This window comes from Lytechinus variegatus, chromosome 1, assembly GCF_018143015.1.
Source record: "Lytechinus variegatus isolate NC3 chromosome 1, Lvar_3.0, whole genome shotgun sequence".
Lineage (NCBI taxonomy): Eukaryota > Metazoa > Echinodermata > Echinoidea > Temnopleuroida > Toxopneustidae > Lytechinus > Lytechinus variegatus.
Window position 1 is genome coordinate 16,017,299 of NC_054740.1, and position 256,562 is coordinate 16,273,860.

Below are 256,562 nucleotides of genomic sequence, written 5' to 3' on the forward strand. Positions count from 1 at the left end.
AAAAGTAGAATTAAAAGACAACTAATGATGGGTTATTGATGCCGATCGGATATATTATTAAGCAAGACATTATATCTTTTGAGACGTTGAGAACACCAAATCGGAGTAGTGTTTTTCAAGATATTATGCCTGAAATGGTCGCTCTCTGCGAGTCCCAGGCTCATTCGCGATTGCACTGAAAATGTCACTAATAAGAGTGGAACTTTCAGGATTTATGTGAATATCATCAAAATGATAAGGATTTTCGAAATTTGGAATGTGATTTCTCGTGAAATTTTGGAGATACCATATGACGATGGAAAGGAATAACCTTAAAAGGTAAGGCAAACCTCCAAAAATGTAGCTTTTTAACACATGTTGAATTGAAATCTTACAGTTGATCGTCGAGTCTCTCTAGTGTAAAAGTTGAAATATCATATCAGCTGGCTGGGCAGCGCGCGAGGATTTCGTGCGCGCGTACTTGAAAGGGCTTATTTTGTACATAGCCTATGGGAGTGAAACAGCCGTGACCACACCGCATGCAATTTGCACAGTTACTGATCAGAGCACAGAGTTCCTCGGCACTTCATGTACAGAGAGAGCGGCAGTCAGGAGTGAAATCCGAACATAGTTTGCATTCGCGTTGTTTATATTTTTTTTCTAAAAAATAAATTATTAACTAAATGAATAGAATGACAGACAAAATCAAAATAAACAGATACTTATAATGGAAAGACAAATCGAAGTTTGATGGATTGATACACTTATAGCTGCCGAAAGATAGATATAGAAGACTGATAAATAGATAGAGATAAGATAGACAGACAGATAGAGAGAGAGAGAGAGAGAGAGGTGGATAGATAGATAGAAAGAGAGAGAAAGAGGGAGAGATGGATGGATAGACAGATAAACAGAGAGAGGGGGAGAGACAGAGAGGTCGATATATAGAGGGAGGGGAGAGAGAGAGAAAGAGAGAGAGAAGGATAGATAGAGAGAGAGATGTTGTAGATAGCAAAGAGAAAGAGAGAAAAAAGACAGACAGATGCTAGAGAAGGAGAGAGATAGAGAACTTGAGAGACAGATAGATGTTAGATCCCGGGTGTTAGATAGAATGAGAGAGACAGAGAAGATAGACAAATTAACAGATAGATAGATACATAGATAGATAGAGAGAAATAGAGAAAGACAGACAGATGGATAGATAGAGATAGATAGATGAGAGATAGATAGATGTTAGATAGATAAAGAGAGAGAGAGAGACAAAGAATATTAACAAATTAACAGATAGATAGATACTCTAGTTAAAAAATAGATAAATAGAGAGAAATAGAGAAAGACAGACAGATGGATATGGATAGAGAGATAGATAGAGAATTTGAGAGATAGATAGATGTCAGATAGATCAAATGAGAGAGAAGAGCGACAAATTAACAGATAGATACTGTAGTTACATAGGTAGTTAGAGACAGAGAGAAATAGAGAAAGACAGACAGATGGATGGATAGATAGAGATAGAGAATTTGAGATAGATAGATGTTAAATAAAGAATGAGAGAGACAGAGAAGATTATTAGATAGATAGATACTGCAGTTACATAGATAGATAGAGATAGAATTTGAGAGATAGATAGAGAGAAAGACAGACATCAGCAAATCGGCAAGGCAAACATTCGTATTGAACCTGGAAAGTATAAGCTCAGCTGGGGTCCGGACAGCCCGACCACCAGACAGCCCGACCCTGGACAGCCCGACCCGCTGCCCTGGACAACTCGTCCCGGTCGAGTTGTCCAGGGTTGGCTCTGAATCGGACAACTCGACCACTTGAAGAATTCTTCAAAATTTCATGAAATAAAATTTCAAACTTTACTTCAAAAGTATTTTCCCGCATAATCCATGTTTCTTCAATACATTCTCGACAGAAAAATTGACATTTCAGTGCATTTTGAGCTATTTTGAAAGAAAATAAAGCGAGTTCCCTTGCAACGAGAATAATCCGATACCGCCGGCGAGCCGTGTTCATTCAACTTACAACTTGCAAATTTGAGTTGATTTTTCCGTCACTTTACATATTTTGATGGTGAGTGTGTGCTATTTTGTATTTTCATATTCCGTTTTCACATTTCCTGTACTTATTTAAAGTTATTGCATTTCACAAAACTGATACTTCAAATGCAAACTTTTTGAGATAGTTCAACTGAGAAGGACACCGGTGCGGTGCTTCGCCTCGCCGGGCCATCTGGGCGACCGGCTGTGCTGTGATTGTAAAGAAAACTTTGTGACTGAGTGAGGCAGTCAGCTCAACTAGCTATGCGAGGTCAACTTACTTATTTTAGTTAATTTTCCGTCTCTAGACATATTGCTCATTTTCCAGTGGCGAGAGTGTGCTATTTTTGTATTTTTACGCTTCTTCCACATATTAAAATTTTGTTTTTTATGTCACTAACTAAAAGGAAATAGATTTGAAAATGTCTCGGTAGCCGGCCGGCCAGCTGGGCGACCGGCTGTGCTGTGATTGTGACTGAGTGAGGCAGTCAGCTCAACTAGCTATGCGAGGTCAACTTACTTATTTTAGTTAATTTTTCCGTCTCTTGAGTCCTAATGCTGTAACCGATTTTTATTCCAATTCCCGATCCGATCCGATTTTCCCCTTTTTTCTACATTTTTCCGAACTCCGATTTTTGACCATTGGGGAAAAAATCGGATCGGAAAAACCAAAACATAACAAGACAAAACAAAACAAAAAACATGTGGCGACATGTTTGCCGTCAAAATGCGCTGGTGATTTGTTTTGATCTCAGACAAAAGCGGTGGAAGGAAAAGAAGATAAAGGGGAAGAAAATTATGATTTGTTTTTATCTCCGATATTAGCGGAAATGCAGGTGGAGATGAAGATTATGATTTGTTTTGATCTCCGACATAATCGGGGAAGAACAAAACGATGATAATGATAATTGGTGATAATTTGTTTTGATCTCCGACAAAAATGGAGGAAGAAAAACAACGAAAAGACGATATGTTTTGATCTTAAGCGGAGGCAAATAAGATTTAGTTGAACACGCTGACATGCGCGGTAATATTTACGACTATCTGACTATACGTCCTCTAAGAGTTTACGATTACCTCCGCTATCACTACGATGTTGTAGAGAAGGTGAATATCATGGTAAACAACTCTGGATAATGCGTCTTTTTCGGGAGGTCAAGCGACCTTTAAGAGTTTACGATTACCTCCGCCATCACTACGATGTTGTAGAGAAGGTGAATATCACTGCAAGCAACTCTTGATAATAATGCGTCTTTTTCGGGAGGTCATGCGACCTTTTTGAGATTACGATTACCTCCGCCATCACTACGATGTTGTAGAGAAGGTGAATATCATGGTAAACAACTCTTGATAATAATGCGTCTTTTTCGGGAGGTCAAGCGACCTTTAAGAGTTTACGATTACCTCCGCCATCACTACGATGTTGTAGAGAAGGTGAATATCATGGTAAACAACTTTGGATAGTAGTGCGTCCTTTTCGGTAAGTAATGCGACCTCTAAAAGTTCACGACGGACGCCGCCATCACCACGATGTTGTAGAGAAGGTGAATATCATGGTAAACAACTTTGGATAATAATGCGTCTTTTTCGGGAGGTCATGCGGCCTCTAAGAGTTTACGATTACCTCCGCCATCACTACGATGTTGTAGAGAAGGTGAATATCACGGTAAACAACTCTTGATAATAATGCGTCTTTTTCGGGAGGTCATGCGACCTTTATGAGATTACGATTACCTCCGCCATCACTACGATGTTGTAGAGAAGGTGAATATCATGGTAAACAACTCTGGATAATAATGCGTCTTTTTCAGAAGGTCATGCGACCTTTAAGAGTTTACGATTACCTCCGCCATCACTACGATGTTGTAGAGAAGATGAATATCACGGTAAACAACTCTTGATAATAATGCGTCTTTTTCGGGAGGTCATGCGACCTTTTTGAGATTACGATTACCTCCGCCATCACTACGATGTTGTAGAGAAGGTGAATATCACGGTAAACAACTCTTGATAATAATGCGTCTTTTTCGGGAGGTCATGCGACCTTTAAGAGTTTACGATTACCTCCGCCATCACTACGATGTTGTAGAGAAGGTGAATATCATGGTAAACAACTCTGGATAATAATGCGTCTTTTCGGTAAGTAATGCGACCTCTAAAAGTTCACGACGGACGCCGCCATCACCACGATGTTGTAGAGAAGGTGAATATCATGGTAAACAACTTTGGATAATAATGCGTCTTTTTCGGGAGGTCATGCGACCTCTAAGAGTTTACGATTACCTCCGCCATCACTACGATATTGTAGAAAAGGTGAATATCATCGTAAACAACTTTGGATAATAGTGCGTCTTTTTCGATAAGTAATGCGGCCTCTAAAAGTTCACGACGGACTCCGCCATCACCACGATGTTGTAGAGAAGAGGCCTATCGTTGATCGGCGGTAGTGTCGCGCGCTGGAACGTCATTATCTTATTTTCCTTCCTCCGATTATGTCGGAGATCAAAACAAATTCTGCCATCAGTGTAGCGTGCCGCATTTGTCCACGCGCCGGCCACATACAAATTTTAATGTATTTTTTTGTTTTTGAATATCTTCCGATCCGATATCCGAACCGATTCCGATTTTAGGAGCAAAACTTCCGAACCGAACTCCGATCCCGTAATTGCTCTAACTTACAATTGAACTCTTGACATATTTCCCATTTTCCAATGGCGAGAGTGTGCTATTTTTGCATTTCTACACTTCTACTTATTAAAAATTGTTTTTAATGTCACTATTAAGCTGATTTTAGGAAATTGATTGACTGCGTGGTCGGAATGCCCTTCCCAAATTTTAAAGTAACCATCCTTGACGCCCCTTTTTGGAGGCCCTCAGGCGGGGGGGGGGGGGGGTGCTTCCAACCAACATCTAAACCAATTAAGGAAATAGATTTGAAAATGTCTCAGTTTGTAAGTTATGAAGTTTACAATATGGAATAGTTTATTGAAAAAAATGTATTATACCGAAATTGAAAAACTTTACATGTTTTTATCAAAATCTAAATTTTAAAACTTGCTTTTCGTTATCGAAAAACATGTCTCTTATTTTTTTACCTGTCAGTATCTGTCACAGCTTTTTTTAATGCAAATTCCACTGGAAACAACGGGTCATCTGGAGGATACAAGCACTTGGGCTGGTCCCAACCACCTACACCCGGGATGAGGAGAAGAGGTTTCATACTCGACAAGCGATGGCCTTGGCTTTCCATTTCTTTCACGAGCAGAAATGATACCGAGTTCCAATGACTTGGGCATCAGTCCCTTGATCGATGAGGTAAGTACAGCTTCTTAGATAGTATCAAATTTGTGAACTTCATGCAGGCACATCAAATTTCAATTTTTATTTTTTGGTATTTTCAAATTCTTTGAATGAAAGAAAGAACAATTGAATTGAACATTTACTTATTTCTTTTATACATTGTTTGAATTGAACAAAAATTTAACTTATTTTTTTATATACATTGTATTCATAAAAATTTAAAATTGCTTCTTAAAAATGTGAGTAACTACTACATGTTTAGGTGAAGTAGAAGTTGTAACATTCTAAATTAATTTTGGGTATGTAGGGGTTATGCTTAATTCATGAGGAACATTTATGTCATACACATCTAGATGATACCAAGTATCGTTCAAGTGAGCTTGAAGGGGAAGTTCATCCTGACAAAAAGTTAATTGTAAAAAACAGCAGAAAAAATAAAAAATATTGCCAAAGGTTTGAGGAAAATCCATCAAAGAATTGAAAAGTTATTAGAATTTCAATTATTGGATTTGTGATGTCATGTGCGAGCAGCATTTCTGCATAATAAATGGTAAAAAGTCAAGAAATTGTAATTTTGTAAGAAAATTGAAACTGGTTTTACTATGCCTTTTGTATATATTCAAAAGACAAAACACTTCACACACAAACCTGAAAAGAAAAGAAAAATAAGTCATCAGGAACTATTGAAAAAAATTGAATTCATGAATTTTATATGACAAAACATATGGGGCAGCTGCTCGTTTATGACGCCACAAATCTAAAACTTAAAATTCTAATAACGTTTTGAAACTTTTCCTCATACATTCACCAATATTTTTTGGTATTACTTTTCTGCTATTTTTACGACCAACTTTTTTTCAGAGTGAACTTTCCTTTATTATTGAATTAGTTGCAATTAATTAACTTTAATATATTTGAAAAATGTATTTGCTTCTAAACTGAAGGTTGAAATGGTTTGATTTGTTTCAGTAGCAAAAGAGGTGCAGAGCTTCAAATAGTTGAAATTACTTTATTTTATTTCTATCTTTTCAGCTCTTTGAGACCACCTGAATTGCAAGCTCTGTATGGCCAGTTTATGTGTGACAAAATAAAAGATGAGGAAGGGTTGAAAATCCCTCCAGCTAAGTTAGGGATCATGTAATTGCCATGGAAACCAAATATAGTAACGTATAACAGGTTGTATATTCCTGAAAGTGCAATTGTTGGATAAATGTTAATTTATATTGGCACTAATTTAATTTTAAGATCGTCCTTAGCTTTACATAAACCCCAAGAGCAGAGGATATTGTTCCCAGTTGGAATTGTGTCATATTTATTATCATAAGAGTATTATCATAATTGTGGTAATGTAATCCTATTTGAAATTTTGAACCAGTATAAATGTGGGATATAATATGTTTTATATACACTGAAGTTCAATATGTGTTACTATGTAATTTTAGATCTGATCAAGTTTACCTTAATGTTACTTAATAAAAGCCACTTAACTCCAAAGAAGTATTTTGAATATTTGGTTCTTGCACTATTTTGTATCTCTTTTCTCGCTGAATATTTACCTTTTATTGAGAGCTGCGGTGACGGGTTCCATGACATTTGCTCTGGCAAATTCCACACCATAATCTTATGAACAGCTTCAACCAGCAAGGTCTAAACCTAACTTAAAACCATATTGCAACCCTGAACCTCTATCTTAAGGGGCTTTCACAATTGCTCGTGCGATTGTTTGCGATCACTTGGTCACAATATATGTTGCACAGAATTGCAACTGTGAAGGGTCGTAAGTAGTTGCGCAGCCAATTGTGAAAAGGGCTTTAGACAAAATTAAGCCTGGGGCAATTGTCACAGGAGCAAATGTTGTGTCACATGGTAATCAGATGGAGATGATTGGAGAGATGAAGATGGGGGGGGGGGAGATGGTGAAAGGTGGGATGGCCATGATGAGGAGTGATGGAGTTGAGAGGGGTGTGGATGATGAGTGGATGGAGATGATGAGAGGAGGGATGGGGATGATGCAAGGATGGATGGAGATGATGCGGGGAGGGATTGAGATAAGGTTTAGAGATGAGGATGGAGATGGTGAGGAGTGGTGGAGATGGTGAGAGGATCGAGTAGAGATGATGAGGTGAATGGAGATGATGTGGAAGGGTTGACAGGAGTAGGGGGTGGAGATGAGAGGAGAGATTGAAATGAAATAGGGATGGAGATGCGAAAATGGTTGGAGAAGACGGGAATGGAGATAATGGGGGTGGAGATGTCAGGCGGCGTGTTGATAATGAGAGAAGAAAGATAAAAGGGCAGGGGGGGGGGTGATCATCATCACAAACATTACCTCCACCAACTTCATCATCAATATCATTACCATCATCGTCATTATGACATCATCATCACCACAAACTTCATCATTATCATTGGCGTAATGAGTGAAAGATTTTGAGGGGTAAGATATGGCCCATCATGCCAAAGTAATTTTTATTAATTGTGAATGAGTAAAATTTTTGACATTTTTATTACACAAACTCATTTTTTTTATTATGACATCATACTAAAACTCTTCTCTCTTTTCGTTTCTCTTTCATTCTTTTTTTGGTATTTTATCTTCTTTTTTTGAGGGGGGTGATCTTGCCCCCAAGACCATGATCCCCCACCACCTGTATTCCACTGTTCATTACCAACACCATCTACTATCATCATAATCATCAACACCACTAGCTTCATTACCATCATTGTCATCACTAACGTCACCACCACCATCATCGACATCATTACCATCACTATCATCACCACCTCCCATCTCATAACAATCACCAGTCCATAATTATCTTTATCACATCATCATTATCCTCATCACCACAACAGCTTGATCGTCATCATAATTATTTTATCAGTGATTTCATACACAGATACTAGTACTTATGTCACATTATTCATCTCTTACTGTAAGAAAACGCTTTGAAAAGGGAACCAGATAAATAATGTATTTCATAACTTTTAATGAGAATTAATGAAAAGTAAAATGTCAAGATTCAAAGTCGCAGCTAGCGTATTTGCGATTGACAAAAGGAATATTTCAAGCTAAAGCTGTTTGTTGGAATTCTTGTAGAGAGTTGGTATGATTATCATTAAAGGGGTGGTACAGGCTGAAAATATTTAATACACAGAGTAGAATTCACTGTGCAAAACACTGAAAATTTCATCAAAATCGGATAACAAATAATAAAGTTATTGAAGTTTAAAGTTTAGCAATATTTTGTGAAAACAGTCGTCATGAATATTCATTAGGCGAGCTGATGATGTCACATCTCCACTTTATGTTTTCTTATATTATTACATAAAATCATATTTTTTTTCATACTTGTGAGAATAATATGTCTCCCTTATATGATTAAATAAGTTGCAGCAATAAATATCTAATGTACTAAATCAGTAATTGTTGTCAATACAGTTTTTCTGTTTCTTGGAGGAAAAAATTTGAATAAACCTAATTTCATATAATAAAATACAAAAGAACAAGTGGAGATGTGACATCATCAGCCCACCTAATGAATATTCATGACGACTATTTTTACAAAATATTACTAAACTTTAAAATTCGATAACTTTGCTATCTGTTGTCCGTTTTTGATGAAATTGGCAGTGAATTCTACTCTATTTATTAAGCTATAAATACCTTCAGCCTGGACCGCCCCTTTAATAAACAAGTGGAATGCCTCTGGCCGTCTCACCTGCATCACGCGGTTCAATATAGCAGCAGTGCTGACTATGAATACTACTCTAACTCGCACAAGATGTTCAGTGATACATGGTTACTCTTATGTCCAAGTTTAATGAACTAGACCACTTTTTATGAACTAGACCAATAAACTTACAGAGATATGATGGTTATTCAACAAAAAACCCCAACATGGCCAAAGTTCATTGACCTTACATGACCTTTGACCTTGATCATGTGACCTGAAACTCGCACAGGATGTTCAGTGATACTTGATTACTCTTATGTACAAGTTTCATGAATCAGATCCATAAACATTCAAAGTTATGATAGTAATTCAACAGATACACCCAATTCGGCCAAAGTTCATTGACCTTTGACCTTGGTCATGTGACCTGAAATGAGCACAGGATGTTCAGTGATACTTGATTACTCTAATGTCCAAGTTCAATGAACTAGACCAATAAACTTTCAAGTTATGATGGTAATTCAACAGATACCCCCGATCCGGCCAAAGTTCATTGACCCTAAATGACCTTTGACCTTAATCATGAGACCTGAAACTTGCACAAAATGTTCAGTGATGCTTGATTACTATTATGTCCAAGTTTCATTAATCAGATCCATAAACTTTCAAAGTTATGATGGTAATTCAACAGATACCCCGATCCGGCCAAAGTTCATTGACCCTAAATGACCTTTGACCTTAATCATGAGACCTGAAACTTGCACAAAATGTTCAGTGATGCTTGATTACTATTATGTCCAAGTTTCATTAATCAGATCCATAAACTTTCAAAGTTATGATGGGAATTCAACAGATATCCCCAATTCGGCCAAAGTTCATTGACCCTAAATGACCTTTGACCTTGGTCATGTGATGTGAAACTCATGCAGGATGTTCAGTGATACTTGATTAACCTTATGTCCAAGTTTCATGAACTAGGTCCATATATTTTCTAAGTTATGATGACATTTCAAAAACTTAACCTCAGGTTAAGATTTCGATGTTGATTCCTCCATCATGGTCTAAGTTCATTGACCCTAAATGACCTTTGACCTTGGTCATGTGACATGAAACTCTAGTAGGATGTTCAGTAATACTTGATTAACCTTATGGCCAAGTTTTATGAACTAGGTCCATATACTTTCTAAGTTATGACATCATTTCAAAAACTTAACCTCAGGTTAAGATTTGATGTTGACGCCGCCGCCACCGCCGCCGCCGTCGGAAAAGCGGCGCCTATAGTCTCACTTTGCTTCGCAGGTGAGACAAAAAGTGGCACGAATATTCATCTTTTGATAAAGACATGCAAGATTCATTTTCTAATTGTGTTGGAAACGGCATTACCATGGGAATAACAAGACAGGGTATTAATTTCCTTCAGTTCAGTGCATGGGTGTCGATCACGGGGGGGATGGGGGATATATCCCCCCCCAATATTTCAAGTGGGGGGATGGCCTGTATTATCATCCCCCCAATAATTTAGGGTAGAAAAATTATAATAATGATGATGAAAAAATGAAAAGTTTGATCATGATGATTATAGTATGTCATCAATCAGTTTGTTTCCCTCGCAATTTGTGTATATTGTTATGAAATAAAAACAAACAGATGGGTGGAGGTTCAAGATGAAAAAGAATGAAATGTTTATGTATCTGATATTTTTTAACACATGACATAAAAGGACCCCAACGAAAATCAACTTTTGTGGATAGGGTGTTCCATCCCACCAGTGGTGAATAAATTAATTTAAATAAATCATTAATTCAAAAGGGTGGAAAAATAAACGGAAGTAAAAGGGTGGCAAGATAAATAAAGGAATGACGGTAAGCCCGATGGCGCACGAGAAGCCACACAGATTGTAATTTGTGCTAGTCTTAATTGGTCCGAATCTGTATTTTATCATCATGCATTAAGAAGAATAAAGATACTGCCAGTCAGGTTAGATTTAAGAGAGAAGTTGTATACACAGAGGCATCGATCCTGGGGGGGGGCAGGGGGCGATCGCCCCACCAATGAAAATATTGGGGGGCAAACATATCATTTTGCCCCCTCCCCCAATAATTCCGCATGTGCAACCAAAAAATAAAATAAGATTGTAATGCTACACTGAAATCAGCAAGCGAGATTGAGATACCAACTCGATCTTGATTTAAAATCGTGCTCAAAATGTCTGCTTTTCAGATTGGAATATAAAAATTTTCAGCTCGCGTTTCGCGCTCGCATCATGTACCAAAAGCCCAAACTTTTCATGATTATATAGGTGAATAGAATGTCCCGTTTTCAATTCTAAACCTCAAAAGAACTTTGATTTTGCAATAATCTTTTGTTGGATATATATCTTCCATTAAAGTGTCTTTTTTTCCAGATCAAAATATCAAACTTTTCAGCTCGCGCTGGCATCTATTGTTCCATCTTAATCATTGGTACCAAAAATGCTTAGAATATCAAGCTTTCAGGTCAGAATATAAAGAAATTTCAGCTCGCTCTCTAGTGAGATACATGTATCGACCCTCCTCATGAGTTACTACAAACAAACCTAAACAGGTACATTTTTCCTGTTTTCATGACATACTAAAAAAATTTAGCTCGCGCTTCGCGCTCGCATTGTTGGTGAAGGTGAGATATGTGTCTCTTTCTCATGTTATATATATATATAGGCCTATGTGTGTGGGGGTGTGTGGGTGAGTTTGTTCGTTTTTTGTGATCGAGCGCCATTTGGAACGTTGATTCATAATGTTGCCTCCCCCCATCTGAAAAATGGATCGACGCCCTGTGTATACATCATGCTCAATAAACAGATCACTATGTACATGGTCCAGTCAATTTTTGTCATTTTTTCCTCGGTATGAGTTTAGAATAGGCTTACTTGTAACACAAATTGAATTTTCAAAAAAATTATACAAGTATAGTACACTACAACAATGAAGGAATTTCCAAGAACACCATGCATATCAACCACTCTCAAATGTCCTAACTTGTGATTTTAGTGGGGGTAATGTTGAAAGATCCCCATCCACAAGAACATTTGTGTCAATCATCCCCCCAACCAAGAATACCGATCGACACCCATGGTTCAGTGGTATCCCTTTTCTGCACTTTTATTCCTTTGCATTATTTTTTCCTTTTTTCATTTCTTTCTTTGCGCCCCCTAGATACGACCCTGACTGCCCTGGGTACAATACTAGTTTTATCTACTTGATGGTAGCTCCCCAAAATCTATCAACTTTTGACATGGCTGCCGAATAAAAAATATATTACTTTGGGGGGGGGGACCTACATATATAATAAAGCCAACTTTCAAATGACACCAAAATGTGTTGAGCGAGCACTTCCCACTTAAACAAAGGGTATGAAAATTGGGCCGGACAGGAAATAGCCTTCCAATTTCAGTCAGTTTTTGAAAGGCAAATCCGTTAGAACCTGCAAAGTTAAGAGTGTTGTGATAAATTAATGATCAATCGTGGCCAGTTTTGGTTGTTAAAGCAAATTTCATGAATTATTAAATTGAACTTTAATGCATGAGTGAAGTTCAACACACATTGCATTTTTGGGGGCAGCATTTTAACTTTATTATGTGGATCTCAGCAATGTGTTCATGGGAGTCGGGAGAATAGAGGGTGAGATGGAACTTAAGTGGGAAAAGTAGGTTGATGGAATAAGGTTCAACAGAACATTTAGCCCCCCCCAAAAAAAAAAAAAAACCCTCCCTCTCACCCGCCTCCCCTTCTGTTGGGAGACTGATTGCTCTTACATGTACGTATGAAGTCCAGAGCAGAATTTTCGGAATTTAATGATAAGTTCCGAAAATTGGGGCAACAACTTTTACCTATCAATCCTTCTGTCAAAAATTTATCAATAAATCAATTCAATCAATGTGCAATATGCTTGATCAAACATTCATTTTTTCAATGAATTATTCAATAATCATCATCAGCCTAATCAGTCAATTTCTTGGTAATCATTTGGCACCCCCTAGTTCAATCATCAACCCCCCCCCCCCCCTTAGTTCAAACATCAATTTTGCACTCCTACATGGATAGAACATGGCAGCGGATAAGGTTTTAAAGCCTGTGTATAGCTTTGGTAAAGGGTCAATAATGTGATTGATAATCGAATATCATCTAATATGACAGTCTTACTGAAGCGTAGGGACCGTTAGATATTTTTCCAACTGCACTTCTCTGAGAAAATTTCAAATATTCAAATCTTGGATATATAGCGCCCTCTCTCGGCGATGCTTGTTTTAAATTTTAAAAATGGGCATTCAAGCACTTATAAATTTAGTGATTAGATATCCAAAAGTTACAGACAAAGAACATATCTTGAAAGTTTCAGCCCATTCCATGATTTGGAATAGGATTTAATTGAAAGACAAAAACACACAGATATTTTAATTTGATCGGGTGACCCGATCAAGTTAAATTTCCATGTAAAATCGCAAAATTCATCCTGTAAAACACATTTTCATTTTATATCCTCCACATCATAACTGTTATAGGGCATATCCATTCATATTAGCTAGCAATGAATTGGAATAGTGATAGGTGCATTTTGGTGGATTTACCAAAACTATACAGCTTTAATATCAATGACACCCTTAAAAATGTTATGAGGGAATGTGGTGACCGGGGAGAAAATCTTTGAAGAATTTGAATAGTAAAAACTTAATTGATTCTAGAGCAAATTGGTGACATGAATGGAATAGTACATTAATACATAATTATGGCCCACATATATAGCGATTATTTTTCTTTGTGGTCGAAAAATCTTGGTAGGGCTTGAGCGAAGAAGAGAAAAAGGGAGGGAAAGAAGTAGAGAAAAAGTGGAAAGACAGAGCGAATGAAACAGTGGAATGGGGGAGAAAGGAAAAAGAAGGGGAAAAAGAAAAAAAAACAGAAAAAAGCGAAAGAGGGAAAGAGAGTAACGGTCCTACTTTAGGCCTTTTGAGATAACCTAATCGTGTTTTTGAGAATGAAATTATGATTTTCTTAAACTTTGGTCTGCAGGACTATCCCCACAACATATTTATCTTGGTGCCCCCTACAAAAGTTCAAGGCCCCCAGTGCACCCAAAGCTGAATAAACCCAGCTACTTCATGCACTGATGAGATCGAGTCAATGGATTGCATCATTTCCAAGAGGTTCTCAATAACATTCCTGAGATGATGAAAAGGATGTTGGTGGCGATGGTGATAATGATGAACATTGGTGATGACGGTGACGATGGTGGTGATGATGATATTGGTGATCATGATGATGATGCTGATGCTGATGATTATGATGGCGATTATACTGGTGATACGATGACAATAATGATGGATGATGTTGTGATGATGGTGGCGATGATGGTGATGAAAATTATGGTGATAATAATGATGGCGATGATAGTGGTGATGGCGATGATTATGATGATGGATGAGAATGATGTTGGTGGTGATGATGATGATGGTGGTGGTGATGGCAATGATTGTGGCGATCGTGATGGTGGCGATGATAGAGATGATGTTGGTGGTGAACTGGTGATGATGTTCCATTCCTCCTCTACATCCCCTCATCTCCATCGCCTCCTCATCTCTGCTCTCAGCTTCATCTCTCATCGTCATCCCCTCCATCCTTTCCCTCATAATTTCAATCCCTCCTCTCATCATCTATTCCTCTCATCTCCATCCTTCCTTTCATCTCCATGCCTCCTCTCATCATCTCTATCCCTCTCATCCCCATCCCTCCTCTCATCATCTCCATCCTTCTCATCTCCAACCCACTTTTCATTACCATCCTTTTCACATCACCGTCTCCATCCCTCCAATTTCAACTTCATCTCTCCCAAAATGTCCACCTGATCACCACAGCACTTAACAGTGAAATGTTCAGCAGAAAAAAATACATGGGAGTAATAGAACCCAATATTCACAATACTTTTTAGTAGACTCTTTATTTTCTATATAACAATGTGATAAACTTGATCACAACTAAAATTACTAAGTAACACATAATTTTCTGTTATATCTTACAAAACATGGTCTTGTTATGCTGTTGAAAAAAAAACATACATAAAGAAAATCAAATAGTGCACCATTCCTGGTATATCTGTTTACTATTTATATATTCACAAATTCATGTGTGCCCAGTCATACTTTTGCCTCTTAGTATAAAAAGCAATTGCCAGTCCAACTTCAGACAAATAATTCCTGCTATACTTCCTTAAAGCCTGCTATATTTGTATACTATTTGTACATATTCACATATTCATGTATGCCCATACTATATTTGTTGATTTGTAACTCTGATTGAGAACAATATCATCTGCTTTGGGTGCGAATGTAACAATATAGACAATCTTAAAACTACAATAGTAACCATACAAATTAACATGTAATAATTAATTGCCCCTTTTGGTTTAAGAATATACATTTCAAAATTTATTGCATATATATTTGATTACCATGACAACTAACTTAACCCTAACTTACGTAGAGGGCTCTTTCAAGGTTAAGTCCACCAAAGAAAAATGCTAACTTGAATACATAGAGAAAATCAAACTAGTATAGTGCTAAAAATTTCATCAAAATCGGATTTAAAATAAGAAACTTATGACATTTTAAATTTTCGCTTATTTTTCACAAAACAGTGATATGCACAAATAGGTAAGTCGATGATGCCCATCACTCACTATTTTTTTTTATTGTTTGAATAATAAATATTTCATTTTTTAAATAGATTTGATTTGACAATAAGGACTAACTTGACTGAACCATATTAGCGTTAAACAATGATAATTTCACATGTTCAGGGAGAAATTAATTGTTGTATCACTTGACAATGAGGAGAAAATTAGAATATTTCATATAATAAAATACAAAAGAAATAGTGAGTGGATAATGTCATAGTCTCCTCATTTGCATACCAGCCAGGATTTGCAGATAACTGTTTTGTGAAATTAAGCGAAACTTTAAAATGTCAAGACTTTCTAATTTTACATCCGACTTTGATGAAATTTTCAGTGTTATGCTTGTTGGATTTCTCTCTTTTTATTCAAATCAACTTTTTGTTAGAGTGGACTTGTCCTTTCAGCACTTCCTTACAATTTTGTTTTATAAATAAAAACAAGCTAAGTACGGTTTGAAATCCATGTTGTCTCAACTAAGTCAAACAGCTGGAAAGATGAAATGAAGTATGAAATGAATTATTGACAAAATTATTGTAATTTCAAATATTTGAAGATCTGCAGTCTGCACCTCTTAATAAAAGAAATTAGACCATTTTCAATCTTCACCTTGTCTTGAACAATTTAGAAGCAAATACAATTTTAATATATCACAGTTACGTTAATTTGCTAAACACACTAGATGTCTAGAACCATACCTGGTATCTTCTGGAAGATTTACAAAACATAAAGGATCCACATAAATTTCGCATTACCATACCCAAAAATTAATTTGAAATGTTACAACTTCTTCGAAACCTATAAGTAAATTTTTTGTTCAATTCAAACAATGTATAAAGAAAAAAAAGAAAATTCATTATTCAATTCAATTGTCCTTTCTTTCTTTTAAAGAATTTGACAATACAAAAAAATTAAATTTCACTTTGATATGCCTGCATGAAGTGCGCAAAAAATTGATTTATTGTATCTATAAAGCTGTTTTACCTCATCGATCAGGGGACTGCCGCTCTGATGCCCAAGTCATTGGAACTCGGTAATATTTCTGCTTGTGAAAGAAATGGAAAGGCCTTCGCTTGTCGAGTATGAAACCTCTTCTCCTCATCCCTGGTACAGCCCAAGTGCTTGTATCCTCCAGAAGACCCACTGTTACCAATGGATGTTGCATTAAAAAAGCTGCGACAGTAATCGATAATGAAAAGCAAGTTCTTAGATTTTGATAAAAAGTTAAGTTTTTCAATTTCGGCAGAATACATTTCATTTTTCAATAAACTATTCAAGTTTGATAATTATAAATACCCAATCTATTGCCAGTTGTTAACCCCCCTCCCCCCCCCCCACTGCCCTTCAAAACTTCGAAAACAATAAACAAAAAATTAAAGTTATTCAAGAACAAAAATAAACAATGACACTTTCCTACAAAAAAACTTCATTACTAGTTACATGTACATATGTAGACCAAAAGCTTCAGTCTCTGTATTTTGGTTGTTCCGCTGAACTACGTTGGCTCACATGGGGATTGTAGTAAAATGTCAGAAATTGTTGAATAAATCCCCAGAAACGACGGTTATTCCTGTCTAGTAGTATGCCGGCTACTGAGACATTTTCAAATCTATTTCCTTTTAGTTTATAGTGACATAAAAAACAAAATTTTAATATGTGGAAGAAGCGTAAAAATACAAAAATAGCACACTCTCGCCACTGGAAAATGAGCAATATGTCTAGAGACGGAAAATTAACCAAAATAAGTAAGTTGACCTCGCATAGCATAGCTAGTTGAGCTGACTGCCTCACTCAATCACAGCACAGCCGGTCGCCCAGATGGCTGGCCGGCCGGCGAGGCGAAGCACCGCATCGGTGTCCTTTCCAGGTGAACTATCTCAAAAAGTTTGCATTAAGTATCAGTTTTGTGAAATGCAATAACTTTAAATAAGTACAGGAAATGTGAAAACGGAATATGAAAATACAAAATAGCACACACTCACTATCAAAATATGTAAAGTGACGGAAAAATCAACTCAAATTTGCAAGTTGTAAGTTGAATGAACACGGCTCGCCGGCGGTATCGGATTATTCTCGTTGCAAGGGAACTCGCTTTATTTTCTTTCAAAATAGCTCAAAATGCACTGAAATGTCAAGTTTTCTGTCGAGAATGTATTTAAGAAACATGGATGATGCGGGAAAATACTTTTGAAGTAAAGTTTGAAATTTTATTTCATGAAATTTTGAAGAATTCTTCAAGTGGTCGAGTTGTCCGATTCAGAGCCAACCCTGGACAACTCGACCGGGACGAGTTGTCCAGGGCAGCGGGTCGGGCTGTCCAGGGTCGGGCTGTCCGGTGGTCGGGCTGTCCCGGACCCGCTCAGCTGCATGCAAGTACGGTATGTTCTGCGGATAACTTCGGTGCGGACTTTGGATCGCGCGCCCAGCTGATAATGTAAACAAACGTAGACGTAGACTCTTCACTAGTCGCTTTTTGGCTACTTTTCCGGAAAATGCCTTCGCCAGGGTGTAAAACGGAAACGCGCGCGCCGGCCAGCAGGTACTCATTTGTAGTTGCCCCGCGCCCACACTGCCGCAGTGCCAGTAGGTAGCATCAGTCATAGAGCTATAATTATTCGGAGTATAATGGCGTTGAACAAGCAAGTTCTGCTAAAGAATACTAGTAGATTACCACCAATGCCTCCGAGAGGTGTGCCAGGAGGAAGGTACGTGATATGAGGCTCATTTGAAGTGGATAAATGTCAGGAATCAAGATCTTTGTATTTTTGGTTATTTTTTTTGTGGAGTGACCCATATATTCAAATCAGTGTTAGTACGGTATGGTAGTGGATCGTATTACCGAACACTTTTCATGAATTTGATCATATCAAACACATTATTCCAATGAAATTCACCAAACTTTCACCATAAATACACAAATACCTACAAAATATAAACATGCAGAAATTTTGCCGAAATTGTTTTTTATTTTTACGACATCAGCTTCCAATCGGACCCCTCTTCGCAAGTGAAATATTTTGGTCACTTGAAAAGGTATCGTATTACCGAACGTGTGTTTTCTATGGGAAAAGTTGGGAAAACAACAAAGTCACTGATGAGCTATTTTGACCATATTTTATTGTTTTGAGGATATAAAGACTCGAAATTGTGTTTTTGATAATTTTTCATCATTTTTCTATTTAAGTTCCCTTTGGGAGTAAGTTGCAAAGGTTTGAGCGTATTTGATTATTTTCTGACACATATGATGCGCGCGTTCGGTAATACAAGGCCGGTCGGTAATACAATCACTCACTATACTATACCGTACCCGGTATACCCAGTTGTTGTGTGTCCGGACAGGTCGTGTGTCCGGACGATCAATTTTAGAAAGTCATTTGGAAAAATTCACAAATGAAGTTTCACCAATTTTTAGTACAAAATGTTAGGAAATATTATAAAGAACAAAACAAAAGATGATTACATCTATTGAATTTATATTTTTTGTGTAATCCAAAGACAAAAAAGAAGGCTTCAATTTATATAAAGTGTCCGGACACCCGACCCCCAGTCTACTTTAATTTGCTCACTGCCAGAGTCAAGGGTTCATTTTCATGCCGCCGTGCACGGAAAATCGAGGCACGACGCATGCAACTCTCTTTATGAGCTAATTCTTCTACTTCTTTGGAGACTCCTGGGGCCCGTTTCTCAACACCGTCATAAGTCTAACTTCTTGACTAAATCGGAGATAGTGAGCTACTTGTCCGCTAACCGTTTCACGAAGCCCTCTTTACCAAGATCGGGTACAACAACCTCACTAAATATTTATGACACCTCCGAACCTGTCATAACTTCTTTCTTAATGACGTAGTGGCATCACGTGGGTAGACTATGACATGCAAAAGTGCCGAGAAATTTAAAAATTATAATCTTACGTAATCAATCATAGAGGTTGAAATTACATCCCAAAATAAGTGGGATAATGCATTCAATGATCATTGTAATACAAAGTAACTATGAAAACTGTTGGTACAACGCCACAAAACCATTCATTTTGAAATAGTAAAATAATTTAATCGATAAAAATTCTACCACGTCAGGCCATCCATAACTGGACTTGTATTTGTCGTTTTCAGACCCTATTGACATTTGGATAAATTCTAATCTCTAATTTATGCATAGAATTTGTCAAATCGTAAGATCGGTATCAAAGATTTATAAAAAAAAAATGTTAAACTATATTTCGATGATGGTTGGAATCGTAAAACATTGTATAATTATCATAATTTTACAAATAAAACCGTTATGGTTTACTTTCGTAAACTATTAAAATTGGATATCCCGGGGGTACCCATCTCAACGTCCACATGTGATTTTTTTAGCCATGAAATAAATTATTCATAATTCAATTTTTCAGCAATTGAATGCCCCAGTCTTCATGGTCTAAGTATGTATGATGCATAATTTACCTGTGCTATTATTTTTAAAAGATGTAATTCCCAATTCATCACAATATTTGCAATTTTGTCATAATTTTTCCCCAATTTTTCTTTTTGAAAATTATGCTATTTTGTGACTAAGGCTACGTCTCGTCTGCTCTTTTTACCGATAGTATCGATATCAAGGTATTTTAGTTAGGAAGCCTTTCGTGAAACAGGTTTAGTAAGATTGGAACTAACTCCGTGGTTTGTGGATAAAGATATGACTAACTTGTCCAGGTGTTGAGAAACGGGCCCCTGGAGTCCAGATAAATTCCATGCGATTGCACGGAATAAATAATTTCTACGAAATCTAAAATCTAATTAGTTCCATTTCACTTACCGATGGACAAGATTAAAAAAGTCCATTTGTTATTTTAGCTCTCTGTCATGTCTGTTCCTCATCTTTTTTTGCTCTTGACGTCGCTTCCTGTTGATGCTGCAACAACATCAATTTTTGGCCTAAAGAGGGTGCGCAATTTATCATTCAAAGACATGACAAGGGAAAGACTAGGCACCTTGACTATTTTAATCGACTATTAATCGGCACAAAGCACTACACAAAGTCCATGAAGTGTCCAATCTTTTCATTGTATAGACTTTGGTAGATACCAAGGGATACCTAGGGAAGTTTCTGAATGTAGGCATGTTATGCCTCTGTTAGGTTTTTCCTCCTCAAGATGGCTGGCTCACTTCCAGGAACAGGGCTTTCGTAGTCATATTCTATTGGCTCATTGTTTCAGCCTCTATCCAGGGCAGCTTCAAAACTGTGCACACTTGGGGCAGTGACAACTTCATTATTTAGGCTATTCCATGTCTTACGTATTCTAACATAAAAAGAATTCCTACATGTATATTTCTGGGTCTTTGTCCTTGGTCTGAACAATTTTTTACTGTGACCTCTGGTATGTTCACTATATTTTTCTTCAAGACTAAGTGTTGTACATTGATCATAGTGCTGTAGCTCGGTTCCTTCAACTCGGTCCGAACCCGGCTCGTAAATCTTATCAGAATCATAGCTCGACCCGGAGAGGCCCGGTAACCCGGTCCGGCTAAAATTGATTTATGTCCATGCAAAAGTACAATGTTTTGACCTACTTGACTCTTATCTGTGACCGACATCACCTTCTGACCTTGTTCTCAAAAGACGATACAAACCCCCAAAATATTTAATTCACTGTCTTTATCATCCAGTAGTAATGGAGAGAGGGGATGGAGACGATACAAGGCCAACTGGCAATCCCTCACATGCTTATCACCAGTGCAGCGGTCAACAGCAGAGTCTGTGCACCGCTAGTGATTTACTACGAAACATGTGCTTTGAAATGATTTTTTTTTTTGTGTGTAGGTGTGCGTGTGTGAAATCAAGAGGCAGATTACAAACCACATTGTTTATTATGTTATCATTCTGGTGACCCAATTTTCAAACAGGCTCTCACAGAGATTGTTTCTGTCTATCATAGGGCAGATTTTTTTCGGAGGGGTGGAGGTGGCAGAAAGAGTTAATTTCTGAGCGTATTTCATTCTTCATATTTGCATTGAAGCAATAGAATATTTTACCCAAACTATTTTTGTATATGAATTATTTTTATCTGTCTTATTCTAGCCTTCAGCTACCGGTAATAATATTTTTTATAAAATATTTTTTAATAAAAAAATGAATCAAACTACATTTTTATTTCATATTAAACTTTGACAATCGGTCCAACATCATCCTTCCCTCATATCATCCATTTAGTCATCTCACACATTTTTTGTTTTTTTACTCTTGTACACGTACTCCCCCCCTTCTCTCTCTGTCTCCCTCTAACGGCACCCTCCTCTTCTCGTCCGTCTCGTCCACCCTTTTTAATGTATCCTTTAATTGGGAATTAAATTGTTTTGCACCCAGCTGAGCTATTATTTTCGGATCACCAACTTTGTGGAAAATGTCAACACAACAGGGTTTTCTTTGGGGGAGGGGGGGGGGGGGGGCTTTTATGGTTAGCAAAAAAAACTGGTATAAAAGATATCTCAATAAACCCGACAGATTATTTTACTAAAAAAGAGAGAAATATTCTGCATTTCATCACGGTCATATCAAAAGGAAAACTTCTTGAGTTATGACCATGCCTAATGGGCCAACTGGCCTTTACTTGTAAACAAATTGGACATTCTCACCCAGTGAAACCATTACTCTCAGCCAATCACATGACCAGTCAGTTGATATCACATGGTAGGTCTGTGTGCATGTGCGCCGTTAGCCAGCTATAGGATATCATCTCGATCCCTCACACACAAGGCTCAGGAGGTCCGATCATGATGGGGAAAAAATGAAAATAAGGTAGGGATGGTTGGCCTTTGACCTGTCCATCACACTACATGTAGGTAGATGGATTGCTTGTTTCACAAATAGTTTCACAACTTTTATTGCGGTGATAATAAATAACACCTCAAATATTATCAAACAATCCGGGTTTATTTACCGAGTTCGAGGGATTCAAAGTGAAACCCGGCCCGTAAAGCTCCGAGCCGGTCAATGCCAACTCGGCAGGATTCAGCCCGGTAACCAATCCGAGCTACAGCACTAATTGATCATAAGTATTAAAGTGTTTATATGTTTCAATTATATTACCCATAACTCTTCGATATGCCAGAGTTGGGATCTTTAACTATTTAAGTCGTTGTGAATAGGAAAGCTTCCTTAATAACCAAGGTTAAAAGTCATTTAGGGTCAATGAATTGTGGCCATGTTGGGGGTATATTTTTGATTTCCATCATAACTTTGAAAGTTTATGGATCTCGTTCATGAAACTTGGACATAATTAAGAATAATCAAGTATCACTGAACGTCCTTTGTGAGTTTCAGGTCACATGACCAAGGTCAAAGGTCATTAGGGTCAATGAACTAAGATTGTGGTGGGGAATCAGTTAATTGCCATCATCACTGTGAGAGTTTATAGATCTAGTGAATGAAACTTGAATATAAGAGCAATCAAGCATCAGCAAATATCCTGTGTAAGTTTCAGGCCACATGACTAAGGTCAGAGGTCATTTATGGTCAACAAACTTTGGCCATTTTGGAGGTATTTGCTGTATTGCCATCATAACTTTAAAAGTTGAAGATCTATAAACAATAAAAAAAGTAAGTCCCCCCTAAATCAAATTGCTGTAACTTTTGAACGGAATTATTTTGAGATATGATATTTCATAGGTATTTTTCTACACATTAAGCAACTCCTGGTGAAAAATGAGATTGATCGGTTGAGTCACGCATGAGTAATTAAAGATTGAATTAAAAGTAACAATTTTTTTTTAAAGTCACAAGAGTCGTTCTTCAGATTGTGCAAATACAATGTTGGGCAAAAGTTGATTTTAGGTGAATTTTATGGCGTTATGCTGTTTTACTATCCATCATTTAGCCACTCCAAATACAATTTTGATATCGTAATGTTCATGGTTGAGTGAGTACAATGTATTGCAGGGGGCCGTGGAAGCAGGGGGGGGGGGCTTCACCCCACCTTTTTTCCAAAAGCATGTGTAAAAATGACCATACGATTGTGATTTTTTGCATGGTCAGCTGACCCCCCTACTTTGAACTGTTCTGCGGCCCCTGTATTGTAACGTATCATCATAGGGGTTTATGGTAGTATCCTCTACAACTTGTTAGATCATGTTAAAATTTGAAGATGTTGGTTATATGCCCATCCCCCATTTCAAAATTCTGGATTCACCACTGATTTGTCCATAAATTTAACCAATCATGAGAAATTGTTAGGAAATAATACATTTATACAATTTAAAGAGTATTCATTCCTAAGTTTTTGAATGTGCTTGGTCAATCATGAAAATGTTTAAAGTTAGGAAAGTGTGTGGTGATTGAAATAATGTATAATAAAAATAGCAGCAATTAAAGTCACATTTGAAACCGAATTTGCCCCCAATATTCACTTTATTACCTTTTGAAATAAGTCTGTGACATTGAAAATACCAATTCTTTTTCTTTGATGCATGCTCACTCATCCATAGATAAACAAATCGATTTCTTTTTTGCACAGTATTCTGACCATAGGTTGATAAACATTACTGCCAAATGACATTGCTAAAGACAGCCTTGAAAAGTCATGAAAATGTCATGAACATAAGTTGAGAAAAGATCATTTTCAGTTACCAAAATGAAACGATACATGCCAATGATATTTGAAAATCTTATTTTTTTGTTTTCAATAAATGTCATCATTTTCTATCATTTTTATTGATAGAAATGTGTAAAAAATCCAATTATAGTAAATTTGGACTTGTGTTTATTCAACCGTGAAATTTAGTCAAAAGAGTTGTATCGTCTTTTAGAAAGTACTGTACCTTTTACAAGCCTTCTGACTATATTTTTCATGATGAGAATGTGGAAATAGTTCCAATAAAATGGAATCAAAGTAATGATATTTGGCTTGTGACTTGAAAAGTGACATTTTTGCCTTCTGACGGTGCTCACTGAAGAATGACGTAAAATATGTTTACTTAGAGGAAAGCTTATAAAATTACCTACACGCTCATGTAAAAATATATACTCGCATTGGTTTGGAAATTATTGATGTTTGTTCAAGGGGGGTGGGGGGACTTACTTTTTTTGTTGTGTATAGTTCATGAAACTAGAGATTAGAGTACTTTAAAGTGTCATTGAACATCCTACTTGAGATTTAGGTCACACAACCAAGGTCAAAGGTCATTTAGGGTCATGAACATAGTGTTATATTATCATATGAATTGTGTTTTCTTTTTGTAAATAACTATTCAATAGTTGTTTTTTTACAGTCAGCACTACTTCCACAGTATATTGAATGGCGTAATGCAGACGAGGCTGCAAGAGGCATTCCACTCGTTATGATCTCTGGTAGGCCCATGCACCTGACCCAAAACCTCTTGGGCCCCGTCTTACAAAGAGTTACGACTTATCCAATCAACCTAACTTTTGAAAGCCAGCAACGTCATCATTCAAAATACATGTTTGTTTAAAATATTTTCTAGATATGATGTACAGTGCGTATCAATCATACTTTCATTGTTTTATTGACAATTCAGATGCTTCTTTTTGTTTTCAAAGGACATTTTGCAAATTTCCTAAAGAAAAAATTATGTCATTGATGGATTTCCATAAGACGGGCCCTAGTCATACCTCTAAAATAACTTGTATGTTTCAATTATATCTCCTCGCGCACGGCGATATGCTAATGTGGGAAGTTTAAGCTGAATTAATCTTTGTTCATATGGAAGGTTCTTCTATGATTTCTCATGGGCAGGGTGGTTGCAGTGAACAAGTGTTATAGACCCATGTTGTTTAAGTGCCATGGGTGCTAATATTTATACTTGACTTTAAGAGGCAACCCAGATACCAGTTCTTGCCCATTTAGTGACCTGATTTTTGCTCAGTTTCAACTATATTTAAACAATGTAACAATATCTAATTAATCAGTCCCGTGCTGCATTAATAACTGTTCAAAGCCTTTTCATCTTGACCAATACTTGATACACATCAATCTCTTCTCATTGTGATTTATTTAGGCCCTCGGGTGGTAAGCCTCATGGAATTGGAAGGAAACGAGACTTCACTCCCTTGCCATGGAGCAATTACTTTGACAGCTGTGAAGATGTTGTACTCAATGACAATGATATATCCTTGACAAAAATAATTGTCAGAAAACCAGTTGGAAGAAGTTGTTCATGTTTTGTTATGGGGTCTGTTGGTGGAGTGAGTGGGGATATACAATACAGTTTAGAGAAATACAGTAGCGAGCCAAACCCACTTTACAAATGAAAGAGGCAATTGATGGTTTAATTTGCAGATAGTTTTGTCAAATATACAGACACATTTTACTAATGAATCTGCTTAAAATGAGAGTTTTAAAATTTTATTTAGCAGACTATATTTTCTCCCTCAGTTCTACACTTTGTTTAAGGTAAAAAAAAAAAGAAGAGAAATTGCCTCCTTGAATAATTTCATTTCACACCAGCCTTATGCCTATGGATAAAAAATACATTTTTTTTAATTTATCATTTTTTTCAATTCCTCACCACTTGCACCTTTTTTCCTTCCTTTAAAGGATTGGCAGGTGTGTAGGTTAGATATTTAATTGTACTGTTTTATTTGCTCAGGGAATCTGGAATAGTTACCTCAGTCAGATCATAGAGTCAGTATCCAAACCTCTATTCTAGTTGATATGAAAATGTAATTCAAAGTAAGTAAAATGATAGTAATGAAATGAGATTATGATCCTTGACTATCTTCTGCACAGTTTTAGAGTTTACAAGAAAGGTAATGAAGGTCCAGTGGTCTTCTTTCTTCATGGTGGAGGACATTCAGCTCTTTCATGGGCTTTGCTTGCAGTAAGTTGGCAACTTCGCATAACATAAATCAATATAGGAATAGTTACATGTACCTGGAAACTGTATCAAAGGCTGGAGGATAGGAGTTGGTGGGAGACCCGCTTTACTTGTCTTCTCTCAATCTCTTTTTACCTTTTTGTTGATTTAAAACTTCTGTCCTCCAAGGTATATTAAAAAAGAAAGATTTAGGATTACATTGTGTTGTATTCTCTGAAAAATATAAACTAGTTATGCACAATGCATATAAAGATAATTTGTACCAAAGCAATGATGTCAGTTGCCATCGTGTCATAGTGGCCTGGTTATAAACAAAGGAACCCGCCGAATGAAAGCTTGTGTTTCTCATCGGAGAAAATGGCTGCTATCCGAATTTGATCACTTGCAACCTATTTTTCAGACGAGTCAAAGTGTACAGACGATCGTCAGCTGCGACTCTGTTTAGAACCAGCCCGCCATGACACCATGGCTACTGACGTCACACTTCGGTACTCTATTGGACAATGTTGCATTTTGTTTTCCTACAATAATGTGATATGATGCAAAATATAAACATTGATTCATTGTAAATCCATTTTGAGTTTTAATGCTTAATAATTTTCAAAATTTTATATAGTCTAGTACTTACTAAGTAGTATGTAAAATTATTCCATGTAAATTTTTTTTCAATTATGATTTATTTTTCCCCCAACTGTTTTGACAAAAATTCTACTCAGTTATTTTCCATTGTTGATTAATTGTAACCATAGCAACAGTTGACTGGTATGGTGAATTGTAGAGTAGTTGCTATGGATATGAGAGGTCATGGAGATACCCATACATCCCATTGTGAGGACCTTTCTGCCGATACTCTGGCCAGGTGAGCTATCATTTAACTAGGTATTGAGGGGGGCGGTGGCTAATTGAATATTCTAGTCTTATTGACATTTTACATTTGAAAAAAAAACAACTTTGCTACACTATTTGTCTTATTCCTTCTGCATTTTTCTCCTGGATACATCAGTGTATGCATGTATTTTTTTTTGGGGGGGGGTATTGGAAAAAGACTGCATGTAGCTTCAGACATTGATATATAATAAAACCCTAAAAAGTGGATGTTTATTTCAGGAATGACATTGTAAATTTGAGGCTATGTTTACTCCAAATATAAAAAAGAAGAAATTATTAACCACAAAGCAAAAGAATAGGATATAGTCAATAGGTAGACAAGTGTGAAAGAAAACATTAGATATACCCATAATATACATTTCACATTTTAAATGGTGAATGAGATAGATATCCCTATTCAGATTTAAACAGTTTGATTGTGATTTGCTTTATAAGAAGTATCAATATAATACACCTTTCCCAATGGACTTGGCCCACATAGGGATCAATGGGATATGTATTTTCTTATAACTTTATTGTAAATTTTGTTTGATTCTCAGTGATATTGGTGCTGTAATAGGTAAGATGTATCCAAACAATGACTGCCCTCCAATCATCTTAGTAGGGCATAGTATGGGCGGAGCCATCGCTATTCATACAGCTGTCAAGTTTCTTGTTCCATCTCTACTTGGCCTTGTGGTCATTGATGTTGTAGAAGGTAAATATTCATTGAAGATTTGATCACTGCAAAACCATTGTTTCAAAATACTGTTAAACTTGCCTTAACCAAAAAAGATAAAGCAATTTTCAGATCATGTTCCTTTTAATATATGGCCCAAAGAGAATTTATTTTTGCAACTAAACTTGTAAATATATGTTTATTATCATCAAACAATAACTTCTGTGGGAGCCATCCCACAATCAACTTAAAATGTATGAAGAATTAAAAAAAAGGGATTTGCCTATCATTGCACACACATATTACCTTGTGAATACATATTTAAATAGCAAAGAAATAATTATCATATCCCTCATCTGTTTACAAAACTGCCTTTGAAAAAGAATGAATAGCTTGTTCAGGAACATCTCTGATTTTCAATTTCTGAAAGTTAATCATTGTCTTTGTCTAGCTTCCAAGGTTGACATGTAGGCCTATTGATATTACATTAAAACCATGAATATTCACTTTTCCTTTTTATTGTAATGATATTTTGATATCTGATTATATTATAGGTACAGCAATGGATGCACTTCAGTCTATGCAAAGCTTCTTAAGAGGTAGACCAAAACAGTTCAAATCCCTGGAATATGCAATAGAATGGGCGTATGTACCTTATTTATTCCTATATTGACCTATTTATATATTTATTGAGTGTAAAATAAAACACTCTTTATGTTGATATGGTACTTAGTATCAATTTTGCGTACAATATTTGTGGGTGAACATAAGCAGAAACTTAAGAATTGGAGATAGGCCTTGTAAGGCACTCATTATTCTTGATTTGCTACTTCCTACCCAGGAGAGTAATAGGAGGTGGCACAGTGATAAATACTTAGTGTTAGTTATTCATTCTTGTGATAATCATAGTCTTGGTATTAATTATCCTCTTGAATGAATGTATGGCATATGGTCAATGAATGAATTGTTATTGGGATCATATTTGTGTAATAGTGTTTTATATTACATACTTCTTCCATCGTGATTGTTATATTTATTTCCCCATTTTTCATGACAGAGTTAAAACTGGTCAAATCAGAAATGTAGAATCAGCAAGAGTTTCTATGCTTGGGCAAGTTAAACCGTAAGTTCAGTTCAATCCTACATATATAAGAATGAAAGATATACAGTGCGTATCAAAAAAAAGTTTACACTTTGAAAAAGCCCTGGGAATTTAAAAATATACAACATGTGGGTAATTTTTGCACGTATAATCTTGGGTTTGGGTCTCATCTATCCAATGAAAGTAAAAGTTTTGTCAGAATGTTGCACTTGAGTGAGCACTGTCCATTTCTGTAAAGCTCACAGAAATCTGTTTGCGCAGAAATGCTCGTTTTCATGCTGTGTCAAGGGGAAAGGGCGAAATCAAACTTACCCTACGAAACATTTATCATACATTTCCCTTGCACTTTTAGTTAATTGAAATAAAACGGATACATTCCAGCATTTTGTAACAATTTTGCCACCCATAGTGAAATTTCAACTCTTATTAAGCACAACCTTTACCCTATTTGTGCCAGCTGGATATGAGGACATAACTGAATCTGAAGAAAAGTTTATATCAGACATCTCCAGCATTTTTTCACTAAGTTTTTATCATTGAAAGTGGGTTTACATTTCCTTTTTCGTTTAATACTTGTTTCTCCAAACTTTTCTCAATTTTAGCAATGATAAACATAATGAAAATCAAGCTTAAGCCATTCCATGTAAATCACATCTCTGTGTAAAGCAAATTTCGTCACGATGGGCTCGGTGTGTGGGGTAGGGCGAAATGCACTCTTCGAAGTGTTTTGGGCAAGGAAACAAGTCTAACAAAGTAGAAGATATCTTCATATAAATTTTACTAGCTAAATTCCATGTGTTCTTCATGATTACGGTCTACTTTTATTCGCATAACTATTTCAATGTTCTGCGCAAATCATTTTTCACTAACTTTTCAAAAGTTAGTGGTGCTCACTCAAGCGGAAATATTTTTTGACAGTTATATCGTTATTTGCTTTAATGGACGTGTACCAATGTTTAAATGTGGAAAAATCTTCAGGATATTACAAATGCATAACTTTACAGGATTTTTTCAAAGTGTAAACTTTTTTTTGATACGCACTGTAGAATAGCTTTGGAGACATTTATCTGAAGTAATAGAGTCTTCATTGTACACTGTCTAACAGTATTACAGGTCAGAAATGCATATGTGTCACAGCAATTGATAAATAATTTCAAATTTTCAATTCAATTAATCTGTACAAATGTGTCTAGGTATTGTATTATGCTAAGTGGATGTTACTAGAACAAAAATTGTAAAAATTGATTGGGTATCATTGAAAATAAACTAAAATAATGGAATTTTAAAGGCTTGCTGAGGAAGTTTCGTTATATTGTTAATACTTATGGTAAACGCTTATCTTATTCACTGGGTGACAACCATTAGTTATTACAATAAAAAGAAAATAACTATTCATTTCATAGCAATATTGAGTAGTAATCTCTAAAATTGTCTTTGAAACAATTTCTTTACAATTTTTATTACTCATTACTTCTATCATTCAAACATCAAGGATTTTTTTACACATCCTTGTTGCAGTGATGTGTCATAAAATTGATTTCAATTTCAAGTTACAGTCTACTGTAATAAGCTACTGGAATTCTGTCCATTGATTGGGCGAGAAGAACAGGAATTATTTTTTATTTGCAATTACAGTCAAGAATTGAAAGAAATGATCAGATCACAATAATTAATTTTACTATTAAACATGAAATAGAGGTGAGTCATCAAATAATTTGTTTTCTGATTCTTCAATAGGTGTTTACAATCACAAAAACCCACAGAAGTCAATACACCAGTGCCTAGCATGTCTATGGATGGTGTTATTACAGAAGAAGGAGAATCAAATGAGGCAGTGCCTCAGAGTTCAACACAAGCAGCTGCATCCTCATCAAGCCAGGTACAGGACACCATTAATTTCAATCCAGCAAAGACTTCATCCTCAGATAAACTGTCCATACAAGGTTTTTTTTAATGGAAGGTGTGGTATTCATGCTTTTCTAGGTCGTTTAGGGCCATTTTTTTTTTATTTTAGTCTCTTTTCTCTTTTTCTAAATGTATACCGGTAATCATTATTAAATGGCCAGAGAAGGTGAAGATTGACATATATAGGTAGATCAGTTTTATGTTTATTTGTTTGTCTGTTTTAAACTTATTAATTCTGTTTGTTGTTTTTAGGCAAGCCATACTCCATACACATGGAGGATAGACCTTGGTAAAACAGAACAGTATTGGGCAGGTTAGTATATGATTAACTTGTAACATGAAAGAAATGTGTTACAGTTAGATTGAATTGTAATCATAAGCAGAATATCTACATGTTAATTATAGCAGACATAAACAACCCTTCAATGACCTCATCCCAAAAAAGGCAAAAAAATCTCAGATATTTGATATTTTGAACAATAGTATTTACTTACACCTAAAAAAAAGGCAATAATGAGAGCCATCTCTGTGATTGCTTTCAGCCTATGCATCAGTTTGACACAGACAGGCAAATTCAATATATGCAAGCTGAACTAATGTATAAGGGGTTGGTTTCATGACATTTGTTCTGGCGATGGAAAATATGCATCTTATCTCAAACATAAACTCTAACCTCCAAAATCAAATAAACCCTAATCCTTATCTTTACATTATTCTGAACAAAAAAATCTAGTTCAATCCTAACTCTATTGCCCTCGGAGATAGTAAGAGTGGAGCAAGTGGTGTTTCATTATACAAAAACAAACAAAAAACTGAAAATTTGATCCAAATCGGACAAGGAATAACAAAGTTATGGCATTTTAAAGATATGCATTATTCCAGTGAAATAGTTCTAGCCATGTCTTCATGAATATTCAATTAGCAAACTGATGTCATATCTCCACTTGTTCTATTTTATTTTATTAAGTGATATTAGGTTATATTCGATTGCTTTTCCTTCAAGAACCAAAAATATTGGAATTACAACTGATTAAGTGCATTAGATATTCATTGATGCAACTTATTTCTTTATAAGGGAGACGTGTCATTCACACATGTATGAAAAGATTATGATTTCATGTAATAACTTAAAAAAGAAGAAAGTAGGGATGGGACATCATCAGCCCATCTAACGAATATTCATGACGATGTGCATATAACTGTTTTCACAATATATTGCTAAATTTTAAAATTCAATAACTTTGTTGTTTTAGCTATTTGTTTATCAGATTTTGATGAAACTTTCAGAGCATTCCCATAAGGCTGTCTTTGATCATGTGATACAGTTTATTTTATAATAATGTACATGCACTCCTGTCTTTATTTATTTCTCATATCTTGTAAGAATAAGACATTTTAAATTAATTGCTACCAAACAACAATGTATATTTACACCAGGGTCTTGTAACATAACATTTAGCGACCAATTGTACAGTTGATTTGTCTGCTTGTGCTTAATTTGCACATGATGACAAATGTAGATCAATAATTCGAATCAGTCATAAGATCAAGCACTGAGCTCTGTGATACAGGGCTCACATCATCTGTGGAGTGTCGTGGCCCAGTGGATTTGTCTCTGGACTTTGAAGCAGAGGGTTGTGGGTTTGAATCCAAGTCATGGCTTATGTTCCTGATCCACATTGACCTTGCACTCAATCCAGTTACGATGAATAGGTACCTGGTAGGATTTATTCCTTAAATGCTTTGGCGTCTGTAAGGCAGCTTTGCTACAGCCTGGGTAATAATATGATCAAGCGAAGTTGAATATATGCTCTATAAAAATTGACATATTATCATTATCATTATTATTATTGTGATGTGATTACCGATGATGATCCTCTTTGTCTTCCCTGCTGTTTGATTGGTTTATAGGTTGGTTCAGAGGAATGTCAAATCTCTTTCTTTCTTGTAATGTTCCAAAGATGCTCATATTAGCTGGTGAGTCGCACATGATTGTATTTTTCCTCTACCAGTTTTAAATTCTGTTAGCCAACGCTTAGCAGAGTTTAATTTCTTGACTATTCTGAAAGAAACATGAATGCTAAAGCTTATTTTCAAATTTTTTATGTATCCCTAAAGATTACTAAAAAGAGTTAAGACTGACTTTTTTTAAAATATAGTTGATTTAAAAAAGATCAAAGTCTAAGGGTGATTATGTTTTGATCAATCTCTGGCGATCACTTTCACTTTCTTCCTCCACCCTCCTATTTTTACTTTCAAACTTTTCATAAATTTTCTCTCCGTCCTTGGATAGTCTTTTTTTCTCTCTCTTGTAATTTGACCAAAATATTTCAATAATATGTGATTAGTATACATTTGTCATTTGGTTCTTCACAGAGGCAAGGGTGCTTAAATTGTCTCTTTTTTGATAAATTTTACCCTTTTTCAATGCTCTTTCGAATAAATTATGCTTGAAAAAAAATGCACCGGAAAAGGCAGCAAAAGTGGCTATAATTACATGAATTCATTTTATTCAGAATTGCATTGTTGGAAATTGGTTGTAAGTCAAAATTTATTGTAAGTTCCAGTAAAAGGGTGATTGTATTTTGCATTTTGCATTTTTATCGGCATTGTGCTGAGGTGAATACTAGGTAACCTTTGCAGGATTAATCCCTTGAATACAAAATTAAGCAACAGTTAAAGCTAAAGCTGAGGTAATAATAGTTACACTTTGTGTACTCTGGAAAAATTGCCGTATAAATCCAACCAATATTATTATTGTGACATAAAGAGATACTTTATTTTTTGCTAGGTGTCGACAGATTGGACAAAGACTTGACCATTGGTCAGATGCAAGGAAAGTTTCAGATGCAGGTTTTGCCTCAGTGTGGTCATGCAGTACATGAAGACCAACCACAAAAGGTAAATAACTACCCTTCATCCATAAATAATCTCTTGATGTGGTACGAAATAATACATATAAATTCCAGAGAGCTATATATTTGTGTGGAATATTAAAGAGTTAAGTTTAGAATGCGAAACAAATAGCTATGTGATTACGTGTGTAAATGCAGATGAAATTACTTTTCTCAAAGCTTATGTTCGTTGAGGAAAGATAGACTTAACCATAGGCCTACCTTGTCTTGTATTATCTGTAACAAGGTGAGATAAGAAGTCAATAAGTGCTCTTATGTGTTACATTAATATGCCCCATGTGTCTCTTCACATACTTCTACATATTGAGGCATCCAACAGGATATCTTCAAGATTATTTAGAAAGAACAAAGTTTTTTTTTAAGATAGACAAATTAGGTTCTTTGTAAAAGAACTTTGAAGTGATTTACTATTCATCTTTAGCCATTGGTGTAAAGCTTATAAAAAACATTTTTTTTTAAAATTATAATTCACAAGATAAGTGTATTTGATGTATTGTCTGTTTGTGATAGGTTGCTGATGCTCTTGCAACTTTTATAACAAGAAACAAGTTTGCAGAGGCTATTGGCGGCTTTGAACAGTGAGTATGATCCTCATTGATGTTTTTAAAACACTACCCCCTAAACACCATAATAATCAACAACAGCAGGTTAAAATGAAATGAACAGCACATTTTTTAAATTACTGTAAAATCTTTATTGAAGATGTCCAGCTTGTACAGAAGGAATGGTGATAATGAGTATTTTGGTGTAGTGAAGTAAAAGAAAACATCTTCCATGTATATTGTGTTAGATGATAGCAACCTTGGATACACAAAGCTTATACCATGGTTATTCGAGTGAAATACATTTTTATAGATCAAGATTCTTATGATATATTATGTATATTTTAGGGAGTATATTATGATTATAATGATAAAATGATTTATGAAGACCAAGTTTCAAAGCACTTTTATACAAAAATAAAACAAAAATTAGGATGTTTTACATATAATAATATATTATTAAAATGTATATTGTATTCATACCAAATAATATTATAATCTGAATTTCATGTATTCCACTAGACCTTTCCCCTGCTGTTGATGGGTCTTCTTGAAGATGGGTCACACTCACAAGAATAAATGATGTTATCTTGTTTTGAGCAAGAGGTGTTGTCATACTTTGAGAAGCATAGGATGCTGGCGTCCAAGATGAAGTGAATGCAAGTTTCTGGTATTTCCTGGACTAAACCTTGAGGGAGGACAGCATAAAGGAGTAACATGATAGCAAATATTGCTTACTAGTTGAAAAATGCTGGATAATGTGCAGTGAATGGAGAAACCAGCTGTATGTCTCAGGAATTAGGGAAGGATGGGGATGAAGAAGAAGGCTATCAGATTGAAGTAAAAGTTTATTCTACTCAAGATTATCTTTAATGATTATTGTATGGAAGCCACTAGAGCATTTCACCAACATTTTGTCTGTCAATGTCTCAGATATGACAACTTTCTTTGATTTTGATTGTCTTAGAAGCACAGTTCCTATTTACTGTCAGATAAAACAAACTTAGTCAGATAAAATGTCCGGCAAGTCCTTTCAAGAAATGCTAACGTTCGTACTTTGTCAGTCGGTACAGAGGACTGTGAGCAGTTGATTTTTTACTTCTTATCCAAGGTAAATGCTGCATGCTTTGGTGGGATTTGGTTGAAAGTAGTGAACTATTATATCAACTTCTGTAACTATTGCTTTAGAGCCAAATGAAAATACATTTGAAATATTCTTTATCATTCATAAGAGACTGACAATGAAATAGTAGAGTGAAGTCATTTATCAAATATAACTTGCAAAAAATAAAAAAGAAGGAATCATCTATTTTGTATGGAAAAATTGTCCTTAACGTGAATACAACTTTATGGCCGAAAATGGCTTATATGAAATGCATATGTACTTGTACCACATGCAAATAGTACCAAAATATTGTAAGGGTTTTGAAAATATTAATGTTGATGGTAGGCCCAAGCTATTCATAAACTATTTCTATTGGATAGACTTTTCCTAATTCAAGTGTGAAACTGTCACCTGAAGGAAATGATTGTAAAGAAAACATTGCCTTTTGATATCCATAACAGTTTTGTATTGATTGCAGTGTTTTTTAAATGTAGAATATGCATGCTCTTTGTGTTGATGAAATGTGTGCAAGACGTTGCATGAAACAATCCTTAGTCCGATAATATGTATTTTATAAATGGCATTTGACAAAGAAAATGTTTGATGGTTCCTATGACAGAGACCTTGATTTTGATTGGCTGTTACGTTGGAACAGTTTACCATGGTAGTTGCTATAAATTATAAGGAATAATAATTTTAAGCTTTGACAGAAACAGTGGCTTGTGATACTACACACATTTCTTTTCACCACTATTTACAATGAAATGTAAATTAATTTTCTACATTGAAAATGAATTTATTCTCTATATATTGATCATCTACTTGGGCTTTTCAATGAAATTGAAGAAGTTACAAAATATTTTTGGTATTGGCATGATTATAGGCCTAGTAACGAGTGCAGAGCAGTAGCCAGTTGTGATAAATTTATGTTGAAATTTAATTTCAGACATCTGAATATGAATTGTAAAGCTGCCATTTGTGTGATTAAGGTAAAAATGAACTACCCACTACTTAAATTAAATTGCTGAAAATAGTCTGACAAAAGAGACAATGATTGGAAGAAGTGTTAGGAAGCAGCATGGCATTGGACTATTGAAACTTAAAGGACAAGTCCACCCCAACGAAAAGTTGATTTGAATAAAAAGAGAAAAATCAAACATGCATAGCACTGAAAATTTCATCAAAATCGGATGTAAAATAAGAAAGTTATATGCACATCCTGGTCGGTATGCAAATGAGGGGACTGATGACATCACCCACTCACCATTTCTTTTTATTTTATGATATGAAATATTTCCATTTTCTCTTTATTGTCATGAGAAACAAGGTTTCATTTCTCCATGAACCTGTGGAATTACCATTGTTTGAACATATCGTGGTCCAACCAAGAGGGACCTTATTGTCAAATTTGTGAAAATTAAAATATTGTATAATTCAAACAATAAAAAACAAAAGAAATCTTGAGTGACATCATCAACTCTCTCATTTGCATATCACTGAGTTGTGAAAAATAAGCGAAACTTTACAATGTCATAAGTTTTTTATTTTTCATCTGATTTTGATGAAATTTTCAGCATTATGCTAGTTTTATTTTTCTCTATTTATTAAAATCAACATTTTTCTGGGGTGGACTTGACCTTTAAGAAATATTTCCTCACTAAATTTGAATTCTAAGAATTTGCATTGTCTGCCTGAAGACATTCATTATCATTCTGTAATATAATGTACATAATTATTGTTATTTATATTACTTTTGTTATCTCAAACATACAAACTCATAGCATTGATGAGACAAATGAAGAGACATATACAATGCAAATGAATTTGATAGCATTTCTCTTGATTTTATTCAATAAAATCTCTTTTCATCAAATATACCTGTGTACATTTCATAAATGTACTCTGACTGTAGCACAGTTCAGTTTTCACACAATAAGAACTCATAATATATATATTGCCTCATTGAGAAACAGAAGGGTGCTATGTTTACAGATTTAATACCTTTCTGTTTCTCAAAGAGAATACTATCTGTTCAGAGCCAGAAAGCTGTCGGCTATGTTAAAGTATTGCCTTCTGGCTTCAAGCAGATTCAAGCATTTAGGGTGATCAAGCCGACACAAGCTATGATCACAGATTTTTTTTTTTAAGTATACATGTATATTCTATTCTTTTTTCCTCCTTGTCTTGTACAAATAGATTCAATTTGTAATCCAAGTGAACGAATGTATCTACAAAGTGGTTAGATGTGATTGATTCTGTTCACTAATGGCTAGAATCAATTATAAGTGAGATACAATCATGTTTCTGATATTTTGATTTTTCTAGCTGTTAGTGAATTCCTATAACCCCCCCCAAGCTTCCGGGAATTGGACAAGAAACCAATACTTTAATTATTATTTTGGTCAAATGTTCCAGCTAAAATAATATCTACAATTCGCATTCTGACTGTCATGTATTCAAATATTATTAGTTGTAGCTGGATAAAGGAATTCTTCATACCTGGGCATTCCATAGATACATTCTCATTGTTTTGGATTTCTTTAGTCATCTCATTATTGCATTCATATTCCCACAGATGCAATAACAAGGATTGCCCCGGCAGGAAAAGAACACCACTTTAAGTGATTAACAAATATTATACATTCAAGATCTCTAACAACATTGTACAAATACTTCTACTCAAGGCACAGAATTGGCAAAACACATGATAGTGACCATCAATCAAAATCATACATAAATGCTGTTGCTGAATACTCGTCGGGACATGATAGTGTATTAAATAACAAAAAATATCATGTTTTCTGAATTGAAGGTGTCCAATCTTAATGTTAAACATCAACACATCTTTACCTTGCAATCCTCAATTAGAATTGTACAATATGATTTGTCATTTCATGACGGGGACCACACGCTATAACTGTCAACCTGGTAAGTCATAGGAACAAATTATCATGAATGATAAAATATATGGATCATTCTAGAATATCCTATATGGTGTTGGAACAGTTGGCAAGTATATATATGCACACATTTTCAAAGTGCTGTATCAAATGCATTCCTGCTTTCCAAAATATGAAATTGTTCATAATTTTTTTATGACATTTTTCACAGAAACAAAAAGTGCACAGACAAGGAATATTAAATAAGGCAAAGAAATCTAAGAGAAGTCATTGAAAATGAATCTTGGACAAGATATAAGAGAAGGGAGTATCTTGCCTATTAAAACAATCTACCTTGCATACTGGAAAGTTTATAAATTCACACGACAATTTAAATTTGATATTATGAGGTATTAAAGTTGAATTTCCAACAATCATTGTCACAATGACTTTTTAAGTTCCATTAATTGGCTTCAAACATGGTTCATTGTACTCCAACTGACTATCAAAATGTGAAAATGCCCTATGGCATTCTCATTTTTAAGAGTTCGTTCCACTGCAAAGTTACAAGCCTTTTAGTAATTGCCTTCACTCTTTACATGCCAATGGCAGTATTTAATAAACAAATATCCCATAGGGTTTTGGTATCCCTGGCATGATACTCTCAAAGTGTCCAGTAACACAAAGCTTAGTCATCAATTGTGCAGTTATTTGTATGCTTCATTTGCACATAATGGTCATTCACTAAGCTTTGTGAAACCAGGGCCTGGTATACTCATTTTAACATAATTCTCCCAAATCATAATTTATATTTCTCTACTATAATTCTAATTTGAAGTATATGGATGGAATCAGCTCTCTTCTGATTTATGGAGGTTGAAGAGCTTGGCTAGCTCGCTGACATCGTCATATTCTTTTCCTTCCTTGATTACCTAATATGGATGAAAGAATAAACACCAAAAAAGAAGTAACTGGATGTTGTCTTAAAGTGCATTTGACTTCTATTATAAGGCAAATATGCCCTGGACAAGGTATTTCATTTGCATTGCTTTGTATTTTTATACTCCAAGTGAATTGTTTGACAATCAGATGCAAGTTTGAAACTTCAGATTATTGTAATACCATAGGAAACAACTGCTCCTAAAAGTGCTGCCTTAAAAATATACATCAAAGCTCATATGGAGTAAAACAGCAATCAATCTTTAAATCACTTTTAATTAACTTGTGAAAAAATATTGCACTATGCAGCATTCACTACTTTAGTGGTAGAGGATTGGTTACAGTGACATTGAACCAAAACAAATACCCCTCTTGGATTAGCACATCCCGACAACAAATGATTTATGAAACTGATTGAATTAAACTGAATGAAAAATAATTTGACAACACAAAAAAGTTCTAATGTCCAACCAAAAGCCACATTGAATAATTGCATTAACCCACTGAATATGGAGTTCTATAATTCCCAACAGACTTTATACAGGGACATCTTGGTTCCTGAAAGCAAGGTATTTTCTAACAGCATGATGATATCCCTACCTTTCTTGCAATGGGCATTTTGTTGAAGATATTCCATAGCACCATGCCTACTACCACCTTATCCTTCATGTAGAATACCACACCCTTCCCATAATCCTCTGAGGTAGTTGGAGCCGTAGGTGTTGGGGTAGATTCTACCGCAGCCTGTAGTAGAACAAGAGAAGATTGAATGTGAAATAGATGAAAGTGAAAGCAAATGACATTAAGACAGAGATACAAATTTAAAACAAAAGAGACAAGGTGAGAGGGAGTGGAGAAAATTAATATATCATTAAATTTTTGTTCAGGAGTTGACAAGGGCAATGATCATTATTTTAGTGCCCATGAAACATAGGTTGAAACTCCCAAGATATTTTATGTCTCACTGGCACTTCCATAGAATCATTAACTTTTTCGTACACTGACCCTGTTGTTCTCCATTCGTATCCTCCTTCATAAGTCGCTCAAGCCATGATAATTTGAGAGTATAATGGGGTTTTTTTTTTTGTCATATGAAATGGAAAAAAAGAGACAAATGACTTATAAACAGCAACATATATAGGATTGAGTATAAATATTTTATGACATTGGTTCCAAATGTTTATGAAAATAATACAATGAATGTTGTACCTGTTCTGTTTCTGATCGTATTCCTTCTCCAGTAGCTTCTACCACTGCTTTTGGTGTATCATCTGCAGTAGCCTTAGCAAACACACCAAAGGTTGGTAAACTAGAATCAACAATGCCAATGGCTTCATACCCAACATCTGGACCTAAATCACTCCTGAAAAAGATCAAAACAAGCAAATCTTCACAACAAATGAAGTGAACGGTTACCAGAATTGGTATACCAAACTTCATAGTGGAAGTACAGTGTTTTTCACTTTCAAATTGAAAAAAATGTTGTTGATAAATTTGTAAACCTTCAGTCGTACAATGATTTTTCTTCTATCAATTTTTTAACAGCACAATTTTGAAAAATTAAGTTCGCATTTCCCCACAGACACAAGTGAACATAAAAAACAGAACCTCACAAAACAATCTTATATTCTTAGAGAGCTCATGTTTCTTTAAAAGCAATCTAACATTATACGTAAGAAAACATCCCTGAGTCGGTTCTGGGCCCTGTTGCATAAAAATTACTATTATTGCTAACTTCTGATGGTAATTTGATTTTGATTGGATACTGATCATTCTTACCATGTAGTTACCAGTGAATGGCAGACTTACGATACTAGTAACTTTTATGCAACAGGGCCCTAAAAAGGATGACAATCTCACCAGAACATTGATTGATGCCAGTATGGTTTAGCAGCACCAGTCATATTCTCTCCTGCTAGTCTTCCACTAACTACAGCATGATCATGATGCTCTACACGACGACGACCAAGCTTGATGTCATAGAAACATGATGCATCACCAGCCTATCAAGGGTACAAGAGAGAAAGTGCTTTCCATTACACAGGCATGATATTCCCCTCTGAAAAATAGCCACGGGTCGTTAAGTCACCACTGAAGTCCGAGGCGTCCCGTTCAGGGTTACAAGCTCTTACATAACAAATTAACTGAAAGAGATTTTTCAAGGTGAGTCTGCATGATAGATTACATCAGACTACTGTTAACAGGGAATAGTTTTACTTTTTAAATTTTATTATTGGTTTCAGTCATTAGGATAACAATTTCATTAAAGTTTTGCACATCCCCAAAAAGATGCTACACAAAACACACATGTATAGCAGTCACAAAAGATCATATGAAATTAATGTGATACAAAGATTATTATTCCTTGATAAGAAAATGTCTTGACATTAGTGGTATCCACAAGCATCAGCAAACTAAACAACTGGAAACAATTCTCTTTCTGAACATTCTAAATTATAAGTCTTCACTATATTCATGATCTCACAACTTCAAATGATTTATGATTTTTTTTTCAAATACCTGAATATAATTAATGTTGCTTTTTGTTCTTACATATTTGTTATATTTATGTACTGTGAAAGAAAGACTATTCCACTCACCACCCACACATCTCTTCGAGCTTCTAATTCAGCATTGACCCTGTAACCTCCAAACTTATCATCGACCTCTAACCCTGAGCTCTCGGCAAGACCAACATTGGGTTCAAGTCCTACTGCTACTACCACATGGTCAGCTTCTACCTGTTATATTGAAAAAAATGACAAAAAGTTTACGATCATATGGATTGAGAAGATAATGAAACTCTAAGAGTCGATTCTTTTCCAAAATTGATGCTTACAACCTTAGCACACACCAAAAGTGCTACCTGGTTGAATTTTGAATATGTAAAGCAAAACCAAAATAATGAATACGATACTTGCGAATATGCTGAATACATGCAAATTTTGACTACTTCTAAAGAAAGAAGGAGCATGTATAGGCTCTGTAGGGATGAAGTATATAGAAGCAGCAAACACAGGGTATGGTTTAACAACAGCAAGTAACAACTTTATCTCATAGTAGAAAAAGGAGAAATGGTAAGAACAGAGATAAATGTAAGGAAGCAATCAATAGGAGTGTAGATATGACTCTAAATCAAATCACACAAAAGGTCAGTAAACATTGAATCAGTAGAGTGAAATAATATCTATTCAAATAAACATGTGAAACTTTCATAATATAATCAAAGTCTGCCTAAGTCAACCTGCTATAAAAATCTTCAAAAAAAAGTACCATTAATAGAGTTGAAATGAATAAAGTTAGAAGCACTGAAATTAGGAAACAATGATGTGATGAACCTACCTTATCACCATTACTGAACTGTAGCTCAACTTGCTTGGAATCACCATTGAAAGAAACATTCTTTAGAAACATATCTGAATGAACTTCAACACCCTCTGAAAGATAAAATAAACAAATATGAATGAAAACATTTGAAAGGATTAGTCATATTTTGGGAGAGCGTTTCATCAAAATTTGTGATCTGATGACTTTCCTTGATTTTCAATGGCTGATAAGCATAGTTCTCATGGTAACTGTCAGATAATAATATAATACTAACGTGCTTATGAAGCCCATATCACTGCCAAATGCGTCGCTATGCGCTTATTGGATTTTATTACCCTGGCTTTAGCCCTGCAGCCTCTTACAGCGCGGTGGCATTTCAAGGAATAAATTCCTGCCAGGTACCCATATACCTCACCTGGGTCGAGTGCAGCACAATGTGGATAAATTTCTGGGTGAAGGAAATTACGCCATGGCTGGAATTCGAACCCACGACCCCGTTTCAAAGTCCAAAGACTAATCCACTGGGCCACAATGCTCCACATAAAACATCTAACAAGTCCTTTCCTGAAACACCCCCTGGCCTAAGGTACAGTATGACATGCACACCTCATCTTTCTGTCCGCATTTTGTAACCCCCTCCCGCATTGTTTGCAAGATACATGAAAGGCTTTTGCCCAGCACAATGTTAATTACCAATATGTAGGTTGCTTACAGAAACCAGCTAGTTAGATATATTTTTGCTTCTTTTATATTGTAGATCACATAGCACTAGAAATCATATTGGTGTGCATTTTCCAATGGTATTTCACCAGCATTAATTAGATGGGACCACTACATATCATGGAGAAGAAATAAGCATTAAAATAATGATGACTTACCATTTGAAACTTTATTTGTTGTCCATTTGCTGAGGTACTCTGGAAGCACTCTGCCCATGTTTCCTACAATAAGGAAATAATATCCATCAAAATGATAAAATAATTGTTTCATATTTTTTATCATTTAATCATATTCCTGGATAAGGACATTCTTTTTTTGGTAATAATTATTTTTGAGAATTAAGAACATAACTTCCAGTTTTTATTGGTTTCATTGGCAGCAATGATTATAAATGAAGTATCAGACATTTTGCAAAGGTGGACTTGCAGAAGTCATGAAGAAGTCAAGAGATTGATATTGTAGTATTAAATATACTGTACAACATGATATTGAACAATTCCCTAAAATAGCAAAAAATATAGTCTTACCAGCTTCAGGGAAAAATTGCATGACTTTCATTCCAGTCTCTTTTCCTGAAAAGCAAAAGAAATAATACATTAATTTTCAAATAAAAAGTTAATAATAATATCAGAGAACCACTGCAACATCAAAGGTTAATTGTGTAGTGTTGTGATAAGTACTACTTTTGTTATGTCTCTATCTTTGTTACATTGAGATGATATCAAAGAATCAAATAGTTACATCTCATTTATCAGGACTTTATTATCTCCCACTTTGTTTTTTTAACTTAAAATACAAATCCAAATAAAATTTACCATTCTAAATGTCAAAAGAATAGAGATGTCATATTGAGAAATTTATTAATCATATCATTACAGATACGCAAGACTAGTTTAACAAGCATTATGATATAGTTTACATAATGTTTGAATAATACATCAGAAATCTATGAAATGTGTGAAGTATCATTTCAACATAATGATTAATGCATATTAGTTATTCCGTTATTTAAAGGGGCAGTGGGGAAACTGAAAACAACTGATGGTGCTTTGCCTAAACTTACCTCTCTTGCCAAGAGCACAGGCCAGCTCACTCCCCAAGAAACCACCTCCAATGATAGCAACAGACTTAGCATCCAGAGTCACTTTATCTAAAGATTTGAAGTCATTAATCTGACACAAAATAACAAACAACAAACGAATAACTGCATGTTTCAAGACTTACAGAGTTTTTAGTGCATTGGGCTTGGATTTGAGCTTGGATAAAAAGTACATTGACTCACAATTCAATCACCTATAAAATGTCAGAGACATTCAACTGTTACTTCTAAAGTTTTATAGCAATATTGTTCACCTGTCAAGAATAGAGATCAATGATTATATGATGGTTTAATATTTCATGAATATTCTAAAACAATGTTAAGCTGTTTCCAATTATTAGGTTTCTGATGTAGCCAATACTTACATTTCTGAAAAGTGTTGTCCTCTCCATGACCTCTGACCCAGCCTTTTCTATTGAAGCAAGATTCCTTGGAACACCACCTGTAAGCAAAAGCCCAACCGGTTTGTTATATCAACATACAGGCACTAGTATATTACCCAAATATATTCACTGGTTGGAAGAAAATGAGTTGACAAAAACATGGATGCATAAATTTCGAAGTTGGTTGAGGCTCAAACATATCTTTGGTATCTAAATTCTTTGCATTTGACTACGAGGCAAAATAACCACAATCCTACATTACCGGTATGTATTTGTGGTGAAGTGATACATATACATGTATATGCAACTAGGAATAGACCCACAAATTTAACTGGCATTTGATTGTGAAACATTTCCCATAGGTCATAACATACTCACAATGTGTGTATATGCTATAATTCATCAAGGCAAAACTCTATCAATATTGTGTCTTTCTAAGTATGTTTACTATCCCTCTTGTTTTGTGACTTAATCAGCCTTCAAACATTCTGTTATTGATTCATGTCACATCTGGCTACCCATATTTTAAACCAAATTTAAGACCTTGGTTTGAGTTGAACTGAAGTTCACAATACAGGCTCAAACAGAAAATCAACCTGGTCTTAAAGTGTTGCAATAGATTAAAATGAAACTCATATTAACCCTCATCTTAAAGTCCTATCTCAAAACTCGACAAATTTTGATTAATCATAATTTGAGCTTGATTTGAATCTATCATAACTCTTTATTAGATGAGCTCCCTTACCTGTAGCAATAAGGCACTTGTCAAATGAAATGACTGATCCATCTTCCAACGTTGCTTTCTTTTTCTGAACATTGAGCCCCTTGACCTGTATGTTTAAAATGATCAAAATCAAATATCATATTTCACACTTTGAATTTGATTCATTGATATGAATAGATTTTAGAGTGCTCCTAATAATGGATATGAAGCTTAACTTGTTTCAAGACAAATGAAAAAGAGTAAAATGTTAGTTTTAAGAGATGCATTCAAACCCAAGTTTTATATTAATGCAAAACAAAATGGTCCTAAAGTTTAAGTTCTTTTGTAACTGACAGTGCCTGTTTCAAATCTATAAATGAAAAATAAAAACAAGTGTTTGATGAAGACTAGTCTGTTTAAGATCAATCATTAAATTTAAATTCAAGTCTTCGAAATTAAATATAATTATCAAGTTTATGAATAAACATGCATGTTTAATATCTGAATAGTTTTGTTAATATGGTTTAGTCAATACAACACGTTGCAGCTCATAATACATGTATAGTATAAACAAAAGTTAGAGGAACATTACCTTGTGTCCTTTGAGTACTGCGACTCCTCCATTCTCCTTTGTTGGTAGCTCAGATGGTTTGCAGTAAAATGCATCTGGCTCAAAGAAAATGCTGAAAAAATGAAAAAAAAAAAATGGTTGCTGAGGATTTAGTACTGACAATCAATGCTTACTGAATGCATATTTGTGAAACTTGGCTATCTTATTATGAGGCCATTGCTCAACAAATTAGCAGTGCAACTCATTACAATACGATACATAATTGTTATTAGCTATGAATCTCTGCCCTTCATGGTCAGTAAAATTACAAAGAAATCAAGACATTTTGCATTTTAGAGCATGGTGTATCAATTTATTTCTAATTTTAGCCCAAGTGTACACAAGCAAAATCTAATTTAATGATACATTTTCTTTCCTATTCAACAGACGGCTACTTATCTCACTTGGGGGGTGTTTCATAAAGCTGTTCGTAAGATATGAATGACTTCACGCACGACTGGTGATCCTTTCTTGTGCTATGTGATATCCCTATGTAATTGAGTTATGACCTAAGAACATGTTCCAGTCGTTCGTAACTTTACGAACAGCTTTATGAAACACCCATCTGGGTTGAGCCAGGCAAAGAAAAGTCCAACAAGCATAACACTGAAAATTTTATCAAAATCGGATGTAAAATAAGAAGGTTGCGACAATTTAACTTTTTGCTTTATTTCACAAAAAAGTTATATGCACATCCTGGTCGGTATGCAAATGATACCGATGATGTCATTCACTGTTTCCTTTGTATTTTCTCACACGAAATATGAAATATTCCAATATTCTCCTCACTGTCAAGTGAAACAACAATTAATTCCTCCCTGAACATGTGGAATTGGCATTGTTTAATACTATATGGTTCAGTCAAGTTGGCCCATATCGTCAAATCTGTAACAAGTGGAGCTCCTCTGGCAGTCTCACCTGCATCGTGCGATTCCATATAACAGCTGTGCTGATTTTGAAAACTAGTACTATAAAATAATTATTCACAAAAAACACCATTCATATGATACAATACTACGTTCACTGACAATAAATGACATTTGACCTTGATCATGTGACCTTAGACTTGTCAGTGATACTTGATTACCCCTATATCCACCTATATCTAAAAACTTTGAAAGTTAAGAGAGTCAAAAGGGGCCTAAGCTTTCGATCCTAGCAGAATCTTCTTCGGAGGCAAAACTTTGAAAGTTATGACAGCAATCTAACAATTACCTTAAATGACCTTTGACTTTGGTCATGTGACCTGAAACTCGCACAGGATGTTCAATGAATCAGATCCATAAACTTTCAAAGTTATGATGGTAATTCAACAAATACCCCCAACTTGGCCAAAGTTCATTGACTTTAAATGACCTTTGACCTTGGTCATGTGACTTGAAACTCAGGCAGGATGTTCAGTAATACTTGATTAACCTTATGGCCAAGTTTCATGAACTAGTCCATATACTTTTGAAGTTATGCTGTCATTTCAAAAACTTAACCTTCGGTAAAGATTTGGTGTTGACGCCGCCGCAGTCGCTGTCGGAAAAGCGGCCCCTATAGTCTCCGATCTGCTATGCAGGTGAGACCAAAAAAAAATGAAATAATGTATGATAATATAAAAAAACAAAAAATTGTGAATGAGGGACACCATTGACTGTCTCATTTGCATGTCACTGAATTGTGCATACCGGCACACGTATCACTGTTTTGTGAAAAATAGGCAAAACTTTAAAATGTCATAATTTTCTTAATTTACATCTGATTTTGATGAAATTTCCAGCATTATTCTAGTTAGATTTTTCTCTATTTATTCAAATCAACATTTTGCTGGGATGGACTTGGCCTTCAAAGCCATAACACACCTTAAACTATGCGACTCGTACATTTCATCACCATGCACCATCACTGTTCATTATCATGAGAAGTTAGTGGGTTGATCACTTTTTCATAAGACAAACAAGATAGCACGATGTGCAAGTAAGAATGGAACAATTACAGAAATACTGAACAATGATTCCCATGTGGATGGAAGAATAAGGCTTACTTATTAGAACCACAAGTGAAAACTGTGTTTGAAATCACTTTGAATGAAAGAGAATCAAGACATCAATTTGTGGTGTTGAGTTCACTGTGGATAACCAATCTCTCGGGACTGACACATATGACTGACGTCATAAGGGCGCAACTTGCATCTATGAAACCACAAATCTGATGACATACAGACTTGACAACAGCACTAGTACATGATTGACTCACCTCTTTTCCTTTCCATTCCATTGCTTGAACTTAAGATTATCAACACCTTCTTTATCATCACTAAACCAGAGTTCTTTAGATAGGGGTGGTCTCATGTATGGCATGGCTTCTTCATCTCCTATAACTAATACCTTATACACAATTCAAAAATAAACATTATCATTATGTCATTGCAACTTTCGAACAGAGAACTAACAGAATGCATATTTAATATACAAAATATTATCTAAAACTCTTCCCCCATCCCTTCAAATTGAACTCATCCAATGCCATCCATAAACCTCATGGCCATATTTGATAAGATATCCAATTTTTCCACCTTTCATAAGGCTATTTGTAAGTTATGCATGATTTTACAGATGTCTTCATTCACAAATGTTGACCAATTCTTCTCAATCATTTTGATTCTCATCATCTTAAGTTGAAAGCTGATATTTGTATAATAAAATTATAGTGGTTTACAAGAATCTGAATGCAAAGTTCATAATTTTCCAAAATTGTACTTAACCAGTTGACTACTGAGTTCTTTAAATCCAATAGACTTTGTACAAGTATCACATGGTCCCAGTTGGCAATAAGGTTATAAAAAAATCATTACCACTTTGTTAAACCAAGACAAAAAATTTAGCATGATATCATCAGTACTAAAGAAAATTGTATGTGAATTATGAACAGCTTCATAAAATGGGACCCACATGTGTCAACACAAATCCAATTATTTCCTTGATCCTGTACATTTGGATGTCATATCTATAGTCATTTACCTTTGCTTTAGGGTCATTTGCTCTGATCGCCCTGAGAGCAGCAAACGATGCCGTCCCTGCACCAATCAGAAGGTAGGTAGCATGCTCTGGGATCTCTGGTAGGGGTGCTGGTACATCAGCTGGTGTTGCTATGTTGGGAATGTTATATAAAAAAGAAAGAAAGATGGGAAATGTCACTGACTAAAAGTAACAAATTCTTGGAAAATTCAACAAATGCTGAAAACATACACAACTGCAGCCTACATTGAATGAAGCATTATACCAAAAGAAGCATATATGGTTTTATTGTATAATATTACAGAATCTGAATTCAATAATTCAGTTCCAAACTTAACTTGTATTCTTACAATTATATTTGAGCACTTTGAAATAAAACATATGGGTGTTTTCATAAAATAATAAATGGAATAACTTATACCAATTATATCCTTTTGTCATTTGAATGAGATGTATTCCTCATCACAAATGCTTTTTTATTTGTTTTTCTATTGTCATTCACTTTAATATAGATAACTTTGAATAATTGCTTTAATGCAATATTTCACTAAACTGAAATTAATAATTAAATCAATAGACATGTAAAATGGTTAAGGAACTGCATACATGAGATATTACTCATACATGCATATTAAAGTCAAGTTAGTTTTAGAAATTTTGCACTTATTGCTCATACATGTACACCATTTTAATGCCAGCATAAAATGAATGAAATGAAATAACAGAAAATAAAATGGCACTAATGTCTATTTTCAAGATTAAGGATTAAGAACTACATATATAGAAATACATTTGTAAATGATTATCATGAGGGTGATATGTTTGCCATAGTATTACTGTGTCCAACTAGTTGTCACATCAGGGGAGTATTTCATGAAAGGACTTGTCTGACGTTTTATCCGACAAGTCCAATTTTATCCGACGGTTACCATAGTAACAGTGCCTCCCAGTCAATCAAAATAAAGGGAAGGTGTCAGATCTGACAACTTGTCGGACAAAAATGTTGATGAAACGCTCCCCAGGGTCCTGTAACTCAAAGGTTAGCGATTAATTGTAGACTTGATATTTACGATTGATTGTACATTGAACTCAATGGAATCAATCTTAGAAAAACGTTTTACAATCATTGCTAAGCTTTGTGTTACGGGGCCCAGGTCTGAAGATAAAGAATGAAGGCCAAATGTCACTGTGTAAGCACAGAACCATGTGAAGTAAAAGATAAAGTTAACAATTAGTGACATAAAAACACAGATGCTGTTACAATCTGAAAGAGAAACAGAGAGGTATCAGAATATGGATTGTAATTATGTTGTGTGGAGCAGGTATGTGAAGAAATGTTTAGCATGAAACGTGAGCAGTTGCACAGGAAACCTTAACAAAATTCAGAGCAGCATATTTCCAACAGGAATCATGGAAGCATCTTTTCATCATCAATCCTCACATTTCGTTGTAAACAAAGAGTATTGTGGGAAAGCTATTGCCAAAGCTGCTTAGTGCCTATATGGCAGAAGCCTTGCTAAGACATACAGCAGAGACTTTTGTTAAGGTGCCTAGAATAAGTATTTCATTAGGTCATGAATGTTAGCAAGATTTATGAGTAAGCACTGCCTTCCCAATGACACCAATAGCAGACAATACAAGCTTACAGAACAGATAGCACACAAAGGTAGAAAGGAGATCAAACATGTTGAGTACTTGGTTGGTGACATTACAGGTGGTGATATAGGTGAAGAAGTGGTATCATATCTCCTGTCAATGACCTACCATCCACAGCAGCTACAACTGGGGTATCTCCTGTTGCAGGCTCTTCTGTACTAGGAACTGCTTCAGATGCAGGTTCCTCAGTAACAGGTACTACCTGTGTTTCTTTAGCTTCAGATTCCTCTGAACCAGAAGCCACTGGAGTTTCTTCGGCAACAGGTTCTTCAGTACTCACAGCTGATTCTGAACTAGAATCTGGCTCATCTAAACCAAAAATGTCATAGCAAGCAACATGTACCTTTTTTTGCAGAGCATTGAAAATGCAATTTATATTTAAAAAAAAACAGCATTAAAAAAAAAGAAATTGCATGATGCAAATTTTACCAAAGTGACCTGCCTTCAAAAAGTAAAAGCAAAAATTAGTGGCAAAGCTTAAGGAAACCTTTGAGAAAGCTCACTAAACTTAAAGGAAAACAGCAAAGAAAGGTATCACATAATTCTGAGTATGCAAACTTGTTTTCATTTATTCAGGGCACTACATTCCCTGAACATTATTCTGCTTAATAATTTCAAACACATTCAGATATGGAAGGAAGAAGAAGAAAACTCTTGGAATGACATCATATCCTGAATGAGACACACACATTTTAAACGTTTCCTCTTATATGTGTATAACACACACATGTATGAAGATGAAGCAAAATTTCCGCTGTCATGTACAGAGAACTTGCAATAAAATGAAAATGATTTAACCAATCACAAAAAAAATCTAAACCAAATTTAAAGTAGATTGTATTGGACATAATATAGCCTTCTTTTCTTTTTATTGCTAAGCAAACAAGCAGTGATATTGTTATATTGAACAGCCAGAAAAAAGGCAGCATGTTTACACAATAGATGGAAAAAGGAGTTTAAAGATAAATACCAGTTGTGGTAACAATTTCAAAATGAGTTCAAACAGAATCCAATAAAATGATAACCCAGTGTTTGTATATTTAAATAAGAAATATGTGCCAAATGACTGGATAAAAAATGTGTAAATGCTGAGAAATTAGCAAAATAAGCACGAAATTTGATAAAATGTTGGGTATATTCCAAATCAATATTAATACACTGTCCCACATATGCCTTTTTGTGTTAGTGATCATCAGAATTATCGGTTTTCAGCTCAGATTTCATGATTTTACCAAGATAAATTTAATTCAATGTACAAGAACTAGATCTATGATAATATGGTGGCATTTATCTGTGATTGGAAAGACTTTCTCATTAAATAATTGTTAGCAGCAACTACTTTCTTTTACTTTTGAATTGGAGTAAGTTATCTCCATTTTTTTTCCATTATCATATAATGGTTGTTATATCTCACCTGGAGGAGAATCTGAATGCATCATCTCAACACATTTATAAAAAAGCAGAGCCCGCTGTAATTTGCGCAAAATGATAAAGAACTTTTGTTTTGAAACTTTATTAACAGAATGTTTCTATACACATTTATTAATATAAAACTTGCTCATACATGTCCAATTTTGTGAAATCGCCTCCCCTCTTTCGCTTTTGAGTATTTAAAAAATCTTCTCAAAACATCTATTTACTTCTTAGTTCTTTATATGCCTTGAGCACTCAAATAAGTGGATTTGTTGCTTTATATGTCACATAAAGAAAACGTTGAGGTACATAAATATAGAGACCCCCCCCCTCCACCCACATCTGACATACCTTGACCTGTAGTTGCCGCCCCTTCTGCTGGAGCAGCCTCGGTACTGGCTGCAGGCTCGGCAGGGCTGGCTTCAGATTCAGCTGAACTGGCAGGAGCTAGATTGAAATTTACTTTCTTAGGTGGGCCACCCCATGTTACTAAACCTTGTGTTTGAACCTAAATATAGCAGAAAACATAAGAATTGCATATATCATATCACAGGATACTTCTTTTGATAATCAAATTTTTATACAAGGATATCAAACCACTCCAATATCATCTAAGCTCTAACTAGACTAATTCTTCTGGTGCTTCTAACTAGATAAATTATGGGTAATGAAAATCAATGTCTCTGGAGAAAAAAATATCTTTAAAAAAAACCCCACCCAATTGATAGTTTCAATCAAGAGCTGAAACAATCACGATAAATCTTACTTCCAAAGTTCAATCAAATGCTTCCTCTACGGATTGTGATTATATCATTACTAGAGTTGATATGGTCAATGGTAAGAAAAGTGTCATCCTAACACAAACACTGTTTCCTGAAAAAGATTTACTGCTTTAAAACTTATCTTATTTCTTTGGGCAAAATTCAACAATGGAAGCAAAGTTACACATGAGAGTTAAATCAGATGATTCAAAGGACAAGTCCACCCCAACAAAAACTTGATTTGAATAAAAAGAGAAAAATTCAACAAGCATAACACTGAAAATTTCATCAAAATCGGATGTAAAATAAGAAAGTTATGACATTTCAAAGTTTCGCTTCATTTCACAAAAACAGTTATATGAACGAGCCAGCTACATCCAAATGAGAGAGTCGATGATGTCATTCACTCACTATTTCTTTTGTTTTTTATTGTTTGAAATATGAAATATTTTGATTTTCTCGTCATTGTCATGTGAAATGAAGTTTCATTCCTCCCTGAACACGTGGAATTCCATTATTTTAACATTTTGTGCTTCAGGCAAGGAAGTCCCAATCGTCAAATTCGTAAAAATTGAAATATTGTATAATTCAAACAATAAAAAACAAAAGAAATGGTGAGTGACATCATCAACTCTCTCATTTGGATGTAACTGGCTCGTTCATATAACTATTTTGTTAAAAATAAGCGAAACTTTGAAATGTCATAACTTTCTTATTTTACATCCGATTTTGATGAAATCTTCAGCATTGTACTTGTCTGATTTTTCTCTATTGATTCAAATCAACATTTTTCTGAGGTGGACTTGACCTTTAAAACTCTTAAAATGCCAAGTTTTCCAATCCACACCACGTACACATCATCCTACATGATTGCCCACATAACACATTGTAACTATAATATACTCTGCAATATACTCACTAATGTAGCTGAGGCAATGAAGAATGTAACTCCACCAATAGCCCAGTAAATTCCATTCTTACCAACTCCTTCAGTAGTTATGTGAGCCATAGTTCTAGAAGTGGTGGTTTGCAGAACTTTATGACGAGGAAGTTGAAACAAGGATCCTACAATATTTAGAGTAAGAAAGGAAAATAGGAGATAATTACATCAACATAACAAATGGCTGATGGATACTGATTGTATTGTATGATATACACATTCTGGGCAGATATTACACTGACTCAGGTGAAAAGATGAAAATAAACAGTGTTGACATCTTGTCTAGCAGATGGATAAAAGGTCTTGAATATGTTGCATATTGCTGACGGAGCACAGTGGCGTAGCTAGGATTTTTTTCCTTGGGGGGGGGCACTGGGGGGTCCTTGCTTTTTCAGGGGGGGCACCATTTATTTTGGTGAGTGTGTATGTGTCACAAGGGCGGGTCCGACTTTTGCCAATAGGGGACGGGGCCCGAAATTATCTTCACCTTTATTTTCCCCGATCAGTCACTTCTTAGTTTATTCTTATAAAACAACATAAACATGAAATAATCTTATAAGCCTTATAAAGAGTGCGAGCGATTATTTTTTTACTTTCATGTATTTTGTTCTGATATTTTAATATTCTGGGCAATGTTATGTGTGATCCTGAACAAGATTTGTATGTAACTAGATGGTTACTGCGAACGCCAAGCGCGAGCAGAAATTTTTATTAACTGTGCTAGCATTATCAAAAAGGGACCTGTTAAGGACTGCTTACAGTTACCCACGAAGACGGTATATATTTAAATAATGCGAGCGCGAAGTGCGAGCAAATTTTTTTGACATTCCGACCTAAAAACTTATAATTCTAAGCAGCGTTCTCGCCAGGATTTTTCTTACGCGTGTCGCAAACCCGCCAATTCGGTGGTGGCCGATTTTACACGTGATGTTTTGATTTTCACATGTGCTTTGATGATTTGATCCCGGTAAAGTCAAGTTTCATTGCCAATCCGCGAAGTTCACTGTAATATTGTTCTAATCGGCGGCGCACACCAATACCTAACTTAGAGTTGATATCGGCAAAATGTTGAAATGTTAAGTTGCTGTTTATCTAAAAATGTATGGGTCTTTTTGTCTGGAAATGTTTTAAAGTGTTTTGAGCTGTATTGACTTAAAATATATTTGAAATACCTTTCGTTATGGACTCCCGTTCTCCGAGAAGAAATATAAATCACGCATCTATCAGGACATGTTTTAACATTGTTTTGAGGTGCTTGAGTTGAAATATATTTGATATGCCTTTCGTTACGGACTCCCGTTCTCCAAGAGTAAATATAAATCACGCATTTTTCTGACAACCGCGGGAAAGAAAAATAAAAGAAAATAGAAGTCACAAATATCTCAGATTAATGAACGATCTATTAGGAATGTTTTAAAATTGTTTTGAGGTCCTAACGAGTTAAAATATATTTTATATACCTTTCGCTATGAACTCTCTAAGAATAAAAATCACACATTTATTCTGACAACAGCGGAATTGAAAATAAAAGAACAGAAGTCACAAACATCTAAGTTTAATGAACGATCTATCGGGACATGTTTTAACATTGTTTTGAGGTGTTAATGAATTAAAATATATTTGATATATCTTTCAGTACGGACTCCCGTTCTCCGAGAGGAAATATAAATCACGCATCTATCAGAACATGTTTTAACATTGTTTTGAGGTGTTTGAGATGCCTTTCGTTATATATGGACTCCCGTTCTCCAAAAATAAATATAAATCACGCATTTTTCTGACAACCGCGGGAAAGAAAATAAGACAAATTAGAAGTCACAAACATCTCAGATTAATGAACGATCGATTAGGTATGTTTTAAAATTGTTTTGATGTCCTTACGAGTTACATGTAAGATATATGTTATATACCTTTCGTTTTGAACTCTCTAAGAAATAAAAATCACACATTTATTCTGACAACAGCGGAATTGAAAATAAAAGAACAGAAGTCACAAACATCTAAGTTTAATGAACGATCTATCGGGACATGTTTTAACATTGTTTTGAGGTGTTAATGAATTAAAATATATTTGATATATCTTTCAGTACGGACTCCCGTTCTCCGAGAGGAAATATAAATCACGCATCTATCAGAACATGTTTTAACATTGTTTTGAGGTGTTTGAGATGCCTTTCGTTATATATGGACTCCCGTTCTCCAAAAATAAATATAAATCACGCATTTTTCTGACAACCGCGGGAAAGAAAATAAGACAAATTAGAAGTCACAAACATCTCAGATTAATGAACGATCGATTAGGTATGTTGTAAAATTGTTTTGAGGTCCTAACGAGTTAAAATATATTTCATATACCTTTCGTTTTGAACTCTCAGAAATAAAAATCACACATTTATTCTGACAACAGCGGAATTGAAAATAAAAGAACAGAAGTCACAAACATCTAAGTTTAATGAACGATCTATCGGGACATGTTTTAACATTGTTTTGAGGTGTTAATGAATTAAAATATATTTGATATATCTTTCAGTACGGACTCCCGTTCCCCGAAAGGAAATATAAATCACGCATCTATCAGGACATGTTTTAACATTGTTTTGAGGTGTTTGAGTTAAAATATATTTGATATGCCTTTTGTTATGTACTCCCGTTTTCCAAAAATAAATATAAATCACGCATTTTTCTGACAACCGCGGGAAGGAAAATAAAACAAAATAGAAGTCACTCAGATTAATGAACGATCGATAAGGTATGTTTTTTAAAATTGTTTTGAGGTCCTAACGAGTTTAAATATATTTTATATACCTTTCGCTTTGAACTCTCTCAGAAATAAAATTCACACATTTATTCTGACAACAGCGGAAATGAAAATAAAAGAACAGAAGTCACAAACATCTAAGATTAATGAACGATCTATCTCAGGACATGTTTTAACATTGTTTTAAGGTGTTAATGATTTAAAATATATTTGATATACATTTCGTTACAGACTCCCGTTCTCCGAGAAGAAATATACAGCACGCAATTTTCTGACAACAGTGGAAATGAAAATAAAAGAACAAAAGTCACAAACATTTTAGATTAATGAACGATCTATCAGGACATGTTTTAACATTGTTTTGATGTGTTGATGAATTAAAATATATTTAATATACCTTTCGGTACGGACTCCCGTTCTCCAAAAATAAATATAAATCACGCATTTTTCTGACAACCGCGGGAAAGAAAATAAAACGAAATAGAAGTCACAAAAATGTCAGATTAATGAACGATCCATTAGGAATGTTTTAAAAAATTTTGAGGTCCTAACGAGTTAAAATATATTTTATATACCTTTAGGCTTTTGCTATGAACTCTTTAAGAAATAAAAAAATGAAGCTACAGCCAAAGCAAGTGATACCTCCTTCGTCATATAAGGTACATTGCGTAATACCTTGGGTGAAGCAGCTGGGCTCGATCTGTCATCAGGACACTCGACAACAAATTTAGATAATCTGCCAAGATTTGCTGAACCATTAAATCAGGTAAACATGAGATGAAAATCGTTTCTCTTGGGTATCATTTGGGCAGCCACTGAGGTCATTTTAAAACATGAGCCATGAGAGCGATTGCTTTGGGTGGTGACGGACATTTCATTGATTTTTTTCAATCAGCGACTATACAAATAACAAAAAAAATTATACAAATTCTAATAACTTTTAAAGTCTTTGATGGATTTTCGTAAAACTTTCATCAATGCTTATCATTATGTTTAAGTTCTGCTATGTTTACAATAAACTTTTTGTCAGGGTGAACTCCCGCTTTAATGTTTGGTCACTTGAAAATGACACCTACGTATCACGAACGTGTGTTTTCAGTAAGTTAATTTTCAGTTGGGAAATATTGGAAATATACAAAATCACTTATTCATTTTTACCATGCTTTATTTTTTTTCAGGTTGAGACTTCGAAAATGTGTTGACCATTTTCATCATTTTGCAATTCAAATTCCCTTTAGAGAGATGTTGCAAAGTCTTAGGCATATTTCTGATCTGTACGATGCAGGATCTAGGGGCGGGGGAGTTGGCATGACATATCGATTAAAAATACCTAAACATCGATCTCACGCCACCCCCCCCCCCCCCCTAGAACATCAATCAATAGAACTGTACACACATGTGAAAAACAATACAAGAAATTATAGTCTGTTTTAGATGAAAGAATGAAAAATAAATGGTGAATCCAGCAATTAGCTGTCATACAAATAACATTAACATCTCGCTCCCGGGATCTCGCTTTTTTCCTTTCACAAAATCATCCACATGTATATCGCAAACCGTTTTAACATTCATTCACATTTTCTAATATCAAGAATTAATTTCTTGATGTCAAGTATTAATTTCTTGATATTAAGAATTCATTTCTGATTTCGAGGGTCAATGTATTGCAAGAAATCATTCTGATTTTCAATCAGAAATTCTTGATATCAAGATCTTCATTTTCATTTCTGATTTTGTGCATGCATCAATATATTGCAAGAAATCATTCTGATTTTTATTCACAAATGAATTATTGATATCAAGAAATTAATTCTTGATATCAAGGTCTTCATTTTCATTTCTGATTTCGTGCATCAATATATTGCAAGAAATAATTCTGATTTTTATTCAGAAATTAATTCTTGATATCAAGAAAATCATTCTGATATTTATTCATCAAGAATTCATTTTCATTTCTGATTTCGAGCGTCAATGTATTGCAAAAAATCAATCTGATTTTTTTAAAGAAATGAATTCTTGATATCCAGAAATTATTTTTTTATATCAAGAAATGTATTCTTGATATCACAAGAAATGAATCTTTGATATCAAGAATTCATTTCTGAATTCGATCGTCAATTTATTGCAAAAAAATCATTCTGATTATTAATCAGTAATGAATTCTTGATATCAAGTTAGAAATTAATTCTTGATATAAAAATAAATGTTTTTTGGTATCAAGAATTAATTTCTTGATATCAAGAAATCGTTTTATGATATCAAGAAATGAGTTCTTGATATCAAGAAATGAATTCAAGAAATTAATTCTTGATATCAATAAATCTAATAATTTTTGATATCAGAAAATGTTAAAATAGCTTGCCATACGCACGTCGCTGGCCGGCCAAGCCTATTACAGTTCATACATCCAAGAATTTCAACAATTATTTCGTTGTTACATGACAGCAGAAATTGAGAATGAACGTTAAGAATATACTTAGCAAGTAATTACCAGGAAAATTATATGGAACAATTCATTTTAAAATCAAAATTTCTTGAAAGTTATCAGAATACGGTATCATGTAAAAATGAAGTTACGTCGCATCGCGGACAATTCAGTTCCAAACATTGCGTGCAGGTCCGGCTCTGGCTCAGCTAGCTACCCGCGCCAGCGGGCTGGCAAAGCTAGCGTGGCTGGGTGGCTGGCTAGCCGGCTGGAAGTGGAAATGCGCCAGTGTCTATGCATGGATATTATCCGGTCAAGTGATAAGATCGTAGTTTGTCTGTTGCCGAAATGATTCTGAAACATTCTATATTTTTGAGGATTGATGATGAATGATGCAACAATTATTTTCGATGATTTTCCCTCACTTTTTATAATTTTTTTTTTTGCCCGTGTCGCTCACTTTTTGCGCGTGACGCACCAGGAGCTTGTGGAATTTGCGTGTGTCGCATGCGACGCGTGTGTTCTACACTGGCGAGAACGTTGCTTCTAAGCACTTTCTGTATTAATAAATGGGATATGTATGTAACAATTGAGTACGAAGCGCGAGATGAACAAAATTGAGATTTTAGACCTAAAAGCGGGACACTCTATTCATATTTTGTAAATCATTAATAGGATATAGTTAATTGGGTATCATACTATCATTAATAATGCGATCGTGAAGCGCGAGCAGACCATAATTGATATTCTGATGTGAAACTGGATAATTTAAGTAAATAAAGAACATGCCGGCTATAGAGCATGTTTTAGATTTAGACCTAGAATCTGGGCATTCTGAATACATTTGTTTCTTGGAACATTTATTGGAACATTATGGAATACACGTAGACAATAGGAACTTGGCAAATCAAACAATGTGACCATGCAGCGTGAGCTTAAAATGATATGTAGACCATAAAACGGACATTTTACCGAGCACTTAAATTTGTAAATGAAAAAAATAATAAAAGCTTGATGTCCGAGCTGAAATATGTTTTGTATATTGACTTCAAAACTTCAATATCAGCCTATTGAGCAAGATATGAATCTCATCGAACAAGCAATTCTGGTGCGAAGCGCAAGCAAACATTTTATACAGTAAAATGAAAGATTTTGGTTTTTTTTGCAAGTCTTCCCCTCACATTCACTCGTCTTCCTCCTTTTACTTTCCTCTTCTTCTTTTTTCTTGTCTTTCTTCTTCTTTTCCTTTTTTTCTTTCCTTCTTTCTCCCTTTTTCCTTTTTTTTTGCTCTGCCAATTTTTTTCAGGAGGGGAGGGGGCACGTGCCCCCCAGCTACACCACCGACCGAGCACCATACACCAAGAGTGGGAATTTCAAGGCATGTATTCGAACATATTCTGAAAAGTGTAAAATTTGAATGATTTCATTCCAAGTTTGACTTCACATAACATTCCCTCTTTCTTTTTTCCTCTCCTACTCATTTTCCTTCTCATCCCCTCCCTTCTAATTCTTTTTCTCCTTACTTTTACTTGACTCTTTTTCATGCTTTCTTCTTTTCATCTAATTCTAACTTCTTCTTTTCTCTTTATTATGTTAAAGTTCTTTATTTCTCCTCTACTTATCTTAATTCTCAAATATAATATGATCCATCAAATTCAGGCCAGCATCTTTTTCTTGATCTATCAATAAAAATCATGACTTTCATATCTTGTCTTGTCTCTTGACTATTCTTTTTAGTCTTTCATCATCATCATGTTACAATCCTGTTGTCTGTTGTCGACCTCGATTTCTTCGTCTGAACCGAATTTGACTTTGTTCTATTTTTTTTAAGATTTGCTTTAAATATCTAATTTGAAATTACTTATCATCTTTCTTCATACTTGTACCATAGCGTATGCCTACCACACACTCATATACAACTACTGTTTCATAATAGCATTCGACATTATTTTAAATTTAACCATCCAATAACTGAGATAATGATCGCTCACTTATTATCATACGGGTGGGACTGGATAATGTCATTTTGGAGTTTCTTTCCAATTCAATGATGTGAATATGCGGTCTTGCTCGTACGCTCAGATTTAATATTTACCATTTGATAGCCTTGCTTTACTTAAAGATGTAGAAAAACTCCTTGATAAGGGTCTAAAACCCTGCAATGCAGCTCGACATCGGAACATTTTGGGCAGTTTAAGGGGAAAACGTGAGAAACATTCGCCGGTAAGTCGGAAGAGGTCAAAGGTGAAAAAGTTGATCGGCAGCATGCAGCGAGCGCCGGTGCAGCGTCGTCCTCGGTACCTGATATACGGTGTGTGTGTGAGGGGGGGGGGGGGTAGATGCAACTATTTCGACACAAACAAACAATTCCCTTTCGTAATCAAATGTCAGTCGGATCTCTCTTTCCTCGATTTAATATATCTCTTTTTTCGGGGCTTAATTATTTTCCCCAAAGATAATTTTGATGATGCCTTGATGATCGATCCTCGATCTTCCTGCAATTAATTTTTTTTTAAACAGAAGATATAACCGACGTTACATTTTTGTTGAATTCCTTCCCCCAGCTTTCCATGATTCTATGCGCATGTGCATCTATTGGTTTTATGTCCATCTCCAAGTTAAGGGAAATCACATTAAAAATGCCTGGGGGCCACTTCCATTCACGAGTGGATACCATGCGCGACCATGGGGTCTCGAAGAGCACCCTAAACACGAAATTTTCATATTCTGAAAATGCACCCCTTAACAAGTATTGGCGTGTGAAACCCTACCCTTAACAAGTATTAGAAACAAAACAAAAGATACTCTTGGCAAATATTCCCAGAAATGAACCCCTAAACAAATACAGGAATGTTTTATTGTTACGGGTCCTTCGGTCGTCGGCTTTACCTTATTTGGTTCAGTACGACCCCACCGTCTACACCTCGCGCAAATCGGACTCTAAACACGAAGTGTTGGGGCAAAAAGGACATCCTTTATAAAACATTTTAAGTTTGTTTTATCATCCCCGCAAATTCGACCCTAAACACGTAATTTTCCTAGAGAAATAGACACCATTTTTCATTATTTTTGTGTTTTTGACACCCTTATCACGTTGCGTACGTAACGTGCCCTATCGTGAAAAAGACATCCTTTTTACGTGTTTTTTTTGGTCGCGCATGGTATCCACTCGTCAATGTAAGTGCCCCCCCCCCCCGGGTAAAAATGCTACGATCGGATAATTGAGGGTATATAAGAGAAGCAGATTTGTTGAAAAAACAAAATCAGAATTTTCAAAAGGTATATGCCCATAGACATTTCTAACTTGAGGTCAACTCAATGTGATATACTATATAGGGTAGGGAAAAATGCATCTGTCCCATAACCATTACAAATAATCACTAATTAAAAATGCTATCTTTTCGCAACAAAATTGTTCTGAAGCATTATGTCTTTTTATCATAAGTATCTATTTATAATAAAGATTGCCATATGAGCTATCAATTAGGAGATATTTTATTAATTTTCGATAATTAAATGACAAATGTGATAGCTTCCCCACTTTTTGTCTTGAAATGCCAAGTTAAAGATTTGAATTCATTTTTTTTTCGAACTTTCACCATTCTGTTTTGATACATTTTTCTTTGACACAAATGATTTTTTTCTATTGGGATGACTTTTAATAATAAAAATCCCATATCTTCTCTCCAAACTCTCTTCTCATCTTCCTCTTTCTCTTGCTCCTTCTCCCTTTTAATTCAGTATTCCTATATGTTCATCTACCTGTCCATTCTCAATTTCTCATCTAGATAAAACTTTGCTTACATTTATTTGAAAACATCCATCTGCTTTCTTCAAAAATTTGCCAAAGGATTTCCAGAAACACAGGTAATACATACATAATTTCATGCAATCATTATCAAAATCAAAGAAATATAGCTGAAGAAATGCCACAAGAAAATACATTAACACAAATAAATTGATGCTCATTCATTTTATAGTTGATATATTCATAATGAGAAATCACATAAACATCATCCTGTGCATATTAACATTTCAGCAATGTTTTTAATCTGATTTCTGATTTCTAATTTCTAGGAAAACTTTTCAAGTTTCTGAATGCATGTTTAAATTGGCCAAGTAGTAGTACGGCCAAATGGCAGATTTCTTTGTAAGCCATGAACTGCATGCTCTAGTTTGTTTCATCAAATATTATAATAAGCATTCTTATCATATCCTCTAATTACAGGAAAATAAACAATAATCTAATTATTGCAATATATATTCCATTCACAAGGTGAACTTTTTCTGTATCTTAATGGTTTTATCTTTATCACGCATTTACAGTTGAGGCCAGAAGTTTATATACACCCAGGAAATTCAAAGAAAAGTTGACATTTGCCAAGCATCATAAAATTTACTGTATCTTATAAGATATTTGAGCTATCATGACAAATTTGATATCTAAGGAGACAAATTTGAAATTAAACAAATGAGTATGTCATGTTCCTTCATCACATTGCTTTGTCATCAGGAGCTAAAAACTATTTAGGTGTCAATTATTTCCCCCCAAAATACAAATTTTAGAAAAATTCAAAATAAAAAATGGACAAAAACATTTCATATTTGTGCTAGTTACTTCTCAACACAAACAATTCAGATTACACTTTTTTTTTCAGTGGTGACATATCATGAAAGAAAATGTAATATGAAACCATAATTGTAATAACAACAGAAAACCTTTGACATGAATATTACTTTTTTTCTTCAAAGAAAATTCTACCTGAAATTTACTTTAATCTCAACGGCATACCAGTCATGTGAAGAGCTTAATACGCTCTTTCCTTTGATATCAAATTTGTTATGGTAGTATTTATATTTCTGAAGATTAAGTAAATTTTGCAATGTTTGACAAGAGAAGTTGACGTTTCACTAAATTCCATGGGTGTTTGTAAATTTTTGGTCTCAATTGTATCTATTGAGCAACTTAAAACTGATATGCTGAGACTTTTTGAACTCTACTTTTATTGACAAAATATCTTTTCTCAGAAAATTAGACCATCTTTATTGTGCTTGAAATACAATATTACACGAGAAATTGACCTTTAATAGCATCACATACATTTCCAGAGAACAATCAGAAACAGTAGAGAGGAAGCTGCAATTTACAAAGTCATTGTGCAAACTTGAAAAGAATACTCCCACGAGGATATTGCCAATTCACATATCCATTCAATGATTTCAAATATTTGTACCAATTTACTTGTTTGTCTTTGTATTGTCTTTTCCATTAACTGCTAAACATAACTCATGCAGACTAAACACATGGGCTATCGTATTCCAGTAGTTATTGGTTCAGGTGAGTTATTGGGGTGAAAACTATTTTCTCTGACCATTGGACATCTCCAAAACTTAGTAGCTTAAATTTCTTCAATGCATTCGTGCAAGACCAAGCTGAAGTGAATGTAGAAAAACAAAATCAAGATCGATAAAATTCAACTGTACCTCAAGGAAGAGTTAAATCTCCCAATTATTAGCTCTGGAGCTTCAGATCCACCTTCCTCAGAAACAAATCTTAATCCTTCTACTTTTCATTGTGCAAACTGCATTAGCTTGCAATCCTGCATTACAGGTCTGACCAAGGAATTGAACTGTCTAAGAAAAAAATATTGAATGTGCTCAGACAGAAACAAATTTATGTCTACAAGAGGTCACTAAACTACGAGAGAAAAATAGGATTCACGAACAAAAACTGAAGAGAAGACAGGAAAGAATCTTGGTTCTGAAAAAAAGAAGTGAAATGTTTGAAGGGAAAACTAAAATATAAATTAATGAAAAGATCATCTCTGCACAAACAAACTATCAAACTGAAGAAAAAAGTTCTCAAACTTTTCAGTAGGAAAAGCAAGGCAAAATATTACTAAAAGAAAAAAAAACAAGAGTTATGTCAGATGCCATCCTCAATGCCAACGCAGCTTTCAAGGATTGAGGAACTAGAAACTGAAAATGAAAACTTATTGAACTTGAAAAGAATAAAAAGATAGAGACGATGCAAGACAGGAAGACATAAAATACCAATGTCAGAGAGTGCATTTATCACTGCATTAGCCATCAAGTCTCCACAGAAAATATATCCCCCTTAATTAAGTTTGTAGTTGAAAAAATGACAAGGAAACAGGTCTGAAAACTACCCGATGCATCGACTTGTTCTAGGATGATCCCAGAAATGCGTCAGCTTTAAAGAAATCATGTCGGAAAAGATCTTGAAGACAGCAATAACACCACAATAAAATATGATGGAACAACAAAAAAGAGAAGGCATTTTGGAGAGGTGCAGATTGCCAACAAGAACAAAACATACACAATTGGAATTCATGAAATGCCATCAGGAACAGCAGAGTCTTATGTAGATGTAATAAATGATTCTGTTGAAAGTCTTCACTCTCCATCTCAGTCATGCAACATTCTAGGTAACATATCAAATACGATGACGGATCGTCACATTGTGAATAAATGAGCGAACTCAAAAATTCTTGAAAAGTCTGAGGGCTATCTTAATAATTTCTATTGTGGTATGCATCCGCTTGATACTTTTGTGAAGACAGCTGAAAAAACGTCAAGTCATGGGAGGAAAGAGTGAAGATGGATGATGCATCTCTTCATAGCTTTCGTTCAAGGAGCTGTAGTGAAACATTTGCATTTGTGCAGTCGCTGTGCAGATTATGCCTCAAGGATGGTGTTGGACTACCAAATGAACTAAGAACTTTTCTCAGAATGAATGGCATCAAACCTTTTTGGAGCCCATCATTGGAAACAGATTCCACATCTATTTTCGTAATGCAGGAGCTTGCTTCTTCCTCCAGCCAATTATAGCAAACTTTCTCACAAAGGTATGGACAGAAAATCAAAATGACCTTCAGTGAGCTGTTAAGCATGATTTAAATCTAAGGCACTGCATGATTGGTTGTCGCACCCTTGGACTCATAGGGAAATACTTAACAGGACCATGGATGAGACTGGTAGAAGCATATTGGTAATGAGAATTTAAAGGGCATTAGCGTACAAAGTGGCAATCGGACACGGGTCATCGGAATATCCAAAACTCCCGCTCTACCGACCGAGCTTTCGTGCATTGAGCCATCGTCTCTTCATATTAAAACTACTGCCCCAGGGAAATTGGTTACAGGGGGAAAAAACCAAAACCCTGATAATGAAGTACATGGACTGTAGGAAAGTTGTCCCTTCCACTTGTCATAATTTACTTACCCAGTTACCAATTTGAAATTTACATAATCTTAGGGATCTCAATTTTAAAACAGCTATAACTTTTCTATTGCTTCTATGATTTGTTTCAAATACCGGTATTCACCATTCTGTTTTACTAATTTTTCTCCTCTCTTCTGTTTCTGCCAATTCTTGCTGTTGCACTCTTCTGAATTTTTTAAAAACTTTTACTCACATTCTAATTGTGTTTTTTTTCAATCCTACAAACCATGGGTTATTCATCACGTTTCTAGTCATGATAAAAACTTCGGGGGGGGGGGAATAGAATTAGAATAAGAGAATTGTATGCAAGCCTAATTTGTCTGCAGAATTCTGAAGAATCTCATTTTTAAATAAATTGGCAATCATTGTAAATAACTCTCTTAAACTCTGAATTAGAATATAATTACAGAGTATATTCTTAAATAGCTTAACTTTATCCATTCACTAAATTAGATGCACTATGTGTTGAAATGTTGGTCTTTCTCTTTACATATAATACTGGCCTAAAAAGACAATTGATGATAATATAAATCAAAACTATTCAGAGCCATTGATGTCATAATAAGCAACTTAGACGATATTACAGAATGCCATTGGTTAACAACAAAATGTATAGCATAAAGTTGTTCTTTTTATACTTCCTGTCTGAAGGTATTTTGGTTATTGTATCTACAGTATTTACATCTTGCATGGGTGAAATTGGTATAAGTTATGGAAAGCTAACAATGTCAAAAGAACATAGTGATTGGTCAAAAAGATTATAATGTATAGGTCAATGTTATCTCTCAAAAGCACTATACTCTGGCATAATGCAATCAATCTAAACAATGACATTGTTGGATTTCCATAGCTTATACCTATATTAATCATGCAAGATTGATATATATATTCATAACCAAATACTTTCAGACAGGATCTTTGCTTAACTTGAAAAGAATGACTTCCATTGTAAAGTGATAAAGATAAGCCTGATGTCTTTCATTAAACAGTACATAAAGTGTTCCAAGTCTTTTCAAAAACATTAAATATGGCAAGCTATATTTTATTGATTATAATTTTTAATCACATCAGCTGAAAGTTGAAATATGCAATTCATTTCTCAATGATAAAAAACCTAAATTCAAGGAAGTATTTTGGAGGTAAAAGAACAACTTTAAGCAATACATTTGGCACTTCTTGAACTGGACTAATACTTAAAAACATACATATAAAGAAAAATAAATATCAAGTCTGTGGCCCTAATAGTTTCAGTCTGAATATGTTCGAAATCGATACTGGACATAAAATTCTTCCATATATTTTTTCATGTGCTAATTTTCAAAGAGATGAATAACAATAATTTTCTTTTCATGTGTATCACAATTCTCATATACTAATACTTGACAAATAGAATATTGCACAATAATTGTAATGCCTTTAATAATGATGGTAAAGAGAGGTGTCATGCAACTTGTCACTGTATACATTCTGCATATGAATATCCATTACACAACAACCAATGTAATATCTCTAATAAAAGTAAATTATACTAGCACATAAAGTCGCTTGCATTCGCTTTATCAGAGGTCTCTGGGTGTTCTACAGTAATGCAGCATACTAGTTGTGCTTTAAGCAGATGAACTGTTATTAAAACCCAGTTCATATTAGACTACAAATTTTCAGTGAAATTTAAGCAACATTTTCAAGGTGCAGCAACTTCTTTCTCAAAACAGGCACCTGATAGAGCCTAAGCACGCATCTCCTTATTCTGTCCATTTTTCATTCTCTCTATCCCTCTCCAACTCGGCTTCTGTCTCTCTCTCTCTCCCTCTTGACCTATCATCCCTTCTCAAAAATATTTTATGTTTTCATCCACTTTGCCTAGATATCTTCATCTACTGTTATCTATGAGTAGAAGCAATGTTGCATATATCCTGAAGTCTTGAGCTTAGGCTAACTTTATCAGAGCCTGCTGAGCTGTGAAGTCTGCCTAGAGATGAGCTGTACATCTTCTTGTATCGATCTTCATCATTGGAGCTGCATTAAAAAAATGAAAGCAGGAAAGAAAAATAGAATTAGTTTTTAATTAAACTGAATTGAATGATAAACTTACATGTATTATAAAGAAAAATGAATGAGTCAGAGAAAGAGAAAGAGATCTATAAATCCCTTTTTAATAAACAGAATAACACTTTTTTCTATACATATTAACCTTTTCATAACAATGGCAAAAAGAAGCTGCTAACAAGTCAAGAAAGTATAAACTATTCACATTCATGAAATAAATCATCAAACACTCATGGATATACTTGGTTGTTTGCATTAATAATAATTATGGTGTAGATTTAAAAAATACCCCCCCCCCAGTCAAACAGGCTCATGGAAATAAATCTTTAAAAAATTATAAAATCTCTGTGTTGGAGCTTATGAAACTATGAAAATTGTTCATTTATGTAAAATATCTTCTCTACAGTATTGCCTGCACTAAACATAATGGTATCTTGACTATCTTCTGCACATAAAAGTGAAACATACAATGTAATAATTTCCACTTCACATAATATTCTATGATAAACTCATTTATTTGGAAAAACTGACAAGTTTCTGTAATTATCAAAACTGACCTCTGCGAAAACTACCAATGAACTTAGTTAGATTTATACCAAATTGCCATAACCCTCTCATCATAAAATAAGAAAGCAACTCTCACCCATGCTTGCCACTGCTAGAATACTTGACAAGATAAAGCAGGACAAACTGAAGACGACTCTCGAAGATAGTCAGCAATCTCTTGACTTCTTCAACTTCTGATTTGGTACCGTCAATCATGTCCTCCTCTCCTACCTTCGCTCCATCATCGGCTCCACCTACTGCTCCTTCTGCTTCAGCTCCACCTCCCTCACATGCAGGATCTCCAACAGCTCCTTGGAGCTGATCTTCCCTTGATGAAGTTTCATTAGTCTCTTTCCCCAAGGGTAGATCCTCAGTAGTTCTTTCAAGTCCTTGACTTGCATCATGTGCCACTTCTTCAGATAACCCTTCACCTTGTCTCAGAGGAGACATTCTGGGCACAGTCTTTGACCCTTCTACAGCTTCACATCCTTGCTCCTCTTCCCCATCAACCTTTTCGAGGTTTCCTGTTTCCTGTTCCTTGTCACTCTTAATGACGTTCTGATGAAGCCCTACATCTTCCTTCTTGGAAGCTGCAACATCCTGCATCACAGATTCTGATTTATCTGCAGTCTTTGCTACTATTTTGTAGCTCAGTTTTTCCAACTGAGGGATGATGTCACTACAATTAAGGATGATGCCTAGTGCAGTCTCTAGGGTCTTCAATTTGGGTCCTTTGCTTGTTTGAGCTATTAAAATGAAATAGAGTAGGGTCCTGATGCATAAAACCTCATATAAGTGACAAGTTACAAGCAACGGTTAAAATTATTGAAATGGTGCGATTCAATTGTAAAGAGAATATTTGCCACAGATTAATTTTATGTCAAATTTTATGAAAGAAAGGGAGAATCATTGTAGGGTGATGATACCTGCTCATTTTCAATCTCCTTAAGGTGGTGTACAGCAATCTTACAGTATTTGTACAGATTCTGAACCAACATTGGGTTTAAATTTTGTTTAGCAAGCATCGTACAATCTCTGTAGTGCTTCTGTATAGCTTTGCCTTCAGCCCTCAATGGTGTCTAACACAAGAAATCATATGATGGATGGGAATATTGTAAGCACAATAATCTCAGCCTGTAGCCATTAACATTGTCATTAAAAAAATGCAGATTAATCTACTGTACAATGAACATGGCAAATGTAATCAAGGCATTAATCAAAACCTTGCAAATAAGTTTCTCAGGAACTCACTCAATCAGTCAAAGCTGTAAAAAAGAAATACAGCCTGGCAAGGACTGCATCCAAAACAGCTTCTATGGTGTCTACAAAAAAATAATGATTTACAAATATACAAAAATTTTCTACCATCATATCAGCAAACTATTTGCAACTCCTAAATACTTCTTGACATGGGCAAAGGCAGGGACTCTTACTTTCAAACTGATGTTCCAGCAATGCTACTCTCTCTAGCTCAACCCGGATTAGTTCAACAGGACGATCCATCTCCTTGAAGAGTTTGACAGCCTTTGTGTAGTGAAGCTCAGCTAGAGTCTTAGTGTGCTTCTTCTTCATGTGAGAGGACTAAAGAGAGAGAGACAGAGACAGACAGACAGACAGGGTAAGAGAGAGACAGGCAGAGAGGGAGAGAGAGAAAGACATACAGGGTAAGAGAGAGACAGACAGAGAGGGAGAGACATACAGGGTAAGAGAGAGACAGGCAGAGAGAGCAAGACAATTAGGCAGAGTGGGAGAGAGATCAAGGAATGATTAGGGGAAATGAATAAGGGAAAGAGATGAATCATTTTTGAGAAACAAGTAGAAAGCACATTTAAAATCCAACACACGTTTATAATATTTGCTAGTATTAAAAGTTGAAACAAACTCTTACAATATAAATAGCATTGAATGACACTACAACAAGAATAAAGACAACTACATTTGAAATTTAATGAAAATGTAGATTATTCTTTAATCTTATTGAAACTAAACCAAGGTACATATTTATTATGCTGCAAAGAATTAAATTGTTCGCAAATGAGCTAATTATAGTGAGGAAAATACTAACAAGACTTGCCAGTGGGGGTGTAGTAACACCATAGATCAAGTCTATTGAGAGGCAATCAGATACAAGACTTGCCAGTGAGGGCAGAGAGAATCTGCCTATGCTGATAGACCCTTGTCTGCTGGATGATGTCACCTCTGTATCACATAAAAACATTTTTGTATGTGGGGACCTTTTGCTACTAAAACACTGCTGAATTGGGCTCTCCTCCTATTTGAACTGTCATGGACGTGCATCTATTGCCATTACAATGTATATTTTCTATGCATTTTTATATGATTCTGTAAATAGAGCAAATAAACTCCTCAACCTACCTGACTTCTAATTGAATTGTGATACATGGATGCAAGCCTGTGATGGATAGTAGCTGCCCTATACTGATACAGTGGATGTCTACTAGATGATGTATCCTCTACATCGCAAAGAGTTAATGCTTTGCTCATGAACTCCAACACATCCTTCTCAATCTAAATAGAAAAAACAGGATAATAAATGAAAGGCTTCATTTATACAGAGGTATCGCAAATAATTGCATTTATTTATTTATATATTTCCTCTCCACTTGTGGGCTGGATGGCCCTCTTCAGCAACAGGCTGTACTTCTGAGGAGTCGAGTGGACACATGTAAAACATACAAAAATGTACAAAACAAATATATGTGGATCAGGAAACTGGCTGGGAAAGGTCTTGTTAGAGTTAAAGTTCAAAATAAGAATACTTTTCCTTCCCCATCATCTCCAGATTATCTGTTTTTAAATTGTGTGATTCTAAAAATGCTAATTACAAGTATGGGCTGAGGAGAGTTATGAAAGAGGTTAATCGGAAGGCCAGGGAGGGGGGGGGGGGCAAACGGTTCTTTAAAGTTGGTTATTCTAAGAATGCTAATAACAAGCATGGGCTGAGGAGAGTTATGAAAGAAGTGAATCAGAAGGCCAGGGGGGGGCAATGTTCTTTAAAACTGGTGATTCTAAGAATGCTAATAATAAGCATGGGCTGAGGAGAGTTATGAAAGAGGTGAATCCGAAGGCCGGGGTGGGCGAACGGTTCTTTAAAGGGAAACCAAAACCCAAGATAAGAAGCAATCTTACAGGAAAGAGTAAAATGAGAGGAACCATTTAAAACAATTTTTATCAAAATCAGTCGTGAAATAAGCAAGTTATGGATGTTTTCAAAGTCTTGTACTTTTTATGGGGATCCTCAAATTGGCAAACATGCTTCAAAATGGCTGATTTTTGGGACAACTCTATTTGTTTTGTACACAATTTTTCAGATTTCTTTAATATCTTTAAAATTGCATACTGCCTCATTCTGAGCATAACATGTCATGGGAAAATATAATTCACACCACATACATTATGTCAAGGTCAAGAGAAAATGATGTGAAGTATGTAAAAAAAGAAAAGAAAATCTGAAAATTTGTGTATAAAACAAATGGAGGGTTATCCACAAAATTAGCCATTCTGAAGCATGTTTGCCAATTTGAATATCCCCATAGAAAGTGCAACAATACTTTTAAAACGCCCATAACATACCTATTTCATAACCGATTTTGATGAAACTTGTTTTGAATTGTTCCTCTTGTTTTACTCTTTCCAATAAGATTGCTTCTCTTCTTGGGTTTGGTTTCCTTTAAGATGGTGATTCTAAGAATGCTAATACTAAGCATGGGCTGAGAAGAGTTATGAAAGAGTTAAACGGAAGGCCAGGGAGGGGGGGGGGCGATGTTCTTTAAAACTGGTGATTCTAAGAATGCTAATAATAAGCATGGGCTGAGGACAGTTATGAAAGTGGTGAATCGGAAGCCTGGGGGGGGTGAACGGTTCTTTAACCCTATCTAGCCGGGGGGAGGGGGCCTTGGAGGCCCCCCTCAACGATTCGCGCAATATTTTCGCCACGCGAAGTTTTTTTACCGCGCCGCTCCCTTAATTTTTCCTTTTAAGTCTTGCGCAAATTTTGAGACCAGTTTTGCAACGTTATGTAAATTGCTCAAAAACGTGATTTTGTGTACAAAGTCAATGCAAATTGTGTTTTCAACCAAAAATCATAAATGTATGATTATTTTTAGTTTTGCTGGTCTAAATGTATTAATTCTATGCTTTTTATGATCTCAGAAGAGTCCCAAAAAAATTTCATTGAAAAAATAATGAAAAACAAAAGGTAAAACAAACACAAAGAAATACATAAGAAATTGCAAAAAACAATATAATACATAGGAAAATGATTTGATATCGCAATTTTGTTCATGTACACTTGCTAAGAACACCACAAAGAGTTTCTATACCAAAAATTAGAACATTTGGAGCTTTATTTTGGGAGTTAAAGGAAAAAATATGATTTTGCCTACTAATTAAGCATAAATTAGCATAATCACTTAATAGCAATTCGCATGAAATAAATTGCTATACAATTTTGTAGACTATGTCAAAGACTACCGTACAATTAGATGGTAAGAAATGAATCACAATTAGTTGGAAATTTTCACATTTTTGTGTAGGTTTACTAAAAAAAAAAGTGGGGGGGAGATGAAGTTTTGATGATGATGATCATTACCTCAGCTAGAGAGGAGGTAGCTACTGGAGGTTGATCCTGCATCAAACATGCCATGTTGAAGTACGTAGAGCAGAGCTCCCACGAAATGGAATCCCACAATGTAACGTGTCCGCTCTTGTGGCCAAGGATGTGAAGACCCCTTGCGTAACACTCTGCTGCCTGGGAATGATGGGTAATCAGGACAGAAATCCACATCACAGGGTGGTGTATTGTATACCATGCAATGAAACATGGACTGGATTCATTTAAGTTTCATGGCTATAAAACACAAAAAGCTTTCAGCAATTGGCAAATGTAACATTACACTGAAGAGGAATGTATTCACCACAGAAAAAAAAGGCAAAGAAAATATACATCTTACATAAGCTATTTAGTGAATAAATTTGCATGCGTAATTATCCAAGTCGGTGTACGAAGCATATGATAATTTTTGTGACCGAGCACCTTACTGACTGAAAACAGCTGGCTTTGACCCCATTACTTTTGCATATCCTTCAATCTTATTCCAATATTATAAAGGTGGACTGTGAAGTACATGGAAAATTGCACATGCTACAAATGTCTCGTAACATCTAATGTACTGAAAGAACTAAGAGTTATTATTTAATTATTGTTGGGATTAAGAACAATACTTAGGAGGGGCCTAACAAGTTACAATAACAACATGGCCTGTGAAAAGCCATTCTATCTAACCTGGCACCAACCACCACTGGAATAACAGCAAACGATGACAGCAATCGGAATATTATCAGGGGGGGCAACTTTGACATACCTTTACATAATAGTGCTTCTCCTTTGGGCTAAATTCTGAATTTGGTCCCATGCTGCCCCCTGATGCATAGCTCTGTGCACATAGCCTCATAAGACGCCCCATGTTACAATTGAGAAGAGCCACATTAATTGAATCTGAGACTTCCTCAAAGGACTTCACACCAGTGTCAAAACAACGATAACTCTCTTTCCATAGCTCCTGTTCAAATGTACTGGGCATTGAGTCTGAATGGGAGTATACAGAACACATTATGCTCATTCACACTGCAATTAAATTATACAGGATTAACAGATATTCATTCTTATTTTTTGTGAGGCATGTACTTTACATTAAATCCAAAATTGTATAGACACAAATCAGAATAAGACTTTATACAATATTGCATCAATAATACCTTGTTTCATGAATCAATTTTTCTCACCAATCAAAAACCTAAATGTAAGAGGAGAAGAGGCAATATAACAAATTCCTTACAAAAATGCTCCTTACTTTTTCCGATGTTTTCCCTGCAAAATAAACCAAACACAATAAACAGGGCCTTCTAACAAAATCATATCACATACATGTGGAAGTTCCAAATGAACAGATAATTGATCGAATTTAACATGTACTTTAGAATATATTCATTTTCTGAATGAAGTTTGAGATAAATCTGACTTGGTATAACAACATGAAAATATGATTATACATTCCACAAATTGAAGGTTTCACGTGGCCTGCAAAAAAGTGTTTTTTTATTAAAGTGTTTACTAGATCATACTAGTACATGAGACACATTCCTCTAAATCAATTTTCTATATTATAAATTATTTCTAGATGCTAAGTTATATTTCTATATTATTTGCAGAAGTAATTTTTTGTCTACATGTAAATGCATCTCTAGGCCTATCTACTTCATTTTTTTGCTCTCTTCCTTTGCATTCTCTTTTTTTCAATGTACAATATTTCGTGTAAGAGTACATGTATTCATATATTTGATTTATGTCTTGGGAGCGGCATGTGTGGGGGCTCATGCCTCCGCACAACAGTGCTAAATTTCACTTCTGTGCCCCCTGACCAACATGCCATTCCCACATTTCTTTGCATTTTCGTATAATATAATTTTTTTTTAAAGTAAAGTGGATGTACTTTTTTATATTGGTCAAATAAATAATAATAATGATAAAAACCATCACTGTTCTTGTATTTTAATATTTGTGCAAATAGGGCACCTTAGGCATATTTGTGTGTGGTATGCACACATGATAGTTATCGTTATTATTCATAGTAATATCATAAATTATCATTATCATCATATTCAATCACCTTTTACTGAAGCTAGATTAGCTGCAGTGTTCATGAAGAAGACGCCTAGTTCATTACAAGCATTCCCTAGCTTCTGACCAAGATTCCTCCTGAATGCTTTCCCCTTCTTCACCTTATCATTTAGACAAGCTTTATAACATTTGATGCTGCATTCCAAACATTCTTCCGTCTCTGTCAGGAATTCTGTTGCCCACTCGTAATCTTAGCAGGAAGAGATATGAGAAATATTAGCTTATTCACTACTGTATTTTCTAAGGCCACCGCACACCCTTCAAGTGGTCCATGATCTGATTTTGGAACAAATCACATTTTGCTCATTTTCTGACAATGTGAATGAAAAGTATCATTTTATTTGAGGTTCAAGTTAACTGAAACAATACAAATGTGACAATTTTGGATGATTGCAAGCCTTTATTTTGGAGTAAAGGACAAATAAGTTTAAAACCGTAGCCGATTGTGCGATTGCTATGACAACATTATGACTAGATATTAAATTTGCTTTTATTCTAACAAGGATGGTAGCATTGTCACAGATTTGAAAATAGGTTTTCGTATGATGATTTTGAGCATTACACAGTAAGATATTCCATGTCTCAATAATAGCACCAAATTCTATTACGCTTTCTTCCCCGGGTCACAGGAAAATCATAAGATGTGTGGTGGCCTTTACTTTCTTAATACAGGGATCAAAAGATTCACATGGACTAAAAACCATTTCTTCAAGAAATTAAACAAAGACATAAGTATGATTTATGGAAGCAGGAAGTACCTTGAGATGTCTGCTGGATGATGGCCGTTTCTAGGATGAAGGTGTCAGTCTCTGAGATGTTCTGATAATCTTCATGGTGAAGATGATGGTTGCTAGGGTCATGGGTCAGCAAGAGATGGGAATCACCACACATCATTAGAACATTGTAAATATTGCTCTCTCCATCAAGGATTGACCTGCAAGCATCTGTATTCATGATGAAATAAAAATACATACACTTGAAATGAATTTGTTCCACTTTAACATCAAATAACATATATACATGTATGTGAGAAATATGAAATAGTGCATGTAAAGACTTAATTGTTTGACATGAGAAACAGAATATAAAGAAGTGTATCAGTGCAAGAAGTAAGGAAATAAAGACAGATAGGAATAGGCCTACACTATAAAGCAATATAGGTATTGCTTCCATTTCATTACAGAATTCTAAAAAAATAATAATTTGCAAAAAAATCTGTGATAAATCAGCAAAAAATAACATACTGAAGATCATTCCAGAGATGCCAACTTTTGGAAATCAGAATTAGGGAGGATTTGCAACCGCCACCAAATGATGTGCGCATAGCGCACATCTCGAGCGCGGAGCACTCTACCCTTGCGGCCGGGGTCCAGGGCCCGCATTAGGGCCCTGGAAGCTCTGGGTTTCTAGATGCTCTCTGGTGCAATCTGACCCTTATTTTGGGGCATTTCACATGTTTTGAAATAAACATTGTTCCCACTTTTTTAACATTAAAAATATCAAATATGCATTTTCACATGTAAATAAAAAATGAGGGGACAAAAGAAGTACCTGTTCAACAACAATAATAAGGATGAATTATCACTATAGGCTATAGGCAGGTTATGTTCCACTATAAATCCAGTAAAGAAAAGCTCAGCGCTGGTCCCTTGCTTGGTGAAATAAAGACAACAGCGTACTAGTGGAGCTCGAAGATCTTGTCATCGCAATGTCCGTAGGCCTATGCCGTTTGCTCCCGAACGTTAAGTGCTTCCGAATTATCATCACGGCCTCCCTGCTAAACTGAAATGTCCACGCTGCAAATTGTGCAAAATGCATGGTAAATTCCTCTTTCCGACTTCCGACACAGGTACTGGAGACTGTATTCAGTCTTATACTTCTGAGACCATTTCTTGGTCTTCTTTTGTTGATTTTCCGCCATTTCGTGTCAATATCAACCCATCAATACGCCGAAATCACACACCGATATTCCACCGCACGACTCGACAAATCCAGTGGCCGCGAGCGCACACGCCTCGCGAAGCTAGCCGGGCCTACCGGCCTGGTGCACAGTGGATTCCCATTGGGCATATCACATGCACCAGCTTTTCGCTGCTCCTTATTTGTCTACTTTTCACACAGAATTTAGTAGCAGCGAACGTAATGGAGTTACTACATGCTAAAGTTAGCAGACGATACATGTCCTCCCAATCCAATTTGATCAATGCAAAAAAATCGTAATTTCGGGAGGATAAGGATGGTAATCGTAAGGGCGGGAGTTGGGATGAATTTTCGGGAGCCTCCCGATGAAATCGGGAGGGTTGGCATCTCTGTCATTCTAGGGCTCCTTCAAAATATGGTACATGGAATCAAGAAAAGGATCAGAAAAGATCATACTGATATAAGGAAAAATAAAAAGAGATATACTTCCTAGCAGAGAGACAAGCTGAAAGATAAGATAGAAAGGGAGATAGACATAGAGAGGGATGCAGACAGACAGAAAGACAGACAGCAACTCAAAAAGAGAGACCAAGAGAAAGGCAGAAATGTAGTAACACGACAAAACTAAAATAAACAACTGTCAATAAAAGAGGAGACCATCATCATATTGACAAATGATACTGTCAAATTAATTGAGAAAGAGAAAGTATTAATCTAGTGCAACTAATCATGCACAGGTATTAAAGGGACTCATCGTTTTTTATTGACTTACTGAAGCATTTTACTGCCAGCTGTGCCATGAGAAGTGTCCTGCCATGTTTATGTTCCTCCCATGTTAACCCAGTCAGGGTGACGTATGCCTGGTAAGCCTTCTCCAGCAATAGCAACCCAGATGTCTCTTGCCAAGAACCTTGAGGAAATGGTTTCTCCTTGGCCACTGCCTTGCTTCTCCTTCTTGGTGAGTGGTCAGTCTGCACAAGGTCACTGCACTGTCCAGCTCCACCCTTCAGCTGTAATTGGTCACAAGGATTCCCTGACATTTCACCAGGATTTTCAATCGATGCATCTTGTTTGATTGTAGACTGAAGAGACAATTTATTAGATCCTATTCCACTGCTATCTACATGTACCTCTTGACTGGTTGTCTCCAAGGATTTCAGAGCTTCAGTTCTTTGGACTGATCTACCAGCCTCCTTGATATCATGTGCAACTTCTCCTCCTGTAGGCATGCACGCATCAACCAAACCTAGCGTCTTTGTCCGAACTTTACCATGAGGTAAATTTCCTTCATGACCATCCCTTCCGCCAGTCCTATCTGGTGATCTTTGCTTCTCTGTTTCTGGTTTATCTCGCAGTGGAATTGCTTTACCAGTAGGTAAGGAGGTCCTTTCAGGGGTTGAAGAGGGCAAGGGAAGTGGTATAGCACTATGTGACGGTGAAGATGGTGGTGATGGGTATGTAGTGGTAGTAGATTCAGGGATACTGTTCTTTATTGCATCAAGGCCCTAGAAAATTAGTGTATCAGATAAATAACTTGAAACATCTTTCTAAAGAAGTAGGTTACTTTAGAGGAAAGGGTATCAAGCAAAATCTGCTTACTTTTAAACTACATTTATGTTGGAAACATCAATTGTGACAATTGTTTCAAGCTCACAAATTCTTGCTACAACTTCTTGCTTTTTGGCTTTTCTTTTTTTTACATGATATTTCCTATTAAAGAATGCATTCCTGCAAAGGAAAATTCTTTCTTGAGCTCAGTCTGTCTCTACAGAGTCTATTTTCCAGTGGGGTTATTCCTTAATCTACGGTCATGCATGTTCATGGAGTAGTTAATTCTTTAGGAAATCTTCAACTTTCCTAATTCTCATAGTTTTCATTATTTTCAAAATGCAATTGGCTTTGGAGGAAAAAAAAAAAAAACAGAACTAATCAATCATTGAAAATACCTATTAAAACACTGGACCGTATTTACAAAGGTGGTTTTTAAAACCATTAGTTGAACCCATGGTTTATGCAGATTTCCTGTATAAATTATGCTTATTTACCGCGTATATTAAGAAATGCTGATGCGTGCTTTTGTCACAGTGCGCCAAATTGACGCCCGTTGCCCTGGTTAAAAATGCTGTTTTATTCAGGAGTCCACTCTTAAAACTGGACTCATGAATAAAACATCATCAATTTGGCGCACTGTGACAAAGCACGCATCAGCATTGGACATCTTTTAATATACGTGGTATATAAACATAATTTATACAGGAAATCTGCATAAACCATGGGTTCAGTCAAGTTTTAAAAACACCTTTATGAATTTGGGCCTTTAAGTCTACTCACATCAGCAACATATTTCAAAATCTGGTTTGCTTTCTCCATTTTTGAAGCATCCAATGATTTGACCTTTGACCTCCTACTATCAGTGTCTTTGCATTTCCATGTCTTGCTACTAGGGACAGTAAGATTCTTGATTTTGATTGGTGGAAGAACAATCTCTCCTCTCTTTGTTTCTTCCTCATCGACATCATCATTGGGTTCATCCTCCACATCACTGCTGGTCGTAGAGCTCCCTTCATGTTAAGAAATGAAAATAACAAAGAATTGAATTGTATAACATTTTGAATAACAATTTTTATTTTTTATTCCTATGCCTTGTTTTCAAAACAAATTATGATATTATAACTTCGCATTATAAAGAATCAACCAATGAGACAATATACAAATAGCGAATAGGCATGAGTGCGATGGTGCGAGATTTCGCATGAGGTGAAAGAAAGATGCTCTATTCAACTCTGCTAACGCCTCATTGAATAGAGCGTTTTTTTTTCACCGAATGCGAAATCTCGCACCATTGCACGAATAAGAATATTCGCTATTTGTGTTGTACAACGCCTCGAAATCTAGCGAAAATGTGAAAAAAAAACCAAGAGTTTTTCCCTGCAGTAATCTATGAAAAGGGGGCAAAAATATTGAAAGCAAAAAGCAAAATCCCACAAGCGCACATGATCTTGGACAGCATTGCGCATTTAGCCTGAGGGCTGTACACGCATTGCCACCTTATTCAATGAAATCGTATTGTGACGTCACGTCCTAGAGCCGTGCAACGGTACATGTTGGATGGTACATGTACGTCTTGTGTGCAACGGTACGAATGTGTAACATTCAGCCTCCCATTTGCTCGCGTACAACAAGCTAGGTAGGCGTTGTACAATATTTTCACATGACCAAATATTCATAACTACTGGGTGATGTAAGATAATATTATTGAAAGAAATGAACCTAGTAGTAACATAAACTGAATGGTTACCCTACAAAGTCTATGACCATCTGCTTTTTCTTGTACAAAATGAGGACATCAATACTGTACTACTTTGGCTAAGACAAACAAACGATATAAATTTATTAACCAAATTTGAGTTTATAGTGCATTTCAATTTCACAAATAAATTCCTTCTTCCAGGCCAAATGTCAAAGAAATACACAGAAGCTGACCTCGAGAGAGACCGGTTAACCCTCATGCTAATACATTCAGGTGTTTATGTCAATAAAAGATGCAGTTTGATCTTTTACAGGAAATTACTCCTTCATTACCGGCTTCCCTTTTTCCAAGTAGGGGAGAATAAATAAAGACCAAATAACAAAGATAATAAAAGCTTGAGCAGGATATTGAATTTCATAAATTACCATTCCAAGCTGAATCAGAACTATCATCATCTCCCATGTTACCATGTCGTTTCTGCCTAGATTCCTCCATGAACATCTGACATAAGATAAAGTTGGCTTGAGCTACAATCTAAAAGAACATGCAACAACAATTCAATTCAATTGTATACAATCTAAAAGAACATATAATAACAATTCAATTGATTAAACATTCATGTATGATGTTATGAAGATTGCTTTTCACAATTACTCTGAAATCCATTTCCTATTAAATATGATTCTGTGATATTAATACACAGTTTCAACTCTCAACTAAAGCAAAAGTCTTAACTTCAAGTTTAACTAGAAAATATCCCTTTAATATTATTTCTTAAGTTGCCTTTATAAAATATGGAGATATTTCTAATTTCTCCTGTTTGAAGTTTAAAAAGACCAAGGATTTAGCATTCATTAAAATACAACTCTTAGCAGTCCTAGTTTACCCGGATGGGTCTTCAAGTGAAAATATTAGATTTAATTAACCACTGAATTTAACAATGTGAAATCAAAGCAAATAGTCTTACCTCTAAATGCTGATCTCTGCATTGAGCCAATAATGACAGGCATTTATTTAGAAGGTAAACAATGATGTGCTTGTTCCTATTACACAAAAGTGGAGAAAAAATACTTAAAGGACAAGTCCACCCAGACAAAAAGTTGATTTCAATAAAAGGAGAAAAATCCAACAAGCATAGCACTTAAAATTTCATAAAAATCAGGTGTAAAATAACAAAGTTATGACACTTTAAAGCTTCACATAATTTCACAAAACAGTTATATGCACCTCCCAGGTGGTATGCAAGCAAGCAGACTGATGAATTCACCCACTCATTATTTCTTTTGTATTTTATCATATGAAATATGTAAAATTTCAATTTTCTCATTCTTACCTGAACATGTAAAATTATCATTATTTTAAATTAATGGTTATGTGATGTCAAGTTGGTCCTTAAGTAAAATCTGTAAAAAAATGAAATATTATATAATAAACAATGAAATAGTGGGTAAGGGACATCATCAACTCTCTCATTTGCACATCACTGCGTTGTGCATATAACTATTTTGTGAAAAATAAGCAAAACTTTAATAAAAATGTCATAACTTTCTTATTTTACATCTTACTTTGATGAAATTTTCAGCATTATGCTTGTTTGACTTTTCTCTATCGATTCAAATGAACAATTTTCTGGGGTAGACTTGACCTTTAACAATTATACTGTTATCTCACATTCTAAACCATAACAACTAGCCCTAAATGAATTTTTATACGAGAAAGCACATCCTGAGCAATAAATGATACATGACTTGTCAAAATTGATCAATAATAATCAATTCAAGTACTTGATTGAATGTAGAAGAAATGTAGTGAGCGTTTCAAAGAATAAGGGGAATAAAAGGCTTGAACTGAAGTTTTGTGTTCAATCAAGCATGGTATTTGCACACTGTAATTATCATCACCATTCTTCTCATCACCATCATCATCATACCATGTGACAGCTTGTGACTTATGAGATTGAAAATATTGAATTCAATTGGGCATTTCACACTTTTTAAACAAAAAAACATGAATCATTGCACGTCATCTCACTCACTTGGCCGATATCTTGGAAGCCTGAGCCATGTTACGAGCAACACGGTATAGCAACATGGCAACAGGGACCAAAAAGGGGTTGTCCCAAGGGCAGTCTGGGTGCTCAGTTATCAGGCTACTCAGGTCATAGAGCTTGACCACATCATCATTTTTACCTACATGAAAAGAGAAATGATGAGAAAATGACTTGTTGGAACTGGCGATTCGTCTATTGCCAACTCGTCCACTCGTCACATGGTCTACTTTCATTTAGTCTAATGCCATTCCATCCATCAACATTTCTTCTAACAACCATGTGGTCCAATAATCATTTGGTCCACTAATCATTTGGTCCAATAATCACTTCATCTAATCACCATTTCGTCTATGACCATTTCATTGAATAACCATTTTCTTTTCATTCATTTTGCCCAATTATCCAATTACACCGATTGTTTTATGGACTAAATGGCTATTGGACCAACTGGTTATTAGCCAAGATGGAGAGTGGACGAAATGGCAATTAGAGAGTGTGGATAGTGGACGAATTGATGATAGACAAAATGGTAGTAGACGAGTTGGTAATTTGTCAAATTGGCATTACACCAATTGGAAATAAACCAATTAAGAGACTGATGGGTAATTGGAATGAGGAAATGATGTAGATGAATTGATTTTTATTGAAAAAGACAATTAAATGGCTTAAATGTTAAAATGATTAAATGAAAATAGTTGGAGAAGTATATATGGTTAAAATGGGAAAATACATGTAATAAATGTATGACTGGATAGAAGGAAAAACAATTACAGGTATTGATAGTTGCAAGAATTGTTAAAATCACTGAATAAAGCATCAATGGAAAAGGGGAAGATACATTTATAGTTGGAAGGATGGATTAAATGACTGAATATACAGTCCGACCTCTCTTATCCGGCCTCCCCTTATCTGGATCTCTCTATTATCCAAACTCACACAAGAGATTTTTTTTTAAATTCAATCTAGTACGTGTGGAAATGAGATTTCAATCTAAACTCAATCCTATACGCAAACCCACTTTGATTACATATATTTTGGTGCCTATCCCAACGTGTCCGGATAAGAGAGGTCGGACTGTATATTAAGGGTCATAAACGAAAGAGATGAAGAAGGGATGTCAAGTTCAGAAAACAAGAGGACCATATCATGGGTGATGCCAGCACTGACAAGGTGTCTTTATGTAACAGTCACTATATAGTAATACTGTCAGATATTTGTTTAAATCACTCAAATCGCACATTTCAAGAAGTCTCATCTGCTTTTCATCATAACATCAGAAAACGTAGCCAGTATGATGTGCATCATGACACTTGATATGGCTTTCTCTTTGTGAGAATGCATATTTCAAGGCGTCTCAGATTTACAAGCAAGATGTAAAGTGATGTGCACAACTGGAAAGTTCTAGACAATCAGGGCATGAAAACATGACTTGCATACACCCTCACTATTGGATTACACCAGTTTTATAAAAAGAGTTATTACACATGAAAATATAGAAAGGAAATATATTTAGCAAAAAAGAATGAGAAACTAAGGTTATCTTATTTCAAAGAAATAATTGAGGGAGAGGTGGGCGGTAAAAGAGCTTAAACTCAAATTAAGAGTATGCATAAAAAAAAAATATATATATAATTTCAAAGAAGAACATGTAGATATTTCAAGGCTTTAAGCAAAGGGATTAAAAGGGTTTAAAGATGGAATACTTACAAATTTGTACTACTATTTACTAATGAATGACAATTAGTGGCTCCTTGTTTTCAACTTTAAAAAAAGCCTGAAGTTTCTTTCCACAGTTGTTTTTTTAAATGATTTCAAGCAACAATGCTTGATTCCAGCATTGATGTAATTTTTTTGTTCTGCCTAAGATGACAATACAAACTTTTCTTTGTCAAAAGTCACAAAGGTAATTTCTTATGCCCAAATAAAACTGAATGAGAGTAGTGCTTCCCCTTCATTTATAACATGTGCTCCCTATAAACATGACATGGTTCCAACTTCTACATTCATGAAAATACAAAATGGAAAGAGAGATTTTTTCTGAAATGTATAATTTTTTTCTTTTTCAAGGAACTTTATTGATTTCAAAATTACAGAGGATGAATATAAAATGTGGCTTATTGAGCGATTTCAATAATAAGAAAAGCACTGATTATAGTACCATGAATTTCCCTAGATGACCAAAGTGACTTCTTAAAAGTAACAATTTTATCATCAGTATGTGTAAACTTATACATGACATGACAGAACATGAATTGTTTTGCTCAAAAGGGTTTTATCAAAAATATATCTTATTTTGAAGTGATGATACACTATTTTGTGGTGTTCAATTTGCTTTGTTAGAATTAAAAAAACGTGCATAAATATCCATCAGGCTGCTTAGATCTTAGAATAATGGGGCATTGCAAGAAAGTTGCGATCAATCGCAAGTCGATTTTCAGTCCCTAAAACATTCATATGTCTTGCAATTAATTGTAAATTGGTGATTAATTGCTAACCTGGTTCCTAAAACAAGGAGAATGATCTAATTTGTTATAGTTAAATTCAATCCATCAATTGTGACATTGCAACAGAATATTTGCAATTGATTGCAAATATTTTCTTGCAACACCCCATAAGTCTCACATACATACCCTTGAAGAGCCAATAGGTATGTCCTTCTTTGGTGCAGTTACTATTGATGAATGAGAGGATGTTTTGAGCAATATCTTTCACAACCTGAAATTCAATGTCAAGATGAAATGCATTATGGGAAAAATTAAGTGTAAGTGCGTAGAATTTCAAAATCATATCTTTCCCAACACTGCTGATTCCAGACTATTACATAATTTGAGTTTTATTTTTGTAAAAATCAATTTACTGGCATAACACATTGTACGGGGTAAAATTAAGGATATACCCACTTTTGACGGAGGAGGTCCGTCAAAAGTTTTTGCGATGGAAAATCAAACTGAATCTTTCAAAGTAAAATTATTTCTCAATATGTTCATTTTCAAACAAAACATAGATAAATACTTCTAATATCATAAACACCATAATTGTAAAAATATTTCTAAACATTAAAAAACATACATGAGTTATTTTATGTAAGTTAAATAAACATATAAGTCAATAAAATAATATACTTTTCGCAAGGAATTACTCTAAAAAAATCATAATGTGGTTCAGCATTATATTAAAGATGTCGTCAATCTCCACTTTATCATATTACAGTGAAAAATAGGGTAAGAAGTACTTCAAGCTTTATCAAACTAGTCTATTTGAATTGCTCTAGCAAATTCTCATACAAAAAAACAAAGGAGATGAGGCTGTAGCCTGTAGGGTGGTTTCACTTAAAAACGAGAGTTTCGACCATGATTTTGATTAAAACTACCTTTCAAATTTAGGCCAATGATTTATTATCACCAGTTCTCTTTTCCTCAACATTTTTTGTATGGAACAAAAGAATAAAACCATAGAATGAAAGCAGTAAGTAGATTAAAATCAGTGATGTGTCAGTCAATATGTCATCATGTGATCATAGCTGCAAGGATCGCACTTTGTTATATTCTAGGCTTGGGGGTAGCTTGGACCCTAAACACGTAATGTTGCAGCAAAGTATAACCTTTTAAGACTATCGTTTTAGTGTTTTATACCCTTGCAAATCTGACCCTAATCTAGTAATTGCCTCACAAAAAGTATACCTCTTTTCATCATTTTTATCTTTTTGAACGTGCCATACTTTGAAACAGGTACCATTTTTATGTGCTCCTTCTTGGGTCAATGTATGATATCCACTTGTCAATGGAAGTGGCCCCCTGGGATTAATGGGATGCTTTATAAAGGGACTTTTACTCATCAGGGGCCTGTTGAAGGAAAACTTGTAATCAAAGCTATCTCCAAAAATCAAACATAACTTTGATTTTTTTTAGCCAATCACAAACATGCATTCGGGACTTACATTTGATTATACTGAGTTGCGTTCAAAGGCAAACTTTTATGCAACAGCCCCCCAATCTCTGGCACTTACAAAACAGAGGATAATAACAGGAAGCTCAAGCTTATGAAAGACTGGTACTGACGTCACCTATTACATTGCTAAAGGGAATGCAAAGTTATTACTTCTACACAAGAGCCATTCATCTCCAAGGAAACCTCTCAATGGGATACATGTACATCTCAGAGAAATATCATTTCTATTTACCTACGTGATTACTTTTGTATCCAAGCATGTTTAAAATTTCTAATTTCCTGTCATAGAATGGAAATCTATTATTATTCAATAAAGGCCTGGTCACACCGCCCGAGCGTTGTTGGAGCGGTCGTGGAGCGGAGAGAGAAAAAAAATCATCACCGCTCGCTATCATTCACCATTTTCGATTTCGATTGTTTTTTTTTATGTTTTCGATTTTTTTTGCGATTTCCCCCCCCAATTTTTGAAGCAAAATTCGACCCTCTTTCCCTACCGCTCCACGACCGCTCCAACGACGCTCGGGCAGTGTGACCAGGCCTTTAGGTTGATATATTCCTAACGATTCATAGTCGTGCTAAACCTGGGGTAATAGGATTACGCGCTAAGCACTATATAAATATTGCATATCATTAATATAAAATGTACGATTGTTTGCTCACCAGTTTTCTATAATAAACAGATGTGCCATTGTCATGCACTGTTGCATAAAGACAAAGAGATGGATATTTTTTCTTCTTTCATTTACTTGACTGTCTGGTAATGTTTGACTATGCCAAATCAAACTAAATCATCCTTACTCACTTATGCAAACACAAGCCAGTTATTGCAAGAAAGAGACATTTTCAGAAACATAATGACCATTGTAACTGACTCTATGACCCCCAAATCTATTCAGATCATTGTCACTCATATATGTATACTTGGACCAAGTTCCAAGTTGACCAGTTAAATGGTTATTTAGCTATATGCAAAGAATGAAATGAGATGGACAGATGACTCCAATACTATCTCTGGCATGAAAAAAAAAGCAATCTTAGAGCGATAACAAGTTCCCTGTTTTCATCATTGAAACATGGGTCAGGGGAGTGTTTCATCAACATTCTTATCTGATAAGTTGTCAGATCTGAAAACTTTCCTTGATTCTGATTGGCTGAGAAGCACAGTTCCTACAGTAACCATCCAATAAAACAAGAACATGTATCACAGTACATACCAGTGTATTATGTTTATTTAAACAAAAGTGGAGGAAAAGCAAAAGATACTTATTCAGGTATATCGCTATTAATTAAAACATGGTAAATGGTATGAAACTGGGAAAAGAAAATGCTCTAGTGTCACATCCAAAACAATGGAGTTTAACAATTTCCCCACCTGAGACAACCTATTTTATAAATCTAGAAAAAATAAATCTCATAGATATGTTACCATTGGTGAGAACTGTGCATTCTTAAGTTCTGGGATATCCTCGGTCTTGAGACGTTCATATTTCTGTACAAATCCATCAAGATGGTAGCACATGACAAGCTCAGGTACATTACACATTAGATTATCAAGCCAGTAATCTAACCCAGTTAGAATGTTGATGGGACTCTGGGTGTCTCTGAAAGACAAAATGGAAAGAAAAAAAAATTAGGAGGTTCATATTCAAGACTTCAAGCTACTTAATTTTTGTGATCTTTTGCCATATTTGACCAACTTAATGAACTATTCAAATAAGTAGTTTTCTCCTTCATCAATGCATCAATAAAATGAAAGTGAAAGTGCTCACAGCCCCACCTTATAAAGATTTGAGGTACATTTAAATCAAAATCAAATTGAGATTGATCGACTGAAATTAAACTATTAACAATAAAGATAGCTCAACACCTACTGACCTCAGACCTGGCAAAACAACATCATTCCAAGATGGGTACTGTGAGTGGTGTATAAATAATCCAAACACAAGTTTTCAATGCCTACCTTGAAATGATTCAAGTGCTGCAAGTCTTTCAAGTATTTGCATTATTTCAATCTTACACCGACAGCATTATATGTTGTACTGATATCAAGATCAATGTTAGTTTTGAGAATGTAACTACGGCTGCCAGACCTAGCTCCAGCACCAAAGGAGGGGTTATGAAAACTGCTACTATTCATGTTGTGGCTGGTGTAAACATCACCCCAACACTATTACCAGTTTTCAAATTGGCACTTGAATATAGCACCAGCCTAAGTTATTGGTTGACAATACCTGAATCAAACACTGACAGTGAGATACATTATCTGTTATTCTATTTTTGTATCCTTATTTGTATATAGTGTATTCTTTGATTTGTATGTTGTATGTTTTTTAATGAGAATTTGGAATAAATAAATAAAATAAAATGAATTCTATCAAAGATGGATTGTTCTGTACAGAGAAGGAGTGAATGCACGCATTACCTCAATCTTAGACTGACAGCAGGATATGTTGTACCACCAAAGATAGGTAGATCTGTACCTATCAACATCCGTATGTCTTCAAACTGCCAAATGACCTGACGAGCAAACTGACTTACATCATCCTACAGTAAAAGAAAAGTAAAGACCAGAATAATTAGTCATTCAACACACCTAGCGCCAGACTTTCTGTAAGGAATTGGAAGTCTGTAACCTCGCTAATAATCTTTCGGAGGTTGCGAATAACCGACCCAGATGAAGAGTGCGGGAGGAACTAAGTTCTAAGTGTTATATGCAACTTCAATATTTCATTTTTTTCAAAGGGATTGTTTAACCTAATTCAGGATCTAACAATATATTATTATCTTGCAGCTAATGATTTGATCATACTGGCAAACCTTTAGGTCAGCCAGAAATCCCTACAGCTAATTGGTCACTTCATTGCTGCAATAATGAAGTCTATCACATTAGGCTCTGGAGGGACTACAATCAATATTTTTGCAAAGCATAAAATGAGGCTTATGAAATACAATTTTTATGGTCTCCCCTTGAAATATTATTGCATGCACTGACAGCATATATGAGTCCCGAAGCTCAGATTTTTGTAAACCTCCACAAAGTTACTTAATCCTTTAAATAATAATAATGGAAGATATCTTTTTTGGCTTCTTTTTTATTTTGCCTATTTCGGAAATTCATATCTGCATTAGTCTTTAATGCTATTACATGTATCATATTTACAACAGGAAAAAATAAGATGAAACCACACAATGAAGACAATTTGTATTTGATTGATAGAAATTTGAAAATATATTGACTACGTGGAATCAGACCACCAGTTATTCAACTATTTCAATTATTGGCCCTGAATACAAGGATGAGATATCCCCTTCAAGATAAATTTAAGTATCTATGAATTAAAAGGAATAGCAGGTTTCCATTAAGTGTGATAATTTGATAATAGTGTACCTTTCGCATCCTCTTCAATAACAGAGAATATAGACCATTAGTCTATGTACTCTGTTAAATAGAACCATTAAAAAGAGTTACAAATTTTCATCACACCACCACAACCATCATCATCATCATTGTCATCATCATCGTCATCATCATTACCATCATCATCATCATCATCATTACCATCATCATCAGCAGCAGCATCATCATTATCAACATCACAAGTAGGCCTAATTTTAGTCAGAGTCGTATGTACATGTAGGTATCATTAAATTATATTCTTTATCATTTACATTTAATCCCAACTGGATTAGTTATGTCAGCAAGCATCAAATCATCAACATAGCCTCAGTATTGTGCCTTTGAATGCTGTATTACCACATCTCATTTTCTAAGCACAAAACTACAAAAATACTACACAGTATATTCCCTGAGGTGACGTCAAAACCTAGAATATAACAAATGCGATCCTCGCAGCTATGGTCACGTGATGGCGTATTAGCCTATCACTGATTCGAATCTACACAACCTATGTAATATATAGATTTATTGTTTTCAATCATCATATAAAAAACATAGTTAAACAACCCAACACCATCAAATCATCTAGGAAATAAGATTAAAAGAAATGTAAATACCTCCGTTGGTGCAGGTAGCTGCCGAATTGCTTTAGCCAATTCAGGGATCTGACCTTCTTCCGTCTCATCTACATGTATGTCATATCCTGGGCCCAAGCTATATGGAGCATTATCAACAAAATAAAAGAAAGATATAAATAATATCATTAATGATAACTTTGAATCCCAGCTTGATTGATTTGATCTATACTTTCTTGGTTTGACTTGAAAAAAAAATGAACGAAAAAAAAGGAGTAGTTATATTTACTGGAGTTGTAAATGCGTATTGTTTATTACTAGTATATCATCATGCAATTTTGATGGTTTTTAATATGAAATAGTTGAAATGAAACAAAAGTAAAATATCATGTGAGAGATTCAGATAAGACCAAATAAAAGGAATGTCTTTTCTGCTATCGCACTGCAATATGCTTTGCAGGGTTTTTAATGAATGCTACAAAATGTCCGTTGTGAAGCAGGTTTTTACATAGTAACTAAACTGTCTGTACATCTACAGCTTTGCTGATATCTTTTCTGCCATGACCAAAACAGCTAACCATCATTAATTTTTAGAAAAAGGAATTTGGACTCCACACAGAAGGAACATAAGGGGGTCTTGGCAAATCTAACATTTATTGATATACATGTGTTTTTCAAAAAACTTTTCAGCTATCTCTTGTCATTTGATCAACAATGAGGGCATTTTGAAGGAGTTTTATACATCATCATTTCCATACAATGTGTGATTTGACTGTACAATGATATTGCATGTATACATTCAGATATTAAGCACACGTAGACAAAGAAAATAATTATAATTAATGAATGAAATTTAACAATTTGACAATGAAATTAATGTCAAACACTCAAATAGAATAGTCCATTAATAAGAAAAATCGAATCAACCTATAAATATATGAAAAGCTCAAAGAAACAAGAACTTTCAAATAATAGGCTATTCTAATGTACACACCATAGCTTTGTTTCACATTGTACTACACACATTCAGTTTGGCAAAGCTGGCTACATTAAGAAAAAATATTTATGATTTTTATTTGAACATGTCCACTATGATATCATTACTTTCAGTCAAAGGAAAAGAAAGTAAAATGAAGCATATTTCACTGCAAATTAGAAGAGTAATGTATCTTTACCCCAAAAAAAACCCTGCAATAAATATGAAGAAAGATTCCTAAAAGATTGATATCAATCTAGTATGAAACCTGCCTTTTTTATATTATTGATTTTTAATTATAAGAACATATTTCTGAATGTACCAAGTGTGAAAGTAAATAAAACAAGCACATTCTTTATTACCAGTACATTATTGTCATCAGAATTCACAGAAATTGTACTAAACCTGTTACACTCAAGTTCAGGTCAAATCCTCAACTCAATCAAACTACATGTATACATTTAAAGGACAAGTCAACCCAACATAAAAGTGATTTATACAATAAAAAGAGAAAAATCCAACAATTAAGCATAATACTGAAAATTTCATCAAAATCTGATGTAAAATAAGAAAGTCATGACATTTTTTAAATTTTGCTTAATTCCACAAAACAGTTATATACACATCCTGGTGGGTATGCAAATGAAGGGACTGATGACATCACCTACTCACTATTTCTTTTGTATCTTATATGATATATTCTAATTTTATCCTTGTGAAAGAAGTTTTAGTTTTCCCTGAATATGTGGAATTACCATTGTTTTAACATTTCATGGTTCAGTCAAGTTGGTTCTTCTAGTCAAATTTGTAAAAATGGAAATATTGTATAATTTAAACAATAAAATACAAAATAAATACATGAAGTGAGTGAGGGGCATCATCAACTCTCATTTGCATGTCACTGAGTTCTACATAGAACTATTTTGTGGAAAATACGTGAAACTTTAAATTGAGCTTACTTTAAAATGTCATAACTTTCTTTTTTTACATCCAATTTTGATGACACTTTCAACATCATGCTTGCTGGATTTTCCTTCAATAAACATCTCATCAATCTCACAAATCTAATGAATAAAAAATGTATTTGTCCAAGTCTTGTTTTCTTCCAATCTTCTCAGATCCATGGCTGCAATTTTAGATTGTGATTAACAAATCAATTTCAAAGATGCATGTATTCATATAATAACAGGGGTAGCAGTTATGGAAAGAGTCAAATATAATCATGTCATTAATGATGCTAGCAAGGCCTATATCTTAAAATCCCTTCTGAGAAAATCACCTCATCAAAATCCATCTTGAAATTAATGAGATTGATTAAGTCTCAAGGGTTTCTCCTGAGTGTAGGACTGAACAGAAGAGTGATTTTCAACAATGGGATCAGTTCTTAAAAACACCAGAAATCCTTATTCTGTCCTTCAAGCTCAGTTTTTTTTCCTTTCGTATTTCTCCAAATCTCTGCAATGGTTTGAAGAGCTGTTATTCAAGTGCTGACTCGGAAATTATTCCCCCCCCCCCATTTATACCTCTTTTTCTCATCCCTCTTATTCCTTTGGTTCTTGTCATCCCTGCACATTCAAACACCCGATTTACACTGCCAACCATGAGATTTTGCTAGTTCAAAGATGACACAAAATCCACAAAGATGCTTTTTTTTCAAACGCCCACATTTCTTATAAAATCACATTCAAAATGATATGTTGTCAAAAGTAAGTTGTTGAAAATGTATTACTACTTGTCTTTAAAATGATTTGTAAGTGTTCCTACTTCATAAAATTTCATGCATGATAATTTTTGTGAAAGATTACTGAACTTCCCTTTCAACCTCAACAGTTGAATTTCTTATTTATTACTATTTATAGAAAAGTAAAAAAGAATTGATGCAAATTTTCTTTTCCCAAAAGTATGATGGTAGAATATACATGTAACAAATGAGTGTAGATATACACCAAGAACTAGTTTAATCCATTAAAATATTGTATTATCATCTTTATTAGTGAAGACAAGGTAATTCCAAATGCGGTCTTCGTCATGTGACATCAGAAGTCTTTGCCATATAATGAAATTACCATGGAAACCTTGATTGTGATTGGCTGCTGAGCCCTGTTTGGTAGATCCCATAATGGCAAACTTACCTTGGCAGTAAGTTCTTTATGAAATGTGCCACAGCAATGTAAAAAGTAAGACCAAATGAAAATCAAAGGGGTACTTCAGTTTGATTTACATAATATTAAAGACAGAGAAAAATTTACTACCCCCCCCCAAAAAAAAAACACTCCTCCAACATTTGACAGTAATGAATAATAAAATACTGAATCAAAACATGTAGTACATGTATATAAAATAATGAATGGAATAACACATTAATGACTAAAATAACAATTATAATGATTATGATAACATAAAATGAATGAAGTAACATAAAATGAATGAAATAACATATAATAAATAAAAAAAACATACATGTATAATGAATGAATAACATATATAACACTGAATGAAAATATGAAAAGAAAATTATAGTTTTACCTGTGATATAGGAACTTTGAAAGGAGATCAACTGTCTGTCTATACTCTGATGTTTTTAGTTGACTGTGAAACTTATTCTCTCCTTCATTCTGAACCAGTCTGATAAATACATCCTGTAACCATTTCTTCTCAGACTGATTAGAGAATAGGAAATAGAATGGAAAGGATCATTCACAATAGACAATGTACTTGATGTGAAAGGGTTAATCATAAAAAATTAAACTGAAACGGATTGATATCCTCAATGCTATTAGCATAGCAATGCAGCTTACAACATATTTGGAAAATGGGTCTTGCATATATTTTTACCAGAAGACCAATGTTTGCAGAAGTAGTTTGATCCATTATGAGTTTTCCTAGAGGTTTTGGACATAACATGCTGTTACCATGACAACACAAATTCCAACACATTTGGAAAATGGGTATTGCATGTCTTTACCTAAACACAAATGTTTGTGCAAAATATCATGAGCACTTGTTCAAAACCTGAGGAAGTGGTTTGATCGCCAACATTTGCAATGGACTGACTGCTCGACCATGCAAGGATTCCTACAATGAAGATTAGTATAACCTCTTTCAAAATTTGCTTGATGGGGTTTAAACATTCAATGAATAATAAATGCAATAAAGACTGGAAAAAAATATTAATATAAACAGAAAGAGGAGCATCTGGGCAATAGACTAAATGAAAGTTAGACCAGGTGGAGGTTGGACTAAACATTAATTATTATAAAGTGAGTGTATACCAAGTGGGTTATCCAAGATGGCGTTAAACAATATGAAAATTATACCTCCTGCTAGTAAACCAAGTGAAAACAAGCAAGAATGTAACATACATTTGATTAAAGGAAAAAATATCTGTACAATCATTATATTTAATTATACTTCATAATATTATTTTCCCTGACAAAGCAGTACCAAACATTTTGAAAGTTTGTGTGGTCCTTTTCAGGACCAACAATTGCCCACAAAAGATACATAGTGTACCATGAAACCTACTACGCTATTAAAAAAGTAGTACCAACTCTAACAGTTTTCTATAGTGTTAACATTTTTGCAGTCACATAAAATGTCACATGGTCTGAAATTCTGAGGAACTGCGCCTACAATTTTAGATTTAAAAAAATATGAAATAAAAATACAAATAAAACAATTCCAAAAGTAAAAAAAAAGGTTTTGTTAAATAAAAATGACCCTGGATTTCTAATGTTACATTTCATCCCTCTCAGGATTTCAAAGTAATTTTTAGATTCTATGCTATGCTTTTCAGTTGAATCAATATTTTGAAAGTAGACTGCTCTATCTCTTTCTCCCCATCTCTCCCACTCTCTTTCTCCCCTTTTCTCTATCCATTTCTTTCACAAGAAGCAGGGCAAGTTTTTTACTTAATATTTCTAGAATTTCACATGTTTGTACTTTGTAGTAAATCTCTCTTTCAAATTGGATCAACCCCTAACCACTATATTCCTTTCAACCCTTGTCTTTTTCATGTTGGTAATGAAGTTATTCCATTCGATTCAACAACGTAAATAAGATTCCCTATGGTAATGCTCCAATGGATTCCATTACGCATTTCATTCCAAAAGTAAAAAAAAATGGTTTCATAACAAAAATGACCCTGGATTTCTTACATTATCTCCCTCTCAGGCTTTCAATTTTTTTTTTTAGATCTGATGTTACGCTTTTCAATCAATAGAGTCTACATTTTGAAAGAAGGCTGCCAAGTCTCTCCTTCCCATCTCTCTCTCTCTCTCTCTCTCTCTCTTCCTCACGCCTAATTTCTATCTCTTCTTCCACACAACGCACTCACAAAGCAGGGCTCATTTTTTACTTAACATTTTGAGAACGTATTTCACATATTTGTAGTAATCAAATTGGTACACATACTCTCTTAATACAAGAAAAGGCAAACTCAAGTGCCTAGGAGTGAGGCTAGAAATGAATTTGGAGCCCATCTTGGTAAATAAAATCATAAAACATTATCATCTTCCATGTATGAGGCAGGTACCCTGATAATTTTCAGCACGAAAGAAATATTTCTTTAATCGAATTCAACAGGGCGATTCCATGCAAGAAAAGTCAGTCATTTTCACAACACTTTTTAACCTGCTGTCCAAACAAAGAACTTCAATTTAATTTGTGGTAATATTAAAGTACTACTGGGTAGTCATGTAAAAAAAAATGACAATCAACCAAAATATGTTTTCCATTGATGAATTAGGGGCAAAAATGTATTGTATGGGACATTTCTGAGTCCTGTATAACACACAACACAGGGAATGATTTTGCTTTAAAAAATTTGAATAGCATTTTTGGTCATAAGAGAAAAGGTCAATGTACAGTCCTATTTAAAAATAAGCAAAACAAAAGACTTTATGCATAGCAGTTTTTCAAATATGTGGAGCAAATTGTGATGCAATACCAGGAAAATTATTCCCTGCAACTTTTTCATCTTTAATTCACCCGTTCTTATTTTTCGTTGGTTATCAGTCTTCACATCACTCTCCGCTTTAACTTTATCATTGAAAAAAAAGAAGAAAGTTTTATTGCTCAAGCAATCAGCCAAGAGACTATAAATTGTCGTCAAAATGTCACATACAATGTACGACACGTATGGAATTGCCCAACAGAAGAAATTTTGAAAGTCCGAAAGCTTTCCCTGTGAGAGCGAAACAACATTTGATACAACTTGAAGTTCTTCACTCTTCTGAATGTTAAGTGTGATTTTCATAACATATTAAAGGGGAAGTTCACCCTGAAAAAAAGTTTATTGTAAAAATAGCAGAAAAAATAATAAAAAATATTGTAGGTTTGAGAAAAATTTATCAAATAATTAAAAAGTTATTAGAATTTCAATTATTTGATTTGTGACGTCATATGCGAGCAGCATTCCTACATAGCGAATGGTAAAAATCAACGAAATGTCATTTTCTCAGAAAATTGAAAATGGTTTTCACTGTAACTTTTGTATATCAATAGACAAATAGTTTCACACCCGATCATGAAAAGAAAACAAAATTAAGTCATCAGGAACCATACAAAATTTGAAATTCATACATTTTATATTACATAACACATGGGGCAGCTGCTCGTTTATGACGTCACAAATCCAAAATTTTGAACTCTAATAACTTTCTTACTCTTTAACGGATTTTCCTCAAATCTTCACCAATATTTTTTACTATTTTTTCTGCTATTTTTACAACAAAGTTTTCTTCAGGGTGAACTTCCACTTTAAATAGCTTTTTTTGTTCTTTTTGAATTTCAAACAGAAGTGGAAATAAGTAATATCGGCTCAAACATCTGCCTTTGTCCCACTGCTCCCTCATTCTTTACATTTACACACACCCTCTAACCTTCCCTCCCTACCCTCCCCCTTCTCCACCCCTCCCTAGCTAATTTGGTTTTCCTTGCCAGACATTGCAAAAAATGCTGGTAGAGATCATGGTAATCATTCCATGAAAATGAGTTTGAGTAAATACTAATAGTTATATTTCCCTTGGCAAAACTGTACTTTACTTTGAGATTCCCCCATTCCAGCTTTCACACAATACATGTAACTAGTGTTGTAAACATCATAGAGTGGGCTGCACTTGGAAACATAAAAACCTCATTGGCTAGCCAGTCATACTTCCAAAGTAATTTGCTTAATTATGCTATGGGACTGTCCTAGACTAGGGAGTAAAATACTTTAGCCTAAAGATAATAAATGAATATTGAAGATTTAAAAAGTATTTCATTTTAGCATCATCTTATACCCCTTTCATAATGCGCTTTTCACCGGCGAAATTCGCCAGCGAAGGGGAAAGTGTCCAGTATGAAAGGTACACAGGAGAACTTCACTGGTGAAGTTTGCTGGCAAACTTCTCCACCTCGAGAGGTGGCCATTTTTGTTATGAATCGTAACAAAATGGCCAATCGAGACTGGGGTAGAAGGAGAGAACTTTTCGGTTTTTTTAGGTTTCAGTTGGTGCCCAGATGTCAGGAAACTGCCACTCGTTAGACCTTCATCCATATAATCGTGGTAAGTGCATAATTTCTATTTTCAAAATTCATTTGGAGAAATATTTAGACCATAAATCATGCTAGTCCCGTGAGTATGGTCAAATGCACCCTAAACACTAACCCTGGGTTAGTGTTAAGGGTGCTTTTCGAGACCCCATGGTCGTGCATGGTATCCACTCGTCAATGGAAGTGGCCCCCCCCCCCCCCCTCCCGGGTTGAGGTCCTTCCGTGTGTACGGAAGTGTCTGGATCAAATAATATATTTTATATCACAGAAATCATCTGCTTCTCAAGTTTGCTGCTCCAAATATGAAGCACTTTGATTGAAAGGTACATGCTGAAACAGGGTATCAGCCAACAAAACTAAGACGGGGAAACTGATCCATCTTTGTGAGTACGTCTTGGTAGTCATGGTAACTGCTATTGTCACTACACCTGTATGTTCTTATTAAGCATGTTAAAATGCACGTAACCAGGTGACAGTAACTATCATTGGATCAAAGAAATGCTTGCGTTTATCGTCCATCTCTTCATAGGTCCACGTTAAGGTTCAATGTAAATACCAGCCCATGACACAGCTTCATGAAGAAATATTGGTATTAATTGGTTGACAATTATTGGTCAAGACTAACAAATAGTTACTAGAGGATGACAGTTTCATCAGGTTCCAACAAGAAGGGACTTTGGGATAATTTTTATGATTATTTTTTTCTTATTTCAAATACTGAAACAATTCATCGAAGACTGCCCAATGATGCAAAATTGTTTTGAAATTTAAAGTAGAACTCAAAGTATCAGCAAATTAAAAAGGGCAAAATAAAATATGCATTTGTAAGACTTACACCCCAGTCCCTTCCATCTTGACAAACTTTCAGGAAAAATAGTGCTCATGATTATTACTTTGTTTTTACTTCTTCAAAAATGTAGCCAAATATGCTTTTGAAATAAAATTTGACAAGTAAATTTACCTTTCAATTAGACTTGCTGCCGTAAGGAAATTTCCTATTTATGACAAGTTTCATACACAGCTAGCCTCTGAACGGCACAATAATATCATCTTCTTATGGGGCAACACTGGGAATATAAGTTTTTGTTAAAAAAAAAAATTCAATGAAATAATACTTTCTTTACAGCATGTAAGAGTAAACAAGTGTAATGCCTCTGGCCGTCTCATCTGCATCACGCGGTTCAATATAGCAGCAGTGCTGACTTTGAATACTACTCTAACTCGCACAAGATGTTCAGTGATACTTGATTACTCTTATGTACAAGTTTCATGAATCAGATCCATAAACTTTCAAAGTTATGATGGTAATTTAACAGATACACCCAATTCGGCCAAAGTTCATTGACCTTTGACCTTGGTATGTGACCTGAAACGCGCACAGGATGTTCAGTGATACTTGATTACTCTAATGTCCAAGTTTAATGAACTAGACCAATAAACTTTCAAAGTTATGATGGTAATTCAACAGATACCCCCGATTCGGCCAAAGTTCATTGACCCTAAATGACCTTTGACCTTAATCATGAGACCTGAAACTTGCACAAAATGTTCAGTGATGCTTGATTACTATTATGTCCAAGTTTCATGAATCAGATCCATAAACTTTCAAAGTTATGATGGGAATTCAACAGATATCCCCAATTCGGCCAAAGTTCATTGACCCTAAATGACCTTTGACCTTGGTCATGTGACGTGAAACTCATGCAGGATGTTCAGTGATACTTGATTAACCTTATGTCCAAGTTTCATGAACTAGGTCCATATATTTTTTCTAAGTTATGATGACATTTCAAAAACTTAACCTCAGGTTAAGATTTCGATGTTGATTCCTCCAACATGGTCTAAGTTCATTGACCCTAAATGACCTTTGACCTTGGTCATGTGACATGAAACTCTAATAGGATGTTCAGTAATACTTGATTAACCTTAAGGCCAAGTTTTATTAACTAGGTCCATATACTTTCTAAGTTATGACGTCATTTCAAAAACTTAACCTCAGGTTAAGATTTGATGTTGACGCCGCCGCCGTCGTCGTCGTCGGAAAAGCGGCGCCTATAGTCTCACTTTGCTTCGCAGGTGAGACAAAAAGGGAATGAAATTATCATATACAGTAAAAAGGTTGAGATAAATTCACATTGTTTATTGGGATTTAAGTTACACCAATAATGAAGTACATGTATTCCTAAAGATGATCGTAGGGATTAAATATTGAGTGTTAAGGAGGTAGTGCTTATCTGTATTAACTGCTTGCAGAGAATGCCAGAGGGTTTTGAAAGTGATATGTTTTCAGGCAAGGTAAAGATAATGATTTAGTATGAAGACTAGCACATCAATGATGTGGAGCTCATCCGACATCTCGCAACAAAATTTAACACAATTTAATTTCAGCCAAGATGACACTGTAGTGAATTACATGTATATTGGTGACATAAATTGAGGAGGATATAGAACTGAAATTGATGAAGAAATGTGATCTATGAATAAATTTCATATGAATTAAGTATTAATCATTATCTAGTCAAAATGTAGCTCTCAGATGGAACAAAAATAACCAAAATCAATCAACAAATAAATAAGTTATTTTTGAAAGTTTTGAAAGTATATGAATAAATAAGCATATTTAATGAGTTTCAAAATTCTATGTTGAAATTTGTATCACCACCTCGAGCTATCATAATAAAGCAAACAAAATTGAAATTGACCAACAAATGAAGAAAAAACATTTTTGTAATTTATGAATAAATTTTGCATAAATTAGAATAAATAATTTTCTGGACAAAATTTCAAAATTTTGTGTACAAGTTTGGTGAACTTTATGCAGCTCTACCGGATGGAAGCAAAAAAAATCAAAATCTGTCAACAAATAAAGAAGAAGAGGCATTTTCTGTGACTTATGAATACATTTCCCATAAATTAGCATCAATAATTTTCTACTGAAAATTTCAAAATTCTGTGTAGAAGTTTGGTGGGCCTCATGAAGTTCTACCAGATGGAAGAAAAAATATCAAAATCTGTCAACAAATAAAGAAGGAGAAGCATTTTCTGTGATTTCTGAATAAATTTCGCATAAAATTAGCATAAGTAATTTTCTACTGAAAATTTCAAAATTCTGTGTAGAAGATTGGTGAACCTCATGAAGCTCTGCAGATGGAAAAAAAAATCAAAATCGGTCAACAAATAAAGAAGCATTTTATGTGAATTTTTAAAAATATGCATAAACTAATGTCGCATAAATTAGCATAAAAATTGTTCTAGTCAAAATTTCAAAATTCTGTGTAGAAGATTGGTGAACCTCATGAAGCGCTACTAGATAGAAGAAAAAAAATCAAAATCGGTCAACAAATAAAGAAGAAGAAGCATTTTATGTGAATTTTCAAAATATGCATAAATTAATTTTGCATTTGAAGTAGCGTAAAAATTGTTCTGGTGAAAATTTCCAAATTCTGTGTAGAAGATTGGTGAACATCATGAAGCTCTACAGATGGCAAAAAATCAAAATCGGTCAACAAATAAAGAAGCATTTTATGTGAATTTTTAAAAATATGCATAAACTAATGTCGCATAAATTAGCATAAAAGTTGTTCTAGTCAAAATTTCAAAATTCTGTGTAGAAGATTGGTGAACCTCATGAAGCTTTACCAGATACAAGAAAAAAATTCGAAATCGGTCAACAAATAAAAAAGAAGCATTTTTGGGAATTTTGAAAAATGTGCATAAATTGGCATATTTAGTGAATTTCAAAATCCTGTGTAGAAGTTTTGAATCCCCCACCTAGTACTATCATATAAAGCGAACAGAATTGAAATGGCGAAGTAGTACTTAGTATTTTTAAATTGTGGATGGATGACAGATGACGGACGACGGACGCCACGGCATAAACTCGTCTTGCCCTTCGGGCCCGGATGAGCTAAAAAACTATGAACAGGAGCTTTGCTTACCTGTGAGGCATCCCTAAGGTGCTTATAGAGATCAAGTTTATCAAGAAGAAGAGTTTTCCCAATCCGATGGACTGCCAAGCTGACCTGCTCATTACTGAAAGGTATCTTCAGCAATTTTTTGATGTTCTAGAGAAGAAATTGAATGACACAACAGTAACATATTATATATTGTTGTTAAAATGTGCAATTTTATTTATTAAAAAAACGCAATTATTCCAGAGGCAAACTTAAACCAGAGTGACAAATATCAAACTAATTATTCAAAAAAAAAGTTACTGAAATAAACAACAAGTGGAATGCCTCTGGCCGTCTCACCTGCATCACGCGATTCAACATAGCAGCAGTGCTGACTTTGAAAACTACTATAACTCGCACAAGATATTCAGTGATACTTGGTTACTCTTATTTCCTCGTTTTATGAACTAGACCAATACACTTACAGAGATAGAATGGTAATTCAACAAATACCCCCAATGTGGCCAAATTCATTAACCTCAAATGACCTTGATCATGTGACCTGAAACTTGCACAGGATATTCAGTGATACTTGATTACCAGTACTTTTACTTCCAAGTTTCAAAAGTCAGATCAATAAACTTGAAAAGTTATGATGGTAATTCAACAGATAACCATTATGGCCAAAGTTCATTGACCTTTGACCTTGGTCATGTGACCTAAAATGCACACAGGATGTTCAGTGATACTTGATTACTCTTATGTCCAAGTTTTATGAACTAGACTAACATACTTTCAAAGTTATGATGGTAATTCAACAAATACCCCCAATTCGGCCAAAGTTCATTGACGATAAATGACCTTTGACCTTGATCATGTGACCTGAAACTTGCACAGGATGTTCAGTGATACTTGATTACTATTCTGTCCAAGTTTCATGAATCAGATCCAAAAACTTTTAAAGTTTTGATTGTAATTCACCAGATACCCCCAAATCGGCCAAACTTCATTGACCCTAAATGACCTTTGACCTTGGTCACGTGACATGAAACTCTAATAGGATGTTCAGTAATACTTGATTAACCTTATGGCCAAGTTTCATGAACTAGGTCCATATACTTTCTAAGTTATGATGTCATTTCAAAAACTTGACCTTAGGTAAAGATTTGATGTTGACGTCGCCGTCGGAAAAGTGGCGCCTATAGTCTCACTCTGCTATGCAGGTGAGACAAGAACTGTTTCCCTTTGGGTGCATGATATGAATACCGTGTTTACACATTAACTCGGCTCGGGTGTTGAATCAGGGAGCCGGGGTTGAACACTGCGAAGAAGGGATCAGAGATCGCGTTTATACGTACATATAAAAAGGCGAGTTCAACACGGCTCGCGGATCTCGTACGGAAGAAGAATTATGACGTCGCAAATTAAACACGGGAAATTCACCGCCGGAATCGAATCTTGTCCGTGCGAACAACAACAATGCCAAAAGTGAAAGCGCGCGCAGTGACCTGGTCAAGAGAATTCGACACGGCTTTCTGTTTACACACGAAAAAATTGCCGAGTCTGACTCGGCTCGCGGGTTGAAACCTACGATTTTGGCGGATCAAAAAAGCCGTGTTCGACACAGCTCACGGATCACACTGATCGCGTTTACACAGAATAAAATTGCCGTGTTGAGCACGGCTCGCGTGTCGAACCCCCGAGCCGTGCACGAATGCGAGATTACACAGCTTGATCCACTGTTGGACTGTAGAACTTAACGGTCAAGGCGTAAACGCGGCAAAGAAAACGGAAGTCCTTCATCTGAGCGCATGGTCTCGATCATTGTGCAGCATGCGCTTTTTCCACTGACTGACATTGACCAAACAAAAAAAGGAATAGAAGAAAAAATGAAAGATGAATAAAGACAGAATTAAAACCAAAGAAATACATGAGAAATCATAGAAAAGAAAACGGAAGGAGAAAACAAAGAAATACATAAGATTTTGAAGAAAAAAAGAAAGAAGAATTAAACCAGAATACAAAATAATTGATAGAACAAAGAAAGAAGAAAAATCAGAACAAAGAAATACAAAGAATTGATATAACAAAAGATAAAAGAAGAGTTTAAACATTAAAATATACAGAACTGACACTAAGAAAAAAAATAAAAATAAAGAAATACATAAAATTTGAAAGAAAAGAGAATGAAAGAAGAATTAAAACATGCAGAAATACATGAGAAATGAAAAAGAAAATGGAAGGAGAGAATAAAATATGATACAAGAGAACTGATAAATGATAAAAGAATTATAACAAGAAAATACATAAGAACTGATAGAGGAAAATACAAAGATAGAAAAATAAAACAAAGAAATACATACATGTGTAAGAATCGATAGAAGAAAAGATGAAAGAAAAAATAAAACATAGAAATGCATAAGAATTAATAAAAGAAAATATGAAAGAAAAATTTAAATAAAATACATAGAAGAGAGTGAAAGAAGAATTAAAAGATATTATAGAAATACATAAGAAATCATAAAGAAGAAAACGGAGGAGAGAACAAAATATTAATAGAATATGAAAAATATTAAAACAAGGAGATACATAAAAATTCATTAAAAAAGAAGATAAAATAGAACCAGAAAAACATAGGAGTTGTTAGAAAAGATAAAGAAAAGATAGAAATGTTTCAGAATTGATTGAGCAATCATTTTTCCCTCACTGGAATAGGTATGATCACATAGCATCTCGCGATTATTGCAGACGTTTGTTATAATCTAAACGGCCCTCACACGTATACCTTCCATTTTGATAAGGAATTTCATGCCGTGTTCTTCCAGATGATTGTCTCGTGTGTGACACCAGAGAGAGACAGATCTAAACAGGGTATACAGTAAGTAGCGGCCACTTCCATTCACGAGTGGATACTATGCGCGACCATGGGGGCTCGAAATGCACCCTAAACACGTATTTTCCATATTCTGAAAATGCACCCTTTAACAAGTATTGGCGTGGGAAAACCTACCCTTAACAAGTATTGGAAACAAATCGATATTCTTGGCAAGAATTTCCTGAAATGAACCCCTAAACAAGTACAGTGATATTTTATTGTTTTGTCACGGGTCCGTCGGTCGTCAGTTTTTTACGTACTATACACCATTTGGTTTAGTACGGTACGGCCCACCTTCCACACCTCGCGCAAATCGGACTCTAAACACGTAGTGTTGGGGCAAAAAGGACATCCTTTTTAAAACATTTTAATTTTGTTTTATCATCCCTGCAAATGTGACCCGAAACACGTAGCTTTCCTAGTGAAATAGATACAGTACCCTTTTTTCATAATTTTTGTGTTTTTGACACCCTTATCACGTTATGTATGTAACGTGCCCTATCTTAAAAAAGACATCCTTTTTACATGTTTTTGGGGTCGCACATGGTATCCACTCTTCAATGTTAGTGGCCCCCCCCCCCCCCCCCCCCGGAGTCATGCACAAATTTGTGCTTTACTTTATAAACAGCTCTATGAACTACTACCCAGGAGAGGAATAAGTCTAAAGAAAGCCAAATGGAAAGATTACAAATGTATACTATAGCAAAGGAAAAATAGGAATAAAAAATATATATAGCAAGATGAGATTACGTGAGTTATAGAGGCAGAAACAGTAACAGAGAAAATATCACAGAGAGAGTGAAGGAGAACTAGAAAAAAGAGACAGAGATAGAGAAAGATAGAAAGGGAGAGAAAGGAGAGACCCATAGGGGAACTGTAATTTTTGGTGATTTTCTATGAGAAGGTTTATCATGTTAAGTGAAATTTAAATACAAACATAACAAACAACTAAAATTCAGACAATGCATTGTATACCCCAAAGAAATGCAGTAAGCGACAAACATAGACTTAGAGTTCTTTTTCTTTTACACAAAAATGACTACTTACATAAACTGCTAACATTGCATCTTACAAAAAATCTAAATCTTATTATGTTAAAAATTGTCCAGACTACATGTACACAAAGAAATCAAGTGAAACAATCTTGATAAAATGCATACATGGTCATGTCAAAATTTTCATCATGGAAAATACATAATGGTACATGTTGCATAAAAACATCTCTTTTTTTTCATAAGGGTTATTTTTGGATCAATGACTGCGAAAATAACATGTCACTCTCAACTTTCCTGCTTTATCTATTTTCCATCTCCCTTTGGGTTTCTATCTTGTATTTTATTTCACGAAGTGCATGTTAGGCGGTGGGGATACAATTCAAACACAAAAGATGCATTTCTCGCTGCTTTAAAATTAGATTGAGAGAACCAGAAACCAGGTCACATTCATTTTCCACTGAAAAACAAACACTTCTCGAGAGTCAGCACTTGCTATTTGTCAACAACATCGCTTCTATCTTGTCTGCTGTGCAAACCCTTCACTCAAGTTAAGGGTCTGAAATTTGCAGCCTACTCATGCCTTGTGTACTGAAGGCCCTCTCGCTGAATTCAAACAGCAAGTTTTGTATGTGCTAGTCTTTGAGTGGAAACACACTTGTTGATAAAAGTTTCAATCGGGGTCTGTGCCTGCAGACTAACTTTTATCTTTGCCTATGGCAGCCGATTCTGTGATATAAGTTTTCTAATTTGATATTCAAGCCCAGAGCACATACACATTTGTATGATGATTAAAAATTAATTATCACTCATGCCTGTGAAGCTCTGTCATTAATTATTTGTGTCCTATTTTAATATTTCATTGATGACGGGGGGGTGTTCTTAACAAGGAGATCGTATTTGGGTTGTAAACAAAATGATCTCCAAGAATTAAATTTCTTATTTCATTAATTCATGTATAATTTGGAAGTTTGTCTGAAGATATCACATGGTTCTATTGAGATATTTCACTTTATTAAAACAAGTGAACCCCCAAAAAATATTATTATTTCCAAATGCACATTGTCTAGATTTATGCTTAATATTTCTACCAGAAACTAGCAACATGAATGAAATCATACATGTCGTCGCTGAATCCACAAATCACGTGAAACGTGAATTTTAAGTTTCTTTCAATTTTAGAATTCTCTAGATATGGTCTATCATTTCACCAAAATTTAGAACCCAATTCTCTCTAATTAATGAGATAATTAAAGTGAAAAAGCGACGCTAGCCTCAAAATCCTTTGTAAAATAATTCGTGAACTGGCACACAGGTGCGCGCCTTTTCTACGCACAAAACAACACTTGTGTTTGAATCACTGCTATGTCAACATTTGATAATCATTCAATAAATTTTTAACATGAAGGCAGCAGCAGATACCTGGCTCTTGGTTTATGTATTCTTCCTTCTGTTAACCTCACGATCATATAGCAACAAAAAGTGATTCTGTGCATCAACGGTCACCTGTGCCACTTCATGGATTCGGCAATGCCGCTGAATCCATGAAGAAGCAAAACATCCAAAAATAATGTGAAAAGTCAATTTTAAGTATCTTTCAGTTTCAGTATTCAATTTTAAGTATCTGTCAGTTTTAGTATTCTTAAGCTATGACCGAAAATTAGAACCCAATTCTCTGTAATTAATGAGATAATTAAAGTGCAAAAAAAAAAAACAACACTAGCCTCAAAATCCTCTGAAAAATAATCCATGAAATAGCACGCAGGTGTGCACTGTTTCTATGCGCACCCTGAAGTAATATTTTTTCACAAAACAACACTTGTCATGCTGGTATTTGAATCACTATTATGTCAAGATTTGATGTTTATTCAATAATTTTTTTACATGGAAGGCAGGAGTAGATACCTAGCTCTATATACATTCTTCATTCTGTTAAACTTCATATTCATATAGCAATTGGCAGTTGAAAATGTAAAAATCTTCATTTACCTCGAAAAGTGATGTTGCGCATCAACAGTCACGTGTGCAACTTCGTGGATTCAGCGACAATGAATGTAGAGAATTTACCTTTCAAAGTTTTTTTAATGGGTTCTCTACAATACTGAAGCATATGAGTAAAAATTAAGAAAATGTGAACTGACGGCTTGAAATTACATGTATGTGATGAAAAAGTATAAAAATATACATAGAAGCACTTAATTTATTCTCAAGGTTACATTATCCCTATCACACTTCGGTGCAAATGAAGACAAACACAATTTTATACGTATGCATTGATAAAATCCAATTTCAAAATGAATGCATTTAATTTTCTTGAAGGATTGTACATCCATGTTCTTACCTCTGAAGCTGAAATGACATCTACATCATCCATTATATCTGCATCTGCCATTCCAAAGCTGATGAGAAATAAAATATGGATAAAAAACAAATATTATTCCTTGTGATGTTTGTTAGGTGTATGGTTAAGGCTTCATGTTTTGTTAAATACCCCTAAAATTGGTCATTATTAGTTTATTAGTCTTACGGTAGTGTGGACGACATGAAGTCGAAAATGTGTAATGGGTGTATTTTGTGAATTTTTAAGAAAATCTATCTTGGTTGGGATCCAGACCAAAATAAGAATGATTTCATTTCCCACTCCTTTTTCGGGGGTATGTGCTCCATTGTTCAAGTGTGGAATGGGCCGAAAACTTCAGGATATGATCTCCATGTAGAGTTGTATGATATGTTGCCTGTATTGTGTGAGCAACCTTTTAAATGAACCTTAAAAATTATAACAAAAAAACAAGAGAGGCACTAAATATCCTCAAAATTGAAATTAAAATTTTCACCCAAAACAAGGAAAAGTTGAAAAAATGAAATTCAGGACTTATACTTTAATAGCCATAGGGCACATCTCTGTATTGAAGCACAAATGAATAAAAGTAAAACGGCATAAAAAATATTCAACATTTAAGACTGAGGAGAATTGAGATCAATCAATAAGGCATTCAAGGTCATGACCATGGCAGTCTTTGGTCAATCTAAGCCAAGAAAATAACATTTATGAAATAATTTCATTACAAGTCAAATTATCAAACTTTACTAAAGCTTTAGAATGGCTTCAATGCATTGATTGATAAATTTATAAAGGGAAACAAGTGGAATGCCTCTGGCCGTCTCACCTGCATCACGCGATTCAATATAGCAGCAGTGCTCACTTCGAATACTACTCTAACTCGCACAAGATGTTCAGTGATACATGGTTACTCTTATTTCCCTTTTTTATGAACTAGACCAATAAACTTACAGAGATATGATGGTTATTCAACAAAAAACCCCAACATGGCCAAAGTTCATTGACCTTACATGACCTTTGACCTTGATCATGTGACCTGAAACTCGAACAGGATGTTCAGTGATACTTGATTACTCTTATGTACAAGTTTCATGAATCAGATCCATAAACTTTCAAAGTTATGATGGTAATTCAATAGATACACCCAATTCGGCCAAAGTTCATTGACATTTGACCTTGGTCATGTGACCTGAAACGCGCACAGGATGTTCAGTCATACTTGATTACTCTAATGTCCAAGTTTAATGAACTAGACCAATAAACTTTCAAAGTTATGATGGTAATTCAACAGATACCCCGATTCGGCCAAAGTTCATTGACCCTAAATGACCTTTGACCTTAATCATGAGACCTGAAACTTGCACAAAATTTTCAATGATGCTTGATTACTATTATTTATGTCCAAGTTTCATGAATCAGATCCATAAACTTTCAAAGTTATGATGGGAATTCAACAGATATCCCCAATTCGGCCAAAGTTCATTGACCCTAAATGACCTTTGACCTTGGTCATGTGACGCGAAACTCATGCAGGATGTTCAGTGATACTTGATTAACCTTATGTCCAAGTTTCATGAACTAGGTCCATATATTTTTTCTAAGTTATGATGACATTTCAAAAACTTAACCTCAGGTTAAGATTTCGATGTTGATTCCTCCAACATGGTCTAAGTTCATTGACCCTAAATGACCTTTGACCTTGGTCATGTGACATGAAACTCTAATAGGATGTTCAGTAATACTTGATTAACCTTATGGCCAAGTTTTATTAACTAGGTCTATATACTTTCTAAGTTATGACGTCATTTCAAAAACTTAACCTCAGGTTAAGATTTGATGTTGACGCCGCCGCCGCCGTCGGAAAAGCGGCGCCTATAGTCTCACTTTGCTTCGCAGGTGAGACAAAAATTGTTAAAATGTTATTTCAAATCATCTTTTAAATTTGCACTTTGAATAGTGTAAATGGTAATAGAAATAGTAGACCTATCTCAAAGATGTGGGAACTCACCGAGACTTTATTTTCTCAAATTTATTGCATTTTAATTCACTTTGTACTATGTCAATTTCCACATAAAAACATAAAAAATATAAAAATCAATTAAATGCTGAATATATTTGAAATAATGACTACAAATGGGAATATTGTGGCAAACAAATATTTCAGATTTTAACTAAAATTATCAAATGTTTAAATAGCACCATTTGTTTTTCCTTAGAACATGTGAAACAACATACTTTGATCAAAAAGATAAATTATGGAATTTTTCTATGGGCAGTCTGGCAAAATTCATGAAAAAAAATCATTCCATCAATAGATATAAAAAGATACTGGATGTATTCCATATCAATAAAAAAACATCAACACGACCTCCTTTCTCATACCATTCACACAATAACAGTCAACCACTTCAATGTTTACTATCAATATTTGACAAGCATTCTTCCCATTTGCCAAAATAAATTTGTTCTATCTTGATAAATAGAGGTGAATACATAAAAGAATTAATTAGTTTCTACAATGTAGTTTCCAAATGCATAAGTCTCATTGGAATTTCAAACTATGTGATGGCAATTTCATGAATTGTTCACTTTTCAGAACATGGATACCCATTACAAACTTACAATACAACAGTTAGTGGATTGAAAATCAATCATTCTTTAGCAGCTCAGGGCCCCATTGCATAAAAGTTACCATAATGGTAATTTCGCCATCCAATGGTAACTTGCTTGGAATCCTTGATTTTGATTGGCTATTAATCAGTGTAACCATGGTAGCTGCAATTGGATGGTAAAGTTACCATAATGGTAACTTTATGTAACGGTGCACAGGGCATGCATCAGCTATTCAGGTCTTCAGTGTACAGTTACATTTTTATTAACAATAATAATAATAATAACAATAATAAACATAATAATATTAATTATGATGACGATGATGATGATGATGACGATAATGATTAAAAGTCAAAAATGAAGAATATAAATTGCAAAACATTCTGCAGCTACTTCAAAATATAATAGAAGAAATAACTGGAAACATACTTTGACAAATATGAAGATAATTTTGAAGCGAGAATTAATAATTCAATTTCCTCAAAAATAAAATTTGATAAAAATAATTTTCTACTCATCATTCAAGTGTTTTGTTTTAATAATTGGCAAACAAGGAAAATAAAGAAACACGATAACTGAAAAGGTAATTACATGTACGTACAGTTTTAGTGCATGGCACTTTAAAAGGGAAGGGTTGTTATCATTAGGTTTATCATGGAGCAGACAAACTAACAACTGGGTCTCCACACAAAGGCTAGTATTGCTATGTAACTTTAGCATTATGGACTACACACTCAGACCATTTAATTCAAGTGAAGGGTTTGCAGAGCACAGCAGACTAGGCAGAGGCTCCTGTTAATATCAACTCGTATCAGTCAATATTGGTCAAAAAATTGATTTGAGATATTTGCAGAAAATAAAAGTACAAGTTCACACATAATTAAATTTTGTAGGCAGCAGTTCATTTTAGTTTCTGAGACATGTAGGGATTTTTACGTGAATGCTATACAAATTGTTGATAAAATATACATGTAACTAGGAACGTGTAATCAGGGACGTGAGATCCCTGGTGTAATGTAGCAAAGCAAACAACAGCTACGCACACTTACATATACATGTACATGTAATATCAGGCCTCGAAATAATCGACGGCCATCGACTGCCATGGCCGTCGATGCCCCCATTACTGGCCATCATGCCCTTCTTCTTCTTTTTGCTAAAAGTTACGGCCACTAAAAATGTGCCGTTTTAAATATGGCCGTGGTGCCCTTTTTCTCATAAATGTGCCGTTTTTCTGATATATAATGTGCCCCTTTTGAAAGTCTGCACCTTTTTTTCTGAGCCAGGAAAAATTTTCTCCGATCTCAAAAAGTATTCAATACCTTAGCTTTACCAGCGACGTCCAGTGCATGTATGCAGTCTAGTCCGAAGCTGCGCCGAACGATGAGCTAGCTATACACAGCTGGCCGGCCGCTATGGCGCTTTACATATGCTATGTAAGCTGCAGCATAAGAATGGACGAGCGCGAGCTCCGTATTACCCTTTTTAGACAGGCTAAAATTTCCTTAACCCCGTACTATTGGTGGGGCTAAATGGCAATTTAGCCCCACCTATAGTACGGGGTTAAGCTTAGCCCACTTTCGTTTTACACAGCGTTTTTGCAAAGTGGGCTAACCCCACCTATAGTACGGGATTATTTGGCCCTGCAAAAAAGCAGGGTTATCCCACCAATTGCGGTGCTAAGAGCAATAGTACGGGGTTAAGATCGCATGTGTAAAACGAAAGTGGGCTAAGCTTAACCCCGTACTATAGGTGGGGCTAAATAGTACGGGGTTAAGGAAATTGTAGCGTGTGTAAAAAGTGTACGAGTGAAGCACTTGTACTACGAATGATCGACAAAAACCACTAGTCCGGGGGTTAGCGAGTTTCGTGTGTAAAAAGCAAACATTCCTTATCCGGGGTTAGCAATAACAATTTGGCATGTGTGAAAAGGAAAAAAAATAGTACGGGGTTAAGGATAGTACGGGGTTAGCGATAGTCCGGGGTTAAGAAAATCCTGTGTAAAAAGGGCATGTGTGTACTACACAAATGTCGCGCGCTGTACTGTCCTGGCGAGCGCACAGGATGTTCTGTGATACTTGATTACTCTTATGTCCAAGTTTCATGAATCAGATCCAAAAACTTTCAAAGTTATGATGGGAATTCAACAGATATACCCAATTCAGCCAAAGTTCATTGACCTTTGACCTTAGTCATGTAACCTGAAATGCGCACAGGATGTTCAGTGATACTTGATTACTCTTATGTCCAAGTTTAATGAACTAGACTAATAAACTTTCAAAGTTATGATGGTAATTCAACAGATACCCCCAATTTGCCAAAGTTCATTAACCCTGAATGACCTTTGACCTTGATCATGTGACCTGAAACTTGCACAGGATGTTCAGTGACACTTGATTACTATTACATGTATTTCCAAGTTTCATCAATCGGATCCATTAACTGTCAAAGTTATGATGGTAATTCAACAGATACCCCCTATTCGGCCAAAGTTCATTGACCCTAAATGACATTTGACCTTGGTCATGTGACGTGAAACTCATGCAAGATGTTCAGTGATACTTGATTGACCTTATGTCCAAGTTTCATGAACTAGGTCCATATACTTTCTAAGTTATACTGTCATTTCAAAAACTTAACCTTAGGTTAAGATTTGATGTCTCACTATAGTCTCACTATGCTATGCAGGTGAGACAAAAACTATTAAATTCACAAAAACACTATTCATATGATTATAAAATGTAATGTTCATTGACCCATAATGTCCTTGATCATGCAACCCAAAACTCATGCAAGATGTTCCTTGATACTTGATTATTCTCATGTTTTAAAGTGTCATGAACTAGATCCATAAACTTTAAAAGTTAAGATGACGAATTTCCCCTACATGGCCTATAAAGTTCATAGATAATAAATGACCTTGACCTTGGTCAGGTGATCTAAAACTCCTACAGGATGTTAAGTTATACTTGATTGCTCTTATCTCCAAGTTATATGAATCAGATCCATAAACTTTCAATGTCATGATGGCAAATTGGAAATTCAACAAATTCCCCAACCTTGCCTAAGTTCAGACACTAAATGACCTTTGAACTTTGTCATGAGACCTAAAAACTCACACAGGAAATTCAGTGATACTTGATTGTTCTTATGTTTCAGTTTCATGAACTAGATCCATTATGTTTCAAGTTATGATGGCAATTTGATAAATACCCCAACATGGCTAAATATTAAGTTTGTTGACCCTAAATTACACGTACATTACATGTACCTTTGACCTTGGTCATGTTACCCAAAATTTAAGCACGATTTTTAGTGACACACCATTACCCTTATGTCCAAGTTTCATGAACTAGATCCATAAACTTACAAAGTTATGGATGATATTTCAAAAACGTAACCTTGGTTAAGATTTGAATGTTGAGTGTTGATGACGCTGCCACCACAGCCACGAGATTTTGATATTGATTTCCCCAACACGGTATAAGTTCATTGACCCTAAATGACCTCTGACCTTGGTCATGTAACTTCAAACTCGTGTAGGATGATTAGTGATACATCATTACTCTTATGTCCAGGTTTCATGAACTATGTCCCTATACTTTCTAAGTTATGAGGACACTTCGACTAAAACTTAAGAATGTTGAATGTTGATGACGCTGCCACTACATCCATAAGAAAAACAGCACCTATAGTCTCGCTCTGCTACACAGGCATGACAACAAATTGTAACAAATTGTAACTCGGTTGGTTAACATGGCATCCTGTTAGAAAGTTGGGTTTTAGTACATGTATACTAGAATTATCAAGTATGCAAATCTTTACTTTTCAAGATAAGGGTAAATTATGAGCAAGAATTTCCAATAATGTTAATTTCATGTTTCTGCAATGTATATGAAAATATGTTTAATATCATTTAATTACCTGGATATGTCAGCAGGTTCACCTCTGATCCATGTATTAGGTAACTGTATGGCAGGACCATTTCGAAGCCAGTTTGGAGGCGGCTGATGGAGATTGGTATTCAACTTAAGACGAGAGTATGGAAACAATCTCTGCATCACACGAGGGAAGCGTACTTGGGTGCTAGATTTTACCACCTGAAGAAAGCAAATTATTGTGAAATTCCAGTCATAATGACATCATAACAATAACTTCTTAAAGGAAAGTTTTATGAACGTTTGCATCTACATGTACATATAAATGTGATGAAAGTGTGCGTAATAAAAAAATCTTTAAATATCTTAAAATACAAATGTTTACATGACACCATGACAATTCATATGCCAAAATAACTCAATCTTTCATGCATTAAAGCTTATCTTTAGTGTTTGTAAATCCCCAGAGCAAGAACTAATACCCTTTTTACACAGGATTTTCTTAACCCCGGACTATCGCTAACCCCGTACTATCCTTAACCCCGTACTATTTTTTTTTCCTTTTCACACATGCCAAATTGTTATTTCTAACCCCGGATAAGGAATGCTTGCTTTTTACACACGAAACTCGCTAACCCCGGACTAGTGGTTTTTGTTGATCATTCGTAGTACAAGTACTTCACTCGTACACTTTTTACACACGCTAAAATTCCTTAACCCCGTACTATAGTACGGGGTTAAGCTTAGCCCACTTTCGTTTTACACTAGCGATCTTAACCCCGTACTATCGCTCTTAGCACCGCAATTGCTGGGATAACCCTGCTTTTTCGCAGGGCCAAATAATCCCGTACTAAAGGTGGGGTTAGCCCACTTTGCAAAAATGCTGTGTAAAAAGAAAGTGGGCTAAGCTTAACCCCGTACTATAGGTGGGGCTAAATGGCAATTTAGCCCCACCTACATGTATAGTACGGGGTTAAGGAAATTTTAGCCTGTGTAAAAAGGGTATAAATGATATACAAGCCATTCTGCCTTAGAAGTCAAATCTCTTGGGTCCAGAGAAATCTGCTTGAAGTAGGCAAAATTTGACTTAGAAGAGGTATATAACCAGGGTTTAAGTTATTCGACAGCCATCGATAGCCATCAACGGCCAGGCCGTCGATGCCCCTATAACTGGCCATGATGCCCTAAAAGAAAAAATTAATTCACAGCCAAAAAGGCTGTGCCCTGGCCAACGTGTCATTTTATAAACAAGTGGAGCACCTTTGGCAGTCTCACCTGCATTACAAGATTCAATATAGCAGCAGTGCTGACTTTGAAAACTATATTCACAAAAAAACCCATTCATATACTGATTGACCCTAAATGATACTTGACCTTGATCATGTGACCTAAGACTTGTCAGTGATACTTGATTACCCTTATGTCTATAGCCTATCTGATATGCACGGGGCTATAGTGGGCAAGTTACTGGTCGCGTGAAGCAGACTGACGGGCAAGGGTGCCCTCGTCTGACGGACTCGGGCTTCGCCCTCATCCGTGAGTAGTTTGCCCACTAGCCTGACGCATATCGGTTAGGCTACCATATGTCCACATTTCATAAACTATCCATAAACTTTGAAAGTTATGACAGCAATTTAATTACCTCTAACATGGCCAAAGTTCATTGACCTTAAAATTTAAATGACTTTTAATTTTGGTCATGTGACCTGAGACTCGCATGAGATGTTCAGTGATAATTGATTACTCTTACTTCTGAGTTTCATGAAGTAGATCCCTAGATACATTCTAAATTATGCTGTCATTTAAAAAAATTAACATTCGATTAAGATTTGATGTTGACCCCGCCGCTGCCATCGCTGCCGTCGGAAAAGTGGAGCCTATACTATAGTCTCACTTTGCTACTTGTATGCAAGTGAGACAAAAATCGGTTGTGCTGGTTACTGTATTTTCTGGTAAATAAACTGTATCTTTTTCCCTACTTCATTATAATCTTGAAAAGTTGGTTGCGGTTTGTATAAAGAAACATTAAAGTATCATCAGCAAGCTGACTAAGTTTCTTCATTGTTGAAAGTTCAGAAACAATCAAGAAACCTATAAATATTTAATATTTATTTGTTGGTTACTAAGAACTGGGACTATATTTTGCAAAGTTTTGTTTGAAAATTTTCTTTGTGAAGTTTATTTTACTTAAATTAAGTATAAATTTAATGTTTTCTCAAAAAACACCTGGTTGTTTTGTGATGATTTTTTTTTCTACCGTACAGCTAAAATGCATGGAAGTTGCTCTACAATATGCAAGTAATCATAATCGGTTATAAACAAGGCAATAAATGATAATATCCTTTATTCTTCATTTAATTTCCTCCTTTTTCTCTCAAACTTTTTTTTAATACTTGAATTTCAATATTCACTACTGCCATTTTAAAGGTCAAGTCCACCTCAGAAAAATGTTGATTTGAATCAATAGAGAAAAATCAGACAAGCACAATGCTGAAGATTTCATCAAAATTGGATGTAAAATAAGAAAGTTATGACATTTCAAAGTTTCACTTATTTTTAACAAAATAGTTATATGAACGAGCCAGTTACATCCAAATGAGAGTCGATGATGTCACTCACTCACTATTTCTTCTGTTTTTTATTGTTTGAATTATACATTATTTTAATTTTTATGAATTTGATGATTAGGACTCACTTGCCTGAAGCACAAAATGTTAAAATAATGGAATTTCACGTGTTCAGGGAGGAATGAAACTTCATTTCACATGACAATGATGAGAAAATCAAAATATTTCATATTTCAAAAAATAAAAAACAAAAGAAATAGTGAATGAGTGACATCATCAACTCTCTCATTTGGATGTAACTGGCTTGTTCATATAACTGTTTTGTGAAATGAAGCGAAACTTTAAAATGTCATAACTTTCTTATTTTACATCCGATTTTGATGAAATTTTCAGTGTTATGCTTGTTGAATTTTTCTCTTTTTATTCAAATCAAGTTTTTGTTGGGGTGGACTTGTCCTTTAAGGTCTTTTTTCTTTATTCTACAAAGGAATAATTTGTATTCTATGAAAAATTAAGTTGAATAATGAAGTAACCATTTTTAAATGTACAAAAATTAGTATCTTCTGATCTTTCAATAATCATTTTGTTGGATTTGCTCATCGATAATGTTAGCAACTTTAGTCTATTTTATTATTTTTTTTAGCCTCCTGATTTTGGGAGTGCAATTATTCACAGCCGAGGTTTAATTTTCTGGAAAATATGGCTGTAATTCACTTTATTGACCAGGGCATGCAGTCCCTTTATCAATGATTAAGACAGGCTTAAAAAAAATCATCTTTCCTCTCCTATTTGATTTGATGTTAAACAAAAAAGCTTACCAACTAAGTCTGCTTTGTATCTGTTTTGTTGAGACATCTTCTGCAAATTTTCTCCCAATTTTTTTTTTGTACATGTATCACAGGGAGCTGCTAGCATGCACTTTAAGTACAACCACCCTCTCTGAGCTGGGTCTACATGTACAGTACATAGACCAATACACAATATACAACATACATTAAAAAACAAGTGGAATGCCTCTGGCCGTCTCACCCGCATCACACGATTCAACATAGCAGCAGTGCTGACTTTGAAAACTACTATAACTCGCACAAGATGTTCAGTGATACTTGGTTACTCTTATTTCCATGTTTTATGAACTAGACCAATACACTTACAGAGATAGGATGGTAATTCAACAAATATCCCCAATATGGCCAAAATTCATTGACCTCACATGACCTTTGACCTTGATCATGTGACCTGAAACTTGCACAGGATATTCAGTGATACTTGAGTCAGATCAATTGACCCTAAATGATCTTTGACCTTGGTCATGTGACATGAAACTCTAATATGCTTTACACACTACATTTCCTTACTATCTTTTTTTTTATTCACACTGTCTTTCTTAACCCCATACTACATGTATCTGCTTAACCATGGCCAATGCCTTAACCCCCGGACTATCCCTCAGCTCATGAATAACGATGATTACCATACAGAGCGTGATTAACATGCAATTCGACTTCTGTGATTGGTTAATGCTTAGCCCCACTTTCCTAAGCCCTGTTTCGTTTTCACACTGCATATATTAGCACCGCAACTGTGGTGCTAGCACCACAATAAGCCGGCTAACCCTGCTTTTTGCAGGGCCAGATACTTACCGTACTAGCCCACTTTGCTAAAACGTAGTGTGAAAACGAAGTGGGCTAAGCTTAACCCCGGGAAATTGGTGGGGCAAATGTGTTAGTGAAACTAGTCCCAATTAAGACTAAAAAAATATAGTTTATACACTTAATTCTTTTCGTGTAGTCCCATCATGGCCCGGGGGGGGGCACTTCCATTCACAAGTGGATACCATGCGCGACCACGGAGTCTTGAAAAGCACCCTAAAAACGTAATTTCCATATTCTGAAAATGCACCCCTTAACAGGTATTGGCGTGTGAAACCCTACCCTTAACAAGTATTGGAAACAAAACGATACTCTTGGCAAATATTCCCTGAAATGAACGCCTAAACAAGTACAGGAATGTATTATTGTTACGGGTCCTTCGGTCAGCGCCCTAACATTATTTGGTTTGGTACGACCCCACCTTCTACAACTCGCACAAATCAGACTCTAAACACGAAGTGTTGGGGCAAAAAGGACATCCTTTATAAAACATTTGAATTTTGTTTATCATCCCCGCAAATTCGACCCTAAACACATAATTTTCCTAGCGAAATAGATACCCTTTTTTCATTAATTTAGTGTTTTTGACACCCTTATCATGTTGCGTACGTAACGTGCCCTATCATGAAAGAGACATCCTTTTCACATGTTTTTTTGGTCGCGCATGGTATCCACTTGTCAATGTCAGTGGCCCCCACGGGCATCATAGGATGGGGGTTGGGTGTCCGGACACTTTATTTTTGAAGCCTTCTTTTTTGTCTTTGGATTACACTAAAAATGTGAATTCAATGGAAGTAATCATCTTAAATTTTGTTCTATAATATTTCCTAACATTTTGTACTAAAAATTGATGAAACTTTGTAATCTTTTCCAAATGACTTTCTAAAATTGATCGTCCGGACACACAACCTGTCCGGACACACAACAACTGGGTATAAAAAGTTTAGTTACAAGTTTAAAGATAAATTCCAGTTTTGGTAACGACCTCAAAATGACTTTTTACAGAATCTAATACAATGACCACTGAAGTGTCTGTTTGTATGAATAAAAAATACGTACCAAAGGATTCTGGAAGAAATTGTGTAATTGCTGAGAAATAAGCAAAATAAGCGCGGATTCGGTCACTAAGCTTCCGTCGGGTCTTTATTCCAGCAATATTAATACACTGTCCCACATCCACAATCACATGTGCCTAGGCTATCTGTGTTGGTGATCTTCAGTGTGAACATTTTTCAGCGTAGATTTCAAGATTTCACAAAGTTAAGTTTATGTTACTGTACCAGATTTAGATCCTCGATGATATATTGACAATTAAGCCTTGTTTTACAGACTTTCTCATGAAATCAGTGTTCACTGCAACTACTGCGACAGTACTGTACTGGAATTTCTCTTTAACTCACAATAAATATCATGCATGGGACTACACGAAAACTTTTCAATTTTCAAACAAATCAAATGAAAAATAATAATTACCAATGCATCTCCTCCTTGTGATTCTCCTTTGATGGGTCCATCATCTTTATCCCTATCTGATTCACCTTCCATGTTCTCACTCATCTTCAATTCATATGAATTCTTCAATGAAATGTGAAAAATCGGAGCTCGAATCCGGATGTTTTTGATCAATCGGTGTAGACTTGTGTTCAGTGACAATCTTAATATTTCAGCACATTTTATGAACTGATTTTCATCTTTTCAATTTATGTAACTGGTTTGGGTTTCAAATTAAGATATGACGTGAATTATAAATGAAATTTATTTTTACCATAAAATATTTATTATGAAACTTGAATAAATAATTTGGTTTATAAAACAATTGAAAAGAGAGAATGGAGGAAAGCCTCTGCCCAGAGAGCATAGAGGTACAGAGGTACCTGGATGGATATCATGGACATGATGGATGGGATCATCAACACCGGCATCAACCTAGTATGGGATGGATCAAGACTTATCGAGAATCTTATGCAAGCGTAAAAATGCCACCCATGTTCAGATAATCATCTCGTCATGTCTACAATCCTTTAAAAAGATGATTAAATGACAGGATATTGGATTTTATCATGTCTACATCCAGTGGAAAGAGATGATCATGGATCCCCGTTTCATCAACATTTTTGTCCGACAAGTTGTCAGATCTGACATCTTTCCTTGATTTTGATTGGCTGAGAAGCACTGTAACTATGGTAATTAACTGTCGGATAAAATGGGATCCAAGATATTGTCATCTCATCATCTCTTCCACAGGATGTAGAGATGACGTGATCCGAGATCTCGTCATTTTTAAGAGATGTAGACATAACAAGATTATATTATCTGAACATCTGGGTGGCACTTTTAAGCTTCCATAGAATCTCCTTTATCATCAGAGAATAAAGAAGACAATAGGCCTACTTGCTTTTGCCTTCCTCCGTGGAAGTGCCGATGACGGGGATGCCATGCTCAGTATTTCAGATGGGGATGGCCCGTGCCCCCCCCGGGCCCCAATATTTTACGGTCGAACATCATAAAAATTGATATATGAAACTGAAAAGTGTTATGATCGGGGGGGGGGGGGCACTCATATTATATTTTAACGGAGTGTCCCTCACAAAACCCTGAACCGACTACAAAGGGTAAATTACGGGGTATTGGGAACTGAAAATATACTGGGTGTGTGAAAAACAGCCGGGTCTATGGAACGGGATCGCGGTATTGATGCATTATTTTTATTTTTTTATTTGAATGAAATCATTCGTTTCAGATATTGTTAAAAACCGGTGGATAGAGAAAAAAATATCTATGTTGAAATATGATAACATTTTTTTTATTGTACATGAAATTTTATATATATAGATACACTAGCGTATACCTACGGGGGCAGTCTGCCCCCCCCCCCCCCTGACGAGCATGAAACACCTTTTTGCCCCCACCCCCCCCCCTGACGAGCTTGAAGACCTTTTTTTAATGTTTACTCGTCCCCACCTTAAGTTAAATGTCACTTCATTTTCTTTGTATTCTTTATCCCGATTTGATGTAAAATATAGTGGAGAACATACAAAAGAAATGAGAATTGAAATCTAAAAGTGTTTGAAAGGGAAATAACACCAAAAAACTGAACGTTCTATATGTGGCTCATTTTCAGGTGATTTTTTTATCAGCTCGCGCTTCGCGCTGGAATTATTGATCTTCTGGTTTTGAGAGGAAGAAATCATGTAATTGATATCAATTTCAATTATGTCATGCTTCTCATTTATTTTCTCTTGCCTCTTAGCTTTTATCTTCCCTTTCCCTCTCTCTTATTTTCTTCACGTGCCTGTAACGTACAAATTTCAATAATTGTTTTTCAAATCTTTCGTGTACAGTAAAAAAAAATATCGCTTGATTAAAAGTTGTAAATTCAATATCAATGTATTGATAACAAATTAATTGTAAATTAAGGCTAGAGAATAAAACAAAAACATAATTTAATTGTAAAATGGTAAAGTTTACAAAGAAATGGTTTCAATTACGTGCCTTGTTTACATGAGATGATCTGTTCAGTTCCCTTTCCATGTACAATTATACATATGAATATTATTGTTCATTTACTCCTCGCTTGTTTCTTAAATTGTTTACTATTATGTGAACCTGACAGTTCAATTTATATATTTTTTGCAATTACTGTTGCACTGTATTTCGTTGTTATCAATTTGATTTGTCATTGAAAAGATATCTTGTTATGTTTGAATAATAATAAAATCCCTGTGGAGGGGAAACAAATTGAAAAAAAATAATTTAATTGATAACCCACTGGAAAGCAGAGCAATGGTTCCCCATTATAAATAATTGGCAGTATCTCAAAGTAGTACTTGATATACAAAGAATATAAATATATCTTGTTTTAAAAATGAATTTTAAATGTCTTTTAGATATACCCTGGATATCCAGTATATATCATACAATGATGTGATTTCTTTTGGATCACAAATAAAGAAGGACTAATATAAGGAGAAAGAATAAAAAAGACAGGACAAAACATAACAAAACTATACAAGAACAAGGCATAAAAAGAAGAAAAATCTGCACAAGAAAAAGAAATTTATATTTTTTAAACCTTAATTGTTTAATATTGATTATCCAACTAAAGCCCATGACTATGGACGTTCAAGAAATGAATATGAAAATGCAGGGACTCAATTTTAGTGACAGCGCCGATCGTTTTTATCATTGCAAAATAGCCAGTGACGCATAACGAGCCGAAAATATTGAGGGGGCAAGACATGGCATATTGAGCCAAGTTTATAAAAAGATGCAAGAAAACAAAGCAAGCGAGTAAACATTTTGACTTTTTTTTCAAAAATAGATTTTTTAATAGATTTTGACAAGATATTCAGGAAAAGTAATATTATATATGATTTGATTTGATTTGAATTTGAATTTATTTTTCCACTTTCGTTTACAATAACAAATCATATATGACAATAATACATATCAATCAAGAAATAGTTACACAAAATCGAAAAATTAACAATAATTTGTCAAAAAAAGATAACAAAAGTGGGGGAACCTAAATTAAAAGCAAAGCTTGTATTGTTTAGGACCCAGTAAAATAACATTTTTTATTTATACAACATTAACAAAAAAAAATAAAAACAAATTTGTTGGTTGAAAAATACTTGATTTTGTAAGAAAAGAAAAAAAAAATAACGATAACGGTGACAATATTTATAATAGCAATTATTATGCTATAGTAACTATAATCCTGCGAAGACGGACATGTAAAATAGAATATAGGACAGACAAAATTACAAAACACAAACATATAACAAGAACAAAAAATTATAGCACAAAACTTAAACGAAAATTAAATATTTCATACCCTGAAGAATTACTGTCGAAACAAAATTGTCATAGCATCAGATAAAACATTTTAAAATTTAAATATCTAAATAAGGTAACACTGCGCGTATGGAATAAATAATAAAAGAAAGCAAGAGTGATAATGCAAAATCATTCAGATGATCAGGACAGATAATGTATGGGTGCGCGCGTAGCAGGAACAATAACTTAATCTTTGTATTTTAAGAGTAACGATAATTTCAATCTTTTTTTAAATACATATAAAGAAGGAGAATTTTTTAAGTAATCAGAAAAAGAATTCCAGAGGTTTGGACCTTCATATATAAACGTATTTTTAGCGAAGAGAGTTCTAAGCAAAGGCAAATGAAACTCTTCTGATCGTCTCGTTGGGTAATAATGAATTGCGCGATTTCTTAAAAACATATTATCGAAAGAATTTGGCAACAAATCGTTAGTATACTTAAACATAAATTGACCTAATTGAAGCAGATATAAATCTTTTACTTTCAGAATACTACTATCATAGAAAAATGGATCAGTATGAGCACGAAAATCTACTTGATTAATAATTCTAACCGCTCTTTTTTGCAACAATAAAAGTTTGTCTAAGATAGTTTGGTGAGCGTTGCCCCAAGCAAGTAAGCCGTAATTCAAATACGGTAATGTTAGAGAAAAATATAATGATAGTAAGGCAGAAGGTGGAAGTTGGATCTTTAGTCTATTTAGTATACCTATGTTGCGTGAAATCTTTTTAGAAATATTATCGATATGAATCTTCCATGAAAGCTTATTGTCAATTATTACACCAAGAAACTTAGAATATAATACCTTTTCTAAGGGAGTGTCATCAAAAACTATATCAGCTGGTAAGGCATCAATTGAATTACTAAAAAGGATATATTTGGTCTTTTCTCAATTTAGGGATAATCTATTTGCTCGAATCCACTGAGTAATGTTTTTTAGTTCAGTATTCACAATTCCAACAAGGGTGTTTGGATTTGAATGAGAGAAAAACAAGTTTGTATCGTCAGCAAATAATATAAAAGATGCCATATCTGATGATCTATAAAAATCGTTGATATAGATAATAAACAATAGAGGGCCTAGCAAACTCCCTTGAGGGACACCACAAGTAATATCCCGCAATTCAGAGGAACAGCCATTCAGAAAAATATATTGTTTTCTATTGGAAAGATAACTCCTGAACCACTCCAAAGCCTTCCCACGTATACCATAATGTGAAAGTTTATGAAGTAAAATGTTGTGGTTGATAGTGTCGAAGGCCTTGGAGAAGTCCAGGAGTATTCCAACCATATGAGAAGATGAATCGAGAGCATGGGCTACCTTTTCAACAAGTGATAATAACGCATGATTTGTATTATGTTTTGCTCTAAACCCATATTGATTATCACAAAAAATATCATGATCTTTTAAAAAAGCAATTGTTCTTTTATATATCAATTTTTCTAAAACTTTTGAGAGGGATGACAATAAAGATATAGGGCGATAATTGTTCACATCTTGATTGTCGCCTTTTTTAAACAATGGAATGACCTTTGCTATCTTCATCGTATTTGGCACTATCCCATCTAAAAAAGACAAATTAAATATATGTACGAGTGGATCAACAATAAAAGGTATTATCCCCTTTAATATAACATTGTTGATACTATCAAAACCAGAACTCTTTTTGTTATTTAAATGAGAAACAATATCCATTACCTCATTCCTGTGAGTTGGAACAAAGAAAATAGAGCTTGAATTTGGAGGATTTAAAAAATCTCTAAAAGATTTATTTGATGTAGGTATTTTTTTTGATCTGCATAAAGGCAGATCCAGGGGGCGCCGAGTGGGAAACAAGGGAAAAGAAAGGGAAAAAAGAACAAGAAGGGAAAAGGGAGGTGAAAAAGAAGGAGAAACATAAGAGGAGGAAGACGAGTGAATAAAATAAGATGAGGGGAAGACTTGGAAAATAATTTTTAAAATCTTTCACTTCACTATGTAAAATTATAGCTAGCGCTTCGCAGTCGCATTGCCTTATAGGTGATTTACATGTCTTGCTAAATATGGAGTTTAAAATATCAAATTTTGATGTTAATATACAAAATAATAAATATTTCAGTTCGGAAATCGAACTTTCATTATTTTGTTTGATTTTACAAATTGATTTTTAAAAAGTGTTCTGTAAAAATCTTATGGTCTGAATGTTAAAATGTTCTGCTCGAGCTGTCAGCTACCTATTATTTTCATATACTCCTCAAAATATCCCTATTTAGGTCAGACTGTAAAAACGGTGCCAGGTAAAAATGGCAGAGGTAAAAATGGCAGAGGTAATAATGGCAGAGGTAAAAATGGCAGAGGTAATAATGGCAGAGGTAATAATGGCAGAGGTAAAAATGGCAGAGGTAAAAATGGCAGAGGTAAAAATGGCAGAGGTAATAATGGCAGAGGTAAAATTGGCAGAGGTAAAAATGGCAGAGGTAATAATGGCAGAGGTAAAAATGGCAGAGGTAAAAATGGCAGAGGTAAAAACGGCAGAGGTAATGGTAGAGGTAAAAATGGCAAGAGTTAAAATGACTGAGGTAGATGACATACTACATCAACAAGGAAAAGACAGAGCCTTTCCAGTTATCAGTCATAATTATTGGCCTTGAATGGAATCCTAATGATGGAATGAGCATTATGAACTGAAAAGATATTATTTAGATTTTTTAATCATTTTAGGTCAGCTCTATACTTTATCATTGATATGATTAAACTCAAACATTTCCATGCCAGAATGATTTCAGTTAGTGAGTGATGAAAGGATTTATCTTGGCCATTAAGTAGAGTAGAACAGCACTTCATCACATACATACCAAACGAATTTTAATGTAAACACCAAAATTTGCGCTACCATTAACACATTGAAATAGACAAGTTCGGGATTTCTTCGAACCACTTGCATTACTTGGATAACAGAAAAATAACAAAACGTTCTGTGATAAAAGTATTTTTTCATATTTCAACATCATAATGGATCCGAATAGATATTGATATGATACGTATAGTACATGATATAATAATAGCAATTAGAGTTTACATTTAATAACTCATTGCAGCTAGTCCAGTGGAAGGCAGGTTCCTATAGTAGTTTCTATGGTAACAGTTACCGCCTGAATTTGGAAATGTGTAGCGAATCAAGGATTTTATTTCAAATTTATAGGCTTTGCTTAGGTACCATTCTATCGACCTGTTTTGAAGGGGAAATTCACCCTGACACATGATTTACTGTAAAAAAAGCAGAAAATTCTATTGGTGAAGGTTTACGGAAAACCCGTCAAAGATTGAGAAAGTTATTTGAAGTTTGAGTTTTTGATCTGTGACGTCATATACGAGCAGGGAGCTCATTTCGTTTTCGGACTAACGAACCTTCGGAATTACGCCTCTCATTTTCTTTTCGGATTAACGAACCTTCGGAATTACGCCACAAATTTTCGGATTAACGAACTCTTTTTAGTTTTCGGATTAACGAACATCGAGATAGGCAATTTACGTGTTTCGGAGTAAAGAACCTTCGGAATTACGAAGTGTAACGGACCGCTATTACGTATTACAACTTTTTAATCAGTGCTTCATGACTGCCGAAAAAGTCTTTCAGGAGCGGATGTGAAATGATTTGTATGTTAATATACTACAATAATTATTTAGAGGGGTTCATACAATACAAGCACTGCTTTTTAGTGGACCCCCCATTTTCTCAGAATTTTATAATATTTTGCTAATATATAATACTTCGTTTTACTTATGGAAAAATATAATTTGTACATGCCTCAATTTATATTGTCTTTATAAGTTCATTGTAATTATTTTGACCACTTTACTTCGTTCTGTTGAAAATGAAATAAATTGAAAAAAAATTGAAAAAACATTTTCATTTTTTAATGGCATTTTATTGATATTTTTTTGTTACAACAGATTTGGAAAAAAATGCTCACAAATGAAGTCACCATTAAAATATAAAATTCTATAACAGCTTTTTAAATCTTTGATGAATTCCCTTAAACCCTAACCAATATCATTTTAACCATTTCCTGCTTTTTTGACAATAAACTTTATGTCAGGGAGAATTTCCCCTTTAATGAACTAATTACAATACTTGGGATCCAAAGTGTGCTTCAAATTTGAATATTAAAAGAGCAATTTGACATGAGAAGGCTGTTCATGTAAGTCCAGAAATCAATTAAGAAAAACAACTAGTGTGTTTCAATTTGGGGCAGAAAGTTTACAGTATGATTAAAAAATGTTACCCTTTCCATTAGTCAAACATTATAATTTTTTTTATTCCCAGAACCTTTCTTATTTAATCTACTGTACATGGAGGGGCTTTTGGATTTTTTGGCATGGGAGTTTAAGACTGGCCATTTATACCTCTGCCATTTTTACCTCTGCCATTTTTTCCTCTACCATTATTACCTCTGCCATTTTTACCTCTGCCATTTTTACCTCTGCCATTTTTACCTCTGCCATTTTTACCTCTGCCATTTTTACCTCTGCCATTTTTACCTCTGCCATTTTTACCTTTGCCATTTTTACCTCAGCCATTTTTACCTTTGCCATTATTACCTCTGCCATTTTTACCTCTGCCATTATTACCTCTGCCATTTTTACCTTTGCCATTTTTACCTTTGCCATTATTACCTCTGCCATTTTTACCTCTGCCATTTTTACCTCTGCCATTTTTACCTCTGCAATTTTTACCTCTGCCATTTTTACCTTTGCCATTTTTACCTCTGCCATTTTTACCTTTGCCATTATTACCTTTGCCATTATTACCTCTGCCATTATTACCTCTGCCTCAATTTGGGGCAGAAAGTTTACAGTATGATTAAAAAATGTTACCCTTTCCATTAGTCAAACATTATAATTTTTTTTTATTCCCAGAACCTTTCTTATTTAATCTACTGTACATGGAGGGGCTTTTGGATTTTTTGGCATGGGAGTTTAAGACTGGCCATTTATACCTCTGCCATTTTTACCTCTGCCATTTTTACCTCTGCCATTTTTACCTCTGCCATTTTTACCTCTGCCATTTTTACCTCTGCCATTTTTACCTTTGCCATTTTTACCTCTGCCATTTTTACCTTTGCCATTATTACCTTTGCCATTATTACCTCTGCCATTATTACCTCTGCCATTATTACCTCTGCCTCAATTTGGGGCAGAAAGTTTACAGTATGATTAAAAAATGTTACCCTTTCCATTAGTCAAACATTATAATTTTTTTTTATTCCCAGAACCATTTTTACCTCTGCCATTTTTACCTCTGCCATTTTTACCTCTGCCATTTTTACCTCTGCCATTTTTACCTCTGCCATTTTTACCTCTGCCATTTTTACCTCTGCCATTTTTACCTTTGCCATTTTTACCTCTGCCATTTTTACCTTTGCCATTATTACCTCTGCCATTTTTACACCGAGCCGTAAAAACGTATCAGCCATCGCTGCACGCTCGCATTTTGATCGGTGAGTTTTGTATATCTCAATAATTATATTCTATACTTAAATTCCCATTTCATGACAGTTTATCAAATATTTCGGCGCGCGGTTTGCGCTCGCATTGATTGTTAAAAATATAATAACTCATGCCTCTTGTTCACAATTACAAAAGTGCTTTAAAATGTGCAGTTTTCAGGCCATTGTATCAAAAGATTTCGCGCTCTCATTAGGCTTATTAGCTAAATTAGATATTAATTTAATAATCAGATTGTCCCTTTTTCAGAATGGATATCGACAAGTTTCATCTCGCGCTTAGGAAGAGAAACAGGAAAATAATCATCATTTTCGTATGATGACATCATGTTCAAAATTTAAAGTAACAATAATGAAACATATCAGCTATTTTTTAACTGTGATCCATTTCCACCTCACACTTTTCCCCAATTTTTCTACAAAGTGCCTTTGATACAGAGCTTTTATTGACACGAATATCAAATATTTAAAGCTCGCGTTCGCTCATTTGATTGATTTTCATGATAAAAAAGCAGTAATTACTTGGATACACATCTCGTTTATGATAAAAAAAAATGCCCAGAATACATGAAATATATAAAAAAAAAATTAGCTCGCGCTTCGTGCTCGCACTATAATTTTATGATGACTTATAAAAAAATATAAATAAAGCTTAGGAGTGACTATTGAGAATACCCCTTCAAAGAAACAAACAAAATCAACTTCGAGGGGCCGATCGCCGGGGAAAATGTGGCTAAAAAATATTTCGCCCTCCTCCCCCCCCCCCCCCCTATTGGCGAAGGCTGGATCCGCCCCAGCATATGTCACCCTTCTTTATTTCTTTTCTTTTCTCCCCTTTTCTCATTGGAAAACATACCAAGTTAATCTTACAGTAATTGGCAAATAGCAACACCGATCATAACCCAGTATGGTAAAAAATGTATGATGTACATAGTCACCGATTGTTTTTTTTTTTTTTTTTTTGGGGGGGGGTTATACATTGAGGGGATGTCCCCGACAGGATTATGTCTTTATCAGCATGATCGGGTGCCATCAAACAGTGAAAACGGAGGGGTGGGGTGGAAGAAAGAAAAGGAAGGAACACAGCAAAAACTGTGGTGTTAACCCAGCAGCGGACCGTGACCCGGAGGAGACAAAGCATGGGAGGGGGGGGGGGCACTGCATTGTTTGTGAACAATGCAGTGCCTCCCCCCCCCAATGCTTTGTCTCCTCCGAGTCACGGTCCGCCACTGTGTTAACTGGTGTACATAAAGGACCACACCAGTTATTTTACACCGGTGTTAAATTGGTGGTGTTTGTTTTACACCTATAGGCATTATTTCATCACCTTTGGTTGTTACATATACGTGTCGTACGGGACATTTAGAGAGCATTTGACAGTTTTTGACATGAAAAAACAAAAAATATTCCAGTAACTATAAGTGATCATCAAGTACTACCAGAGTGTTAGAAAAACCAAGACTTAACATGACTTGAATTCACATCCTGTATCATACAGATTTAAAATAGTAATGTGTCGTACGGACGCAGAAAAAGTGGCTTTTTTAGAAACCTCAAGTTTGTACTTAAAAGTCTGTGAGTTGGGCAGATGAATTTCATAGAAACTGAACTCAAATTGACACTCAATTACCCAAGAACAAACACATTTATAAAAGAAAGCAAAATAAACATTCATGAATAAATAAAGCAAATTATAATTTTCGAGAACATTGTGGCGTACGGGACATTCAAAACGTGTCGTACGGGACATCTCTAAATTGAAGCCAAACTTTCTTACTTTATGTCACTTTGACTTCTTCAATCATATTATTTTAGCTGATGAAAATTATAATCCTATCAAACTAATACATTCATTAGGTTAGAAACCGCTATTAGCTGAATATTTCTGTCAATATATCATAAACAAAATAATGTGTCGTACGGGACATTATTGTGTGTCGTACGGGACACTTGTGTGTCGTACGGGACACTTGTGTGTTGTACAGAAACTCAGCGTGTTGAATAAAAAAAATGAACTTTTTAGAGCATTGCCCCTAAATTTTTCCTTTTTTATGAAAAATCTTTTAATAAGTTGTCATTCAGGACAATATAATTAAGTAATCTTAATATATACAATTGATAGCAATATGTTACAATTTTTTCATGATGGGAAATGTACAAGTATTCACAGCATTTTTACGAGCTGAAAAACTTGAGGTTTTGTGTGAAGTTATATTTTAGGGAATTAATTGATGATTTTCAAACACTATTTAAACAATGAATGAATGAAACTTTGTGTAAATTATGGGGCTAAAATGTATTTTTTTTAAATATAAAATGAATATCTACATGATATATGTCAAAATGGCACTTGTAATTCCACATTTTTTTTCTAAAGAAATGCGGTTCTACTATTTCAAACCCATCTGCATTTCATGAAACCATATGGTTTGTCTTATTTTCCAGATTTTTTTAACAACTTGAAAAAGTAAGGAGTTTCAATACTGCCGAAAAATAGTGAAGGGAAGTCCAAATAGATAATCATGATGATTGATATGTATTTTTTTTTACATCTTATAATAATTCCACATTAGCGTGCAAGAGGAAGTCATCTTCCAGGCTAGGTTGAAATAATTATAAAAGTTTTCTTTTCATGTTCAATGAAAAGGAAGTAACCTACTCTGATCAGTGAAAATCACCAGTTTAGCTGAAGGGATTCACAAAAGAATAAGCCTACATGAAATCAATTAAAATGTTTAGAATCACCTATTTCATGTTCTATGGAGATAAACAAAGTACTTTTTCAGTTCACTTTATGTTAAATCAATTAAATGAATTTAAATATGCCTACAATTTATGGTTTCTGAATCCAAATCCTGCAATTAAATGCATTATTATATTGTGTGTCGTACGGGACATGTCCCGTACGACACAGCGTGTGTCGTACGGGACAACTTTTAATAGGACAATAATTGAAAAATGAAGGGCAGTAATTAAATCCTTATGGGATAAATCGATCACCCATGAGTCAAACAAAGAGAAACTGATTTTATGAAATTGCATCATCAAAAATAAAATTGTAGGAAAAACTTTTGCATTGTCATGTGTCGTACGGGACATTGCCAAAAATAGGTTCGGAAAAATCAGGGCTGCCCCTATTATGGATCATGAAAATGTTGTAGATATTATTTGGAACCATCAATGATATATTATTCTATTGACCTGCAATATTTTCAATCTTCTCTTGCTTTGCAAATAATTGTTTCAGGCGGTGTTTGTACTTGACTATTCAATGAGCAAAATTATTGAAAATTTAAAATTCCATTGTTCCCCCCAATTAAAACTATATCTGTCTTCACTTTCGGTTAAAACTCATAATTTTCATAAAATTTAGGTATCATAGTAAAATATTACACTACTTATCACTTTTTAAAAGCATGTTGACATTTATGATATTTTTGAAGTTCTAGTGTGGAATCGCCCATTTACACTCTTTGGTGTTATGTTCAATCTCTAGGGTGTAATTTTAACACCTCAGGGTGTGGTCCTCTATTAACACCAATATTGTCAGTTTTAACACCAGTTTTTACAGTGAAGGAAGAAGGAAAAGGTCGACTGTAAAAGGGTCGTTTATTTCTTAATACCCCTTCTTATCAAATTATTTCAAAAATATGACGTCAGCTTTACGTCATCTTGCCCCCCCCCTGTCACCCAGGAGCCGCCGAAGCGAACGAGCCCTAAAAAAATGATATTAACTTATTGATAATATTCTGCTAAAAAATACAGATTAGGCAAAAAATGTAAATTTTATCACATTTCATAGAAATTCGATAAATGAAACGGTTTTGAAAAATATATATGTTTACGGGATTTCTTTCCGAGAGGCAGTGGGGGAAGGGGGGGGGGGGTCACTATCGCGCCCCCGGATCGCGCCCAATTCGTCAGAATTATCTTGTATAGAACTCCTGTAGAGGGCGATTCCATGCTTAAAAAATCGGCCATTTTACAACATTTTTTTATTCCGCTGTCAAAACAAATGAGAAACTTCAATTTTTTTTTGAGGTAATAAAGTACTACTGGGTCGTGTAAAAAAAAAGACAACCAACAAAAATCCATGGATGGGCGGTCCATAGGTGAAGAAGAGGTGAAAATGTCGCGTGCCATACGACATTTCTGAGCCCAGTACTCATTACACAACGTCCCGACTATATCACCTTTAATTCATCCATATACTCTTTTTTTTTTTTGGGGGGGGGTTATCGGTTTTTCACATGACTATCCACTATAACTTTATCATTGACAAACAAGAAAATTTTATTGCTCAAGCATTCAGCTAGGAGACTAGAAATTGTCGAAATGTATTGAAACGCGCGCGCCCCTCACATAATGCAAGCACTCAACAGTGGCACACCCCTGGATACACCCCATCATGCATATTGTTTGTTCGGGGTTTTCTGTAATCAGTTCAATTTCACGTGGAGATTCAGGTGACCTATAGATTAAAAAAAATACTGTTTGATGTCAAGGGTTTTCTCCAGGTAGTTTTCTGTTATGTAATGTTGCAGCATATTTGTTTGATAGAAATACAATGGTGACTACACCAGTTCGAGTGTTTTCTTTATATATGAAGAGCAGTTATAGATCAGGGGCTCGTTTCACAAAGCTTTAGCGAACGTCTTGGATATTTTTTGCGATTGATTAGTATTGACTACAGTGCATAATTAATCATAAAAATACGTGTACGATCAACCGTTAACCTTTGTGTAACGGGAACCCGGTCAGTGGAGGGGCTATCATACTATGCTGACCTAGCATAAATTAGTTGAACTGCTAAAAAAAATAATTTTCATTTCTTTCTTTTCATCCGGGAGCAAATAATATCACCTTGAAACCTGAACATTGCACTGCTAACCCAACCAGCTGTGACCATCAGAAAAGGGCAGCAGATGTCGAATGGAAAGAGAGAGAGAGGGAGAGAAAAGAACGGAGCACTGAAATCGTGCCCATTCCAATTTGGGCACAAAACCAACGAGGGGGCGAAATCTCATCTCCATTATCAAACAAGATATAAAAGAAAGAGGTCTTGTGGTAAATATACTCAACCCCTCGAACTCCAATTGAAAAAGTGATCAAATTAGAGGTATTAAAAAAGAGTTTTCTTAAAACTCAAGACTTCGATTGTGTCAATAGAAGTTATGAGTTCTGCCATCAAAGTTGAGAAAGATATCAAGCTATTGACCTTAGTTAAGGACTGAATAGGTAAAAATATATTTAAAAACATTATTGGGAGATGGTTTGAATAGTCTAATCCTTCAAAGAATTACAGAGGAAAAGATTTTTTATTATGTGACATGAGGAGCTCTCTTATTGGTCATAATTATATAACAAAATTGTTGTTTCATTTATCCAACGAGTCATGAAATGTACATGAAATGTGTCTCATGACATATCACATGACATATGGAAAAGCTGATCACATGTGACTTCAAAATATAAAAAATACACAATCCTTGATTGATTTTACCAAGAATCCTCTATTGTTTGAAAATAGTATAAAAAGTTGATGAATTTCGAAGTTACCTAACCTAACATCATAGAGTATCACTTCTTTTCTTTTTAAATATCTAACATAAACTTCTGTTCAATCAAAATTCAAGCAACAGCTTCCACCATTCAAAGAACACACACATATCTTAACAAAAGGACAGCATGAAAATACATGTAGTGCCATATACATGAATATATTTATATATACTTTCCACATCATAGTCAAGCTTAGCAAAATACATCTCTGTATATACACATATAACCCAATGACTAGGTTTTCTTTGTTCCATTACCACTCATGACAGGAAAAAAGAGTATCCATCTCTATGGCTAAACATCAATTCAACTTCACATCATAATATGCTACATTTATTATATACAATATACATGTTATGACAATGAATACAGTCATTGATAGAACTAGAACTGGATTAGATTTACAAGTACTCCTCTATTACAATACACAAGGTAATTGGTTTGTGCGACATGATCATTTTTTTTTCTTTTCAAACACAGAAAACCCCAGCAAGACAAAAGATAATTAGCCAATATCAGCTGAGAAGTAGGTTGTTTAAATTCAGGGGTTGGGAAGCTATGCATTCTAGCAGAGTTTCGATAAAGAATTCAATATGGATTATGGAAAAAACACTTTCCATGAAATGATATATTGTTAATGATGAACATTCATGTGATTAATTGCTAAATATAGATGAATACATGCAAACACACCAGAAAAGCAAAAAGGTCACTTTGCACTAGGGGTTTTATGGGGCAGTTTTAAAAATTTGCATTTGTACAACATAAAAAAAAAGACCTAGATGTTTTTTTTTGCGGGATATCATGTTATAAAATGTTTTAAAAGGGTATGATCACCTTGATATTAAAAGTCAATTCATCAAGCAGTAAAAACTGGTTAAAGCAAATGTAAATAATGGTTAAGAATAATTAAGGAAACTTGAAATAATGAAAATAAGTGAAATTATTTGTGAAGTTCAAAAGTTACACCTTATGAATGTAGTTCTATCAATATCTGTCTTTATGAACTAACACACACACATATTTTAGTTTGATAAAGTTCACTTTAAAATATATACATTACCTGAGACAAATTTGACTCATTACCATATACAAAGCCCTATTTATTTTTTCATGTTTAAAAAAAAAACGTATTTAGAAGTCATTTCAATTAAACTTAACTCTGTGATGACATGTTCCCCAACATCAAAATGCATGTACATGTTTTTTTTTTACCATTTGATGCAGTTTAACCCACATTGAGTGCAGCGCAGTTTATCCAATTACTTAATTGTAGAATAACTATAGACAAAGTTTGAACAAGCTCACAGAGTCTGAACACAATCACAGTAACAGCATGTCCAATATACATTTACAAAAATTACAAAGTATCATATGCCTACAGTATATTAAACTCATTAGTTGGCTATGCGAAACATGATTGTCACTCCTGACTGAAGGCCATTATCATTCATAGGCATGAAAGATTTCCCATGCATGCATCCACATTGAACATGGGTTACATGTACCTAACTTTAAAAGGAGTATCCTATGTTTTTTTTTTGTGTAAGTGTTTTCACTCCAAACAGGCACATTAGTGAGCCATTGAATAAAACTTGTACACTTTTATTAAACATCTTTTTCTAATCCAGTCACTCAGATGACCAAAAGCAAAACAAGCTTCATCACACTTCCGACCAAATTCATATTGAAAGCGTCATGTAATAATTACATGCAAACATTACTATGGTTTACTAGTATAGACCATTCATAGAGCATATTTAACTCAATAATCTATTACCAATTGTAAATAATTTGTCATGATGATCAATTACGGTATAATTAATCATTATTTCATGTAGATCAATGAGCCATTAATTACTTTTCTTTTTATTCTCTTTAAGTACATGTACATGAGTAAAATTTAAATAATTCATCATTATTTTGAACTTAGAAACCATTCTCAATCTTCTAATAAAAAACTAGACTTCTGGTAAAAAATGTGCATAATCCACACTATAAATGAAGAGAAATTTTTGTTTGTTTAAATTTCTCAAGTGTGGTTGACATCAATGCAATGAAGACATTGCACACGCAATACAAGCAGCTCTGTTTTTAATTGGCAAATTGGTTTACAAGATCCATGCTTTCAGTTTGCATACATATAGTCACATGTTACCCCACATGTTACACTGTAGATAAAGGACTTGTATTAAAATAAAATGAATCTCCATACTGTGTAATGGGAGAATGAATAACCATTCTCCATTTTTGTAGTGGTGAACAGTTTACATAATTAATGCATAGATTCATTAAAATTGTGATCTGCATTTTAGCAACAATTATACATGTAATTGAATACTATAAATGCAAATGAATTCAACTGAATTAAAAAAAACAATGAAAATGAGCTTCAACTATATTGGCATACCATTGTCAGTGGTTACTTTGCATATTTGTGAACCCTGAAAAGGTTTTCAGTTCAGTGCTCAACAATAGGCAGACTTGAGATTATAGCCAATTAACCATACAAAGAACCTTTACAGAAGCTTACTTTGTGTGTGTCCTAGAAGGCTTTACATGGTAAGCATGCATGAGGAGAGTGTAGGGCAGGCCTACTTCTGATAACTCTGCCTGGCTTCCTGAATAACCCAGGCCAAGTCACCCATTTACCTAGTAGATCCAAGTGTACATGGAAAAGTACATGTACATGTAGATATCTAATGCCTTGTTAATTATTAATCATATACATGTGGACTTGGTGACCTGTGATAAACTAGGAAGTGCTGGGGGTACACAGACATGTCATTTTCCCATGCAAATTTGTTTACTTTGTTATATCTTCTGTAGTAATACTTGAAGATTCATAAGGCGTGTCACGTAGCATTGATACCAAAGCTTGTTGTATATCATGTAGAATAAACCATTTTGTACAAAAAATGTGTTCGCTATGGTCTGAAATAAGTTGCCCCTGAATTGAGGTTTCGAACCTGAAAAGTGACTAGGCATTCCCAAAAATGTCACAATCCACTCTTCATGTAGCCAGCATAATGCACTGTTTTGGCCTAAAATTGTGCAACAATACAACCATAAATACATGTTTATAATTCATTATGTGCATTACTAGTTAGACATAAACATGTTTGCACAGCACAAGGCTCGACAGAATTTACATTTAAAGTTTTCATGATAACAATACTGTGCATCAAAAACAGTCGTATGATTCCAGCCACAAAATTATTTCACACACTTGTGCACACATATCACTTGTGTATCATATATGTACATTAACATTTGGCTTTACATTGGGTGAAACAAACTTAAAATAGTGCAAGAAAATATTCAGAATCATCCCCTTACCATGACACACATGTATCAATCTTGTTATCATTAATGAAATCACACAAATAATAATCATTCATTTGTTAATGGCAACATTGCAATGCATGTACTGCCATGCACAAAACCAACAAGAATATTTAGAATGTCCCCAAGAGTGAGTGCACTTATACTTGATTCCATAATTGAGCTCAGAATATATTTTATTCATTGATGCCACAGAGTTTTAACCAAACAAACAAACTTGAATGGAGATATGAACATGCATCAGAGAGTTGGCAGTTTGGTCATTGAACTGCTACCTACATGTACCTCAAATGTCACCAACCTTTACCAGCCTTTATTCATCAGACCCATTTACACTTTGTAAACAAGACTTTAGATATCAATGGTTTGTTGTGCATGGTATACTGTTCCAAAAATCAGTACAATAAGAGGTAGCACAAAGTGGCACATCACAAAACGTTCTAGTTGGATGTTTACATTATAGATACTGCTCCATGCACAATAGTAACTAGATACTAGTGAAATGACACAATGAGCATGACCAATATCCAGTGTTATGGGACAGAATCATTTTTATTTTTGGGGATAAAGTTAAACACAGGCTAATTAGACAAATTTTGTATGGAAGTGGGAAAACACACTAGTCTGGCTCGAATTTTCTTTACCAGTGTTGTAGAAAGTCTGATAATAAATTCAATCCTTCTTGTGATATTGTTTGCAAACTTGTGTAAATTGGCATGCGACTTTCTGAGCCCAACACAATTTTACTGGCAAACTGCCAAAATACTATCTATACACATATCACAGGCCAATATTTGAAGTTCCAAATTCTAACAAATTGAATGACCCTCAGGAGATATTTAAAATTTTATATCAGTTTTTCCTCGGCCTCCTCCAGTCTGTAACTCAAATCAACTACATGTACTTATATTCAGGAAAGGAAGTTTTTTAATTGGGTAAGGAAATTATGCTGGCATGTGCCGGTTAAATAAATACATGTACTGCATTGATGAACAACCTTGTTTCAGCTTCAAGGATAGTAACGAAAACTTGAAGCAATGCCAAGGAAAATATATCTTGAATAAAGTACACAAACCTCCATGAATGTCCATTATCCAAATGAATCTGCCCAAATAAAATCTCTTTGGGCCATAGAAATCTGTTCGTTAGACGCAAAATTTTTAAATAAAACAAATAAAAATTTGCTTGAATAAATCAACCTCAGATGATCCAATTCTCATATGAGACTTGGTTCTGAAACATCTACATTTCCATTTAGCCAGAGGACAGGTTAAGCTACTTATTACATACTGTACAGATGATCTTTCACAGAATGAACAATACCCGGTCTAAACAAACCGTAAAAATGATGCCTCTTAGTATTATACATGTACAGTAAATTATACTGTAAACCATCTTTGAAAGCTGCAATAACTTCAAAACAAGTCAATGCTCCAGTAAGAAACAGTTTACATCAACTTTGACATTGCGATTGAGCTTGATCAAATGCATAGCTCTAATAAATGTGTACAGATGAAAGAAAAGGACATTAATATTTAGTATTCATTACTTTAACAGCAATGTAATTAAATAAACATCCATCCAGAACAATAATTAACCAGCAAAAGAGTAATGCTAAATTTTAGAGCTAAACCAAAGTATGTATCTGTATGCAGTCTAAAAGCTAAACAAATTGAAAGTCATTCAAACATTTCAAATAATAAAACTTCATGATCTATGTGTACATCAATCAATCAATCAATAAGAAAATCGTTGATCTTCTTTAAATCATTCACGGCACAATTTACACTGTATGTAATAAAGCTCAAAGTTTTTACCATGGGCCCATGGCAGAGAAGGGAAAGAATGAAAGAGGAAATGAAATTAAGAATCACTATTTTTTTTATAATTACCATTAATCTTTGGGAAAAGGGCTTAAATGTGATTATTCAAAGATGACTTTCCCCTCAAAGAATGAAATCTTTGTATTCATGGGCAATTTATTTAAAGTTACAATGAACATGTACAATAACATTTTAAAAATGATACTATCTAGGTGAAATTTGTACAGTGTCTGTATAAATTCATATGTTTCATCATACCAAGGCAGTTTTAAATTTGATATATATCTAATTACTTCCAATCGGTTGAACACATTCGCAAAATAATTACCCGATGAGGATTAGAAATAGGTATCGAAGGACTGAATGGAAGCAAATGAAGTCCAAATAAAACACATCATCATGGACAAATTGATTCAAAACAAAATAATCGCTGCCAGCTAAAATCTGAAGGAAGAAGGTTTAATATCCCAACTAAGACTGAGTGAACTGATGTAATTACACTGAAGTATGTTTTTATCATCCTTACATTGAATGACTGACCATTCATGAATTTACAGTTATTGGGATGAAACTATGGGCTAGTCCATCTTTGAAGCATTGAGACGCTTTTCATAACTCGCAATGATCTTCTTGAGTGTTGAATTTTCCTTCTTCAGTTCGAGGACATCATCCTTGAGGGCACCATTTTCTTTCTCCAAATAAGCTGCTCGGATGACAATCTGGTTTTCTTTGATGCGCCTTGCATCTCGTGAGCGCTTAGCGGCAATATTGTTCTTCCTTCGCCTCTCCCAGTACTTATCATCCTTCTGTTCATCAGGCACGTAGATCTTCCGCGACTTCTTGATCATTGGCTGGGGTTTGAGCTCCTCCTCGGTAAAATTGCAATCCTTTGGATCAAAGGTGTCTTGGCCAGGAGCTGTGGCAAGGGCAACATCTGTTTCTGTCAGCTTAAATGGTACATTGACGTGCACTGGACTTGGCTCCCGAACTGGACTCATGTCTGGTGGGATGACGACTGGAACAAAAATGATTGTACAACAGATAAAAAAAAAACCTTGGTAAAATTAGTTGCACATTATCTGGTTGTCAAACCTATTAGATTTTTCATTGAAAATATCATACAGAATTCTTGAAATAAGGTTTTATGAAATCTAATGAAAAAGATGCCAATTTTCAAATATGAACAGGCCTTGAAGTTTGATATTTTGGGGGGCAAGGCCACTTTTCAAAAGGATATATTTTTAGATTACTGTGCAAATCAAATGGGAAATATTAAAAAGGCAAGTGAAACAAATACATGCATATCCAAGACTGGAATCCATGGCCATTGAGGCTAATCAATAGCCAGTAGGATAGCCTTGGATCAATTCAAAACCAGAAAAACTATAAGAACTACACAATAGCTCACTGGAAATGGAATCACAATTTTTCCTCTTTCTGAATAATGTACATGTATGCCGTTCCTGACATTCAGGATCAAATGGATTTTACCAGTTATATCCAAGATCTAAAAGAGAGCCAGCTGACACATTAATTACATATTTGCATAAACTGAAATTTTTATAGTGGTTTATTTTGGTTAATTTTTGCTACCATAATTTACAATTCCAAAATCTTCACTTTTGAATTAGAGAGCAAAGCTACTGCTAAAAACTATGTAAAACAAAACCCAAACAAGTATACATACATGTGTACAACTTTTCTTTAATAAGGTGAGAATTTCTGTACATGCTGAACGTTTTAAAAAAATACCTCAAAACATAAAATAGTAAAAGAACAGAAAGTGGTCCTTACCTTCTGGGCTGATCGAGTCTGGACTGCTTGGTGGAGGGCTTGGAGTAGGTGATGGGATGTTCAAGGCTGCTCTCAAAGACAAAGATTTCTCCTCCGTGGTTGATTTCTCAGAAACAGGCAACAAAAACCCAGACTGAGAGTCATCATTTTCTGGGGCTTTTTCATTGCTATTGTTCTTTCCTTCTGTGACTGCAATTCCATTCTCTGAGAGGAATTCATCCAGGTCCATGTACTCCAGCTTGAGGTCGTCATAGGGTGTCTTCTCCCACAGGGCAGGGCCAAGGAAGGCAGAGGCCACATCCTCTGCTGCATAATCCAAACCAAGGAGTCCTGCCTCTTTGTCTTTCTTTCCATCTTTTTCTAATGAGAAAAAGCACATAGATTGTAATCTATATTACAGGTAGTTTAGATTGGATGGACACTCAAGTCCTCGCATTAAAAATATGCCCAAGATTGAAAAATATTGTTCAATTTTGTTCACATCCACAAAAAAATTAACAAGTTAATTTTTGAAGACCCCCCACCAAAAAAAAAAAATTATCAAAAACATGTAGGCCTACACTGTACATGTATATGTATGTTTACAAGCACAATATAAAAAAATACAATAATTTCCAAACTTTAAATCTGAAACCAGAAAACGTTTCAATCAAAAACATATTTTACTTTTTCATAAAAATTCATGTAACTGATTTTATGTCATAGAACATCATTACATACACATGGTTAATTGTACACAATCTCAATAGGGAAATGAATATCAAATTTCTGTACAAAGTGAATGGAGAACAATAACTATCTGGGGGGGGGGGGGGGGGGCCACTTCCATTGTCGATTGGATACCATGCGTGACCATGGGGTCTCGAAAAGCACCCTAAACACGTAATTTCCAAATTCTGAAAATGCACCCCTTAACAAGTATTGGCATGTGAAACCCTACCCTTAATTCTTTGAACCCGATAGGCCGGAATACTGGCCTGCCAGAAAACACGCAAATACCCGATAGGCCATGTGATTTCAAAAGCATGGATTCTAAATGTCAGGTGATCTTCTAAAATGATGTCATCTTTCTAGTACATGTAGGAATATTTTGTCGATAATTTCAGTCACTGTCAGCAGTTCTTCACCAACGTTACAGACGCGTGCGTCGGGTAACGTTGGCGAAGAACAATATGAAACAAGATGGCGGCGTAAACATCGGGAAAGTCTCTTCCGTCTTGTCATGATATTTTTCTCATTTTTTGTATGAATTCGTGTTTGAAAATAAAATCGATGGCGCAGAAATGTCAAAAATGAAGTTGCATCCCATGTACATGATTTAGGGCTAGATCTTTTAGAAGGAAAGTAGAAATCTTGAGGGTGAAAGTTTCAGGTTTTGGTGGCCTACACGCACGTGAATGGATAGGGATACCTGGCTTCATTGAGAGTAACCTTACGTCAGTAAATGATTTTACTCTCTAGAAGCCGCCTGGCTAGTCACGGCCGCCCCTAATAATTCAGGGTTCAAAGGGTTAACAAGTATTGGAAACAAAAAGATACTCTTGGCAAGTATCCCCTGAAATGAGGCAGAGGGGGCAGTCTGCCCCCCCTGACGAGTCACAACCCATACAAAAGACATATCCCTGCCCCCCCCTGATGAAATTGAATACCTATTTCCCCCCCCCTGACGAGCTTGAAGACCTTTTTTTTTACTTGTTTAGTAGGCCTACATGTACCCTCATAATGGTTGATATTTAGGATAAGGTGACATATCATATGACCTTGACCATTTATTCAAAGAGAGTGTGCTGAATATGCATGGATGCAGAAAAAGGACAATTTGAAATCAAACTTTTTTTTCTGAAAGTGTTTCATTTGACAACTTTAATAAAAGGCCTAACAAATTAAATTGGTCAAGTCAGCCTCTGAAATATGTTCCATATACATAACACATGGGAGCGCGAGTTCTTCTTATTCTTTCGGCATATTTCTGCATTTATTTCATTTTTGATGGTTAACATGGTTTCAAACTATTCTCCCGATCCCGTCGGCCATCCATTAAATCTAACAATCATCTACTGAACCAATAGTACCACCACTCACAGTACGGTGCGACTGCGAGTATAAACTAGGTACTAATATCGACTTGTGTCGTCGGTGAGCACAAACAACAAACACGTTTCCAAAAACGTGACTCTTGAATGGGGAGCTCCCGCGCATGTCAATACGACACATCGATGTATATGTCCGTACACACACCGTACCATGCTACGCAGTGGACCGCGATCGCGAAAGTAGGTTGACCCAATACAATTACAGTTTTAGTAAACCCCCAAAAGGATGGTTTAGCTTAGTTAGAACCATTCTACATCACTTAACGTAATGGAAAACTAATGATTTAAATATGACCTATTTGAATATCATAAATTGTTTATCTTTTACATTAGAAATGGTTTGAATCTGCTGGTCAATTATGGGAAGTATTTTGTTGACAACTACACCACAATACACACAACCGCACGTCGTACACAACACGGGCTACACGCCCAATACATATGCATTACATATGCATTACATCGCATACAAACTATACACACAACGAAAAGTGAAGAATATAATCTCACCGTTGTTATTGCCTGTTGGAGGCTGTAAAAAACTTGGGTTTTCAAGCAGTGACTTAAGCGTAATTCCACGAATATCACTGAGACGCTCCTCCATGCCTTCCATAAAATCCATGATTATCCTAGAGGGTTGGTGACTGCTTCAAGAAGGAAAAAATGATGACTGTTCTCCGGTCTTCTGCTCCTAGCTAGCTCCACGCACGACGTTGATCCTCGATGCTGATGTAGCTATAGCTATGTACTATATATATATATGCGCGCGCGAGGCGAGGCCCGTCGATCGAGTGAACGTACGTACGTACATGTACGCGCCGCCAAATCACAACGATCGGGAGGAAGTTCACCCAGACCAAACGTTTATTGTAAAAAAAAGTAGAAAAAATAAAAATAATAAAGTAATTTTTTTCTATTTGCGAGCAGCTTCCCATGTAAAGTAAATTAGAAAAAATAAATCAGTCATTTTCTCAGAAAAATGAAAATGGGTTTTATTGTATACCTTCGATCGGCCGGGATCGACATTCGGGCCTTCAGGATAATTTCACACCTGCTCCCATTGACGGCGGAAGCAAAAAAATATAGGGGAGGTCCACCTGAAATTTTTGGATGGACACAGGTAAAAATTTGACGAGCCAAAAAAAAAAGGTTATCAACCTAAATTTTTGTGACAAGCCAAATAAAAAAAAATAGGTCATCAACTTTTTTTTTGGGGGGGGGGACCCAGGCGCGTACGCAGGATTTTTGAAAGGGGGGGGGGTTTCGAGCTGATTTTTTTTTAATCTCCCGCCCAGTCTCTTAAAAGTGATGAGCGGGGGGGGGGGGAGGTGATGATTTGTTTTTCTTTTTTTTTCAGCGCTGCAAATAAGACAATAACATTTAAGTGGGGATTAACAGTGCGGTCATGACCCGCGAGCGAGCAGAAATGTTCTCGTTTTTGCGTTGAAAACATAACCTTTTTGTCAATAGTTTGTTGGTATCATAGTCGATGCTACATGTCCTTCGGATCGTAGCACTCATGATATAGCCTTGATCAGAACACTAGAAACTTGAGAAATGTCATGAATAATTACGAGCGAGCGGAGCGAGCGAGCCGAAATGTTTGCGTTTTTCCGTCAAAACATACAATTCTTCTCAATAGCTTGTTGGTAATGATTACATATTAGTTGATGATACATGTCCTTCTGCTCGTAAGTCTCATGATATGGCCTTGATCAAGAGACTAGAAACTTCAGAAATTCCATAAATGATTACGAGCGAGCGGAGTGAGCGAGCCGAAATTTTCGCGTTTTCCCGTCAAAACATACATTTCTTGTCAATAATTTGTTAGTAAATCAAGTATTAGTCGATGCTACATGTCCTTCTATTCGTAACACTCATAATACGGACTTGAACAGGAGACTAGATTCTTATGGAATTTCATGAATTATTACGAGCGAGCGGAGCGAGCTAACCGACATTTTAGCGTTTTCCGTCATTTTGGTTTTCATATTGGTAAAACATTTTGTAAGAAAACGTGTGTCTTTGTCTTGGTTCACTTGTATTCATAAGTACATAGGCGGATCCAGGGGGGGGCCCGAGGGGCCCGGGCCCCCCCTATTGGCGGAGCAAAAAAAAAAGAAAAAAAGGGGAAAAGAAAAAGGGAAAAGAGAGGAGAAAAGAAGGAAGGCAAGCATAAGAGGAGGAAGATAAGTGAATAAAATAAGATAAGGGGAAGACTTGGAAATTACTTTTTTTTTAAATCTTTCATGTCGGGATATAAAATTTTCGCTCGCGCTTTGCGCTCGCATTGCCTTTTAGGTGATATCTTGCTCAAAATGGACCTTAAAATATCAAATTCTGAAGTCAATATACAAAACATATTTCAGCTGGGAAATTGAACTTTCATTATTTTGTTTTATTTACAAATTGAGTTTTCAAAAGTGTAAAAATTTCTGTTTTATGGTCTGAATATTACCAATTTCTGCTTGCGCTGCGCGCTCACAAAATTTGATTTGTCAGTTACCTATTATTTTCCTGTATTCCATAAAGTTCTTAAAATATCCCTATTTAGGTCAGATTGTCAAAACGTATCAGCTAGCGCTGCACGCTTCCATTTTGATTAGTGAGTTATGTATATCTCAATATTTATTCTAAAACAAACTACTTAAAATCACCATTTGATGACAATTAATCATTAATTTCTGCTCGCGATTTGCGCTCGCATTGATAGAGTTTAAACTCATGCATCTTATGCATAATTACAAAAGTGCTTTAAATGTCCAGTTTTCAGGCCATAATATTAATAGATTTTGCGCTCTCATGCTAAGGAAGAGAAATAGGAAGATATTCATCATTTTCTTATGATGACATAATGTCAAAACTCAAAGTAACAATAATTGAAAATATCAGCTCTGTTTTAACTGTTATCCTTTTTCACCTCACAATTTTTCCACAAAGTGCTTGCAATACAGAGCTTAAAGTGACCCCTTTTCAGATCTGAATATCATATATTTTTAGCTCGCGCTTTGCGCTCGCTTTTTTTTGATTTTCATGGTAAAAAAAGGTATTTAGAGTACCCAAATTCTAGGTCGATATCTCAAACACACGTTTATTCAGATACGCAGCTTGTTCTCCATTCAAATAATTATCCAGTTTCAGATAACAATATAAAAAAATTGTCTGATCGCGCTTTGTGCTCGCATTATTAATGAGTGAAAATTTCCAATAGCTTAACCTTTCATGATTTACAAAACATGAATAGAGTGTCCAGAATTTTTCCGCTCGCGCTTCGAGCTCGCATCAATAATGTTCAGTTTTTGTCTTATCCTTTCCACGATTACAAAAAGTGCTTAAAATTTCCATCATTCAGGTAGAAATGTCAAAAATTTTCAGCTCGCGCATCGCACTCGCAATATTTGAATGTTGAAATAAAATGTAACGTCTTCATGGCTAAGTTCAAGCAGTCCATAACAAATGCGTTTTCGATCAGCTCAAAACGTATATAAAAAAATTTCCGCTCGCGCTCTGCGCTCGCATTATAAATGTAAGGAAGATCCCCACTTCCTCATCCTTTTCATGATTTACAAAACTTGAATAGAGTGTCTCGTTCAGTAGGTCTAAATCACGAAATTTTTTGCTCACGCTTCGCGCTCGCACCAATCGTTTAGTTATATACCTATTATGTTAAGTTACAAAAGTGCTTAGAATTTCCATTCCTTAGGTAAACATGTCAAAAAATTTCAGCTCGCGCTTCGCGCTCGCATTATTTTATTTTTAAAAATATGTAACATCTTCATGGCTAACTGCAAGCAAGTCCTTAACAGTACCTTTTCCATCAGTTCATTTCTGCTCGCGCTTCACGTTCGTAATAATTATTCACTTGCATACTTATCTTTTTTCAGGATTGCCCAGAATGTTCAAAACGTTTAGAAAAAAGTACATAAGATTCCCCCCAAAAAATAGCTCGCGCTTCGCGCTCGCATTATATAAATAATGATTATGGTATTATATATTTATGTTTATTCATAAGAATAAAGCAAAGAAGTGACTAATAGGACTACCCCTTTAAAGAAACCAAAAATCCCGGCAGATATCATATTCGAGTGGCCGATCGGGGAAAATATGGCTGAAAAAAAAAAAATTCGGGCCCCCCCTATTGGCGAAGGCTGGATCCGCCCCTGCATAAGTATACATCATGATAATCATGTATGGCCTTGTTAATGTCGATACCGTGATCATGTCGGCGACATGCGGAAATAAAAGATATAATAAAATGGAGCGAGCGAAGCGAGCGGAAAATTTTTCTGTGTTTTTCGTCGGAAACATGAGATTCTGTTCATTATTGCTGTCATATACATTATTGGGTAGGGGAACTGTCCGTAACCAGACCAAGGAGTTATCAGGCGCTTGCCCGATAACTCCTTGACCAGACCGACCTCTGGGGAGACAAGCAAAAAAAAAAAAAAAAAGGAAACAAAAGGGGGGGGGGGGTTGAACCCCCTAACCCTCCCCCTTGCGTACGCTCTTGGGGGGACCACACACATTTCGAGGGGGGTCCATGTGAAATGTGAAATTACGGGGGACGCAGGAAAAAAATTGACAAGCAAAAAAAAAAAAAAAAAAAAAAGTTTATCAGCACAAAATGTAGGGGGGGATAGTCCCCCCATCTAAAATTTAGGGGGGCACGCCCCCCCCCCCCCCGATTCCGCCGCCTATGCCTGCTCCTGAACTGAAAGTAGAAAGTTTATGCATTTTATATCACATAATATGTGGGGCAGATGCTCGTTTATGAAGTCACAAATAAGAAAAATGAAATTCAAATAACTCTCTTTTTCTAAACTGGATTTTCCTCAAACATCCACTAGTCTGCTATGCAGACTCTGAATGGCTCGTGAGGTGGGATCTGCTGGTTTGCAAACCAGCCTGAAAGGGCGAGCGAAGCGAGCCATTTCAGCCTCAGTAGACCTAGTCTGCTATGCAGACTCGTTGAATCAGCTGAGGTACACACACTGCAGATGTGGGTCTACATTTGTAGACTAAACATCCATCAATATTTATTACTGTTTTTTTTTACAACGAACTTTTTGTTAGGATGAACTAATTCCCCTTAGCAGGCGCAGGCCTATAGTAACAATAACAAAATTAATAAATAGCACTAATATTGATAATAATAACTAATCAATGTCTCTAGCTCTAGGAAGGCGTTTAGATAGCTTTAGCGCTAAACATTCGTATTAAGTTCTATAAATGTTGCACATTATCCCTGGTGTAGTGGTTTAGAGCGGCTTTGCAAACTGAGGGTTGTGTGTTCGAATCCCATCACGGTCTGGCGTCCTTTGGTAAGGCGTTAATTAATCCACACCTTACAACTCTCGATCGTCCAGGTGCTAAATTTCAATATCATTATTACTATAAGAGGACGATTTGACCCCCTTCCCCCTTTTTATGTTGGGTGTAAAATAGCAATTAAAGGGGTGGTCCAGGCAGAAAATATTTATATCTTAATACACAGAGTAGAATTCACCGAGCAAAACGCTGAAAATTTCATCAAAATCGGATGACAAAAAATAAAGTTATTGAAGTTTAAAGTTTAGCAGTATTTTGTGAAAACAGTCGTCATGAATATTCATTAGGCGAACTGATGATGTCACGTCTCCACTTTCCGTTTTCGTATGTTATTACATAAAATCATATTTGTTTCATAATTTCATACTTGTGGGAATAATATGTCTCTCTTGTAATGAAATACGTTGCAGCAATATAGCTAATGCACTAAATCAGTAGTCAATCCAATTTTTCTAGTTCTTGGAGGAAAAAAATTGAATAAACCTAATTTCATATAATAAAATACAAAAGAGCAAGTGGAGATGTGACATCATAAGCCCACCTAATGAATATTCATGACGACTGTTTTTACAAAATATTACTAAAATTTAAAATTCAATAACTTTGCTATTTGTTGTCCGATTTTGACGAAATTTTCGGCATTTTGCTCAGTGAATTCTACTCTATTTATTAGGCTATAAATACTTTCAGCCTAGACCACCCCTTTAAGAGAATTTGATGCACATGGATCTTCGCCATGCGGTCGAGGGGGTCGGAGGGACCGGTATGTCCGGTGTAAGGGGTTCTTTTTCGCGGGACAACTCCGGCCCGCGAATTGTAAAAAAAAAGTATATTAGACTTTTTACCCGGAGATTTCTTTGAAAAGGGTATTTTTTTCTCTCTCTCTCTTTGGATTCCTGAGAAATTCAAAAAGTGTGTTATAAAATGTCTTGAATATCATAGAAAAATTAATCAAATCCCGGGATCAAATTCCTGCTAGTTTTGAAAGCTCATTCAGAATTATTTCATATTGAAAAGTAAAGACAAAGTCCCCCACGATCAACCGGATTTAGGGGGGGGGGGTTCTCCAAGGCAGGATAAGCCCGCGAAAGGGGGCAGAAATTTTGACAGACATGAGATAGGGGGGGGGGGGTGCCTTCAAAGGGAGGGAACGAGCATACACCCTAAATAACACTGAATGGGGGGGGGATACGGAGAAGAACAATGACAGTGGGAAGTTAGCAACAAAATCTTTAAAATAATACGTTGTTCATCAGGGAGCCCGTGTAAGGATTGCGAAATAGGTATCACTGGTGGATAGAGAGAGGGAGAGAGAGGGGGGGGGGGACGGGCGGGCGGCAGAGTCTGTCTGAAGGTTGGACCCAGGAGTTTGAAAAACTGATTATGGGGCCCATGAAGATTAAATATCAAGTCCATGCCCACCCTAGGAAAATATTGATTAGAATCAGAGAAGAAAAAATATATGTTTAAAAACATAACACTAAGTTCCATCAAAATTAAATATTATTAAAATATATATGACATTAAGTTTCGCTTATTTTTCACACAAAAAAGTTATATGTGCACATCTAATACTACGGTGATTTGCAAATGAAAAGTCGATTTCTCTCAGCACTATTTTGTTCATATTTTTTTTTATTTATACATTATTTTTACTTTTTTTCTTTACATGATTTGAAAATAGTGACCAACTTGACTGAACCACAAAATGTTTTTTTTAAATGGTGATACCCCATGTTCAGTTAGGAATAAAATAACTTTTCACATGAAAATGAGGAGAAAATTGAAATAATGAAATACAAAAGCAATACTGATTGGATGGTGTCATCAGTCCCTTCAATATTTCGTATACCATCCAGGACAATTGTTTTGTTAAATTGAGCGAAACTTTAAAATGGTATAACTTTCTTACTAAATAGAAATGATAGATGTGAGCGACATGCCCGAGCTGAAATTTGTAATACAATGAAACAGAAAAGAGATCCGTTTACTTGTTTGTATTGCGGGTGACTCATTAGGAAAATTATCACCATCCCATGGGCGGAAATCCCAGGGGGGGACAGGGGGACGTGTCATCCTATTCAAAATAGTAGGGGACACAATATCAAATGCCCCCTATACTTTCGGTCTTTTATGATGGAAAAAAGAAATTGAAATAAAACCTTTTTTGTACGAGATGACCTTACTTATTGGGTGATAACCTTTTCCTTTCTTTTAAAATTTTCCAGCCCCCGGTCCCCCTAGCGCTAGCAGCATTTTCAAATGTCTTTTTTTATATTCTGAAAGCTTGACAATTATTGAATTCACTTTTTGTACCTATGATCAGGATGCGTAATGATGCGAGCGCGAAGCTATGTAGAGCTGAAACTTTTGATATTTTGATAAATTGACATCTAAAGCACGCGAGCTTCAGACCTAAAATTGTACATTCTATTAACTTTTTTTGTTATCATAAGAAGGATATGGCTGTCTTGCTAGAAATAATGTCAGCGCGAAGCGCGAGCTAAGAAAAAATGATATTCCACTAAAACCGAACATTTTAAGCACTGACGCTTCTAAATAAAGAACGATCTGTGTATCTCAATTGACAAGTTAATCATGTAAGCACTGTTTAACGTAAAAATTGTTATAAAACATAATAGGCCTATGAATGCAAGCGCGAAGAGCGAGCTGAATTTGGGTGGGGTTAGATCTAACAATGGAACATTCTAAGCGCCTTTTGTAATCAAGAACCGGATGAGTATTTAACTAAACAGTTAACGTGATTAATTCAAATGAAAAGCCCTGAAAACATATTCTCATCCGAAAGTGGACTTAAAGATACACTGCAAAAACTCCGATGTTGATTTAACACCAGCCCGGATATGTCCACACCAGAAAAGTGTTACAGAACACCAGTTTCGTTTTAGTCTAACACCAGAAGGTGTTTATACAACACAAATTAGGATTAAAACAGCATCGGTTAGATTCTTTCAATACCTTTCTGGTGTGGACATAATTATATACATGTAGATTCCGGGTTGGTGTTAAATCAACACCGGAGTTTTTGCTGAGTGGATTCAGGAATGGGATACTTATATCTCGCTATAACCAAAATAAAGCGAGTGCATGAGCTGCATGATATGAACATTTTTGATAGTCAGCTAGCACTTTTTTGTTATACCCCCATCTCACTAGATGGCGATTCCACTGCGATCGTCAAAAATCGACAAAGCGTGGTATAACGTATATAGCTTGATCGTGGCTTGATCTTTTCAATCTTCTCCGTCGTACCTTGATCTTTTCTGTAGCGGCAAGCATTGCCACTATCTTCCTGGTCGCCACAAAATTTTGAACATGTTAAAAACTTACGTAGTGAGATCGCGGAGGTGCTAAAGCGCACCCGAAAGCCCATCACAATCGAGTCATGAGCGTATTACAAACATTCGTAGCTGTAACGGAGCTCCAACGCATAAAGCGTAGTGGAAGCGCAATAAAAGCGGCACCGTTCACTGCTACGCTGCTTCCGTTTACAAGGCCTTGCACTCGACACGCTTCACACCGTTTCCACCGCGACGCTTATGGCCTGGTCACACCACCCGAGCGTTGTTGGAGCGGTCGCCTTTTGGAGCGGAGAGAAAAAATCATCACCGCTCGCTACCGTTCACCATTTACCATTTCGATTTTTTTTTTCGATTTTTGTTTCCGATTTTTTCCCCAATTTTGTGAGCGAAATTCGACCCTCTCTCTCCCTACCGCTCCACGATCGCTCCAACAACGCTCGGGTGGTGTGACCAGGCCTTTACTTCTGTTGGTGGCATATCGCACACGTTCTCAGCCCGCTGTAGGCATTCGCGTTGCGCTTTTGCTGCGCCGCTGATGACTGGGCAGCGATTGCGCAACGACCGTCTGCGCTGCTATAAAACGCCGTGCCGATGGTGGCGGATTATCACATTTGCAACAGATTACGAGGCGACACCACGAAGTTTTCAAACATATCCCCCCCCCCCTTTTAGTGATGATTTTAATACATGTAAGTAGCAGAATACTCTTTTGTTTGTGTGATTATTATGGCCTATTTCTCAATATCTTTATTTACTACTCTTTTTACTGTTCTACTGCATTTTCATGCATTGTGAATGTATTTTCATGGTTATGGCTTTGTAGTAATGGATATTGTACCTTAACAGTGTTTTTATATGTATTATGTATATAAATTTACATTCTTTTAACTGTCGAGGGTTGCAGGACTATACTAAGCGAAGAAAAATTTTTCATTATTTTCGTTCCCTGAATTGTGATATTTTGTTTCTTCAAGAAACTCATTCTGGAAGTGATGATGAAAGATTGTGGCAAACTCAATGGGGGGACATGCTTTCTTTGCAAGCTTTGCGTCAAATAGTCGTGGTGTAGCAATACTAATTAGAAACTCGATCAATCTGAAGGTGAAATCCCTATTTAAAGATCCAGATGGTAGATTTTTAATCTTGAATGCTATATTAAATGAACTTCCGTTAACTCTTGTAAATGTTTATGCTCCAAATAATGATGATGCCGATTTTTTACTACAAGTATTTGCTGAAATTGATAACCATGAATTTTCTTCTTTGCTAGTAGCTGGTGATTTTAACACTGTGATTGGCCATCTTGATTATCAAGGTTCCAGACTCCAGCACTCCAATTCGAAATCTCGTGAAATGCTTTCTGTGATAATGGAAGAATATGGTTTATGTGACGTGTGGAGATCCTTCAACCCAGCCTTAAAGAAGTACACAAGACATCAAAAAATCCCTCGAGTTTTATCAAGATTGGATTTTATCTTGGTTTCAGACAATTTCTTTAACAACTGTAAAAAATCAAATATTTTGCCGGGTATCCAATCTGACCATTCAGCTGTTTCTTTGCAATTTTCTGATAATCAAGCACCCAAAGGCAGGGGCTACTGGAAATTGAATACTCAATCAATTTATTAAAGGAAAATATAAAGTTATTTAAGTCCATACATATAAACTCCCAATGCGATGCTAATGTTATATGGGACTCTTTTAAATGTTTTATTACGGGGGTTGCTATCGAATACTCGGCAAGAAAGAAAAAAGATAGGAATAAAGAAAAAAATGAATTAATAGAGGGCATCAACAAAATTAAAACACAATTATCAACAAATAGCTCAATCCTTGCTGATGAACATATGTTCGTACAGCTTGAAGAACTGGAAGACAAATTAAATAAAATATATGAGTTTGAAACCAAAGGTCTGATAATTAGATCTAGGGTAAGATGGTTGGAGGAAGGAGAGAAGAGTAGCAAATATTTTTGTAACCTTGAAAATAGGTCATGGCAAAAGAAAAATATCAATAAACTGAAAGATAATGATGAAAACTTGATAACAGATCCTAAAGTTATTTTAAAAAACATTCATAATTTCTATAATAAGTTGTATTCTGTCCCCAACAATATATCCCAAACAAATAATTTTGACCATAGTGCTCGTAATGAATACCTTGACGGTATTAACATACCTAAGTTAAATGAGGATGATAAGAAATTTTTGGAGTCTCCTCTTTCCAAAAATGAATTGTTTAATGTCCTAAAATCTATGACTTTGAATAAAACCCCTGGTTTGGATGGATTACCTGCTGAGTTTTATATTGTTTTCTGGTCCGATATTTCTGACTTGTTAATGGATTCATTTAACTTTTCCCTGCAAAATGGTGTAATGTCTTCTTCCCAAAGAAATGGTGTAGTTACTCTTCTACCCAAGAAGGATAAAGATCCCCTTTATATTAAAAATTATAGACCTATTACCCTTTTGACAACTGATTATAAAATTCTAGCCAAATGCATTGCAAACCGTCTGAAAAAGTGTCTACATTATCTTATCCATGCTGATCAATCTGGTTTTATGCAGGGTAGAAACATTGGTCATAATATAAGATTTATTTTAGACATTATTGAGTATGTTGATGCTAATGATACTCCTGGTTCTATTATTTTACTAGATATTGAGAAGGCTTTTGACAGTGTTTGCCACAATTTTTTATTTCACACCCTAGAAAAATTCAATTTTGGACATAAATTTATTGATTCCATCAAAACTTTGTATTCGGGTCGCCAAAGCTATGTTCTAAATAATGGTAATTTGTCAGAACGTTTTTCAATGAAAAGAGGCATTTTTCAAGGTTGCCCAATTTCTCCCTACCTTTTTCTACTAGTCATTGAGATTATGGCACTTTCTGTGCGTCAAAACAATTTAATAATGGGTATTCCTTATCTGGATGATGAAGCCAAAATTTCTTTATACGCTGATGACTCAGTTTGTTTCACAGATGGGTCATTCAACTCCTTTTCCCAACTTTTTTCAACAATATTCAAGTTTGGCCAATTTTCTGGATGTAATCTTAATTTTAGTAAAACAGAAGCTGTATGGATTGGCTCTAAGAAAGGGTGCCAGAATTTCCCCTTTACTAATCTTGGTATATCTTGGAAAAGGTCTGAATTTAAATGTCTGGGGGTTAACTTTTCATTAAATGTTGACCAATTGTTTATTCTAAATTACAAAGATAAATTGAAAAGAATTGAGCAAACGGTAAATTGTTGGCGTATGAGGAACCTATCTTTAATTGGCAAAGTATGTGTTATAAAAACATTGGTATTACCTCAACTTATATTTCTTTTTTCGGTGCTCTGTATCAAAATTCCCATTTCCTTTTTCAAAGAGTTGAATAGAATATTTTTTAAGTTCATTTGGAATGGGGGTAGAGACAGAGTTCAGAGAAAGATTATGTGCAATGATTATACTGAATGTGGTCTGAAAATGATTGACCCTGTTGCATTTGCAAATGCACAAAAAATGGTGTGGGTGAAAAATATTTTAGATGTAAACTATGTTGCCCCTTGGAAACATATTGAACTTTATTTTTTATTTAAATTTAATGCTGATGTTTCTATCTTGTGGAATTCTTTTGCTCCAGAATCTATTCTTAAGTCATTGGGTAATATACAAATTGCTGAATCACTTCGTGTTTGGTATTTATATAGAGAAGAAGCAACAGTAGAATTTTATGGTCATAAGTTTTCTGACTTAAGTGCCTGTCAATGTCTATGGTTTAACAGATTAATTCGTTCAAAATCCAAACCATACTTCTTTTTTCAAACTTGGTTTGATAAAAACATCATTACTCTTTCTGATTTGTTTAACCCTCCACTTCCTGGCCATAAATTATTTGAAGAGCTTGTATTATACCCTTTTCATAAACCTATCCTCCAATTAGCCGCCTATAAGAGTAATGCGGATAATTCAATAAAAATTGCGTTCATAAACTCCGAAAATAAGCCGCATTATTTTTACGAGCGCCCGTCCTGAAAAAGGCGGATAATCGCCATGACAACTGGACACGCCCCCTCCGATGCGGTTGTGTTGGAAAAGGGTGACCTTGTGACCGCACCATGGCAATTATCCGCATTATTTGGAAATGCGTTCATAAACTCAAAATCTTATCCCGATGCCGCTATTATGCGGATAATAGCAGCATCAGAGTAATGCGGATAACTCTTGTCCTCCTCCAATTTTACGACCAAATTATGCTGCTATTAGCCGCCTAATTCATTTTAATTGGGTTTATGAAAGGGGTATTAAATTTTGATATTTCTTCCGGTGATAGAAAGAAATACAATTTTTTGATTAAAAATATACCTGAAAAGTGGATTAAAAATTTTGACATTGATATATTTGGTGTTCATGTTACCATAGTGCACAAGCTTTTAACCATGAAAAGAGTCCCCAAGATTGTGTATAATACCCTGTTGGGTCGTCATGCTCCTGAAAAGAGATATTTTTATTGGTGTAATGTTTTACCTGTACAATCTGTTATTTCAAACTGGGAAAAAATACATGTTACCAATTTTTTTTGTACAATCGATTCAAAATTAAGATCATTTTACTTTAAATTGTTCCATAAGACTATAGCTCTCAATGACTTTTTACATAAAATCAAAAGAAGAGACTCGCCAATCTGTTCATTTTGTGACAAAGAGAATGAAACATTGGTTCATTTATTTTGCGAGTGCGACAAAGTCACTCCGATTTGGATTGACATGTTAAATGTCATGTCCCAGAAATGTGGAATAAGTATTAATGTAACAAATTTTGTAAAAATATTTGGAATTTGCAGTGATAATTTTCTTTCATATTTGTTTTTGCTTTTGAAATACTACATCTATACTTGTAAATTTAAAGGCAATCTTCCAAATTTTATTGCATTTAAATGTTTTGTCAAGAAACAAAGGGAGATTGAATATATGTCAGCCAAAAAGAGAAATAAATTGCCAATTCACTTTAAGAAATGGCGTTTCACCTTTTAAACTTCCTGCATATTCGATGCATTTCTAAGGTTTTTTTCTATTATCTATATCCCATATATTTTGTTTACTTTGTGAATTTTAATGCTTTATCTCCCTTGTCTAAGACTTATTACGCAACTTTCGATAGCTGAAATTCCAGTCATAATATTTCACCTGCTATTGTTGTACATGTACGGTTATACATTCACTCTTCTTTCATTGTTCTTTATTGTTATGAACTCTTCCTAAAAGAAATTGGCCTTTTCGATTTTGTATATATATCTGCTACTTGTCTATTCTTTTTTGATGTAACTTTTTTATTTTTCGCCAATCAGACAAATTGTTTGTAAATTTTGTGATTTGACATTGATTTCCTAATAAAACATATAATTATAAAATACGAAGTTTTCAAACATATACCTCCCAGAAAAAGGACCAAGAAGGGAAAGCTGCCCAAACTACCCCTGTTATGCCGGCGGTCCTAGAGGAAGAACAAGAGCAAGAGGTGGTGGTAGAGGAGGAAGAGGAGGGGTGGGGGGTACAGGAGGAGGATGAAAATCTTACTGCTAAGCCAGCTGGAAAGAGAAAAACAAGGCGCTCACATGTCTTGATGACGAAATGGGTTACCTCTGAAAAAATATATAAATTGACTGTGTTTTTAAAATAGACCGACAATAGACGATATCAATTTTTTTTTAATGATTCGATCACTAATTAATGTATTGATTGGGAAAGGCACTCTTTACGGAGATTCTGGTATTGTGACCCCCACCCCTCCTTTTTTATGAGTGCTCTCACATCAGTAGACTACTTCTTGTCAGCAAATTTGAAAGGAATTTACCAAACAATTTTGAGTGACAAACTTTTGTGGAAAAAATAAACAGAATATCAAAGATTTTCATGCTCTTTTATGAAATTCTGGAAGCATCCCTCATAATTAACCATCAGGCCCATCAACATCTTTTGAATGAAATTTAAAAAAATATTGTATCATGACTTAAGTGACGGCCAGGATCGGACCCAGTATCTTTTTGGTCTCCTCCTTCCCCTGTCCTCGTATCAGGTCCTCGTAGTCGACTTCTAACTGATGTTGTTGTAGAATGCTAAGATGTATAAGTCCAACCAAATTATAGACATCCATCTTGGTCGGAGGTTGGCAATCGACTGAAGAATGTCTCATGTGCCGCGTTTAATATGCCAATTGCTTGAAATCGTTTCATGAGCCCATCATGAACGTAACACAATCGCTCCATTCGTAGCACCACCGTACCGAGGTCCTAATTAGCGTATGAGTCTCGCTGTACGGTCGCTTTGATCGCAGAAGCAGCGCATCACATCTGCCTCGAATCGTGGCAAGAGAGTGGCATCGTCGTACCATCAGCGTTTTACCATCGCCTTCAGGGCAGGTCGGTCGCAGTGCAATCGCCTCGCAGGCTAAAATAGAATTCGAGGAAGATTCTGCTACGCTTTGCGGGATTTACACAGATCGCCATGGTCGCCTTCAAGGTGAGATGGGGGCCTAATCAAGAACAAGATGAGTAGGCGTATCTCGCTGAAACAATAATGAAACTCTTATGAAACGAAGAATAATTAATTTTGTGCAAACGGGATATGTTTAAGCCCCTTGATTCATTCACTTTTCTTATATTTTAATTCCTACTCTTCTATCTATTTCTACTTCTCTCTGTATACAGTGCGTCCCCAAAAAACTATACACTTTTGAAATGGCTGCCAAATAAAAAGTATATCACTTTGGGGGAAAAGACTTATATATATGGAAAGCCAATAAAGTCATCTTTCAAATGACACCAAAATGTTGGAAAACTATTCATGCTTGAGTGAGCACTACCCACTGAAACAAAGGGTATGAAAATTAGGGTGGGCAGGAATTAGCCTTTCGGTTTCTTTCAGTTTTTGAGAGGCGAGTCCCTTGGAACTTGCAAACTTGAGGGTGTTGTGATGAATTAATGGTCATTCATTATCAATTTAAATTGTTAGAGCAAATTTCATGAATTATCAAATGGAAATTCCATGTATGAGTGAGCGTCAATTGCAATATCTAGTGCAGCATTTTAAATTTACAATGTGGGTCTTAGCAGTGTGTTCATTGGAGTCAGGAGAATAGGGGTAATATTGTACTTCAGTGGGAGAAGTAAGCTGATGGTAAAAGTGTCAACAGAACGTTTAGCCTCCCTTCTACAGGTCCGTCCCCCCCCCTCCTGTTGAGTTTGAGCCTGATTGCTATTACATGTACGAATTAAGTGCAAAGCAGACTGTCAATTTGATAATAAATTCTGAAAATGTACCTATCAATCATTTAATCAACAATCTTTTAGTAACTCAACTCAATCAATGTGATCAATCAAATATTCACCTTTTTCAATAAATTATCAATAAAACATTCAGCTTTTTTAATAAATCATTTCATAAATCATCATAATTAGTCAAGTTTTTAATAATTATTAAATGGAAAAGAAAGAAAGACCCATCAACCATAAGTCACTTGGCATTTCAGTTTTAAATCCATGAGAAAGAAAGGGGTGGAGGGCGGAGGTGAGTACATGACATGTATTTTGTAAAAGAAAAGTCTTACCCTATCTCACCCCTTGCATGTAACAGGTACCATCACATTATTCTGACTCTTACAAGCACACTTACTAAGATCCACATAATAAACGAAAAATGCTACACTGAAATTACAATTCCTGTTTACTCATGCATTACATTTCAAATTAGTACCTCATGAAAATTGCTTAAGAAATCAAAACTGATCTCAATTCATCAGTAATTTAGCATAACACCCTTAACTTTGCAAGTTCCAAAGGACTCATCTCTAAAAAAAACTGGAAGGCTAATTCCTGCTCACCCTAGCAAAGGCTTGTCTCTCAGGAGGGGTGAAAGGGGTAGAGCTTATAGAGACAGGCGCGTAGCCAGGGGGGGCGGTGGGGGCGGTCGCCCCCCCCAAAACGTCCCCAAAAAGAAAAAAAAAGAAGGGAAAAAAGAGAGGAGAAAAGAAAAAGGGAAGGGAGGAAAGGGGAGAAAGGTAGTTTTGTGGTTTTTTTTTTCTTTTTATTCTTTTTTTTTCTTAAAAGAGAAACTCCATCACTCTTGCTCTAAATTTATATATGAATTTTTCTTCCGCGCTGCGCGCGGTTAAATGACAATATTGCAATTCTCCATTGTTTCCCCCACCCTTTCTCTAACCCTGTTTTTCCACCTCAGGTATATGTGTTTCTTACCGGTTAAAGTTCAAATGTATACATTAGGGCATGGAATTAGAGTAAGGCTACGCCAAAGTATATGAAGTTATCTTTTTTTTTAAATTGATCGCGCAACTTCTGGTCGGGTCGGCTCCGGGCGGGTAAAATTTTATATCAATTTCCACCTCCATAAAGTCAACTTCTCCTGCTTTTCAGCTCATTACCAAACAATCATAATTCTGGGGCAAACAGGTTCCTAAAATTCGCGTCGTATTAAATAAAGAAGTACAATATTTTTTTCCCCAATTCTATTAAACTTCATGTCATTTCCCTTCACATTCATCTCCTGCCCTGTTTTGCGCCCTCAGTTTGAAATGTTGAATGACACTTAATTTTCTTTATTATTCAAAATGAAGCACTTCAGGATAAGTCAAAGAAATTAGGAATCCTCCTTTTTTTAATTTAATTTCAATAAATCACAGAAGTTTCAACTTTCTGCGCACTATTTCCTCATAAAGAAGTTCAATAATCTTAGAAAATCATTTTAATTAGAGTCGATGGTGGTATTAGACGTATCTGCATTATTTTGATGAAACGTCCGCCCTTTGAATTGTCACAGTTTCATTGCTCTGCGCGGGGCTGAATATCTTTCTCCCGGCATATATACACTTCTTCTCCTCTGTTTTGCGAGTTAAAGATATGCACTGTCGCTAAATTGTTTGTAATCAAATCTGATCTTTCCAAGGGAAGTATTCAATATATCTTTGAGAAGACCCTTTAGTCGGGACCCTTTTCATGGCAAAAAAAATGATAAAACGCTTTAGCTTCCGCGCTTCGCGCGAGGGTATTATTATTTTAATTTCCTCCAATGTTTTCCTTTTTTGTGCGTTCACAATCACTTTTTGAAAACAAATTAAGGTTCATGAAAACAATGTTCAAAATCACAATGAGTCAACTGAATTGGAGCTGAAATAGGCACTAGAGACAAGAGAGACGGCTCCTTTTCATTTTAATTTATGTAACACCAAAAGCTTCGCGCTTCGCGCGGGAGGGGGAAACTCCCCCTCCCTGCACCCACCCCCTAGGGAGCGCGCTTCGCGCGCTCTTTAAGTGTTGGCACGCTTCGCGTGCATTTACCGCCCCCTCCAAAATGAAATCCTGGCTACGCGGTTGGAGAGAGAGAGAGAGAGTGGGGGGGGGTTAAGTGTTCTGTTGACCCATTACCCATCAACGTACATCCCCCACCTAAGTCCTATCCCTATTCTGACTTCCATGAACACATTGCTGAGATCCACTTGAAAAAATGAAAAATTGTATTTCATGTTCACTCATGCATTAAATTTCAATTTAATGATTCTTAAAATTTGCTATAAAAACCTAAATTGATGATGATGATCAATTGATCATTGATTTATCAAAACACCCTCAACTTTGCAAGTTCCAAGGGACTTGCATCTCAAAAACTGCAAGAAATTGGCAGGCTAATTCCTGCCCACCCTAATTTTCATACCCTTTGTTTAAAGTGGGCAGTGCTCGCTCAGGCATGAATAGTTTTCCACAATTTTTATGTCATTTGAAAGATGACTTTATTGGCTTTCCATATATGGAAGTATTTCCCCACAAAGTGATATACTTTTTATTTGGCAGCCATTTCAAAAGTGTATAGTTTTTTTTGGGACGCATTGTATTTTGTTGTTGTTGGCAAGCGGAACCCAGATTACGGGCCTGTGGTATAAGGACAACATTAGCACTCAGAAAAACTATAGGATTATAGTTTTTTTTTGACATTGTGATCTGAAACTGGATAATTACTTAAATAGAGAACAAGTTGAGTATCTGAATAAACATGCACGCGCGTGTTTCATATTAAGACCTAAAATCGAAGCATTCTAAATGCATCTTTTATCATGAAAATCAAAGCGAGCGCGAAGCGCGAGCTTAAACTATTTGATATTCCGATCTAAAAAAGGGACAATTTCAGCTATATATTTCAAGCACTTTGTAGGAAAATTGTGAGGTGGATATGGGTCGCACTTAATAAAGAGCTGATATTTTTCATCATTATTACTTTGAGTCTTAACATAGGACCAGGACATCCTAAGGACATGCATATGAAAATGATGATTATCTTCCTATTCCTCTTGCTAAGCGGGAGAGGAAACAAAAGGGACAATTAAATTATCGAATTAATATTTTATTCATTTATGTCCAATGAGGGCGCAAAATCTGATGATATTATGGCCTGAAAACTTGACATTTCATGCAGTTTTGTAATTAAGAATAAGAGGCATTAGTTAATATATTTTAACCATTAATGTAAGCGCAAATCGCGAGACAATTTTTTTGATAAACTCATGAAAAGGGGATTTTAAGTATTTTGTTGTATAATCAATATTGAGATATACATAACTCGCCAATCGAAATGCGAGCGTGCAAGTTTGCTGATACGTTTTGACAATCAGACCTGAAAAGGGATATTTTGAAAACGTTATGGAATACACGAAAATATATATATCAAATTTTGATATGTTAATTCTGAAAATGTTAATTCTTACAGAGCACTTTTCAAAAATCAATTTGTAAATCACACAAAATAATGAAAGTTCGATTTCCGAGGTGAATATGTCTTGTATATTGACTTCCAAACTTGATATTCAAACACCATATTGAACCAGGTATAAAATTTACAGCCAATGCGAGCGCGAAGCGCTAGCGAAAATTTTATATACATGGAAGATTATTTTTATTTTCCAAGTCTTCCCCTCATCTCATTATATTCACTCGTCTCCCTCTGTTTCCCTTTTCCCCTCTCTTTTCCCTCCTTTTTCCCTTTTTTCCTTCCTTCTTTTCCTTTTTTTCTTTTTTTGCTCCACCAATAAGGGAGGGGGGGGGGGCCTCGGCCCCCTGGATCCGCCTATGTTTACAGGACGCATTTTTTTTCATTCAAAAGCAGCATTACAGTTTCATAAGCTCGTCACATTCACAAGCAGGGACAGTCCTTGATGAAGCCTACCATCATTCTTTTCTTATTAATTTGTTTAAACAAATTCTTGCCTACTATATTTTTTTGATGTGATATCACACTTATAATAAAAATATGACTAGGAGTTTCAATATCTGATGAATTACAGAATGATCACCTGGGAATGGTGAGCACAATATGTTTGAATTGACTCATTCAATAATCATTTGAGCATGGCCGTCGTAGCGTGAGGTGTCCGTTTAGTGAGCTCCCGCAGAAAACCACACTTTTTAATGGATTGGTAGCTGTTTCATCCGGAATTATCATTCTTTTTCACCTTGGCAATCTACTATAGACATTGATTTTCATCTTTGGGTAATCTTTTCTGGCATTTTCTCGTTTTTCATGTCCAATATATACAATTTGAGAAGTAAAGGCTTGTCTGCCGAAAGCATGGATTCAACGAACCAACGCCCATGTTCTTCGCACGACCGGAGTACAATGCAACAGACCGTGCCCAGCGGTGAGAAACCGCCCGGTGAGGTTTCGAACCTCACTCTCGTTGACCTACACAAAACTCTCACCGAGTTCTCAACAAAAGTGTGTCAGAAATTGGACAATATTCAGACTAATATTGCTTCAATTACGAAAAAAGTAAACGACTTAGAAAAAGCAGCAGAAGACAGCAACGCTCACATACTGAATCTAGAGAAGAAAACAATTCCCGAACTCGAACAGAAGATGCAGAAAGAAATGAAGGAAATTAAGGACAAAATGATGCTGGCAGAGATTTACCAACGGAAGAGTAATCTGCTTTTCTACGGAGTCAAACAGAAAAAAGAAGAAAACGTGTACGAAGTCTTAAAGGAAACGCTTGTCTACATTGGATTAACGAGAGAAGAGGCGGATTCGGTAGCTTTCGTAAATGCCCACCGCTTGCCCCAGAGGAGACAGACGGAGGGCATTCCCCAACCAATAATTGCCAAGATGGTATACATGCACCAACGCAACAGAATTCTGTCAACCTTCGAATCCAGACGCCCCCCTAGAGTAGAGGGACAAGAAGCTAGAAGGATCTCTGTACGTACAGATTTGCCCCCAGTCCTGAAAGATCGTCGTAACATCCTCGCGAAAACTGCGTACAACTTGAGGAAACACAAGAAATTGTCAACAAAGATCGTCGTAGAGGGGATTAACGTCGTACTGTACTGCAAGGAAAAGGAGTCCAGGGTGTGGCAAGTATACACTGATTGATATGTCTGAGAGCAGAGAGGAAATTGAGAGGTCTTAACAACTTTATATTTTGTCGACATGTATCAAAATCATTAATCTTTTATAAGCAAGCAACTTAGAGGTCCATCGGAAAAAAACAATAAAATATACTATATGTTAGCCTACATACTCTTATTATGCTTCTTCTTATAAGCAATGCCGTTGATGCTGAAGAGGAATAATGATTCGAAAAAAATATAAACCCAAATGTTCTCATCTATATCTTCGTTGACACACGTGTGCAAGAAATTACCTCGATGGCCAAAGGAGAGAGAGAATATGTTTTTTTGCTGCAATTTATAGGAAGTATAAGCATTGAATATCTATAACTTGTCTAACTCCTGGCGGTGTTTTAGTATTCATATAACATTCTCATTTTCCTTTAAATTTAAGAAAAATAATCATTAGAAAGTGGTAAATGATTTTGTAAGATCTACATGTAACTTAGAATTTTAACGTAAGCCATAGAGGAAACAGCATTTCTTCATCTTACTCTTTATGAAAGCAATGGGAGAGAAAGTATAGTTCTATGACTGTGATTTCTTTTTTTTCAAAGATAGTAAAAGAACACTTTTATCTAGATCTTTTATTATAAACTCCTCTGGATTAGTTTTAAAACTTCAACTGAGTAGGAAGTGGACATGCTTAGTGCAGGTTGAAACTTGGTGCTTTTACTTTAGACCAATTGAGGAAAGAACATGATCATTTAAGATGATTTCATTTTTTTCATTTCTTTCCTCTAGGGCCTATTAATTTACAAAAAAAAATTATGTAAGAACATATGTGCATTTAAAAAAAAAAGTCACTTTTTGCTAAAATTTACAGGAAGTTAAGTATTGAATATCTTTAACTTGTCTAACTCCTGGCAGTGCTACATGCATAGTATTCATATAACATTCTCATTTTCCTTTAAATTTATGTAAAAATAATCATTGGAAAGTGGTAAATGATTTTGTAAGTTGTAACTTAGAATTTTAACATAAGCCGTAGAGAAAACAACATTTTCTTATTTACTGTTTGTGAAAGCAATGGGAGAGAAAGTATAGTTCTATGCCTGTATGAGTTTTTTTTTAAAGATAGTAGAAGAACATTTTCATCTAGATCTTTTATTATAAACTCCTCTGAATTAAGATTCAAAACTTCAACTGAGTAGGAAGTGGACATGCTTAGTGCAAGTTGAAACTTGGAATTGTTTTTTCACCTTCGTGGCCTTAATTTCTCATAATAATGCTCTGTGAGCATGATGGGTTCACAATCCAATAAACGGTCGGTCATGAGCATTCTAGACATGTCTTTGAATTTGAATCTTGATTCATTTATATCATCATGTGCATAGAAATGTTTGACCTCTTGTATTACAATTGATTACAGTTTGTATTGACATATTCATTCACATGATTAACACAAGCTCTTTTGATAAAAATATAGATTTTAATCATGTTAATCATGGTACTTTTACTTCAAACCAATGGAGGAAAGAACATGATCATTTATGATGATTTTTTGTTGTAAATAGTATTGGAAAGAAGATGTAAGCTAGTTCAATGATGAATTGAATTAGATTTATTTTTTCATTCTACATTATGAACATGACCTGTAGCCAGCAGAACATTCTTTTTGTCCAAATAATTTATCCGGTAATTGAAACATGATAACGATGTGTTTTATAGGTGTCGGTCAAATTTTAGAATTGGTTCCTAACTTTGTGGTATATTTATAAATGTACATTTTTTTAAGAGTTCAAACAGAAACATTGATTGTAACTCTGAATTTCAAAAAAAGAGAAGATTTTCAGAAATCTTTGAGGAGTATTAATTGATCCAGTGATCTATTGGTGCTTGAATACTCTAGACTTATTTTTGATTACTTAAGTGTGAACATGACCTAGATCTCAGTAAAATATTCCTTTTATTCATTTCTCCGGAAATGTATACACATAAACAAGATTAACATTTTGCCGGTGGACTTAAAATAAAATCTCTCGGTTCGTTTCGGAGTAAAAAAAAAAAGGAATATATCATACTAAGTCTTATATTAAAAAAAAAACCTGTGATTTTGATGAATCCTAAATTATCCAGTAAAATGCTCATATTGGAGTTATTTTGAAATTTTGGATTCAATGACTATCTTGTTTTAACCTTTGCGTACACGCCATGCTTGTCCATTATTTATAAAGACTTTTTTTTGTTTTGGAGAATAAGAAAAAAGAAGGAAAACAAATAATTATTAATCATAATCATAAGTGTACATTGCTCTGTAAGGTCAAAAGAGGAAAGAACTTTGTAATTGTCATGTAGGTTTATTCTGTTCACTGAGGACGTATAGAAGACATATTTTTTTGTAAAAGCAGCAACCATTCTACCTAAAAAAACAGATAGCTTTAGTAAAATTAATGTTTTTGACAAATCAACAATGATTAATGTACAGTGTGAACATAGTCTGGATCTCAGATGAATATTCTTTTTATTCATTAATTCAACGGTATTTCGAACAAGGCAAACAAATTGTTATACCAGGTGTAAGAGTTCAAGTTATATTTAAATGTACGAACACCATAACTACATTCGAATGCCTTTCCACCTTCATTCAGTTTTCGGGGAAGCATGCCCTGAATAATTTGAATTTGTGTTATCCCTTAACCTATTCTATACAGGGGAGGCTTCCCAGCTTGTTTTATTCACGGGAGCTCACCCAACCCTTTTATGCTTATTTAGTACAAAATATTTACAATGCAATTGACATCGTATAATACAATTGCCAATGATTATCTGATGACTTCTCATGTGTTTGTGTTCCTTTTCTTCATAGGAATGTGTATAACCAGTTTTTCTTTATCTAATTATTCTCTCCAGGTCTTTGCCTTGCTGACACGAGCACGCGGTCTCGTCGATCTCTACAGGAAGCGAATTTTTTGCATTTCGTGTTTTTCTCTTTCAATTCCCAGTGATTGAAAATTTCCCCTTTTCAGCGTTGAATGATGATGAGTTTTTCAATTTGTTTAGGCCGAACAACGAAACCCAAGATACTAACTGCAATTCTTCGTTTGAAAATCTCGTATCAATGGAGATGAATTTAGCTACTGATTTAAATGAAATTAACGACAATAATTATCCAAGTTCAAATTACTTTACAATAAATCAATTTAATTCACTTGATAAATCTACACATACACTTTCAATAATGCACATGAATATAAGGAGTTTGAGCTCTAATTTCGACAATTTACGCCTTTTATCCGATTCATCTTCACATAATAAAATGTCCATAATCGCGCTAACTGAGACATGGTTATCTCAGGAATCTGATGGTTTATATTCACTTTCTGGTTATACGTTTGTAGAAAACCATAGGGGTAATAGACGGGGAGGAGGGGTAGGTATCTATATCAATGAACAGCTAGAATATTTTACTCACAATGATCTTAGTTGTATGAATGAAACTGTAGAGTCTCTTATCATTGAAATTCGGGTACCAAACTCTAAAAACATACTGATCGCAGTATTTTATAGACCTCCTAACTCCAACACAAATTATTTTTTTGAATACTTGCAAGATTTTCTACAAAATCCGGTTTTTTATAATAAAGACTGTTATGTGGTAGGTGACTTTAATATAGACATATCTAAATCTAACCACAATAGATCGCATGAATTTTTGGATATCATGCTTACATCATCATTTTTACCATTGATAACAAAACCCACTCGGGTTACTAACCAATCTGCAACCCTTATTGATAATATTTTTAGTAATGTCTCTCCTTTACCCGAGTCTGGAATAATTTTATCTGATATCTCTGACCATTTCCCGATATTTTCAAGAACTCCCTTTAGGTTAGCAAAAAAAGATACCCAGCAACATAAATTCCGACGACTAACACCAAATAATTTACAGAGCTTGAAAGATGGTCTTGAAGACGCGGATTGGTCTGAGGTGTTCAGTTCTCAAGATACTAATGCAGCATATAACATATTTATGAAAATTTTTACTTCACATTTAGATAGACATGTACCATTGGTTAGTAAATGTAATAATTATAAAAAGAGTCCAAGACTTCCATGGATATCGAAATCAATACTACGATCAATAAATCGCAAAAATAACTTGTACTATGCTGATAAAATCAGTCGCTCAGAAAAGTCACATCGTAAATATACTACATATAAAAATACCCTCACTAAACTATTGCGGAGTGAAAAACGAAAATATTTCACAAATCAATTAATTCGTTTCAAACACGACATCAATAAAACATGGAAAACAATAAACACTGCCATAAATAAACAAAGCACAATAGAACGCATAAAAACAATAAAGCACAATAATGTTGAAATACACGATTCTTTTCGTATAGCTGATATATTCAATCAATACTTCACACAAATTGGAAAAAGTCTTGCAGATAATATACCTTTAACCCAAAAGAAATATACGGATTTCATTCACCAACCAAATCCAAATTCTTTATTTTTAGTACCTGTACATAGAAATGAAATAATAGATATGGTGAACAACTTAAAAAACAAAAAAAGCTGTGGTCACGATGGTATTGACAATATTTTATTAAAAAATGTTATAGAATACATTGTTGACCCATTAGTATACATATTCAACCTTTCTTTAAGTAATGGCGTAGTGCCTGACAATATGAAAATATCAAAAATAATACCAGTGCACAAAAAAGGAGAAAAGATTAATGTATGTAACTATAGACCAATAGCCTTATTACCTACTTTGTCAAAAGTTATGGAAAAGGTAATCTACACAAGATTATTAAAATTTTTGAATAAATATGATATAATTTCCGATTTTCAATTTGGATTTCGCCAAAAACATAGTACATCTCATGCCACTCTCTCATTTATTGACAAAATCACAAAAGCTATTGACAACTTTGAACATACAATAGGTGTTTTTCTGGACCTCTCCAAGGCCTTCGACACCATAAATCATGAGATACTGCTCTACAAACTTGAAAATTATGGAGTTCGTGGGAAGGCCTTGGAGTGGTTCAGAAACTACCTTGTAAATCGCAAACAATTCGTAAGCATAAATGAACAAAATTCTTCTCTACAAAATGTTAACTGGGGTGTTCCCCAAGGTAGCCTCCTGGGCCCTCTTTTATTTATTATCTATATAAATGACATCCAGAACTCCTCTGAAATATTATCTTATGTCCTTTTTGCAGATGATTCAAATGTACTCTACTCTCATCCTAACCCCAATATTTTAATTAATGTACTGAACACTGAACTGGATAAATTGGTACAATGGATTAAGGCTAACAAATTGTCAATAAATGTTCAAAAAACGAAATGCATGCTTTTTAGCAATTCTTTAGAACAATTGCCATTTAATATCAAATTAGACAATGTAGACATTGAAGTTGTTACTACAACTAAATTTTTAGGCCTCATAATAGACAACAAATTATCTTGGAAATCGCATATTGACTCTATATGTCGCACAATTTCACGCAATATTGGTGTTATCAACAAAGTGAAGTTTTTTCTTCCAACTTCCTCCCTAAAAATGCTTTATTCAACATTAATTTTACCATATCTAAATTATGGAGCAATTGTTTGGGGAAACACACACTCAACCTACCTAGATAGAATATTGCTTTTACAAAAGAAGGCATTGCGTGTTATTTTCAACTTGTCCTGGAGATCTCACACAGATGAGTTGTTTTTAAACAATAACATTCTAAAAATAAAAACACTGTACCAATATAATTTAGGTCAATTCATGTATCAGTTAAACAATAATATGTTACCACCCATATTTAATTTTTCATTTAACAAAAACAAAACCCTTCACAAATATCCCACACGTCAATCCGATGAATTTCATTTACCACTACCCCGGACCATCCTTGCAAAATCAATTTTTACTTTTGAAGGCCCTAGACTCTGGGGAACTATCAATAGTAACATCAAAGAATCTCCAAGCCTTAATTCTTTCAAATATAAGTTCAAAAAATTTCTTCAAGATAACCATTGAATTTAACTCTTCATCACTCAAGCTCTTGTATTTTTTTAATCAAACATGTTTATCATGTCACGTACACTTATACATCTCTTTCGTTTTCCTGTTGATCGGCGAGGTCCGTCTGTGAGTGCTGGGGCTGGATTCTGGAGACCTTTAATATCTCTTTTTCTTATTTCCTTTTCTATTTTTATTTCCAATTTTTCTTTTTAATTCAACTGGTCGTGCTCAAGTTGGTACCTTATTTTTTTATATGCTAAACAACTGCAAGAATATTTATTAGGAGGCTGCACTCTACAAGCTCCGCTTTTTAGCAGCCTCCTCCATTTTCAACCTGATTTGTAATAATCTTGAATATAATTTTCTGTACAGGAATAATTGAAATATGTTTTGTTATTTATGTATGTCAACATGTACCGAAGAAACTGTAATTGTTGAAAATGGAAATAAACGAATGAAATGAAATGAAATAATCATATTTCTCCCTCATTCTTTGTACCTATTTTTTCTCTTCCTCCTCCTTTCGTTCCCTCACTCTTCTTTCTTTTTTTTTCTTTCTTTTTTTCTTTCTTTCTTTCTTTCTTTCTCTCTCTCTCTTTCCTTCTTTCTTTTTTCTTTTTCTTTCTTTCTTTCTTTCCTTCTTTCTTTCTTTCTTTCATTTTTTTTTCTTTCTTTCTTTCCTTCTTTCTTTCTTCTTTCATTTTTTTTTTCTTTCTTTCTTTCTTTCTTTGGCTTTCTTTCTTTCATTTTTTATCCTTCTTTCCATTCAGCAATGTCTTTGGTGAAGTTTCTCAGGCTCTTTCCCATTTATCCTCTTCCTTTTCCTTATTAAACTTATGTGTTCTCCTTTGTTCTCTTTTCAGTTAATTCTCGCGCTCTTTTTTCATCTTACATTTCTCATCCCTATATATATTCTCATCTTTTCTTAACCCATTTCTTTGTTTTTTTATTTCTTTCATTTCTCTGTATCTTTTTCCTTAATTTTGATTTGGTCCATGCAGGAGTACTTCCATTCTCCAGGGGATACACGGGTAACACAGCATGTTTGATCAGGTGCATGGAACTTTGAGTTTCGCGATCAGGTTTATATAATATATATATATATATATATGATACACGTTACAGTCACCTGATCGCGAAACTCAAAGTTCCATGCACCTGATCAAACTACCCATAATGACGTATTTATAGTCATATGACCAGTCACATGATGTTTTTATTCTATGTGTGTACGTCGCATTCATTCTTTGCACTGATTGCTGGGCGTGATAATCATAATTATTGTTTAATCCTCGCTTCGCTTGACACTAACAGGACTTAGCCTTAGGTTAACTTTGTTCCTAAGTTTGATCTGCATGCCGTCTTGATCATCGTACGTAATGGCTAGCCAAGTAAGTCTTACATGTGCATGTAGTAGAAGTAGAATAGAAAGGAAATCCCAATCCCGGAGGAAATCCGACGTGCCGGGCCGTGTGGACGTGGTGCATTGCAATGGCATCACAAAGACAAGTCCAGGGCACCGTAACACAAAGAGCTATGAATTGCAAATATGGGAGAACACTTCTGATTGGTTCCTGGCCCGGGGGGGCCACTTCCATTCACGAGTGGATACCATGCGCGACCATGGAGTCTCGAAAAGCACCCTAAACACGTAATTTCCATATTCTGAAAATGCACCCCTTAACAAGTATTGGCGTGTGAAACCCTATACCCTTAATAAGTATTGGAAGCAAAACGATACTCTTGGCAAATATTCCCTGAAATGAACCCCTAAACAAGTACAGGAATGTTTTATTGTTACGGGTCCTTCGGTCGTCGGCTTTGCCTTATTTGGTTTAGTACGACCCCACCGTCTACCCCTCGCGCAAATAGGACTCTAAACACGTAGTGTTGGGGCAAAAAGGACATCCTTTCTAAAATATTTTAATTTTGTTTTATCATCCCCGCAAATTTGACCCTAAACACGTAATTTTCCTAGCGAAATAGATACCCTTTTTTCATTATTTTGGTGTTTTTGACACCCTTATCACGTTACGTACGTAACGTGCCCTATCGTGAAAAGGACATCCTTTTTACGTGTTTTTTTGGTCACGCATGGTATCCACTCGTCAATGTAACTGGCCCCCCCGGGGTTCCTGGTCAGTATTATGCGCCAAATGCACGTGTAATGTTGATCTTGATTGGTCAGTTCATTAGCGATTGATTGCTAATCAATGTTTGTGTTACGGAGCCCTGGCCATGGTCCGACAGGTCTGGGCATGGATGGCGGGGTTAGCCTGGAGGCGTCTGGCCTCTGGGGAGTAATAATCATAGTACTATCGTACCTTTACTCCCCTAATGCCTGGCGTTGGGGTCTATAGGGTCCCACGCACCGAAGGAAAAGGCAACTATACAAATGCACCAAACTGCTAGATCTAGTTATGTTTAGAATCTGAGGTTAATGCCCGGGGGGGGGGGCACTCGACCAAAAAAGTGGTGGGGGTGTGCCGCGGGCGAGACAAAAAACAGGGGCCTTAGAGCGGGCTTATTGTAAAAAGGAGGGTCCTCGGAACGGGCTTCGGAAAGACAAAAGTTTGTGAAAACGGGGGTCCTTGGAACGGATCGCCAGCGTGTGAGTGCGTATGCATCCCTATGCAGCTCATTCAATGCGATCGGAACGGCGTAACGAAAAATATGCGAAGCTTTGGAGCGGATTTCTCTCTTCGTTTTTCTCGATAAGAAGAAAATGCTATGCCTTGGAGCGGCTTTCTTTGTTCTTTTTCTCAACAAGGCAAAAATGCTATGCCTTGGAACAGAAATTTGAGTGTGAAAATGGGGGTCCCCTCCGCGGCACATACCCACTATGCATTATATACTGAGTGCCCCCCCCCCCGGGGGGGCAAGCTTCTAATGTTAGAAGTGGTCGATATGTGGTAGTCTCACCATACATGGGTAAAAATATCGGTTGGCAAAAAATGGATAGTTATGGTTAAAAAAAATCGCAGAAATGCGAAGAAGAAATAAAAGTAGAAGAGAGTTTACTCACATTTGTTGTCATCGCCATCTTTGATCCATTGTTAATGCAACCTAGTTACGTGACGCGTATAGACGGCGGCAAAATCATGAGCGGTGCTAGATTAAAAAGTGCTAAAATGTCCCGCTTCAACCACTGTACTGAAAATATGTATTTCTAGAATAAGATTTCTTATACATGTATTATTCAGTTATAATTTGAAATTCCATAAACTTGAATCTTGTGTTTCAATGGTTCTTTTCTCACTTTGAACAGAAATATGAATTTACTGTTGAAATGACCTGTGGAGGTTGTGAAGGTGCTGTTAAAAGAGTGCTTAGTCGTCTAGAAGGTGAGATCAAATTTCAAATAATATTCCTTTTTTAACATATGTTTTTCAGTTTGTTATTGAAATGACATGTAATTCAGTGGAGAGGAATTTGTGATGTATTTGCCAAATTTAGCAAATATTTTTTTTATTCAGGTATATTGTTGATTTTTAATCTCTACAGGTCTGCCTGTGCACAATCATTGGGTTCTTGTCACTTAGGGACCACTGAGAATATTCTGTATGATAAAAAATGTTTTGGTTATTATAATGATTAGATTATTGATTTTATTAATTTTTCATGAATTTTATACTGATTATTTTTCTTCTTGGAGGGGATTTGTATTCATCATCTTTGTTCATACTGGACTTTGATATTGGAGTCATATTCTTCTTAGCATTACAAAGATTTTCTTGTTGGTATCTTTTCAAAACAATCCCAATTGATAAACATTGTCATTGGGGTATAATATTCTCCGCTTGCTTTAGACGAATGAAAGCAAAAATCATGTTGTATTTAGTTATTTATAAAAAATAAGTCAGGTTAAAAAAACCTTGAAAATGGTAATAATTTACAGGTAGTAAGACATTGGTTTTAAATTGTGCTTCTGCAAAATGTGTAGTTGTAAGATTCAAGGCTTTGACATGAAATTGAAAACATTAATGTAGTAATCATACTTTGCTTCTGCTTTTCAACTAGAGGGTCAGCATACAGGTACAACAAATTTTATTTCTTTACATTAAAAGATATCTTCTTGCTAATTAATCCATTCATTCATTTCTTATCAGGGGTGGATACTGTAGAGATTAACTTGGAACAAAAGAAGGTTTATGTGAGTACATCTTTATCAAGTGATGTTGTACTTGAGGCTCTTAAGAAGACTGGAAAGACCACAACATTTGTTGGAACATGCTGAGGGATATTTCAAAGTAAGTATTATGTTCACTTTGGGTAAACTTGCATAAGTTTACCTTTTATGAGTCAAATATTTGCCAAAATCCAAGCAGTTAGTGATACAGCAGTAGGTAATGATCAAGTCAGTGTCTTTTGCACTTCATGTAGTTCATTTCATATCAAAATTCTCTCCATTTCTTTTCAAATATAAAAAAGAGAAGGAGAAAATGATTTGTAACTTTTACAAGGAAGTGACAGACATTGTTGGTGACCAATGTATTTTAAGGCCTTTAAATTGGTATGGTACTCTTGAGATACTTTTTCAGGGTCAAGTATATCGCCATCTGTTGTTCACAATCTCCAGGCTGTGGAGACATCTACATTGTAGATCCCATGATGCACTTTTAATGATGATATGTGGTGAGGCTTTGGGGAGGAAAGAAACTTTTTCCTTGTATGCCTAAAATGTAAAAAAAATAATAATGATGCAAACGTATCATAACAGTGATTATGGTATTGCTGTATGTCACCAGGTAAAAGAAAGCATACCCATTGTATTATTGGACTCACACCTAGTTTAAGTATGCAATTGTTTGAGCAAATGTGTAATAACAAAATATGCTTTGACTCTGCAACCATCTGTCCAATTTCAAATACTTGGTTCACCATGGTTAAAACTTGTAAGAAAAAAAATATGTAATTGTGGTGGAGATTTGACGACACTCACAAATCAAAGCCCATGTGAACTTGGCTTTTACAAGGTCAATGGTATTACCGGTAGTTGCAGAGACCATTTCATGAATCTGTCCATGTAGTTTTGCATGATTTTATGAAAGATTGGAGTATGGCAGGCCAAGTGGGGTTTTCATTGATCTTTGATCATATCTGTAAATAATGTTAAATAATTTATTATTTGATGTAATTGATAGGCATACTTTACTTCTGATTAATATCAGAGTAAATTGTGATTGCATAGGACATCATTTATCATGATACTAGTATAAAATACATTACATCCTATGTACATAGAAAATATCCTGTATAGTGATTGGTTCAAATAGCATCTGATCAGATGACCAAATATATTCTAACTACGATTTTTCATGATGTCAGACCTCAATATATTTCGCTGTACCAAATTTCAGAAAACTGGATATTCAGCTAATCTCTTGTGCGCGCTGGTCAGCGACCTCTCTCTCCTGGGCAAGTCCCGTGATGTATCAGCACAGGCACTAATCTTTGTTCCACTGAGCGCGATTGGAAGTAGGTCAGTTGGATGAAGTTAACCGGACTCTGCAAGCTCAGCACATACATGTAGATTTTGGTTCTAATTTACTAAATGTAGGATATAAAACAAATACATCAGGTGTTTCCTTCAAAAGCATAGTAGAATTATTAATCCTCTGTTAGACTGGCAATATAACTATTGCCAGACTAACCTCGGATAAATAATTTTCACTATACTTTCTCAAAGCCTCATATATATCAAGAAAAAATCATACTTTTGAAATAACCCGGGAAAATAGCCCAGTAAAATCTTGAGATTACCTTATTTTGGATTTTCATAGTTGTGATTGTTCTGTAAAGTCAGACATATGTATCGTATTTGACACCAGTTGTTTTCCATTTCCATACATTATATCAGTGGTGTAGTTGATGGTACATTTTTATTTGTTTTTAAATTCATCCATTTCTATCATATCCTTTAATGCCTTTCCTTCCTAATTTTTTTTACAGAATGTTTGAGATAGCTTGGATTGCTTAGTCAGACTGCCGAATTCACCTTTAACACCCCTTCGCTATTGTGCCACAGTGAGATTAAATCGAATGTTTGAAAGAAGTATATTGCAGAGAATGAATTAAATGGGATAGCAAATAATGTTTAAGTTGTCACATGATTAAGAATACATTAAATTCATTTTACTAAAAATAGAGATTTTGAATTGTAAGTACATCTTATTACAAATCAAATGACAATTGTTTATAAATAAGGCCGATGTTTTAGATATCTAATGTAAGAAAAGAGCACACTTATTGTAATTTAGCTATCCTATGTTTCAAAGAAAAAATAAGAGGAAAATAACTTTTATTTCTGATTTTGATCTAAGCAATGGTGATAATGTGATATGATTTCATTATCAGACAGATTCAACTAGTTGTTTCTTACTTTCCCCATAATTTTGTCATTTTTTATGTTGCTGGGTAATTGTAAATTATTCTTAGATTTTCTGGAAATACTTATTTTACATTCCACATCAGTCAATTGTGTTATCATTGATGTCTTAGATAATAATATAAGAAGCTTGGCCCTGACATATACTCATGTCCAGTGCTGCTTTTTGTGTCACTAATACCTCGACCACATTTGCCCTACGGCGGCCAAATGGCAAGTCAAAAACAGCCACTTTATTCATTTTTATTCACACCACCTATATTGAGCTGGTTAAAAACAGCTGTTTTTGACTTGCTGTACGGTTGTCGTAGAGCAAATGGGACCAAGGTATAACTGAAGTGTTTAGGCATGAATTATTCCATCTTGAAACAGATTATTATTTTCATTTTGTTATTAAACAAATAGATAAAATAGTGAATTTGATGAACATAACAAATTCTTATTTAAATGATATGCTGTTTTTTCAAACCATTCACTGTCTATGTATTATTCTTATTACGGTAGGCCTATGCCTATTTTAACTTCATATTTTGCACATCTATGAGTTGCAATGTTCTGCGTTACTGTTAGGGTTCCTCATTGAAGTTGCTCGTATTTCAAGGATATTCACTTATTTACTATTTCCCTCAATAAATGATAGAATGGAAATATGATACTAGAAAATGAATGAAAGGAAATACTAAGCCCCAAGTCGTAAGAGCCTCAGATGATAGTGCTTTGTAAATACTTTGTGTAAATATACTGTTAATCCATTGTTTAATAATCCAGATGTATTTGCTTATTTGATAAATTGGTGTACATGGTATTTGGGAACGTTGGTTATGTGTTCACTCATCTAAATCGATCATGTTCAGAGTGATAGAAATGTCCGGGAGGAATGCAAATTAGAAATACCAAGTTTAAAAATGCCTTTTTCACAAACAATGCTTAGTATTTTCTTAGTGCTTTTGCGGTTATTGTCGTAGATACAATTATCATAATAATCATATCAATGGTAGTTAATTATTGATGAAATTAGTATGCAGCATATAACAATCCTTTTATTTATTTTTATTTTGGAAAAGATTATCTTTGAGGAGTGAGAAATTTTGGGGGTGATATGTGATTTTTGGTCATTTCAAGTGGCCCCAAAATTCATATTTGTTATTTTGTCATGTGTGTGCTTGATGTTTATTGTACATGTACTTTGTCCACTCTTTACAGCGCGAAAAAAAATGTAATGTAAGTTACTTTAATTTGTCAAAACATTTTCATGCTTTTATTTAAAGGCTTTTTATTGCATTCCTTCTTTAGGTTAGATCATGTATTTCTTTTTGCTAGAAGGTCTATTGAATGATATCTTCCCATTTGTAATATGTTTATTTAAGTTATTCGTACAAAGTTATTCCCCGGCTATCACCAGGTAGATGTGCATTACATGTGTTTCTAGTTCATGTCATTTTTGTCAAAATGTGGAGCAGATTAGCCATATGTTACTAAAACAAATCTCTGCAAGATTTTGATTTGGTTTGCACCTTCTTAAAATCAGATCGACAATCGGACATATAAGATAATTTTAGAGGATGGAAAAAAATAAAGAATTACAATACTGGTGTAAACACAAGCAGTGAATCTATTTTTTTTTTTTGGGGGGGGGGTGAAATATTGTTTAATCTCACTTGAATAGTATGACGTTATATATTCACACCCATAATAGAAATACACTACTTGTATAGCTATTACATTATGATATAACGTCCCTTTGCGTTTCCAATTGGACTTGGGTATTATAACCCTGCACTGGTGTCCCGATGGGGGGGGGGGGGGAGGGTTCATTGCCGAAAATTGTGAAGGAAAGGGATAAGGGTGAAATATATTATTTTCTGAATATTATCTCAAAATCTATTACAAATTTTGACTATTGTACGTCCTAATGAAAATGTCAAAATAGTTGCTCGCTTGTTACTTTTTAATCAATTTTATGCGATATGCCATATTGAGCCCGGCCCCTCAGGATATTTGGCTCATGCCGCCACTGTTACCCTTGCTTTAGCCCTGCAACCTTTTCAGCGCACAAGCATTTCCCCTTCCTGCCAGGTACCCATTTACCTCACCTGGATTGAGGGCAGCACAATTATGGATCAATTTTTTTTTACAATTCAGTTATGGATCAATTTCTTGCCAAAGGAAATTATGCCATGACTGAGATTCAAACTCATGACCCTCTTGTTTCAAATTCAGAAGATGAATCCACATGGCCACAACGCTCCACAAAGAGGTGGGTTTTTTTGCGAGCAAACAAATTATAGTGAAGGGGGGGGGGGCAAATTATTAGCAAGGCTTTATGGCTCTAGACTTAAACAGGTAATTACTTACTCTCAGCGGGGAGCAACTAAGGCAAGTGTTTGTTGGGGGTTGAGGAGTAGAAAGGAAGGAACGAAGGAAGGAAGAAAGGAAGGAACAAAGGAAGAAAGAGAGAGAGGGGGGGGAGAGAGGGAGGTGGAGGGAGGGAGGAAGGAAGAAAGAGAGAGGGAGGGAGGAAGGAAGAAAGGAAAGAAAGAAGGAAGGAAGGTAGGAAGAAAGAAAGAGGGGGAGAGAGGAAGGAAGGAAGGTAGGAAGAAAGAAGGAAAGAAAGAGAGAGAGGGAGGAAGGAAGGAAGAAAGACAGAAAGAAAGAAAAAAAGAGAGAGAGGGAGGGAGGAAGGTAGCAAGCAAGGAAGGAAGCAAGAGAGGGGGAGAGAGTGAGGGAGGGAGGAAGGAAGGAAAGAAGAAAGATAAAAAGAAAGAAAGAGAGGGGGAGGGAGGAAGGAAGCAAGCAAGGAAGAAAGAGAGAGAGAAAGAAAAGAAGGAAAGAAAGAAAGGCACCGAGTTCTTTTTTCATAAAGTTTTTATTGATCGATAAAATGATTACACAAATATCAAAATACAATCGAAATAAAAAACAATAACATAATCATAATGAATCAAAACAAAGCAGTATTACATGGAATAAAGGAGCTCAGCTAGTAAACAAGTACATCTAATATACAAGCAGTTTCTTACACAAGTACACTGTACATCAGAACACATATTTCCACTTCCTAAAGTGAAGTGCAAGAGTACCTTTCTTTTTGGCAATGCGATATTCTGTTTCCTTACAAGTTTTCAAATAGACTTTAAAACCCTGAAATGAAGGATTGTTATTTTTGAATTTACATAAGTAAATATAATATTTGAATATCAGGAAAATATAAGTGATAAATTTGTCATCTTTAACTCCAAAAATCTTTTCAAAGGGGGACGGGTTAAAAACCTTGGTATGTCGAGAAATTTCAAGGACTATTTCGTTCCAAATGATTTTCACAATGTCACAAGCATGGATAATGGTTTCTGATAGGGAGTGACAGAATGTACAGTTCGGAGAATCCTTCCTTTTAATTTTATGTAAGAAGTCGTTTAAGGAGATAGCTTTATGAAAGAGTTTAAAATAGAAAGAACGTATACGCGAGTCTATTGAACATTTGAAATTTCTCAAATGAATCTTATCCCACTCTTCAGAGTTTGGGGACAAAGACAGTTCTTCCCAGAAGTCAGTGTGTTTTGTTGGAATAAAAATCCCGAGCAAGATAGGGTAAACATACTTTGGGACCTTCTTTGCTTGACATAGATTGTTTACTATTTTATAAAAAAAAATCTTCATGGCCCCAATCTGACATATGTAACCAAGAATTTGGAATATTTTTCATTAGAAAGTTGAAGTTTTTCCTTCCCCTTGGAGAAATGTCAAAGTCAAGAATTAGTTCTTCAAAAAGCTTGCTTCCTGGGAGTGGGGGTTCAATAAATCGCTAACAAAATTTATTCCGCAATCAAACCACTCTTGGTTAAAAAAATACTGTTTTGTCTTGGATCTAATATGTTTGTTATACCATAAACATTGGCATGACCCCATATGTGAAAATACTGTATTAAACTCCTTCTTCACTGCTTCCTCCCTGTAAATATACCATGTTCTAATACACTCTGACAGTTGAGAACAACGAAGACTTTTCAAAATGGAATCAAGAGCATGGGATTTCCACACAATATCTTTATTTTGATTAAAGTTTTCTAGTACTGACAATTCAATTGTCTTCCACAGACTAACATATTCTTTATCAAGAAGAAATTTTCACCCATGCCATTTTCTGAGACAAAGAAAAAACATAAGGGTCAATCATTTTCAATCCACCTGAACAATAATCATTATAAAAACATTTTCTTTTTACCCTATCTCTCCCACCACTCCAAATAAACTTAAAGAAAATCCTTTCTAACTCCTTCACATTGCTGCTCAGGTCGGATTCATCAACCGTCAACGGCAATTAACGACCTTTTCATGAGCAGTTTTAGAGAATAGTTTTTCACACTGGAAGATGGGGGTCGGAGCTCCTAGCAATAATTAGAAATCAAACACAACTTGACTTTCAACCTATGAAATACGAGTGTTGTAAACGCAACTATTTGTCATATTTGTGCAACGGGGTCAACCCTTACAAAATAAAGTCATTTAGAAACCAAGAAAAAAGAACTAATCATAGCTTTTAATAAACATAATTACAAATAATTATGATATGCTTGATATTCCTTGATTTGAAAGAGCAAAATACCACTGGTGACCTCAATGTTCAATTTTGTTTTAGTGAAACAGCGATGTAGCATGGATGGAAATAATTCATCCATGTTAACTGCAACTGTAATCTTACAACGCGTATATATAGTCCGATTCTTTTATGTAACAAGCTATTATACTTTGCACATCATCAATCATGCATGTATGTTTGTCGGTTTACTATTTTGTTTTATGTACTGAGTGATTTCACACAGTCACGACAAGATATTTTTGCACGAAACAGTTATATGCAGGACTCTTCCTTTGCACATATGGGGAAGAAATATCACTTTACTATAAGAACCAGATTACTGGCAGGAGAATTAGGGCTTTTACCGTTTCATGTTAAGAATGAGAATTCGTCACGAGATGTTTTTTACATGGGCCTATAAGTCGATTTATTCCGAAATGAGCAGGTCGGCATACCCTTTTCTGGTCAGGTATGACATTTCAGATATATTTCCTATCCAGGGGTAGTAAACAAAATCCCCCGTAATGTCACCCTAATTTTTTCAAATGTTTATTTTTAAAGTTTTATGTTGACACACGTGCCTATGGGAAATCTTTACAGGCTTGGCACATACTTAGTTGTACTTCCTCTTTAACTCTAACCGAATAAATGGCTATGAAATCAGGAGCAGCATAGCGCCCTCTATAAGTATTTTTCTTTCCTGATAAAATTATCGATTTCTCTTTTTTTTCCAAGTTATCATTTCCATCGTCAATACGATATTAAAACAGATGACCATGATTTTCATGAGACGACGTGATGATTCCAGCAAACTATATTAAATCAGGACCCGGTCTTACAAAGAGTTGCGGTTGATCTGCTCAAATGCAACAATGGAAAGCCAGCAAAGTCAACATATAAAATGCATGTTTGGTTTTAAAAAAAATCTATATATGAATGTATATCCATAAATTCATTGATTTCTGAACAATTTAGTGTGATCTCTTTTCTTTACAAAGGACATTTTACAAATTTCCTGTAGAAAAAATTATGACACTGATGGATTTCCAGGACCCTTTCTAAAGTAGTTGCGATTAATCTGAACGAGCTCCACTGTGGCTACTGTCATAACTTTTCATATCCGAAATTTTGCTAAATGTTCCATTGGATATGTTGGAAACACAAAACAACACGCCTGATTGTCAAGATAATGACATAATGGACCCGCATTTGTATACATCGTAATTATTTAGAAATCATTTTGAACATATATATGAACTTTATATGTTGAAGGTTGCTGGTTTTGCATAGTTGTGATTGATCAGATTGATCACAACTCTTCATGAAACGGAGTCCTGGGCCCCGTCTTACAAAGAGTTATTATTGATCAAATCAGTCGTAATTCTCTGGAAATCCATCAGTGCCATATTTTTTTCCACAGGAAATTTGCAAAATGTCCTTTGTAAACAAAGGAGAACACACCAAATTGTCAAGAAATCAATGGATTCATGGATATACATTCTATCTAGAAAATATTTTGAACAAACATGCATTTTATATGTTGATTTTGCTGGCTTTCCATAGTTGCGATTGACTGGATCAATCGCAACTCTTTGAAAGATGGGCCCTGGAGTCTGTCCGATCGATGTCTGTGATCAGTTGTAAATGTTGTAGCTATGAGTTGATAGGAAACTTGGTTGTAGGCCTATACCACACTACTGTTGATGGCTTTAAAGGTTTTCGATTGGATAGCTCGCCACTTGAGTCTCAGGTGGAGATGTGATTACATGGGGACAGGTCGGCTAAAAATAAAAGACAAGAAAAAACATTTATGATTGAAAATTACTAATTTTGTCATGATAAATAAATGAAAAATCCCTTCTTGTTCGATTTACGTTAAAAATGTTTTGAATCATTTTGGTGGCAAATTTTATCTTTGATAAAGTTTATATAAAAGACATAACGAGAATACAGTTCAAAGGTATAGACGGAGGTAATAGTGGTGGGGGTAGTGTTGGTTTTGATGGTGGTGGTGGCGGTGGTAGTGATGATGGTGATTCGATTGAAGTATCTATTTCCAAATTCTTTAAAAATGATGATGATGATGGGTGATGATGATGATGATGATGAGTATGATGAGGATGATGACGATGAGGATGTTGAGTGTTGTTAATGATGACGGAATGATGGCGGTGATGGTTGTGGTAGTGATGACGATGATGAAGATGATTTATGATGATGATAAAGTATTGACAATTATAACGATGATGAATATAAAGATACTGATAATGTTAAAAGACATAGAAGAATAATTGTATAAACAAACATAAAAAGGGAATTAAGACAGAAATATATATAAAAAAGAAGAAGCAGAAAATGAGAATACAGAGTACAATAACATAAGAAGGAATAAGGAGGAGAGTAGAAAGAAAATGAGAAGATAAAGAAGAAAGACAAAGGCGAAGGTTGAGGAGGAGGAGGAAAGCATAAAGATAAGAGGAACCACGACAACATCTTGTATTCCTAAATATGAACTTACTGTATATGCTATTTCGGCATCATTTTTCTGGCCACGATCTTCACTTAGTTTTTGGTACTCAGAAATAACACAAAGAAGACATATCACCTGAGAAAATAGAACACAAATACATCTCTATATAATAATAGATAACCTATCGATCGATAGAAATGAACGACAACCAAAAAGCATAACTATATATTGTAACCATGGTAACAGACGTGATGAAACACCTTTACTAGTGTTTTTTTTTACTCAAAACATCAATGTCATGCTGTAATGTAATTAACGTATTATTGTTTATCTATTTATTTATTTATCTATCAATCTATTAATCTATTTATTTGTATATCTTTCTGTCAATAATATTCACTGATATATCTATTTACTTATACCACAGATGTGAATAAAATCAACCTCTGTGACTTATCCTTGTTCGGGAGCATAGCTATTATAGAACTCCAATCTTTCTGCTCATTTTATGTGTCTACCTCCACCAACGGTCACCATGTGTCAATTATGAAACCAACACATTGATCTTGACTCTGGGCAGAGGGAGGGGGATGGGGATATACACGACTAGGGGTGGAGGGGATTTACACTTCTCATTTAAATTCCAATTTAAAACACTCTGTAGATATTATAAAAGAATTATGTTCAGATTGGCACTTACATTTACAAATGCTAGTAGAATCCATGCAATGAGACTTATAATTAAAGTTGTTGTCAAGGATTCCTGTGAAAAAAAGAAAAAAGGGATACTTGTATCATCACTAACACAAGATTGTCATGAATTTTGATTCGGTATAAATCTGAAAAACTAGCAATCGACAACATACATTCACTGAATCACAAATCACGTGTTTAGAGATTCAATTTTATTGTCTTAATATCTACTTACTTTACAAATTACTAGAATCAAACAATTCCCTAAAATATAAAATTCACATTTCAATTTATTTTCCAACAACAAATATTTTACAAAATCATTGCATACATTAATAATTGCATTCATTGAGGCGAGCACTGACGGGGCCTACAGCTTTTCAGCTTCAAATTATTTAGTCTTCATCGCATTTCTTTCCCTCATCTGCCTATTGTTTATATTTATATGGATTAAGAAGTGAACTTTGTTGTTAATTCGGTAATAATATGTAACAAGAGAAATATTAAATAAATGAACAAAGGATTGTAGAACGTGCGGAGTGTCACTAAATTAGCGATAATCTTAATCAAACTATCGAAATGAAAAAAAATACAGTCATTGAGGTAATCTGCCGATTTTTTTTTTTTGAGGGGGGGGGCTTAATAAATGCATAGCCTGCGTGCATGGCGATGACGTAATTATAATATACTTTAGCTCCAGGCAAGTATACTAAAATACTAAAGATGTTCAGATTATCGATATTAATTATTATCAATAAGCATTCGGTGTGTTTGTTTCATACTCACGTTTATTTTATACCAGTTGAACAGATGAAGGAACCACGCAATAGCTTGGAATACGATGAGGGCTGTAATAGCCACCATGTAAGGGATCAGGAGGCATTTGGAATTCTGAAGAAAAAAAGAGAACCCACGATGAAAAAGGAAACATGATTCTATTGACATGGCATTTCCACATTTTATGGATATGATTTATTTGAACAACTTGCAAATAATTATGAATTCAATTTATTGATTTTTTTAATTTTCATTTTAATTTATCTTATTTTACTTTATGTTGTTTCATTTCATTTTACTTATTTCAATTCTATATTTCATTCTATTTTATTTTATTCTATTGCACCCTATTTTATTTCATTTCATTTTTTAATTTCAGTTCTATTTTATGTTATTTTGTTCTATTATATTTCTTTTTTTTCATTTAGTTATATTATTATTTATTTATTCTTTTGCGGAGAGGGGGTAAATTTTGGTTCCCTCCTCCATCCCCGGATCACCGCCCCTGAGTTTTAACTTCCCGAAAGCTTGAATGGGCTAATAAAGTGGGTGTTATTATCATTGTATCATTGTATTAAGTTGTATCCTCCAAAGCAACGGGTTACTTTCGATATGATTACGGCATAAGCAATGACGTCACGATCAAGACGTCACAATTAGGCATAATTGTTATCTTATATCCATTATTGTTATTATTAGGAAGTTTTCGCTTTCACGACGCACGACGATTTTAAGAACATAGAAAATCTATTGTCAAATGCCTTTCATGACAAGGGACAACCAAGAAGTCTTTGTCGAAAGTTTCTGAATAATTACAGCAGTTTTCGTCCCCGACACTTGACAAATGACATATTTGCATTTTTTTCGTCAGCTCTGAAACTTAGAACGAAACTGCTGTTTGTGTTCGCCAATTTTCGACAAATTATTTTGACGGGCATTATCAATACATTTACTGTGTTCTTGGATCAGTCGTGCGGCGCGGAGCGGAAACACATTTGAAATAGTTTTTACACACCTTAAACACACCGATGAGGAGGATGGCGGAGGCGATGAAGAGGAGTCCGAGTGCAATGATGTCGATGAAATAAGAGGTATAGACCCCATATACAACTGAGCTGGATACCTTGTCAAATCCACCTATTATCATGAAGACATTTATATTCACCTTAAGATATACTTAGTATAATTATAAATCTACACGTATTTCGCATTCCTAAGAGATGAAGACAAGGATCGCGATTTTTAAAGAGAAAAAAGAGGTAATTTTAATTGTATTCACATATAACCTAGCTTTTCGGGTTCCAAAAAAACTTCACCGGAACTAATGAGATAAATCTGCTTGTACACAAATACGGGAAATATCGAGGTTTTTTCGTATTGTGTTCCACGAGGCCGGAGATCGAATTACAGATATGGAATCAGATTTTTATTTTGTTTTATCATTTTTTTACAAGTTCACACATTGTTGAAAGAAAAGGATATATATCATTTCCATTTATTTAAATGTAGGATATTAGAGTACGTCGATTACAAGCTTGCGTGCACTTGCGATTTTTTTTTCTATCCAACTACCGGCCTTATATTCTCAAATCTCCTAAAATACAAGGCCTTGTCTACTGAAATCAATAAAAAATAAAAACGTTTTTACAGTGATATGATAAAAAAGATTGGCGTATGTATCCTTTTTTTAATGAGAGTATATTTTACCTTTTATCTTTTCCCTTTTCTTTCATTTTCTCTTTTTCTTGGTCGCGGTAATTTTTAGGTTCCATAGGATATTAGAGTACAATCGATTACAAGCTTGCGTGCACTTGCGATTTTTTTTTTCTATCCAACTACCGGCCTTACATTCTAAAATCTCCTAAAATATAAGGCCTTATCTACTGAAATCAATAAAAAATAAAAACGTTTTATAGTGATATGATAAAAAAAGATTGGCGTATGTATCCTTTTTTTAATGAGAGCGTATTTTACCTTTTATCTTTTCCCTTTTCTTTCATTTTCTCTTTTTCTTGGTCGCGGTAATTTTTAGAGTTCCAAGCCCTCTCTCCCGTCTAGACGATCCCACTATGATTCACAAAAATAAATCGTAAAAACAAGGAGTATACACATATTTTTAGGAGAAAATTTTCTCTGTAAGGATCAGCGCGTGGAACGGGACTTGTAAATAGGCCCTAATAAAAAAAAAATCAGTAAGGTGATTAATCATGCTTGGCGGAAGCATAACCATGATTCTGATTGGCTTTTGAATGAATTGGAATAGCAGGTAAAGGATGGGGTGGGGGAGGGGGTTCCGTGGGGGTTCAATCGGAACACCAAAAATTTTCTAAAGCAAATGGAAGGAAAAGCAGAAGAGAAAGGTAAAGAGAAGGGATCGAACCACCCCCTCCATTAAAAACACTGGCTACTGGCCTGATATCACACGACCTCGTATTTATTTAAGAGAGAAAGAGAGAGAGAGGGGGGGGGGTCGCCCTTTTCCAAGCAATTGTGCTTAAATGCGACTGTACCCTCCCACGCATCGGATGTTAACAGTTAACCATAAAATATTGTTGTTAATCCATCTTCATGGTGTAAGTTCAATTATTGTTGCATGGAAATCAAATAACCAATCAATCAGTATCAAAGGTTGGAGGGGGTCCCCCTTAAATTCCCAAAATTATCCAGCCACCTTGGCGCACATTCATGGAGGCGTCGGCCAATAATGTGGTTGAGTAAGCCTAAATGAGAGGCCTATTTTTGTTCAACACTTCCATTAATTCCCTCAAACACCAACCTTCATGCATGGGCAGAGAGAGAGGCAGTCTTCAAAAGTTTCACATATTTTGCAATGTTTTTAATTCAATTTAATTTCATTGTTATTTTCCTTTATACAAGGTAGCAATTAATCCGTCAACGTCAATTACAAAACAATTGATCATGCACAATGAATATAATTTTTGTTGGTGTTTCGAAAGAAGGAAATAAATGTTAAAATTAAACGAAAATACCCTGATGGGAGCGTGGAGGGGAAAGAAGGTGTGCTCCTTTATTCATGTTAAAGAAGGAAAATTATGGTTGGTCTATACTTCAAACATAATTTCAAGGTAATCCTATATTTGCCATCTTTGTCGTCCATGACTGTTGTACAAATATTGATAAAAATGCGAAACTGACATTTATTTTTCTTTTTTCATTTTGCATGTATTCCTCTCTTATCACTTAAATTAAAAATCATACATTAAGATGTTTTAGTGATAAGAGGGGAACAAAAGAAAAATGTCATAATTCATATATTTCAGTAGTGCTTTATGAGAGATGTATAGTAAATATTCGCTTCATCAATCGGAGGATAGAAATGGTATGAATTCATATCATGATTCTAAATAAATGGTTTTACTGAAAAGGGGTTTAAATCAGGCAAAAAATGAGGACCAAGGTGAATTGACTTATAAATTTTAATTGGATGTTATCATAATTCAGATTTTGTATTTCGGACTGACAATGTACAAAACATACAAAATATTTATTTATTCTAATATTGTTTTCAAAATTGGTAAATGACTGGCCATCATCTTGCTAAAATACTACTATCACCTTGTACCCCATTGTACTATCACCTTGTACCACCCCCTACCCCCCCCCCCCCCGGGGGGGGGGGGTGAGTCATGCACATGATGGCAGTATGGGTATGTGTGTCTCTTCAAAGGAATCCAAATCCCAAGAAGAGAAGCAATCTGATGAGATGAACAAAACAGTTTTCATCAAAATCGGTCATGAAAAAGCAAGTTATGGGCGTTTAAAAATTCTTGATGTACTTTCTATGGGGATCCTCAAATTGGCCAACATAAAACCTTCAGAATGGTAGATTTGGGGGACAACTCTCCATTCGTTTTGTACACAATTTTTCAGATTTTCCCCATTATATTTCAAAATGCATTTTGCCTCCTTCTGAGCATAACTCGGAAAATATAATTAACACCACAATAAATCATGTCAGGTTAAGGAGGAAGTAATGTGAAATATGTAAAATAAAGGGGGAAATCTGAAAATTTGTGTACAAAACAAATGGAGACTTGTCCACAAAATCAGCAATTTTGAAGAATGTTTGCCAATTTGACGATCCCCAAGGTATAACAAGACTATACAAACTTCCATAACTCGCTTATTCGAAGACCGATTTTGATGAAACAAGTTTTATTTTTAGATTGCTCCTCTCATTTCATTCTTCCTGATAAGATTAATTCTTTTCTAGAATTATGAATTCCTTTAAAGCACCCCCCCCCTTCACGCCTTGCCAGCTGCACTTCCCAGGCATATCATGTTCATCCTTTTTCATCGACCAACGCGTTCTCTACCATCCCCCCATCCCCTCATTTTAGGGTCAGTTCACGAAAGACCCCCATTTTATGTTAAATTCCTGTTCCCAAGCACCCCCATTTGCAGGGGATCATCAAGCTCTTGACCCCCCCCCTTTATTTCAAAGCAACTAAAGAGGTGGTTTCAGATTTTATCGGACGTATACACCTGTAATCTTTCCAAATCTCAGTGCCCCTAACCTAGGGTATACTGGCAGTATACTAAACGAATTATTAACACATACGCCGACGTTTTCATAAACTCATAATAGCACATGCATGAATCATATCATTTTTATATCTTTTATAATTTTATGTTTTTTTAAATACCCTTTTCCAATTTGTTTAATATTTCCATTGATTTGTTGATTATTTCCGATTTTATTATGATATCGTTGAATACTACGACGGCATACACACTAGTCATTTCTCAGACACACAATTTACTTTCAATTAATATTTCTTTCTAGAATTCCACAACACAAGAAGTTTCAATACCATACATTATTCGTATTATTTATTTTGTAATTATCTGTGTTATTGTTTGAACATTTTTTTTGTCATTATTACCTTGTAAATGCATCGCAATTCGGCCTTAGCCGCGATGATGTACTGAAGTTTATTAATAAACCATATATCTTTCTATCTTTATATCCTACATAAATTAAATCCTGTATTTTGATTGGTTTAAACAGCATCATGTGACCAAACATATTCTCACTATTTTGCAATGATGTCGAAAATGAAACACCCACCGAAGAAATTCTGTGACGTCTATGATGGAATAGTCGACTATTCCATCATTGACGTCACAGTTCATTGACACCGATCATGCAGTTTCTCGGGCTCACCGGTCAGCGAGCATATAATTATATAAATTAGTACGTATTTAACTCTATGTCAGCGAGTTGACTCTACCGGGCAGCGAAGTCCCGTGAACATGGTGAAGGGACGGCGCAGGCACAAATCCGCGTTCCGCTGAGCGCATGGTTTCGGAAAAAGTAGATCAGCCTGCGCAGCGCGCTGTATTTAAGTTCAGATTAGGAAAAGATGAACTACGTGTACAAGAGTATAACTATTGTTCTACCTTATCCAGTTATTAAATGTAGGATATAAAACAAATATACCAGGCTTTTATTTCGAAAGTATAGAGGGAATTATTTATCCTCGGTTGTATTGGCCAAATTACTATTTTCCCCTCGGGGCTTCGGCTCTCGGGAAAATAGTAATGCCAGTCCAACCTTGGATGAATAATTCCCACTATACTTACTCAAAGCCTGGTATATTTGTTTACTATTTATCTTGGATATATCTTTTCATATTTTTATTTCAAATATTGCACAAAAAGATACTTATAAAGAATTGTTATTTTTAAACTCACCAGTAGATCTCTGCAGATCTAGGAATTGTATGATCCAAATAACTGTGTACGCCACACTGTAAAGCTAAAAAAAAGGGGAGGTAAACACAAAAAAATAGTCAGCTGTAGTTATACATTCTTTGATACGATTTTGATTTGAGTAAGCATTCCAAACACCACATAGGCCGAATGGTGACTGATTACTTTGGGCAGTTGGGGGCATGAACCATAGATTGAGTGTAATAAATTATTCCAAGCAAAGATGATTATTATAACATTCAATTTAAATGAGAGGGATTATCATCATAAGCACGCAATGAGGCTATATTTTGTCAGAACTTGTGCACCAGACGCTAGAGGGCAGTTGGAATGACGGTATAATAGGCTGTATTGATGGTTCCATGACGTTTGCGCCGGCGACCTTTGCTTCGCTCTGAATTCCACACACTTATCTAATGACCAACTTCAACCCTTGGTTTAACACTATACCCTACCCTAAACCAAACATAAAACTACATGTATATTGCATCTCTAACCCTATATAACCCTACATCTTTGATGAAATTAAGCCTGGAGCAATATTGTCACCGTTTTTGGTTGTTTTCAATCAGATTTCGAATCTTGGACTTTTATTTTTCAGAGTCTTGCCTCAATATTTAAGTCAAAGAATATTGTTTTTTCTAGCCGAAACTCGAATCTGCGTCCGTGTACTGGACTGCAGGATTGGCTTAGTGGTTGAGTCACTACAATCGGGCTCGTTGATTGGTACCATGAATAGCCATGAGGCGTAATCTGACTAAATCACTGGCGTAAATCCGTGTTGATGGGTGGGGAGATGACTGAAATATTCTGGCATTATTTTTGCAATCATTTTTTTAGATAATAATGCAAAGAATTGTCATGTCCACACTGGCGTTCCGTGGGTCACGGCATTGTGGGGGCACCAGCAAATTTTCTGAATCACTGAATGAGCGCGCGAAGCGCGAGCTGATTTTTTTTTTATATTCACACCTAAAAAGGGACATTATAATCAAATGTATGTAATCATGATAGGGGCCTGTCTTGCTAAGCAATGCGAGTGCGAAGCGCGAGCTGAAATTTTCGTATATTTTGACCGCAAACAGCGAGATTTTAAGGAATATATTTTAGGAATCCATTAAGAGTATGCATATCTCACCATAGTCATCTAATGCGAGTGCCAGGCGCTTGCTGATTTCATTAGAATTACATCTAAACACATGACACACTCTTTGTAGTCATTGCAATCATGATTATCATACGCATCTCACCAATCAAATATTGCGAGCGCGAAGCGCGAGCTGAAAATTTAGATAATTCAGACCTGAAGTGGGGCATTCTAAGGTTTCTTTGTAGGAATTAACTAGGACCATATAGGTATTTCATTAACCAAATGATGCGAGCGGGAAGCGCGAGCTGAAAATTTTTCATATTCAGATCAGAAGGGACATTTTAAGGACTGATTTTAGGAATTCACGAAGAGCAGTTATATCTCACCAATCCACTAATGCAAACTTAATCACGGACAGGAAATGTTTATATACGGAGACCTTAACATGGGACAATCACTTTTTGAGTCATGTAAAAGAAGCATATGTCAATATATGATAACTCAAGTGCTAGAAAATATATTTGGTTTATATTGAAAACGTGATGTTTTAGTAAAACAGGATTATATATCTTGTTAAACAGACAATGCGAGCACCAGGAACAATGAAGACGTAGGCCCTGTGCAAATTATGTTTCATGAAGTTATGATAAAAATGTTTCTTATGTAATGTAACATAAATAATTAAAATATTACATTATAATGAATTATATTTTCTTCTTTTCCATGTTTCTCTTCCTTTCTTCCTCATTTCTCCTTTTCCCCGTTTTTTTTTTTTTTTTTTTTTTGGGGGGGGGTGGTGGTCAGCCGATGGGGGGGCATGTGCCCCCCCCGGTAGTTACGCCACCGTGACTGTATGTCCATATGGCAAATACCCCTCCGATATTGTTATCTTTTTTACCCCATGATGGTTTAATGGTTTTATTAGAGATTACATTCAAAATGTTTTGACATTCCATCTTAATCCCTCCCCCAAAACCCCAACATTGATGAATTGGAAGAAACGGGGGTTTCTCTTCAATGTTATAATAAGGACAAAAGTATTTCGTTTACAAATGGTGAACTGGCTCTTTATTTGCATTTTATGATCCAATGATATTGTTTTATTTGTTAAGCGGTATTTTGGGAAGAATTTTCACCAACAAAACAATTATCTCTTGTGATTTTTTTTTTCATTTCTTCCGTAAAAAGTGGGGGGATGTTTGTACAGGCCATCCCCCCTCCTCGAAAAGTGGGGGGGGGGGATATATCCCCCCCGGGATTTACGCCAGTGGACAAAATAAACCTTATTACTTCGCCATTTTCACTGCCCTCTCGCGTCGGGTGCAGAAGTACTGAAAACCAAAAATCGCGGCCGGCGTATGTTAAGGCCCTAAAAATTGCCGCCTAAGCATGTAGAATATTAACAAGGACCGTGCGCGCGTAAGAGGCGTGAACACAGAGGGCGGCAAACATAAATCGCAGAAGGATAGAGGTTGAAGAGTGAGGAATTAGAACTAGGGCGCTGATCTCATTTTTATGAGAAATGTTGTTGTTGATACACGTATTTATTTATTTATTTGTTTATTTATTTAAATATTTTACCAGGGTGCTCATTCAACATAAAGTTGGTCTCCCATGGGGCCCTAAAAGGCTATCATTATTGTTCTTCTTGTTTGTTGGTTTTGGACTTTTTGTTATGGCGGGAGTTGGGCAACTTGGGCTGTACATAGTGCCGTTTTTTGTGTTTTTTTTGGTGTTTTTTTTGTGTATCCCTAATTCTCCCCTAGTATAATCTAACGCCTGTAGGTTTAAGCAAAGGAAAAGGAAAAGGGAAGAAATGAAAGGGGGAAAATAAAGAAAGAATCGCTATAAATAATTTTTTAAATATTTATTATAATCTTTTTAAAACTTTAATACAAAATGTTACGAGGGTAATGAAGCCATGTACTCATATTATTATAGTCATAATCAGTACGAAATAGTAGTAGTAGTAGTAGGAGTAGCAGTAGCAGTAGTAGAAGTAGTAGTAGCAGTAAGAGTAGTAGCAGTAGTAGTAGTTTTAGTAGTAGTAGTAGTAGTAGTAGTAGTAGTAGTAGTAGTAGGAGTAGTAGTAGTAGTAGGAGTAGTAGTAGTAGTAGTAGTAGTAGTAGTAGTAGTAGTAGTAGTAGTAGTAGTAGTAGTAGTAGTAGTAGTAGTAGTAGTAGTAGGAGTAGGAGTAGTAGTAGTAGTAGTGGTAGTACTAGTGGTAGTAGTAGTAGTAGTAATAGTAGCTTATTTTCAAAAATTTTCAAACTTTAATACTAAATGTTACCAGGGGAGTGAAACCACTCATCCAAGGTCCTTCGTTATCATTGGTATAATCATTATTATTATAGTCACAATAATTATCATTATTGGCAGCAAGAGTAGTAGTAGCAGTAGTAGTATAGTTCTAGTAGTAGTAGTAGTAGTAGTAGTAGTAGTAGTAGTACTACTACTACTAGTAGTAGTAGTAGTAGTAGTAGTATTAGAAGTAGTAGTAATTTATAGTTTATTTAGTTACAATTAACCAACAATATAAAGTTAATTTCTTTGAAGAGATTTTGGTATTGAACAAGATACAAAAACATGGTTTACTATTTATGTGCATTTTTTTAAACTTCTGTGCAGCCCTGATTCCAACAGCCAAAAATTATTGCAATTAAATAATTTGAAATCCAAAGTTCCTTTATCACCATTCAAGAAAAACATGTTAAATTTAGCATTCTGTTGAAATGACAGCAATCGGTGGCCTACCTTGAGAGAACAATATTTTCACAATCCCAGATATTTTCAGGAATAATTTCCATTCTTCACTTATGAAGGTATTTGGACACAAAAAACTTACTCCTATACTTCTGGATTAGAAGTTAGACATTTACAGAGTCTTGCCCCTTTGGGCTCTCCCACCCCTCCCCCCCCCGGGTCCCCGCGAGGGCCATATTTACAATGTGAATATTATCTGTGCATCCCCTATTCATGAGCACAATACCAGTATCAATATGGGATAAAATTTGACCATCAAATTTGCAACAGAAAAAATATTTTCCCCTTGAAATGCCCCACCCCCAACTCGAAACCCCCACAGGGCCCCAAGGGGGTCATCCTATGAGCTGTCATGAAGAACTCTTAATTTTCACCCAATAAGATTCTATGCATGACACAACTTCCATTTCTGGAACTAGAGAAGGAGAAGTAGAAATTTACAGTTTTGCCTCTGGATGCCCCCCTAAGGGTCCAGGGGGTAGCATTTAAACACCTGTGCGTCCCCTACCCCTAAGCATGATTTCAGCCAGGTTTGGATAAAATTTGACCATCTATTTTGAAAAAGAAGGAAAAAAAAATAAGATTTTCCGTAAAGTGCCCCACCCCCAAATTTTAAGCCCCCACAGGGCCCCAAGGGGGCCACCCCTTGAACTGGCATGAACAACTTGTTCTTCACCTATTAAGGTGTCTACACACCAAACAACTTGACTGTTCTACTTCTGGATCTGAAGAAGAAGATTTCTGAAATTTACAGGGTTTCCCCCTTGGGGGCCCTCCCCCTGGGCCCCCATGGGGGCTACAGGTATCCCTTGAACAACTTTGTGTCCCCTACACCTAAGCATAATTCCTACCAGGTTTGAATGATATCTGACCATCCATTTTGAAACAGAAGAAAAACATATGTTTTTTTCCCCTGAAGTGCCCCACCCCCGACTTTTAAGCCCCAACAGGGCCCCAAGGGGGGCACCCCAGGAACTGGCATGAACAACTTTATTCTTCGCCTATTAAGGTATCTACACACAAAACAACTTGACTGTTCTACTTCTGGATCTGGAGAAGAAGATTTTTGAAATTTACAGTGTTTTCTTCCTTGGGGGCCCTCCCCCAGGGCCCCCATGGGGGCTACAGGTATCCCTTGAACAACTTTGCATCCCCTACGCATAGGGATGATTCCTACCAAGTTTGGTCAAGATTGGACCAGCCGTTCTGGAGAAGAAGATGAAAATGTAACAGTTTACGGACGACGCACGACGGACGACGGACAAAAACGGACGGCAATAGATCACTTGAGCCTTCGGCTCAGGTGAGCTAAAAATGTAAAGAAAGATATGATAAATTGACAAACTTTTAAAGGGATAGTTCAGTAGTGGATCCGAACTCAAAATTTTCTCCAAACCTCATTTTAACAGTAAATTTTATTGAGAAACTGCTTATAAACACCATTTGAAACTCTCGGCCGGACGAATCAACACCAAACACCAAAATAACAAAGTTATGATTTTCCAATTCATTATGAAAATTTGATGAAGGTTCTCGCGAAATTTTAGGCCAGCAGACTCAGTTAGCAGAATCATGGAGCTAACACCTATGGCAGAATCAAACAACTTCCGCGAATTGCATGAAGTGTTTACGTACATGTATACATGTATGCACAGCTAGCTGGCTCAATTTCTCGCGCGAACGTGTGCACGCATTGCTATTGAGTAAACAAGACTAAACTTTTTTCTACAAGCTTAGGCGGCGATTTGCGGTTTAGGTGCAATTTGCGGTTTAGGGCCTTTTCAATTCTTTTCAATTCTTTTATTTCATTTCCATTCAAAACATAATACAAAGTAATATAAAACAATATAAATCAAATACAATTTTACAGAAGGGCATTCTTACTTCGTAAAAAAAACACAGTATAATATAGAGCATAAATGGATATGGAAATGAGGGGGATCCACTAAAAAGCAAAGCTTGTAAAATTGTGGATCCCCTTGGAAAAGAAGAAATTATAGTCGACTTACTATATGCGTACATGCATGTATTACAGGAAAGAAAAAGAGAAAAAGAAATCATATTGACGGAAACATAAAAACTGAACAAATGCAAAGCTTTTCACACAAAGAGGTCTTCGTTGTAAAGGATATGTTGCGCAAGACAGGAAAAAACAGAGAGAGGGGATGACAAGACGTAGAAGACAAGACAAAACAAGAGACAGGACAGTACAAGACAACTAGTTTTTAAAAAGGAGTAAAACTAAGAATGGGAAAGGGCTGACCATGAACCAGCTTGATCTGGTGAAATAACAAAGGATATGACTGGACAATATAGATGAAAAAAGATAAAATAAAAGTGAAAAATGTAAGGATTATATTCAAGATAATGAAGTGTTAGTTCCGTTGAGAAGAATTATAGGAATTAAGCAGGATACGTTTGAGTTTACGTTTGAATGAATTCAAGGAGACACTGTCTTTAACATTATTAGCGAGTGAGTTCCAGAATTTAGGACCGTTGAATAGGAATGTATTTTTGGCCAGTAAAGTTCTGTAAAGTGGGATGTGAAGTTCGTCAGAGTGTCTCGTGGGGTAGTTATGATAAAATTGATTTTTAGGGAACATGGCATCAAAAATATGGGGAAGTGCATTATTATTATAACTATACATGAAGTGCCCTAACTGTAGTAAATACAGGTCTTTGACTTTCAACAGTTTACTTTCTAGAAAAAGTGGGTCCGTATGAGAACGGAAACATGTACTATGAATAATACGAAGTGCTTTCTTTTGCAAAAGCAACAATTTATCTAATAAATATTGAAGGGTATCACCCCAAATAAGAATCCCATAGTTCAAATAAGGCAAGATTAAGGATGAGTAGAGCATGATTAATGATGTGGAGGGAATGCAAAATTTTAGCCTATTAATAATACCAATATTTCGTGAAATTATTTTGGATATATTTTCAATATGATTTTTCCAAGAAAGTTTACTGTCAACTGTTATTCCAAGAAATTTGGTGTAAGGTACCATTTCTAATGGGGTATTATCAAATATAATGTTCATCGGTAACTTGTCTATGGAATTACTAAATAACATGTATTTTGTTTTGTTAAGGTTCAAAGATAATCGATTGGCTCTTATCCACTCAGTAACATTATTAAGTTCAGAATTAATAACATCAACTAAAGTTTGTGGATTCTGATGAGAAAAAAAATAAGGTCGAATCATCTGCAAACAAGATAAGGGATAATATTTTGGATGATCTACAGAAATCATTTATATAAATTGTGAAAAGAAGTGGGCCCAATAAGCTACCCTGGGGGACTCCACAGTTAACATATTTCAAATTGGAGTTATGATCTTTAACAAACACGTATTGTTGTCTGTTAAGTAGGTAGCTCCTGAACCACTCCAAGGCCTTCCCTCGCACACCATAGTGAGATATTTTTTTAAGTAGGATTTCATGATTAATGGTATCGAAGGCCTTGGAGTAGTCCAGGAAAATACCCACAAGGTGACTAGATTTGTCTAGAGCATTGACTACTTTGTTGACAAAATTCATCAGGGCATGAGTGGTGTTGTGCTTGTCGCGAAACCCAAATTGAACATCAGATAAAATATTATGCATTGACAAAAATTTTTCTGTTCTGACGTATACTATTCTTTCAAGGATCTTAGAAAATGTGGACAAAAGAGAAATAGGTCGGTAATTACCGACATCCAACTTATCACCTTTTTTAAATAAAGGAATTACCTTGGCTATCTTCATTTGATTTGGTACTGTACCATTTTCTAAGGAAAGGTTGAATATATGCACCAGCGGGGAAACAATAGAATTTATTACGGATTTTAAAATAAAATTATTAATTTCATCAAAGCCAGGGCTTTTTTTATTTTTCAAACCAGATACTATATCAATAACTTCTTGATTATATGTTGGAGCAAAAAATATTGAATTTGGATTAGGCGGGCCGAGAAAGTCCGAAAAACTTTTCGTCGCGGGAGGAATATCTTTAGCTAGATTTACGCCAATGGAAGAGAAATGGTTATTAAAAATATTTGAAAGGTTGTCACCATCATCAACAATGACATTATTAAATCTAATTTTGGAAATACTTGATTTATTATTGGAGAGATTCATGGTCTGTTTTAGAACCTTCCATGTGTTTTGCATGTCGTGTTTATATAGAGCCAACTGCCTCGCAAAGTAATTTTTCTTTTCAATGCGTAATATTTTAGTAAGTGTATTCTTATAAGATGTGTATTTTATTTTTGATTGTTCTGTACCTTTCATTTTGAATTTATAAAATAAGTTATTTTTTCTATTAATCGAACGTAAGATAGATGGCGATATCCATGGTGACTTAGAAATCGTTTTGTATGTATTACGCTTATCTTTTTTTAAGGGTATATGCAGGTCTAATTTCTCATTTATTATATTCATAAAAAGGTTAAAGGACGCATTAACATCTACAGAATTGTATACAACTGACCAGTCGACATTATCCAAAGAAGCACCTAGACTGGCTGTATTTTCGTGCGTAGGTCTACGTCTTTGTTGTTGGGAGTGTATCGGTCTAATTGGTCGTCTTAATGAAAAATGAGTAAGAATCGGGAAATGGTCCGTCATGTCAGAAAGTATTATTTTTATTTATTTATTTTATTTATTGATATATTCATATTCCACAATCATCAAAGTACATTTCGTAATCATGTTTACAATGAAAAAAATGCATAACATATGCAGGATTGAAACGTAGCAATGAAATGAAAAAAGTGGAGGGGCCTACTAAAAAGCAGAGCTTGTAAAATGTAGACCCCCTATCAAAACTTTATACAAGGGTAATATGATACAAATAGAGTAAAATGAATTATATAGATATAAACACTGTAACACAAATGTATTTACACTATATACAAAATTAAATATTGACTTAAAAAAATATTCAATACTACCGTGGATAAGTATGAAGTTCACAAATATTAGATTGAATCAATAAGAATTCAGGAGAAATTTTTTGATGAGTAATTTAAATCGTATAAGATTAGCTGCCTCTTTCATTTCTCTGTCCAGAGAATTCCAGAGTTTTGGTCCTGTGAAAAATACAGTTTTGCTAGAAAATACTGTTTTACTTTTAGGTAAGTGATAGTCATTTGATTGTCTCGTATTATATGAATGTAAAGTATTGTTTCTCATAAATTTCTTTTGTAGGACATTAGGTAAACTATTTCTATCTAGCTGATACATAAATTGGAATAGTTGCAAGCGGTACAGGTCATTGATTTTAAGGATACGTTTCTGACGAAACAATTCATCCGTATGAGCTCTAAAGGACATATTGCATATTATTCTCAGTACTTTTTTCTGAAGTAGCAAGACTTTATTTAGTCTCGTTTGAGAGGCATTACCCCATGCCAGAATTCCATAATTAAGATATGGTAGAATTAATGCACAATATAAAAGAATCGGGAGGAGGGAGAATGTTGCAGAAAATATTGTCAATAAGTGTAGCAGTTTCATTAACTACACGAGTTGGTTTAGAAATCAGAGGCAAGAAGGAGGCCGAAAAAAAAGTTTCAAGAAAATCTTGAGATATATTGTTGTGTTTCAATAAATCAATGTTAAAATCACCTATAAATATTACATCCTTATTAACGAGAGCTGGATTATTTGTTGTTTGGGAAAGGTAAGTTAGAAAGTCATTTGTATTTGAGTTTGGGGGTCTATAAACTACACCAATAATCATATTTTTACTACCAGGAATATTAATTTCAATAAATAGAGATTCTACAGTGGCGTTCATGGAGTTAAGATAATCACAAACCGTATACTCGTAGTATACGGGTGTATAGTACGTAGATACAGACGGGAAAATACAGATAAAAGAGATCCACACAGAAAAAAAAAATACAGGCAAGGACACAGAAAAGCGAGACAGAGGAAACATGACCAAATTTAAATTAACTGAAATTTGTGGTGTCCCATCCTCCACATACTGTCGCCTGAATAAGGCGACAGTATGTGCAGGCATGGCAGGGGCGACAATTTGTTGTGCAGCAAAGCGTAAATATTTGTTTGGAAGTTGTTATAGCCGGCTTGTCCGGAGGAGGGTAGGGGGGGGCAAACAAATTGTCCATAAATTAGACTGTTTCATATATCACAATAATGAATTAATATATTCGTAGATGAATGAATATTTCGATAAATAAATCATGATGGTGATAATCTATATGATGAGGAGGATGGTGGTGGTGTTGGTGATGATGATGATGGCAAATTCAAGATGATAATAGGCCTATATAGCAACAATGATGTTTATGATGAATGGTGATGATAATGATAATGGACAAACATATCACCAAGGCGAGGTCTTATACTGTAGTAACTCTGTTTGCTATGAATGTGAAATTGATAAAGAAATGGAATACAGCCAAATAAATTACTAAGGGTAGTGATGAAAATGAGGATAATTTCGACAACGATTTATAAGGACAAAAATAAGGATGTTTAATTTAAAAAAAAACACGTGGTTATCATAGAAGGCCTAAAATTGTTTTTTTTTGGCTGAACGTATGAGGTATTAAGTCCACTTCAAATCACATAGCAGAGGCACGCAGTTGTTAAAAATTAGGTTCTGGGTTTACTATAAGTGATGGCATTACCTTGGGACATTATTTTGACCCCAACAGGCTTAACTTTCGAGGAACGATTCCGCCATGGATAAAAATAGCAGCCAAACACGTTCTCGCGAATTAACACGTCACGGAAGCAAACTTGGTAATCATGAAACATACGAATTGAAAGAACCTAAGTGGAACCTTTAACTGACAGGACAAGCTTCCGATAGTACCCTTACTGCTACATTATTAGACCAAGTTTCTCTTACATAACGCGAGCTCCAATCAATTTCTGTCAAAATCATCTCATTTGAGAGAAGGGAAAGGAATAAATCATGGCGATTATGCAAAGATGTTGCTGCTTCTCTAACGTCAGGACGGGTTCTACTGCTTGCGGAGTCTACTCGTTGGTAAGGGAGTAACACTTTTCTCTAAGAATTTTATTTTCTTATTCGCAATTTTTATCAAGAATGTGTTTCTGAAAGTGCAGTGTGTTTTTAAGTTCTTATTAAAAAAATCAGGCCTGATAGTGACAAGCAAAACACAAGCATGTTTTTACACTTTATAGGGCAATCCCACCCCAACAAAAAGTTCCTTTTCATGAAAAAATAAAAGGAAAATAATAAAAAGAACAATACTAACAAAAATAATCAGAGATGGATGTAAAATTAAAAAGATATGACATGATTATGCAAATCCACCTTCCTAACGAGAATGTCCATGCACACCACTGCTACTGTGATTCGATAAAGATTTGCCTTGTTGAATTTTTCAAATCTACACAAATAAAAGATTCGTATAATATTCATCCTATAAAATACAAGTATATTAAGCGAGTGGCATAATCGCCCCTCTCTCTCTCTCTTGCATATCACATTTCGCAATTCAGCCTTTGGCTGCGGTGAAATGTTCTTAATAAACCATTCCAATTCTGTTCAACTCAACACACCATCGACCATTCTCACACAAACTCCATCAAATATTTCGATGAAAATATGACTTCTCATAGCGCTAAGACAATGCAATGTTTTTTTATTCCTTGTATCTAAAGTGTAAAAAAAGAATCATGAGCATTCATTAGTTGACAGAAAGCCGTTGAAACTTATTTTGAATACAATACTAAACTCTTGAAGAATGCAAAAGTAAATCTACAAATGAATATAGGCACGCAATGAGGCTATATTTTTCAGAACTTGTGCACCAGACGCTAGAGGGCAGTTGGAATGACGATATAATAGGCTGTATTGATGGTTCCATGACGTTAGCGCCGGCGACCTTTGCTTCGCTTTGAATTCCACACACTTATCTAATGACCAATTTCAACCCTTGGTTTAACACTATACCCTACCCTAAACCAAACATAAAACTACATGTATATTGCATCTCTAACCCTATATAACCCTACATCTTTGATAAAATTAAGCCTGGAGCAATATTGTCACCGTTTTTGGTTGTTTTCAATCAGATTACGAATCTTGGACTTTTATTTTTCAGAGTCTTGCCTCAATATTTAAGTCAAAGAATATTGTTTTTTTAGCCGAAACTCGAATCTGCGTCCGTGTACTGGACTGCAGGATTGGCTTAGTGGTTGAGTCACTACAATCGGGCTCGTTGATTGGTACCATGAAAAGACATGAGGCGTAATCTGACTAAATAAATTACTTCGCCATTTTCACTGCCCTCTCGCGTCGGGTGCAGATGTACTGAAAACCAAAAATCGCGGACGGGAGATAGTACGTAGATACAGACGGAAAAATACAGACAAAAGAGATCCACACAGAAAACAAAAATACAGGCAAGGACACAGAAAAGCGAGACAGAGGAAACATGACCAAATCTAAATTAACTGAAATTTGTGGTGTCCCATCCTCCACTTATTGTCGCCTGAATAAGGCGACATTATGTGCAGGGGTGACAATTTGTTGTGCAACAAAGCGTAAATATTTGTTTGGATGTTGTTATAGCCGGCTTGTCCGGAGGAGGGTAGGGGGGGGCAAACAAATTGTCCATAAATTAGACTGTTTCATATATCACAATAATGAATTCATATATTCGTAGATGAATGAATATTTCGATAAATAAATCATGATGGTGATGAGGAGGAGGATAGTGGTGGTGGTGATGATGATGATGACAAATTCAAGATGATAATAGGCCTAATAGCAACAATGATGTTTATGATGAATGATGGTGATGATTATGATAATGGACAAATATCACCAAGGCGAGGTCGCTTACTGTAGTAACTCTGTTTGCTATGAATGTGACATTGATAAAGAAATGGAATACAGCCAAATAAATTAGAAAGGGTAGTGATGAAAATGAGGATAATTTCGACAGCGATTTATAAGGACAAAAATAAGGATGTTTAATTTTCAAAAAAGCAACACGTGGTTATCATAGGAGGCCTAATTTTTTTTTTTGGCTGAACGTATGAGGTATTAAGTCCACTTCAAATCACATAGCAGAGGCACGCAGTTGTTAAAAATTAGGTTCTGATGGCATTACCTTGGGGCATTATTTTGACCCCAACAGGCATAACTTTCGAGGAACGATTCCGCCATGGATAAAAATAGCAGCCAATCACGTTCTCGCGAGTTTACACGTCACGGAAGCAAACTTGGTAATCATGAAAGATACGAATTGAAAGAACCTAAGTGGAACCTTTAACTGACAGGACAAGCATCCGATAGTACCCTTATACTGCTACATTATTAGACCAAGTTTCTCTTACATAACGCGAGCTCCAATCAATTTCTGTCAAAATCATCTCATTTGAGAGAAGGGAAAGGAATAAATCATGGCGATTATGCAAAGATGTTGCTGCTTCTCTAACGTCAGGACGGGTTCTACTGCTTGCGGAGTATACTCGTTGGTAAGGGAGTAACACTTTTCTCTAAGAATTTTATTTTCTTATTTCGCAATTTTTATCAAGAATGTGTTTCTGAAAGTGCAGTGTGTTTTTAAGTTCTTATTAAAAAAATCAGGCCTGATAGTGACAAGCAAAACACAAGCATGTTCTTACACTTTATAGGGCAATCCCACCCCAACAAAAAGTTCCTTTTCATGAAAAAATAAAAGGAAAATAATAAAAAGAACAATACTAAAAAAAAAATCAGAGATGAATGTAAAATTAAAAAGATATGACATGATTATGCAAATCCACCTTCCTAACGAGAATGTCCATGCACACCACTGCTACTGTGATTCGATAAAGATTTGCCTTGTTGAATTTTTCAAATCTACACAAGTAAAAGATTCGTATAATATTCATCCTATAAAATACAAGTTATATACATATTAAGAGAGTGGCTTTATCGCCCCTCTCTGTCTCTCTCTTCTCTTGCATATCACATTTCGCAATTCAGCCTTTAGCTGCGGTGAAATGTTCTTAATAAACCATTCCAATTCTGTTCAACTTAACACACCATCGAACATTCTCACACAAACTCCATCAAATATTTCAATGGAAATATGACTTCTCATAGCGCTAAGACAATGCAATTTTTTTTTAATTCCTTGTATCTAAAGTGTAAAAAAAGAATCATGAGCATTCATTAGTTGACAGAAAGACGTTGAAACTTATTTTAAATACAATACTAAACTCTTGAAGGATGCAAAAGTAAATCCACAAATGAATATGTGACATTGATAAAGAAATGGAATACAGCCAAATAAATTAGAAAGGGTAGTGATGAAAATGAGGATAATTTCGACAGCGATTTATAAGGACAAAAATAAGGATGTTTAATTAAAAAACAACAACAACACGTGGTTATCATACAATGCCTAAAATTGTTTTTTTTTTGGCTGAACGTATGAGGTATTAAGTCCACTTCAAATCACATAGCAGAGGCATGCAATTGTTAAAAATTAGGTTCCGGGTTCACTATAAGTGATGGTATTACCTTGGGATATTTGACCCCAACAGGCATAACTTTCGAGGAACGATTGCGCCATGGATAAAAATAGCAGCCAATCATCACGTTCTCGCGAGTTTACACGTCACGGAACCAAACTTGGTAATCATGAAAGATACGAATTGAAAGAACCTAAGTGGAACCTTGAACTGACAGGACAAGCTTCCGATAGTACCCTTACTGCTACATTATTAGACCAAGTTTCTCTTACATAACGCGAGCTCCAATCAATTTCTGTCAAAATCATCTTATTTGAGATAAGGGAAAGGAATAAATCATGGCGATTATGCAAAGATGTTGCTGCTTCTCTAACGTCAGGACGGGTTCTACTGCTTGCGGAGTATACTCGTTGGTGAGGGAGTAACACTTTTCTCTAAGAATTTTATTTTCTTATTCGCAATTTTTATCAAGAATGTGTTTCTGAAAGTGCATTGTGTTTTTTTAGTTCTTATTAAAAAAAATCATGCCTGATAGTGACAAGCAAAACACAAGCATGTTTTTACACTTTATAGGGCAATCCCACCCCAACAAACAGTTCCTTTTCATGAAAAAATAAAAGGAAAATAATAAAAAGAACAATACTAAAAATATCATCAGAGATGGATGTGAAATTAAAAAGATATGACATGTTTTCTTGATTTCACAAAACCGGTCATAATTATGCCAATCCACCTTCCTAACGAGGATGTCCATATACACCACTGCTACTGTGATTCGATAAAGATTTGCCTTGTTGAATTTTTCAAATCTACACAAATAAAAGTTTCGTATAATATTCATCCTATAAAATACAAAATATATAAATATTAAGCGAGTGGCATTTCTTTTACACATCACATTTCGCAATTCAGCCTTTGGCTGCGGTGAAATGTTCTTAATAAACCATTCCAATTCTTTTCAACTCAACACACCATCGACCATTCTCACACAAACTCCATCAATATTTCAATGGAAATATGACTTCTCATAGCGGTAAGACAATGCAATATTTTTTTTTTTATTCCTTGTATCTAAAGTGTAAAAAAAGAATCATGAGCATTCATTAGTTGACAGAAAGACGTTGAAACTTATTTTAAATACAATACTAAACTCTTGAAGGATGCAAAAGTAAATCCACAAATGAATATAGGCGTGGATATATCAAATTTTATGGAAAAGATATTGAAACTGATGCAAATCACGCACGCTAACTTGACATAATGAAAAATAAATATATACAGATGAAATAACCTCATCTATAACGCCACTCTTTGCAGTGAGCCAATTTTAAAAATTATGCCTTTACCCTATTTTGAAACAATACCCCATTTATTTTTCAACTTGAATGTTAATTTCCTGAAAGATGTTTTACCCCCCCCCCCTTCCGTTCCATATATCTTTATCTCCATTATGTTGAATCTTTTCGAGTTTTTGTTCAGCAGGACCGGTTTTCTTTTCTTTACGTTCTACTTGTAAATGCTCCATCAATTATAAGTACATGTATATGTAACTCCTGCCAGTAGGCCTGAATAAAACATATGTTGAATCTTGAATCTTGTCTTTTTTCTTCTCTTTTTGGCAAGGTTAAATGCATTCAATTTATCTATGTGTCTCAATTCTTAACAAAGCATTGGAATGCAAGAAAATGAGAGAGATTGTTTGTAATCTTATATACTGTGAATATAATTTTTCAAAAACAAATACGTGAGGAACTGACTGTAAATACCAAATAAATGTCGAAATTAATTACATTGATATATCAAAGATGCATTCAAAGCATCTTACGGAGCAACCTTTTTACACTCGCAAAATTTATGATTATTTTATGGTTTTACTTTTGGTATCACACAATGGGTTACTTGGAGAAACTCGTCTCTTATATGAATTTTTTTATAGCCTTGTAAATTTCGTTTTAATAGTATGGTCAGGGGCCCGTTGCAGAAAGAGTTGCGTTTAAACGCAAGTCAAAAAATCAATCGCAAGTCCCAAATGCGCGCTGTTGATTGGTTGAAAATCAAGTTGCGCGTGATTTTTAGAGTTGCGATTGATTGCAACTCTTTCTGCAACGGGCCCCAGTTCCCCCATGTCTGCGCGGTCTCCCAAGTCTGCGCACGCGTGTATCTGCGCGATTCTAGTAAAAAAGGATGCGCAATGAGCACGAAGTTTACACATGCAATACATAGACAGGTATTCATAAAAAAAATCCGACTCAAAATAGTGGAAAAATAATGAATTCAGGGCGTTTCATGCGAAAGCCTCAAAATGTAGCCTTTGTCATCAAAATCCCCGAAACGTGTGCAAAGTGAATGAGTGCGCAGACATGGGGTACCATTTTTTTTCAATCTGAAAATGACAGCCCGAGGTTTTTTTCCAGGAAAATCTTATATTTCTTTCAAATTTTTATGAGATATTTGGCACACTAACTCATTATGATGTAAGGAACATTATCAACTGAAAGATTTTGTGAAATAAAAAGAAATTCACTTTAAATCTTAACTCAAATCGTTAGGTGCGCAGACTTGGGGCCCACCATCATACAAAAAGTGTGTATTTGAAGATTGGCAGGTGCATGAACTTTATTACACCAATAACGAAACCTACTATCGGGAAATATCTGAGCAAGTCAAGTATCATTTATATACTTTGGGAATTTCTTTGTGCTTGACATCGCTTCGACTATACAGTTTATGACATTTAAATTCATGTTTATTAATATTCAAGTTCTTAATCGATTTTTATATATAATGTAAATCAAACAAATTAAGTTTCATTGTGTCATCATGAATGAATACAAAGATATACTGAAGGCGTAATACTTCCAAGAGTTTATGACCTGGAAAGGGAGGATAAAATGAGATATTGTGTTATATTTTTCTTTACTTGTACTGTTTTCTTTTTTTTCATAACGTAATTTTTTGTCTTTGTATGAATATCATATTTATTTCCATTCCATTTTCCATTTCATTCTTACGTCACATATGATTTTGTTCTATGAAAGCTTTTGACATTCTTATCATTATTCCTGTTTACAAGAATATACATTCGACAGGACTCCCTTGCTTGAACGGGACGCATTTTTTTCCCTCGTCGTACTTGTGAACCCGACATGAAGGGGCGGTAGGCTTTGAATCAGACTACTAATCTCGGACTGGTATTTTATCAGAGTCTCGCCTCAATTTCTGATTAAAAGAATCTTTATAAATCGTTCGAAGCGCGACTCGAACCTGCGTACAAAACCTCGACTGTAGGATTGGCTTACTAGTATAGGATAGTGATTGAGCCGCATCACTCGAGCTGTTCGATGGGTCGAAAATACGTTTCGTGTCAACATTGATATTCATAAGGTGTTTTCTGACTAAATAAATCCTCTTGTATCGTCATTTACATAGGCTTATTCATGAAAAAGTTATGGTTACCATGGTTACGGTATAGGTCTACTGCTCTCTTGGGTGGGGTACACAAGTACTCGTGGAAAAAAAAATCGCGAACGGGACGATTATGCCTGTCTTCTTGTAAAGAAAAGAAGAATTACTGAAAAAATAGTTTGAAATGATGATTATAATACGTAGGTCAATTTTTTTTATTAGCACCATTCTAAATGATTTTTTTTCTAACAGATTCTTTACAACTCCTTCACAAGGGATTTTAGGATTCTAATACCAAGAAAAAATGTAATTGTCAGAGTTCCGAATGTTTTTATGCTGTATATTTGATTTTGTTATTAAAGCCAAGTAAACAGCAAAATTTCTTGTCTGATAACGCCTGATAAGGACAAAGATATATAGTTCGCTCACTTGTCTCCCTCGCTACATTTCATAAATATTGCCCCCATACGCCATAGCTATAAATACATACGCTGTGCACTGCCGCCTCTAAGTCGCTGAATCCACGAAGTGGCACAACGTCCCCAAATCACGTGAAATGACAATTTTGAGTTTCTTTCAGTTTAAGTATTCTCTAGCTATGGTCTATCATTCACCGAAATTTAGAACCAAATTCTCTCTAATTAATGAGATAAATTAAGTTTTAATTAAGGTTTGTGCATTCTTCATTCTGTTAAACGTCACAATCATAGCAACGGGCAGTTGAAAATATGATAATCTTTATTCGCGTATATCTCGAAAAGTGATGACGCGCATCAACTGTCGCGTACGCCACTTCGTGGATTCGGTGACGTGACGCTGATTCCATGAAGTGGCACAACGTCCCAAAATCACGTGAAAAGTAACTTTTAAGCATCATTCTGTTTTAGAATTCAATTTTAAGTATCTTTCAGATTTAGTATTCTACTGAAATTTAGAACCACAATCTCTGTAATTAATTAGATAAGTGAAAAAAACGACACTATCCTCTAAATCCTATGTAAAATAATCCAAGAAATGGCACGCACGTGCGCACCGTTTCTACGTACGCTGAAGTAATATTTTCCACAAAACGACAGACTCTTGTCATGTTAGTGTTTGAATCACTGCTATGTCAAGATTGATTGTTCATTTGATAAAATTTTAACATGGGAAGCAGGAGTAGATACCTGGCTCTTGGTATGTGCATTTGTCATTCTGTTAAACTTCGCAATCATATTGCAACGGGCAATTGAAAATATAAAAACCTTTAATCGCGTTTATCACGGTTGCGTTTGCCACTCATGGATTCGAGGTGATTCATCAAGCCACTGTTGACCGATGAGGGAGGCCGATAATGGTCTGAGAGACCAACAGTCCACGGGGCGAGGATTATCATCGGTCTACATTCTTCATAGCCATTTTTTTTGATAAGATCCATCATTGTAATTTTCTCATGATTATTTAATGATATTCCTCAGAAGTTTTTTTTTATTATTTTATAAAAATAAATTAGCATCGTTACATACATATTTACAAGGTTGGAACGATTAAAAGTATGCTTGAATTCTGCCATCTGGAAGCAAAGTTCCCGGAACGCCGAAGGCGCCCGCACTCGTCGAAAACTCAATCGGAACACTCCGAAAGCTTTCATAAGGAAATATCAGATTGCGATTTGGCTTGATTTGGCTTGATGACGTAAGCCACTTTCCCGAGTGCGGTTTTTTGGCGAGTTCTAGCCTAAATAATATTTCTTCAAAGCCTAAAAAAAATGGGCGTGATTTGATGACGTCAGTGGTTTGTATAAGCGACTTATAAGCCTTTGACTTTTTATAAACCATTCATTCTTTGTGCGATTTTTTGGCGATTTATAATGCAAATAATAGCTTATCTCCCACAAACCAGGGACTTTAAATGTAGCGAAAAAAACATGAACGAGCAGGTATGCACATGCGTGAGATGTGTATTGACCTTTTTGTTGTGCACACCAATCCGTTCACGGCTACATTCACCCCAACTGAAACTAGTTTTGGGTTTTCGCAACCGTCAAAGAGAAGTGAGAAATGAAAGTAATCTCGATGTTTGTAAATAAAATGATTTCTTTTTTATTACAAATTTTTAAATAAAATCATTATGGTCTCGCTGTCGCACAAACATTACAAAATCAACGGCGATTTCATGGTTTAGGTCCCCACTCGCTGGCAACTGTACCGGTACATCTCTATGCTACTAGCAAATAAATATTCGCGGAAAAGGCAACCATGGCATCGGGACATTGACTTCAACCATGCCCGGTGATCCGGCAGGGAAGTACAGCTGTATGCCGTTAGAGAAAAAATTGGCATGCAGATTTATTTTTTTTAATATTACAAATAATATTGAAATTAAAGAAGATAATCGGAACACTCCAAAATCTTTCATAAGGAAATTACTAGTTGCTAATTGGGCTTGTTAAAGACATTTGTCAGCCATTATAAGCGGTGTAGTGTGATTTTTTGGCGATTTATAATTAAATTAGCCCAAATAATATTTCTTTAAAGCATTATAATTAGGCGTGATTTGATGATGTCAGTGACTATTTATAAGCCACTTTGTTCATAAACCATTATTCTTTGTGTGATTTTTTTGGGATAAATAACGGCTTGTCTTTGACTTTTTTGCGTCTTGGGGAGATTTTTACCACAAACGAACAACTTGGTCTTGAAAACCATCGACAGAGTTCGGTTGTGTTTCATTCAACAGTACAGACAGGCATCAAAGAGAAGTGAGAAATGAAAGTAATCTGGTGTGTTTGTAAGTAAACTGATTTTTTTTTTTATAAATTTGTAAATAAAATGTAAACGCTGTCGCACAAACATTACAAAATCAACGGCGATTTCGTACTCGCTGGCACCTATACATCTCTATGCTAGCAAAGAAATATTCGGGGAAAAAGCAACCATGGCATCGGGACACTGACTTCAACCATGCCCGGTGATCCAACATTGAAGTACACCTTTATGCCGCGCCGTTACAGGAAAAATTGGCATGCAGATTTTTTTTTAATATTACAAATAAAATTTGAATAAAATGAGAATAATGTAAAAACTTATCACTTAGACATACCCCAAATACTTGCGAAGTTATGTCAATAATATATTCAGAATTCATTGAAGAAATATTATATGTCCTTAACTCGAATGCATTTCATGCTACAATTGATAAACCTACCAGAATAAGTGATCATTCATCTTCATTATTAGATAATATTTTTGTAAAGAATATCAAAGGCCATTCTCAGTCTGGCCTATTTTACTCAGAAATCTCTGATCACCTGCCTGTGTTTTGCATACTTAATGCTTACCAGTCAAATGGTAACTTCCCAAGCAGGCGTGATATGAAACGAAAGATTACCGATGAAAAAGTAGCTTGCCTTAATGCTGATTTAATTTCAGAAGACTGGGAGGATGTTCTCAGTAGTGATGATGTTGAGGAAGCTTTTGAAATATTCTGGAAAAAGTTCTATTATTATTTTGATAAACATATTCCATACATAAAATCAGTTGATAAGAAAAAAGGGAAACGGCCTTGGATTACTGCTGGTATACTCCAATCTATAAAAAAGAGAAATCGTTTGTATAAAAGAAGTATCAAGAAACCATCCCCTGATAGTATTGACAAATACAGAAAATACCGCAACAAACTTACATCGATTATACGTTGCTCTCGAAAATTGTTTTACTCTAAGAAATTTGAAAAGGCTAAAGGCAATATGTCTTCAACTTGGAAGGTTGTAAAAGATATTTTATGCAAACAGGAGAAAAGTAAAATCCTAGAGAAAATTGTGATTGAGGATAAAGAATTGACTTCTGCAGAAGATATTGCTAATGCATTTAATGTGTATTTTGCCAGTGTTGGCGAAAATCAAGCCAAAACAATAATTGGGAACGGGTGCAATTATAGAAATTTTCTTCATGAGCCATCTACAGTATCTATTTTCCTCAGACCGACTTGCAGTGCTGAAATTTTCAATATAGTCAGTTCGCTTAAAGCTAGTCACTCTTGTGGACATGATGAAATTAGCACAGTTTTATTGAAACAAATTATTAATTCAATAGTGACACCAATTGTTTACATTTGTAATATCTCACTCTTAACAGGAGTGTTTCCTTCTTCTTTCAAACTAGCCAAGGTGATCCCAGTTCACAAAAAGAATGATGTAAATATTGTTTCAAACTATAGACCTATCTCCATATTGCCCACATTTTCTAAAGTTCTGGAGAGGATTGTGTATAATAGGCTATATGACTTCTTGGATACACACAAGTCTCTAAATCCTGAACAATATGGATTTCGGCAGTCACATTCTACTGATCTTGCCTTGTTAAAATTTTATGATCATGTTTCCAGTGCTCTTGCAGCTGGTGAACATGTGATTGGTGTTTTCATGGATCTTAGTAAGGCTTTTGACACACTAGACCACACAATCCTTCTCTCAAAATTGGAACACTATGGAGTCAGGGGTGTAGCTTTAAAATGGTTTACAAGTTATCTAGCTATGAGAAAACAATTTACCTACTGTAACTCATTTAAGTCAGATATCTTGTCTCTGAGATGTGGCGTTCCGCAAGGATCCATCTTAGGCCCTTTGTTATTCCTTGTATATATCAATGATATTTGTGATGTTTCTAATCTTTTTAAGTATACTTTATTTGCGGATGATACAAGTGTGTTCTTATCTCATCGTGAAATCAAAAGTCTTGAACGTACAATTAACTCTGAACTGCCAAAGTTGGATTCTTGGTTTAGAAGTAATATACTCTCTCTCAACGTTATGAAAACGAATTTCATTCATTTTAGTGGTAGGAAATCTAATGATAAGCATTCAATAAATATTTACTTAAACGGCACCCCAATTGAAAGAAAAGCATGTACGAAGTTCCTTGGTGTATATATCAATGAAAAACTTAATTGGAAAGACCAAGTGAATCACATCAGTGCACCAATCTCTCGAAATATCGGTGTGTTGTACAAAGTTAGATATTACGTTGCCACCAATATATTATTGATGCTATACAATACTCTTGTTTTACCTTACATTTCATACTGCAATATTCTGTGGGCAACAGCTAAGGGTTTGACAAATAATATTCTTCTTCTGCAAAAGAAAGCTATTCGAATATGTACTCGATCTGGTTTTAGAGACCACACAAATCCTCTGTTTGTAAAACTAAAGTGTTTGAAAGTTGACGACATACATTTTCTTCAAACTGCCATATTCATGTTTCGATATAACGCAGGACTCCTGCCGGTCTCTTTTACTTCTATGTTTCAAACGAATAGTGCAGTTCACTCACACTACACAAGACAGGCATCTAATATACACTTAAACAATCCTCTCACCGCATTAGCCCATAAGTCGATAAGGCATAATGGTCCAGATATTTGGAATTCCTTACCGCAAAGTATTCGCAATTCACGTAAAACATATTCCTTTAAGAAGGCAGTTAAGAGCATGCTCATCTCGAAACTATGATGAAAATGTAGGCATATAATGTTTTCTTCGAAGATAGTTCATGTCGTTGTATTTGCTTGACAAATTATGCATATATTCTTATATAAATTGGGGTACCCTCCTTTCTATTCTTGTGTCATCTTCTCTGTATACTTCTTTGTAAATATTGTATATACATGTACCTGTATTCATCTATACCCTTTCATCATTTTTTTTTTTCTGGTTAGTGTAAAATAATGGTTTTGTAATGACTCAAGCTTCAAGCTTATGTTGCAAGACCTTTGTGTGCTCTGTTAATGAGAAATTATGTAATATTTTCTTTACGTAATATTGTCTTTATGTAATAAACATGTATCACTGTATTTTCATATATGAGATTGTGGATGATGTGAACACACATGAAACAATAAATAAATAAATAAATAAATAAATTTTATATGTCCTTTGCGCTTTAAAAGGCTTTATAAAAATAATATTCATCGATGTAATGTAACTATTGGCATGAATGACACTCCGAAATCTCCATCATTTCAAATCATGCACATGAATGTTCGGATCTCCTTGTCTGAAGTGCTTAGTGTCTGTGCCATCGATAGACCACCTCCATCGGCAAACACCGATCCGGGCATTCCAGGGCAAGCAAATAATTTTTTGTTCTTGAATTTGCACATTGAAGTCAATAGGTGAGAGGGTGCATTCACATTAGGTAATGCATCCTCTCACCTCCAAACAACCAGGAACATAGACATCCCCTGATATTGCTAGAAAGTGAAAGGTCATAATATATCTCTTGTGGAGATAAGTTTAATTTTGATGTTCGAATGTCTCTGTAAAATGGAGATCTTAATTTTGTGGGTTACAAATTTATCTCTATTTACTCATTATTGGTGTACACTGATCTTCAGAATTTAAATTAATAAGCTTTCATATTTTGTTTACGCTACATTCACTTTTATGCTAACACCTTTCTGCCGGGAACATTTACCTATAAAGTTAAAACCTCTCTGCAGGGCAATTGACGAACTGTACACGTGTCATGTAAAGTGCTAATTCAGTTTTCTTACACAACATAAAAATGACACCATCTACGAACAAGACAAAACACCAGATTTCTCATTGGCATTTGATTATATTAAATCTCCACAAGAGATATATTATGACTTTTCACTTTCTAGCAATATTACGATGGAACTTCACTAATGCAATTCAACTGTCTATACCTTTGGCCCAATAATTATTCTCAGGAAATTTCAGTCATTTCAATGCCAATTCATCTCAAAATTATTGTGTCACAATAAGAACCAAGACACAAACTAATGTGGTGGACTCAAAGCACTATATCGGAAACTTCAAAGCATATCTTAATATCAGTCCACCAATCTACTCTCTGCTATACCAATACCCAACCCTGGTTCCGCCACCTCTGGATCTAGCTCCGCTATTCTCTAGAAAGAAGTTGATTTGAGAAACTAAAATGTAGTTGCAGTGAACACTGAAAACTAAAATTAATCAAGTTATTATCGATTATTGTGATTTTTTATTTGATACAATAATGAATTTGAATTATTTTCAATTATGATTTCTTATTAGTATTAATATTGATACAATTCTTTAAATTGAGACCTTATCCTGTTTTAACATGATTTCATATCGAAAACTTTCTTTTTCAATCACTTCTTTATCTTACTTTGAAATGAATGTTACTATTTGTTTTTTCTCGATCGTTCTGATGTATCACTTTTAGTATTATTTAATTTTCAATTTTCCTGTATATGATGATTCCTAATTATTAAAATTTCCTTTTTATGTAGGTAGTTCTCTCTTAATGCAGGGCCATTATGTTTCTGTTTCTGTTTGTGGTAACTCTCGTAGGAACTCGGCAGGACAGCATTTTCTGCTGGTAAACGTGCCAAGCTGGTATACCAATTACCTTAAACATTTTACGTCTAGGTTAATCAGTCATAGTGGCTGACGTAATAGACGACAGATATCACTCTTGGGCCTTTTTATCAAAGTGGAGACAATGGCAGAGTTGGGATTCGAACTCACAACCTTGCGATTATGAGTCCAATGCTCTAACCACTGGACCACACGACCCGACAGCAGCCTGCGAGCTGATTAATGTTATATCCTGTTGAAAAGTTTTGATAAATAAATCAATAAGTAAATATATAAATAAAAAATGTTACTTTGTCATCGTATCAATATTGTACCGCTTCACAAACTTTTATAATCACACTGAACCGCTAAGTCAGTTGCACATGTGGGACAGTTTTATAATAATTGCTTTGAAAATACCCAACACCGGGATGAAATATTATGCTCATTTTGCGATTTTCTCAGCAATTACACTATTTCTTCCAGAATTCTTACGCACATTTTCATGATTTTTTTTGTTACTTTATACATACAGACACTTGATTGGTCATAACTCATTTGGAAATTGTTACCACAACAAGCATTTACCTTACAGGTTTTAACGATGTTTGTATCTTCGATCGCAGATAAGTGCCAGCATCTATTTGGCAGTATGGGCCTACCTGTTGGCTTTATTGGTTGCAGAAGTCGAAAGAACTGGACAATCAGGTAACTCGTTCATATCCGATGATCCATCTCATTGGGTCAATCCAGCTGCCGGTGTAGCGGCGGATTTGGTTCTACCGGCGGATACCGTATCCGCCGGCAGATATCGTTTTTAATCGGAACTATATCCGCCGAGTTTTACGCGGCTTGATGTTTGCAGATTTATACCCTTTTCATAAACCTATCCTCCAATTAGCCGCCTAAGAGTAATGCGGATAATTCAATAAAAATTGCGTTCATAAACTCCGAAAATAATTATTTCATAAACCCCATTAAAATGAATTAGGCGGCTAATAGCAGCATAATTTGGTCGTAAAATTGGAGGAGGACAAGAGTTATCCGCATTACTCTGATGCTGCTATTATCCTCATAATAGCAGCATCGGGACAAGATTTTGAGTTTGTGAACGCATTTCCAAATTATGCGGATAATTGCCATGGTGCGGTCACAAGGTCACCCTTTTCCAACACAACCGCATCGGAGGGGGCGTGTCCAGTTGTCATGGCGATTATCCCCCTTTTTCAGGACGGGCGCTCGTAAAAATAATGCGGCTTATTTTCGGAGTTTATGAACGCAATTTTTATTGAATTATCCGCATTACTCTTAGGCGGCTAATTGGAGGATAGGTTTATGAAAAGGTATAAGCCGCATTATTTTTACGAGCGCCCGTCCTGAAAAAGGCGGATAATCGCCATGACAACTGGACACGCCCCCTCCGATGCGGTTGTGTTGGAAAAGGGTGACCTTGTGACCGCACCATGGCAATTATCCGCATTATTTGGAAATGCGTTCATAAACTCAAAATCTTATCCCGATGCCGCTATTATGCGGATAATAGCAGCATCAGAGTAATGCGGATAACTCTTGTCCTCCTCCAATTTAACGACCAAATTATGCTGCTATTAGCCGCCTAATTCATAGTAATTGGGTTTATGAAAGGGGTATTAGTTCCTCGGTGGATTTAGTTCTAACGTTTAATATTGATTTGGATAGACAACCTCGGCAGCGCGCGCATGCGCGGCTCTGGCAATGTCGATCGCAATGCCCATGAGGGGGGGGGGGCGGGGGGATTTCATCCGCCTTTAGTGAATTCTTATTCAGGGGCGGATCCATACAGCTTTTGACTAAGGGCTCGATGGGGATGAGAATTAATAGGAGAAATAATGTCTCGATATTTCATGTATTACATAAAACTACGCTATTTATAATTATAAGATTTTGATAAAATTTTCATTGTTTTGTGAATTTTATACTATTTTCAGTCCGCAGTATGCATCGATCTCTTAAGATGTGGTTTTTCACACCATGTTTAGTGTCATGTGTTTGCCAGACTGTTTGGCGAAAATTTACACCCCATACAGGCCTATAGGTTTTTTAAACTACAAATGTTTAGAAAAGAATCCCAAGTTAAAACATTTCAAAATAAATGATGCAAATTAGTGTATGAAAATATGTTTCGATGTTAACACATATTTTTGATTGTAGAATGCTAATTTTTGGTGAAAACATAAATTTGATATTTCTAACAAACATAACAAAGAAGAATTTCCAAACGTGATCAATTTCTTATGCGGTTTATTGTAAGCCTATTTTTTTCATTGTCATGTATTTAAAAAAAATCTTCAGTGTTAATGAATCTGAATAAATTAAAGGGGACCGGAAGTTCACCCTGACAAAATACGACACGTACTGTTTGATGCTCCCTAATTTACCTCTTAGTCATCTAATTTTAAGATCAATATGGGATCTTTAGTGAAATATAATTTCTCCTTTAAATCTTTTGTTTCTCACTATACCCCCTTCTAGTTTTAATTTCTTTCTTTTTTCTCTTGCCTTTTCTGTCCCTGCTCATTTCGCCTCCTTTGCCTCTTTTCCAGTTTCGTAACCTTTCTGGCACATTATGAATATATCTGGGGCGTATACGCGTGGGTAATATAGCACCAAAAAGGAGAAATAGAAAGAGTAAGGGGAGGGAGAGGAAATAGAAAAAAATATACGAGAAAATGTGGAAGAAATAATTAGAACTTCGTAAATCAAGAATTTTATTTGCAGTGATCATTATTAATTTTATACTTCCCGTTCGAAAACTAATTACAAAATACTTATTTTAATTATCGAAACTGCCATTGTTTCTTTTATTTAACATGTTTAATACTCTGTATTAATCATATTAATAATATTGATGCATAAAGTGCCCAACTTATCACTCAAATCGTGATAAGAAGGATTTTTCATACTGCAATAAATTAATAGGTAAAAAAATAATCAACAAATGCATGTTATTTGATTACATGCATTATTATCATATCTTGGGGTAAATTCTTTGTATACTAGTAGTGCAGCAGACATTGACAATTGAATGAAAACTAAATGTGGACTATTTGAAATAATAATAGCTGGATTTATGAAACGCTTTTTGCCAGAGGATACAAAGCGCTGCTATCATTACCCCGGCTTTAGCTCGAGCTACCATCACCGGCGCTCAATGCATGCAAGGAATTACTCCTGCCGGGTACCCATTCACCACCTGGGTCGAGTGCAACACAGTGTGGATCAATTTCTTGCTGAAGGGAAACACGCCCTGGCTACGATTCGAACCCACGACCCTCTGTTTCAAAGGCGAGAGTCAGAACCGCTAGACCACGACGCACCCACACAAAGATTCAGACCAGACACCCAAATATAATTGACAAATCATAAAAATCGAAAGCTATCAATTTAAACAAAGAACAGAAATGCAAGTTTTATGCAGTCATCGCTTACAGATGAATATTTTGCTTAAGAATAACTACAATTATCGGGTTTCGAAAATATACTTTTTTGTTAATGCTTTCACCGGCCTCGCATCGAGACCGTGACGTCATGTAGTGTTAAAAGACCTGTAATTGCATAGAGTTGTAACAAGAAAATGGGTTATTTTCCCCTTTCAGATTACGCATTTTATTTTTTCACCCCTTCCACATGGAGATAACATAAATATCTTTTTCTGCAAGCTTTAATTGATGAAATCTACCGCTTTTGACTCCCCCCCCGGGGGGGGGGGGCACTCAGTATATAATGCATAGTGGGTATGCCTGTGTGCCGCGGAGGGGACCCCCATTTTTACACCAAAATTTCCGTTCCAAGGCATAGCATTTTTGTCTTATTGAGAAAAAAACCCAAAGAAAGCCGCTCCAAGGCATAGCATTTTGTTACTTTCGAGAAAAAGGAAGAAAGAGATCCGCTCTGGACAAAGCTTCGCATATTTTTCGTTACGCCGTTCCGGTCGCATTATTGATCTGCTGCAATTTTGGTGAAAAGCAGCCGCCGAGCGCTGTCTGACCATCGTCTCTGCGCGAGCGCGCCCGGCGGAGGCCGCGCTAGCTGTATCCTGCACGCATGCCCGTTCCATAGGGGTGCATGTACGCACGTACTCACACGCTGGCGATCTGTTCCAAGGACCCCCGTTTTCACAAAATTGTAGTTCTGAAGCCCGTTCCGAGGACCCTCCTTTTTACAATAAGCCTGCTCCAAGGCACCCGTTTTTTGTCTCGCCCGCGGCACACCCCTACCACTTTTTTCGGTCGAGTGCCCCCCCCGGGGCTTTTGAATAGTTTTCTCGTACCACGTGACGTATGTGAATGAAGGATATCGCGATAGCGCAAGAACGATATCTTCCGAAGAGAGTGGAAGTGCCTTGGCCGAGTGGTCTAAGGCGCCTGGCTATACATGGAAAGTCCGGGGTTCGATCCCCGGCCGCGGCACCTATGCCCGTGAGCAAGGCATTTAATCTACAATGCTCTTTTATCCTGCTTTCAAATAAATGGCAATGCTATATGCATTACTGGAAACTAGGTGTGCACTTGTTTTAAAAAAAAAAAAAAAAAAAAAAAAAAAAAAAAAAAAAAGAGAGTGGTACTGAATCCGCCGGAGAACACGATCCGCCGGCGGATTTGGTGCCTATATAGAACAGTATCTGCCAAGCGCAGGATCTGCCGGTACACCGGGGGTTGGGACACTTAGAAGGGGGGGGGGGAACCTGTCATTCAGGCCCCTTATTTTTTCTTTTCAAGTGTGGGTAACATAAAAAGACATGTTCCCTAATTGTTTTGAAAGTTTTATATTACGTAGAATGGGTTCGACCTTGCAATATTTCTGATTAAAATGTTCTCGATTTTTTTCTTCCCCGCTAAAATATAATTTCAGGATTGTTCAGACAGCAATAACTCTCATTCAATGAATCTCCATTTAGATTATATCGGCACCTAGATAAAAGTTCGTCATTAAGGATTATTTCATTCCATTTACATTTAAATTTTGTGGTAATTTATTACATATAGGTCCAGCAGTTGACGGAATCTACGCGGCATACAGTATTGACATCATCGTAGCCGTTTTCCTAATCTTCGCGTCCATTGTCCTTCTTGTAGGTGTGTCGAAAGTAAGTTCTAGGAAGGCAAGATATCGTCCTCTTAGGGGGCGTGTCCAATGTATGCTCAAGTCATAATTGCCCCCATAATTTTATGTCATTGTGGGCGTGTCCTGGGTAGTAACAAGATAAAGGACTCAACCTCATACTATGCATGTTGGGTGTGTCTACTAAAGATTCAAGAAAATAAAGCATACTAAAAGTAAGCGTGACTATAAGGGAAGTTTTCCGCTGGTGGGCGTGTCAAATACACCGTTAATATAACATAACGATTTTAACATTTGAGTCAGTTTCGTTTGTATGACTTCAGCTTCTATACTGATATGTATTTCTTTTCACTTTCAGGATAATAAAGAGATGCTAATCCCATACATGGTAGCTATTTTTCTGCTCATGGTTCTTCAAGCCATCGCCTGGATTGTAACATTTGCCTTAGCCGTAAGTTTAAAGAGTACTAAAGTGATGACGTCACAAAAAACTTTTTTTTTGCATTTCAGTACTTTTATACCATTTTTTGGTAGAGTATGATGAAATACCTCCAATACCAAAAATTAGGTGCTAATTGGTCCTTGAGGGCCTTAGATATGACCTCATGAATACATAATTAGCCCTATTGATGTCTAATGTAAAACCAGTCCAATAAGACATCGACTTCAATGGAGCAACTTATATCTTTATAAGGTCATACCTCAGGCCCCCATGGTCCGATTCGTACTAAATTAGGGTTGTGGAGGTATTTTATCATGCTCTACCCAAATATGATGACGTCAGACTTCGGTACTCTATTGTATTCACTGATTGGGGGCGTAAGTAGGGACGGGGCGTGGCTGGCGCGGTGTATTAAGCTAGGTCGTCGACAGGTTGAAAGGCTTGTACATTGCAAAAACACCGGTATCTCTTTAACACCAGAGTTTTGAAACATGATATTTGGAATCAAATCGATATTTTTTTTTACACATGACCGGTGTTGCTTAAACCAAGCAGGGTTCAAATGAGATGGAGTAACAGCAAATAAAATTTCTTTGAACAAGGTTAAAAGGCGCTAGCAGAAAGTATGTCAGGCATGCACTTTGCTCAACATCTCTTGCAATTGTGTAGACAAATGATTCCCGCATGACTCCGCAGCTATAGGTCAACATAAAGGGAAATATGCTTTTGTGATGATAATTACTTTTTCACCGCATCTTGGTCTGGTTATAGGTGTAGTATGGCAGTGAGTCCAAACTTCGCGCGTGTCCATACTTCGCGGACGGTCATTATCTCAAAAACTAGCCAATATCCTTAAAATCTGATATCTTAACGTGAAAAGCGACCTAAAATTACCCTTTGGTGAAAGTTTCTTTAGGATGAGTTCAGTATTCATGAAAATATTGGCAAAAGATCGGCAAATTTGTCACCGCTGGCGCCCGTTTTGAAGAAATCAACAAGCATCACCATATCACCATTTTGCAAGCAGAAATCATCAAAAATGTGAGTAAAATGTGGTACTAACCGATTCCATAGCATTTTGTCATCATTCTGATATAAATATTTCACTTTTTGAACTTGAGTTTTTGTTTAAATCTCCACAAAAGCTTTGGTGCGCGAAGTTAGGTCACACTTTTTCTGAACGGTTTTCCAGCACAGCCCGCATTCGCCGATCGGAATAGAATTTTGAGATCGCGATACCGGCGAAACCCCTTGACCTACTTTACATTTTCGTCCATGATTTTATAGTTTATGATCTTGCCGTCAATGTGGTAACTGTTTCTTGAATTGGTTTTGTATAAATTATGAACATTTTGTGAACAAAATTAAGCCTGATGAATATTTTTGAAAAGTGCGCGAAGTTTGGACACCCCATCATACATAATTCGGAGGCATGCGGAAATAAACTATGCAATATATCCTGAATTAAAAACTTCTCTCTAAGAATGTCGAATAATCCGTTCCTCTGATTGGTCAAAACTGAGGTCATGTAAACGAACATGCCTGCAAAACAACAAACTAAGGCGGTAACCAAGGGCAACGGGCATAGTTAACGAGATTTCTGCCCGTTGCCCCCTGACCCACCCCTTAACGATAGGCATGGCAAAATTTGGCTGAGATCCCCATTTGATTGCATGCAAATTGTTGCTTTCTGCGGTGATTGCGGATACCATAAATATCCGCGCGATTTGATCGAAAATTAGACAATTCGCGCATTTACGCGCTAATATTGCGCAAATGCGCGCAACGGATATGACATATCGATGGAACGATGCCGATCTTTGACTTTTGCTTGTTAATTCCTGTTAAAATATATGGCATTTATTGAAAAGAAAATTAACTTATCAAGGACATTAGGATGTATCAATCATCAAGTCTTGTCGCAGTTCGCTCAAATGCATGCTCGCAAAAGGTGAGTCGGGTGAAAATATTAGACGGACACTGCTCTTTCTAACATAACATTAATCGTTATTAGTTTAGTTTGATTTAACGTTTTATAATTCGGTTCATAAAATATATATGGACTGCTTTTATATTCGAGACATTGTTGTTTCAATTCGGCTCGCGGGTACCGCATCGGCCAGACCATGCCCTCAGGCATATAGTCGCGTTGTGGTCCCCTTGAGCCTCTATAGAAACAACCATGCCTCTCATAGCAGTCCATATCATCTATAATATGACTCAAATTTGCTCGACTGGGCATGTGCGGGCACTCATCTGGCATATACAGTAATGAACAACAATATTCTACAGACCACAATTGAAATTTTCATTTGCCGCAAACGATCGGAAAAGTGTTCAAATCTGGTTTCAGTAAAGGTCAAATTCTGTCTTTTTTCACCAATTACAGGTTAATTGATATAATTTGGGCAAATATCTCGTCGTAATAGTGCTTGGTTATCGATGTTTTGTCATGCATTCAAATTTTGGTTTGTTTATTAATATGAAAGATGGAAAATTTATACAAATGGATATTCGTAAAATTTCACCCCTCTGCTTTCTTCACTGAAACTGGCGGTTTTGAAGAGACGGACATCAAAAGGTCCTTATTGCTGTTCTTTCTTTTGTGCTTCTTTAGAAATGAATTACAGCTGCTTGAATAAATTTGTTGCCTGTTGGAACTCCAGTCATAAAAAATTCTTGCTTTTTTATAAACGCATTTCGGTGTTAGCTTTAAGCCAAAGAACTCATACTGTTTTAACACATTTACGTATAGGGCTGATGATCAACTCACACTGGTATTGGCTGCACACCCCCTCCTCCCCCCGGCTTCGATGATGAAATTACAAATAATGCTCCTAAAAGATCTTTTTTTTCAACATTGTGGTTTTGTCTTCTGTGCTACACAATAATATATATTTTGAAATCTGAAAAAGAGCACATTGTGATGCGATTATTCATCCTCGAAAACGTTCCCATTTACTCAAATAGACTTCGGTCAGGTTAGTCAATAATCTCATCCAAAATTTACATTGAGTCAGATCAGTTTTACTGTTTTATTGAGCCAAGTTTGATGTTTGATTGATGTCCTCTTCCAATCACAAAGATAACAAAAGTCGAAAGCTAAATAAATTTGCTGCGTTATTTGATCAAGATTAATCAAGCCCCCCCCCAAAAAAAAAAACAAAGCATGTGTCGTGTGCAAAACATTACCTATTCAGAAAGTAATGCTTTTGGTCACACCAACGAAAACAATTTCAAATCGATTGATGGTATGTACGAAGTCTTTAAAGTGCCATCAACTTGGCGAGATACCATTTCGACATCGACGTAGCGAGATACATTATCTCGCCAAGTCGACTTATAAAAAGTTATATGTTTACATGGCGAGATACGTTATCTCGCCAAGTCGATCTATACAGTGTGTCCCAGAAAAAACGAAACCGAGATTTAGCGATCATTTATCATTACTTAATCATAAATAAAATATACAAATGACCTACCAATTTAAAGCTTAGAATCTCCTCTTTCATCTGATATTACTTAGATTATTTTTCATTCACGCATGAGTGAGCAAATACAATTTGAAGAAAGGATATCAAAAACTCATTTGGCGGGGGGTATCTGGGTTTCAAAAGGAAAACCACATTTTCGAAAAGTTCAATATCTCCTTTTTAATTTGATACCTAAATTACAGAAAATGGTCGAGAAATAACAAAGTTCTGGTCATTTGAAATAAGGCTTGAATTTCAATAATTTCATAAAATGAAGAGGTTATTTAGGCTGGCTTTCAAACTCACTCGACACTCTGTTTTGTTGACGATCAGCCATGCATTAAATCTTTTGTTCACCATGCGAAAGCTTCTGTGGGAAACCGGTGAAAACACGTTTATCTCATGAAATTATGGAAATACAAGCCTTATTTCAAATGACCAGAACTTTTTTATTTCTTGACCATTTTCTGTAATTGAGGTACCAAATTAAAGAGCAGATATTGAACTTTTCAGAAATGTGGTTTTCTTTTTGAAACCCAGATACCCCCCGCCAAATGAGTTTTTGGTATCCTTTCTTCAAATTGTATTTGCTCACTCATGCGTGAATGAAAAATAATCTAAGTAATATCAGATGAAAGAGGAGAATCTGAGCTTTAAATTGGTAGGTCATTTGTCGATTTTATTTATGATTAAGTTATGATAAATGATCGCTAAATCTCGGTTTCGTTTATTCTGGGACACACTGTATGTCGACATGGCGAGATATGAAGTGTCCAAGACCAGCGAGAGTCCAAATATCTCGCCAAGTTGACATACAACTTTTTATAAGTCGACTTGGCGAGATAACGTATCTCACCATTTCGAGATATAACCTTTTATAAGTCGACTTGGCGAGATAACGTATCTCGCCATCTCGACATAACCTGTTATAAGTCGACATCTCACCAAGTCGTCAAGTCGATGGCACTTTAAAGGCTCCGTAGGTATGCCTTTGGTAATAACATAATATCTTAGATCGGTCAGAAGTCAGTTTCGCTGGTGTGACTAAGACACTCTGCGACTTCGTAACACTAACGAAATCAATGATGCGATATGGCTGTTATAACTCTATCGTAAATAATATTCATTGTTATTACTTGTACTCCAGGAATTAAAGGGGGGAAAACCTGGAAAATGAAAACAATCCCCCATAATTAAGTCATAAGCTACAGGTTTCGGATGGTTCTATAAAGTAGTTTTGACGTTTGTTATGATGAATCGCACTTCAAATCTTAACTCATAGAGTTCAGCAATATTTACCTGAAATGATTAATTGATTTCTTATCTCTTTCGTAAAATGTGCAGACGTTTGTTTGATATAAACTATATCATCATATAAAATCTAAGACGTTAAAAAAATAACAGTTCAAGGTGATTTCAATATCTGTAAATTCTTTTTCGTTTTTTTTTTCTTTTTTTTCATCAAATCCATGGGAGCTAAGTAAAAGTTAGTAGCAAAGCGATATATTTGGTTTTTTTTTTTAACCCTATATTATAATTGTGCTGTCGTATTACCTTCATGAATTTATACGCCTCCAAGAGTTTCACAATATCTTAGCTTTTCAATTTCTACAGTGCTACTTGTTTCATTGCTCTCCATATTGATAGATTTGTCGGCAATTCGTCGAATGTAGCTGGTTAGTCTCTTGTAAAACAAAACTTTGAATTTAATGCTCAAAATTGGAAGTTATTCTTTTTTCTTGCGAAGAGTAAAGGCTCTGTTTTCCTTTGCTGTTCTTGGATATTAAATCAGAATTACAATGTAATTCCAACAAAGAAATAAAATAGAATTTGATTTATTAAATATGAATATATGAAATGCCAGAAAGGAAGAAGAGGGTAAACCAGCCTCAACCAGCGAGGCCCTGGGCCTAGGGACCAGTTGCATTAAGGTTACCATTATGGTAACTTTGCCATGGAATCCTTGCTTTTTAATTGGCTGTTGATCACCGTTACTATGGTAGTTACCATTTTATACAACGATCAGGGCCCCATCAAACAGAAAATCAAACAGAAAGGGCAAAAGGGGACATTAGAATGAAGAAGTATATCCATGGTGGGTTTAAAGCAGATACGAACCGATAGCGCCATCTCGAGTCCTCTACTACTCATAACTTTGGCAGTGACCACAATGCAATCGTGTTGAAATAAATACAGACAAATAACGTAAATATTAATGAAAACGCAGATATAGAGTTTTAGAAACGTAAACTGGGAAGAGTATAGAAAAGCTATTAAAAATTAATTACTTAATCTAAATTACAAGAGACATTACTCGGCATGTAGTTTGGATATTCAAGGACGATATGATATGATAGTTTAGGTAATCTTGAATGCTTCGAAAAGGTGTATTCGTCGAGTGCGAATAGGTGGTGAAAACAGAGGTAAAATAACTCCCTGGTGGAACGAAGCATGTAAAAAAAGCGGTGGCGGAGAGAAATCACATTAAAAACAGATTACGAAGACATTATGATAGAAATGATGTTCAACTATACTTGATAAAAGAAGCATTTGCTCAGAAGGTGCAACGGCGAGCAAGATATGACTATTGGTCTAAATACTGCGGTAAAATGAATAGATTTACAGATATCGGAAAAGTATGGAAAAAAGTAAAAGGAATGAGAGATAGCGCAATGAACACTCATATTTTCCACAATCTAATCGTTGACGGCAATATCGTTAGTGAATCTGAAGATAAGGCTAATGCGGTTGCCCGTTTTTTCAAGTCTATTGACAGATCTTTTTATCATAATGATGGTGAAAATGAAGATAATTTATGTAAAGAAATGTCGAATGATGACTGCATTAATGACGATTTTAACATGAATGAAATGAAGAGTGTTTTACAAGATTTGAAAAACTCAGCGCCAGGTAAGGATTATATTCATTCGATTATGTTAAAAAACTTACCCCAAATAGCGCTTGTCTTGATGTTATTTTAGATCTGTACAACGACATGGAAAACTTCACATTTCCCTAGTCAGTGGTATGAAGTTGTTCAAATAACTATTTTGAAACCTTGAAAGGATCCTAGTTTAGTGTCGTCCTATAGACCTATTTCTTTATTATCAACCCTGTTTAAAGTCATGGAGAAAATGATTAAAAACCGTCTGAATTGGTTTTTAGATAATAAGAAAACGTTAAACCCACTTCAATCAGGATTCCGCAAATATCGTAGTGTCAAAGATCATTTAGTCAGGCTTGAAAGCATTGAAGGAGAAAAAAATACACCGTTGCAGTTTTTCTAGACCTGGAAAAGGCGTATGATTCGTTTGGGAAAGGAGGTCTCTTGAAAAAATTATCAATGTTGGATATTAGTGGAAAATTATTTTTCTTTATTAGAGCTTTCTTAAGAAATAGATTTTGTAACGTGAAAGTTAACAATAGTATGTTAGAAAAGTATGTATTAGAGCATGGAATCCCGCAAGGGAGCTCATTAAGTCCTGTCATTTTTACATTGATGTTAATTGACTTAAAGATTAAAGAAAGTGGAGTAAAACTATCATGTTATGCAGATGATATCGCAATTTGGTTTACTAGCTCAAACTTAGATCTTGTTCGCCAAAAGCTGCAAGAAGCCCTCCATGAAATCGAAATCTGGTGCTGGAGATGGAAATTAAATATTTCTCACACTAAGTCTGTAGTTTTAGTTTTTACCAATAAACAAAAGAAAGATATTACTTTGAAAATAAATGGGCATGTTTTGCCTTATTGTGAGCAGTTCAAATTTCTTGGTATGTGGTTAGACTCGAAACTAACTTGGTCTAGCCACATTAATGCGATTAATGTAAGAAAAGATTAAATTTATTCCCGGAGGGGCCACTTACATTGACGAGTGGATACCATGCGCGACCAAAAAAACACGTAAAAAGGATGTCTTTTTCACGATAGGGCACGTTACGTACGTAACGTGATAAGGGTGTCAAAAACACTAAAATAATGAAAAAGGGTATCTATTTCGCTAGGAAATTAACGTGTTTAGGGTCGAATTTGCGAGGATGATAAAACAAAATGAAAATGTTTTATAAAGGATGTCCTTTTTGCCCCAACACTTCGTGTTTAGAGTCCGATTTGCGCGAGGTGTAGAAGGTGGGGTCGTACTAAACCAAATAAGGTAAAGCCGACGACCGAAGGACCCGTAACAATAAAACATTCCTGTACTTGTTTAGGGGTTCATTTCAGGGAATATTTGCCAAGAGCATCGTTTTGTTTCCAATACTTGTTAAGGGTGGGGGTTCACACGCCAATACTTGTTAAGGGTGGGGGTTCACACGCCAATACTTGTTAAGGGGTGCATTTTTTAGAATATGAAAATTACGTGTTTAGGGTGCTTTTCGAGACCCCATGGTCGCGCATGGTATCCACTCGTGAATGGAAGTGGCCCCCCCGGGAATTTATTACGTTGCGTTTCGGGTACGTCCTGGGGGAATAGGCATGAAATTTTGATGATGATATACAAAGGTCTTATTTTATCTGTTTTAGACTATGGAAGTGAAATGTATGATTCTGCCTGTACATCTCTTAATAAAAAGCTTGACTCTATACAATATAGAGCTTTGAAAATCATTACAGAAACGATATACAATGTATCATTAGAGTCTCTACAAGTTTTGACCGGTGAATTTACCGTTGTATCTTCGGAGAAAACTCTTTAATGATAAATTTAGATATTATTTGTTGTTTAGCACTTCATGTCATCCAAGTAGAGAAATTCTCATTGAACATACGAACAGACATGAATGGAAGGAAGGGGAAAGGCCTTTCAATCTTTGAGCCTGTAGTGATGAGGTACTTGTAGAGGAGCAAGACAACTTATTAACAAAAATCCCGAAATGGCGTTTGTCCCGCCCTCCTGTGTCAATTTATGCACATCGTATATTTAGAAAAAAGGATATGCTAACGGCCGCGATGAAATCTGTCGTTCTAGAAAGAATTGGAATTGTGTGGAATGGTTATTTACATATATATACTGATGGATCCAAACGATAATTTTAGAACTAGGGCAGCATTTTATGTTCCTCAGTATAAAATAAAAAAGTGTTTCAGGTTATCTAATGTAAGTATCATGAGAGCTGAACTCATGGCCATTTTAATGGCACTTGAGTGGTTAGACTCCTTTGATAAACCATGTTCAGTTGTAATTTTTTGCGACTCTTTGTCAGCACTGAATATGATCGATTCATATTTCATAAAATACACTATTGTTAATGAAATTTTATTCAAAATTCATAAACTTAGTTTAAAAGATATCTGTATTAATTTTGAATGGATTCCCTCACATTGTAATATTAACGGCAATGAGATCGTCGATAAAGCTGCCAAGAAAGGAGCCGCGAAAAATTTTATAGACATCGTTTTACCAAACACTATAAATGAACTTACTTGCTCACGTATGACATTTTATAAAGGTGTCTAGCAAGCAGATTGGAATACTTCTAGAAATGGTAGATTTTTATATGCTATTCATGATAATGTATTAAGCAGGCATATAGAAAAGGTTTTTCTCGGAAAGAGGAATGCCTCCTTCATCAAATCACAGTAGGTAAGTGCAAATTAAATTATGTTTCAAATTAAACAGAACTCTTCAGGCCTCTGTGAGGTGTGCAATGTATTTGAGACTATTGAACATTATATTTTATTTCGTTCAAAATATGTAAAGGAGAGACGCATTATGCTTAATAAACTTAAGATGAATGACCCGAATCTAAAACAATTGTTAATTAATCCCGATTATACACGGGAACTATTATGTTTTATATATGCCACTAGCCGTTTTGACAGTTAGGTGTGTGTCATTACCTTCAAACATAAGACATGAAAGAAGGATTGATATTTCTTATTAATGAGAAAAGACAAAACAAAAGAATAAGAAGGACGTGAAATTGTATGTGATTTCACATTTGAATTTTTATTTAACGAAGATTTCAAGAAATTGTCTCTATTACCAATTACTAGTATAGCCGATTGGTTAGCTGATGTGCCCTTTTCCACGAACAATCATTGAGCACGCGCGATATTTGATTTCTCTATTTGTATTAAAATGTTATTCCTCGAAGATGTGTAATCTTGTAGGACCTACTAATACAATAGGTGGATGGGTGACTAATCTATACACAACAAAAAAAGTAAGCCCCCCCCCCCTGAACAAACATCAATAATTTCCGAACCAGTGCGAGTTTTTGATATATACTTTTACATGAGCGTGTATAGGTGATTTTATAAGCTACCCTCTGTGTAAATGCTGTGGACGTATCGTACGTCATGCTTCAGTGAGCACCGTCAGAAGGCAAAAATGTCACTTTTCAAAAGTCACAAGCAAAATATCATGACTTTGATTCCATTTTATTGGAACTAATTCCACATTCTCATCATGAAAAATAGTCAGAAGGCTTGTAAAAGGTACTTTCTAAGAGACGATACAACTTTTTTCGCTAAATTTCACGGTTGAATTAACTCAAGTCCAAATTTGCTATAATTGGATTTTTACACATTTCTATCAATAAAATTGCTAGAATATGATGACAGTTATTTTGGGGAAGACTATCTTCAACAATATTCATCGTTTCACGGCTCAATGAACATTTATTGGAAACAAAAATGCGATTTTCAAATATCGTAGACAAGTATTGCTTCATTTTGGTAGCTGAAAATGATCTTTTCTCAACTTTTTCGTTATGTTCATGACCAATTAACATGCTTCAATGATTCAAAGGTGTCAAATTAAACATTTACGCTTGAATGAACATGTGGAATGTGATTAGCTCTTTTTTACGTTATTAGAAAAAATGCAATTTGTAATTATGGATATCTGTCACAAAACTCCTTGCACATTTGATTTGAATTTTATGAAAATCCCGATGTTTAATATATCAGTGAGCACACAATATTCGAAAATTATGCAAATGAGAAGAAAGTTCAAGGCCTTGGCCCCACTCTGTACCGTATCGAATGGTTATTTTGGTTAACGCACCTGTTGGATAGTGTTACACTCAAAGACCTTATAATATGGTTACACTGAAGCAATGTGCGAAGTTTCATGAAATAACTGTTGGCAGAAGTAACAAAAACCGTCCATGAAACAAATCCTCATTTCATTTTTGTTAAAATTTTGACTTCCTCTCTCATAGACTTGTCTTGTGTACATTATGGGTGCATATATGTTTAACCATACGTAACCCCTTATTCAATATGGTGGAACTTTTTTTCAAGGCTGTCTTTAGCAATGTCGTTTGGCAGTAATGTTTATCAATCTATGGGCAGAATTCTGTGCAAAAGTGAAATCGATATGTTTATTCATGGATGAGTGAGCACGCATCAAATTGGGAAAATTGGTATTTTCAATATCACAGACTCATTTTAAAGGGTAATAAAGTGAATATTGGGGGCAAATTTGGTTTCAAATGTGTCTTTAATTGTTGTTGTTTTTATCATCCATCATTAATCACCAAACACTTTCCGAACTTTAACCATTTTCATGGTTGAGCGAGCACATTCGAAAACTTATGAATGAATACTCTTTATACTGCATAAATGTATTCTTTTACTAACAATTTCTCAGGGTCAGTTGAATGTATGGACAGATCAATGGTGGATCCAGAATTTTAAATGGGGGAGGGGCCTATAATCGGGGGAGCCATCAACATTTTCAAATGTTAACATGATCTAACAAGTTGAAGAAGATACTACCAAACAACCCTATGATGATACGTCACAATACAGGGGCCGTAGAGCAGTTTTCAAAGGGGGGGGGGGGGCTGACCATGCCAAAAATCACAATCGTATTACATTTTTGTACTTGCTTATGGAAAAAAGTGGGTGGTTGAAGACCCCAGCCCCCCCCCCCCCCGCTTCCGCGTCCCCTGCAATACATCGTGCTCACTCAACCATGAACATACGATATCAAAATTTGGTCTGAAGTGGTTAAATGATGGATAGTAAAAAACTTAAGCATAACACCATAAAATTCACCTAAAAACAATTTTTGCCCAACTTTGTATTTGCACAATCTGAAAAACGACTCTTGTGACTTTCAAAAATGATCATTTTTAATTTAATCTTTAATTACTAATGCATGACTCAACCGATCAATCTCATTTTTCCCCAGGAGTTGCTTCATGAGTATAGAAAACTACCCATGAAATATCATATCTCAAAATAATTCGGTTCAAAAGTTACAGCAATTTGATTTAGGGGGACTTACTTTCTTTGTTGTGTATAATATTAATACGTCATATAATCGTCACCAATGGTTTAACGTTGTATGGATCGCCTTTGCCGACGACGTCCTACTTACGATTGAAGAGCGCCATCATATTCAATAACAACAACCAGTGTCCTGATCCATAATGCTAGTGTAGTCTAGTAATATAGATTAACTTGAATGATAACATGTTAATCAACTACTCAATACATTTATACCTCAAAAATTATGTTACAAAGTAGCAAAACGAAACATTTTAGTGTCTCTATACAAATATAATTCAAGGTTTAATTTATTCTCTTTATAGTATTAGTAGATATCTAAAAAACACGTATATTTTAAGACTTTTAAGACTATACATTTATAATACAGTCCATGAAAGACCATACACAGTTAACTCCCCTTTAAATAATATAACATTATGTCGGGATGAATGAAAATCAACAAACAAAAATGAAAATCCATATTTTATTGTTCGAAATAGAAATGAAAAAAGATGGAAATAATAGCATGAATAACTTGATTTAAGAAATTATATTGTGTTAGGTGCTGGAGGCCGATAAGCAAAAATAAGCATGGAGGAATGTTTTCAGAAAATTTTAAGGGCTTGCCTCAGCACTTCTTAATGTGTACTTAGGAATGTGTAAATATGTGTACACTTATCTTTTTTTTTACAAAGTTTGTAATGGAAATCATTCTCCGTCCCCGCTTGTTTAAACACTATATAGGGAAAAATTAGCACAAGAACACGTACTGCGCAGCTGTCTACAAAGTTATGCGGAACTTTTAAACGGAAGTTCACCTTAACAAAACTTCATTTTAAAAGGGATAGAATAAATAATAATAAATATCGGTGAAAATACATCAAATATTTTAAAAGTCTTTACAATTTTAATTTGTTTGATTTGTGACGTCATAGGTTAGCAGCTTCCCAAGTATCATGATTTTAAATAAAATCAATGAAAAGTCATTTTCTAAAAAAAATGGGTATTATTCTACCCTCAGTCTATCAACAGATAGTCCCAACACTTATTTCAGAATCGAAGAAATTAGCAATGTGGTTCAAAGCTAATAAACCCTCCCGAATTATAAGAAAAACAAATTTTATGTATTTTAAGCACATTCAAACTAAATATATGTCCCGTAACAATATGAATATAGATGAACATACCTATAATTGAAAAGACAAGAAACCAATTTTTTAATCTGGAGTCACATTTACAATATTTAAATGCTGGCATCCAGAGGGATGGGGATTTGATATTGATTAAAATATTATCTTTCAAAAAAGCCATAGTAAGCCAGTTCGTAGTTCCTTTCTGTGCGTGATCAAAAGATTCTACGCATGATCAGAGGAAGGTCATTTGTACTAAAGTGACTTGGTGGTATAAAATCTAATAAGATAAGCACCAAGTTTATGCCTCTTTTAAATCATTGTGATGCACCATTACGAACGATACTTGAACTTGATGGAAAAGAAGTAATAGTTCTGCAGTTTGGGGATTCCAAAAGTTACAAAGTTACAAAATGAATATGAATATTTTGTTTAGTTATTTCATTAGTTAGTTTGGAGGCAAATACCAGACCAGTTAGATATAGTTCGATAACACTAGACAGGTTTTATTGGTTAGCTGAAGAACTACTGTGGTGATAACTGATAAACGTCTGCAAGCGTAGACTATGATATGTTATTACACGTCAGAATGAGTCATGTAATATAGTCTACGCTTGCAGACCTTTATCAGTTATCACCACAGTAGTTTTTCAGTTTTTTTTTTCTACTTCTTCGCCTCCTCCTTAAAATGGATTGGCAGGGTTCTCAGCCCATCAGGGAAATCAAGGAAATCAGGGATAAAAAAAATATCCAGTCAGGGAAAAACCAGGGAATTGCCTTTAAATCCCTAGGGGAAAATGCCTCAAATGAGGGCAAAATCAGGGAATTTTAATCGACCCAAAAGTCGAAAGCACGATAGTCAGACTCTGTTATATTTGGTTATAATATTATATTAAAACAACATTTATTGAATGACATGTTATGATGTTTAAATTTCTTTTGTAGCTTCTTTTACTAGAGTACAAGTATGTGCCTACTGGTCCATAATAATTGAAAATTATAAATATATACATGACTTGTATAATGATAATCATGTAATTCACTGTAACAACTTAGAAAACATGAGAAACTGGGAATCGGTTTAAATAATTATCAGGGAATTTTCAATCTTCATCAGAGAAAAATAAGGGATTTTTGTTGTCTTGAAAAGCTGGGAACCCTGATTGGGTTAAGCCAGCCGTTAACTATCTACAGTAGATCGTATACATAGAGGTAGATTAAAAAAAATCATATTTTTCCATCTCTATGATTGTATGTTAGTATTATTTTACAGAAAAATAGCAAATTTTATTGCTTTTCACCAAAAACTTCGAAATTCCCAAAGTTTGTTCAATCCCCAAATACTTTTTTTCATCCCTACAGACTTTTGAAAATCCCCATATTTTCAAAATTTGGGGATGGAAATATACGTCACTCTAACTGTACTCACATATCGAGGCCGGGGCGCGCGTGTGAAGATTCAAACCCGGCGCGCGTAAAGAAACTTTAACAATTTCACCAGAAAATTGAAAACAAGCCACCATCATGCATACTTTACAAATAAGACCAAATGGCATGTAGACGAAATGAATGTGAGACTAACTGGAAATTATACCAAGTGGTAATTAGCCGAAGTGAAAATTAGACCAAGTGGAAATTAGCCGAAATGGAAATCAGACTAACTGCACATTAGACCAACTGAATAATGGACCAAGTGAGGATTAGACCAACTGCGATACAGACCAACTGAATAAAGGACCAAGTGAGTAGTAGACCAACTGGTATTAGACCATCTAGTATTAGACCAACCGACTATTAGACGAACTGATATTAGACTAAATACAATTAGTCCAAGTGACAATAAAATACATTAGACGAAGTAACAATATATTAGACCAAATGAAAATTAGACCAAGTGACGATTAGCCCAAGTGGGCATTAGACCAAGTGGCTATTAGACCAAGTGGTCATTAAACTAATTGGCTATTAGACCAAGTGGTCATTAGACCAAAAGAGAATTGGACTTAGTGGGTTTAGCCCGAAAGTTGTAGCCCATTTGATGATAAGACCAAGTGATATTAGTCCATCCGTCAGTAAACCCAACGAACAACACTGGTATTTCACAGTTTGCCAAGTACATTGAGCAACATGCTATGATATGCATTCAAAGTAGGAATGCAACAAATACCTTCATAAAGTGTTCATTGGTGTGCTATTCTAGTCACCTGTTCTATTCAATTTCATCATCTTGCTATGTAAGGCAAGCTTACGTAATATCTTGCTTTGAAATCTGCCTATCATAATGAAACAAATGAAAGAAATGGATTAACAACGAACTGGTCTATTCGTTTTATCCTACTTATCTTACTGCAACATAGTATGGGGTATAAGTGATAATAGAAACAATTTTCGCTCTTCAAAAGAAAGCACTCCGCATCTGCACACATTCACATTACATTACACACACTGATCCCATATTTCACGACTTAGTTCATGTATTAATTTTTAACCAATACTATTCCGATTCCATTTCGCAATCTTTTTTTGTCTACAAAAAAGATTTTCAACAGATCTCCACTTAACCAACCCTGGGATGTTACTAGCTCATAAGACACGCCACCATGGTCCAGATATTGGGAATGCCTTTCCACATAATATTCAACATCTCTATCTCTCTTTTCTTTTAAAGCTTCGTTGAAAAAGTTTCTAATTTCTAAGTATACCTAATTCTATCACCTGCAATCACCCAACATGCACGCACGTGCACTTCTCTTTACCATTATTATTTTGGTAGTCTTCCCAATCGAGTTTCTGATTTTTAATATTTCATATTTTGTGACATCTTTTTTCAAATTACATTTCATGATGGTTTTCATGTCATGCATGTAGAGCTCTCTCTCCTGTCTGCTATCACTCCAAGCACCTTTGTGCTTAAAATAGCTAGCCCTTATATTTTACTGATCTTACTGAGTCACATGGTTTTATGTATACTTTAATTATCAGTATTATTTATCTCTTCGATTGCCACATTATAATGAATTCGTTCTTTTTTTATCATGTGAACATGTTAATTATTATTGTTAATTATTATTGTTAATTGTTATTGAGTTATAGATAAAATGCAGAAACTCCTGCCCCAAAAATGAACCACTGAAAAATTGAAATTTATGCATTTTATATTATTATTATGGGGCAGCTGCTCGTTTACACTGTAAAAAAAGTATTGGGGAAATTTGTAACCAGCACGAGGGTAATTATGTGTCCAACCAATTTGGGGCAGTGTTTTACCCAGTGCAGGAAGTATTTTGTCCAGTAAGGTTAAGAAATAAGCAGCAATTACTTTATAATGGACAAAATTTTCATAACACTGGATGAATAAAAATTCCCCAAAGAAATGCTCAATGTTGGTTGGACACATAAATACCCTCATGGAGCATTTTAACCCGATATTTTTTAGAGTGTATGACGTCACAAATTAAAACTTCTAATAACATTGATGGCTTTTCTTCAAACCTTCACTAATATACATATTTTTAAAAATGTTTATTTTTATACCAAACTTTTCGTCAGGGTGAACATCCCCAAGCTTTATGAAACCGCATCTTATCTTGAAATTCCTGATGATTATAGATAAATGAAATGATAATTTTGATATCATAACGTTAATTTATTGGACTTTTTCGCAGGGCCTGGAGGGTACTCTCCTGATCGGTAATCTTGTGGTCTGGTTGCTATTTACTGCCCTCAACGTAAGTATTGTCTCTTATGGGGTACAGATGGGGGGTATGTACTCCCAAATTGTTCAAGATAAAGAAATAGACAAAGAAAGAAAGTGAAAGGGGAAAAGGGTGAAACGTGAAACTATTTTCTGAATATTAATGCCAAATTCTATCAATTATTAGAATTTTGGAGTAAAGAAAAAATTGCTCGCTCACAGTTTTTTTTCTCAGAAATTTGGCACCTTGCACCATATCTGACCCCCTCAAAATTGTTGACCCTTTACGCCACTGATTGTCATTCGGCCGCTAAAGGAGGGTTTGGAGAACAAAAAGGAGGGGATTTAGTCGTGTACCCTAATACCCTTACTATTTGATATGATTAGGAGAACTAAAATTACGTGACAAATCTTCTGCCCCATCCTCTGACCTCCAAAATGCATCCATGACACCACAAGTTTGTTTTTAAACAAATATGTTTTTTCCGCCCCCTCCCCACCTTACCGCCAAGACTGTTCCTTGATAGAAACTACGAAAAACAGAAAGAAAAGTAAGAAATAAGTATTATACCCATGATGTGTAATTTACAGTCTCGTAACGGCCGGCCCGACCCCGAAAGGAAACAAGAAAACGGTGAGGGAAAGAATTGGAAAATAGACTTTATATAAAAATTTTGGCTCGCGCTTCGCGTTCGCATTGCCTGTGTAATGGATCCCAAAGAGGATTAAATGTCACTTCATATATCCAGTTCTGAAATCAATTTGCACACAATATTCGCACATCAAGCCTTCCTTATTTTTTTTTTGATTTACACAAATTGTTATATCAAAATTCTCAGCTCGCGCTGCGCGCTCGCATTGTTTGATTTGTGAGATACCTATCCTCTTTGGAAGTTCTTTCCAAAATTTGTCAAAATGCTCTTTTATCATGTAGGTATATCAAAAAATTAAGCTCAGATGCTTCACGCTCGCATTTAATTGTTTGAGACACACTGCAGCTTGTTCTTTATTGAAATAAAAACGCGCTAAGACTGTCCAAATTTCAGGTCGAAATAAAAAAATGTTGAGCTCGCGCTTCGCACTCTCATTATTGATTGCTGCTTTCCTCTTCATTAATCACTAAAAACAGTTTTAATTGAGTCCCTTTTCACGTTACTATAATAAAAATTGTTGTAAATTTGCATGGATGTGATCAGGCGCGCCGGAACACTTTCAGTTTTTTTTTTTTTTTGGGGGGGGGGCAAAATTCCGAAGGGGGCACAATATTTTTGACAGTGTGAGATACCGAAGCGATCGAGCGGGAGAGGCTGTGGGACCCCCCCACGGTAAGGACTTTGTGTAAAAATGGAGTATAAAAGTTGCGTTTTTAAGAGCATTCAAAAATAAATTTCTTGAGAATTAAACAGTCTTGGAGTTATTTTTGCTCCTTCTGTTTCCTCCCTTCTGACCCGGACTGGTGTTTCTTTATGATCATGGTCGCAGATCCAGCAAATTACGAGCCTTATTGCACACGAAATTGTTTCAAACCAATGTAATATAGGCCTTTTAAAGACTTTAAGATGATAAACATGACCGTACGCAGCCGGGGCTGCCGACCGAGAGGGCAAAATTCACCAAAAGTGTGCACGAAATCCTTCAATTTTATTCTAGGAAATTTTTAAGCTCCCCCATCACAAACCCCCTCGCTCTTCAGTTTCTTCGAAAATTTAGGTCTTGCAGCCCCACCCACTCCCGGATTGTTTTTTTATTTTTGCAAACGTCCATGAATAACAAAAGCTGGGATGAACCAGAGAACATAGGTGCCATCTCGATCTCATTAGTAACAGGTAATGGGAAGAAGTTTTAGAATCTGAAATACGTGCTAAATAAGTGCTATATCATATTAGCTGAAATAGTATCAGACAAAACGCCTTCCAATCATGCCAATGAAAAGGAATAGAGGAAAATACGGGGCTGTGAAAATATCTTCAGATTTTTTTTATAGTAGAGCAGTACTGTAACGCTTATTTTTTTCTTTTATATTCTTTATTTACATTTTTATTTATATCTCGGATAATATGAGTCCGGTCAAGAAGACATTTTCACAGATGATTTTATTTTTTTCATGTCTAAACATTATCTCAACTTGCTTTCGAGTGGGATTCACCATTTTCACAAATTATAAATTATAATCCTCTACAGATGATTATTCTGCGTGTAATTTTCTGACAACATGTCTATATTGAGTTGAAATGACCTTGGTATTTTCTTTAGGGCTTATGTCGAAAGGGTGGGTGCTGTCCCGTTAGGGTGCGTCAACGCGAACGCGAAGATTCGTCCAAAGCCCCCCCGGTTTGGCCGAAAGGGTGCGTTGGGAGCGCCACGTCGCGTCGCGTTCACTGGAACGCGCCCTTTCGTCCAAAGCCCCCCCCCCCCCGGTTTGGACGAAAGGGTGTGTTTAATGATAATGAATAAATAAATACAAATATTCATAAGAAAGCTGAATATAAGGTATTTTGTCAAACATTGCCAATTTGCACGTAAAATAGTGGATTTTCAATCATTTAAAGCATTGACAATTTGAGGAAAAGAAAGAAAAGTTCAACTAAGAATAATAATGATAATAATAATGATAATAAAATCAGATACCCACCCTTGCAATAAGCCACTTGGCGCCAATTTTTCACTCCAAATTCATTTCCATAAATTCACTCTTTGGGGTGAAAATTATTATTATTATCATTATTATAAGTATTATTATTATTATTGTTATTATTTTTATTATACAAACAACACGTACATATTATTATTATCATTATACACACAACACGCACACATACACAACAGATACATCTCACAAAATATGCTGAGGCAGGGTCTCAAGTGTAAAATATAGTAAGGTAGGGTCTGAAGAGTTAAACGTTGTGAATGCTGACCCGACATCAATTTTGGCCTTGCCCTTCCAGGACACATCTGCCATGTCTGCCGTAAGTTTTATAATTTGGGGGACACCAAATATCTCCAGGTATACGAATGTTTTCCTTTGTAATAAAAACACACCTGCAAAGTATAAAATTGAAGGTAAGTTACTTTTTTTCATTTGAAAGAACCTTGAAATCAGTCATAATTTTTACATGTATCAATATTACACCATAAAACATTTCCACCGAAAAATCCTCATGCAGCATGCCGTCATTGTTTTTTTTACCTAAAAAAGAATGTGTGTGCCATATGATGATTTATGTTCCTATGCAAATTTCACATATCACTCGTCTTTTTTGTTTGTTCAGCTTTCTTATAAATATTTGTATTTATTTATTCATTATTATTAAACACACCCTTTCGTCCAAACCGGGGGGGGGGGGCTTTGGACGAAAGGGCGCGTTCCAGTGAACGCGACGCGACGTGGCGCTCCCAACGCACCCTTTCGGCCAAACCGGGGGGGCTTTGGACGAATCTTCGCGTTCGCGTTGACGCACCTAACGCGACAGCACCCACCCTTTCGAAATAAGCCTTTCTTTAGGGCACTGACTGAATTTATATTTATTTGAAAATGAAATAATTGAAGCAAGTTTGTCGAGATGTTATGGTTTCTGGGCTTGACAGCTATGACATAGATTCCATATGTTGCTCGAGTAACTAGTGTTCACGCGCGTTAGTGATATCGTGTCCGGTCTGAGCGTTTCTGTTAGACGACACAGCCAGCATCATAGAGTTATAAACCTAATCATTGGTGGACCACTATCAATTTGCCATTCGCTTTTAGTATGAAATGTATTTATTAAAAGGTTAAACGTTATCACACTGTAATAAGATGGAAAAGGGGCTTATCAAAGGTATGTTTCACGGAGGAACTGTTCGTCGAAAGACGCGAGGCTTACTATGATAATGTATTTTTTTATTGTATTTTTTTCATTTTTGACAATGGAAATTACAATTTTCAGGAAGAAAAGTGCAATCGTTTGCTTTTGTCCTTAAATAATTTATCATTTTTTCTACTTTCAGGGGGCACATGGGGGGGGGCAAAATCTCGTTTTGCCCCCCCAAAATTTTATTTGGGGGTGGGGGCAAGTGCCCCCGCTTCCGGCGCCCTTGGATGTGATTTTAGATTTTTTTATTATTTGTAAGTGGTGTATTATTTTCTTCTTACTAAAACTCTTTCTCAACACCACTCTCGTTCTCTTTCTCTTTCCCCCAATAATTTACCCCTTCTCCATCGCTTTGTCATGTTCCGTTCCTCCTTGTTCAAGACTACTTTGGGGATGCATGCATGGGTATGCGGTTATGATATTACATAAAAAGTGCATGTCAAAACACGAATTGCCCGTGATTTCATATATAAAGCCAATGTGAATTATGTTAATATTTGTATCTGTTTCATTATTGTTAATGATTGGAAAATTATTGCAAATAATTTCCATTAAAAAGGAATTTAAAAAAACCGTATGGAAGTGGATCGTATTACCGAAAAATTTTCATGAATTCAATCATATCAAATACATTATTCTCATAAAATTCATCAAACTTTCACCATAAATACACAACTACACATTTACCTACAAAATATAAATATGTAAAAAAAAATTGTCAATTCGTTTTTCTTTTTTTACGATATTAGCTTCCGATCGGACCCCTCTTCGCACGTGAAATGTTTTGGTCACTTGAAAGGAATGTGTTTTCTATGGGAAAAGTTGAGAAAACAACAAAATCACAGATGAGATGTTTTGACCCAATTATTCATTTTAGAATATTAAGACTTTGAAAATGTGTTTTTGACCATTTTTTATCATCTGTGTATTCAAGTTCTCTTTAGAAGGATGATCATTGCAAAGTTTTGAGCGTTTGGACTTAGTTTCTATCTGACGCGTACGATGCGAGCGTTCGATAGTACAAGGCCATTGTGCGGAAACCAAGTGGGGGGGGGGGGGAGGTGTTACACCCACAAATATAATAATCGCCCACAAAAATAATGCCCACAAATGTAATAATTTCACCCACAAATGTAATAATGCACTTTACCCACAAATGTAATAATTTTTGATCGCCCACAAATGTAATAATGACTTTACCCACAATCCCTTCAAAAATTGAAGGGATTTTTGGCGAATCTGTTCTAAGCTAAAATTCTGTAGTAATACGTTCATATAGCACATCAGTGCAAAGTCTTTTTTTCAGACCCGGTTAATTAAAAAATTATAATATAAATCCAAAGTCTTTTTTCCAGACCCGGTTGTTTAAAAAATTATTATATAAGTCCAAAGTCTTTTTTCCAAACGGTTGTTTCAAAAATTATAATATAAGTCCAGTCTTTTTTCCAGACCCGGTTCTTTAAAAAAATTATAATATAAGTCCAAGTCTTTTTATCCAGACCCGGTTGTTTCAAAAATTATAATATAAGTCCAAAGTCTTTTTTTCCAGACCGGGTTATTTCAAAAATTATAATATAAGTCCAAACTAAGATACGATAATGACATTCCAGTGGACTAAAAATGAAAATCGAGCTTAGTCTGTTCTCTAGACCTATAAACTGGTGGAATTAATGTCTTTGTTGTTGTTTTAACTTGTACGGCACGTATTATGAATATATGCGCTAAGAGTAAATTGAGAATCAATCATAGTCTTTTCTCCAGACCCAGTAACTAAAAACTAAAACCCTATAATGCGTTCATATAGCACAAAAGTGCAAAGTCTTTATTCAGACCCAGTTAATGAAAAAATTATGATACAAGTTCAAAATCTTTTTTCCAGACCAGGGCACCGTTGCATAAAACTTTTGCCGGAGTTTTTTACGGCAAAAAATCAGGAAACTACAGCAAAAAAAAATGCCGGAGTTTTCCATTGCATAAAACTTTGCCGGATTTTTTTACGGCAAAACTTAAAAAAAAACTATGGCAAATCAAGTGGGTTTTTGCCGTAGCTCCTGTACCAACGGCAAAGTCCTAAAAACTCGGGCAGTCTGCTCTTTTCTTTGCTACCGTGACCTTTATCGCCAAAGCCTCCGGCTGGCGAGCTGGCCGCTGGATCAACCTCTATGCGATATGCGACGATGTGTTGTTGGAGTACCTTTTAAGTTCTAAGCTAAGCCGCCTCTATTTTTGCCGTTTTTCACCATTTAACCACCTTTACAAATCCAAATATTTACAAGTTCTATAAGACATACCCAGAAATACTACCCGAAATCAACTGAAATACTCAGAAGTATGAGCTAACTTTATTTTAACGATTGAACAGACATGTACTGCAAGTTCAGTTTTACGAGGAAAACTTGAATAGCAGTCGATACGGCGGCATAAAAACATTTTATACTGATTTTTTTGTTCTTCATATGATCAGAATTCCTCAATTAAAAGAATAGGTAGTTCATAGCCATAGGCCTTCATTTAAATCCAAATGTGTATTCCTTGCACTAAAATTGGGATAGTTGATTCAAATTAAATAAAGCATATTAAACATTTTGAAATTAGTTTTGAAAGCCCAAAGATTATGTATGACAATTTCCTCCTTAATGCAAATTCTTCTCCCCCCCTAGATTGACAATACTCAAACTACCGTGGGACTACACGTATACATGCGCATACATTTATTTCGTAATTCCGAAGGTTAGTTAGTCCGAAAACGAAATGAGGTTCGTAATTCCGAAGGTTCGTTAGTCCGAAAACGAAGGGAGGTTCGTAATTCCGAAGGTTCGTTAGTCCGGAAACGAAGGGAGGTTCGTAATTCCGAAGGATCGTTAGTCCGAAAACGAAATGATTAACGAACCTTGTTTCGTTTTCGGATTAACGAACCTTCGGAACATCGAACCTTATTTCGTTTTCGGATTATCGAACTTTCGGAATAACGCCACAAATGTTCGGATTAATGAAACCTTTTACGTTTTCGGATTAATGAACATCGAGGTATAGGCAATTCATGTGTTTCGGAATTACGAACTTTTGGAATTACGAAGTGTAACCGTATACATGTATGAGGAATAAATTTAATATAAAATGTCAACTTACTTTAGTGAGGGTTTTTTAGGCATTCTCTATGATTTAGTAATTTCTCTGATTTAGTAATTTTTGCAAAAATGTATTTAGACATCAAAAGCTTTGCTCATTAATTAATTTACAGAAAATTACATCATTTATTGGGAAAAAACGTTTTGAAAAAAATCAATAAAAATGCTTTTTATTACAACCCTGGTACTTACTTTTCGCAAGGAAAGCTACGTGTTTAGGGTCAAATTAAGATTAAATATTAAGATTAAAATGTTTTATAAAGGATGTACTTTTGCTCCAAGAGTCAACATTACGTGTTTAGAGTAGAGTACGATTTTCGCGAGATGTGGGAGGTAGGGCTATACTAAATCCAATGATGAAGGTGAAGGTAAAACCGACGACCGACGTCCGTGACATAACAATAAAAATATCGCTGTACTTGTTAAGGGGGTCAATTCAGGGAACTTGCCAAGAGTATCGTTTTGTTTCCAATACTTGTTAATGATATGGTTTCGCATGCCAATACTTGTTAAGGGCATAGGAACCTTTTTTTTTTGGTTGTCAAAATTTTTTTGGTTGTCCCCTCCTAAAATTTTTGGCTTCCGCCGCCAATGGTTAAGGGGTGCATTTTCAGAAAATGGAAAATACGTCTTTTAGGGTGCTTTTCGAGACCCCATGGTAGCGCATGATATCATCTCGTCAATAGAAGTGCCCCCCCCCCCCAGGAGCCCGATCGACTTCAAAAATCGGGAAAAATCGTTGTGCGATGCCTACATTCCAGAGGCGCCCAAGCAGGCTACTAATCGGTCGGTCGCCGCTCTGAGTTGTGACTGAAGCGTAAGTAGCTGTCTGATCCGGACGAGGCTTGGGCTAAGTCGTAATACTTTGAGTTTATGAATGGCAGTGACTAGAATAGCCCCCGCCATCCCCTGGTTAGTTTGGTGCTGCTTTTATCAGCACCATGCAGACCAGTGCCATCGTATTTTAGGTAGCCTTTTCTCACTTGTCACGCAATTAGGGAAAATGGTAAAATTTGATATTATTTTCTAAATATAAAAATAATAGAAACGCTATTTAGGGTGTAATCCAACTACAGTATTAATATTGACGATTATACATGAATGATGATTTTGCATGCCGCCATTTCACATTGTTTAGAAATTTTATTGATTCATTACATTTATTCGCAATTCAAGATTACGCGATTGTCAAAAAAGCATTATGTTAAATAAATTTAATAGGAGACAAAAGAAGAGGGGGGGGGGTGTCATTACTAACTTTGTGCAGTACACCATCGATATTAAATTCTACAAGTTTGTATTGACCTACATGTACGTGTGTGCTTCATTTTAAAATGATGATAAATGATGATAAAATGATTTCTTCTCTTCCAGATAACTTGTCTCCTCTGTGTTATTTCGCAATATCAGGAGCTTCGAGACGGCCGTGGAAAAGCAAGTAATGTGATGTAAACAGAAACTCACGATTTGAAATATCAACTTTTCCCTTCAAGATATACAATGTATGATAAGCGCCTCTTTGGGTATTGCGGGATGGAACTCACAGGATTTATCATTTTGTATTACTTTTTTCTCAAATTATCGAATTATCTTCTCTACAATGTTATAAGAATGTAGCAAGCCTGTTTTTAGCAAAAGTGTAGCTTTAGCAATCATCTTGAAAGATGTATTTGAAAGTAGATTGGCTTCGTGTATTAATAATTATTCGCTGAAATTAAATCTGTATAGTCACATGCACACATTTTTGTATATTACACTGTCAGTCTTTAACTGAGTAAAATAACAGTGAAAGATGGCGTCGTTTAGGCATAGGTTCTGTGGTATTTTTAAAACACACAACGTACATTGTAAGAATAAAAAGTATTGCAATGTATTTCAAATTGCGCCATCTATCGAAAAGTAGGTTTGCTATTACATGTACTGTTATTCTGTAACTTGCATATCATACAATGATTGATCTAAGACTATTTGGTATTTTCTATTGATTTTTATTTTGATGATATTCAAGTGTTTTAGTGGTCCATAAACATGATAAATGCAATTTGAGGTTTATTTTTTATTGACAACCAATTAAAGTACGCCTTTTCCCCCTAGCTCTGAAAAAGTAAACATGCTCAATCTAAATTCACTCCAAAGTGAGCACTTGCAAGGAGAGTGGAAAAAAATGAATGGAAATTCACTCATTTCCTTTAACCAAATACAGTTTTACAGTAATCAACTTTTCAAGGGTAAGTTTACCCTCACGAACAGTTTGTTGTAAAAATGCCAGAAAAAGACAATTATATTATATTGGATGGCTCTGAATGGAATACAAGAAATACTTCAAGAGTTTGGGAAAATATTCTACGATTCGCAGATAAGTGGAATATTGGCCCTATAACGAGTGGAATATTTCGGGTATTTCATGAAATAACGCCACCCAATCTAATTATTATCATCTATCCCATCCCCCCCCCCTCCTCAGAAAAAGAGGGAGAAATTTGATTTAACAAGTCATATCGGTTATCACAATTTGCCATTACTTATATTTTGGTCGTTGACATGCGACTTCCATGTACATGTAGTTAATATGACGTCATGGAGCGTAGTTGTGCTCTATGCTGCGCATCGCATTGCTTTCATTGTACGCGTTGTATATTTCACGCTGATTTCACGCATTCGCGCCTGCGCCTTAAACTGATGAATAATTTTCAATAGCAAATTCTGTACAGGAGTCTATGGGACATTCTTTGGATTTCGGTCATTTTTAGGGATACGCTCTGATACAGCACGAGCGATTGATGCAGACCAAAAATACGCGTTTTAATTCATTGCTAGAACACTCTATGATAAAAAATATTTGTGAAGGTTTGAGGAAAATCCAGTCAAGATTAAGAAAGTTATTTGAATTTCAAGATTTTGATTGGTGACGTTATATACGAGCAGCAGCCCTTGTGTTATGTAAAATGCATAAACCCCAATTTTTTAATGGTTCGTGATGACTAAAACATTTCTTCTTTCATTAGTGGGTGTGAACAATTTTGTGTCTGTTGATATTTATAAACTGAAGATAAAACCCATTTTCATTTTTTAATGAGATTTCATTGATATTTTTATTTCACGATACATGTAGTTAGATGGCAAGCTGCTCGCATATGACGTCATAATTAAAATCTAACATTCTAATGCCTTTTCAAATATTCGATGGATTTTCCTCAAACACTCACCAATACTTTTGTTTTTTTCTACTATCGTTACAATAACCATTTTGCCAGGGTGAACCTCTCATTTAATGGTACAATGCAAAAACCACTAAAGATAAACTCAAGTTGTGGTAGCGACATCAAAATGAGTTCGATCAGAATCCAATAACATCGCCATCCAAGTGTTTGGATGTGTATATTCACAACATGTACCAAATGATTCTTTGGAAAAAATGTGTAATTGCTGAGAAATGACCAATATAAAGCACGGAATTCCATAAAATGTCGGGTATTTTCCAAGTACTATTAATGCAATGTCCCACATATTCATTTTTGTGTCAGTGATCATCAGAATTATCGATTTTCAGCTAATATTTCATGATTTCACAAAGATACATTTATGATAATATTGTGACAATTAATCTTTATTTTAAAGACTTTCTAATGAAATACATTTCGAGATAACCATCAATAATATGGAGAAAGAATTAGCCTATGATTTCATTTATACAGAGAAAGTAACATGATTTTGATAGGAAAGTACTTCTTTTGCCGCTTGGTAATATAATTAGTGTGGTATGAAATGTACCGATTGTAGTAAATAAGAGTGTTATCGTACAAGTGGGCCAATATTACAAGACTACTCAGATCAGAATATTGCATTATGTGGCCTGGGGGCCGTTTCATCAATATTTTCGTCCGAAAAGTTGTCAGATCTGACAACTTTCCTGGGTGATTCTGATATGTTGAGAAGCACTGTTACTATAGTAACTGTCGGATAAAACAGGACTTGTCGGATAAAACGTCTGACAAGTCCTTTCATGAAACGCTCCCCAGGTGTGAGTAGTTGAGGGCTTCATGTGGAGCTACTATAAGGCTGCTAGTTCCTTTATACTTTGATTATGAATAAAACGTTTTTTTATATATGTGATGAGCAATTTAGTCGAAGGATAAATAAAAAAAGGTTGCACTATAATAAAATGTGATTTTGTTATTATATAAAGTCTCTGATTCTACTTTAAATTTTGCATGTGACCAGGGGCGGCGGAAAGATATTTTCTCAATAGTGTGATATAGTTTCACGACTCGTACATCTCTTTTGAAACTTTGTTTTCTACCCCCTCCCCTAAAAAAATCTTTTGTTTCATTCTTTTTGTCACGAGGCCAAGTTCAACATTCAAACAGGGCAGCTGTACCTTACTACAGTGCGAGTGAGGAAAAATGTTACACTTTTTAAATTAAGTATTTTTTAAGGAAAATGTGAGATTCAGAGAAAATATTTACCATGTATGGATAGAGTAATTACTTGGTAAAATTTGTTTCGGTGTAGTTTGGTTGAGTGCACAATAGCCATTGTTTGAAAAAAGTGTCAAACCCATTGCGCCAACTATAAGTCGGGTGATTACCAGCTGAAACAAAGACAAAAGCATTCACACAAACAATGAGCATAAATATGCATATTATGCATATTCGAAACAATGCTTGTATTTCCATAATTTCCTTAAATAAACGTATTTTCACCGGTTTCCCACAGAAGCTATCGCACGGTAACAAAAGACTTAATGCATGGCTGATCGTCAACAAAATGGAGTGTCAAGTGAGTTTGAACGCTCGCCTGTAAAAACTCTTCATTTTATGAAATTATTGAAATTCAAGCCTTATTTGAAATTACCAGAACTTTGTTATTTCTTGACCATTTTCTGTAATTCAGGTATCAAATCAAAGAGCAGATATTGAACTTGTTAAAAATGTGGCTTTCTTTTCAAAACCCAGATACGGTCCGCCAAGTGACTTTTTGGTATCCCCTTTTAAAATTGTTTTTGCTCACTCATGCGTGAATAAGAAATAATCTAAGTAATTTCAGATGAAAGAGGAGATTAATTCCAAGCTTTAAAATGGTAGGTCATTTGTCTATTGTATTTGTGATTAAGTTATGATAATTCATCGATAAATCTCGGTTTCGTTTTTTGTGGGACGCACTGTATATCACGGCCCCTGGCATAAATGCTCCCAATGCCCCGATTGGAAAAAAAATACACAATTATTACATGATTCGTTTCCTTTTCCAATATATTATGTAATCATGTTCTTTCTTCCAGCTGTGATAGACATTGCGTACATATACTGTAACGTTTCCTATCAATCACCGCCTGATATACGGAGCTAAAATTGAATCTACCAGCATTATAAATCATGTATTACAACAAAAAACGTATTTAATTTAGCCAAGATGAAATAAAACGAAATCTTAAATATGAATACACACACGATAAGGCACGGACTTTGATAGTAAAGTTACACTGTAATTATACTCAAAATTAATGTTCACACTCTTAAAATAAATCAGTCAAATTGACTAGCCCAGTAGTCAGCTGGATGAAATTGATATGTCTAGTCACATTTCTGACTCATTTTCGAGTCAGATATAAATTTGTTCTAGTAAAATACGACTGGAAAATAATCATATATGACTAGGATAGCAATTGCACCCAGCTGACCCTATTAACTAGTCATTTTTTTACTGATTTGTGGCAAGCTTTTAAAAAAAATAGTATATAGTTTATCCGGTAAAAACTGAGGTGTTAAAACTGACAAAACTTGGCGTCACTATAGGACCACATCCTCAGGTGTTAATTACACCCTGGATATATAACATGACACCAAAGAGTGTCAAAGTAACACCCATACTGAGGGGTGTTGTAATCAGGGTGACCAGATTTCACAAAATGAAATACGGGAAATCGACAAACATATTTCAAAAAGAAGGCCACACACAGCGTTAGACTTGTGAAATAAAATATAATTCCAATATAAATATTGGGAGGGTGAACGAAAGAATGAAGGAGAGAAAGAAAATAGATGAATTGAGAAGGAAAGAAAATGAAGGAAAAAATGAAAAAAAATAACAAAAAGTTAGAATAAAGGAAGGATGAAAGAAAGGATAAAAGAGATTAAAAAAAGGTTTCCATCATTCTTTGAAATGAATATATAAAGAAAGAAAGAAAGGAAGAAAGAAAGAAAGAAAAGAAAGAAAGTAAACTGATGAATAAATGTGTGAAAGACAAAATAAAGGAGAGAATTAAAGGGAAAAGGTAAAGGAAGAAAGAAAGAATGAAGGAAAAAAATATGTTTCCTTCATTCTTTGGAAGAAAGAAGAAAAACAGGAAGGGAGAGAGGGAGGAAGGGAAAGAAAGAAATAATAAGGGAAAAGAATTAGAAGGAAAAAATGAAATAAAGAAAAGAAGAAAAAGAGGGAGTGAAGAATGAAGGGGGGAGAGAACGAAATAAGAGAAAATAATGAAAGAAGAGATAGAACGAAAAGAAACAGGAGAGGAAGGGAAAAGGAAGGCAAGGAAATTTTAAGGAAAGAAAGAATGAAGAAAATAAAAACTGGAAATTTGATAAAGAAGGAAAGTACGAGAAAAAAGGAAATAAAGAAAAATAAACAGAGTGAGAGAGAGAAACGCTCAGGATAAAAAGATAGGAAATAAAGATAGATGGAACAAAAAAGGACAAGCAGGAAGGAAAGGGTAGAAAAGAAAGAGGAAAAAATTTCAAACTTCAAGCAAACAAAAAAATCAAATTATCTAACAAAAATCATGTTATTTGGTGTTTTTTTAAATGTATTTAAAAAAAATTTAAAAAGTAAAATATTTTAGAAATTAATGAAATTTCAAAGTGAAACATATTGTCAAACTTAAAAATTAGATGAAACATCGCGGCATTGTCATGATTGTACACACAAAGACTCAAAACGAAAGCTGAAACAACTAGATCTAGTTAGGAAAAATCGATAATTTGTTTGTCCGATTACATCTCCAAAATCAAACTGAGAATCTATAACATAATTATTAGAATTTCCCGCCGAATTTGTGATTATTTTGGTTTGAAAAATTGTTTATCAAGTGAGATTGTTTGCACTATTGAGAATTTGCTCCTATCCTACATGCCTATCTAGTAGCCTGCCACACACAGGCAGGAGGCCAGTCGAGGCCACTTCGTTTGCAATGTAATGGGTTAGCAAGAAAATCACCGCAGAACTTGCAAAATTTACAGTTATCGATTTAATTGTTGTCTCTGCTTCGTCATCTGTTGGTTAATTATTTAATAAAAATTCGTCACTTTTGAATGTATAAACTACATTTTGTTCAATATTCTGAAATACGGGACAAACAGGCGTCCCGGGAAGGATTTGTCGGGACGCCGGGACAAAGAAAAATACGGGACAATCCCGGGAAATACGAGACGTCTGGTCACCCTGGTTGTAATAATATCACATATACGTATGTAGGCCTATAACACTGTACATTCAACACCGGAACAAGATGATAAATGTACACAAATGAACGTTATATTTTTCACTGTGTATTGTCCTCTACACTAGCTCTCTGATATCCACGTTTAAACTTAGGAACAAAACTCTCAGATTTTTTTAGCCAACCTACAAGTTGGTTCAAATATGCGAACCTGGTTCAAAAGATTTTATACAAAATCAATTGCACAGTGAAAACGCTGTTTGAACTTTTAATCATCGCATTTTACTGACCTTACAGTAGTTGTTTTACAGTTTTAAACAACAATGCTTAATCTATTGAGAATTTACTGATAAAAACTAAACTTTGTTCTTTAAGTTTTATAACACTTGTTTCAACTTATTAAAACTACTTTAAGGTTCAAAATATCGCAAACGGCGCTGTATTAGTTTTTAAAAACTTTGTTCTAAACTTTGTTCAGAATTTTTTTTTCTAAACCTTAAGCTTTATCAAACACTTGTTTCAACTTATTAAAACTACTTTAAGGTTCAAAACTATAGCAAATGGCGTTGTATTAATTTTAACAATCTTTTTGTGTAGGATTTTTTCAAATCAACTTGCTCGATTCACATTTCAACCTACTCAAGGATTGGTTAGCAAAAAAAGTATATATCCGTGTATGTATGTTGTAGAGAAAAATAATAATTTTGCTAAACAGAGGCACCGAAGCTTAAACAACGACAATCAGATTCATGAAAGATCAGTGTGTCTGTATTACGCTCATGGTCAGCGGATGAATGATTTGCAAAAAAGCCGTAACGAATATTGTTTACGATCCATTCATGAATATAACTGCAATATATACATAAACACAATATGATTTGAATTTTTATTCTATATGATTGTGTGCACTTACCAATGAATAGGCCGCGACGGCTATTGACCCACTTCGAGTGTCAGGAAAACAACAGCAACGCTTCATAATCGCCATCATACCCTTTCATACCCTTTTTATCAATTTATTTCAGGAAAATCATAGAAAATGGAGGCAACTGGTAGAGGATCCGCGATATCTGATAACAAATGATATTATTTAGAGTTACGTGTTTGCGGATATTGGTTCACGGAACGCAGGAAAAGTTGTTGACATTTCTATATTAGTCATGCTGTGGAATGTATATACAGTAAACATGGTATTGCCGTGATTGGACCCCCCCCCCGACCACTAATATTACCATTCCGTGTTTTATGGAGGGGTGTTAGAAACATGACTTGTGTTTGATGAAAAGAGGAGGGGGTCGTTAGCTTAAGTAAAATCAACACAGAATTGATCACATTTTTTATCATAAGATATGTATATCAATTTGGTGTATTCAAAATTAATTAAGAATTATTGATCGATAAAGGATTCTTCTCGCTTCAAATGTCAACAATAAAATCACAAAATAAGGCAAAATATAAGACGGCATTATCATGAGCATAATAAAATGAAATATTACGTATTAAATTATTCACAATCCGTTAACACTATGAATTATATAATGTAGAAGACTCACTGTGTTATTTTTTTAAGATAGAGAATATATATGTACGCATTATGCAAAGATTTTAATGAGGGTCCACATTGTAAAGTTTATCATCGGGCTTAACATGTAAAATTCATTTTTATGTGTTTTTCAACTTCCAAGGCACATACTGATAAAATAAGAAACAATGGGTGTTAAAACTGAAACAAGTTGGTGTCACTAGTGTCACACACTGAAGTGTTACAATAACACCCTACACTGCAAAAAAAAAAGCCGGTGTGGTATTTGACACCGACCAGGTCCACACCAGAGAGGTATTGAAAGAACACCAGTTAAGAATTAGACCGATATTGGTTCAACACTAATTGGTGTTGCTTAAATGCCGAATTGGTGTTAGACTAACGCCAACCGGTGTTGTCTAAATAAAATAATAAAATGAAATATTACGTATTAAATTATTAAAAATCCGTTAACACTATGAATTATATAATGTAGAAGACTTATTGTGTTATTTTTTCAAGATTGAGAATATAATTATATGACTAACGCCAAACTGGTGTTGTCTAAACGTTTCTGTTTCTGTTTGTGGTAACTCCCGTAGGAACTCGGCAGGACAGCATTTTTTGCTGACGCCAAGCTGGTATATAACCAATTACCTTGGAAACATTTTGCGTCTAGGTTAATCAGTCATAGTGATTAATGTCTCTCTGGTGTGGATACCATAGACGGATCAAGGGACCCGAGGGGCCCGCCCCCCTCCCCTATTGGCGGAGCAAAAAAAAGAAAGAAAAAAGGGGAAGAAAGAAAAAAAGAAAAAGAAGGGAAAAGAGACGAGAAAAAAAGAAGAAGCATAAGAGAAAAACAAGTGAATGAAATAAGATGAAGGGAAGACTTGGTAAATAATTTCAAAAATCTTTCATGTTAAGATATAAAATTTTCACTCGCGCTTCGCGTTCGCATCTTGTTCAATATGGAGCTTTAAAAATTTTGAAGTCAATATACAAAACAAATTTAAGCTAAGAAATTTAACTTTAATTATTTTATTTGATTTACAAATTGATTTTTAAAAAGTGCTCTGTAAAAAAATTCTGTTTTATGGTGTGAATATTAACATTTTTTGCTTGTGTTGTGCGCTCGGAAAATTTGATTTTTCAGATACTTATTATTTTCCTGCATTCCATAAAGATATCAAAATATCCCTATTCAGGTCAGATTGTCATAACGTATCAGCTAGCCCTGCACGCTCGCATTTTGATTGGTGAGTTATGTATATCTAAATATTAATTTTAAAACAAACTACTTGAAATTCCCATTTGATGACAGTTTATCAAAAATTTCGGCTCGCGATTTCCGCTCGCATTGATTGTTGATAGATATTATCTCATGCATCTTATTCATAATCACAAAAGTGCTTTTAAATAATGTCCAGTTTTCAGGCCATAAAATTAACAGATTTCGCGCTCTCATGCTAAGGAAGAGAAATAGAAAGATACAATTGTCATCATTTTCATATGATGACATAATGTCCTTATAGAATGTCTCGGTCCTATGTCAAATCTCAAAGTAATAATAATGAAACAACTTTTTAAACTGTAATCCA

The 256,562-nt window shown here is 35.2% G+C and overlaps 5 protein-coding genes and 3 long non-coding RNA genes across 9 annotated transcripts; 4 read left to right on the plus strand and 4 right to left on the minus strand.

Annotated features, from left to right (window-relative positions):
• Positions 1-1,871: 1,871 nt before the first annotated feature.
• On the plus strand, positions 1,872-6,821 carry LOC121407221. The gene is made up of 3 exons (XR_005968890.1): positions 1,872-2,055; positions 5,124-5,336; positions 6,354-6,821. It is a non-coding gene; the product is annotated as an uncharacterized LOC121407221 (long non-coding RNA).
• An 11,476-nt stretch (positions 6,822-18,297) lies between these two features.
• LOC121407228 (protein phosphatase methylesterase 1-like) lies at positions 18,298-35,427 on the plus strand. Its single transcript, XM_041598199.1, has 13 exons — positions 18,298-18,405; positions 25,693-25,801; positions 26,422-26,514; positions 27,261-27,370; positions 27,939-28,096; positions 28,612-28,702; positions 29,115-29,180; positions 30,897-31,038; positions 31,317-31,377; positions 32,976-33,041; positions 33,856-33,965; positions 34,490-34,557; positions 35,044-35,427. The coding sequence occupies exons 1-13, from the start codon at positions 18,326-18,328 to the stop codon at positions 35,060-35,062; spliced, it is 1,173 nt and encodes a 390-aa protein (XP_041454133.1). The 5' UTR covers positions 18,298-18,325; the 3' UTR covers positions 35,063-35,427.
• A 2,038-nt stretch (positions 35,428-37,465) lies between these two features.
• LOC121407238 (apoptosis-inducing factor 1, mitochondrial-like) lies at positions 37,466-61,485 on the minus strand. Of its 2 annotated transcripts, XM_041598209.1 has the most exons (18): positions 61,337-61,485; positions 54,038-54,183; positions 52,709-52,865; positions 51,053-51,253; positions 49,292-49,419; positions 48,528-48,658; positions 46,269-46,359; positions 45,719-45,803; positions 44,956-45,032; positions 44,555-44,663; positions 44,019-44,063; positions 43,650-43,712; positions 42,787-42,881; positions 42,045-42,185; positions 41,305-41,447; positions 40,654-40,807; positions 40,045-40,188; positions 37,466-39,437 (listed from the first exon to the last, which is right to left on the minus strand). In XM_041598209.1, exons 1-18 carry the CDS (start codon positions 61,422-61,424, stop codon positions 39,357-39,359), a joined length of 2,079 nt encoding a protein of 692 aa, XP_041454143.1. In that variant the 5' UTR covers positions 61,425-61,485; the 3' UTR covers positions 37,466-39,356. The 2 variants fall into 2 exon arrangements, with proteins under 2 accessions (XP_041454143.1, XP_041454152.1); XM_041598218.1 differs by lacking the exon at positions 51,053-51,253.
• Positions 61,486-65,230: 3,745 nt separating this feature from the next.
• Positions 65,231-120,917, minus strand: LOC121407251 (erythroid differentiation-related factor 1-like). Its single transcript, XM_041598230.1, has 22 exons — positions 120,716-120,917; positions 115,070-115,245; positions 108,533-108,590; positions 102,370-102,495; positions 94,421-94,554; positions 90,961-91,057; positions 89,369-89,490; positions 88,373-88,547; positions 85,629-85,713; positions 82,984-83,137; positions 81,916-81,991; positions 81,374-81,482; positions 80,030-80,259; positions 78,471-79,203; positions 76,537-76,722; positions 75,768-75,968; positions 74,463-74,686; positions 73,691-73,849; positions 71,455-71,607; positions 70,512-70,659; positions 69,176-69,824; positions 65,231-68,502 (listed from the first exon to the last, which is right to left on the minus strand). The coding sequence occupies exons 1-22, from the start codon at positions 120,797-120,799 to the stop codon at positions 68,367-68,369; spliced, it is 4,215 nt and encodes a 1,404-aa protein (XP_041454164.1). The 5' UTR covers positions 120,800-120,917; the 3' UTR covers positions 65,231-68,366.
• A 14,357-nt stretch (positions 120,918-135,274) lies between these two features.
• LOC121407260 (thyrotroph embryonic factor-like) lies at positions 135,275-144,930 on the minus strand. Its single transcript, XM_041598240.1, has 3 exons — positions 144,698-144,930; positions 142,095-142,454; positions 135,275-141,315 (listed from the first exon to the last, which is right to left on the minus strand). Exons 1-3 carry the CDS (start codon positions 144,807-144,809, stop codon positions 140,879-140,881), a joined length of 909 nt encoding a protein of 302 aa, XP_041454174.1. The 5' UTR covers positions 144,810-144,930; the 3' UTR covers positions 135,275-140,878.
• Positions 144,931-172,442: 27,512 nt separating this feature from the next.
• LOC121407269 lies at positions 172,443-179,250 on the plus strand. The gene is made up of 4 exons (XR_005968899.1): positions 172,443-172,650; positions 174,528-174,603; positions 175,369-175,509; positions 177,212-179,250. It is a non-coding gene; the product is annotated as an uncharacterized LOC121407269 (long non-coding RNA).
• Positions 179,251-183,757: 4,507 nt separating this feature from the next.
• LOC121407123 lies at positions 183,758-220,532 on the minus strand. The gene is made up of 8 exons (XM_041598094.1): positions 220,485-220,532; positions 217,552-217,659; positions 191,882-191,945; positions 187,179-187,300; positions 186,173-186,277; positions 185,394-185,456; positions 184,742-184,828; positions 183,758-184,004 (listed from the first exon to the last, which is right to left on the minus strand). Exons 1-8 carry the CDS (start codon positions 220,530-220,532, stop codon positions 183,933-183,935), a joined length of 669 nt encoding a protein of 222 aa, XP_041454028.1. The 3' UTR covers positions 183,758-183,932.
• Positions 220,533-221,910: 1,378 nt separating this feature from the next.
• Positions 221,911-247,884, plus strand: LOC121407275. The gene is made up of 4 exons (XR_005968901.1): positions 221,911-222,088; positions 222,422-222,514; positions 238,997-239,059; positions 247,376-247,884. It is a non-coding gene; the product is annotated as an uncharacterized LOC121407275 (long non-coding RNA).
• Positions 247,885-256,562: the final 8,678 nt, after the last annotated feature.

Coding starts and splice junctions, on each gene's coding strand:
- LOC121407123 (XM_041598094.1), bottom strand. CDS start 220,532: ATGACGTCACGGTCTCGATGCGAGGCCGGTGAAAGCATTAACAAAAAA. Junction 217,660..220,484: donor GTGAAAGCATTAACAAAAAA/GTATATTTTCGA, acceptor CTGATTGTCCAG/TTCTTTCGACTTCTGCAACC. Junction 186,278..187,178: donor TCCTCATCGGTGTGTTTAAG/GTGTGTAAAAAC, acceptor TTTTTTCTTCAG/AATTCCAAATGCCTCCTGAT.
- LOC121407228 (XM_041598199.1), top strand. CDS start 18,326: ATGGCGTTGAACAAGCAAGTTCTGCTAAAGAATACTAGTAGATTACCA. Junction 25,802..26,421: donor TTGTACTCAATGACAATGAT/ATATCCTTGACA, acceptor TATCTTCTGCAC/AGTTTTAGAGTTTACAAGAA. Junction 27,371..27,938: donor TCTGCCGATACTCTGGCCAG/GTGAGCTATCAT, acceptor TTTGATTCTCAG/TGATATTGGTGCTGTAATAG.
- LOC121407238 (XM_041598209.1), bottom strand. CDS start 61,424: ATGTTCCGATGTCGAGCTGCATTGCAGGGTTTTAGACCCTTATCAAGG. Junction 43,713..44,018: donor GCAATTTTTCCCTGAAGCTG/GTAAGACTATAT, acceptor TCCTTATTGTAG/GAAACATGGGCAGAGTGCTT. Junction 39,438..40,044: donor AAATGCCCATTGCAAGAAAG/GTAGGGATATCA, acceptor CATCCATATTAG/GTAATCAAGGAAGGAAAAGA.
- LOC121407251 (XM_041598230.1), bottom strand. CDS start 120,799: ATGAGTGAGAACATGGAAGGTGAATCAGATAGGGATAAAGATGATGGA. Junction 81,992..82,983: donor GCTTCCAAGATATCGGCCAA/GTGAGTGAGATG, acceptor TTTGTGTAATAG/GAACAAGCACATCATTGTTT. Junction 81,483..81,915: donor GCAGAGATCAGCATTTAGAG/GTAAGACTATTT, acceptor ATGTTCTTTTAG/ATTGTAGCTCAAGCCAACTT.
- LOC121407260 (XM_041598240.1), bottom strand. CDS start 144,809: ATGGATTTTATGGAAGGCATGGAGGAGCGTCTCAGTGATATTCGTGGA. Junction 142,455..144,697: donor TCCAACAGGCAATAACAACG/GTGAGATTATAT, acceptor TTTTCTCATTAG/AAAAAGATGGAAAGAAAGAC. Junction 141,316..142,094: donor AGACTCGATCAGCCCAGAAG/GTAAGGACCACT, acceptor TTTTTGTTCCAG/TCGTCATCCCACCAGACATG.